The sequence below is a fragment of the Podarcis melisellensis genome (genome assembly GCF_964234715.1).
Source record: "Podarcis melisellensis genome assembly, chromosome: 13".
Classification (NCBI taxonomy): Eukaryota; Metazoa; Chordata; class Lepidosauria; order Squamata; family Lacertidae; genus Podarcis; species Podarcis melisellensis.
The window spans coordinates 44140686-44381065 of NC_138545.1; the positions used below are offsets into that span (position 1 = coordinate 44140686).

The 240380-nt window shown below is 43.6% G+C and overlaps 1 protein-coding gene across 1 annotated transcript; it reads right to left on the reverse strand.

The window, feature by feature from the left end:
- Nucleotides 1-42121: 42121 nt before the first annotated feature.
- TANC2 (tetratricopeptide repeat, ankyrin repeat and coiled-coil containing 2) lies at nucleotides 42122-239856 on the reverse strand. The gene is made up of 28 exons (XM_081883745.1): nucleotides 239679-239856; nucleotides 213711-213862; nucleotides 213341-213440; nucleotides 164812-164883; nucleotides 159652-159834; nucleotides 122064-122174; nucleotides 100965-101113; nucleotides 91980-92169; nucleotides 86362-86625; nucleotides 80775-80900; nucleotides 79069-79350; nucleotides 78145-78278; nucleotides 75874-76105; nucleotides 75586-75752; nucleotides 73018-73625; nucleotides 69820-69928; nucleotides 68388-68510; nucleotides 66294-66530; nucleotides 64425-64610; nucleotides 62597-62690; nucleotides 57587-57720; nucleotides 55138-55261; nucleotides 54236-54411; nucleotides 51639-51771; nucleotides 50116-50207; nucleotides 47655-47801; nucleotides 46014-46114; nucleotides 42122-44430 (listed from the first exon to the last, which is right to left on the reverse strand). The coding sequence occupies exons 3-28, from the start codon at nucleotides 213405-213407 to the stop codon at nucleotides 42486-42488; spliced, it is 6186 nt and encodes a 2061-aa protein (XP_081739871.1). The 5' UTR covers nucleotides 213408-213440; nucleotides 213711-213862; nucleotides 239679-239856; the 3' UTR covers nucleotides 42122-42485.
- Between the last annotated feature and the right edge of the window lie 524 nt (nucleotides 239857-240380).

The following is a 240380-nucleotide window of genomic DNA, read 5'->3' on the forward strand; positions in this document are numbered from 1 at the left end:
CACATCAAGCCTTGGGCTCAGTGTGAAAAAATCATCATATTTCATATACAAACTCATGGGGTCTGAAGTGGAGGTCATGGACCAGGAATGAGATTTTGAGGCTGCAGTGGATGGCTCAAGGAAGATGTTGATCCAGTGTGTGGCAGCTGTGAAAAAGCCAAATTCCATGCAAGGGATTATCTGGAAAGGAATTAAAGCAGCAGCAACAACCACCTGCCAAGACTATAATGCCATTATACAGATCTATGGTGTGACTGCATTTGGAATATTGTGTACAGTTCTGGTTGCTTCACCTCAAAAAGGATATTGTAGTGTCGGAAAAGGTTCAGAGAGGGACAGCCAAAATGACCAAGGGACAAGAGAAACTCCCTTATGAGGAAAGTTCACAGCTTTGGGGAGTTTAAAGTTTAGAGAAACTTGGATGTCATTGATATCAAGTAACAGGCGACAAAGGGATGCAGGTTGCACTGTGGGTTAAACCACAGAACCTAGGACTTGCTGATCAGAAGGTCGGCGGTTCGAATCCCTGTGACGGGGTGAGCTCCCGTTGCTCAGTCCCTGCTCCTGCCAACCTAGCAGTTCAAAAGCACGTCAAAGTGCAAGTAGATAAATAGGTACCACTCCAGCATGAAGGTAAACGGCATTTCCGTGCACTGCTCTGGTTCGCCAGAAGCGGCTTAGTCATGCTGGTCACATGACCCGGAAGCTCCCTCGGCCAATAAAGCGAGATGAGCGCCACAACCCCAGTGTCGGCCACGACTGGACCTAATGGTCAGGGGTCCCTTTACCTTTTAAGAGGTGAGAAGGTATCAGTTTATAGAAGTATGCATGGAGAAAGTGGATAAGGAAAAGATTTTTCTCCCTCTGTTATGACACTCAATGAAGCTGAATGTTGGAACATTCAGGACAGATAAAAGAAAGTAGTTATTTGCCTAGAACATAAACTATGGAACTCACTCCTAAAGGAGGTAGTCGTGATGGACAGATATTGGGTCATCCCCCTTGAGACCTAGAAGCCAATCAGTGCTGGGTGGAGTGCCAACCAATCAGGAAGGAGTTGAAAGACCCTCATCATTCCAGAGTAATCTTGGCGGGGGTGAGGAGAGAAATAATGGCTGCAGCAAAAATAATATGGAGAATATTTGAGAAGAATTCTGCAAAGAGGCTTTCCTTTTCTTTCGGGGAGTGAGAAGAAGAAAAATCCTCAGATGTTTTCTCTGGATTCAAACCCCGCTTCCCAATAGTTTTCCTTTCCAGCTTGGGTCAATTTCAAGTTGGGCTGCAAAGGAGGAGGGGAAGTCCCTTTAAATCCAGCATGGAATAGAAGCTCTGCTTCGGGCCTCCAATCAGGAGGGCTTTTACATTTGGTGCCAAATTTAAAAGGTGTCCAATGAAAGCCCTGCTTTCAGAACAACAATTTGGAGTGCACTGTAACACCCTCAGTTGTTCCTTTCCAGCTATGCCTTTACCTGCCCTGGCATGAGGCAAGTGGGCATGGCTGAGGGGAAATTGCCTTGGAAAACTGATTTGGTCCACAGGCCAGAGATTCCCAATGCCTGAGGTACTGGAAAAACCATTTCCCCCACTTCATGTTGTGTTTCATTTCTGTGTCCCACAAAGCTACACAATGGGCTTACTTTTTCAGTTTTGTATTCTTCCAGTGCCATCATAATAGGCAAAGGTGCTTCTAGTACACCATAACAAAATATACAACCAGGTATCTATCTTCATGCCTTCAGCCTTGTTTTCACAGCCTGTCTGTTGTCTGATAATGTTTCTGCTCTCCCTCCCTCCCTCCTGGAACAGAAGATGTCTCCAGAGCCCACAAGGTCGTGTGAAGATCTTGCCTTGGTACAGAAACATTTCCTCGATTTAGCATCAGACAAGATGAATTCACACCCTGTATTCCAAACAGTTGTCGGCAAAGACACCAACCCCCTGTTTCTCTCAACTTTGCTAGATCTCCAAGAACAGCCTTAAACCACAACTTCCTATGTTTAGGCTCGCTAATTATTCTCACCACCTTATCAGCATATAACTGGGTTTGTCTCCTTAACAGATTTAACGTACCGCCAGTCCACAACACGAACCCCTCGTTAGAACAACCATGTTCATATTTTAGGGCTGTGCCTGAGAAAAACAAGCAACGCCAGTAGCTGATCAGAAGAGATAATTAGCTGAAGATATGGGAATTGCTGACTTGTTGTTAAAACCTGCACACTCAGCACAGGCTGAGCTAAGCAGAAGTGACTCCCTGGATATGGAATCCTCCCCTTTTTTCTCCAGTTCCTGATTGCAAGGAAAACAAGTGAGAGACACTGAACAGCTTTCCTGAAGCAACTGGTGTCTTGTGCTGAAGACAATCATTTGGGGGTGGCAGGATTCATCAAAGAAAAGGGGGGGGGGGAAACTTACTATCTCCTTCCCTTGACACTGCATGTTCCTCTTAAACACCTTAAGATGGTGGGGTCATGCCAGAGGTGGACTCTGGTAATCTTCTATTTTTTTTTTTTTTAATAATTTTTATTATGTTTTTTCAGACGTATACAGAAAAAAGAAGAAAAAGAGAAGCAAAGAAAAAGCAAGCAATAGACAAAAAGAAAATAAAAAATTCATAACCCTTCAACAACTTATTTCAACTTTCTATCGAACTTCCCCACATCTCCCGCACAATGCATTCTTAACAATAAATTTATCAGCAAATTATAACCTTGTTTCATATATTTCTTTTGTACTTTCAATTGCAGTTTAAGTTTAAATCCCTTATTGCTCGTTTACTCTAAAAACAGAACATATTATCATTTTTAACATTTAAACTTGGGTTCTTTCAGTAATGTTATCCAATTTCATAAATGTTACACACTCATTGCTGGGGCTAGCATTTCAAATTATGTGTCATTTTATAGTTCATATAGCTTATAAAATTTTTGCAGATAATTCTTAAATTTTTTCCAGTCCTCCTCCATTGCTTCTTCTCCCAGATCTCGGATTCTGGCAGTCATTTCGGCCAACTCCATATAGTCAATCAGTTGCGTTTGCCACTCTTCCAGTGTGGGCAAATCTTGAGTCTTCCAATGTTTGGCGATCAAAATTCTTGCTGCCGTGGTGGCATACATAAAAAACGTTCTATCCTTCTTTAACACCCCTTGGCCCACAATACCCAAGAGGAAGGCCTCCGGTTTTTTAGAGAAGGTGTACTTAAACACCTTTTTTAACTCGTTATAGATCATTTCCCAGAAGGCCTTCACTCTTGGGCAGGTCCACCAAAGGTGGAAGAATGTTCCTTCAGCTTCCTTACACTTCCAACACTTGTTATCAGACAAATGGTATATCTTAGCAAGTTTAACTGGGGTCATGTACCACCTGTATATCATTTTCATGATGTTTTCTTTCAAGGCATTACATGCCGTAAATTTCATACCGGTGGTCCATAACCTTTCCCAATCTTCAAACATGATATTATAACCAATGTCTTGAGCCCACTTTATCATAGCTGATTTAACTGTCTCATCCTGTGTGTTCCATTTAAGCAGCAAGTTATACATTCTCGATAATACCTTGGTCTTTGATTCTAACAGCTCTGTCTCAAGTTTCGATTTTTCCACCTGGAATCCTGTTTTTTTATCTAACTTAACAACCTCGTTAATTTGGGCATAATGAAACCAATCTTGCACCTTGTCTTTTAAATTTTCAAAGCTCCGCAACCTCCAATTGTCATCAATTTTTTCTATTAGTTCCCAATATTTCGGCCAGCCGACCTCCATATTGGGTTTTTTCCGCGCCTTGGCCTCCACTGGTGATAACCACCTCGGAGTTTTACTTTCCAATAAGTCTTTATATTTCATCCAGACCATAAAGATTGCTTTCCTGACAATATGGTTTTTGAACATTCCATGTGTTTTTGCCTTGCCGTACCACAAATACGCATGCCATCCTAACGAATTGTTAAAGCCTTCCAGATCTAGGACATCTGTATTCTCTAATAAAATCCAATCTTTCAACCAGCAGAGGGCTGCTGCCTCATAATATAACCTTAAGTCCGGCAGGGCAAACCCCCCTCTTTCTTTTGCATCAGTTAGTATTTTAAACTTAATTCGGGGCTTTTTGCCCTGCCAGACAAACTTTGATATATCCCTCTGCCACTTTCCAAAGCATTCCACTCTGTCCACAATCTGCAAGGTTTGAAATAAAAACAACATTTTTGGCAGAACATTCATCTTAACAGCAGCAATTCGGCCCAGCAAGGAAAGCTTCAGTCTCGACCAAATTTCCAAATCCTTTTTAACCTCTGACCAGCATTTCTCATAATTGTCCTTAAACAGGTTCAAGTTTTTAGGCGTCAAGTTTACCCCCAGGTATTTCACTTTCTTGACCACAGTTAACTCTGTTTCCTTCTGAAACCCCTCTATTTCTAAAGGCGTCAAGTTTTTCCCCAAAACTTTAGTTTTCTGTTTGTTCAACTTAAATCCTGCCACCCGACCAAATTCTTGTATCAATTCCAGAACTCTTTTTGTACTAGATTCTGGCTCCTGTAATGTTATTACTAAGTCATCTGCAAATGCTTTCAATTTGTATTGTTTCACTCCGACCGTAATCCCCCGTATTTGCCGGTCCCTCCTAATCATGTTCAGCAAAACCTCCAGGACTGATATAAATAATAATGGGGATAGAGGGCACCCCTGGCGTGTTCCTTTTTCAATATGAAACTCCTCTGTCACCACGTTGTTCACTATCAACTTAGCTTTTTGTTCTGAATAAATTGCTTCTAAGCCATTTTCAAACCCCCGTCCCACTCCCATCCCTTCCAAGTTCTTCTTCATAAATTTCCAAGAAATATTATCGAAGGCCTTCTCAGCATCAATAAAAATTAACACTGCTTTAGTGTTAATATTTGTTTGTAAAAGTTCCAGGATATCAATAATGTTCCTAGTATTGTCAGACAAATGCCTACCAGGAAGAAAGCCTGCTTGGTCCTTATGAATCACTTCATTTAAAACCTTTTTCAATCTACTTGCCAAAATGTCTGCAAATATTTTGTAATCCACATTTAGGAGTGAGATGGGACGGTAGTTTCTAAGTTGATTCTTTTCAGTTTCCACTTTGGGTATCAATGTGATGAAAGCTTCTTTCCACGTTTCCGGTGCCCTTCCTCCTCCCATAATCTGATTGCAAACCTCCATTAATGGAAGAGTCAAGTAGTCTTTTAATATCTTGTAATACTTGGAGGTGAGCCCATCTGGGCCTGGAGATTTGCCCAACTGCATATTCTGAATGGCACCCTCAATTTCCTGTTGTGTTATTTTACAGTTCAAGATTGATCTCTTCTCCTGGGATAGTTCTGGTAGACCATTGAGTTTCAGAAATCGTTCCATCTCAGACACTTCCTCAGGCCCTTGTGTATACAACTTTTTGAAGTATTTCTGGAAGCACTTTCTAATTTCACCTGGTTTCTGGATATTTTTCCCTTCCACCTCTAGATTGGTAACGTAATTAAGTTTCTGTCTTTTTTTCAACTGCCATGCCAGCAGTTTTCCACATTTGTTTGCTGACTCAAAGGATCTTTGTCTCATTTGTTTAATTTTCCATTCCACTTCTTGGTTTATCAATTTCAAATATTGTGCCTGATAGAATTTAATTTCTCGCAAGATCTCTTTGGATTTTGGTTTGGATCTCAATCTTTTCTCTCCATCTCTTATCTTCTCTAATATTTTATCCTTTTTCCCATTCCAGAGTTTTTTCTTAATTGTGTTTTGTTGTATCAGGAGCCCCCTCATTACAGCTTTGCTAGCGTCCCAGACTGTTCTTTTTTCCACTGGAGTGTTCAAGTTGATTTCAAAATAATCCCTTAATGTTTTTTGGGCCTTCTTTACAAACTCTTGATCTCTAAAGAGGGTGTCATTCATTTTCCATCTGAAGGATCCGGCTGGAGTAAGTCTCAATTCCATTTTCAGGGCGTTATGGTCGGAGCAAGTCTTTGGGCAGATTTCCACTCTTATAGTCTTCGGTGCCAGCCCTCTAGTTGTCCAAATTTGGTCGATTCTCGTCCATGACAAGTGGGCCTCAGAAAAGAAAGTTCCCTCTCTACCTAGGGGATTCCTTGTCCGCCAAATGTCGATCAAATCCATATTGTCTGTCAGTTCAAAAAAAGTTTTCGGTAGTCTGCCATCCTTAGTTAAATTTTGGCTCTGTGACTTATCCATCAAAGTGGAGACTACCCCATTCATATCTCCCATCATAATGATGTTCGAATAGTCCAGATAGTCCAGTAATGTCTCGTGCAGCTTCTTATAAAATTCTGCTTTCCCCTCATTTGGTGCATAAATTCCTAATATCAAAACTTTTTCTCCTTGGGATTGTATTTCAATTGCCAAGATTCTCCCTTGCTCATCTTTGAACAAAAATTTCGGTGCTAGGTTCTCCTTTACGTAGATCACCAGGCCTCTCTTTTTTACTTTGTCTGAGGAAACAAATTCTTGGCCTAGTCTTTTGTTAATTAGTACTTTCCTGTGGAGCCTAGTCACATGCGTTTCTTGCAAGCAAATTACATCCAAATTTTCCTTTTTCAAAATATGAAAAATCTTTTTTCGTTTTTCCGGGGAATTTGCGCCGTTAATATTCCAACTGTACAGCTGCAGAGACATCCTGTATCAATCTGTTGTTGCTCTCTATGGGGTGTCCTCCTTTTTATCCGGGTCCGAGGGAGATGGTATTGGTTCCAATCCAGGCTGTGGAGGAGGCCAAGGAGCTGCTATTCCCTTCTGAAGATCCTCTCCGTGATCGTGCAGGAACTTCTGGTTGTCCTCTTTTGTCTTGATTCTAACCTTCTTTCCTTTGTATTTAAAAGATAGGCCTTGTGGGAACTCCCACCTATAAGGTATTCCGTTGCCCCTCAAAAGTCTAGCTAGGTCAGTATAGATGACCCTGAGATCCAGTAGTTGTTTTGGTATATCCTTATAAATCTCTGCTCTTCTATCCTGGATCTCAAGTGATTTATTAAAGTGAAGGTCAAGTATTTTGTCTCTCTCCTGTTTAGTCCTTAGGATAATCAAGCAGTCTCTTGGTCTGTCCTTCCTGGTGACACTTCCCAATCTAAATGCCGTTGTTATTTTGAAGTCTTCGTCCTCCTTTATTCCCCAGAATTTAGAAAATTCTGCTGTCAAGAAACCAGTCAAATCTTCCTTTTCAAGCTCTGGGATAGAGCGTAATCTTAAATTATTTTCCCGGTTTCTCAGTTCCACCATAGACAGGTAGGCCTGCTGGTCACTGATGTGCTTATGTAGTGGCCTTACCTCTCCTTTCAATTCATCCACTTTTTGAATTGCTTGATCAGCTTTTTCGTTTGCAGCTTCGGCCAATTTCCGATTCTCAGAAGTAGCGTCTTTTAAATTCCCAATTGCTTGTGAGTGCTGTACCACTTGTTCAGATAGCTTTGTAATGGAGGATGTGGCTAAATCAATTTTTGCTGTTTGGTCATCAACCTTCTTATTTAAAATTGCAAATTGTTGTAGCATTTCCTTCAGAAGTACATCAGATCCACCTACAGCCATATCCTCTATTGCTGGTTGTTCAGCTTCCTTTAGTTCAGCTGTTATTGAAGGTTCAGTTCCCTTCAATTCAGCTACTGTTGGGGGTTCAGTTCCCTTCAGTACAGCAGGAACTGATGATCTACGTGACTGGGAAGTCAAAGTTGTTTGCACAAGCTGGCCTTTTGCTGCTTTCGCTTTTGCAGATCTTGTTTTCGGTTGGCCACTCATTCCCCACCTGTCTATGAGTCAAGGTCAAGCTGTCCAATGTTCCATGGGAAGGACAGACCTCAATGTAGATAACCACCGCGGAGAGACAAAACAAAGTTAGTTCCCAAGAAGTTGTAAATCCCAGTCTCCACCAGAGGGAGAACAGTTAGAGGGAGTACAATTGGAGTTCAGGAGAGAAGGAAAAAAGTTATGGTCGCCATTAAAGATCCTGCAGCTAAATAGTTGACCAATAGTCCTTAAAACATTTTTTCCACCAGCAGAGCCCTTCCAAAGTTGCCAGAGATGTCACCTCCCAAGGCGCAGGATACAGTTACTTAGTTATATAGTCCAGAGTTGCCTCTATGTATCTATCTCAATTTTATAAATTGTATCCGCAAAAGGCATTCTTTTCCCCTGCCGTCCCGAGGCTGGGTTTTAAACTTTAAAGTCCCCAAAGGAGAAGGTTCCACACTGTAGAGTAAATTAATTAAGAAGAAAAAAAAACTTGCCTTTCATTTCAATCCTCAGTTCTGTCAGACGCATAATACTTCCACTTTTAAAATCCTTTTCTACTGCTTCCAGCCTGTCGGTTCCTTTGCCTTTGATCTGTAAGCTTTGCCGGGAGACGGACTTCCTCTTTTTCGTCTCCCGCTTTCAGCCGAATTTCAAAATTTATAAATCCAAAATAGAGTAACACTTACTCACGAGTAGATAATTTAGAATCCAATGGTTGAAGAAGAAAGGTCGGCGCTCATCGGCAGCAGCCGCGCGGCTTCGCTCCCGCAGAAAGAGCGATGAACTCTCAGCACCGCTTCCCCTCTGCGCTTCCGGAACCCCTTACGGGGTCCCTTCTTCGTTTCGGGGGTCGCTCCAGGTGCCCGCTGAGTCCCACGGCCACGAGCTCACTCTGCTCGTGGTTTTTCTCAATGGATCGTCGCTGAGCCGTAGCAGACGATCCTTTTCTGCGGAGCCCCTCTTTAGAGACTAAAGAGGACCGCCATTGCCATTTCGCGCCGCCTCCGGAAGCGACTCTGGTAATCTTCTATAATATGGCGCCCTGTGCGAGGCCAAAATTTGGTGCCCCCGAATGGATCTTCTCAATTATGGATCTTCTCAATTTTGCACCCCATTGGGCACCCAAGGCAAAGGCAAAGGGACCCCTGACCATTAGGTCCAGTCGTGACCAACTCTGGAGTTGCGGCGCTCATCTCGCTTTATTGGCTGAGGGGAGCCGGCGTACGGTCATGTGGCCAGCATGACTAAGCCGCTTCTGGCAAACCAGAGCAGCGCATGGAAACGCCGTTTACCTTCCCGTCGGAGTGGTACCTATTAATCTACTTGCACTTTGACGTGCTTTCGAACTGCTAGGTTGGCAGGAGCAGGGACTGAGCAACGGGAGCGCACCCCGTCGCAGGGATTTGAACCGCTGTCCTTCTGATCGGCAAGTCCTAGGCTCTGCGGTTTAACCCACAGCGCCACCCGTATCCTGTATTGGGCACCCTAAATCCAGTGCTGGTCATGCCCAGCCCTACGACACTCACCATTACTACAGGAATAAGACTGAACAACTGACTTCGCTTGTAGCACCAGAATCTTGAGGTGAAATGAATGCAAAAGCAGTTATCCCAGAATGGAGTTGGCACAGCATGCAAAGTCATCTTCATCTGATAGCAAACCTGGCTGAATTCGGATAGGCAGTCCTGCCCCATCTTTTCTCCCAACCCTAAGCTGCCATGCTCCTCCCAGTAACTTCCCTCTCAAATTAAAGTCCACCAATAAGTGGAGCAAACAGACTATGAAGAGAAAGATTCTCTTTGAAGAGAGGCAGTTTCAAAGTAGCACTCGCAAGTCATTTACAGTTCTTTAGTGTTGAAATATCACGTCCCCGAAGGGTAAAATGGACAGCACTTACTATTTTCAGAGGATTGTATCCTTGGGGGCTAAGCATAGTTATTCAAAGCAGGGGCACAACTCATTTGCTATCAAATCCCTGCCTACTCACAACATCATGCCTTCTTCTGCCTATGTCTGCTAATCAAATAACTTCAGTCCCTGTTCTCTATTTCACCCACATGATACACAGAAACTGCTGTTGTCCTGGCCAGGGACCACATCACATTTACTTTACCTACATTCAGCAGGATGAATCTAGGACAGTGGTAGCCAACTTGGAGTCCCGTAACACCTAGATGTCACCAACTCCTAGCCATTGGCCATGCTGGCTGGGACTGATGGGAGCTGTAGTGTTCAACACTTGGTGGAAACCACATTGGCAACCCCAGAGTAAGGCACTACTAGAAAGACACACAGCTTCCATTTGCCCGTTGCACAATAAAGCTATAGGACTCACAGCTTTTCACAGAATCTGCCTCGGCTGCAGTGAATGCAAGACATAAGGGCTAGAACCATTCAGACTTTTTCTTTCTTTCCTTTTGTAAATGCTTGTTAGTCCGTAACATAAAGGAAGACATGTGTTACTAGAAAGTGGATCATTCTTGAAACAAAAACAAATTCTAGTTGGCTGGGAGAACGAGAAGCTAGATTGGCTGATGGGCTATTGGTCGGATCTCACCTGCTCTTCTTGTGTTCTTAACTGGAGTCTTTTAGGATCTGTCGTAACCCTGTACTGCCAGCCATGGCAGAGCTCTGTGGAGGGCGATGCCAGCCAACCAAGTCTCAGGGGGTACTTGACTGGCGGCAGAGTCTGTATACAAGGTTCAGTCCAGTCCTAAGGTCAGGAGTATTTCAGTTCACGTAGTCAGACATCCAGGGGTCAAGAAAGGGTCCAAGGTCATGAGAAGCAGTAAGGTCTGGCCAAGAACGACAAATGTTGTTTCTAGCAACTGACTGAGGCTGGAAACCTTCCTTAAGAAAGCTGGAGCCAGCTGGGTCTCATCAGGAGCAAGAAGGCTGATCAGCATCAGGTGGAGTCACTTCACCTTCTCCTCCTTCAGGCTGCTGCTCAGCAGGTGAAGCCGACTCCTGGCCCATGACAGGATCTTGACCAAAATGGCCAGTAGCTTCTTCCATAGATTTCTCCTTCAGCTTTTCTCTATGGGCACTCAGCAAACACAAGCCAATCGGTCTGTTGAATGGCCTCACCCTGCTCAAAGTGCTAAAGAATTGTTCAATGGTTGTATCCCATGTTGTGACTGGGATAGAAAGTGCTGTAAGGGTGACCATTTTAATAGCAGGGAACGGTTTTGTGTGGTGCAAGGGCTCAACAAGGTTCAGGTTGCATATGTCATATGATCACGGGTATATTTCTTTGGTACTTTCTCTTTTTTTGGCCCACAACTCATCCCCAAGGTTTTCGAATTTCTAAAGAGCTTAAAGGTCTTTTTCTTCAGTGTGGTATATCTGAGATGGATGTAGTTTCCAACAAACTGTATGCCGTTTTGGTTTTCATCACCAAAAAAAAGTCGTTGGAGAAGTAATAAGTGAATATAGGTAGGGAATGTAGAAGGACCACTGCCCTGTGGACTGGTTGAGATGATTGGCAGGAGTTTTTTGTGGCACTGTTTCTCTGAGTGCTTTAAGTCCTTCCTCCCCGTCACCTGCCGGTTTCTTGTTGTTCTCTGTTATTGCGCTAAAGGTCTCCTCATTAGTTTTTCTGTGTTGTTCCATTACTTCCAGCAACTCTTGGTTGCTATTCATTTCCATTACATCTAACTTCACAGACTGGAGAACTTGGGTGATTGACGCCAGCACTGATGAATATCTGCTTAGGATCAAAAGATAAGGCCATGAAAGATGTTGCCAGTGACACGCACACAATAACTGGTGCAAAAGTGGTGTTGCTCTGATCCTGCTAATCGCTTCAGTTGCAGGACAGCACTCGTGTAATTTTCTGCAAGCACACAGACTAACTGGGTGTAAATAAACAAATACCTTTAGGATTCTGGGAGGGGACAAGTACCCTCCCTCGCAGACACCCATGCCTCTACAGAAGGCAGCAGTAGAAGCGAAACAAAACTCAGATTGTGCTGTGCAAAGTATGGAAGGCATTTTCTGCCACCAACATTCCCAGGAAGGCCAGGGTGAAAACCCACATCTTCCTTGGTGCAATTTCCTTCCTCCTCTGGCATCTTGCTTACTTGTGGCCTTGCTGTCTGTGACGTACCCTTCTCTCACCCTTGACACTGTCACTGCCTCCACCAACACCATCCCACTAATTAATAGAGATGGACAACATCCCCCAGGCTTACATTGGACTGAGTTAGAAAATAAGGCAAACTGCTCTCCCTGCTCCAATGGAAGAAGCTCAGGCTAGCTCACAACAGAACATCACTCATTCATGACTTGATTATGGGTGAAGAGGTTGACCTGGCAGGTACAACTGGGGCAGCTCAGTGGCAAATCACCTGGTTGGCATGCAGAAGGTCCTCAGTTCAATCTACCAGTATCTCCAGTCAGAAAGATCAGGTGGCAGATGATCCACCCCATATATCTGAAGCCCATGTATTTCATCAAAGAATCCTGGTCCTCAGCTCAGTTCCACAGGGGCCGTCTGCAATGTGAGATTCCCTAAGATGCTTGGGGAATCTGTCTTCACCACCCCTGATCTCCATGGAACCACTGAGCGAGTTCCTTCGTGGGGTTTGGAGTGTGTCGTCATCAATATGGCACACAGTTCTGTTGCTCCTTCTCTTCAGAGCCAGGTGCGGCTATGAGAATGAACAAACTGAGGCTCAAACTGAGCCAAAGGCACGGTCTGTTGGTGATTTCTAAGTCCACATGAGTGGGATTCAACCTGAGCTTCTTGAAGCAGGGAGGAAAAGAACCAAACAAGGATCTGACAAGTGCATTTGGGAGGCAGAAGAAGCCGATAAGAAACGTGCACCATGTATATATGCAAGCATTTGTTTTCCCTTGGCTCTCTTCTTGAACCAGGGCAATGCAAAAGAAGCAGAGGTGATATCTCTGGAAGCCCATGTATTTCTTAGAAGCTGCCAGCTTTTATGAGTCCATATAATGTGCCAAAGTTCATTATTTTCTCTTAAAGAGAAGATTAAAAATATCACCCAGAGGGCTGATTAGCATGCCTGTTCTCAGAGTTGCAGTCATCAAGTTTAATTACCGTGTGGCTATCAATGCTGCTTATCAGAATGGCCACAAATGCAAAATGCGCTCCTGTTTTGAAACAGATTAAATATTGCTTTCCTTGCAGAGCTTTTGATGTTCCCCAAGAGGCACATTTCTTAACCATAATCAGTGCAGCATAACTCACAATGGGTAACCACAGGAGTCTGCGGGACAAAGGTGAAAGGCAGGTGTGTGGAATGCTTGGCCCTCCAACGGTTGCTGTGAATTGAGCTCCCTTCATCCCTGGCCATTCTTGCTATGGCTGATGGGGAGTGTAACATCTGGGGAGTCAGTGAGTCTCCATTCCTGATGAAAGAGGTGATGTGCTCCCCAACATTTCTCCAATGAAAATAGGGAGGTCCTAAGACAGTATCTTAAAAAGCAAAGACATCACTTTGCCAACAAAGGTCCGTATAGTTAAAGCTATGGTTTTCCCAGTAGTGATGTATGGAAGTGAGAGCGGGACCATAAAGAAGGCTGATCGCTGAAGAACTGATGCTTTTGAATTATGGTGCTGGAGGAGACTCTTGAGAGTCCCATGGACTGCAAGAAGATCAAACCTCTCCATTCTGAAGGAAATCAGCCCTGAGTGCTCACTGGAAGGACAGATCGTGAAGCTGAGGCTCCAATACTTTGGCCACCTCATGAGAAGAGAAGACTCCCTGGAAAAGATCCTGATGTTGGGAAAGATGGAGGGCACAAGGAGAAGGGGACGACAGAGGACGAGATGGTTGGACAGTGTTCTCGAAGCTACTAACATGAGTTTGAGCAAGCTGTGGGAGGCAGTGGAAGACCGGAGTGCCTGGCGAGCTCTGGTTGATGGGGTCACGAAGAGTCGGACACGACTAAACAACTAAACAACAACAAAGGAAATATGGGATTTCCAGGATCAAGCCAGAAACCAGGATGGTTTCTGTAAATCCAGGACCTTCCTTGGAAAATAGGGACACTTGGAGGCTCTGCGGGTGCGGAAAGTTTTGTAGCACAATGGACAAATGCAGAGTTTGCCTGTGTGCAGTGGGTTTGTCCTCCAACAAAAGGCATTACCAGAGAGACAAAAACCTTTGTGGAGTGGGCAAACAGAGTCAGTGAGAGATGTGGCTGTGAAAGGGTCGTGATGTGGGGGAGAGTCCCGAGAGCCAGAGAAAGGGACTTCTGGAGATACATCTAAGATTCCTCTTCACATCTGCTACATGGCAGACTTTGATGCTTCCTTTGTTCCAGAGAACAGTGGCTGGTAGTTAAGATCTGACACTTGACTTTTAGTGCTTAAAAATAGCATACATGGAGTTCAAGCCTCTTGGTGATGAAAAGGTACTCTGTGCATGCTCTTCTTTCTTATTACGTGAGATACTCCAGCACTCAGCCAGTTCCAGGACAGAGCCCTAACTTAATGCAAGTCGTGCATTAACTTAATGCAAGTCGTGCATTTTGTCGAGAGGACCAAAACAGTCCTCTCAAATTCAATGTCCAATGTCCAGTTTTAGGTGGTGAACTGGGGGGGGGGATGGGGCGATTCTGAATGATTTGTCCTTTGAAATACCCTCCCACATCCTTTGAGCCAGGCATTCTAAAGGTTAGACCTTTGGTTCTTCTTTATGACACCCTGTCTCCCCTTGAAAACACACGGGAAAACTTCCATTTTCTTCCAGAAGTGAGATTCTTTTACTCTAGGAGAAACGCAAGCGGCTTCTCACTGAGAAACTACAAGCTTCTCTCATTGGCAGTAGGGCAGTCATTTATATGGTTATATAATGGCCTGCCGCTTTTGGTTGAAGGAATGTTTTGTGACTGCTCCCCCCCCCCCGCCCGCCCGCCGCCACAACGCAAGTCTTGTGCATTAGCCACTAAAGCAGACCCCTAAAAGCTGCTGTTCTCTGCCTCACCCTCTCTCTCTCCACGATGAGCCATGTGATAGCTAAGTTAACAGCACTGGAGTGTGCTGAGATGCTTTTTGCGATTACTGAACTGTCAGCAACGCAGTTGTTTCTGTTAACTCTGCCGAAAGGAACACTCTGGGGAGGGAATGCCAGTGGCCAGGGAGAGAGATGCTTTGCTGTTTTCTGGTCGTGACAACGTTGGAGGGCTCCTGTTTGGTTCTAGCCGCTGGAAATGCTCACAGGCTGAAGTGGTGCTTTTGGGTGCATAATTTGCCTTCTGTAGGAAGGGTCATAGCTCAGTGTTAGAGCATCTGATCTGCATATAGAAGATCTCTGGTTCAGTCCCCAATGACAGGCTCCCTCAAACTCAGCCCTCCAGATGTTTTTGGCCTACAACTCCCATGATCCCTAGCTAGCAGGACCAGTGGTCAGGGATGATGGGAACTGTAGTCTCAAAACATCTGGAGGGCTGAGGTTGAGGAAGCCTGCCCAATGACATCTCTAGGTACAGCTGCCTGTAACCTTGGAGAGAGGCTGCCAATCCGTGTAGACAGTACTGACCTAGATGGACCAACGGTTGTTGGTATCTATCTGCCTTGAGACAACAGAGTGCGTTCCAGGGGTGAAGTCAAATTGCTGGGGAATCTCAGCGCCTGATGTGGCTGCAGAGGCCAGTAACTCATAACTGCCACCTCCCGTGCTGTTTTTGCTGCATTAACACCAAAATGACCTCTCTGGGGTGCAAGCCTGAGCAGTGACCAGACTTCCATATAAGGCAACCTCCTATGTTCCTAGTATGGCCAACTAGGACTCAATAACGTAGACTGCATCTAACGTGTGTGTGTGATCACATTTCACTCTGCCTTGGCTATAACCATCCACCAGCTTTCTTTGTCTTGTCAGACCTTTGAACATGTTGATAATGTTTCTTAAGAGCAAGCCTCCCCACTAGCTTAGGTTCGATTGGTGGAATTTGCACATACGTGTCTGCTCATTCATTAATAAAGTAACCGCTCTGAATTACTACATTGAATTTAGAACTTCATCCAGAAAACAACACATGGTACCAGGAGTGACTTATATTGTGTGAAAGTACAGTGGAATATTTGAGGGCTCTGAGTCCTTTATCTTTCTCGCACTGGGGAGCTGAGGAACGGAAGACATTTCTTATTTGCTACATAGATTATAAGACAGATGTTCAGAAAATTACTATTTTTCTTAATGTGGCAGGCACTGATGCGTGAAACTTGTATTATTCCTCTGAGCTGACTGCTGACAAGAAAAACAGCTATAAGGCACTGGTGGGAAGCGCTGTCTTCCTAAAACTGACAGTGGAAAGGCATAAATTTAGATAAAGGTTTCAGCAAGACGGAGAAACTTTTGGAACGTTTCTCTCAAATTGCGAGTCCAATCCTTTCCCTCTTAACTTTCGGAGAGCTGAGAAGCTTTCACAAGAGATCAGATTGTGCAGGGCGTGAACCATTCTGGGTTGCAATGACATTTGTTGGAGGAGCTTGAGTTGACGTTGAATAGAGTTGTGCAGTTATGCCAAGAAGCAGCAGAATTAAAGCAGCAAAACTTTGGGGTGAAGAAGATCAGCAGACATAAAGCTCAGGCAGTGGTTAACAGAATGTTTCAGTCACCTACACCTGCTCTCTGCAGACAGGGTTGTAGAATGCAGGGTTCAAGAAGCTGCACAGCCCATGCAGCAATATGTTTCTGCTATAAGGATGGCAGCAATTGCAAGAGTTTGCAAGCAGAAATTCACTAGCAAAGCAGTTGAACTGGTGAATCAGTTAGATGGTGTGGTGTCGTTGCAGGAGGTGGGGTCTTGATGACTCACCACGTAGGACAACAGCAGGAACTGCTACACAAGCTGGAGGAGGAGAATGTCCTCAGGGGAGGGGCATCATAGACAAGCCAAAATCTAAGTTGAACTGGTTTGTTTAGAGCAGGCATGGCCAAACTTGGCCCTCCAGCTGTTTTGGGACTACAACTCCCATCAACTCCCAGTTGTGGACAACTCTGGGGTTGCGGCGCTCATCTCGCTTTACTGGCCAAGGGAGCCGCGTACAGCTTCTGGGTCATGTGGCCAGCATGACTAAGCCGCTTCTGGTGAACCAGAGCAGCTTACGGAAACGCCGTTTACCTTACCGCCAGAGCGGTACCTACTTATCTACTTGTACTTCATGCTTTTGAACTACTAGGTTGGCAGGAGCAGGGAGCTCACCTGGTCGTGGGGATTCGAACCGCCGACCTTCTGATCTGCAAGTCCTAGGCTCTGTGGTTTAATCCACAGCACCACCCACGTCCCTAGCACTATGATAAAGATACACAATTCTTGCACACACACGAACACACATAGATTGGCTGAAAACCTAGGGGTGTTTTTGTTTGGGCTTGTGTATTTTAAACACAAAGCTTATTCCTGCTTGAGTTGGAAAAACTATGTAATCAAGCTTCAACTATATAGGAACAAATTTGAGAGGTTGCGTCATAGTGCATTAAATCCCAAACACAATCTATTCCAGGCTGTGGCGCTTAAGTCCTTTTCCCATAGCTGGATTAATAGCTAGGATTCACGAAGAAAAGTGTCCTTGCCATTACATCTTTATACTGAGAAAGGCTTTAGCACAGCTGTTGCAGGCACATGAGCCTCACCAGACAAATGAAAAGTCCATCCCATGTTCTGTTGTGATTCCCCCATGTCCTGTCCCATTATAAATACACTTTCTCTCCTTATTTACTGGAGAAAACAAAAGCCTGCAGAAAGAATTGATTAGTTATCTGTTAACTGTTGCAAAGACAGTGATCTTGCAGACATGGAAGAACATAGAGGGGCTTAGTGCGGCGAAGTCTATTGTCGAGGGTGCGGTATGGAGGTTGTTTGTCAAAGCTGAAGCGGGGTCCAAGGCAGGGAGTCGGGTGAGGTCAGGAACTCTGGCAGAAGAGCAGGACAGGGTGCAGGCAGGAACAGGCTACCAACAGTGTTGCTCCCGCAACCTGGGACTGGGGCTGGCTGGCTTTTATCTGCCCCGAGGCACAAGGCTGTCCCGGTCCACAGGTGACTCGCCTCTCCTGGCCTGGAGGCGAGCACTCCTCCTGCGGGAACTTAGTTCCCTCCGCCTCTCTGCCCTGAGCCTCTGCAGCTCTGGAGAGGCTGGAGGGTTACCGGACTCAGAGGCAACCTCAGCTTCCTCTGACGAGGCTGAGACTGCAGGCAATGGGTCCTCCATCACCTCAGGAGCCAGAGCATACTCACCTGGTGCCTGAACCTAAGGATCCAGCACAGGTGAGCTCCTGAGGACCCTTCAGGCTCAAGCCCCAGCCCCAGCTCAGCTGCTTCTGGAGGCAGGGACTCCTGTGCAGGCTGGGATTCCTCAGGTTCAGCCTCCGAGTCCGAATCCCAGGCCATCACATTCAGCTAAGACCGGCATAGTTAGATATGGTCAGTGGTGGCACCAGAAAAAAAATAATAATTCTGAGAGGGCACAGAAGGGGCAAACTATATTTCTAGGTGGGCGAGAAAGAGAAATAAGAACATACGTGTCATAAACTGGTTGGACACAGAGGAATGATGGGAGGAACCAGTTGGGGAACTACAGGGGAAGAAGTCTCAGAGCCCGGGGAGTGGTGGTGGGACAACAATGAGTGGTCACAGGGAGAAGACTGGGAAGAAGAGGTGTTGGAAGCTGAAGGGGCAACGGGGCTCAGTGAACTGGGAGATTCTGTGACAGAGAGAATTCCAGACTCAGAAGCTGAAGCTGAAGCAGGAGAGGAGAGAGACCAAGAAGTAGAGATGACTCAGGCTGGTGAAGAAGCCAGGGCGTCCCCCCCTTTAGCTGCAACAAGCTCCCCAATCTCCCAGGACCAGGAGAGGTATGAAGAGGGAGGAGCAAAGAAAGGCAGGGTTCAAGAAGCTGCGCAGCCCATGCAGCAAGATGTTTCTGCTATAAGGATGGCAGCAATTGCAAGAGTTTGCAAGCAGAAATTCGCTAGCAAAGCAGTTGAACTGGTGAATCAGTTTGGGAAGGACCTGGGAGAGGAGGTGACAGGCAGCTGTGGGAAGGCAAGGACCTTCAGTCTCCACAACAGCCACATAGGGGCAAGACCTAAAAGGAAGAGTTGCTGTGCTCATTGGCTTGGCATTCCTGAGCTGACTTTGTTTCTTCTAATAAAGAGTTAACTTCGTTTACTCTGTGTGATTTATTGCTGGCCTGCTCCTGACACATGGTCTAGGAATTGTCCAGTGGCTAAAAATGCCTGGGACAGCCAAACTTTGCAAGTGAATGAAGGGATTACCTCTGCCACCAAAGCTCAGTAGTCCAGGGAGCAGAGGAGGGTTGCGCCCAATTCTGTGGTTTCTGGTGCTCCTCCTTATCTTTCAGTGCAGGTGGAGTTGATTGTAGGGGGGTGGAAAGTCTACACAGTCATACCTCAGGTTGCGAACACTGCGGATTGTGCGTTTTCGGGTTGCGGACCGCACCAAACCCGGAAGTATTGGCATGGGTTACTTCCAGGTTTTGGTGCTCATGCATGTGCAGAAACACAAAATGACATCACGTGCATGCGCAGAAGAGCCTAATCGTGCCACACGTGTGCACAGACACAATGCTACAGGTTGCGAATGCTTTGGGTTGTGAACGTGCCTCCTGCACGGATCACGTTCACAACCCGAGGTATGACTGTACTTATCCTTTGTTTGTGAGGAATGTTAAGTTTGTTGCATTTATAGCTGAAGTTAGCAACTGCAGACTGAGAAAAAAGATGATGATATTAAGGACCCCTTAGAAGTATTTGGAAGTGAGCGTGTTTATGAGATCTTAGGGTGCTTAAAATCAGAGCATGGTTGGCCTGGAGCTACTGAGTTGGGAGGTTCATAGTTTAGTGGCTGATGGCCAGGAACTGAAACATTTGCTGACTAATTTGCAGGTGTTCCCAGACTTGTTCTGAGCACAAGAAACATGTCTCTGGAGTTCAGACTTACATGGCTCTTTGGAAAGATAGGGGCAGCAGGTGTTGCAATTTTTGTTAAAGAAGGTTTGAATTATGCTGAGCTGGTGGTGGGGAGTGGGGTGGGGTTTGGTGACCTCTCTTGAATATCTTGCTTTAGATACCTCTTTAGTTAAGTGTTGATATTTTAAGGGCATTTAATTCATATAATCTCTGTCTCCCTCTAGACACCGGTGGTTTAAATTGTCTCCTGGAGGTGGTGTTGGGTCCTTGTATATTGTGTAGTGATTTTTAGTCACAGTTCCCTCTGGGAAAGTTGGAAGGCTGACAAGAAAATGAGCAATTCCTGGAAAAGCTACGTGAAGGTTATGTACTAGTGGTTTAGAGTGATGGAATTCCCACTTGGTTTGACTCATTTGCTGGACTGTCGCCCTGTCTGAAAGTCTTGCAAGCTCAGGGTGAGTAAGAAGTTATTGAGGAGAGCAATATGGATAGCGATGCCCAGGTCTCATATGAGGGTTGGGGAATCAGAAATGATATACATGTGGCTCAAAGGTCTAATGAACTTTAAGGAGGATAATTCGGAATTGTTTATATGCCTGGCTGTTGTTGAGGATTATGGCGGCTGCGATGATGTGGGGTTTTATGAATAGTGGGTGCAAAGTATACTGGGGCAGCCACTCCAGCTATTCCTAAGTGGAACAAAATGAGAAGCGGTTAGAATATGTCCCCATGGTGGTGGATGAATGTAGTGAGGAGATTAAGGAACATAATATGGTTTTTCCAAACAGTTAGACTGGAGGGGAGGACTTACTGCAATGGAAATATTAAAAGGCAGTGCTTAAAGGGGCACTCAGGTCCCAAACTGGAAATCCCAAGAAACTCCCACTATTGCGGAGTGGCAGGCAAAAATGATGGATTATGCGGAGTTGGCCAAACTGACCAGCAGGATTCGGGATCAGGACGATCAAAAATTCCAGGATAATTGGAGTAAATTCATTGTATACTTAAAGGATAACTGTAAAAATTTAAAGACACTAGCAGGATTGAAGTAATTCCTACAATGTAGATAAGATGTACAAAGTTAAAATACGCGTTTGGATTTGATAAGGGATTCTAGCTGAAGGATGGGACGTGGGTGGTGCTGTGGGTTAAACCACAGAACCACAGATGGGACGTGGGTGGTGCTGTGGGTTAAACCACTTGCCGATGAGAAGGCCGGCGGTTCGAATCCCCATTATGGGGTGAGCTCCCGTTGCTCTGTCCCTGCTCCTGCCAACCTAGCAGTTCGAAAGCACGTCAAAGTGCAAGTAGATAAATAGGTACCGCTCCAGCGGGAAGGTAAACGGTGTTTCCGTGCGCTGCTCTGGTTCGCCAGAAGCAGCTTAGTCATGCTGGCCACATGACCTGGAAGCTGTACGCCTAGGGTTGGGAGAAAAGTTGGGGCAGGACTGCCTATCCAAATTCAGCCAGGTTGCTATCAGATGAAGATGACTTTGCAGGCTGTGCCAACTCCATTCTGGGATAACTGCTTTTGCATTCATTTCACCTCAAGATTCTGGTGCTACAAGCGAAGTCAGTTGTTCAGTCTTATTCCTGTAGTAATGGTGAGTGTCGTAGGGCTGGGCATGACCAGCACTGGATTTAGGGTGCCCAATACGGGATACGGGTGGCGCTGTGGGTTAAACCGCAGAGCCTAGGACTTGCCAATCAGAAGGTCAGCGGTTCGAATCCCTGCGACGGGGTGAGCTCCCGTTGCTCAGTCCCTGCTCCTGCCAACCTAGCAGTTCAAAAGCACGTCAAAGTGCAAGTAGATAAATAGGTACCGTTCCAGTGGGAAGGTAAACGGCGTTTCCATGCGCTACTCTGGTTTGCCAGAAGCGGCTTAGTCATGCTGGCCACATGACCCGGAAGCTGTACACCGGCTCCCTCAGCCAATAAAGTGAGATGAGCGCCGCAACTCCAGAGCTGGTCACGACTGGACCTAATGGTCAGGGGTCCCTTTACCTTTACCTCTACCAGCTGAAGGGAAGAAGGGAAGTCACAAGCTTGGCAGAGCAAAAAGACTTATATGTTGATTAATGTATTGTAAGAATGACTGTGTAAAGAAAATAATAAAAAATTATTGGGGAAAAATAAAAATAAAAGGACACTCAGGACGGCTAAAAGAAGAGGTTAGGAACAATTTTTTGGTGTCTTAGGTCAATATGGATATTCTGGTAGCATTGGTGTCTACGCAGATGAGGAAAATGAAGAAGATTCCGTATCAACAGAAGGAGACTCCAGCTTTACTTGCTAAGGTGGGATGCTGTCTATAGGGCATGTGGAGAAGGCTGAGGGGCTGGCAGATGCTTTTCAGAGAGTAAGCAGGGAAGATCACTGGTCTGAGCAGTTTCGACAATGACATGCTTCCTGTCTTAGAGACCATGGTGACATGCTAAATGCTTTTTTTATTCAGGGATGATGATTCCTTGAGTCTGGACTTTTCTATGTGCAAACTGGAAAGAGTTTCAAAAATCCAAAGGAAATATCAGCAAATATATTTGTTATGCCCACTTGGATGTGCAATAAAAGTCTTTCACTTTCTTGAATACTGCACAACACTGTGCTAGATTTAATGGGCCCAAAATATTTGCTCCCTGAACAAAAAAAGGTCCACAACATCTCAGTTCATCGAACAAGGAGGTCAAAATTTGCAGGATTTAATCAGCTAGGAAAAGCTCGGTGTCCGGCCGCATTTTCCTCAGATTGATCTCCCTGATCTGGCTGCTTCCAGGATCATCTCCAGTTCAGAAGCTTTAGACAATTCCAGTCAGAAACAGCAAAAAGACAGGGAGGAATCAGCTCAGCGAGAATTTTGTTACGGGCTGTTGGAAGTTCATACGCTAAAGAGCCAAGACAGATTTAATATAATCAGGCCTACTTTAAATGAAAGAGCTATGTGCAGGCTGCTCATTAGGGATAGATTAAAAAGAAATGAAATAATAATAATATAAAAAGATTTGAAAGAACCGTGCCCCCCCCCCAAGATGCGAGCTGCTTGACAGAAACTGGAAAGGCTTTTATGTAAGGCTTGCAGCAATGAACTACACTGGAAGCCAGATGCTACCCATTAGTGCTGATTAGGTGTTGAAGACTAAAAAGAATCCATTAGTAAGGTTGGCTGAGTTTAAGACAATGGGTGAATACAGGCAGCTAACCTACCAACTGGGTAATACAGGAAAGTTTGCCAATTTTTAAAAATGTGTGCCACAGTTTGATAAGGTGTAGCTTTGTAGAATACTGCAGTTCTTTAAACTCTATCCCCAGTAACTCTGGCTGGATCTAGACATCTAAAAATGTGTTACAGGAAAACGCTTTCTAAAGCTCATAATGGAAAATCGGATTGCCCAAGGATCAAACTCATCTGGTGTCGCATGTTTATAACACAATTATAACGATATAATTGCCTGAACGTTGCCGAATCCTCTGTCTCTATCTAATAGTTCTTCTGCTCATATCCCACTAATATATCTCAGTTCTTCTGTTTGGGGAAGAAGATTGTTATCATTATCCATACTAATACAGTGGTACCTCGGGTTAAGAACTTAATTCGTTCTGGAGGTCCGTTCTTCACCTGAAACTGTTCTTAACCTGAAGCACCACTTTAGCTAATGGGGTCTCACGCTGCTGCTGCGCCGCCAGAGCACGATTTCTGTTCTCATCCTGAAGCAAAGTTCTTAACCCAAGGTACTATTTCTGGGTTAGCAGAGTCTGTAACCTGAAACATCTGTAACCCAAGGTACCACTATAATCGTATTGTTTCAAATGGATCAGTAAAACATGTTATCCTCTCTTGGGAGTTATTCTCTTTCTCAAAAGAAAAATAAATAAATGCCTTACATTTCAGCCTTCTAGGCCACAGAATCACAGAACAGAATCATAGAATTGTAGAGATGCAATGCAGGTATCTTTGTTGGCAACAAAGGTTCGTATAGTTAAAGCTATGGTTTTCCCAGTAGTGGTGTATGGAAGCGAGAGCTGGACCATAAAGAAGGCTGATCGCCGAAGAATGGATGCTTTTGAATTCTAGTGCTGGAGGAGACTCTTGAGAGTCCCATGGACTGCAAGAAGATCAAACCTCTCCATTCTGAAGGAAATCAGCCCTGAGTGCTCACTGGAAGGACAGATCGTGAAGCTGAGGCGCCAATACTTTGGCCACCTCATGAGAAGAGAAGACTCCCTGGAAAAGACCCTGATGTTGGGAAAGATTGAGGGCACAAGGAGAAGGGGACGATGGAGGACGAGATGGTTGGATAGTGTTTTCGAGGTTACCAGCATGAGTTTGACCAAACTGCGGGAGGCAGTGGAGGACAGAGGTGCCTGGCGTTCTCTGGTCCATGGGGTCACGAAGAGTCGGACACGACTAAACGACTAAACAACAACAATGCAGGTATCTGTTGTTTTGCTGTTAAGTCTGTGAAACAATCTACTGCGGGCCATTTTAGATTGTCCATGTAACTTTTTGCAGTCCATTTTCTTTTTTTTAAAAAACAAGCATGATTGTGATGTACATACATGCACATATCTCAGCTGCAACCACTATAATATTAAGGGGGGGGGGTAACTAGTTACAATGTTCAGCTTGAAATCAAGATAAATCACATTCAACACATACAACACCCAGCCGGTACAGTTGCAGAGAAGCTTTGAGCACAAATGCAAAAAAGGCAGGCAAAGAAACTAAACAAACACCTCGTAGGAGAGATATTCAAAAGGACAGATTTCATGATAGCTTCCAAATATTGTGTCCCATATCTACCCAGGGAGGCTGTGGCAGAACACAAAACCTATTCCCATCCTCCATGGGAGACGGCCTTTGAAAAAACACATGTAGCTGCACCCTGAATACTTCTTCAAAAAGCAGTAATTGCGTCAGGAAGGTAGCTCAATCCAACCTCTCCCATTCTATACACATCATTGAAGAGTGGATAGGTGTCATTACAGCTTTTTGAAGACGGGCTCAGCAGCATCCGCAGTTAGAAGGGAACTGGGGACATACTAAAGTGAATGACCACTGGAAAGTGTTAACATTGTCCTAGTGCTGGCTACTGTCACCAATCAGCAGTCACGAAATTAAAAGACGCCTGCTTCTTGGGAGAAAAGCAATGACAAACCTAGACAAGATCTTAAAAAGCAGAGACATCACCTTGCCAACAAAGGTCCGTATAGTGAAAGCCATGGTTTTCCCAGTAGTGATGTATGGAAGTGAGAGCTGGACCATAAAGAAGGCTGATCGCCGAAGAATTGATGCTTTTGAATTATGGTGCTGGAGGAGACTCTTGAGAGTCCCATGGACTGCAAGAAGATCAAACCTACCCATTCTGAAGGAAATCAGCCCTGAGTGCTCACTGGAAGGACAGATCCTGAAGCTGAGGCTCCAATACTTTGGCCACCTCATGAGAAGAGAAGACTCCCTGGAAAAGACCCTGATGTTGGGAAAGATTGAGGGCACAAGGAGAAGGGGATGGCAGAGGACGAGATGGTTGGACAGTGTTCTCAAAGCTACCAGCATGAGTTTGACCAAACTGTGGGAGGCAGTGGAAGACAGAAGTGCCTGGCGTGCTCTGGTCCAGGGGGTCACAAAGAGTCGGACACGACTAAACAACAACAACAACAGTGCTGGCTAAGGATATGCAGAGCAAGGCCTCAGACTACCCAGCCAGCCAGCTCCATAAGATGCCCCCTACTGGATCAGCATTTTTACGTCTACACTTTTTAAAAAAAAAATGAAAAGGATTGCTTTAATGTTTGCAGCAAAGGATCGAAATGGCTATTTCAGACCTGAAAGCCAAAATATTACTTCCTAATGCTTTTTTTCTGCTTGAAAGATTTCTTGTGCCAAAATGGCTGTCATCCGAAATAACAGCTGTCAGGGCTCTCTGTGCCTTGCTCCGCTCGAAGAATATATGATGAAACGGGTGCTGGGTCTCATTTTAAGCAGCAAGCATTTCCATGCTGTTGATTTGCGGGCTTGAAAGAGAAGCAGCAGCTTGCATGGCCTTGGTCTGCCAAGCCTAAATCCACACAAGCAAGCCCAACCTGGAAGAACCATGTAACTCGCAGCATCTGCCAAGTGATGGCTTGGCTTTCTCTTTGATAATTCTTGCTTCCCAGGCTCTTGCATTTCCTCTCATGTGTCAGTTGGATTTTGACAGCAGAACATAACATGGACTGCAGCAAGCAAGCAGTGCACCAAGCCTAGTAAAGCGTCCTTTCAGTAGAGGAGGGAGTGCAGAATCTCTTAAGAATGGCAAGTTTTTCTGTTGTCAGCTTAGAAGCTAGCAGATTTTACCCTGCAGAATTGTAGTAAGAAAAGGGTAGGCGCAACGCAGAGCCAAGTCAAAAGCCTTTGGTAGCAATGGGGAAAGTGTAGGGAGCGGCCTCTTCCATTTAAACACTGGCATTATGTATTTTAAAGAATTTTGTTAGCTGCCTTGTGGGTTTTTGAATGGAAAAGCGGATGGAAATATTTTAATAACATAAACTAATACCGTACATATACAGTCATACCTCGGGTTACAGACGCTTCCGTTTGCACGTTTTCAGGTTGTGCACTGTGCTGAACCCAGAAGTACCGGAACGGGTTATTTCTGGGTTTCGGCGCTTGCACATGCGCAGAAGGCTAAATCGCTCTTTGCGCATGCGCAGAAGCACCGAATCACGACCTGTGTGTGCACACATGCAGCGCTACGGGTTGCGAACGTGCCTCCCACACAGATCACGTTCGCAACCCGAGTGTCCACTGTATTGCAGATAGGAACTGAGCTGCACGGAGCACAAGACAGGGAGCAGACAAGCTAACTAAAGATGGTACATTTAGTTGTGCAACAGCCTCAGAGGCAACATCTAAGGCAGGGGTGAGAGATCCCCTAGTCCAGATGTTGCTGCACAACAACTCCACCATCCCTCACCACTGGCTGCACTGATGGGAGTTGGGAGTCCAATAAAATCTGGAGACTGGGGAGTGAATGTTTTCCTTCAGTCCCTCACTCCCCAAGCCTTCAACAGTTATCACTGGCCTTTAAAAAAGGACCATATGTTTATTATGTGTTAATTTTCACGTTGTCAGCCTCTTTGCAGGCCTGCTGGTAGGCAGAAAGACAAGTTATAAACATTTTAAATAAGTTGCACAAAATACTAATAACCGTGTATTTTAGCTCAGCAGTATTTATTTATTTTTAAGTCACCTGGCTGTAAGGGCTGATGTCCTAAAATGCATAAGTAAGTTGTTAAGGCAACTCCTGAAAGAGACACATCTTTTTATATACCATATTTTTTGCTCTAGAAGACTCACTTTTTCCCTCCTAAAAAGTAAGGGGAAATGTGTGTGCGTCTTATGGAGTGAATGCAGGCTGCGCAGCTATCCAAGAAGCCAGAACAGCAAGAGGGATTGCTGCTTTCACTGTGCAGCGATCCCTCTTGCTGTTCTGGCTTCTGAGATTCAGAATATTTTTTTTCTTGTTTTCCTCCTCCAAAAACTAGGTGCGTCTTATAGAGTGAAAAATACGGTAGGTATTCCAAGTGTGAAATGGATCTCCTTTAATTGGGTCTACAATTGCGACTGTTTACAATAGATGTAAACTACTAGTTAAAAAGGACTGTTTGGCTGAAATGTGTATGGCAATTTTAATTTGAAATGTTGCTATTTAAGAGTATATGGACATTGGCTGCATATCTAAGAGTTGACGTAGTTGACCTGAGAGGCGATAGCTGCAAGCAGGTTTTGTGTGCCTGGAATCCATGTTTATCATTGTATTTTAGTGGTTTTTCATAGGAACTTTGCGTTTTGATGCATAAATAACATGTCTGATATGTTTGGCTTATCTAATCCCAACTGTCTGGTTTCTAATCTTCCTCCTTATACACAAACCACCCGCATATCTTGCATTTTTTGGGGTGAATCTAGGCTTCCCCCAACTGCAAAGTTTTAAACTTCAAATGCCACCAAATCTGAGGAACTTTAATCCAATTTTGTGAGCCTTCCCTGACACCTAGTGGTCAAATGACATAAACAACTAAGAAAAATGGGTGGAAGGAATGTCTTCCGTTTACCTCCAGGCATGACCAGTTTTTCCTCGTGGATTCTGAAGTAGCTGTGTCTTTCACACAAAAAGTTGCTTGTCATTTTTCTGTGAACCAAGAGCACTTGAGCTGTAAATTGTGTTCCATGAGACTCCCTCACCCAAATGATTTTTTAAAAAAGCAATCTTGCAGAGTGTGTACGACATACATCAGGTTTATGTGATTCAGCAAGATCTGCACTTGGGAGGTAGGGGTTCTTTCTTTCTTTCTTTCTTGATGTGGTGAACTCGATTTGTGGCTCTTGTAGTCAATGCATCATCTATGACTGAGCACTCTGCCTCAGTGACTGTCCAGGGAATGGCGAGTGAACAAGGAAGACAGCGTCTGCCATACACAATTGCCAGAAAAGTGAACCAAGCCACACTGTTTCTTTTGGGAGCACCTTAAGTGTCACAGAAGTCTGAGAGCCAGTGTGGTGTGGAGATTAAGAGTGGTAGACTCGTAATCTGGTGAACCGGGTTCGCGTCTCCGCTCCTCCACATGCAGCTGCTGGGTGACCTTGGGCCAGTCACACTTCTCTGAAGTCTCTCAGCCCCACTCACCTCACAGAGTGTTTGTTGTGGGGGAGGAAGGGAAAGGAGAATGTTAGCCGCTTTGAGACTCCTTCGGGTAGTGATAAAGCGGGATATCAAATCCAAACTCTTCTTCTTCATCATCTTCCCCAGCCATGCAGTTTTCAAGACATAATATAAAATTGCAGCAGTAGAGAGTCAGCCCCATTCAGAGCAGGAAAGTTGCAGTAAGGGTACACACAAGTAAGATTTCTGGTCTCCCCATTTCTGCGCTGGACTTTGGGGTCAACCCCACCCCCCACTTCTGGGATTGTTCTACAGCTCTTGATGGGGGTGGGTGGGAGAATGCAGGGCTGGGGGAGTGAATTACTGGCTATTGAGGCCCTACATCTAGCTCAGGCATAGGCAAACTCGGCCCTCCAGATGTTTTGAGACTACAACTCCCATCATCCCTGACCACTGGTCCTGTTAGCTAGGGTTGGTGGGAGTTGTAGACCCAAAACATCTGGAGGGCCGAGTTTGCCTATGCCTGATCTAGTAATGCTTAGGACAGGGCTGCTGCCTCAAGAAAGTTTAATGAACCGCCCTGAGGTTGGGAGTCATTCTGATTTCTTAAAGAAAGGGTTACCAGTTATGGGGAGGCAATGGGATCTGGGTGTTGTGCTGCTTAATAAAACATTATTTTCATGTTTTTCAGTGTTTATCTATATCTAATTACAGTGATGTCTCTTTCTGATTTTGGGTAAATCCAATATTCCGTGTGAGTAGAAGCAAGAAATACCGTATTTTTTGCTCTATAAGACTCACTTTTCCCCTCCTAAAAAGTAAGGGGAAATGTGTGTGCATCTTATGGAGCGAATGCAGGCTGTGCAGCTATCCCAGAAGCCAGAACAGCAAGAGGGATTGCTGCTTTCATTGCGTAGCTATCCCTCTTGCTGTTCTGGCTTCTGAGATTCAGAATATTTTTTTTCTTATTTTCCTCCTCCAAAAAGTAGGTGCGTCTTGTGGTCTGGTGTGTCTTATAGAGCGAAAAATACGGTAGGTTGTTAAAGTGAGGGGATTAGACAAATTCATGGAGGATAAAGTTATCAATAGCTACTAGCCATAGCAGTTGTATTATACCTCCTGTCTGGTTGCTGGGAAAGGACTATTCTGTTTGTGGACAGCTCTTCCCAGGGATGCTTGCCTTGCAACTAACTTCCTTTTACTGTGAAACCCTGGGTTGCGGACGTAATCCGTGATGGAGGCACATCTGCAACCCGCAGCATTCGTAACCTGCAGTGCTGCGTCTGTGCATGATGCGATTTGGTCTTCTGCACATGTGCAAAGCGCGATTTAGCACTTTTGCGCATGTGCAAGCAGCGAAACCCAGAAGTAACCCTTTCCAGTACTTCCGGGTTTCCCGCGGTCCACAACCTGAAAACACGTAACCTGAAGCGTCTGTAACCTGAGGTATCACTGTATATCTTTAGGGGTCAGGCAAAAACATTCCTAGATACCCAGGCCTTTGACCTTTAACGATATGTGGCCTTTTAGAAGTGGGTTGGATGTGTTTAATGTATTTCTTCCTCCTCTTGGTTTTACTGCATCTGTGTGGGGTTGCTTGTTTGTTTGGTGGTTGGTTGTAGGTTGCTCTGGGTTGCCCTGAGCAAGTTAAAACGACTAACAAATTAAATAAATACAATATTGCGTTGATTTCCTGCTTATTGGCTTCTCAGAAGCATCTTGTTGGCTACAGTGGGAGCAGAATATTGGCTTAAATGGACCTTTAGTCCAATCCAATAGGGGTCTTATGCTTTTACGTAGTAAAGGTCACTTAGTATAGCCTTTAGCCATTTAATTAAACTCAGACTGATTTAATAGAATATAGATGTACCTTGTTCATTCTGTGTCTTTGTCAAGCTCATAATGCTCAGCTGCCTTATGAACCAATCCCCATTTCATTTGTTTTACGCTGGCTGAGAATGTTGAATGAGATCCTGCACATGCAGAGTCAATGTGTGCAGAAAGTCATTAATTTTAACCATTAATGAAATTCTTGCTGATTGCTCTATACATGCCAAGACTACCTGATCAGACCAAGCAACTTGCTGTTTGATGACAACTTTCTCTGTTTAGGCCAATTCACTTAATAACATAAAATGTTTTCAAGGAACTATAATCTCCCATCTAGATCTAATGCCCTCTTTTGTTTAATAATAATAATAATAATAATAATAATAATAATTTATTTGTACCCCTCCCATCTAACTGGGTTGCCACTCTGGGCAGCTTCCAACATATATAAAAACATAATAAAACATTAAACCTTAAATGGCTTCTCTATACAGGGCTGCCTTCAGATGTCATCTCCTTGACATCTGATGTTTCATAGGGTGTCACTACCGAGAAGGCCCTTTGCTTGGCTCCCTGTAACCTCACTTCTCGCAGGGAGGGAACCGCCAGAAGGCCCTCGGAGTTGGACCTCAGTATTCGGGATGAACACTAGGGGTGGAGACGCTCCTTCAGGTATACAAGGCCAAAGCCATTTCGGGCTTTCAAGTTCAGCACCAACACTTTGAACTGTGCTCGGAAACATACTGTTTGTGTGTTTGAAGATTTGGGGCAAATTTTCCAATCAGCTGCCTGCCATGGATGATGCTGTTGTGGCAAGCGCAAGGCAGGTGAAGCCAAACTAGCTGTTTAGTCTGGAATTGGAACACAGATTTTTCTTGTTGCCACCCAGTTGTTGAGCTGTGCTGTTGCCTTTTTCTTGAACCAATGCTGGGCGGTATTTTTGGCCATGAAACACTATTGCAGCAATAGCCTGCCCAGTGTGGACTGGAAATGCTCAACGGAAGCCTTTCAAGGCTATGGGCTCCTTTAATTATAGGCTTCCTCTCTGCATCTTATGCCCCAGTTCAGGGAGAGGGGCTTTCATCTCAACCAGAGCAAACTCTCATTAATTTTTATGAGTGCAATTACGAAGTTATGAGATTACAAAATTGTGCTCATCATTGGGGGGAGGGGGATGACGAGCAAATTGCTCTGGCTTCAAAGAGGAAGCCAGGATCCTGCCATGGGGTGAGCACTGCAGGATAATATTGCACAGTATTAAGTACCATGTAGGACAGCCATTTTTATTTCACTTCTAGCTAAATTCAGAAAATCTGGTGGGGTGGGGGATTACAATATGTGCCCAGTACCAATTAACGGCCACACACAAAGCATTACAAAGCAGGCAGAGGACTCTCTCAGTACAGATGAGCTTTGGCCCCCAGGAAGCTAATTTCAATTCAGTCTGCAGGGAGCTTGCCTATCTCTGCTGCAAAACCACCTCAGCCCTTGCTGAAACACCCCCGGGTTTCTACAAACGCAGACATGAAAGCTATTGATGCAAGAGGAGCGCAGGCAACCTGCAACACAAGTTACAAAGCTGCTAAACAGTTTCTCTAAAGATCATCAGACCTGGGAAAGGAATCTTCGTAGCATAAGAATGAAGAGGTGAATCTGGGCACACATAAAAACCACCAGTGTTTTTTTTAATCCCATTCCTTCTCCATATTGCAACTCTTTCTCTGCCTTGCCCAGCAATGTAGAGTTGTGTACCTCTTACAATTCTCCATCCTATTTGTGGGCAGAGAAATTCAGGGTGGCGACAATTTCACCAAATTTCCCCGGGAAGGGTGGTCTGTGTTTCCCCAAGGGTGAGAGTCAGTATCAGCAGTGACTTGAAGCACAGCTTCTCTCATATTTCCCAAGTTGCTGTTTTTTTAAATGCTAGCCACTATTTTGTACCCTACCCTATACGGGTGGCGCTGTGGGTTAAACCACAGAGCCTAGGGCTTGCCGATCAGAAGGTCGGCTGTTCGAATCCCCGTGACAGGGTGAGCTCCCATTGCTCGGTCCCAGCTCCTGCACGCCTAGCAGTTCGAAAGAACGTCAAAGTGCAAGTAGATAAATAGGTACCACTCTGGTGGGAAGGTAAACGGTGTTTCCGTGCGCTGCTCTGGTTTGCCAGAAGCGGCTTAGTCATGCTGGCCACATGACCTGGAAGCTGGACGCCGGCTCCCTTGGCCAATAAAGCGAGATGAGCGCCGCAACCCCAGAGTCGGCCATGACTGGACCTAATGGTCAGGGGTCCCTTTACCTTTACTATGCTCCAGACCCAGTATCATTTTATGGGAAGGGGTGAGGGGGTGTGACAGGACTGCGGCTGTGACAAAAGTATAATAGGAAATATTTGCCATGTCAACATTTGCAGAACCCATGCGAATTTTAACACGTTCCCTTTGCAAACACTTTTTAAAGGGAACCTACAGTTCCTTTCTGTCAAGAGCATCCTTGTCAATATCTTAGTTCCCCTCCTGGTAGGTCGCCTTTGGAACAGCTGAGAGCTACATCTTGACCCAGGACCAACAGCGGAGCCAGCAGGTGGTGCTGACAGCGTGCTTTGTGTTGCAGCATGCACACAGGTAAGCAATCCTTATTTCACTCTTGCACAACCACAGTACATCTGGTTTTTGTACAGATATGTTCACTGGCCCCTCAAAATACAGCCTTTTGAGCAGCGCTACCATTCCAAAGGGACGCAGGTGGCGCTGTGGGTTAAAGCCTCAGTGCCTAGGACTTGCCGATCGAAAGGTCGGCGGTTCGAATCCCTGCGGCGGGGTGTGCTCCCGCTGCTCGGTCCCAGCGCCTGCCAACCTAGCAGTTCGAAAGCACCTCTGGGTGCAAGTAGATAAATAGGGACCACTTACCAGCGGGAAGATAAACGGCGTTTCCGTGCGGCTCTGGCTCGCCAGATGCAGCTTTGTCACGCTGGCCATGTGACCCGGAAGTGTCTCCGGACAGCGCTGGCCCCTGGCCTCTTAAGTGAGATGGGCGCACAACCCCAGAGTCTGTCAAGACTGGCCCGTACGGGCAGGGGTACCTTTACCTTTTACCTTACCATTCCAAAACTGTACAGGAGGGTGTCGTCAGAATACCTAGTGCAAATGGGGACTGTGCCCTGCTACCTGTGGCTAAAAGCCATGGTGACAATTGAGCCCCCATTCCCACCCACCCCCCCAGAAGTTGCTTTTCTTCACACTCAGGCTTTTGCTGCAATGGGCAAAAAATAATCAATGGCTGATGGACAAGAGATTTCTGGGCTTGATCCCAGCTTGGATGGGATCCAAAAGTTGTTAGGTTTTGGGAAGGCAGCAAGTTACCTTCTGACACCCCCAATAATAAGGGCCTTTAAAGTAAGACTTGATATGTTTTTCCATTTCTTTTCAATGACCAAACACAGCATGTGGGAAGACCAAGTCAACAGTGTTGCTTTTGCAAATATGTCCTCTTCCTCAATCGGTAGAGATTTGACTTAAAAATCTAACCTATCTTATTTCACCGAGTTTTTATAGAAATCCAGAATCTGACAATCCATTATCTTTCAAGGATTTTTGATGGAGGCCTTTCCTCTGATGTTGGCAATTGCATGCAGAAAATGAACTATTCTGGGAGCTTTTGGTGGTGGTGGAATTCCTCATTTAGTCTTCCAATGGTTCAAATTGCTATAAATCAATAAATCTTCATTTGCTTTGGGCAGAGAAAAGATACCCATTTATAGGATTTGAAAAGTCAATGTTAGATAGGACATTTAAGTTTCATTTCAGTCTCTTATGTAATGGAGGTCTTTGCTTTCAGGTTACTGACTTGAGTTTCAATACATCAGTTGTAATAAGGGGATACTATTAACCAACTTTTGCAGGGCCATTTTGAGGATGATTTTGTTATAGCTCTGGGTATTTGAAAGGTGCTTGAAAATGCAAAGTATCTGCATCACACACACACATATATATTCATTTTCCTGGAAAATCGCTGAAATTGGTTAAGATGCTACCTTTCTTTGCAAGCACCACAAATTCTCCATTGGAAGATTGTGTAATAGAATGAAAATAAAAACAATCCAGTCCCTGTAACAAAAGCATTAACCTAAATGTTGTCTCAGCACAGGCCAACTTGTTTTCGTATCGGCCATACATTTTGTGTTTGGTGGATGAGTTTGATTTCAGTCAGCATTTGCAGCAAGACCCAGGCTCCTGAGTGGTTGTGATTACATAAGGATGCCCTCCTAATGTTTTCTTAGAAGAATGCTTCACTGAACTAAATGGTTCTTGCTTCCAAACATACAAAAAACTAGGCTGCATAGTACTTACAGTCTGAATTTCACAAGTCGCCAAGCATATCGAAAATGCTTAAGAACATAGTCTGGCATGTTAACTATATACTGCAATGCAGCTAGAGCAGGCATAGGCAAACTCGGCCCTCCAGATGTTTTTTGGGACTACAACTCCCATCATCCCTAGCTAACAGGACCAGTGGTCAGGGATGAAGGGAGTTTTAGTCCCAAAACATATGGAGGGTCGAGTCTGCCTATGCCTGAGCTAGAGCATGGATTCAGATCAAGTTTGAAGAGTGGGTGCATCGGACTGTGTGTCTGTGGTGCACCTCCAGAGACAAACCTCTCTACAATCTCCACCCTATGGCAACTATGATTACTATAATCCTGTCTGAAATGTGTTGTGGACATAGCAGTCATCCTCTGTATGGCCATACCTGTAAGCAGGAACAGATGTGAGGTTCAATTTGCTGTGGGATAATCTCAGCTTCACTTTGGCTTTGCTCCTGTAAAGACACACATACAACCTCCAATTTGAACATGGTTGTGGTTCATTCTTGTGGTTCATTACCCCACCTGTGCTTTACACTTGCTCTTGTATTCTTTCAGTATTTGCATATTCATCCATCCAGGTTTTTACAGTACTAAAAGTTTCAGTGAAGCTATTTCACACAGCTCTGTCCCAACAGTGGTATGCATGCAGGTTTGTGACTTAGGGCTAGCTAATCAGTGCTACACAAACCCAGATTCTACTGAAGACCAGGACTAGAGATTATCTCAGATCCTGGAAAGATGATGTGTTAGCACAAATGCAGCGACTAAACTTCCACAGCGAGGTCTAAAATCATATCCATCAAGATGCAAACCCTCATTTAATTACAGTACATCTCTACTTCGAAGTTTTTCTGTCAAGGTTCCTTTCTTTAGCAGCATCCCAAACACAAAGGTAAAATGGTTTTCATTTGTATGTGTATGAGATTCTTATCTAGATACTGGATAGCTCGGTTTGTTAAGAGTGTGGTGCAGATAATGCCAAGGTCCCCATTCAGGACAGCTGCATATTCCTGCATTGTGGGGTGTGGGTGTGTGTATGGACTAGATGATCCAACACAGAGAGCCAATAACCAGAGGTGTCTGTAAGACTACCTTAAACAAACTGTGCCATCTTTTACCAATGGAAACTGAAGCACTACTACCCCAGTCCCCCTGGCCACATAAAAGCTCACAATCAGAAAACAAATCATGTACTGCCAACTGCTCCCATGACCACAAATATGCCAATGGTATAAGTATTTGAAATGGGAGCTGATGAAGCCAAGAAGTGTACAGTGGTACCTCGGGTTAAGTACTTAATTTGTTCCGGAGGTCCGTTCTTAATCTGAAACTGTTCTTAACCTGAAGCACCACTTTAGCTAATCGGGCCTTCTGCACCGCCGGAGCACGATTTCTGTTCTCATCCTGAAGCAAAGTTCTTAACCCAAGGTACTATTTCTGGGTTAGCGGAGTCTGTAACCTGAAGCATCTGTAACCTGAAGTGTCTGTAACCCAAGGTACCACTGTAGTTTGCAAGGAGCCAAGATACATGGTGTGTTATCAACTCATAAGTCAAGATGTAAACTAAAACTGGCAAATTAGCTGAGGAGCTACGCCTGGAAACCATGTGTCCCGTCCCCCCCCCCATTGCGCCAGCTAGATATTTGAAGCAGACGTGCTGAACACAGTAGTCAACCCAATATTTCCAAGTGTTAACCATTTATAAATAAGTACATTTTTTTTCATACATACAGTTCATTGTACAGGTTACAATCTGTATACATTAGGGAGGGGCAGGGGAGAATGCATTCTTTTTGAACTTTTTCCACGTCTATCTGACAGCTCACATGTACAGACAATAAAACTCTGCTCAAGCAAGTACAGTGAAGGGAAAGAAACACATTTCTTTCCTTTTATACAGGAGTGGCCAAGAGTCTTAGCTGAGCGCAGGGGTTTGTGCGGCTGCCCTGCTGCAAAAGATCACAACTGTGTTGGTGATTCAATATATCAGTAAGAGAACAGAACATGCAATTGAATATTATTATACTGTACAGAGAAAATCCTTTACATCAGAATTATAGAAAAGCTAAAAGGAAAAAGGAACTCAGTGTCTTCCCAGCAAGTGTCTTGAAGGATGGCAAACCTTAAAGGTTTTTTTTCTTTAATACAAAGGAGTGCTGTGTTACTGTACAGAGGCAGACAAGACAGGCAAAATGCTGCAATGCTCATAGGGAAGAAAATGCGAAATGAAAGAACACCATCGGAATGGAAAACACGTTTGAACTGGTGCAAAACATTCATCCCCTCCAAAAATACCCCAAACCCTGGACCTATACAGATCAGTGCCTTGCACTCTGTGGAAATGTCAGTATCGGTAAATAACAGTGGGTACTCCTCGGAAATAGACTCAGGGTCTGGTGCATGTCCAGGCAGAACAGAGCTGAACTGCCCCACCTTGCTCACGGACTCAGTGTGACGGCAGCCAGAAGAAAAAGCATCATCTCTCTCTTGCCCTTTCTAAGCAAGCGTAAAAGTGCAAAAACCTCGTTCCGTTTTCCCAGTAGCCTCAGAATCAGAAGCAGCCCCAAGCCCGCGGGGTCTGCCTTTCTGTGGGGAAAGCAGTTCTGTGGAGAAGATCCCAAGGAATTCTCAAGGAGGATTACAGGGTTTTATTTGCCAGGAGGGGCCTAGTCTGGTATAGCAGGTGGATTATAATCAAGAACTGCAAACGTAATAGCCTCCTATGTAATTTCAGCCCTTAATATGTTTTTGTTAGGGGAGAAAAATCATCCAGCAATTGAGTTCAAGTAATTCGGGGGGGGGGGGAGAGCAGTTCAGGTTTTCCACCCCTTTGTGCTTGTGCCCCAAGTTCTTCCTTCGCTTTCCACAGCAACCATACATTTAGTGAAGGCATCTAACATGTCAAAGGAGGTACATTATTTCTCGTCCCCGTCTAAGCCCTTTTTATAAGCTGAATTCCGGTAGATGAAGGCCCTGGGACTCCCAGCGTATTTAAGAGGAGGGAAATGGGGAGAGATGTCACCTGCCACCCAAGAGTTTGCAAGGGGCCACTTTAAGCAGAGAAGGAGAATTAATTTCTAGGCACGCAGTGATGTTCGTTGCTTTATGTAAGGCGTGGAGAAGCTGGCACTTTGGTTTTTACTAGATGACTTTCTGTGTGGATCTGGAACGGTAGCAATTTTGTTAACTGCTGCGAAAGGCCAGGCCAGTGACTTGGGCTTTCAAAATATGTGCAGGCTTCACCCTCCCCCCGTTCTCCGCAGTCTAATGCTTGCTAGAAGAAATACATGTAATAAAAGAAAAACAGCCTTCAGGCTTAGTATCTGAAAGGAAATGTTCTCCTTCACAAGTGTTCTGCAGATGTGGACAGCCTCTGCCTCTTTGAAACTGCAACAGCGGGCACATTTTCAGCCACTCTCAAATAAACTCTTTACCTCTAAGTACATTTCTTACAGCTAGCAGTAGAGCCATGTTCCAAGCTGATAGCTCTCTTTCCCTGGAGCAAAGCAGACCTTGCAATGTATTCAGACTCCCATCCTATTTTAAAGAGCCAGCTCAGACTAGTTGGGTGGAATTCAGCCAACTTTTACTCAAGAGTAGACCCTCTGAAATGAAAAGAGCTAATGGAGTCATGTTCTTTAATTTCAGTGAGCCTATTCTGAGTAGGCCTAGTGTTGAATTTCACCCTGTTTCAAATTCCCAGGTGCCAGCATCAGTTTATAGGCACCAATGTGGTGAGACCCAGGGAGGCAGACTCAAACCAGGGTCAAGTTAATTGCTTGAAGGCAATTAAAGTACAGCACACAAATTTCTTTGGTATGTAAATAGCAGCCATAGTGAAGCCTGCAAAACCTTGAGACTGTGGCAGAGGGTGGAGAGAAGTCTCTAAGTGTGCCAAAGTCCAGAAGGTGTTCTTTACATCTCAAAGAAAGACTCCATTGGCAGCTTTCTAGAATTTGTTGCTGGGACCAAAGTGGAACTCCCCCTCCTGGTCCCTATGGTTCTGAGGCTGCTCAGGTATGGCCGTTATTAACATAACAAACAAAAACGAGCTTCTTCACTGCATTCACGCAATTAAGGGCAGGTCTACCTTGGTCTTCAGAGAGAAGCAGCTGGTACTGCTTCGAGAGCCATAAAACATGCACCATAAACCTGCATCTAGATTCCAGCTCTAGAATAAGCCTTCCACTGAGCCTAGAAGCTTTCTGCAGTGTTAGAATGACATGAAGTGGTGGCATACGCAGGCATACATTCAAAGCAGAAATGCCACTGGACTATTTGGTGTCTTTGTGCGGGTAAAGAGAGTTCTAAAACTCCAGCTTAGAGAGGGAGACAGGTGCAGTTATTTTTACATGGCCCTTAAAAAAAAGAAAAAGCATCTGAGAGCCTTCAGGATGGGTGGGTGAGTGTTAAGCCATTCTATCACACGTTCCTGAGTAGAAAAAGCCTCACTTGGAAAGGCATTTGAATTGCAGAAAGGACAGCGAAAGAAATTACTTTGTGCTCTATCACATTGTATTTCAGGAGAGGACACAATGAGCAACCGAGGTCTAAGCCAAGAGCAAAAACAGAAGGAATTGCCTCCTGCCAACTTCTAAGACAAAAAACGGCTCCTATTTCAGCTGAGATGTGTGTTACCTGGTAACTAAAAGCAGTCACAATTAAGCCTCAGGTGCTCCTAAAGAGAACTGCTAGGAGATCAGTTCGATTAAGTCACAGCAAATGTTTCTCTTTATATTGAAAAAAGTACTTCGCCTTTTGATGCTTATGTACAACAGCTAATACTTGTGCTATATATTTTGAGTCATTGCTTCTGTTTTAATACGCTGAAAGACGAGAGCTGTTCTGTTGTATTTCTAATGAAGACACTGATCACACTTAAATAACCAGCACTTATCATAGTGACAAATGAAACTGTAAAGTGCACCCCCCCCCCATTTACAAAGAGAGCAGGTGACAAACCCATCAGTGCAAAAATCCTGTGAAATCACAACACAGTACCGGGGGGGGGGGGCGGAGAGGAGAGAAGAGGAAGAGGGGGGAACCCTGCCCAATGGAAGTATTAAAACCTCGTTTTGGATGTGCATGCCATTTCTTTCACTAAACACTAAATGTAAACAGATATGGTACTGGGAACCCCATGGCAGTGAAGAGCACAGCAAAGCAGCCAAATTCAAGAACTACAGCATTATGCCATCAAGAAGATTCGTATGTTGGAACTGCAAAGGTGATCGGATCGGCATGACAGCAACATTGTTCCTCCGCCTCCCGCATGGTGGAGACAGCTAAATTTGGTTGCGTTTCTCTACTTGCTTTATCAGGAAAGACAGCAGGTTAATGCCTCAGTGCACTCCAGCCATACCAAACAATTTGGTGCGAGGATCTTTTATCGTAGCCCAAAAGGCAAACAACGGAAACGATTAATTTGACCTTCCACTGTCCGCTGCAGTAAAATGGGTTCTATCTTCTGCATGATACAAGCAGTTCCAAAGTAGTTGCCACAAATCTCTTAAGGAAAGGAAAATCACCGATAAACACATGCAAACATATTCTTGTTTGGTGGTGTGTCTTCCAGTTTTTAAGAGTTTAAAGTAATCTGTCTTTATAAAGTAGGAAAAAAATGTCTAAGACAACACTAAAATCATAAGGATGATTCCCTACATATAGCAAGTGCAGGGGGGAGGTTATCAACCCTTTTTTACTTCCCCAGGACAACAAAAGTAACGTGTGGGGAAAGCAGGAAGCAGCTTTATCCATCGCCAAAATAAAGGAAAGCAAATTTGCACCTTCTTTATATTTTGGGTTATGTACGAAAGCTCCCTCCCCCTCTCTCATACACACACTCACAAGAGGACACAGCACTGTCCCTTTCAACATGCAAGTTGAAACAGCGGGAAAAGCATATTCCCGAAAAATGTACTTGCTGGGCACCAGTACAGCTTGGCAAGCCCCATAGCAGCAGAAGAAATTATGCTAACACCTCTTTTGCTAAGTGTTTTCTATTACTGCAGATTCTCGAATACAACAGTTAAGAGCTGGAAAAAAGATGTACAAAAAGAGTCCTAAGGAAAGATCAAAGTAAAAACCAAAGTAAAACAAACCCTTGAAAACATCCCCTTCGCACTCAAACAAGGACTACTCGTTCTGAGAATGAAAAGATTTCCTGAAACTGTTACATTAATCTCTTTTGTGTCTCTGAATTCCAGGACCTTAAAGCATAAACATATTGTCAGTAACACTTCCAGGTATGTAACCCGCCAACCTCAAGGTGCAAGCCTTGCTGTTTAATGGAAATGCCTTTTCTAATCACTTTTCTATTTATAGAGAGGGACTCCTGAGGACAGCAAACGGACTTCAGAAAGAAGCCATGTACTGAAAGTAAATCATAGGAAGTAAGGGTATGTATATACCTGATTTATGTTTCAGAAATCATTGTATCGTTTTGCACATCCTGATAACAGAAATGAGGAACTCCCGTTTCAGCTGGGACAAAAGACTAGTCGTCCAGGGCTGGTGCTATCACAGCGTGGAGGGAAAAAAAACCCCTGCTTAATTAACAGGAAGCCAGCTTTACCCTTTGTCCAACCAAAATGAAGAAAGGGCAAGGTGTGATTTTGCATTCCTTTGTGTCCCTGCCATTTCACTGTACCTCTGATGACCTTTTGAGCACCTGCATACATTCACGGATTACCTACAGCGGCATGAATCTGAAAAGCCCTTGCTACTCAGGAATGACCTTTAATTGCCCTCAGAACTCCTCGCTGTCATTTTTGTCAACATCTGATCTTCTCCCACCCAGCTCTCCCTTCTCCAGCTTCTAACACTTAAGAGCATATTCCTCAAACATCGGTATCGTATTGGTCTAAATGACCCAAGTCGCAGCGCCCACAACCAGAGAAGAGTGGAAGAAAGTGCTTCACTCCAAAAGTGTCAGCCGGAAAAGGAATGCCGAGATGGCTCAATGGGTCTCTAACTCAGGAAGCATTGCTAGGAGTGTACTAATACTGACTTCTAGGGGGAGGGCATTAACCGTCACAATGGGAGTGCCTGTACAAATTCTGCTTCTCTTTCTCAGTTCCCCCCATCACGCTTTCAAATGATAGGACACCTCACAGTTTATAATGAGCTTTCTTGATTTGGGAACAATACCTGGAATGTGAATCGGTAAGGTGCTCCTGTTCCATTAGGAGGACAAGCCCACTGATAATGGACAGGAAGTCCGATATACAGACCGAGGTAGCCGCCCACTGATTGGCTGAAGTGGAGAGAACTTTGATTTCTCCCTGAATATTTGTTCAACTGCCTCAGAGGAAATCAAAACAGTATCATTCCGAACATGCCTTTCAAAGCAATGTTACCCGTGGAAGTCCATACCAACAGATTGGCTGGAAAGGATTTTGAAAAATTCGCAACCATGAACCCTTAATACTAATGTTCAAGCCTATCACACCAGATAAAGCAGGATGGGTTTTATGCATAGCTCCTCACCGTATTACGAACAAAATAAAAGCCCCATTCTGTGCAGGTCAACAAGCTCTTTGGACACAACAAAACAATGTGGACAGCACTGCGCTGACTGAAAGAGTGCAATTTCCAAGTCAAAAGGGCTCAGTACTCTGGAGGAAAATTTAGTAAGTGTTTCAAAGCCTATATTCAAACCAATCTGGATTTTGAAATTCGCATTTTGTTTTTTCAAAGAGCTGGTTACCTCTCTCGAGCGATTCCTTCTAGGTCAGCCCCAACACCGTGTACTAACATTGCCTAATTGACAGCTGAAGACATGTACAGTGCTGGCTTTATCTGAGGTCAGCTGTGTGCAGCAAAGGGTTTGGAGCATGTCTTAGACTGCCTCATCATCACACAGGAAAAAAACCCTAGTTGGTGGCCTGCTAGGTGAATGAAAAATTCAAAAAGGGAGGAAGGAAAAACAGCAGTGTAATGTGGGAATTCAGCCGGGAAAAGTGTGCTGAAAACAAGGCTCTTACTCCAAGACACGTCCGTTTCACACATTAGACTCCACAAATGGTCTCTTTGGTTTGATAGGGGATGTCTGTCCTTGCCTGGAGTCTCTGGAGAGTTGCCTATAGAGGTTGTCCTGATACGCCTGTGCAACAGGCAGTGTCCTGGCCACCTTAACATCGGGATACGAAGAGGTTTGGCTAACTCTCTCTAGGAGGTCTCCTCGGGAGCCATTGGCCAATATCCCATGTGGGCTGTAATAGTCGTCTTCCAGCAAGTGGCCATTCTGTGCATTGTTGGTTTTGTTATAAAAGGCAATGCTGCTGATTGAGGAAGGCGGGCTGAACGTTTCTGGCTGGGGGAGGTTTCCTGGGGACGTGGGGCTTATGACGGTATCCACTGAAGACACAGCCCAGGTTCGGTTCTGTTGGTGCAGGTGGGGATACTGCTGAGTCCGGGCCGTTTTATCAATGATTCCCATGAAAGGTGTGGTCCTGGAGCGGGCGGGCTCGCTGGGGTAACCGCCCTGCGTTGGAGAGACTGGGGAAAGCTCGTCACATGACCTGTCATAGGCTGGCTTAAGGGGGATCTCCATCTGCTGAATAGAAGCAGAAGGGCGGAAGGGGGGGTTCAGATTGGGAGTGGATGAGATGCTATTGCTGGAAGGGGAAAATCGGAGGCCAACGCTCTGAGAATGAAGCAGAGGCCTTGGGGTCGGGGGGTGAGGTTTGATTTCATTGGGGTTTACTGCCATGGGCCTTCGTATCAAGTGAGAGATATCTGGCGAACCTAGCTGGCTAGTGGGAAGGGAGGAACGTTCGAGATCGAGCTTTGTATGACAGACTGGGTAATAGGAAGCTGACTGGCTGCGCCCGATCTGCGGGGTCTGGTTATATCTCATCCCACCGCGATAGGCAGAGGAAGGCCTCTGTGGAAGATCCTCTTTAGCCAGCCCTCCATGCTGGCAGATGGCCCCTGCACTGAGACTGGCCTGAACGTGCTGCATGGGCCGCCCATCCCCCACTATCCCCCCAATGGAGCTCTGGTAGACCAGCCGGTTTTGGCCAGCAGCCACTTCTGACGACGCCGACTGGTATTTGCTGGTCATTGAATGGGCCACCTGGCCGTAAGTGCCCGTGGGGATCACAGTACTGCAGTGCACAGCCGAACTCGGCTGGTTGCTTCTGACGATCTGCGCCTTGGCAGGCTGCAACCTGAGCCCCTGCTGGGGGACTGCAACAGGCAGCGGAAGCATCTGGAAGGACCTCTGTGTCATTTTGGAGAGTGGAGACTTTGGCCGACTGGGAAGTTGACTGATGCTGGGTTCCTGCTGGTATCGTACGGGTGAGCCGGACTGAGCCCTGTAGACACTCATGCTATCTGCTGGAGGGCTGGCTCGGTACTGAGGGCCTCTACGAAGGGGAGAAGGAGGTGGGCTTTGATACTCTTTCCCTTGGCTACCTACTGGAGGTGGGCTAAAGCGGTAAGACGAGGCTTGGTGAGCAGGAGATGTGTGTGCTGGGCTAGGCCTATAATGGGAGTTCTGGTGCGTTGGGGAGAGTGCTGGGGAGGTGGGCTGGTACCCTTGCCTTGTTGGTGACCCCACAGAACTATTTGACCTGAAGTCAAACACCTGATGTGAGCTAAGTGGTGAGCTGGAGATGTAGGCAGAGTCTCGGTGGGCAGGAGAAGAAGGTGGGCTCTGGATGATGGGCAGAGTTTGGCTCGGCCGTGACTCCGTCTGCAAGCCAACAGAAATGTTTTCTTCTACATCTTGCTCAAGGTACTCCTCTTCCAAGATGTCCTGCACTGCATACAACTCTTCGTGCTGCGTTTCAGGTTCAGATGCCGCAAGAGGCTCTTGCTGTAGTTGCGCCTGCGTCTGTCTGCACTCTTCCTCCACCCTCATCAGCAGCCGCTGGATCTCACGGTTGTTCGGACAGAGCTTGATGGCCTCGTTCAGGTCCTCCAGCGCTGCTGAAAACTGCCTGCTCGACCCAAGAGAGGGGACAAAAAAAGAAGAACCAAAGTTACTCTGGATCGGAACGGATTTGGGAAGACTTAAGCAACAAGTTTCTTGCGAAGAAAAGCATTGCTAGCCATGGTGGGGAGGATGTTCCGAGTCCTGTAAGAACCAGATTCTTCAGCCTTTGGCTGTTTCTTCCATTTCCACGGCAGAGGACACAAGCCAGTTTTCCCAAGATTGCTCTCTTGGAAATGAAGGGAACAAGGCAGGCAACTTTATGGTATGCAGGGTAGGTTTAGCTGTGCCCCTCCAACTATTTAAGGTCTGAGCTTAAGCCCTTACAATGCTCCGGGCAAGTGGCAAGCTCTGGCCTTCCTGAAGCCAATGCATTCTGCTCTGAGAATTGTTCTCTTGGGAATGAAGGGAACAAGGAAGGGAGAGAGTGCCTGACACAAGCCCACAATGCCTTTGGCTATCTTTTGAGGAACAGAAGGGTGGGGAGTTTGGGGGGAGGTGGGTTGTCATTTACAGGGACACTGGTAGCTTTTCAACAAAACAGTCATCTACTCGAATGTGATTGCGATTGGTAGAGAATATCCTCTACGCCCTTCATGCATTTCGTTTTATTGTTTGGTTTTTTTAAAACACAACAATTTCCCCAAGCCCCAAAACTTTTGACCTCCCCTGACTGCTGATGCTAGGAGGCAAGGCATGGTATGGCAAGGGAAGGCTTTTCCTTTCTTTTTTTAAAGTGGTATAATGGACCCTGAGTGAAGAAATGTGGGAAAGTCCCAGAAAGGAAATTGGTTGCCAATTTATTGCAAGCAGTGGGGAGCCGAATATGAATGCATAAAAGAAGGGAAAGTGTGGCTCAATTCATAGAGCTCTGTTTCTGGAATGGAAGTTTAATTATAGCAGTGAGAGACCCAGACGAGGGTTTATTGCCACTTCAGTGGGTCCTCCGTGAGCTGAGAGGTTGAACTGCAGGGCCTCCAGCTCAGCCGTGATGATCAAATGGGTAGGTACAAAAGAAACTCTGGAACAAAACAAAGCTCCAAACAGTCACAGCAGGTACCCTACTCCTTGAGCTGAGCAAAGAGGCTAGCAGTGGCTGAAAGGCCAAGCTCTCCAGTCAGTTCAGGATTCTGAAATGTGATCCCACCTGCAGCAGATGAGCCAGGCCCCTTTAAGCACCAACCAGAACACAGATGAGATACAACTGGATCCCACTGCTTTCATAGCAACAACTAATTTCGAGCACAGAGCAGAGCAATCACTAGTTAACCCCCAAACATGCCCTCCAGTTGCTCAGCTGCTGCATGCTTCAGTGATGTGAATAAATCTAGCACTGACAGAATGCTTTTGAGGACACTATGGTCCATCGTACAGAATTACTATATTTGGAACTGTGGAAGGTGCTCAGCTTAATGGAAGAGGGCGAGTTTCTTAACCTGGTATTTCCGAGGGTTCGAATTATAGTCTCCCTTGGGCAATCAATTCCCTTGCTGTCGATTCACTTGTGTGGAATGGGGGCATTTTTGGAATGTGTCACACCCAAACCTCAGGAGAACAGAACCTTTCATTTCTCTCTGGCTCTCCTCTCACCTGCTGCTGCGTTTGGCCCTTGCTCTTGCATAGTAAGCTTCATAAGATTTCGGTTTCAGCTCCAGTGCTTTAGTAGCAAATTCCTCCGCCATTCCAAAATCCTGCCATCACAATAGGTGCGTAGATAAGTCATTGAATATATACACACACAGAGAATTTGGGAAGAAAAAATAATAATATGACATGGAAATATTTTTATATGTGGACTTGGTATTTTCCAACACTGACGTCATGTCACAGATAGCTGGTATCGAGAGATCCAACCCTGTTTTGTGAAGTTACGAGGTTATCCACTCCCAAGCTGAGCCTATAAGGACTCAGTTTGTTCCTTGTGTGTCTCTTCAATCGGTCTGCTGTCACTTGTGTCTGCCCTGGAAACCTTGCTGGATATATGATTCTGTCAATTCGACAGGTCTTTAGTGTATGTACTTATTGTTAATCTTCTCCCTGCACCGCTAATCTAAAAGTGCAGCCTGGACCTTTACATTGGGCACTGTTGGAAACAGAACTTTCCATCAATCTGCTCTTCTCATGACCTTTTTTTTGGGGGGGGGGTTCTCTTGAACTGTGTGCTAAAGGAACACGTGAAGCGGTGTTCCTTTCCCCCTTGCCAGTTTCAATGCTGGCTACTCGCCCTGCAAACTGTGATTAGGCCGAATGTTTCAGTGTAGGGCACCTTAACACGGCTGCTGACTCTGGCTGGAGTGAATGGCTGCAGTGAAGCTATGCAACACAACCGTGCGATGAGGGCATTCAAGTAAGCCTCTACTTATACAGTAACTCTGAATTTTTTTTGCTAACCAATAAAAAGGAAGAGGCAAACCTTGGAAAGGTTAAGAAAACCCTTCAAAATGGTCTGGATATGCTCAATGGGTATGTTTGGTTTTATACATACATTTTTAGTTTCTTGCTTCTCTTCTCCCTAAACAATTTCTGCAAAGTGCTAATGTAAGTTAACTCTGTTTCTTAGCTCTGTGGTCACACTTAACAGATATGATTAAAACATGTCTATTCTTTAAAATGTTTGCATGCCAAATCCTTGACTTTAAATCCAAACGTGTAAAGCTTTATTATATATGTTGGCTTCTATATTGCTGAGACATTGACTGGATTCCTAGCATAAACAGTATTGTTTCTCTTTTCACCCACTTGTAAAAACACTTCCCCTGCTATGTTTTTAGACACAGGAACAGATTGCAGCTAACGCAAGTTGTTGCCCAACTCCAGGAGGAGGATGGGAGGGTGTGGGGTAATGTGTTTCTGATTCTGAGTCACTGCTCTAAGAGAAAGCAGGAGCTTCAGAAGGCTATGACAGCATTTCAAGTCCGACAGCACCCTCCAATCTGCACACATCCAGACATTGAGAAGGAAAAAAAATCAAAGAGAGCTATAACAGCTGTTTTTATATAGCGATGAATTTTTAATTGCTTGAAATTAATCTCAAACCATTGGCTTGGCTGTTTCAGAACTGTAAAACGCCAGTGCTCTGTGAAGGACAACCAGGTTACAAAAAAGGTGGAGGTTTTCAAGGCCATTCCAGGAGTCTGGGAAAGAGTCTGGTTAGGGAGTGGTTTAGGAACAGGAAAGGGAGCTGGGAAAGGATCATTGCCAGGAAGGGGCTTTGAGAAGGAGGCCACTTACATTCATTTTCCTCCGGCATCTGGAGAGGTTGAGAAGGAGCGACACCTTCAGTTCCCGGAAGGTTTTCAGGTCCTCTCCAAACCCTTCTCGGGGGAACTTCTTCAGAGCATACTGGTAGCGCTGGGCAGCCTCCTTCACTTTCCCTTTCTAGCAGAACGGCAAACAGGTCAAAATGCACCACTCAGTTTTCTATTTCAGCATTGTAGCAGTTATAAGACAATCACTGAAGACAGCTGAATGTGCCTACACAGTTGCATCAGAGGGATCTAGAAATAAGCATGGCAGCTGTCGTTCCTGGCCGAATGAAATTTGGCTGCATGGAAGTCTTTAAGAGAAAAGCTTCCCTCTGTAAATTAATTTCTGGCGTGCTCTTAGGTTTCTTGTTTTGATACTGGAGGGAGAAAACAGCACAGCTGAAAAGCTCAGACCCTAGAGAATGGTTAGGTGGGTTTTCTTAAGATGCCACCGGATTGACTGTAAATACTAAATACACTGGGTAAAGGTTAGCTCAAAGAAAGAAGTGCCAAGATTGGGCACATCATGGAAGTATGTCCAAATGTATTGCACACATTGGTACTAGTCTGAAGTGACCTGGTCAATTACTTGTCCATCTCACCATGGACAGGGGACCAACGAGAACACAACTGACCGACTAACAACATGTGCCTGACAGTAATATCAACTGCCCAAAGGTTCCTGCCAAACAGAACCTCTTCCTGTACTACTTTGACATAAGGCTTAGAAAAGAGTGGCTGTTTTCCCCCCCTCACACACGGCTGATTTCCCAGCTGAAGGAAATATTGAACTATTAATGGCCTCCCCACTATAGAAGCAGAAGGATTTCAAGGATGGATTTGGCAGGAAAGAGCATATTGCCTACAATACCACTTCCAGTCCTGGAAATGGAGAGGTCAGTGCAGAGGGACCTGCATAATATCGTAAGAGGCACATACTTTTAAATTACCTGTCTTTCCCCCATTGCCTCTAGTTTCTGTATCTCAGCCCTATTGCCTCCAATACATCTCCTTTTATTCATCTATTTATTTATTTATTTATTTATTTATTTACTCACTCACTTTATGAAACCATTTCTATCCCACCCCTTGCTGTTGCAAAAGGAGACACAGTTTACAATATCTACAAATTACAATTTTATAAAAACAACAATATACACTTATCAATCAAAAACACATGAGAATCAGTTAATTTTGTAGGTTTGTTTGGTTTATCTGTCAGATGCAGCAAAACCATGCCAAGGTATAATGGTCAACAACTAGCAGAAAATAGCAAGGGAGGAAACCAACTACAGTCATACCTTGGAAGCTGAAAGCCTTGGCTACTGAACAAATCGGCTCCTGAACAATCAAAACCTGGAAATGAGTGTTCTGGTTTTCGAACTATTTTCAGAAGCAGAATATCCAGCACGGCTTCCGATGGGCTGCAGGACATTCCTGCAGCCAATTGGAAACAGAATTTTGTTTTTTGAATGGTTCTGGGAGTCGAACGGACACCCGGAACGCATGCTGTTCGAAAACCTGGGTACCGCTGTACAACTTTCATAGGGCAAGGCATTCCATCAGCTTAGTACATCTTTTTGCGTCTTCTGCTCATATCATCATAATATCTACATTGGATGGCAACATCCCATTGGCACCAGCAGAGGCTTTGCTCCCAAGGCAAGTAGCAATGTGGTGCAGAATTTTAATTTTTAGTGCAAGGTATAAACTGTAGCCAAGCAGTTGCTCAAGATTCTGAATTAAGAGAACCACCTTGATTCTAAGAAAGCTATTCCAGATATTGGAGAACATAAAAGTGTTTTGTGGTCGTTGCTACTGCTGCTGTTTTGCTTCACAAAGCCCAGCAATTTAGTCAAGCAATGATGCTACGGACAATCCTGTCAGACACAGGGCTCAATGGGGTCTGAAGTTCTATGGACATGCTGACTGTATGCATTTAATCCCAATGGCCATGGGCAGTGCCAAAAGCAACAAGATCAAAACATCAAAAATAAAGAGATGTTCTACAGTGGTAACCATTAACTTAGATGTACTGCAGTGTTTTGGAGTAATGGGCACCTGCTGCCAGGTTCTGAGACTAGGGGATTTTTTTTCATTCAACAATCCAAGCCACTGTCAGACTCCTTGTGCTAAAAATTAAAAATTAACTGATGCACATGAATTGTGCAAATTAAGCACATTTATATATAGTTGCTCATTTGAATTCAAATTAGGTTCTTTTAGCCACTGAGAGAGTGCAGAATAAAGAAACATCATAGACTTGACACCCACTCAGTCACCCTGTGGCATAGTCAGAAGAGCAAGGGGGGAAATGCTTTTTTAAAAAATATGAAAGCTCAGGAACTGTTTTGATGAAATTGCAGCAGCAAAGAAATAAACACTGATAACTAGATACAAGGTCGTTTACTGATACTTGGTGAAAAGCTCAGTTTTCCATCTCTCACCTTGTAAAACATGTCTCCTTCCTCCATCAACTTGCTCAACAGGATGACCATGATGTCTGGCTTGGAGGTGGCCATCGCCCAGGTTGCTGGACCTGTAGTGTACAGGATGCATGATGGGTAAAAAACTCATACAATGCAAAAGGTGGTAAGGGAGGAAAGCTAAGGTGGATAAACATCCTGCGGGGGAAGAAATTTCTGCTGGAGAGAACAACTTGGTGCAGCCAACCCAAGGAGCGTGGGGTTCTCACAAGAATGTTTCAGACTAAAAACGCCTTTCCCTTGCAATCTTTTCTTTCAGCTCATTTGAAATGATTCGCAAATGTTGGAGAAGAAGGCATCAATATCCACCAATTAGCATTGGTGGGAAGTAAAGACAGTTACGTTCTGGAAAATGTGATTAGTGAAGAAATCAAAGGGTTTAACAAACAATATAGATCAATCCATGTAAGCTTTAAAGATGGTATGCTACAGCAACCTGGATGTATTTGGGGCTGAAAGTTTATTTGTGGTATATTTGTGAACAGTTTTAAAAATATTTGGTGTTTGAGAACAAGGCTCACTTCAAACAGGGCTTATACCTGCGAAGTACTTTGGATACACTCCCCTTCTATTGCAGTCCAAGAGCCCAATTCTACAGCTGTTTTATGTAGGCCTTTACAAATCCACCAAGCCTTCATGGTCTCACTTGGCAAGCGAATTGTCAAATAGGGGAGTTCTCAAACAGCCAGAAAGGCATGGGGAAGCATTTCAGAAGGCTTTGAGTAAAAAAATAAATTGGCAGCATTTTAAAAGTGAATTAGGTCTTGAGGTCAAGTTATTCTCTGCAACAGTAAGGGGGGGAAATAATTGTTTGAAGGTGAGAAAAAATGAAAACAGAGGGAGAGAATGCAGGCAGGCAAAACCATAGAAGAGAAAGCAGAGCTGTCAGACCACCAAGCTGGATGATGACAGCAGTGATGTATACCTCGTGGTCGACTCGGTAGCGTCTGACAGCCTTTGAAGAAAAGGAGAAAACAAAAAAGTTGTAGAAGAGGGAGAAAAGATGGATGACGGTGAATTTAAAAAAAAAGAAAAAGCAGCAGTGAGAGGCAGGCAGCATAGCAGCCAAGGCACCAGCAAATTCCCTTGTGACGTGAGGAGTTGTAGGGGAGTAGAGCAGTGCAGGCAATACCCAAACCTGGAAGCATCTACAGAGCAAGGAAAGCAAGAGCGGACAGCAGCATATCAGCACAGCAGCACGGGAGAACAGTCGAAGTGGTGGTCATTCTCAGAGGAAAAACCTCATTAAGAGTTACTCCCCCCAGTTTGCCAAGAGCTAGGCGGGGGGAAATCCAATGTTCGATTAACACAGCAGCCAAAGCACACAGGAATGCTGGTATTCTGCTGGTGAAACAGAAGCAGCATTCTTTCAAAACCGGACATGCCTTTTTCACAGAAGTGCTGCATGTCTGCACAACCTGGGAGGAAATATGGCTCTTGAGAGATTCACAAGGTGGGTTTTCTTTTCTTTGACTGTTCCCTACCTATCTTGGCTCCTTTCTTCAGTAGTGTGACAACAACAGAAGTATTGCGGCAACCCACTGCCCTGTCGAGGGGGCGCATCCCACTGTAATCCACATGCTCAATCATGGCACCGTGATCCACCAGGAACTGAACCTACAAATAAGCAATCAATTGAAATCAGCATCAGCCTGGAAGTCATAGGCATTATGATCATGCAATTAAGTGCAGGTTTTTGACCTCAAAAGAACTGAGAGTGGGATGCTGAGCTAAAATGGCAACTATTTTTATTCCTTCACCTCATTTGACTCCTGAAGGCACTTAAGAGTTGGAATGAATCAAAAAGCCATCAGATCCAACCCTCGGCTCAAAGGTAAGGTAAAGATAAAGGGACCCCTGACCATTAGGTCCAGTCGTGGCCGACTCTGGGGTTGCAGCGCTCATCTCGCTTTATTGGCCGAGGGAGCCGGCGTACAGCTTCTGGGTCATGTGGCCAGCATGACTAAGCCGCTTCTGGCGAACCAGAGCAGCGCACGGAAACGCCATTTACCTTCCCGCTGGAGTGGTATCTATTATCTACTTGCACTTTGACGTGCTTTCGAACTGCTAGGTTAGCAGGAGCAGGGATTGAGCAACGGGAGCTCACCCCATCACGGGGATTCGAACCGCTGACCTTCTGATCAGCAAGTTCTAGGCTCTGTGGTTTAAGCCACAGCGCCACCCGCGTCCCGCATCAGATCCAACCCTCGGCTCAAAGGTAAAACTACCCATATATGCCAACCACACACTCCAGGCCATACCAGAGAGAGCATATATGCCACATGGCAAATAGCTGCAGACTTCATTGTGTTGAAGTGCGATGTCTACTTTTGCCTGACACTATACCGTTGGGCTAAGGCCTGTTCTTTCTTTTTCTTTCAGCTCAGTACATCAGAAGCAAAACTCCCTCGGTGTGCTTTCCCAAAAAGTTGACCACTACTGTTGGATAAGAATTTGAAGGTGGTTTGTGGCCACGTTCCTCAATTAGCTCAGGAAATCAACCACAGTACACTCCTGGAACAGCTGTCCAAGTTAGGGGTGAGTGGCAACGCTTTGTAGTGGTTCCGGTCCTACTTGGCTGGACATTTCCAGAAGGTGATGCTTGGGGAGTGTTTTTTAGCCCCATGCAGCCTCCAATGTGGGGTTCCTCAGGGATCAGTGTTATCTCCTATACTGTTTAACATTTACATGAAACCACTGAGTGGAGTTATCCAGAGGTTTGGAGAATGCGGTCAGCAATATGCCGATGACACACAACTCTGCTTCCTCTTTACATCTGCAGGTGAGACAGTAGATGTGCTGGATCTTTGTCTTGCCTCGGTAATGGACTGGATGAGAGCCAACAAACTGAAGCTCCATCCAGATAAGACTGAAGCACTGTTAGTGGGCAGTTCCCCAGATCAGATGGATGGGAGGTTGGCTGCTCTTGATGGGGTTACAGTTCCTCTGAAGGAGTGGGTATGCAGCTTGGGGGTACTTCTGGAGCCTCTGCTGTCACTTGAGGCTCAGGTGGCCTCAGTGGTGCAGAGTGCCTTCCATCTACTTCGGCTGGTGGCCCAGCTGCACCCCTATCTGGCATGGACTGATTAACTACTGTTGCCTGTGCTCTGGTAACCTCAAGGTTAGATTACTGCAACGCCTTATACGTAGGGCTGCCTCTGAAGACGGTTCGGAAACTTCATCTGGTGTAGAATTTAGCGGCCAGGTTGCTCAGTTTGAGCATATTACACTGATCCTGGCCCAATTACATTGGCTGCCAATTAGTTTCAAAGTGCTGGTTTTGACCTTGTTGTTGTTTAGTCATTTAGTAGTGTCTGATTCTTTGTGACCCCATGGACCAGAGCACACCAGGCACTCCTGTCTTCCACTGCCTCCTGCAGTTTGCTCAAACTGCCTTGTCGTGGCAAAGGGGCTTGAATAACTCAGAGAGGCTATGAGCTATGCTGTTCAGGGCCACCCAAGACGGACAGGTCATAGTGGAGAGTTTTGACTAAATGTGATCCGCCTGGAGTCAGAACCGGCAAGCCAGTCCAGTATCCCTGCCAAGAAAACTCCATGGTTTTGACCTATAAAGCCCTAAACAGCTCAGGACCGCAATACCGCAAGGATCACGCTTCCTTATATGAACCCACCCAGACCCTCATCACCTGAGGCCCTTCTGCATGTGCCCCTTTCGTGAGGGTGGCAACATGAGAACGGGCCCTTTCTACGGTGGCTCTCCATTTGTGACATGCTCTCCTCAAGGAGGTTCAGCTGGTGTCTTCATTATACACTTTTAGGCACCAAGCAAAAATGTCCTTTTCATCAAAGCCTTTGGCTGATTAACATCTGATGCCCTTTTAAATGTGTTGTGGAGGAGGGAATCATTGGTTTGTTTTTGTTCTCATTTTTATGATCTATTCTGTCTTTCTTATTTTGTATTTTTATGTTGTGAACTGCCCTGAGATCTACAGGTGAAGGGCAGTATACAAATTTAATTAATTAAACGTAAGTTTCACAAGGGTTTTCCAAAGCTTGACATCATCCTGAACCTCCTCTCTTGGATTTGAATTCTCCCTCCGCCCCGCCCCAAAACACTTACCACTTCTGCATCACCATAAAAAGCAGCTAGATCCAACGGAGTGCGCCCATTTTTGTCGGCATGGTCTGTAGCAGCTCCACTCTCCACCAAAGCTCGTACTACTGAAAGGTGTCCCTTTAGGCAAGCCCAGCTGAGGGCAGTAAGTCCTTCTTTGTCCATTAGGGAAATGGAGGATCCTGGGGAAAAACAAAACACAGAGCAAGACTGCTTAGGTGTATTTCCAAATACGCTAAACCCACCTGCAACTCATAGTGCCCCTCTTTAAGAGTTTCATTCCTGGAAGTTGTTGTTTTTCCTTCCATGGAAGTGTGTGCCTTATTTAAGAGACTCTTATGTCCCCTGCAATATTCCATATACTGGCTGGGCAGGTATCTTTGGAGGAAAATTGCCACCAACTAGTTTGCTGACATTTGAAGTGCCTGCTTGTCAGACAATAAAGGTAATAATACCATTTGGAAAAGAATGACGTGATAGATCTGATTCCTAGAGGGAAGGAACAAAGGATAGAGGAACACACGGCTGGTGCAATCTCTATAGGTTGTGGCCAGCCAGAATAGCAGCATGATTTTGGTCGTTTACGCCAATAGCTATTCTGCTGAGCCGAGATTTTCTGAATCTGTAGACTGGGGGTGGGATTGGCACCTGAATTGGGTAATCATGAGATGGGACATTTTGTTCACAAAGTTTCGACCCTGTAAAAAGTCAATCAACTAGGTAAGGCTATTCCACTGTAAATGAAACATTCATATACAGCATCCTAATTCTGAATTGAGTCTAGCTTGCATGATTTCATCCAACGGTATGAAATTTGTGGAAAGCTAACCTCAAGGTCTATCTTCACAGTAATTTTGGAGTCTGCTTACACATACTTGGGTTTAATCTCAACATGACTCCAAACTAACCTTGTGCTAGTAAGAACTCTACAGTGCCCAAATGCCCCTCCGAAGCTGCCATCATCAAAGGAGTCCGGCCTTGTTTATCTGCCATGTTAACATCTGCACCATGGGTGAGCAAGAGATCAACAATCTGAAAGCATACAAAGCAAGGATGCATTGAGTACAAATTGTGCACAGTTTGAGAGCCATGAAAAAAAATGCATAAGCCCCTACGCTCTGTACTCACGACAAGTTTCAGTTTGCAATTAAAATGTCACTATGCTACACCTACTTAAGTCTAGTACTTTCAAAATCATCCACCTCCAAACATTCCTCATATATCCATTGGATTTACATTTAAGAAATACTTTTATTTAAAATGGATGTGAAGTTTTCAGAATGTTCTGCACATCCTTCCTCTAGACAAGGGGTGAAGAATCCTTTTCAACCCAACATATTCACACTCACAACTGCACCTGCTTCACACCCTATTCACAGAAATGCCTCTCTTCACACATGCGCTCCTCATTCACACACACAGTGACTATACATTATGTTATTTTTACTGCTGGGGAAGGGGAGGCCAGTTAGGATTTTCAAATTGCAACATTCAAATGTTTTGGGCTTCCTTGGAAAATAGGTTCTGTGGCTCTGCCCAGCTTTGGCTCTCCCTCAGCACACCTTGAAAGGACACCTGTGCAGCCTGAATGCTCTTCCTCAGGGTGGGGTGGGGCACCTCCAAAGTGATCCATGTTTTCATCACCTACTTACTGGAGCAAGCTGTCTCTCTAGAGCCCCTCTCTGTAAAAGGTCCTCCGCCATTTCCCGCCAGAGAGACAGCATGCAACAGGAGACGTACAGACTTGTTTAAATCTGCTCACCCCAAATTATTGGAGGTTGCACAGGGAAAGCTCAGAGAAAAAGAGAGTAAGAGAGATTGCTGAAGGGCTCAAGCAAGGCATCATGTGTACAAGTGCACCATGGATGAGCGTGGAGAAAGAGGGAAAACCGCAGAGAGAGTGGAGAAATAGAGAAAGACGTAGCAGCATATTCCATGTTGATTCTCAATGGAGGCTGCTAAGTGAGTTTCTGGAAGCAGAACAGAGCTGGTGAGGGGGTGGCAGAACAGATTAAGAGTTCACAGGGGCTGCACCCAGCCCATGGGATGGAGGTTCCCCACCAATGGTATAAGCTAATGTATGGAATAGGCTACTAAGGTACACTCTCGGGTAGATTCTGGGTGATTTGAGCTCCCATCCTGCTGCCTCCATGTCATTTACCTTGAGCTATCTGGTCCCTCTCTCATTTCCATATATAATGTATGTTTTCTTTATCTATATCTGTGCATGCTGGGCTGTCTTGGAATAACTCTGCGGCAAAAACACTGGCAACCCCATATTTCTAAATAAATGCAGTGAACGTCTGAGTTACCAACCGTCATACCAACCAGAAAACACAATGCCAATCAGGGAACACACTTATTTATCAAATGTTAGGTGGGAACAGACTGGAATCTAAAAGATGGGTCAGGGGGAACATTATTGAGGTGTGTGGGAGAAGCCAAAAGGGCTACATGGAAGATAAAGAGTGAATTGCCTATCTTGGAATAGGCTAATGGGGCTTTCCACGTGTAGAAAAAATTGCTTTAATTTGAATTGGAACATTTGGCACCTTTGGGGTAAAACATGTTCCTTCCAGCACAATAAATCTCCATCAGCATTTGTGAACCATAAGCTTTCTTCTAATGAGAGTTAGGCACTGTTTACATGTGAATCACACACATTTAAAGGAGGGAGGAAGAGGATTTGGTATGAAATGCTCTCTTTGGCAGTACGTCAAAGCAATCTCCCTTCCTTCTGCATTCCTACGAATGCCGCAGTTATTGGTTCCCTTGCTCCCTGTTTTGCATCTTGCATTCCTGAAGAACTCACATACATCTAAAAGCCTCCATAATTAAAATACAGAAAACTTCAGACAGGCACCTATCTATTTTTTAAGATGCTGTGACAACACCAAGGTATTGAAAATTGATTAGCGATCCTCCCAGGACTTCACCATAGGGAGACACATGTTGAAACCTCTCTCACGTTGTTGAGGATATCCCACCAAAAGGCCCATGTGATGTACCATATTTTTTGCTCTATAAGACTCACTTTTTCCCTCCTAAAAAGTAAGGGGAGATGTGTGTGCGTCTTATGGAGCGAATGCTGGCTGCGCAGCTATCCCAGAAGCCAGAACAGCTGCTTTCACTGCGCAGCGATCTCTCTTGCTGTTCTGGCTTCTGAGATTCAGAATATTTTTTTTCTTGTTTTCCTCCTCCAAAAACTAGATGCATCTTGTGGTCTGGTGCGTCTTATAGAGCGAAAAATACGGTAAATGATACAGGAAGCAGCTCCAAAAATCCAAGCTGTATGCATACTTGTTACCTTATTAGGAGAAGAACAGGCAGCTGTTTCCTCCCTCCCACTCCCCTTACCTGCCAATGGCCTTGTCTAACAGCACTGAATAAGGGAACGACTCCCCGTCGGTTGGGCTGGGCTACAGCCGCTCCCTGCTCCAGAAGCAGACGGCAAACATCCAGCTTGCCTCGTCCGGCTGCAGCAGTCAGGGCTGGAAGAGAGAAAAGACCAATCAGAATAAAATAAAAGCCTGCCGCTGCCGCCACTGCTGCTGCATGACTTCAAGCCATGGTATGCACCTAAGTGCTGTGCGATGGCTAAAGTGGAAATAATCCCTGCCTATGGGTTTCTTCTTTTTTTAAAAAAAGAACATGATAAAAGGATTGTGGTCCAAAAATTTTTAAAAAAGGCTTTAGGTTACAATTTCCAAGATTCGCCCAAGAGATAAAGGGTAGCATAGACCCTGGAAAGATTTTAGCCCTCTTCAGGCATTATCCATTGGCCAAGGGAATGAATACAGAATTCCACCTCCTGCTGCCATTCCATATTGGAGGGTAATATCCGGAAGCAGGGAGTCTCCGCTCCCCCATGCATTTCCCCAGTTTCTAAAATGTGTGGGTAGCCTCTATGAGCATAGAAAACTCCCCAACTCAGAAGATCATCCTTCAACTGGGGACAGGATGGAGTTAGCGTGCTCACTCCCACGGCTTCCCTTCACATGCTTAACTGACTAGAAAACACATTACCGTATTTTTCACTCCATTGGATGCAGATTTCCCCCTCCAAAAATTGAGGGGAAATGTGTGCGCGTCCTATGGAGCGAATTCAGGCTTGTGCCATAGCCGCGCACAACCCCTCCGGCAGGGAGAAGCTGCACAGGGCTATGGCTTCTTTAGCCCTGCGCAAAGAGGCTAAAGAGGAAGCCAAAGCAGCGAACGGGATCCATCCCGCTCGCTGCCTTGGCTTGTGCCATAGCCGCGTGCAACCCCTCCGGCAGGGAGAGGTTGTGGGCAGCCTGTACGCTGCTCTTTGGGGCTGGGGGGAAAAATATTTTTTTAATCGATTTCCCCGTCTAAAAACTAGGTGCGCCCTATGGTCCGGTGCGCCCTATGGTGCGAAAAATACGGTAAATGGAGTTGTTTTTTAAATCTGCATCATTCATGGTAATTGCTATATGTTAAGTAACAAGACGAGGAAAGTACAATTCTCTACATCCAGGTTAAGTTATCAGAGAGAATACTTTGTTTGGGGTAGCGCCCCCCACCCCCGTACATAGATCTACACACATATTTATTGCTATTATTATTATTACAAAGTAAATTTCCCATCAGGCTGCTTCTGCAGTAGCCAGGTGTGCAGGATCGCTGGCAGTACAGGGCACGGTAATTCCCCAGGGCACATGTTCTTAAGCAGGCAGTTCCAAGCAGGGCCAGCCCAAGACATTTTGACACCTGAGGCAAACCACAAAATGGCACACCACCCCTTACCCCAACCGGCCAGGGAAGAATGGATGACTGAAAGGGACAGGAGATGGATATTTACATCAGGAACATGGGTGGGAGGAGACCAGCAGCACCTCCTATTCTCTAAAGGCCACTGCAGAGGCAGCACTGGGGGGCAGAGGCTACAAGGGAGGTGGAAGATCTGGCCTCCAATGAGTGGGCGACAGCTGCTGCCGCCATCGAGGCAACAGCAGAGGGTGATACATTCCTTTTTTTAAAAAAAAAAATCTTTTTATTGAGTTTCAGTTACAACATCAAAGAAAGAAAAAAGAAAACCAAAAAAAGAACACAAAAGACGAAACAACAATTTCAAAAAGAAAAAGGGAAAACAAGAAGAAAAAATATCCATACCTAACACCAGAGAACATCAATCTCTGTTACAATTCTATATCTTATTTTTTAAAACTTTATATATTTAGATCTTTCTTCTACACCCCTGTTGACCTCCTTCCCTCCCGATTTCGGGCTTCTTGATGAAAGGAAATTTTCCATTTTCTGCAGCTAATAATTATTGATGGTTTGCGCATCGTAAGTTTTATAACAGACCTGCTATAGTTTTTAAATTTTTATGGTTTCCTTCAATGTATACCATAAATTTATTCCAATCACTAATAAACTTTGTATTTTTTTGGTTTCTAATTTTTTGCGTCATTTTTGCTAATTCAACATATTCAAATAATCTTGTTTGCCAATCTCTAACCGTTGGTGTATTTGTACTTTTCCAATTTTGTGCAATTAGTATTCTGGCCGCTGCTGTTGAGTATTGAAATAAAATCTTATCTTCTTTTTTAATTTCATCCCCGATTATTCCTAGTAAAAAGGCCTCTGGTCTTTTAGGGAAAGTATATTTAAATATTTTTTTTAACTCGTTATAAATCAGATCCCAAAATTTCTTGCAGGCTGCATCCATTGCCCCCGGGGATCCTACCTCACCTTGCCTCATGGGTGGGCCAGCCCTAGTTTCAAAGGATTAGAGGGAAAATCTGTCTGCATGGGGGTGGGTGAATACATTTAAAATTTTTGAACTGCTACATTTCTCATGGTATTACATATTAAGTAATAATCCCAAATCAACCTATTATGTCCCCCATATTCAAATTTATGTACAATTGGCAGACTTTTCTGTCTAGTGTGTTTAACCATATAGGTAAAGGTAAAGGTACCCCTGCCCGTACGGGCCAGTCTTGACAGACTCTGGGGTTGTGCGCCCATCTCACTCAAGAGGCCAGGGGCCAGCGCTGTCCGAAGACACTTCCGGGTCACGTGGCCAGCGTGACATCGCTGCTCTGGCGAGCCAGAGCCGCACACGGAAACGCCGTTTACCTTCCCGCTGGTAAGCGGTCCCTATTTATCTACTTGCACCCGGAGGTGCTTTCGAACTGCTAGGTTGGCAGGCGCTGGGACCGAGCAGCAGGAGCGCACCCCGCCGCAGGGATTCGAACCGCTGACCTTTCGATCGGCAAGTCCTAGGCGCTGAGGCTTTAACCCACAGCGCCATCTGCGTCCCCTGTTTAACCATATAGAACAGTACAATTACATGGGTCATCTGTTCATATGTGCACCACATGAATGGCATTAACATTTTCTCACGTGAATTAGAACCGAACTAATTTAGGCATGCTGGATGTGTTTCTAAAATTATTGGGCTGAGCACGAAGAACTTCAATTTCAACTGAAACTAAACCAAAGCACTGAATGATTTGACTCCCTGGTCCCCAAAATGCAATTTGGACAGACGCTTTTAAGAAGACAAAACAAAACCCTGCATTTTCATCTGCAATACTTTTGAGAGTTCACCAGGGAAAAGCCTGTAATGCAACCATCAGACAGACACAATTCCATCTAAATGCAAACTTGGGTCCTTTCTTAGGTCAAGGCAGAGCCCCCCAGCAGCAAAAGCCTTTTCTGTACAACCAAGAGATCATTCATTCTCAAGACTTCCAGAGTTTTGTGTAACATGGAAGTGCCTTTTGCCTGGCATAATGTGTACTGTCTGGGTTAGAGGAGACACTTTCACCCTGAAAAACAGACGAAAGCACTTTTTGAAGTTGCTCTTTCCCAGACTGACACAATAAACTGCCGGCAGAGCAATTTCTTTCCCAACCACCACCTCGCCCTCCCATTCTCCAGCAGACCAAGTCCTTTGTCTTCTGCTGCTTAAAATTGCCTCTTTGAATATTCTGGCCTGGCTTCTCTCTCTGCTTTTGAAGCATTCACACCAACCCTCTCTCCATGCAAATGAACATTTTCTGTAAAATAACCCTGATCCAGATCTCTCAGAAGTTCATTGAGATAGGTGAATCTGCTAGCTGTGCAAAATGAACTGATTTTAAATTAGTAATTAGAAGCCATGAAGCAACTGTCTTCTATAAAGCCACATTTCTCTGCCAAAAATAAGGAGGCACCTGCTGTAGTGGATTATCAGGATGTTCTTTTGAGTATCCAGCCCGGCACTGCTCAGAGATAAGTAAGAGCACACACTGACCTGGTTCACACATAACACTAAACCGAACTATGGCCCAGGGCAAATGGCCACTGTGCTAGTCCTGCTGTTGTTATACAACCCAGAACTAAACCATGGTTTGGCTTAGCTGATCCTGATTTAACACCCCCCCCCCAGGTAATGTGGGAGCAGCAGGACTGGGAAGTAGGGCACCATCTGTGATATTTACTTCAGAAACTCACATTTGCTCATTCGCACAAAGCCATGGTTTGGCTTAGCATTATGTATGAACTGGGCCAAAGTGAGGCAACAATTGCATATTCACATTTCTCCCAGGCACTGATTTTAAGAAATAAATGGACAGTTCTGAAAGGAACCCGAAGCCTCTGGAGCGCAGCGGGACTTCCCGCTGCGCTCCGGAGGCTTCAGGCGGCTATCCCTGAAGCCTCGGTGCGCACCGACCCCTCTCGCTTTCCAGGCTTCAGCGAAAGCAACACGAAGCCTCCGGAGCGCGGAGGGAGCGCTCCCTCTGCGCTTCGGAGGCTTTGTGTTGCTATCGCTGAAGCCAAGGAGCCTGCATTCGCTCCATAAGACGCACACACATTTCCCCATAATTTTTGGAGGGGGGAAAAGTGCATCTTATAGAGCGAAAAATACGGTAATTCCTGACTCCATATTTTCCACCATGATCACTGGCACCCTCTGATGGGCCACTTCAGCTGGATTTTACTAGAGACTGAGCTGGTAGAAGTTCAGCAAGAATTGTCCCTGCCTTCTTTTAGACATCTCCTGAAAACTGTGTCATTCAGACAAGCTGCTGAGAGGTGAATTCCTTTTAGCAAGCAGTATTTATTAACTGATGTTTTTACTGCTCTTACTGGGATGTCACATTCTTATGCATATTGCCTTGCTGTAATTTTATTCAAGTGCGGCCTATAAATATTGAAATAAATAAAATATTTATAAGCTTTTCCTCCTTAAACTCAGAAGCAACAACCGATACTCAACACCCTGAAAATTAAGGGACAGAGGTTTATGTTGGCACTGTTGTGAATTTCCCAGAGGATAACCCATCTCTTTCAGCACATCACACATGTATTCAACGGATGCAAGGGGAGCCACAAACAGTCTACAGAATTTACCTGTCTCTCCCCAGAGACTGTCAAAGCTGTTGATCTGTGCTCGTTCTACCTCCTCCTCATCTTTTTCTGGAAGATCAAGCAGGTAGGAGACAATCTAAAAACAAAGAAATCTGTCAGTTTCTGAACTTCTCTGCGTGTCTAAAAATAAGCTGCTGATAATCTGAAGCTGTAACTGCTTTGAACAAAACAAATGGAAAAGGAGTGAACAAATTCCCTATCTGGCACTTTCCCACAAAGGAAATATACTCCCCAGCCCCATTAAAATAATTATTTGCCTTTACAACAAAAACACACACCGTCACCCCCACCCCCACCATAATCTATTTATTTATTTGGAAACACCTTTAGAAGGTAGCACACAGTATCAGGACATAAATCTTAAACAGTATCCAACTAAACAAACAAGTCACAATGGGGTTTTTTTGGGTTTTTTTTAAAAATACACTTAATAACCTTAAAAAACCCTGCAAGGGAAGATTCACGAGGAACCTGACGTACTAAACGGGTCCACTATACATTCAAAACTCTAGCCTACATTCAACGATTGTTAGTACTGTATTTATTCGAACCAAACGCTCCCCTTTTTTGGCCAAATTGCGGTGCAAAAATTAAGGTGCGCATTATATTCGACGGCACATTTACATTCACCAGCAAATACTTTTTTTGGTTTAAAGATTCTGAAAATTGAGGTGTGCATTCGATTCGATGGCACGTTATCGACTCAAGTAAATACGGTATACTGGCTGTGCCATCAGTTATCCATGTGTGAACATCCAGACTAATTATTGGATATTATATTAAGAGTGTATAAAGTTTCCGGCTGTCTTTGAAACTTCTTAGGACACCTGAGCTAGTTCTGTACAGGACAGCTATGTTTTCCTTTGACCTTTGAAGCCCTAGAAGGTTGTCTGTGAGGGAAAGTGGCCTTTGGGCTGAAAGACGTTCCCCACCCTCTACCCCAGCTAATGAGACAACACAGTCCTTAAGGACTGCCTGCTCCCACTTAGGCCTGCCTGATAACATTTCCCCAGGTGCCTCAGAGGTTAGATGTGTGGTTATGCACCATGATGGCTATGGTCTGCCTCCACAGTTGGAGGCAGCAATGGTAAGGGAGAGTGCTCTTATGCTCATGTTCTATCTGGTTGGCCACTGTGAGCCTAGGATGCTTGATTAGATGGGCCATTGGCCTACTATTCTTATGCTCTTATATACCCAAGAGAATACTTTTTCTGTGGTTGCACCCTGTCTATGGAACTTGAGCCCACAGAAGAGCCACGTTAATTTTCTTTTAGATACTAGGAGAATTCTATCCTACTTATTCAGGCTTTTCGTATTTTGTTCATTTCCTTGTTCTATTTCACATTAATTTCTCCCGGTCATTATTTCTATATGGTACAGGCTGCTGGAATTGCTTCAATTTGTATAATTTGCCTGAAATGTTTTATCTGCAATCTATTGGTAAACCGTAATTTTGATTTTCTATCATTTCTTGCTTTTCTTGCAGTTGTTTTTATGCTGCTTAATGATTTGTTATTAGCCACCTTGTATGTCATTTCTAGTACAGGAGAGGCAAGCAAATTATTTTAAACAACAAGAAGTCAGTAGATTGTCCACAGCTTTTGGCTGCAGAGCTATAGGTGTGGTGACTTCCCTCAAGCCACTTGATGGTCAGAAAGGTTTGCTGCATACAAAGGCGTCCCTAGGCTCCCATAGCAACCGCATAACCCTCCCTCACACTTCAAGCTTTAAAAACAGTTACTCAGTATTTTGCCTTAACACAAAGGCCGCTTGGCCAGTGAGGATTCAACAAGGCTGAGCGGCAACTTACCTCGGTGTATCCCATGCTGGCAGCAGCAATCAGTGCCTGCTGGATGGCTTGACTCTTTTTAAACACTCCCTGCTGTTGCCCAGCAATTGTCCAGTCACACTGGATTAAAAACTTGACAACTTCCAGGTGGCCTCTGAGAGCTGCATGAACCAGTGCACACTGACCGTTCTTGTCCAAGTGATCCACCTTTTCAAGAAAAGGAAAAAATGGCTGATTAAAATTTAACTCAACTGCTGTATGCTTCAGTTCCTACTTTCCTAACACTGCCACATTCATATGGGAAATATTCTCCTTGTTTCTCTGGCCATATATACAGAGCTAGCCAGAACCTGGTGCCTGTTTTGTAATGACAACTGTATTCTGTATCCACATTATTCACATGTAGCACAAACCACTCTCACAGATTTCATCTGCAAGGAGCAATGACATTTAAAATGGAGTTTAGAATATAAACTCAGGACAAATCGTGCCAAACACAATTGCTATGTGCACCGGCTGTGATCTGCAAACCTCTTTGCTACATTCCCCCATTTGGTAAAATCTACCAAGTCCCAGTCCAATAAGCAAAGTTGGTCTGAAGAAATCTATTGTTTACATCCAATTCGGGAATTAGGTGCCGTTCTGTCTTGTTACCGAATGACAGTGTTTGCTTCTAGAGAGCTACCTATGGTTTTCAGTGAACTTTTTGCTGTTACTTTTGGGAAATAGCAAACGTTCACTGAAAACCACAGTAGCTCTCTAGAAGCAAACACTGTCATTCGGCAACAAGACAGAATGACATAGTGATCGTATAGAGCACAAATGTCACCTAAAGCATTGAGCTGGTTAGTGAGACAGCGTAAAATTGCAGGCTCCTGGAGAGGTGTTGGTTCCTGGATGTTTTCTGAGGTTAGACAACCATACTAGAAGTGGAGAATCTGCCAAAGACTACTGTTGTTGTTCTGGTTTATATTTATGTATTATAATATAGTTATATTCTTACAGAGTGTGCAAAAACAACTCACATTAATAACAACAAAACCTCCTAAAAACAGAGCTATACAATTAGAAGGTGGGATGAAAAAATCCTGCCCCATTAAAAAAGGCCAAAATGCCCCCCCTCAATTTTAAGGGCCAAAAGCCCAGGTAAAAATAAGAGTCTTTGCCTGAGGACCACCTTCAGGAACTTTTACAACATTCAGGAGCCTGAAAGAGTTAATTTTAACCTAAAATGAAAACAAGTTTCTAGCCATCTTAATTATGAAGACAGGTATGACAATTAAAAAGACATGTTCCTGAACAAATAGTTAAATCATATCCCTAATCCATGTTACATTCAAGTTCCCGGTTTTGCCAGGATATGCTTTATGATGTATTAGATTCTGGAATTCCATCCTAGGGATATTGGCTACTCCTACTCACTTGGTGCGAAGTGTCACGTAAAAAGGGAGAAGGCATATTCTCCAACAGCTGGCATTTACCATGTTTGTGCAAAACAAGATTATGAACTCTAGCCTTGCTTTCTGTATCTGAGTGATAGCAAATTAAAACAGGAGAACTTTAAACGTCGAGACAAACAAGATTAGCACCCTATCCCTTCAACAGCCTAGCAACATCCTTATCCAAACCTGAGTTGCCAATGAACTGCTCTGGGATTTTAGTTGCAGACCGCAATACCAGTGAAGATTGTGGAGTACATTTATGAAGAAACAAAAATGAAATTGTTGCTCGTGCTCTTGCTAGCGTAACTACCCCAGCGAGTAGCTAGAAGACACAGCTACAAGCATGCAAACAATTAGGGCTGCAGTCTACGGGACATGGGCGGCCCACCCGTGGCTTGCTCGCTCAGGTTTGAGAACAGGACAGCCACCAGCCCAACGCCTTCCTCACCTTCGCTCGCTTCTTGCACAAAAGACCAACAATGCTTAGGTACCCAGCAGCAGCAGCATATCCAAGAGATGTTAGGCCACTTTCCGAAGAGGCATCAACATTTGCTCCAAATTCCAACAGCAAAGCTACCATCTCCGTGTAACCAAGGTGGGACTGGACGCATAAAATTGGGGCATTGTTTAGCACTTCAGTTCTGTAATTGATGTTGGCGCCTCCTAAGATCAGTAGCCGACTGACCTGAACAGAAAGAAATGGGAACAGATGAGATCAGCGTTCTCTAAACGAGCCAATTTTCTCAATTAAAAACGGAGCGAAAGAGTTTCGTGTACTAGAGATTAGCAGCTTCCCTCCCCGGCCACAAGCTTGATTTGTCTAGCAATTCTTAGCCAAAGCAGAGAATACACAGGGAAATGTTAGTTTTTTTCCCATAAGAGTTCTAAATTTGCTACTGCTGTCTCCGCTCCCCACGTTCCACTGTCCTCTGGCACTAACAAGGGGGGTAGACATTTTGTCCTCTCTCTCTCTTTCTACTTCCCCTGTCCTCTTTCCAGCACCTTGAATGTTGCAAAATCTTTTTTTCTGGTGTGGGAGAGAGACAGAAGCAAGGTAAGTTGGTACGTTGGCTAAATTCCAATCCAAATAAAAATTTGGTGATCATCATGCTCCATTTTCCTTTTAAGGCAGGCATTACAAGTCACCAGCGTCTTACCAAACTCATAGACATTCTATGGTGGGCAAGGTTATTTCAAGTGACAGAACAATTTCTTACTTTCTGGAACTTCAAAATAATGCTCTGATGTTGCCTCCCTAAGCACACACTCTCCAGAGATCACCACTGAATGTGCTTTCCAATGCACTAGTGTGTTTCTGTGTAACTTGATGCTATTTCTGACTGGGAGGAATTGTCCTCAAAGCTGTGACTCAAGCTGAGATACAGTAGGCGCTCTTTTTTGAGGTTAAGGAATTCTGGTGTTCCTTTGCAGCAGGTATGACTAAATTAATCAGATTCAGACAGAGTGCAGAATTACCTGCCCTCTGAGGATAGCGATGAGAAGGAAGCACGCTCAGATCCTCAATTATTTTATTTACTTTTACAACTCATTTGTGATTAGCTCAGATGTCACTAGTGTGCCCCAGCACACTGTTTGGAAATTACTGGGTTAGAGTCAGATTTTTGATGGTTGTAGCAGGGAAAAGGATGAAAACATCTATCTATGGAACTAGAAAGGAATTTTGATATTAAGATTCATATTAAGTTCCTTTAACATATGACATTACAATCTAAGTACTAATATTTTGTTTTGCTACCTCTTTTAGTGTATGGTGCTACCAATAATTACCGTATTTTTCCATGTATAATACTAGGTTTCTTTCCTAAAAAATAATGTAAAAAATGAGGGGGCACCTTATACACGGGGCCATCTCCCCCCATTTTCTTAAATCTAAGTCCCCAAAAATATACATGGGGGTGTTTTACAGATGGAAAAATACGGTATTCCTTTAATTTTTTAATGTGTTTTAATGCTATTTTACCAACAACACTTGAATTTTAAACTGAAGAGTGCTACAGAAATGTTATAAAGCAAAACAAAAAACCCAATCTGACTTGATATCTACCAGGCAAGTGTCAACCAGATGCATCTCAAAAGCCCATAATCAAGGAAAACCTGTTGTCTGTCCCAAACACCTGGTACCTGGAAGTATGTTGCCTTATAACTCCAAGCCTAGGGAGCTGTTGGTATAGGTTTAGAATAGATGTTACATTTTCTTTGCATTTTAAATATTATTTGGAAATAAAATGAAAGCTGAAAAGAGGAGGCAGTAACAGAAAGAGAAGTCGAAATTCTTACTGAATGGGAAGAATGGAGAGAGACATTTTATGAGGCTGCCCAAGGGGCTGTACAGATGTGAAGAAGGGTTAAAGTTGACCAAAGGCGGAATTAGATGTGACAATACATCAATTAACATGCACATTATAAAAGATGTAAACAACAGCTGTAACCCCACGCCACCATGAGAAGGGAGTAGAGAAGAAAAACTTAATACTTCCCCTTGCCTGCCATAGTCTCAATAAAAATTATTCCCCTCTCGTACCTTTATGTTAGGGGTGTACAAATTCCGCAGAGAGGCCAGCGCCATGGAAAGACCTTCCGAGCTGTAGGAAATCCAAAGCCCTTGGAGAATTGAGGAGGAAACCCCAACTTTTTTACTCAGTCCCTGCAAAAGACACACATTAAATTTGATAATTCAAGGTACTGGTTTTATTTTACACATCACTAACACATGGCTCATTTAACCCCAATTGACTAGCAAGTATTCAATGTCAACTTTACAAGAATATTGTATTCTAAAGAGAAAGTAGGAGTGTAGGAGAGGACGCAACTCCAAGGATTAAGTTCTACTACTCAGTGCAAGTTACGTCAGAGCACCAAAGAGTTGCTCTTTTGTAAATGCTCTGAAGTCTACCTCATTTCAAATAACAACTCCAACCAAATCACATGAGTAGGAACTCTTGGATACAAGGAGCAACATTCTGAAAGAATCAATTATCATAACTAGCCTAATGTTTTTTGAAAAAGGCAATGCAATCTAATACTCCATTTCCCCCCAAGGATTCTTTTAGGAACCTTTCTTGGGAAGGTCACCCAAGCTCTTGTCTACAGCCCCCTCCAAAAATAAAACTTGCACACTGTAAGTCATATTCCTTGGGACAGTATGTCAAGACATGGGGCTTACAATTAACAGTGACTGTTCCTAAGGTGCTCTTAGCAAGTTGGTTGCAGCACTGAGCAGTCTTTTGACTCAGAAAATGGAAAAACCTAAACTAGACTAGAACATACTCTACTTGATATTGCTACTTAGGACTTCTCATACAGAAATCAAGAGTGCTAATGAGACCTCTACTAATTAATTACTTCTCAAACATTCCTTAGTGTTCAGAGATTTAAAGCTACTCATGCCAAAGGGTTCATGATCAAAGGAATTCATTTCCGATCAATAGGCCATGTTTGGTATGAGAAGACTGGAATAATGATACAGATCTAGAGAGGGTGGAGGTTACTAACTAACAGTTCCAGGCCAAATTGAGTTCCCTTTGGGGGCACCAATGTCTTCCTCCTGCCAGCTGCTTACCCTAAGATCTAAGGAAGAGAGAGACCTTTTTTCTTATTTACCCTCCTCTCTCCCAAAACTGGAAAGAAAAGGATGAAGAGGTCCATGAAACTGAAGGAAGAACCTTTCTTTCTCCTCTTCTTGCTCACCCTTGGTCACCTTCTGCTGTATCAGCTGTCTGGTAGCAGCAGAAAATCATGGGCGGCTGTTGTGAGGCAGCATCCTCACATAACTAATTCCTCCTGTTTTAAGGATACCTGAGGACAGGGCCTTGGCCTTCACCACAATTTGTGGCTGACCAGGCTAGGTCCTAGTGAGGATCTCAGAAGCTTAACATTCATCACATACTCTGAAAACACCAGTACCACACCATTCAAATCCAAGGTGAAGATATCACTGCACAATTTTTTGCTACCTTAAAGATGTGTGCTTTGAGAATATGATGGCCCAACTCAATAGTCTGCTGTCTGTTGAGTTTTCCCTCTTGACGGGAAAACCAGAAGGCGAGCAACGTATGGCCACTCCTAGGCAAAAGAGAAAAGAAGAAACATGGTGGAAGTTAGAATTCTAACTCCAATGTCTCTTTTGACAGTTAGCACTCGGATTGTGAAATGAAGGAGATAAACCTTTTCTCCCTCCTCCTGATAACCCTTGTTAGTTGTACTCTGATGCACATCAGGATCACGCTGTCCTTAATTGTTCATCAGCTTTGATCAAACCTTTGCTGAACTACTAGATAGCACTGTAGCTCATTCCTCTCTCTAGGAGAACTAACACAGAGGAAAGATATTAGAAGCAAAGATCTTTCAAAGTGTGAGGTGACCCCTTCTTGTAGGAAGCTACACTTAATGACGGATTCTATTCTGAGTGAGTACTTTTAATAGAACAGCAGGATATAAAGAGACTAATATTAATAATAAAAATAAAAATTCTTACCCACTCCAGTGGGCAATACCTATTTCCTGGAGCTGGAAGCAGTAGCGGTTTATTATTTCTGTATGTGCCCTATTGAAGAAGGGGAACTTAGTGACTATAAAATCCATCTAGTTCACCCCTTTGAAGAGCTCAACCAATGAAATCAAGGCAAGTGCCACAAGAATCTATTTTTAAGATAGCAGACAGAATCAATCAATCAACCACCACTACTCATGCTTCCAGGCTGGGACTTGCGTTTAAAGCTGCAGTGACCAGCTGCTATTATTATTATTATTATTAAAATTTCTATACCACCCTTCATCTGAGGATCACAGGGCAGTTTACAGTATGCCTTCTTAACTTTATAATTTTTGGCTACCTGAAATCAAATAAGTCTCATAATTTAATATTTCTGCTAAGATTATCAGAGATTATATGGTTAAATAACAATAATCCTTGTAAATCATAAGGCTTTTAATATAGGCTTACAAACATGATGCAAAAGGAAAAGGGAATGGAAGAGAAAAGCAAGCATTGCAGCAGCTGTTGCTCCAATAGCCAGTGAATGGGGCCAGATTGGTCTCATTCTTGTCACAAAATTCTTCCAGTGAGGCTGGGTGCAGCCTCCCCAGGTGCCCTTGGAGTTGTCGATGGCGGTAAAAGGCCAGGGAATGCTTCCCTTTGGTTCTGCAGTCATAGAGCAGGTGGAGGTTGAAGCAGAGCATTTTTCTTTTCTTGCAAGGGGAGAGGAAGCAAACTTATGAATCTATCTTATTGATAGAACTTTAAAGATACTTCACTACAGAGGAGTCATGTCCACTTCAGATGTGGCTGAGACCATGGGAGTGCTGGGAAGAAGCTTGTCCAGTAAACTGGTTTGAACTGAGGTCAATGCAGGCACAAAAACCATGCAGATGTCCCATTCAAGGTCAGGAACCACTGGACAGCAAAGGCAGTCACAGACAGGACTTTCAGCACCCTGGACAGATCATAGATGACTTGTTCAGACAAGTGCTTAGTCCCTATGGAGCCCTTATATACCACCTGTGCCTGACTATTCCCCAACCCGCCCCCAAAGCTCTGTTCCTTTGCTGAGGAGTTTTGACCCTTGGACATGCAGTTCTCTAGCCCAGAGCCTTGCACTCCACTGCCTTTCTGCTCTTTCTCAGTAGACACATTGCTGCATTAGCAAGTGGGCTCTGTAGAGAATGAAGTCACTAATAACAAGTGGAATCCAGTTCAGAAGCAGCAGTTTTCAGAAGGCTGCAAAAGATGGTTTTATTAATGCAACCTAAAATCATATTCAGGGTTTTTTTGCAGCTGAAAACTCACTGCTGACTCCTATTTGGCTTACGATTGACTACAGTCTCCAGGTCCCTTTCACATCAACTACTGTCAAGCCAGGTGGCCCCCATCTTAAACCTGTGCATTCAATTAGTTATGTTGCTTTGGCTAAATGCATAACTTTGCATTTGTCTATGTTGATTTCATTTTGCCAATTTTGGCCCAGTTTCCCATTCTATGGAGGTCATTTTGAATTCTCTTCCTGTCTTTCAAAGTGTTAGCTTCCCTGTACAAGTTTTCTTCCATCTGTAAAGCCCTCCAGATCTACGTTCAACTGACCTCGAGACAATAAACATTTGGCTCTACCATTTTTTCAAGATGGTTCTTGAGCTTTCAAGAGGGTATTTTAAGAACCTTCTAGCTTTGTTCAAGCTCCTGAAGAAGTTTTATATTCTGAAACGTTTTGAGCTACAATAAAGAGTTGTGCATGAGAGAAAACCAGAGCCTGTTCTCCTTTTTGTTCTGTAAAGATTACAACAGCAAAATGTACATAAAACTCTTTGAACTCTTTGACTCTGCTTAATCATTATTAAGCCGAGTCAAAGTAAATTCTAACATCAAGTTAAATGTGGAGGTATTGACCTAAAAATAAATACAACGAATAATCACTAAGCATCTTGGCACGTGATTATCTTCCTTAGGGAACATAAAGGGGGGGAGGGAGAAACCAGTTTAAAATACAGGTTAAAATGCAATTTAAAATGCAGCTTCATTTTAATAGTAACCCATAGATCAAAACCATAAGGGGAGGGAAACATAAGGGTCAGACTGAGTCCAAACCAAAGGCCAGGCAGAACAGCTCTGTCTTGCTGGCCCAGCGGAAAGATGTCAAGTCCCGCAGGGCCCTAGTGTCTTGTGACAGAGAGTTCCACCAAGTCAGGGCCAGTACTGAAAAGGCCCTGGCCCTAGTTGAGACGTCAAAGAAATAAACAACTATCTGATGTTAGAAGATATCAGTTTTTAATGACTGATGTTTTAATGTATTTTTAATCTCTTGTTGGAAGCCACCCAGAGTGGCTGGGGAAACCCAGCCAGATGAGCGGGGTTTAAGTAATAAATTGTTGTTGTTCATAAATTGTTGTTGTTGTTACTACTACTACTACTACTACTACTCTATACCTGCAGGCCTCAGGGCGGTTCACAGAATAAAATCAGAATATAAAACCACAAAATACATAATCAAAATGAAAACAACATCAACCCAATAACACACACACCCAGTTGGTTCTCTTCCTATTGTAAATGGACCATCTTTTTTAGCCGCATCTCAGTAACACTACACAGTGGTATATTAATGAAAAATGAAGTGATCTCATATCTGTCTTCTCCTTCCACGTGGTGATGGGTTACTTACCTAGGGTCACAGAGGAACTTGGTTTTTTCTCCTTCTTCTCTCCAGATCAGCCACTCTCGAAAAGATGGATGGACAAACATTCGGGTCATATCTCTGCGCTTGATAAGGAACATGGAGAGGTTCTCCATCCTTTGCTGAAAGTCCTCCCACTCCAAGGAACCTTCAATGCTTCCTGCATTGATGGCCTGGAAAATATGCTCATCGGTCAAGGGGTGCAGAGATGCCACAGCCACGTTTAAGAGTGGCATCACCCGATCAAAGGAAGACTGTGTTGGAAACTTCATATTGCACTGAAGCAGGTACACCTCCGAAAGGGAGACGGGGACTACCTTATAGCTAGAGCTTTTTAACACCAAATAGCCCTTCTCTATTAGATCAAATGTGAGCTTAAGGTACAAGTAGGATCCTTGACTCAGGGTTTTGAGATGAGAACTAAGTTTGCCAAAGGTTGTATTGTCCATTTTGCCATTAAGAGAGATGTTATTCTGTATCTCAGAGCTGCTATGTATTCGGTGTAGGATGTAGGCTTGGAGATCCTGATCTATAGCTTCATTCTCTTCCAGTCTGTCCAGGAATATCCTATGGAAGGGTAATAACTTAATTATTTCCTATAAGAAAAAAAAAGAATAAAGTAAATAATGGAGAAGTTAAAAATGGGAGAAATACAATCAGTCTCCCACTGGAAGTATAAATATTGGCACACATAGTTATGAGTTATAGGCCAAACGTGCTGTCATACTGGCTCCAAATGAGGTTACACCACTTGTTAAACCTGGGTGGTACAGTTAAACTGACTTTGAAATAAACACAAAGCTAAGTTTCCAAACTGCCTTTCAAAACCACAACCAAGAGAGCAAAGAGACAATGGAATCAGCTGTTTCTACAGATTTGTTTCTGGTCTGTCATTGCCCTTTATATACTGACCTAGGGTGCTTCTACACTAGCAGCTTAGTGTGAAACTGTCATGTTTTGTTTGTTCACTTTTTTATGGAGCACCTATGTTCTGCCATCATTATCATTCTGTATTTTCAGCATGGTTCATTGGTCTTCTTTTCAGAAGCCAGAAGTCTGATTCCCCAGGAGAAGAGCCCAAGAGAAGCATGATCTCCAAAGGTGTAGATGTCTTTAATGCTACTCTTCCATCTTTTTAAAAGAACAGGATTTTGATGTGCACAGCAATGGATAGAAAAGAGGATCCCCCTCAGGGAGGAAGGATGGGATATAAATTTAAATAGTAATAATAAATAAAAATGGATTTTCTCCTTGGAACGAGGCTGGAATCAGCACTTTTAAAGTAAAGATGGAACAACACATTGGGTGGACTCCAAGGTATGGGAACCACAGTGAAAGGCAATAGGGTTGTGCTTATGTTCTCCACTCTTCCACACTTGCTTTCACCTGTTTTTCTGCCATAACAATGTGAGAACCTTGGCTGGAAGGATAGGTGTCAAGTGTTCAGTGCTATTCTAAGCCAGTGTTAGAATCAACTAATAAATGTTTTTGTTTCTCAAGTTTTGAAGATTACAGGTGGTTCTCACTGAGAAAACTGTATTCCCCTAAGTTACACATTTCATTTGCAAGTCCAGTGCTCCAACACTTTTTAAAAACTCAAGCAGATGTTCTAGCAATGTGTTCTATTAATATTTTATGCCCCTGATAGCCATATGAAAGTGTTTTATCCTCCTTTGTACTTTAACTCTTCTATCACCTATTCCATCATAGTTACGCATGTTATGTTGTCTATAAATATTCACACCACTATAAATTTACTAGCCTCAAAGGTGACAAGTGCACTTTCGTTAAAAACTAATTTTTAAAAAATGAAGAGGGGGGGAAAATCTGCTGCTGCTGCTGCTGAAAAAGTCATTTTTTAAAAGAAGCCAAACCATTCATCAGTAAACCAGCAGGTGGATAGATGTACTTTCATTATCCAAATGTAGCAGCTGCAAATGACTGACTGCCATTATTGTTTTGGTCTTGGGAACAATTCAGAGAATCATAGGATTAACCACAATGTCAAGGGGGGGGGGATTTACTCCTTTTTAATATATCAATCTTCTCCATTGCATTCAATGTACTCTTGAAAGCTGGAGGAGTTTCAAAAGCAGTTCATGTAGAGGCACAATGTGAAAAGACCGGAAGTCCTGCTGGGTGCACCTAACTGTGGCCTTGCCTTCTTAAAATACTGGTTGGAAACATCATCTTCCTTTGAACTGTAACAGTTTTCATTTCCTAAGAAGTCAACAATTCAGCTTTAGTAAGTGAACTAATTCTATTTGCAGCTGCAGACAATGAAGGTGGCTGCCTATCTCCTCTTTTAGTTAGAAATCGTCAGGGTAATATTAAACAAGACAGCTACCTTAATACCGTAAGGTTGCAGTGGTTAATAAACATTTGTGCGTCCCAAATTTCCTCCCAACCAGTGCATATGCCTTGCAAACTGTGCATGAATCATCTGTTTCCAAACAGATAACCCCATCACAGCAGAGGCCACGTAAGGTGTCTGCTCCCATTCAAAGAAAAGCAATTATCATAACAGAACAGTGGAAAAACTAGTCCCCAACCTACCTGTAGACTTGTTCTAACTGTCACAATCAGCTTCAGCCAGGATGGAAATTTCCCTATCATTTTGCTGAGGAATGATACTATTGTATCCCCGTAGTCAGGTTTGTGAAATTCAGCTTCATTTAACCCATCAATTAATATGATGAAATCTTCATCGGGGATCTTTCGTTCTGAGAGTTTGGGAATAGGGAGGTGGGAGAAAGATATGGACAGAAAGGTTCAGCTTATGCTTTTAAAATGATGCCGCGGTCGTGTGTAGTGCTATCAAAGTAAACTCATGCTTTTCACTACCTTTATGAAGGCTTTCCAAGGGCTCCAGAACTCCTCTCCGGAAAGAAGCTAAGGGATCCTGAACACAGGACCGCAAGCTGAGCATGCTCTGTAGATGGGGCTCCCGTAACAGCTGCTCTCTGTAGGCAGCGAACTGTGGGGAGCGGCAGAGCAAAGCTGCCACGTTGTGTACAAATTCTGGCACAAGGCAGGTGTAGGCATTATCAGCCTGGCAGTAATGGTATGCAACAACCTGCAAAAGGGGAATCAAACATCAGTTTCTCAGCGGACAGACGTTAAAAAATAGCCACATTTGCCTGCTAGTTTCCCTCACTCTAACAAGGAGGAGGATCCTGTCTTTGACATAAATGTCTTTGACATGAGGGGCAGAGTGACTAGGTTCACACCTAGACCATATATTTAAAGCACCCTTAAAGCAACTGTGAAGGGACGCAGGTGGTGCTGTGGGTTAAACCACAGAGCCTAGGATTTGCTGATCAGAAGGTCAGCGGTTCGAATCCCCATGACGGGGTGAGCTCCCATTGCTCGGTCCCTGCTCCTGCCAACCTAGCAGTTCGAAAGCACGTCAAAGTGCAAGTAGATAAATAGGTACTGCTCCGGCGGGAAGGTAAACAGCGTTTCCGTGCGCTGCTCTGGTTCACCAGAAGCGGCTTAGTCATGGTGGCCACATGACCCGGAAGCTGTACGCCGGCTCCCTTGGCCAATAAAGCGAGATGAGCACCGCAACCCCAGAGTCGGTCACAACTGGACCTAATGGTCATGGGGCCCTTTACCTTTACTAAAGCAACTGTACTTTATTATGGGTACTTGTAACTCGGGAGCGGGGGTCTCCTAACTCTTCAGAGTCCTTTACAAGGACTGCAGGAAACTGCTTCCCCCACCCTTGAGCAAGGTGCCCCTTTTTTTTACAGGCATTAGCTGCAGGAGGGACTTCTCCCACATTCTACTAATGCTTGCAAAAGGAAACTTTCTTTCTCCCCTCCCCATCGCATGAGAGGTGCAGTTTGCAGGCGTGGTGGAAGAAGTCTCTCTCGCACTTGAGACCCGTAAAAACCAGGAATGTTTGCACTGGCTATGGGAGTCTTTTCCCAGTAAGGAGGACGTATGCACAGCCAAACTGAGCAGGCTTTAGTGTCGTCCCCCCCCAAACCCTGCTTTGGCTGAAAACACCTATTCATGCAGCCAAGGCAGAGTTGAACTCTGCCTCCCTGTCCACAAGCTGGCATCAGTTAGCTGATGTCAGCTAAGTGGCAAGTGGGTATAGTAAATGCCCTTGCAGGCCAAATTGGAAGACCTGGTGGACCAAGGTTTGCTTGGGGGCTGGAGGTTTGCCACCTTGGGTCTATCTGTTGGATCAGTGTTTCCCAAACTTGTGTCTCCAGCTGGTTTTGGACTACAACTCCCATCATCCATAGCTAGCAGGACCAATGGTTAGGGATGACGGGAACTGTAGTCCAAAAACAGCTGGAGACTCAAGTTTGGGAAACACCCGGTTACATAATGGTTTGACGCAGTTGTGTATTTTTAATTCTTTTCCCTCCCACAAAACCAAACAGTGGTCATTTAACTTAGCAATACTTCCACACAGTGACTTCATTGTTCAGAACAAACCAGCCAACCATCAAAGAAAGGGAGTATTTGCGAGTATCTTCATAGTATCACATTGCAGGAAAGACTTCCCACTCAACACTGGTGAAGAAATAACCCCAAGAGGTGGAAGAGATCTTCTGACATTAGTGGAACTTCTGTGCAAGCAGAAGGAATATTTGGGAATTTTAGCATGGCCATAGCATAATAAAGGGACGCGGGTAGCGCTGTGGGTTAAACCACAGAGCCTAGGACTTGCCGATCAGAAGGTCGGCGTTCGAATCCCCGTGACGGGGTGAGCTCCTGTTGTTCAGTCCCTGCTCTGCCAACCTAGCAGTTTGAAATCACGTCAAAGTGCAAGTAGATAAATAGGTACCGCTCCGGCGGGAAGGTAAATGGCGTTTCTGTGCGCTGCTCTGGTTCGCCAGAAGCAGCTTAGTCATGCTGGCCACAAGACCCAGAAGCTGTACACCGGCTCCCTTGGCCAATAAAGCGAGATGAGCGCTGCAACCCCAGAGTCGGCCATGACTGGACCTAATGGTCAGAGGACCCTTTACCTTATAGCATAATAAATAGTTGTTAAGTATCTGTAGCAGGACTTAAAGTACACTATTCCTTTCCCTTGGTTTGCTTCATCCATATGAAAGAAAAACTGAATGAAAAGTTTGGGTGGGGAAGTAATACCTGGGCAGCAAGCCTCCTCATAGCCTCCTCCTGACGTCTGCGCATTTCCGGGGTTCCAGGGCAGCTTCCACTTGTGATGGAAGAGTGAGCAGAAGGTGGTTGAGTGAGGGGGAGCTCTCTGTTTGCATCAACATCTGCAATGCAGGAAAGGCGGAAAGATGGACTTAGACTGGAAAGAGTGAGAAGCAAGCAAATCACATCTATGCACCCTAGAAGGACAGCTCGATTTCCCTTACACAAGCCAACATTTGTAAACAGCAGGTCATGGAAAACAGGAGTCAAATAAAGGAATGTGGGAGTGGGCAGCTGGACATTAAGGCAATGCAGCCAAAATGGCACCATATAAAACTAGAATAGCCTACAGTCCCCAGAATGAAATTACCACAGTACCTCTCCACCATCAATAAAAGCATTTTTCTATTAGGCTTTTTATGTCACCCTGAAGGCTCTTGATGCATAAGTACTACCAAACCTATTCAAAGCTTTGTGCATTAAATAAACCCAAGCTGACATATATTCCTGGCCACTAAAAATAGCTTTCCAAAACATCCTCTGGCTTGAACTCAGTATGATTTCCAGAGGAAGAAGTCTTAATTGTGGAGAAGTCACTAAGAACTCTTTGTATCTGTCCTCATTGTAAAGATTGGCACCCAAATGTTTCATTATATAGGCAGATAGCTGCCAGCACTCTTATCTGAGCTGTAGTAAGTGGAAAGACAAGTCTAGATTCAATGGAAATAAAAGCTGAATTTCTAGCAATTCCAAGCTCTTATAGTATATGACTGGAAAATGAATAGTTCAGAAATGCAAGGAACTGTCCCAACCTGCTTGCGTACAGGATATAGGAGCACATCTCCATTAGATAATATGTAACCTATATAAGCACACAACAGATTTATCCAGTTAGTACATCTCTTTACTTACGTTTTGGGGATGCATGGGGGCTGTCAGAAGCAATCTGCCTCATGCGTGTGCCATGGCAGCTCAGCGCAACCAGTCTGGAGATGATTGCTGTCTTGCCAAAGCCTATATTTCCAACGATCACCACACCTCTGTTCACACTGGCATCAGCACTCTGCAACTGTACATCTATCTCTTGGAACACCCAGTCCCGGCCAACGAATACAGATTCTGTGGTGATGCTGGGCACCTCAAAAAGCAGCGGTTTCAGAGAGATGTCAGGAGGTCGGTAAGGTGCAAAGCGTACTGCAAAGGGGGGAAAAACACGTGTACAATTCAGGAACTATAATTAGTTATGGTTAAGGAAGCGCTGAGTGCTACCTTCTAGTCCTGAACAATGGTGAGCTTTTCAAAGGATCCATTTGAACTTACCGTATTTTTCGCCCTAAAGGACGCACTTTTCCCCCTCCAAAAATGAAGGGGAAATCTGTGTGCGTCCTATGGGGCGAATGACGGCTTTCGCTGAAGCTTGGAGAGCGAGAGGGGTCGGTGCGCACCGACCCCTCTCGCTCTCCAGGCTTCAGGAAGCTATCCGCAAGCCTGGGGAGCCCGCGGGAGTTCCCGCAGGGCTCCCTAGGCTGCGGATAGCAGCCTGTTGCACAGAGCGCCCCGTGCTTCGGGCAGATATCCGCAAGCCTGGGGAACCCGCGGGAGTTCCCACAGGGCTCCCTAGGCTGCGGATAGCAGGCTGCTGCCCGGAGCGCGGGGCGCGCTGAAGCCGCGGCTGGGGGGGGGGAATAAATTTTTTTCTTCATTCCCCCCCCCAAAAAAAACTAGGTGCGTCCTATGGGCCGGTGCATCCTATAGGGCGAAAAATACGGTAGGTATCATTGGCTACCATAGCACTGCTCTATTCAAATACAGAGAAGTTGGGAAATTTCAAAAAAAGCAGGAGGAAATGTAATTCGATGGGAAGGGATGGGGGGGGGGCAACGGCCTCATACCACCTTCACTTTTTGAATACCGACTATAAAAACAGGAATGGACAGATTTTCCTTCCTCTATTTTGGATATTCTGCTCTGTCTTTCAATAGTTATGGCGCTTTTAACTGTTTTTAAGATTCTGTTACTATGGAAGGACATTGCAGATACAAAGGCCCACCCACCACCTACCACCCCACATACATTTCAAAAGGTTTCTCTCCTTGCCTCTTTTTAAAATATATAAAGTAATCTTTCTTAATATACAGTCTTTTTTGCCATAGCTGGGGTATCCCCCAGTACGTATAAGCTCTCATACTGTATGTGGATAGCACCATTTATACTGTCCTATTAGTGGACAAAAGGGTGGTAAATATTTTTTATTTAAATCCTACTACTTTAAAGCAGGATTTCCCAAACATGGGTCTTCAGCTGGTTTTTTGTTTGTTTTGTTTTTTGGTGTGTCTTTTTTGGACTACAACTCCCATCATCCCTAGCCAGCAGGTCAGGAATGATGGGAATTGTAGTCCAAAAACAAATGGAGACTCAAGTTTGGGAAACCCTGCTTTAAAGCAACTCCAATTATGTTTTGGATAGCTCAGGATAACTTACTGTAGTGCAGCCAGAGATAGCCCAGACTACACTAGGCTCCTTCTCAGAATGTGGACACCTTCAGTAGGCATCTGTACTAGGGTGTTAGCTGCTAAAGACCCCGGGATATGTCACAGCTGCACACACATAACGCTTACCTCTTAGGTCCTGTTGTGTGCGAGCACCAGCCATACTCTGACGAGGCATCCGTAGAGATGTTCGTAGGGGAGCATGCCTCTGTTCATCTAGATAAGCTAGATCTTCTAAATGGGCTGAGCTTGTGGCTGCCAATGAATAGAATGCTTGATGAGACACGCTTTGAGATTGGTATTAAGACATTATAGTAAATATACAGCACTCGTCATTCAATACATATTGAAGGGTGACGGGAAAAGGCACCATATTCAAAAGTGCAGTGTTTTGTCTTCAAAAGGAAGAATCAGAGGCATACTGTAAGTGCGCTGGAGATTCTTCTTCCTTAACCTGCGGTTTGAACTTTCATATATGCCAGGCCCACAAACGTGGGCATGCTTTGCCCAAAACTGTTGGGTGGGCCAACCTCCAGGGCCTGGCAGATTTAATTTGGCCTACAAGTTGGAGGGTCTCCACCCCTGGTGTACAGCATCTGAGCTGTGCTCATTGGATCAAAGCAAATAATTCATGCTCTTTAGCACAGGACCAAAGAAAAGTCAACAAAAACTCTTCATCAGATATGTTGGTCATTCTTATTAGAATGTTAAAGGTAAAGGTACCCCTGCCCGTACGGGCCAGTCGTGACCGACTCTAGGGTTGCACACTCATCTCGTTCAAGAGGCCGGGAGCCGGCGCCGTCCGAAGACACTTCCGGGTCACGTGGCCAGCGTGACAAAGCTGCAACTGGCGAGCCAGCACCAATGCCACACACGGAAACGCTGTTTCCCTTCCCGCTATAAAGCGGTACCTATTTATCTACTTGCACTTAGGGGTGCTTTCAAACTGCTAGGTGGTCAGGAGCTGGGACCGAACGACGGGAGCTCACCCCGCCGCGGGGATTCGAACCGCCGACCTTACGATCAGCAAGTCCTAGGCACTGAGGTTTTACCCACAGCGCCACCCGCGTCCCACTGTTAGAATGTTAGTATCTATTAATTTAGAAAAAGATAGAAATGTAAACCTGCAGGTTTCTAAAGACTGTAGAGAAAGATTCCTTAAATTAATTATGTTAACTTCCCTAAGCAAAATGACCTAAAAGTAGCCACTTGTTTATTTCTTTGGCCCTAGATTGAGTAGTTCCAAGAGAATATATATCATGTCAGGTACTATATCTAGAGAGTTCAAACAGAGTTTTCCTGGGATTTGTTTATAAGTATATTGGAGCCTGAAACCTTGCGGTAAATAGATTCCCAACTCTCTCACTGACCCTTTTACAGTTTGATGAGGCAAACACTTCATTGCTATGAATACTTCCATCCGGCTATAAAATGCCTTCATGTCACCTAATGGTAGGTGTATGCAATGCCTGAAAATAGATGCATTTCAACCCTGATAACTAGGTGGAGGCAGCTCTTTGTTCATAAGGCTAAAATACATGTTACAGAGAAACCACAGGTCAAAAATACCTTCTCACCCATAAACCAAAGCCTGGAGCAAGTTATTATTTCTCCACCTGGCCAACTTCAAAGGGCTGTTGTGAGAATAAAATGATATAGCAGCATACTGTAATGTACCTTTAGCCTGATTAGTTCTTTAGAAGGCTTACATAGAAAACAATGATGTTGTACACTGTAAATATTCTCAGCTGAAATTAAGGAATGCTGAACGGCTTCAGTCACTAACAATGCAAAATACTTAAGGCCCAATGCACACAAAAATCACTCAATCTATATTTTCCTTTTACTCAGCCCACAAAAGAGAACTGCAAGAGAGGTATTCAGATTGCGTGGAACAGGAAAAAGAAAACCGGCACAGAATGTATATGTAATTTTAAGTATAATATACAACCACACAAAGCAAAAGGTGTCACTTGCATTTGCATTTTGTAAAATACTTTGAGTTTTTATTGAACGAATAAATACAATAAACAAATTGCTTAGATGCTTTTAAAATGTTGTTTTGAACAGTTCCACAGTAAAAATAAAATTAAATTGATGAAGTATGATTTCAACAGAAAGGTGGAGAATATATGGAGAACAGTTATGGTCAAAGGAGAGAAAAATGACTTCTTTGTCCTAAGAAGCATGTCAAAGATTTCTATAGATATGAGGCTATTTTGGGCAATGAAGATGACTGATTTATACAGCATAATTGGAGTGCATGTTGCTTTGCTGAGTTACAAGAGGCGATGTCCTTTTGCCAAAGGGATATAATCTATAATTAGACACAATGGAGACAACAAGAGAAGGAGAGGGAAGTGGAGGCAGGCAGAGGAAAACAGGAAAAGAATATGTGCTACTTCAGTTAAAGATACTTAGGCTTAGGTACAGTAAGGCACAAGAACTAGGAGAGTGGAGTGGCCTTGATCACACAATGTGAAACTGGCAGCTGCTTTGCTCCTCTCTCTCCCTGCTGCTGTGCTACGAAGAGCTAAACCAGGAGCTTAACATTACAAGCAAATCCGGGCTTGGGACTTGTCTCTCCCCAACAAACCACAAATGGCAAGCCATGAACAAAGCTTGGTTACAGATCATGGCTTGTCTGGAGTGAGACAAATCACAAGCCCCATTTCAGACATAACGCTAAGCCAAATCACTTAGCTCCTGATAGTGAAGGAGGCAGAGGAGGAAGGGATCAGCCAGGTGGCCAGAATTTTCTTGTTCAAGGTAAGCCAGTTTAACTCAGCATTACATGCAAACCAGGCTACTGTGTCAAAGGCTTCACAAAGAAGTAGATTTTGAGGGGGTCATTGAAAGAAGTAAGGTGCTCTGGGAGGAAGTTTAGCAAGAGAGGAAAGGGGGGCTGGAACTGTTTAAGGGAGCAGGAGATCTTCAGACAGCTGAGGGTGGCAAAGACTGGAGAAATGAAAGTTATCATGATCTAGATACCAGTATAGCCTACAATCTTAAACCTTTTACTGCCCGCCCCCCATTTATATTAGCCAATGCCTTGCGGTCTAGGATCCATTGGAGTTTGGAGGGGGGCTGCTGAGATAAACATTTTATTTCACTGATATCATGACTTTTCCCCACGAAATCATACCATATCCAAGCCTGCTCAACTCTAGCAAGACTTCTGGATCATGTGTCTTCAGGTCATGCTGTCAGATTTAGTTTGCAGGTAACACTTAATCACAAGTTATTGCAAAAGAAAAAGAGAAGCAGAGCTTGTGATAAAACTTTCCAAGAGTGAAGGAAATATAGCTTAACTAGGATTAAAGGTACTTAATGATTCTATAAAGCCCTTGTGATATAAACTAGGGATGGGCAAACTTCCCTCAGTTCAGGTTGGAAATGAGTCACCAGCTATTTTAAATTGACTTTTAATGTACTATATCAGATTGGTTCAAAATCCCACCTATCTTTTGTCCTAAGCCCTGAATATTAATTTCAACTCCAAAATAAGTGCACCCTGCCCCCAAGGGGGATGTTTAAGACTCACAGACAAGGTGAGCAAGTCTAATGATGCTCTCAAACTTCGAGGGGGGGGGGGAAGCTATGCAGCCTTTAGGTTTGTTTAACCAAGTAAGTTCTAGGAAGCTTCCTAACTCAAGCAACCAATAGCATTTGCAAATAATTTTATTACAGGCTTTGCTAGCTTCCCCTAGCTCAGTGATTCCCAAACATTTCCTCCATGGACCACTTGAAAATTGCTGAAGGTCCTGGCAGACCATTTAGTAGTTTTTTCTGCCTGTTTTAGTAATTGTAGTGCACTAGATGCTGTATGAAGGGACGCGGGTGGCGCTGTGGGTTAAACCACAGAGCCTAGGACTTGCCGATCAGAAGATCGGCGGTTCGAATCCCCGCAACTGGGTGAGCTCCCGTTGCTCGGTCCCTGCTCCTGCCAACCTAGCAGTTCGAAAGCACATCAAGTCGAAGTAGATAAATAGGTACCACTCCAGCGGGAAGGTAAACAGCGTTTCCATGCGCTGCTCTGGTTCACCAGAAGCGGCTTAGTCATGCTGGCCACATGACTCGGAAGCTGTACGGCCAATAAAGCGAGATGAGCGCCGCAACCCCAGAGTCGGTCACAACTGGACCTAATGGTCAGGGGTCCCTTTACCTTTACCTTAGATGCTATATGATCTTTAATTGTCCTTTTTATCAACACACTGTGGACCATTTGAATGAAATTTGTAGACCACTGGTGGTCCGTGGACCACAGTTTGGGAACCCCTACACTAGCTTATGTTTTCACCTCTCCTTTATAATGAAACAAAAGACTTTTCTCCAGTGACTCTGCGTCCAGCACTGAGACATCTGGGAAGAAATGTCCCCCACCCATGTGCAGAATTTCATTTCTCGGCTGTAGGCAAATTATGAGGGAAACAACGTTTGATGAGCATCTCTCCCAAGCATACAAGCTCAGCAAATCTGTGTCCCAAACCAGTATCTATGAGTTTCTGCAATATCACTGATATAAACCTTTTGTGGTTCTCCGGGTACCACTTGAGGTCTGTTACTACAAGCACCAACCATTTTGTGTGTGGGTTCTGTTCCCGGCTCCCGTGTGCATCTGCTGAATGCACATAAGTGTGCCCTGCCCCCATTGCACCACCACCCCGGTTCTACCCTCTTCCGGGTCCAAAAGGACCCACGTCTCAGCAATCATACATCAATTGGACTGTTGAGAATTCCATTCCTCCCGTGCTACAGATGTGTGGGATTGTTACATATCACATGTCTGTTTACATTCCAGCACTGGTTATTGGAGTCTTGTATAGCTATTGTTTTTGCAGTTCTCTTTGCAGAGAGAGAAGCCATGTTTTTCTTTGTTCTGTTACGTTTGATTTAATTTGCAATAAATTAGGCTTAGGTGTTACTCCTCAAGGCTGAGCTTCTGTTTGGACTCTGCTAGTCGTGTGCTCATGTCTTTGGGACATGACGGAACCGGAGTGATGAATCCCGGGCAATGCTTCATAGGGAGGAGGCACCAGCTTTGGCATTATCACCCAACATGGACGCGCCTAAAATGGTCGCTGCCTGCATGTGAAATTCTTCTAGGGAGTCACTCATCAATCTAAGACTGGCGACTACCCAATAGAAATGTTTGACTTAGAGCTAGTTGGAAGTAAGGGAGACCCAGACTGGATTAAAGTTGTTCCTAGGAGTAAGGGAAATGATTAGAGTTCGTAGTTTTGCAAACAGTGGCCTTGTACAGTCTTACTTTGGTTCCCCTCTGCTACTAATTTCACTACTTGGCTCACGCAGCACCACTCTTTAGCAGCTTTTCATTAATCTCTCATTAGTACATTTAGAAGTTTATGTGATTTAATTAAATATGAGGGTTAAATTCAACAAAGAGCAAGTGACATTGTGCAAGTACTTCTGAAACTATTAGGAGTGGAGATGTTGCTTTGTGTAATCCTTAAGCATGTTTCTCATGGCCAAGAACACAACTGAGGTAGAGATAGGCAGGATCCATGGGACACAAAACTAGGAGACACTGGATAACTTGAAATGTAAAGTTAGTATGGGATGTTATTTCAGAAATAATATTTTAAACACCTGAAGCATTCACACAATTTTTACAGGGGTGATAAAAATGTAAGTAACGAGTTTCTGGCTCACCATTAATTACAATTTACCTTAGCACTTAATGAGAATTTCTTACCTGCTACAGAGTTTGGGCGAGGCATAAGGTAGAGTGGAATGGATTGTACTGACTGGGATAAAACAGTCTCTAAGTTCCTTTCAGGGATCTTGTTCAAACTGTATGTAGAGGCCGTCATGTTTTCATCCACTCGATATAAACAAGAGTCTATGCTGGATTTTTGAGACTGCCAAGGTTTCAAGTTTCCTCCAGATCCTAATTCTTTACTGCTTTCCCCTCCATACTTAGCACGATCCATATTTTCAGAATAGCTTGTCAGTGTTGCTGTAACAAACAAACAGAGAACATGAATAACAAAGGAGGCAGTTAATTCAAGTTAATTCAAGATGAAGGAAAGGATTGCCATGGTTCAACCATGTCTATTTCTTCAGCAGCCTTATAAGAGTATGAATGCAGCCGTTGCACTTTCTGGCCTGCTACCCCACTGCTGATCTGTATACTATCCACTCCTGTCTGCTGTGGGGATCTCTGGTGAGCGATGAAACGAACATTGTTAAGGCTAGAGCAGGGAGGTGGTGCTGCAGAACCTTCAGGCACAAATTTTAGGTGTGGTCTCTCAATTAACATTCTGACAACCCTAACATAATTTTGCACTGCATTCAGATACCAAAAAGTGAACTGTAAATTCATAGATTATGGAATCCAAATTGGTCCGCACAACAAAATGTTGCAGTTAAGCCACTCTCTCCCAGATATATGCCCTTCCAACCTGCAATATGGACAATTATTTGTACTTGCTCTGGATTTTGCAAAAAAACACACCAAAAAAACACTAAATGAAAAAGACGAGGATCTTTCCTGATACCTTTCGGGTTTTATTTGTTTTGTTTTCTGCAAACCTTGAAGTTCAGTCTGCTGATACCTGCCCCTTCCCCTTATGCATGAGTGTTTGTCTACTGTGGCTAGGCAAGCATGTATATTTTCCCTTGACAATCAGAAAGAGAATATAAGATGACATATGGCAAGTATTCTGCCACATAAATGCAAGTTTTGGAATTACAGGGGAGATGAATATGCAAATATACATTTGCAGTTTGAAAAATATAACAACACAAATGGTATTTAAGGAAACCTGAAGGTCACAAAGGCCAAACTGTTAGTTGCTGGAGTTCATCATTAAGCAGAAGTTTTGCTCTTACAACATAATATATACAGGAGCCCTGACTTTTCTTCTCAGCTGTTCTGTTCATCAATCTGTTCATTGCTACAGTGAACTCAAGATGACGGCTACTTCCCACTTCTCTGTCATTCTCTCACATTACCTCCAACGGGGTTAATTTAGCTATCATTCAAACAGGACACAAATACTGGGTGGAACTCAACGCTGCACTAAGGCAATTTGTTCCGCCAGGGCAAGCATTTCAGCTTGCTAGATTAAAAGATCCCCACTTTCCCGACTCCCCAAAACTAATTTTGGGGGCAAGCAGGGGAAGAGAGAGAATCCCCATTGTGCAAAGAGGAGCCTTTGCACAGGGATTTTGCTGACAGGACTCTTTGGTTGACTCTCCAGCCATTGGCTCTGGGCTTCTGTGTATGCAGGCATTATATCACCCAGCCCTGAAATATGAAATTTGGAGTCTATTCTCTGCTGTTTAGATTTCAATCTGAGGCAAAGGAGAATTCTACACTTCACAGCCCTCAAGCCATGACCCTGCCACCCCCAATGCAGATGATCCTCAAAGCCTCCTTCTTTTCCATCCACTTACTTGGCTGCTCCTGCTGCTTTGGCTGAAAGAAGGAGTGAGGAAATAAGTGATAGACATTTCTCTCGACTCTCCATCTTCCCAGCACATTGTACTTCCCTGTGTGCTTGCACCCAGCACATTGCTTAGCAGTGCAGCAGGCACCAGAGCTGGAGATTGGGGTGAAGGGTGGGAAGAGGCTTGCTATTGCCTCCACTGCACTGGATCCAGCAGCCAGGCACAGGGGTGGCGTCATGCATTGGAAAAACATGGGTGAATGAGAGCAAGCGAGGAAGACGTTTGTGGGGTGGAAGGGGAACAGATGGAGGTGGGATTGGAGCCCACTGCACTGTCAAAGACACTGTGGAGTGTGCATGCTGAGGTCCAGTTTGGCTCGCAACTGGCCAAGGAATAAACAAACCAATTACCTAAGCCCAATTATGAGCTCGACCAGAGTAACTTCCCCCCACCCTACACAAATCTGGTCAACTAGATTTTTCTAGATCTTTTTAGTGTATACACCACCGTATGAAATTATCTTAGCAAGCTATAAACAAGGGCAGTCCAACTTTTCATACCAGGTGGGCCGCAAGAGTACTCTGACATGGAACCCACAGGCCACACAATTTGACACTCCACACCCCACCCTTTCCAAAGAGAGGCTCTGGCAGGGTCCTAGAGCCCTCCCACCACTTCCCAAATCTGGGAATGCACTAATTATGCTTTGGAAGGAGGAAGGAGGACTCTACAACCCTACCAGAGCTTTGCTTTAGAAAGGAAGTGTGAGGGCTGGGGGGGCAGGCATCCAATGCAGAAAGAATGTAGTGGTCAAGGGAGCGGTGGACCCAAACAGGTTGAAAATCTCTGCTTTATGGGTTATGAGAGAGGCAGAGAGAAACTGCAATTGAAGTGAGATAATATGCAGATTCAACATGGACCGACGAATGTAAGAACGATAAACTTAGTTTGCAACAAATTTCCTTTGAGGCTTCTATTGCTTCCATTAGTAATCTTTATTATGAGTTTGGCTGCCTTGATTAGCGCAAATGGACCTATTGTTAAACCAATGGATAGCCAGGGACTTCCCCTCCCATTCCTTTGAAATAAGGCACCCATCAGAGTTTTGAGGAAGGACAGGATGAACACTAGAAGCAGATGGGGAGAGAGATGCTGAGGTCAGACAGATCTGGACACAGATGGAGGTAGACAGGCAGGCAGATGTGAGTTCAACTGCACTGGCTTCTGCTGGGGAGCTGCCTTGGGTCACCAGTTTTACTGCCTATTTTTGAAATCTATTTCCTTTTACTATGCTTGTAAATAAAACAGATACTTCAGTGACAACTTAAGTATGTAGCGTACTTTCATTCAAAGGAAACTAATTCCCATAGTACAGTTGCCTGGATTTCTCATACTTGAGAAAGTACGGAGTGCTTAACCCTAGCATCAGAAGTAGAGCAATGTTTCTTTCAGGAGAAACTGTGATGTGATGTGATTTAGCCAATATGTAGAAAATTTCCGCAGCACTTCTAGCAGAATCAGGGTATCCCACTAGGAGATGAAGATGACTTAAAGCAATCCTGAAGGCTGCACAGGAATAGGTGAAAGCCTTGCTTGCTCAGCAGCTAAAGGGATCAAAGCTGACCTAAAAGCCTAGCTGCACAGATCCCATCTGAGTCTGGTTAAGACATTCCACAAGATGTATGAGTATCTAATGAGCTTGGACTGGAGTACTACAGTCAGACGCTGAAAATAAGCAGGCTTCATCTACCTTCTGACCTTCCAATGCAAACTAGAGCAAAAAGCTATATGAATAGCTGCTGACTAGTGAAAGTGCAACCTATTCTAATAGTGGTTTGAAGGAGATTTAGTTGTAGTCATTGGTGAGGGGAAAACCCTTAAACTTTTTCACCTTGTGTGAAAGCCTCATGTAAAGGCCTTGGTGGGATGGATCAAATCTCTTACAGTAGGATTAATTCACAAGCCCGTGGAAGCCAGGCAGTCTGAGAAGCATATCTGCCTCATATTAAGACCATGCTCAGTAAAATGGAGATGACAGAAAGAAGCAGAAACTACTGGCAGTTAGCCTGAATGGCTCAACCTCTCAAGTCCAGCAAGAGATGAAGACTTCTTCCCAGATGAAGACTTCAGGGCTTTTGATCAAATGTTTAGATCAAACCACCAGTCAGAGTGGGCCAGAAACCAGAGCAGGAATGACAAGAGGAAGAAAGAAAAAGGAGGACTCTCTGAGAGAAGTTGCAGTGGATTTGGAGAGACTTATGAGCCAGACCTACCAAGATGCCACTGAAGCAAAACAGATCACTGAACGAGCATTTGATTAGAATTTTCACGTGATCCTCATGGAAATGAACCAAGCAGTGAATATTTCTGCAAGAACAGACTCCTCCAGTGCAGCCTCTGGTTAAAGAAATGTGGTTCATCATAGGAATGGTGTTGGGTGAGCACAAATCTCTCTTTTTTCTCATTTGAAACAAATATACTACAAACTTGCTTGCTATTTTAGAATTTACTTTTGGACACACGTGGCTTTCACACACGTGAAAAGGGTAACTCTAATCTGTTTTCTAGACACACTTGTATCAACCTTTTTGCCTTTCATTATTTCAAACAATAAATTCTAACAATTTATAATGGGGAAGTATATATTAGAATTATTTTGATAACTTTTCTACTGCAGAGATTAGAGTAAGGGCTGAGAGGCAGCTAAAACTTTTATTACTAAGGCAACAGAAAATGTTGAATATGACAAGATAGTGCTATATTGATACACATAAACCTGTCCTCTTTCCCATGTCAAAACTCCATCTTTTAAAAAGCTGGTTAAGTATTTTAATGATTGGGGGAACAGAGGAGTGACAGGACAAGTTAAGGCAATTCTAACTTCTACTTGAAAGAAGTATGAAGAGCTATGGCTCTCTTCCTCCAGCACTACAAAATACACACCTTCCACATTACTTCATAAACTGTGTTGTAGAAAGCTGTTGAGATCATTTTTGTCAGATAACCAAGAGGCAGACATTTGCCAGTCCCTGAGTTGATAAGATTGCGCTCCAGTGGAAGTCTCTCTGGTACCACATCAATAGCTTCACTAGCGGGCACTATTGAGAGGTAACACAGATTATATCTACTCTCTCAGTTCTGATTTTCCTGAACACTCTGGGAATCAGGGTTACTGCAGATGGAAGCAAATTTCTGAGCCAAAGTGACAACAGCAGTTAGGTCCCCTTTGCACCTTGGCATAAGGACCTGGAGAAGCTTTGCACTTTGTTGCTAACAGGAGAAACAAAACAGTACTGTGATAGGGATTCTGCAGTTGATCATGACTCTGTGGAATACATTTATTTTGAGAGACTGCTTCTCTTGATCCAAGCTCTGCAAGTTAACTGGAGGGCTCATCTACTGAGCATCCCATGGATATACTCTACCCCAAAGAAAGGTTAGAATGACAAAGAGTCTTGTTGCACCTTAAAGACTAATGAATTATTATGGCATATGCTTTTAATTTACTGAAGTCCACTTCACCCAATGAATGAAATAATATCCTCAGGGTATGTGTGTGGGTGTGTGTGTGTGTGTGTGTGTGTGTGTGTGTGTGTGTGTAAGTGGTCCATAGTGGGATCAAATGACAATGAAATGCAAAAAGTACAATCTACAACTATTAAATTGACGCTTAGCTGTATGCAAAATAAGCACAGTGACCATTCATAACAGCAGCACTTTGTATTAATACAATCATCCTCTCATTACTGAGTTAATCCTGTAGTAGGAAAGGAAAGTATTGTTTCTTTTCATGCCTGAGCAAATAGAATCAGTAAGTTTTAATTCAGCAGTTTCATGCCAATTCTTCATGTCACTAACATTCTATTAAACATGATTCCAAGACACATAGCATTACTGGTGCCCATGAACATGACTCACCTATTATGCCGCTGTCTCTGCTCTCAAGAGTAGAAGTGGGGCTGGTGACAGCTCCATAACTGCAGTCTTTTGCTATAACGTCCTTGGTGCTAGTTTGAGGGAGGGTGGAGCAGGGACTACTGGCAGGAGGTGAAGCAGTGCTACTGGTCAGCGTGGAACAAGGACTTATTCGTTGGGACACTGCTGAGGTCTGCAAAATTGGAAATGGGAACAATTCAGTCATTGCAATCTATTCGTATAGAATTCAAACGCTGAACTCTTGGCTCATACTTCAGCATCTGTATAGTATAACAACAAATATACTGTATTTTTCGCTCTATAAGATGCACCAGACCATAAGACGCACCTAGTTTTTGGAGGAGGAAAACAAAAAAAAAAAAAAATATTCTGAATCCCAGAAGCCAGAACAGAAAGAGGGATCTGGCTTCTGGGATAGCCTCTTGCTGTCCTGGCTTATGGGATAGCCGCGCACAGCCTCTCCCGGGCAGCGGGAGGAAGGCTCCCCCAAGAGCCGTGCTCCCTTTAAAAGCCCCCAAGAGCCACACACACGTTCCACGCAGCTCTTTAAAGGGAGTGCTGAGCAGAGCCTCCCGCCTGCATTTGTTCCATAAGACGCACACACATTTCCCCTTACTCTTTAGGAGGGGGAAAGTGTGTCTTATAGAGCGAAAAATACAGTAGTTGGCTGTTGGAATGTCATCTGGGCTAAGACAATGGTTCTAAAGTAACCTCTCTTACACATCCAGGCCATTCTAAGTCCTACCATTTTCTCTTGGTGCAGAATACACTAAAATCACATTCTTTCAACAAAAACCTGCAAAATTAGTACAGGTTGCTGGTGTAATACTTGAAAGTACACCCAAAGTTGCATTGTATCTGGGACTGATAGCCTCCTCACATAATACCTATTTAAAATGCTATATTTCGATTGTATCCCACATACCTGCTACCTTGAGAGCTAGCCACAGAAAAGACACACATTATTCTATTTTCTGCTTTCCCCCCTAGTAGTAAGCAACATATTTTAACCAGCATAATGTCATTATTTGCTCTAGATACGAGTACTGGAATGGTAGCATTTTGCAGAACATTGGCAAAAATGGTTTTCTACACAAGCAAGACAGCTGTGAAAGCCGAGAAGACTATTTGAGTTTCCTTCTATTTTAGCATCCCTGGCACAATATATACAGGAAATCCAATAAAGACTTGCAGTCTGGCACTTTCCCCAATGACTCTGCTCAGGAAACTCTCTTGGCATCTGATTTTGCTTTGTAAGTGCTTCTTCCATTCACGAAATATGACAATGATTTTGTACTCAGATAAAGAAGGGCGTATCAAAACAGCTCTCCTTTTTCTCACAGGGAACATTTTTCATGCCAAATTTAATTTTTTGAAAAAGAGCCACCAATAAAGTATTTCCTTTGCATAACAGAATAATCCAAAGCTGAAGGCGCATGAGGTCGGTATTGATCAAGAAGGGAAGATTTATTTTACTTTAACTGTCTGCAAAACCATGCACAGAGATGAGTGGCTTCAAGATGTCTAATCTGACAAATAATCTTGATTCTATTGAAGAAGAGAGTTTGTATGTTCAGCTTATAGCGTGCTGAAAAAGCCAGCTGCTTTAATTTTGCACATTTAAAATAAGTTACTTTTAAAAGCCATCATAGGCCACCCACATTGCAGTCTGTGACAGTGTTCCTACCAAAAATGCACATGCCAACTCAGAACCAAAATTGGTACTGGTACTTGTTACTGCTCTCCAATGCTCTGAGCCCTGATTATCTGAATCTGAAACGCTGGAGAAACAGATCAAATATAGCATGTATGCTACTTCTCAGCATGTGTGTGCATTAGTGCACCAATGATCTTGTCTTGCTTAATGTATTTGTGAGACCATTCCCCCAGGCTTCCAGATGTACATGTCGATTGCAAGCAAACAAACCCTGGGAATGTTAAACTCTTTACTAGGGAAACTTTCAAAGTCTTTCCTGTCCAACATTTGTCTTATAACAGCAGACTTCTACCAAATGTGGTGGCAATATAAAGAGCACCAATATATACAGAAACAGTTAACAGAAATGTTAAAGGAATTTTCAGTAATAGCGTCGCTCCTAACCTACTGGAATGTGTGCTTAATTATCTGCAAATATAAAAGCGGAAAATATATAAGAAGCTGTATTATATTTTATAACAATGGCCAGATTAACCCTTGCCACTTTCGTATGATTGAAAAATAAAACAGCATTGAAAAACAGGGTAGTAACTATACAAAAATTATACAAACAATGAAATTGGGAACCAAATGAAACACAACTCAACAATTTTGGGAGTGCCGTTATTAATAATCAGGAATACTTTGGTATTTAATTTGTTTTCTTCATATATATATATATGTATGTGTGTTTATGTTACATGAGGTAAAAAAAAAGGTAACGGACCCCTGGACAGTTAAGTCCAGTCAAAGATGACTACAGGGTTGCAGCGCTCAGCTCGCTTTCAGGCCGAGGGAGCCAGCGTTTTTTTGTCCCCCACAGACAGCTTTCCAGGTCATGTGGCCAGCAGGACTAAACTGCTTCTGGTGCAACGGTCACCATGACAGAAGCCAGAGCGCACAGAAACGCAGTTTACCTTCCCGCCACAGTGGTACCTATTTATCTACTTGCACTGGTGTGCTTTCGAACTGCTAGGATAGCAGGAGGTGGGATGGAGCAACAGCAACTCACCCCGTCATGGGGATTCAAACTGCCAACCTTCTGATCAGCAAGCCCAAGAGGCTCAGTGGTTTAGACCACAGCGCCACCCCTGTCCCTTATGTTATATGAATCTTAAATCAGATGTCTTAATTTTTTGATGATATAAAAAAATTGTTTAAGCATTATGGATGTGAGAAATGTCTGCAACTGACTTTTGTAAAGTAGGGCAATGAAAATATAGCCAGAATTAATTTAGAAGGACACTTGCTTGGGTATCTGTGAGGGAAGCGATAGAATTTGCTGCAGAAATTCTACTGCTGCTTGTGAAAATTCTCACTTCTTTGGAAAGCAAATACATAAGTGTGGCAAGAAGCAGAGCACCTCTTCACAATAAAGCAAAGAAAGGCAACCATTTACACTAGATACCAGAACACAAAATCGGTTAGCGACACAGAATGACTGGAGGCAAGAGAACCACTGCCAACAGCCCAAGCACCCCACCTGAACCACCAGGGCTCTTATTTTTTTTATTGATTGTAAGTGGCTTTTCAGGAGTTCTGGTTATGTAAGAAACTCCCAGTGGCAAAAGGGACAGTCTGCAAACTGTTGTGTCTCCGAGTGGTTTTCTTTACTTAATGGGATTTGAAAGTTAAGGGCAAATTAATAACTCGATTCTCAACCAAACACCAGATACTATGATTAGCAAGACAACGGTTGGTAATCCAAACAATTTCCCCCACAATGATTCATTATGTTGAGCAATCAATCCCAGGACAGACATGTTCCAGAGGTAGGTTTGCTGCTATGTGTAGTGGCAGTAAGCTACAATGAGTGGAAAGAGACTCTGAGCGGGTTGAAGGAAAGGGGTAACAGTGCTATTAATATAACAGCCTCCTGCTAGCTGATTCAGAGCACCATCATACTTTATAATCTTCTCCTACAGATTGCTCATTGCATGAGGAAGGAATCTCAACTGGAAAACTCTTCCACCAAGCCCAAATCGAAGCAGCTATCAGTCTCTTGTTCAAGCACATATAACCCATGAACATCATAGGGACCAAATTGCTAATATATTTCAAAATGGCAAAACAAAGGAAAATTTAGTTCCGCAAAATATAACATGAATGTTATCTTATGTATCTGACATTAATTAACCAGGTCCTTCTAGCGCTTCAGCCCATTTTAAGTGCTGTTTTTCATGTTTAAGTCTCACTGAGTTTTCTACCAGGCTATTTGAAGTTAGGGCCTTTGTGTTGTGTTGCTATATAATTCCAAGGCATCACACGGCATCTAGGCCAAAGTTATTACGTTCACTCACTGATTTGGGACAAGAGGAATTCTTAACAAAACCACCCCAATTTGCCTATGCCTCACTACAGCCTTATCACTGCCCTTAACGAAAGTACCACTCACAGAAAACAGCTTTTACAGGTATTATTTTTCCTTTACATACACAGAAAGTATTCAAAGCCCATCAGAAACCTGCTCATGCAAAAACTAGCTCAGAGATATAAATCTATTACAGAATGCAACCATTCCTCCACAGATACCTTCTTGTCCTTGCCTTCCAGAAGCATATTTGCTTTTTTATAAGAAGATGGAATCTATTTTTTAATCCCTGAACACAAGGAACCACTTATAACAGAAGTCTCTGCTCTCTGCTTTGATGTATTCAATTAAGTGCCCATTAAAAATAAGCTAACGAAAAAGGATGTTTGTACACATCCTTGCCTTCAACGCTACCCAGGCACACTGCCTCCCTGGCTGTCAGGCTGCCCCTGACAGTCAGAAAATAAGTGGCTTTGAAAGAGGGGATTGTGATAGTTGTCAGCCCGTGTGATTCTCCTTTTTTTATATATAAATTTTTTATTAGATTTTCCACAGTGATAACACAAACCACAAAGCAAAGTGATACACAAAAACAGAAAAAGAAAAAAGGGGGGAAGGGGGGAACAATAAACAGATAAACAATAACAACAAACTTAATTCTTCACAAATCTGACCTTTTAAACATCTTGGTTGACTTCCTCAAATCCCTCCCTTCTGAGCTTCCTTGTAATTAAAAGTAACAGCTTTCCAATATCATTATTAAACTAAAACAGTTTCCAATTATAGTCCATCTTATTCACTTTTCTTAACATTCTAAATCCCATTTATTTAATTATAACTTAATTTAATCCTAGGCCTATTTATTTCTTTCAAGTAATTTCTAATTTTTATATATTATATATATTATTATATATTATATATATTTATATATTGTTTATTTTTATATTACAATATTTATTCAAATAGTCCTTGAATTTCCTCCAGTCCTCTTGAAACTCCTCTTCTTTCTGGCCCCGGATTCTTCTAGTCAGGTCAGCTAGCTCCATGTGATTCTCACCTTAAATGTCACCCAGTGCAGAGCCACCTAATAGCCAGCTAGAGGGTGACTTTGCAGGTAGAGACTGCATGGGGCGAGAGTTCAGACATTTCCCACTTGCAAACCTACAAGGCATCTCAAAGAGGTGGATGGGGATTGTCAAAGACAGCCAACCAACCAATCCCAGTTTGGGAGGCTGTCACTTGAGGACCTTTCAAGCTGGAATGGAATGACCTTAAAGGTGGGACTGCGTGAAATTCCACTTCCCAACACATTTTATTTATTCATTAAGAATGTTGATATACTCCCCAAAGTTTACGATTAAAATCTCAATACAATTTAAGCTGAAGGGCATAAGTGCCTCCATATGGTACGCCAGATCCTTCCCACTCTACCCCACGCAGGCCAACGCTACCTGTCAATCACTTGGTGCCATTATGACATCCTGTGACAACTTGAAAGGGGCTCGCATTTGAAGTCTGTCTGCAAGCAAACCACTTGCAAAAGGACTTCAGAAAGATGTCTTGGTAAAATGCCATTTACCAAAGTTTGAGTTGGGTATCAAAAACTGTTGTACTGATAGCTGGAATCAGGAATAGATTCTCTGCCAGCACTAAGGAACTATAGATACTGGAGCCTGAGCTAGATATCAGAAATGCCCCTTCCAAGAAATGCCCCAAGGCTTGAGTTTGGTAGCAGGACTGTCAATATGGATGAACTCCAGGTACCATGACTTGAACTGGGTACGAATACCATCTGTACAGAAGACTTTTAGCTCCCAAATCTAGAGCTAGGGTACTGAGAATGCAAGAAACATTGGCCCTGCTTTTGCACTCATATACTGCTCAATACTAACTCAGCCTGCAGTGAGTAAAGGAGAGGAAGTGGATTTCTGTGCAACCAACAGTCTGCTCTGAGAGTCTTCCCAATCACAGAGGTCTTTGGGGGTCAATGTTAATGGTGCCCCATGACTCGCAGGCACAGCTCCTATCAACCTGGAGCCCAACTTTATGGCATAGCTCTCAACTTACAGATTTGAAATTAAGAGACCAGCAGCCTCAAAAATAAGGGACCAGCAGCCAAAATAAGGGATTTTCCCAGCACAGGTATGTTCAACTTCTGAGCCCCTCCGAGCCAAAGGCAGAAAGCCCAGCCAGCAGCCAAATGAAGCCTCAAGCGGTGGTTCCCACAGCGCAGCAACCCGGCAAAGGGGATGCAGCCAGGAAAACCACCATCACCTCTCCGCTGGGAAGCGCTGAGCAAAGCGCTGGCTGGCAGGGAGGGAGGGAGGGAGAGGAGCTGCTTCCTTTGAAACCTGGGAAATTTAAGGGACATCATCAATAAAGGACAGCAGTGGGACACGGAGCTGGGATAAGGGACTTTTCCGCCAAATAAGGGACGGTTGACAGCTATGCATATATCATATCAACCTGGAGCCCAACTTTATGGAACTCCTGGCTGAAGTCATGCAGGTCCCCTTTCCTGTTGAACTTTTGGTGCTCCATGAATACTTTTTTCTTTATGCCAACAGGCATTTTAACAATTCTAATTTTATAATTTTTATTGATTTTTATTCTTACTGCATTGAGTTTCTTGTACACTGCTTAGAGACTGTTGTGATTAAGTAGCATATACATTGTTGAAATAAGAAATAGTGATATCCATGCAAGGTCGACCTAAACTTTGGCAAGAAAGCACTTCTAGCTGGGCTCATTTGCAGCCACTGTGAGGAGAGGAGAAAGCCTGATCCACAGGCAGATATTTTAGGGTTGCCATAAGTCTGGGAATTCCTGGACATGTCCTCTTTTGGGGGTCCTACATGCCCATCCAGGGGGGATTTTACATTTTAAAGCAAATGTCCTGGATTTGGGGGTTTTTTCAATATAAAAAAGAATTGTGCGCAGGCAGTTCTGGTTCAGGCTCGGGTGACCGGGGTTTGGCTCTGTGGTGGCGGAGTAGCTATCGGGCAATTGCCCTAAAAAAGCTTAAAAACTTTTTGTGTCTGAATTTTTACCACTTGAAATATGGCAATCCTAAGATATTTGCAAGCGCCTTAACTAGAGCCATCAGAAGGAAGGAATTATTTCATTTGCATTGTTAATTTTATTTGGCTTTGTCAAGGGCATCGTTTTAAACTGAGGGCACAGAAATAGTACTTCATTTATTAACGGCTGCCTGAATGACTATCAGTCATAAATGGAAAAAGATCAATCCACTGTCTTTAGAGAACGGGTGCCTGAGGGTAAGAGATACAGTTTACTCAATTAAACTTACAAATTTGATAGGTTATCGAGGGAAGGCAACACAGTGATATCATTGACAAATGAAGCCTTTTTATTCAATATTGGAATGATGCAAAGCAACTCTGTTCTATTTTGGGAATGATCTGAATAACTGTGTGTGATTCTTGTTAACTTGATTTAAATTTAAGTAATTTAATATTGATTGGATATATTTGTTAATTTTTGTTATTCGATGTAAACCTAGCTACTAATTATTATTTGAGGTAGTTGTTATCCTGTTTTATCTAACATCATTAGAATGTACAACTCAGCTTATTTAATAAACATTCAAAAATCAAAAGTTTCTTTTCATTCTATTTTAAAATTAGTTTGTAGATCATGGTACTGGGAGCTCCACAAGAACTCTGTTGCCTGTAGCAGAGCCATCACTAGCTTGAAAATGGGAGCATCCCCTCTCCCCCCATTAAAAATGTAAAATATTTTTCTAGTGGGAAGAAGAAGAAGAAGAGTTTGGATTTGATATCCCGCCTTTCACGTCCCTTCAGGAGTCTCAAAGCGGCTAACATTCTCCTTTCCCTTCCTGCCCCACAACAAACACTCTGTGAGATGAGTGGGGCTGAGAGACTTCAAAGAAGTGTCACTAGCCCAAGGTCACCCAGCAGCTGCATGTGGAGGAGCGGAGACGCGAACCCGGTTCCCCAGATTACGAGACTACCGCTCTTAACCACTACACCACACTGGCTCTCATAGTGGGGTAGGAGAGTGGGGAAAAAACCACAGCTGGCAAACAAAGTGACCCTTGGGTTTCAGATAGTACATGGGTAAAGTAAAGGTAAAGGGACCCTTGACCATTAGGTCCAGTTGTGACCGACTCTGGGGTTGCGATGCTCATCTCGCTTTATTGGCTGAGGGAGCCAGCGTACAGCTTCCGGGTCATGTGGCCACCATGACTAAGCCACTTCTGGCAGGAGAAGGCTGGTAGGTTGGCAGGAGAAGGAACGAAGCAACGGAGCTCACCCTGTTGTGGGGATTCAAACTGCCAACCTTCTGATAGGCAAGTCCTAGGCTCTGTGGCTTAACCCACAGCGCCACCCACGCCCCTTAGTACATGGGTAGACCAGACCAAAAAGCCCAAGGCACAAATTTCCACAGTTTAGGAGGCCCAGAAGGCTTAATTTGGTCACAATCACATATACACTTACAGATTTAATACTAAATACATTACTTCTGATAAACGAACCACTATAGCCGCTAGAGGGCCATGAAAATTTGTGTCCTGGGCTTTTTAGACTCCCCTACCAATGTACTTCTGAAACCAAAGGGGCACATTGGTTGCCAGATGTGGCATTATTTTCAGCTCTCCTGCTCCACTAATCTGAGCTTGCGGGAACAAGTTGGGCCACAGGGGACAAGCTTTGCACCCACTTCAGCTGTGTCCCAATCTACTACGGTTGCCGCACAATTCAAAACCAGCATTTTGTATTTCATTGGGACATGGTTCCCCTACCTCTGCCACTAGAGAAGAGAGAGCCTATGAAGTAATCTCTGATGAATCTTAGATTATGAGCCATGGCTTCCGGGGATTATATTTTTAACAGAACCCCTCATTTTGCAAATCAAGCGTTACATCAAGGAACAAGACACAGTCAAATCACTATCAATCAGCACAAAACAAGCCCACCTGATTGTCCTCCTGTACTTCCATACTGTACTGCTGCCCTGCCTGCACTTCCGTGACTTTCTCTCCCAGGAGGAAGCCCAGGCGAGTCATGAGTGTGTTTGCTGCCTCATCTACAGATGGAGGGGGTCCCAGTTCCTGCTCAGCTTCACCTGCAGAGATGGGGGGGAAATAGGATGTCAACTGTAAAAGTTATACTTCACAACATCATTATCCAATGTTTTCCAGGTCTTTCCCACCTCACTATCTCTTCCCAATATTCAAATTAGATTATGATGATGATATACCAAATATATAGTTCCATTTTCTCCCGCCAAGAGTGTTTGCTCACTTCTAAACAAATTATCTCATTGCACCTATAGGATAGAAACAATCCAACTGCCTGTTATAAGGACCAGAAACTTTTTTTTTAATAATTAAAGAGAAAAGTTCTTCAAAGTTACCAAATACTTAAGATTCCGATTTCCTAGAGAGAACTTTGCAGGTCCACAATTACAAAGCAAGCAAATAAATAACCCCTATGAACAATTCTGAACAAAACTGGTTGAGTCTGTATGTACAGAAAACTCTTCTTATACTAGGCCCTTGCTACAGTTTTCAGTGTTACAAACTTAAACTTAGAAACACATCCATAAATCTCAAGCCAAGAAATGTTTATACACACATATGCTCGTGAGAGTTGCTCCTGGATTACATGTTTAAACAGTGCAATTTTTATATACTTATCAAAACTGGCCCATGGCAGCTTACGTTAATTTAAAAAACAAATAGCATTTTTTAAATGTTCAACATAAAAGCAGCAGGCAAGGGGGTGAACTGCTTTTAGCTAGATTGTTCTGAGAGATGGTTCTGAATTAAGATAGGTGAAGGCTCAAAGAGCAGCATGACTTGTCACTGTATTATCACACTACACTGTGACACAGGCAAACAAAACAAACCTCACCCCATTCTGCAGATATTTGTACCTTGTGGTCCCAACCCAAACAGTGGCCACACCTTTTTTATCTTCCTGGAGGTCTTAGTTCAGAACTTCCTCAGGGTTTCCAGTGAAGCAGGCAAGTATTTGTAGCAAAGCAAACGGGTTTTCCTCAAGAGACACCAGCAATGTACAAAATATGACAATGAGCAAGAGGCGCAGACTGTGCACATCCTGTTGTTTATCTCATGTAACAACCGCTCAATGGTATCTAGCATAGATGATATGAATGATGATGTCCAGGGCTGGCATAGGGGCAAGCATAGTTAGGTACAAGCTGATGGGCTTGACACAGAGAAGGGCTCTACAAAGCATGACTGTCTGTCTGCCTGCCCATCAAGGAGACACATCTGGGCCCAGGGAGAGGAGGGTAGGTGAGTGATTAGTAGTGGTGGCACTTGCAACAACAGCAGAAGAACCAGACGGTCCCGATGAAGGTAGCATCAGTGCTGAATGGGGGCCCAGGTCGGGGCTGGCCATGAGTCCAGAAGTGGCACCATTCCAGGGGGCCACTGAGGTTTGGCCTTGGCGTGATCATATGAGTGAACATTTCTAGTTTCTCAAGTAAGTGCTGAATAGACATACCATCTTCTCTATCTAGCCCCAGATTCTGCAGCAGCTTAGCTACACTCAGGAGGAGGGGAAACTATTTCTTGACTCACAAGGAAAATGTCTGAGAGCTCTAAGCACAAGCAACAGTCGTTGGCTGAAGCAGCTGTTTCCTGGAATGATATACGGTGCAAGCAGAGAGTGCCGTTTTACGAACAACCGGAATATTAATAACGCAGCGTGACTTGCTTTTAAATGTGCCTCAAAAGGGGTTTTCATACTCTCAAGATGTTTTCAGGAGAATTTCACTCATAGCAGAAGACTATTTTATTGTGCATCCAATTTCATACACACAAAATAATACTGAGATAAGAATTTTCACCACACCTGCTCAGATTTTGAGCCACTATTTCACAAGAGGTCTTAATAGTTCTAGGATGAAATAGCAATGTATTCCAGTCAAGTCAAGCATTCCATTGTGTTCCCCTGTGCTCCTTTGAAAAGTCCAAAACAGCTAATTATGCAGTTACAAAAGAGGGGTGAACGTAACAAAAAGTGCACTTTTTAAAAACTCTGTATATCTTTGCATGGAATTCTGTAGAGCAATTTATTTATTTAGGTAGTTACATCCAGCTAGTTCAAGCAAAAGACTCTGTAAGGTAAAACTAGTATCAGCTTAAACAAAGACAATTTAAAAACATAGTACACATGTAAAAAGATTAAAATAAGACAGTTACATGAAAACAACCCAGTCCAGATCAGCAATCACTCCCAATCCAGAAAGAGCAACAAGAACTCCAGATCAACAGTAACTGAAAGCAGGCTGAAATAGGAAAGTCTTTAAAAGCCTGTTTAAAAAGAGACTAAAGAAAGGGCAGATCCTGAAGCTGAGACTCCAATACTTTGGCCACCTCATGAGAAGAGAAGACTCCATGGAAAAGACCCTGATGTTGGGAAAGATGGAGGGCCCAAGGAGAAGGGGACGACAGAGGACAAGATGGTTGGAGAGTGTTCTCGAAGCTACCAGCATGAGTTTGACCAAACTGAGGGAGGCAGTGGAAGACTGAAGTGCCTGGCATGCTCTGGTCCATGGGGTCACGAAGAGTTGGACACGACTAAACAACTAAACAACAACAACAACAACAACATGGAAGGGAGGTCAACTCCATGGAAGGGAGTTCAAGTGAGAGGGCCACAACCTTTTCTAGCTACTAGGTCTGGCTGATTTTGATGCTGGGTCTGCTAACAGGGTCTTTTAGGGTCTATATGCACAGCAATTACTTCAAGTAAATTGGTCCCAAACAGTTTAGGGCTTAAAGGTAACAAAACAATATAGGTGTTACATACATCAACCATTTGGCTCCTTTCAAGATGGAAGGATTCGTATTTGGATGATGACCACTGAGTAAACAATACATGGACACTAATAAAACTGAAACGTGCTTGGATGTTCTCCTGGATCTCCCTCAAGAAGATGTGTCACGTCAAACAAAAATGGAATCAAACTACCTACAGTGCACATAGGTGCCACAGCATCCGTGAAGACTTACTCTTGCAAAAGTCTTTTTTTTATCTGCTTCTTCAAGATTGTTCATCTATACAGTGGTACCTCGGATTAAGGACTTAATTCGTTCCGGAGGTCTGTTCTTAACCTGAAACTGTTCTTAACCTGAAGCACCACTTTAGATAATGGGCCCTCCTGCTGCCGCTGCACCACCGGCGTGTGATTTCTGTTCTCATCCTGAAGCAAAATTCTTAACCCAAGGTAATATTTCTGGGTTAGCGGAGTCTGTAACCTGAAGTGTATGTAACCTGAAGCATATGTAGCCCAAGGTACCACTGTATTAGGGCGGCCATATATCCAGTGGATATTTGATGAATCAGCACAATGTCCGGGACGTATGGCAAGTAGGGCGATATATAGATAGATGATAGATAAGACAGATGATTGATAGATGATAGATGATAGATGATTATAGATGATAGATATAGATATATAATATCAACAACTTTGTTCAGATTTTCACTTTTGGGAATATGGCAACCCTATTATGTACTTGACAATTTAATCTTCAATAATGGTTTTCACCAGTGTTCTCATAACATATGTCAACTGGCCTTTAATATTCCCATAGCCCCTCTCAATCCCTTTTTAAAAAGCTGGTGTTACAATGGACACTTTCCCATCCTCAGGGATGGAGGCTGACCTTAGGGACAAGTTACTTTGGTTAGAATATAAGCAATTTCAAATTTGAGCTTAAGAGTGCTTTGTGAATTTTTTTATATGTCAATGAGGCCTAGAGCATCATTACTTCCTCAAACTCTCAAAAAAGTTTGTTCAGGCACAGGGACCTGCCCCACATCTTCTGCGATGAAGACAGATGCAGATAATTTAGTCAGCTACTCTGTGATCTAATTTTCTTCCTTTAGCACACCTTTGATTCCAGTGTCATGCAAAGCTCCAACTGCAGAATACTTTACCTTGCACCCCATCTTTGTACTAGATAGCAACCCTGGGAGGTATGCAACAAAATTCTGGCACTAGAGTAATTTCTTCCCCTCTCCTCCCTCCATGCCACCCGCCATCTGTTTTTGCACTAATAAGACATTTACTTTAGTGCTACACTGAATACAACCCTCTATTCTGTTTCAAGCAAATTTTAATTACATGCTTCCTGTTTCCTCTGCAGTGCCCTTGTTAGTTGACTTAAAACAGATGTATTCGATTACTTTACATACAATTCCCTTAATTTAGGTATTTCTAGAGTCTTCCAATATTTGGCATATATTAGCTTGGCTGTTATAGGGAACAGTAGCCCCTCTTTCTCTCCAGATATTGTTAATGCTTAGCAAGAATATTTTGGGTTTGAAACTTAGTATTTCTTCCATACTGTTATTATAGCTTCTCCAGTTTGACTCCAGTGCATTCTAGTATGTTTTAATTAAGTTTTTACTCATCAACAGTTTAATTCTTTTCCAGCAACTCCATTTCATTGATTTCTTGCCCATTTCTCCAGCTAACTCAACCATTCTATATATATGCAACAACAGGTGGTGCATTTGTGATAATGCTTTCTTTGGATTTAACCAAAATGTACTCAAAGCACACAAACTATTTTCAGCTATTATTTCTAGTACAGGTTCATCCTGCCCCAAAAGGAGTAAGCTCTTCCTTTAACAAAGTGACCTGCTAGTTCAGTTCCTCCACAATAACAACAAAAATAGCATCCAGAATGTTAAAGGCTGCTTGTGCTGAAGTAAAGTGTTAAAAAGTAAATCAGGTGCTATACTGAAATAACATGTGTGATTGACAGAATGTGAAAAGGTGAGGCTTTTCCCAATTATTGTATTATCCTGTTTAACTTCTGCCTTCCACACAGCTGATAAGGACAAGTCATCATTTACTTTGTTCCTTTATTTCTCACTGCAAAGTGCTCTTGTTGGAAGAGTGTGAATCTCCCCAGGAGGAAGAATACATTGCTTCTTTCAGATTGCTTAGCAACAGTGATTAAGTGACTAAGCAACCTTAGCAACAGCAGCGCCTCCATATTTGCCTAAATAAGTTTTAGAGTATTGCCTCCACATTTTGCTTTCTAACATTATTTAAAGATGCCTGATTGACTTACTTTTCTTTATTTAAAAAAATGTAGGCTATGAGTTCAGGCCTCCTGCTGGGGGTGAGGAGGGACTGAACCTAAAGATTGATTAACTAGAAACCGTTTAAAATTCTATCCTAAAACAAACTTAATTCACCTTTCGTTCACACAGCAACTAGCTCAATGAACTTCGTTCACATGGGCAGCTCAAGAGAGGGGCAAATGCTGCCCCAAAGAAGCTCTCCTTCCCACTTGCCTCATCCCCCTCGCAATTGCTGGACTACGGTCATTAACACATATTGTCTGTTGCTGCTCTCAGACTTTGAAACTCCCACCCTATAAAAAGTTAAGACTGGCTCCCTCCTTGTTGTGCTTCTGCTGGCAGGTAAAGATCATAGAATCATAGAATCATAGAGTTGGAAGAGACCACAAGGGCCATCAAGTCCAACCCCCTGCCAAGCAGGAAACACCATCAGAGCACTCCTGACATATGGTTGTCAAGCCTCTGCTTAAAGACCTCCAAAGAAGGAGACTCCACCACACTCCTTGGCAGCAAATTCCACTGTCAAATAGCTCTTACTGTCAGGAAGTTCTTCCTAATGTTTAGGTGGAATCTTCTTTCTTGTAGTTTGGATCCATTGCTTCTCTGGAGCAGCAGAAAACAACCTTTCTCCCTCCTCTATGTGACATCCTTTTATATATTTGAACATGGCTATCATATCACCCCTTAACCTCCTTTTCTCCAGGCTAAACATGCCCAGCTCCCTAAGCTGTTCCTCATAAGGCATCGTTTCCAGGCCTTTGACCATTTTGGTTGCCCTCCTCTGGACAAGTTCCAGTTTGTCAGTGTCCTTCTTGAACTGTGGTGCCCAGAACTGGACACAGTACTCCAGGTGAGGTCTGACCAGAGCAGAATACAGTGGCACTATTACTTCCCTTGATCTAGATGCTATACTCCTATTGATGCAGCCCAGAATTGCATTGGCTTTTTTAGCTGCCGTGTCACACTGTTGGCTCATGTCAGGTTTGTGGTCAACCAAGACTCCTAGATCCTTTTCACATGTACTGCTCTCAAGCCAGGTGTCACCCATCTTGTATTTGTGCCTCTCATTTTTTTTGCCCAAGTGCAATACATTACATTTCTCCCTGTTAAAATTCATCTTGTTTGTTTTGGCCCAGTTCTCTAATCTGTCAAGGTCGTTTTGAAGTGTGATCCTGTCCTCTGGGGTGTTAGCCACCCCTCCCATTTCATTTTAAGTATGAAGGTGCCCAGCATTAGCTTGACTGGCAAACTGAGTCCGCAACTTCAGGATACTTTATATTCCCATAATAGTTTGGTTATTCTGCCCTAAATTTATTCAGGATTCGAACTGCCTTTGTTGCCCAATCAACAATATCTATGTTACTAAAAGTACTTATTAGTCACCCTTCAACTGAAATGTTCAGAGAGGCCTACCAAAAATAAATCACCAAGCAATACAATTATAAAAATAAATCAATCACAGAAACACAGCAGGCGAGCATAATATCATATATCCACACTAAAACAACTAAAAAGCGTGAACAAATAAAAAGGTTTTCATCCAGTACTGAAAGGGAAACACAGACCAAGGCAGGGGGGCAATGTTTCCCAGTGGTCAAGATGGCAACTTAAGTTCATAGCTCTCTTAAAGGTAAAGGGACCCCTGACCATTAGGTCCAGTCATGACCGACTCTGGGGTTGTGGCGCTCATCTCGCTTTATTGACCGAGGGAGCCAGCATACAGCTTCCAAGTCATGTGGCCAGCATGACTAAGCCGCTTCTGGCGAACCAGAGCAGCGCACGGAAACGTCGTTTACCTTCCCGTCGGAGCAGTACCTATTTATCTACTTGCACTTTGACGTGCTTTCAAACTGCTAGGTTGGCAGGAGCAGGGACCGAGCAACAGGAGCTCACCCCATTGCGGGGATTCGAACCACCAACCTTCTGATCGGCAAGTCCTAGGCTCTGTGGTTTAACCCACAGCGCCACCCGCGTCCCTCATAGCTCTCTTACCCATATGCCTTAAGGAGTTTGGGGGCCATATATGCAGTAGCTATAAGAAGTCGTAGCCTTGCCTACAGATGGAAGGTCCCATTTGAGGTGATGGCTAAATAAGGAAAAATGCTGACATCATCAACATGAGTCAAATAAGTACTGGGGAACCTCTATGCCCATCTCCTCAGACTTGCCATTATAGAATGGCATGCTCTCATATGAAAAAGTTCCTGAAAAATCTCTTCCCCACTGACATGTCCAGCTTGGTAATGTATTCCTGAAATTGCAGAGAGCCAGTGCAATAAAGTAGTAGATAGTATGCTGCATTTTTACCAGATTCCTACTTGACAAGGGAGCTCTTTGAGTGGTTACGCTATACAAAGATAAAAGTTGACCATATGTTGTACACTTCCTGCAGATTAGCAAATGAGTGACAATACACTGCACACCACATTTTGATAAAAGGAATTCCCTTATCTCAACATTTTGAAACCACATTGGTATCCTGTTTTCTGATATATCTGCTCCCACCCCATCATAGAACCCAGAGTATGCATTAATTTCCCAACTTGCAAAGTCTCCTAAGAGGCCAACAAGGCTAAATGTAACATTCTTTATCATTTAAGCTAATGGTAAAATCCAAAGTTTTTCTTTTGATTTATCTCATTTAGGAATTAACTTCTGATCCATTTTCTCTATGGTTTGCAGTCTAGGGTAGCACTTCAGGGGAAATGGAAGATTAAGTGCCCTAGTTAGTATTTATTTCAAAAGTCTGAAAAACAACAACCAGAATATTTTTTTTGACTCCCAATATGTTAATAGTTCTGTAACAGACAAAGCTCCCTCATCTAGAGCCCCCATAGCCATGAAGTTGTCAGATGGGGGGGGGGGGAGGAAAATCCAATGTAGCTGAATGGTTATGCTAGATATCCTCTCCTCCCTGACTTGACTGTCTGAGATGTAGACAGGGGGCTGCTATTGTTTTCCAGAAAATCTTTCACTGCAGCAATTCTTAGTGACAATGGAGAAGTTGAAGGGAAGGGAAGTAAATATTACACTTTTAGAAAGAATATGTGAACCAAAACATGGCCAACCTTCAAAATTTGCACTTTTCAACATTTTTTCCAGCCAAGTAATATGTAAAAAATGTGTATACTGGGGTAAACTGTGCATATAAATGCATACATTAGTAAAAAAATGTTTTAGGGAAATTGCTTTGAATTCTACCAGGGGAAACTGCTTTGCCAAAAAATAAAAAAGAGTATAAAGTTGTACCTTGGAAGTCAAACAGAATCCGTTCTAGAAGTCCGTTCAACTTCCAAAACATTCGAAAACCAAAGCATGGCTTCTGATTGGCTGCAGGAAGCTCCTGCAGCCAACTGGAAGCCGCGGAAGCCCCCTCGGATGTTCAGCTTCCAAAAATCATTTGAAAACCGGAACACCCATTTCCGGATTTCGATTGTTCGGGAGCCAATTTGTTCGGGAGTCAAGGCGTTTGAGATCTAAGGTACAACTGTATTAGGCAGAACAGCATGTAAAAATGTGTGCATTGTGAGAAATCAAAGTGCTGATTACTTTTCATGAGGACATTTAAAAAAACAATCCAGCAAACGATGTGGAAATGTGTAGAACACAACCGGAAAAATGAGAAACTAAGACAGAGTTGCCTGTCCCTAACACCACTGGGAGCCTTCTTCAGAGACAAGCAGGCTTATCTTAGTGTTGGGGAAGTATGAGGCCTACAGAGCGGAAGGGAGAAAACACCGGTTATTAATAATATTGGACAACAGTAATTCAATGTGATGAAATCACAGGTACCTTGAAACCAAAGAGAGCAGGATAAAACTTTAAGTTGGCAAACTAAAATTGGAAGGAAAACAACAACTGTAAATGTACATAGGTTGGACACATGCAGAAGCAGCAGGGGCGGGGTAACGGAAAAGTTAGCCCAAAGCCAAGGAAAAATAAGCGAAATCAAACATGTTCTGTTGGAAAACAGGGATTAGAATAAAAAGCACAGAAATAAATCACATTAAGAGCCCTTCAACTGAATAGAGACGAACTGAAGAATGACCCTAAGCTTTTTAAAAAGTTTACAAGCTAAGAACAAAACTAACATAATCCTGGAGTGAGAAAGAGAAAGAAAAGCAACAGAATAAATAAAAATAAATGGATTGCTTTTGCTTTGCTTTTTTAAAAAGATGCAGCAGCTGCTTTATTTTAAATGGCAAAATGTTGAAATTTTGGGCACCCAAGTCAACAGCGCAACTTGGGTCTTTAAAGGAGTCCCTTATTTGACTTGAGATGCCTTGTTAACAGCATGATCTGACCTGGATAACCAAAAACGTCACCTGAATCATGACTCTTGTAATTTGGGCTGCACAGAGAACCTACACAAATCTCTAACACACACACAGAGTACTTTTATTGTGGAATTAATAATGTGAAAGTCATTGTAAAAAGCATCTGTCTCATTTTACAAGTGGGAAACACTGAAGCTGAGAGGACAAGCCCAAGACTGAGTGAATCTATAGCAAAAAATTTTTTTGCTAACCACCGACTACCATATCAATGGCTGTTCACAAACACCCTTCATCCCTACTTTCCCATTTTACTGCTAGTCAAGGCTGACTTGCCTAAGTCAATCAGTGCATCCATTATTTACTAAAATCATTTTCCTTATCTTCAATTGAAAACGCTCCTAGAATGGTTCTACTGATGAATAAAAAATAAGACAGCCCCAGCCTTCGGACTTATAGTTTAAAAGACAAAACACAAAAGGGAAAAGGGATGGGGAGGGAGGAGGAAGAAAGCAGACACCAGTTCTTAAAGTTACAGGGTAATCATTCTTCATTCACACAGCTTCCTTACAGTCATGCGGTTCAGATCAGATAGACATAGCACAGAAGCAATAACCAATGCAACAGACAAATCATTTTGCTCCATCAAAAAAAAAAAAAAAAAAAAGCCCCACAGAAACATATACTGAGTGACTTCATGAGTAGTAGAGCAGGCACATGACATTTTCACTGCAGTGGAACAGCAAAGAAAATCACACACTGCATTCTCAAATGTAAAATAATGCATAACTGTCATCTGGTACAGTGGTACCTCTGGTTGCAAACAGGATCCGTTCCGGAGGCCAGTTCGCAACATGAAAAGCCCGCAACCTGAAGTGCAGTATCTGCGCAGGTGTGTGGCGCGATTTGGCGCTTCTGCTCATGCGCAAAGCGTGATTTAGTGCTTCTGCGCATGCGTGAGCGGCGAAACCCGGAAGTAACCCTTTCCGGTACTTCCAGGTCTCCCCAGGATGCAACCTGAAAAAAGGTATCATGAAGCAAACGTAACATGAGGTATGATTGTATTATCATTGGTTGCAGTTTGCGGTTCAATTCTCTGCATGTTATTCAGAATTACGTCCTACTGTATAGAGTGGAAGCTGGGGTATGAATAAGATTTGGGGTCCAGGAATATTAAGCCACCTCAGCCTGTTTCAAGAGTGTTGGGTTGTAATCCTAAACAGATGCTCTAGCAAATAAGCTCCACTTAAATTAGTGGGATTTATGGGCAAACATACTCTGGTTAGCACGGAATTAACTGGTGCCAGGCATCTGAAGCAGAGCATGGTGCTCAATCATGCTTGAACCATTCCAGTTCCTTTCTTTTGTAAATTAAGCAATGTGATGGAATAATCTGTTACCTTAGCGCTTTCTTTTCTGTTCTCTTTAAAAATCCGTACATGCTGAATACATTTCATATTTCTGAATAAACTTTTAGGTTCTCAAGAACACTTATGTTCCGCCTAGTTCTCCACATACCTATTTGTGTCTTACTTCCTTTTAATAACTTCTTCCTTTCTTTCTCTTTCTTTCTCTCTCTCTCTCTGACACACAGAAACAGCTCCTTCCTTTCCCTGTTCCCATCTGTGCTTCTCTGAACCCTTTACTAAGATTGCAGGATTTCTTAAGATCCTTATGCCTCTGTGCCATATCTTATGTTTGACTCCTTTCTAGAGACTCAAAAGAGTCCAAAGTAGTTTGCAGCTCTTTAAAGTAACTCTGTAAGGTGACTGGCTGCACCATGCTAACAGAAGCATTTGAAGAATCGCACCAGCCGCCGAGGAAAAGGAACAATGCTGGCTGGGAGGTAGCTAATAAAAGACAGCCATCTTAAAAGATGTGCTCACTCTCTGCATCTTGGTGGGAAGGCATTCCAGGGTTCTTTTTAACCATGTTCTACTCAATGTTAATTTTATTTAGAAATGTAGCTATTGTAAAAAAAAAATTGTCACAATTTAATGGTGCACACACCCCTTCTCTCACATTTTGCTGCCTATTTTGGGAAGACTCTATCATACTAAAATCTCTAGATAGGATGTGAGATTTCACAAGGGCAACATCTTCTACCAAGCATTTACAGTCAAACCTTGTTCTGCGTCCGCCTCCGCTTGTGTCCGCTTCAGAAAATGTCTGTGGCAAACCCGGAAGTACTGGAACAGGTTGCTTCCGGGTTCACTGCTCACACATGTGCAGAAGCGCTAAATCGCGCATGCACGGACACACGGCTTTGATGTGCATCATTTTTGGGTTGCAGCAGGGCCTCTGGAACGGATCCCCGCCGTAACCTGAGGTTCCACTGTAGTAGTCTCTCTGGGATACTGGAATCAAGAGCCCACCACAGCAAGGCAAATAAGAGGGGTAAGGCTATAGCTTACTGGGCAAGGCCCTCTCAGTGCTTGGGCTCTGAGATGCTTCCCCTTGAGATCTTGTGGGGCTGTCCCAAGTACAGTCATACCTCACATTGCGTCCGCTTCAGGTTACATGTTTTCATGTTGCATCCCGCGGCAACCCAGAAGTACCAGAACATGTTACTTCCAGGTTTCGCCGCTCACGCATGCGCAGAAGCACTAAATCACGCCGCGCGCATGCGTAGACACAGCACTTCGGCTTGCGTCAGGTCCATGTTACGGACGGGCCCCTGGAATGGAGCCTGTCCGTAACACGAGGTTCCACTGTAAACTGAAGTATTCAAGCCACTTTGGGCCTTTTGGTTCATTATATCGTCCAGGGTCAAATTAATAGGCTTCCAAAGACCTTTTTTTGAAAATCTCAGGACTACTTCAAATATAATACAGAGAAATGTTCCACTGTTGATCAGATAAAATCTTCATGATATGAAAGCAATGGCAAAATGTAAGATTATAAGTAAAACATAATCTGCTTATTTGGCATTTTCTTCCATTAATTCTCTCTATAAAACATTGCAAATTTATTGTGAAAACACAGCACTATGAAAAAAATCCTGTTTTGGGGAGGGGAGGCAGCATGCAGCAATAATCTTCAAATTAAAAAACGAGGGTCAACGTTTTCACTACAATAACTGAAATATTACCTCTGCAACAAAGGACTTAACTATTCTGGAGTGCAATGAGAAACTACAGTGTGTGAGAAGAATAAGAAAACTTAAGGCAAGAGACCTTGGCTTTAACTTCAAAATGTTAAGTATGAACGGCAACACCACGAAGTTCCTCTGCCCCTCTCCTACCTGAGGTTTCTGAGGACTAACCCTATTTCATCACAGGAGAAAATAGCACATACCTCATATGGAATGTTCCACAACAGGGAGTGGAGAGAGGTGGTGGGAAGCAAGAAAAACAAACCTTTTATGTCAAAGTAATTCCCTCTGGTGAGTTTTGGCTTCCAGTATTCTCAACAGAAACCTTAAAAAGCCTATTTTCTTCTATTTTTTCCTTTCATCATCTGCAAACACGCGTATGTAAACATGCTGCAAACTTCCCCAGCAAGTCAGATTCTTTGCTCCCTTCTCTCCAATGAACTGCAGTCCTTTTTGAAGAGAAGGGAGGGGTGAGAGGAGAAGGAGGGAGTCAAGTTCCCCTGAAAGATATCCTAACATATGGAACTGCATTGCTGACACATAAACAGCTCTCTCCATGACTCTCCCATATGCTTTGTGACTTTGCCATTTATTTTTATCTTATTCCAAAACGCTTCTTTAAAAAATATTAACCTTCCAGGTCTCAGACGGGATTACACATAGCCTGCGCTAAACTGCGGCAATTGGTTTTCAACATTTTTTCACCAGCTAAATTGAAGTCAGCCTTCTCCTAGGGGAAACCGAGGCGTTTGCCATTGCCTCTTTTTCTGACCTTGTTCTCAGAACCCCTTTTTAAACTGGAAAACTCTGTGTGACTTACCAAAGTATTGCATATGTCAGTGTCCACATCACAAGAATACAATCTCCATGTAATACCTGTGCATATAAGAGAACTCAGCAGTCAAAATTTCAGAAAACAGCTAAAAATAGATCCTCCCCAACTCTTCAGATAAAAGTCTTGTCTGCCTGCATTGTGCTCCCTTTGTGCACAGCCTACATGAGGTTGCCAAGCAACTAGTCCAAGTTCAGAAGCAGCCAAGCAGCGAGCTGCAGCTAAATAAAGATTTAATGGAATTCTCACATCTGCAACAGCCTGCAGTCCCTCAAGATACTGAAGAAGTCAACTGATGAACAGAAGAGTCAAGGAACATATCAGGTTAAGTCGTGGAGGCCCTTTCTTTCTAACCATGCCATTTTCTGCAGACTACACTGAGATGCAAACATTTCATCAAAATCTGCAGAGAATCAAAACTAGCAAGTTAGGAAAACGTACGTTTTGACATGCAAATCCACGGCCGTTTGCATTCTGCTGTGCTAGGGCTTCGAGCAAAACAGAAGGGAATCAAAAGCAGAACCTCAAAGCAGACCCCACCACCAAGCTACATGTTACATACCTGGATCTGTAAGCCAAAGGGATCTCTTTGCAGATGCACAAACTACAGCAACGCAGGGCAGCAACTGTGAAACACTTAAACACTATGAGAACACTGGAACCTTCCCTTTTGAGGATGGTAAATAAGAGCAGAGTCAGCAGCCACCTGTTAAATTTCTTCCATCTAAAGCAGGAACAAGGAGGACTCTTACAAAGAGGAAGAAGAGCAGGAACACTGAAAGTGCTCCTATATCAGGTGAACAGCCTCTGGTTTCCTCTCCACCGTTTCCCCACAGTCACAGAGAAAGATGGCTGAAAATAGCTCGCAGTGGGTTAGGGTGGGGAGGGTGATGGTGGTTTAGGCTGCTAGCCTATGGCATGAGTGCAGTCATAGGAGCTCACAGAATTTAGATAGAGCAATTAATAATAACATTATCACTCCCAGGGCTTTTTATTTTTCTAGAAAAAGAGGTGGTGGAACTTGCTGAGCACCCGCCCAAAGTTGCGATGCTGCTGCTGACCTCCACCTTGTGCAGCCACAATTGCCGCACCAACACGATCGCCGCGGCAACCCGATTGGCACACCGCACAGCCCCATGTGCTGTGCCACCGGCCGGCACACAGCCCAAACCTAAAGAGCTCCTGGAACACACCAAGAGGGGCCAGAACTCAGTTCCGGTGCATTCCAGCTGAAAAAAAGCCCTGATCACTCCTTATACAGTGGTACCTTGGGTTACATACGCTTCAGGTTACATACGCTTCAGGTTACAGCCTCTGCCAACCAAGAAATAGTGCTTCAGGTTAAGAACTTTGCTTCAGGATAGGAACAGAAATCGTGCTCTGGCGGCGCGGCAGCAGCGGGAGGCCCCATTAGCTAAAGTGGTGCTTCAGGTTAAGAACAGTTTCAGGTTAAGTACAGACCTCCGGAATGAATTAAGTACTTAACCCAAGGTACCACTGTAATAGTAAATTCAGGAAGTGAGTGCTGACAGAAACGGAACCAAAATGATGCCACAGAGAAATAAGAAAGAATTCTTGGTATACCTGGGGGGAGCCCCAAGTTTGGCAGTTGTGTTTTTCCTCTAAAGCTTAAGGGGGAGGGAAGGAGATCAACGGTGAATGATCATGCTCAGTAGCCACTGAAAGATCATGGACAGCATAAAGGGCAGGAGGACTAAAGGGGAAATGGAGGGGAATGTCCCCTTTGAGCACTTTAAATGTTATAAAATCCTGAAGAATGCTTGGGTGGTTGGCTGGAAGCTTGAATAGGCATATTCATGCTAAAAGGTGAGAATACAGGCCATTATTTATTTCAAATAACGACAAGTATGCGCTGTGCTTAGGGAAGTTTTTAAGGATTGGTGTTTTTAGATATGTTGTAAAGGGACACGGGTGGCGCCATGGGATAAAGCACAGAGCCTAGGACTTGCCGATGAGAAGGTCAGCGGTTTGAATCCCCGCGATGGGGTGAACTCCCGTTGCTCGGTCCCTGCTCCTGCCAACCTAGCAGTTCGAAAGCACGTCAAAGTGCAAGTAGATAAATAGGTACCGCTCCGGCGGGAAGGTAAACGGCGTTTCCGTGCGCTGCTCTGGTTCGCCAGAAGCGGCTTAGTCATGCTGGCCACATGACCCGGAAGCTGTACGCCAGCTCCCTCGGCCAATAAAGCGAGATGAGTGCCGCAAACCCAGAGTCGGTCACGATTGGACCTAATGGTCAGGGGTCCCTTTACCTTTACCTAAGCTGCCTAGAGTGCCTGGGGAAACCCAGACAGACGGGTGGGGTGTTGGTGTTGTTGTTGTTTTATTTTAAAGAAAGCAATGTCCTGCCCCAAAGTACAAAATCTTTATCTCTGTGTCTGTGGGAAATGAGCTAAGGGAGCTATTTGATCCCAAACAGTAGTGCCCATAGTGCCTTTCCAAAATAAGGTGGAAGACAGAAAGAAAAGAAAGGAAAAAGCCAGGACTGCTGTTACCTGTAACTGATGCTTATCAAATGGGTTTCCATACAGTTCAGCCCTAGGAGTCGTGCATACCCAGGCCAGCTGCAGAGAGTCTTCTAGAACCCTTCTACACATGAGACACTTCCCTAATGGCTTTGACCACTTTCCTATCTTGAAGAGTAGAGGAATGCCACATCTCCTTCCAAGTTCCTTTCTGAACTCTGGAGGAAATCCATCGGTATATAAAATAAGAAGCTACAGCGGGTCGCACAGAGTAATATTCACGGGAGTTCTTATTGTCTATTTGCATTTCTTTTGCCAAATTTTGTGCTCCTTTTTGTTTATTTATAAAATATTTACATACTGCTACTTCATTTAAAAAAATCAAAGCGGTTTACAATAATACATAAAGCTATACAATAAAAACCCTAAAAATTATTAAAATTAGATATTGAATAACTATTGTTGAAAGATGTTTTCTTCATTGCCTGCATAGGCCTGGTGGAATAGAAACATTTTCAGCAGGCCTTTAAAAGTTATCACATAAAAAATACAGTGGTACCTTGGTTGTTGAAATGCTTGGCTCCCGAACAAATTGGCTTCCTAACGCTGCAAACCTGGAAGCGAGTGTTCCGGTTTGCGAACGTTTTTCAGAAGCCAAACATCCAACGCAGCTTCTGATTGAGTGCAGGAAACTCCTGCAGCCAATCGGAAGCCACGCCTTGGTTTCTGAATGGTTCTGGGAGTCAAATGGACTCCCGGAACAGATTAAGTTTGACATCCAAGGTACCACTGCACTTTGTACATACATGTCTGCCTTATTGGGTTCTATTTAGGATAAATGGGTCTTCTCGGAATAAAATATAACAGAATAAACAAGACTTCAAATTATAATATCAGTTACTTCAGGCATTTCTTTAGAAAGTTATTCAATTAAAAGGTATCTGAAAAGCTAGTCAGGCTTTTTTTTATGTGTTCTAAAGCACAGTCATAGCTTGCTGTTGCATGATAGAATTAATGCTTTGAAAGGGAAACTTCTGGACTGTTTATTGAAAAGACATGAGAACAAACATCTTATAAATCCATTATTGTAAACATTATTCCTGTCTAATAGTAGCAGGACTTCCCTTTATGAAAGCAGTTCCAAGTTTTGTAGTTTTGACCCTTGTAATAACCCATGGGGACGCGGGTGGCGCTGTGGGTAAAACCTCAGCGCCTAGGACTTGCCGATCGCATGGTCGGCAGTTCGAATCCCCACGGCGGGGTGAGCTCCCGTCGTTCGATCCCAGCTGCTGCCCACCTAGCAGTTCGAAAGCACCCTTAAGTGCAAGTAGATAAATAGGTACCGCTTTACAGCGTGAAGGTAAACGGCGTTTCCGTGTGCTGTGCTGGTGCTGGCTCGCCGGAGCAGCGTCATCACGCTGGCCACGTGACCCGGAAGTGACTGCGGACAGCGCTGGCTCCTGGCCTCTAGAGTGAGATGAGCGTACAACCCTAGAGTCATGGGTTATTAAAAAGGAACCTTTTTAAAAACCCATGTATCCAATACAGGTGTTTGTTTTTCTCCTTTTTTATCCTCCCCTACAAAATGGGTAGCAAAACCTTCGCTGCACTTTTCTGAACTAGACCCCATTATTTCCTGTCAAAGTTGTAACTGAAGTTGAACTTTTGAAACCACAGAGGGTACGTCTAAAAGAGCACGAATAAGCTCTATAACATAACCTTTTAAATTCCAGGCAACACTCCCTTGTCCAAAGGGATTATCACCCAGAAATCTCTGAAAGGGCGTAACCTGTTGCTGGGAAAGAAATATATTTGCAATTCAATTGGCTAGTAGTCAAAACCCTGCTTAGATGTAGAGGGGAGAATGAGATTACTCTTACCTACAGTCACCCCCTGCTTCCAGTTGTCATATCTAGCTCTACAAATGTTTGAGACAGAAAGTATCTGCTTTGTTCAAAATGTAGAGTCAGTATCACTTTTAAAGGAAGCTTTTATAAATTTCTATTTCAATGGTGTTTAACCGTACTACATCTTAATTGTATTTACAGAACAGCAAGTAGTTCATGCTGAGGGTATAAAGTACATAATGCTGATATTCAGCAAATCTTTGGATAGTAAATAAGAAACTGAAATAACAGATTTACCAACAGATCTATTAGTTTTATTATTTGGGTGCATTAAAGATTTGAAATTAGCAGATGACAGGGAACTGGTCCAACATTTATTGACAGCAGAATGAACAACTATTTGTTCTAATTTAAGGACTCTGACACTGGATGACTGGTTAACTGGCATATGGCACATAGTATATATGGTCAAATTGACCGATATGCTTATAGAATTGGAGAGTGTCTTACTGGTATAATATGATGCAGGAAAATACAAATCAACACATATCTGGGCAACACTGTAAAATATTTATTAATGTATTAAAATAGCCAGTGTAGGTATTCTTACTTGTATCTCCTAGGAGATTATATATTCAATCTATACATTTATTCATTCACTTCTTTATCATTTATTTAGTCAAATTGTAAAGTATTTTGCTTTTATCTCTCCTTTGGGGCCCCCAAACAACCAAATGTGATGCCTAATATTTATTTTTCATAACCTTATAAAAACTTCAATTATTTTTGTCCAAGTGATTGGAGAGCTGTAACCCCACTCTGTTGATTGGTCTGCAGCTGATAACCCGCTTTCCCTCCTATTCCATGTTGTTGCCAGCGCTGCCAGCAGCACCAGCTGGCAAGGGGGCAGCGGTGTAGGGCAGAGCTCCTCGGCACTGCCCGCTGATAGGCTGGAACAAAGGACCAATAGCTCAGCAACCTAGCTGAGTGGCAGCTTCAGTGCCCCATGAGCATCAAGCATGGCAGAGAGCGGGACGGGGGATTGGTCAGGTCCAGGTATCTTTCTAAAGCCCATGCAGAGGGTGCCCTAGCAACTGGCCATCGCCCAAAATCACTCCTCAGTCTGCTCACATAAACATTGGGAGATTTTCTGTGTGAGGGGGAGGGCACACTTTTGGAGCACTCTTGTATTATAAAGGTAAAGGTACCCCTGCCCGTACGGGCCAGTCTTGCCAGACTCTGGGGTTGTGCGCCCATCTCACTCAAGAGGCCAGGGGCCAGCGCTGTCCGGAGACACTTCCGGGTCACGTGGCCAGCGTGACATCACTGCTCTGGCGAGCCAGAGCCGCACACGGAAACGCCGTTTACCTTCCCGCTGGTAAGCGGTCCCTATTTATCTACTTGCACCCGGAGGTGCTTTCGAACTGCTAGGTTGGCAGGCGCTGGGACCGAGCAGCGGGAGCGCACCCCGCCGCAGGGATTCGAACCGCCAACCTTTCGATCGGCAAGTCCTAGGCGCTGAGGCTTTAACCCACAGCGCCACCTGCTTTCTTGTATTATAATAGACTGTAATATTCTATGCTGCTATTGTGCTACTGTATAGGTATCAAGATAGTACGGTATCATAAAATAAAGATAAAATTGTTAAAACAATGCAGTTATATCTTAAAAGCCAACTGAAACAAAAGTGTCTTCAATTTCTGGTGGAAAAGGCACAGAGAAAGAATCTCATGGATTTTGACAGGGCGGGGGGGGCACGGTAGAGCTATGACACCACCACATAAAAAGCGCAGCCTTTCACAGGCACTTGTGGCTATCTTAAGACAGTACCAAGAGCAAGGCCTCTGAAGTTGACTTTAATTCCCAAGCAAGTCCATATAGGAGGAATTGATCCATAAGGCAAATTAGTCCTAAACCATTTTACAGCCAACGCTTCAACGTGCATTTTGAATCGAGCCCAGAAGAGGATAAGATGCTAACAAACTGACATACGATAGACAGTAATAATTTCCTGCCTGTAGGTGCCAGACAAAGGTCTGGCTATCACACTTTGGACTAATGAAGTTTCCAGGCCAATGTCACTAGTCCATCCTTGAGACAACTGAAGGACCGATGACTGAAGCCAAATTCAACTTCTCCAGGAAAGATCACACACAGCCAGTATATCTACTGGAGTAGATAAAAGGCACCCTAATGGCCACCCTCACCTGAGTATCCAGGAAAAATGACACAGTGAAGAATATTGCAAGACAGACACCTGCTTCATCAGAAACGCCACTCCATCCAAGACAGGTTGAACATTTCACCTAGATCACCAGTATGTTTGAGTACAAGCACATTCATCTTGTTTGGATTCTGTTTCAGCTTGTCAATTCATCCAGTGTTTTCACAGATGATTAAAATGTTTGGAGGAGTGTGTAAGGGCTCCTGGGCTGCCCAGACAACAAGACCCCCTCCTGGCCTCGCTGATGTGGTCCAAAGGAAAGCAGAGCAATACGTTTGGCACCAGCTTGGCTGCAGGAATTGCCAGAAGGAGACATCCATTCATCTTAGAAACTCGACTCTGGATTTGTGTGGGGTTTACTCCTTAGCCTTTTCTTCACCCAACGATATTCCACAAGGCAGTGGAGGTTTATGACCAGAGTTTTCCTTTTCCTAGATGGGCTATCTTCCCAGGTTGACAATCTTCATCTGCCACTCACTTCTCTCTACAGAACATGCAGAAACTATCTTCTTGTCCATTGGATCCACTATTGGTCTTCTCTGCTCAATCCATCAGAGCCTGTCTTCACATGTAGGGGAAATCCCTAACTCACCAAGGGGTTGAGATCCATTGACTACCCTCACCTGGTTTAGCTGGCCAGTAGAAGCCGTTTCCTGTGGTGTGTTTGCTGTCACATGCTGAGAGCTTCTAGGAGCCACAGGTGAGAGCGAAGTGCAAAGTGGGGACCAAAGGTGGACAAGCTACCCCAGAAGGAGCACAGCATGTCCTCCACCTCTGGCTGGGAAATAGGCAAATAAAACTGTTTTGTCTTTGCTTTCAGTACCAGTGTTTCACATCTGTAGCATCTGACCCAGAAGCACCCAATCAGCCGCTGTAGCAACCTCCAACACCCAAGGCCACACAGGGAATGAGCAACACAATGTATCTTAAAAAACAATTTTAAAAAATGAATGATGTAACTTTTCCAAACATTCTCCATGACATGAGCCAGCAGAGATATAATGCTGGCTGTAAAGTAATTTTAGTTCTGGAAAGCCTTAATTTAACACCTAAGAACTGTAAGCAACTGCTGCCAAAATTTAAAACTGCCAGATTTGATAAGCACACAAAACCTGCAAGCTATTTATCAAGGTCTAAATGGTGTCTCTCTTCGAACGCAGTGAGGGCTTTGCATGCATGCTTACCAGGGCAGTAGGCATCAAGGTCCAGTTTTGGTGCAGAAGTGAGAGTTGGTGAGCCAAGCTCAGATTCTGGAATTCGAGGGCTCTCAACAAATTTTGCCTTCCTTAGAGGAGCTTAAGAAGAAGGGAAACACAAAGGAAGATCATGAGAAAGTGAACAGTAAATAACACATGGAAGCATTTAGCAAAACAAACTATGTCAGGCCCAGATCATGTTCCCTTTTGTAAAACCAAAAAAGGGAACTCTACGTTTCTCAGAAAAGAGGTGGGTCATATTAAAAATGCAAATTTCCACGCTGTCTTTTGAGAAAACGTACGTGAAGAAACCACCTCCAGGTGAAATAAAAACAGTTAATGGCATAACCCTACACATATTTACTCAGGAGCAAATTCCACTCTGTGCCATGGGGTTTACACCAATATAAGTATGGTTAGAATTGCATACTAAAGGTTATGTCTCCTGGACAGATTATGCACATGCACAAGTGATGGGAATAATTCTCCCTCCTTTGCAATCTAAAGAAACCATATTTCACTGCCCATTCTATAAGCCACTTTGAACATGCACCAGACTCCTTCCAGTTACAGCTCCTGCACAATCCTAAGAGCACACAAATATGTAACTGTGCAAATAATACCATCAATTTCTGCTTACTGAATGGAGGCCTTATGAGACTGTACTCTGATTTTCTAGACAGACTTTAGCTTTTTCAGATAACAGAAGACAGTATAACCGAGTCACATTAATGTGTGAAATGAAAGCAATCTCTTCCTGCAGGACATGCAAAAACCCACACAACCTACTTGGCCAAAGACCCTAGAAGGATAAAAAAAGTATCTGAACAAATGTTCTAAAACCAACGTTGAAGAGCTTTCAAGCATCCGAAAAATTACCATCTTTATAGCAACCCAGCAGCTACCTAGCCTGACACCACCTTCCCGGGAGAAAGTTTCTGCAAAGGAAAACAGCACATGCAAATTTCAATTTAGGAAGAATAAACAATCTTCACATTTAGTGAAGATTAATTTGCTATGATTAAATTATGGGAAAATTTGTTTCCTAACAAAAGAAGAAGAATTAAATCATTCACCTCTTTGAATTAAAGCAAGGAAGCAATGTGGGAGGCAGCCTATCATGTGAACTTGCACGCCAAAGAAGGTAGCTCAAGTATTTAAACAGATTCCACTTCATCACAGTTTGAAGACGCAAGCCTCCCAAAGGCTGACTTACACGTTTGTGTGGGTAGTGAACAGATTTCTAGAACAATTTTTTAGAGCTTCATAATTACTGTTTAAAACATGTCAGCCATGAAAGAAATGGTGCTGATTGCTGAATTCAGATTGAAGATATTTATAACTAAGTTACTATGTTGATAGTACATAATGTAAAACCATAACTAAATTACTCCATTGTTTTATAATACACAAATTATTTCATAAAGCAAGCATCTGTTAGACCTTAAAAACTAGACTGGGAGGGAAGCCAGAGTACTAGGCCTCTTCCACCATGAGTCCCACTGGCAGATCTTGGGGAAGTTTGTAATCTCATCTTAACCTACCTCTGTTTGCGATAGCCTAAAATGCTCCTATGAGTGACCTAAAGGGCACCAGGACTTAAAGTTAAGAAAAGCATGCCTTCTGCTTATTCGCCCTGCAAGTCACAGGACAAAAGTTGGTGTGACAAATCTGTAGGTTGAGCTGAGCTTGTGACAAAGCAATCGTGTGACTGCTTCAAAGCACTTAATTAAGAGACTTTGGGGTGAAGTGATAAACATTGCTCATAATTTCTATGCCACCTTTTGACCATGCAGTCCCTATGACAGTTTACAAACAATAACTTGAACCAACTTGACAAGTCTCAAAAGTCAAGACATTTAAACAAAGAAAAAAGCAGAACACAGTGGGGAGGGAACCAGATTAAAACAAGAGTTCAATCAAGTGCTACTAAATGCTTAGGTAAACAGAACTGTTTGACACCAAATTGATGGTCAAATATGAGCCTGATGGACAGTTTTTTGGGGAAATTCCATAAACAGGGTGCCAACTGAGAAGGCTATGCCCATGTTATAGCAAAGTACTTCAACTCTGCAGGTGGGATCTTTAACAGAGTCCTCAACAATTGGAGGAGTTTAATAAATTGACATCTGATCAAGCAATGAAAAAACTATACATGTTTTCAAAAAGAATTACACCAATTAGAATACAGATATCAAAAATAATGTTTTAATTTCTATAGATGGGTATGTCCATCAATGACATGAAGAAATAGTATTTTATAGGACAACAGCGGTTTGTATGTGAAATAACATAAACACCTTCTGCGAAAGACCGCTTAAACAAAATGTCAGAATAGGCAATGATTGCAGAATTACCATATTATCTTGGACTGAAAGAACAAAGAGAAAGAAGGATAAAGTTCAGAGAAAAGCAGCCATGCTTCATCAAATATTGCATGATTAAGGCAAGAGAGTTTGTTTTTGCTTTATTCTGAATAAATTCTAGAGGTGTTTTGCTAACATGTTCACATTAGTATGTTCAACACTGATGTATATTCCCATGTGTTTCTTTATAGTAATAAACAAAAACAAAAACGGGGAAATAGGAGCATGCGTTCCATCAAATACCCAGGTCCTAGGCTGTTTAGGTGTTTACAGGTCGAAGCAATCACTCTGATTTATGCTTAAAAGCAAACGTGAAGCTAGTGAAGATCTTTAAGGGGTAACTGCCCCTGAAGGACCAGGTGTGCAGCCTGGGAGTCATTTTGGACTCCCAGCTGTCCATGGAGGCGCAGGTCAAATCTGTGTCCAGGGCAGCTGTTTACCAGCTCCATCTGGTACGCAGGCTGAGACCCTACCTGCCCGAAGACTGTCTCGCCAGAGTGGTGCATGCTCTCGTTATCTCCCACTTGGACTACTGCAATGCGCTCTACGTGGGGCTACCTTTGAAGGTGACTCGGAAACTGCAACTAATCCAGAATGCGGCAGCTAGACTGGTAACTGGGGGAGGCCGCCGAGACCACATAACACCGGTCTTGAAAGACCTACATTGGCTCCCAGTATGTTTCCAAGCACAATTCAAAGTGTTGGTGTTGACCTTTAAAGCCCTAAACAGCCTCGGTCCAGTATACCTGAAGGAGCGTCTCCACCCCCATCGTTCTGCCCGGACGCTGAGGTCCAGCGCCGAGGGCCTTCTGGCCGTCCCCTCATTGCGAGAAGCAAAGCTACAGGGAACCAGGCAGAGTGCCTTCTTGGTAGTGGCGCCCGCCCTGTGGAACACCCTCCCATCAAATGTCAAAGCGATAAACAACAACCTGGCATTCAGAAGACATCTTAAGGCAACCTTGTTCAGGGAAGTTTTTAATGTGTGACATTTTGATGTATTTCTGGTCTCTGTGGAAGCCGCCCAGAGTGGCTGGGGAAACCCAGCCAGATGTTCGAGGTACAAATAATAAATTATTATTATTATTATTATTATTATTATTATTAAGCACATGAGTGGCACTCATCACATTCATGTTTCCTGTCCTAGCCTCTTATTATTAGAAGAAGTGTGGCATTTTAGTAGCCCAGACTGTAAATCAGTGAAACTCTTCTGAGCAATTATTATAACTGTTGGATCTACAACGATGGTGGTCAAGATGACTCGACCCATGTATCCCAGTGGATAAGCTTGTTACTGTACCTAAGAACACACAGAAAGGTGTCAAAGCATACAGAATATGAAAGGGGCAGGCATGGAACTTATTACCAACAAAAAAACAGCAAATATAACTAAAAATATGTGAGCAGCTCTGTAGACAAAACCTGCAGGAACCAAATATATAACAGCACCCAGCTAAGCATATTTACCCTTAGTGGGACTTACGTTCCAAACTTATGCCCAACTGTGTTCAAAATTGCAGCATGAGCATGAGACAAAACAGAAGAGTTGGGAAAAGCAATCAAGCACCCAAATATAAAGTTTACATAAAATATAAAGAGAGCCAGCAATAGATACGGTGGTGGGGAGTTCTGTGTTAGAACAGCTGAGATCGGTGTCATCAGCATATAAGCAATACTGAAACCTATGAGACTTATGATGTCACCCAGAGATGTGTAGAGAGAGAATATCTTAACATCAAGAACAAGTCCCTGAGTGACCCCAGCAAAGCTTTAAAGGAACTCTAGTATCCACTGCAGAGAAGCAGCACATTAATTGCTAGTTACACATCATCAACTTGTAAGATCCAATTACAGTACAGACGTTAAACAATGTGAGTCAGAATGGGGTAAAGAACAGAGTGCTGGACTTTCTCAGCCATGCAAATCTCTCTGTGGTTTTTGGAAAAGACATCCTCTTGTGGCATAACCTAACTCTGGGGTTATTGTGAGACTAAAAGTACATTCCTTTAAAAAAACAAACTTGTTAATTTTATATTATTTCAATAAGTCATACAATAATTACACAAAACAAAAAACAAAAAGATCCTTATTCTGCTACATATTGGAAGTGCCTACACTTAAAAAGAAGAAGAGCTAAATAGCAATAGAGCATAACAGGTAAGCAATAGAGGTACCAGGAAGTCAGAATATAAAGGACTAATGATCATCAATAAGGAACACCATTAACAAGGAAAACGTAGCAGCATCACAACCCATTACATAAGGGCATACAAAATAAAAATAGTTTTAATCCTCTAAGGTCTTGCATATGACAAGTGGTAGAATCTATATAACTCAGAAAAGATAAACGCCATTGCAGGAAATAATCTGCAGGTATCTAATTAAGGGATCCCTTGATTTGTGATTACATATTTGACTGCAACAAGGAGTAAGGCAATCAAGCTTCCTAATATAATGCCTGTAGATTCAAATAGCACTCGGAAATCTGTAATGTTCTTGATATACGGAACAACCTGAAACCAGAAAAGAACAGATCTTTGGATAGTTCTCTCAGAAACAGAACAACGTTCCAGGGGAATAAATCTGCACTCCCCCCACCCTCTAATTTAAAGAAGAAAAATCTAAATTAATGTGACCTAAATGTAATGGTGTGGAATGCCAGCTAAAGAAAACACAAAATGCTAATTCTCTAATATTAAGACAAATAAAATTAAGGACATGAGATTCAAATTTTATCCCAGACCTACCCTCCTGATTAAGATCCAAACTCCTGGGGAATTTCTTTACTTATAGAACTCAGTAGGCTTATATATAAAAGACAGGGGTGTATTAAGTTATGGCTGGCCTTGGTAGGCAAGCATTAGTTTCTACTAGCCAGCTATGAAGTCCAGTCCCACCTTGATAGCACAGAAATATTATTTTACTCTATAAGCACAGATATTGTCTTGATCAATTTATGCTTTCGTAGCACAAGTCTACATAGGCTAAGAGTCTACTTCGCAGAGTCAGGTCCCCCCCCACCCAAGTTGGATCACTGAAACACACTGCCCATAAAGCTACACTAGGGTTTCATTATTTTAAATCAAAATTCATGATTAAATCACATGTTGGTATGTATCTCCCACTTGGACTATTGCAACGCGCTTTACGTGGGGCTACCTTTGAAGGTGACCTGGAAACTGCAATTAATCCAGAATGCGGCAGCTAGACTGGTGACTGGGGGCGGCCACAGAGATCATATAACACCTGTCCTGAAAGACCTACATTGGCTCCCAGTATGTTTCCGAGCACAATTCAAAGTGTTGGTGCTGCCCTTGAAAGCCCTAAACGGCCTCGGTCCTGTATACCTGAAGGAGCGTCTCCACCCCCATCGTTCAGCCCGGACACTGAGATCCAGCGCCGAGGGCCTTCTGGCAGTTCCCTCATTGCGAGATGTGAGGTTACAGGGAACCAGACAGAGGGCCTTCTCAGTAGTGGCACCCAACCTGTAGAACGCCCTCCCTTCAGATGTGAAGGAAATAAGCAGCTATCCTATCTTTAAAAGACATCTGAAGGCAGCCCTGTTCAGGGACGTTTTTAATATTTAACACTGTACTGTTTTTAACACTTGATTGGGAGCTGCCTAGAGTGGCTGGGAAAACTCAGCCAGATGGGCGGGGTATAAATAAATTATTATTATTATTAAGGTCGTAAGAATGGGTGATTTATTTCCTTTTTCAATTGCCTATGGAATGATCTGCTCCAGTCTTGGAATCTATCACAAACAGATGCCACATTGCTCTTAAGAGAAAATCCAAAATATGGCAAGATATATAACTCAGAGCTAAACACTTCTATTAGCCAAATAAGTTTTATTTTAAAAATAAACTGAGGTAGGTATCTGTTTAGAAGAGGAAGTGGGATGACAGAAATCTGCTGCATTAATTAAAAATGCTGCCTAACTACCAATTTCAAAGGCTCTTTTTCTGCTGGCTGAAATACAACCTTTAACTTTTAATTAGAAATGCAAACAATCTTACAAATATTTTTAACATATAAACTATTAGTTTGAATTAGAAAATGCATCAAAGAAAGGAAAAGAGGTTTCCAGTTTGCGCTGGGTTATTTTCCTCACATTTGCTTTTAAATCTATTTCTAATTATTTTTGGTATTTGGTCCCTTGCAGTTCAAGCTAGTAGTTTGCTGCTAATTGACTTTATAGCCAAGAGTTAGGTTTACAAACTATTTAAGGATCACAGAATCACAACTGTTTTTAAGAATATGACTATAATTTTATAAGTAGTAGAAACACACCAAATGTTCATATTTCTTGAATTCAAAACTGCTTCACAAATGATACAGCTAAACCTTGCATGATTCACTTTAGTCACTAGGCAGAAGAATGGCTAAATTAAGCAACACAAACTATGGGCGTTTTTACAGCATTGCTTTGCACTCCTCTGTTCCCATTTTACATCTTTGGGTACAATAAAAGCATTTTTAGCATCTTGTTTAAATGAATGCATTTCAATATTTTATTAAAACTGTCCAAATATCCTTGATACATATTAGTGACTACCTCATCTTCACCCCCAAATTTAGTTTTTCACTCTTTTGCCCTCATTCACCTCAGGGATTATTTTAAAAATAAAATAAACCATAGGCTTTATGATAAAGAAGAGTGTTATAAATAAATATAGTTTTCATCATTCAGTAGAGAGGTCTGTCATACAGCTTCTCAAACTTTCTGCTTCTAAAACTTTGCATCCTGACATGTTCCTGGGTAAGTTTATTTCCTTGTTTGTTTAACATATTTTTATTCTACTCTTCAAGATCCCAGAGTGCATTATAACTGATTGGTAATAAAATAATTGCCAACAATATAACTGCCAACAATAAATAAAGCACCAATTAACACATTAGCAGGCTGAAAATATAAAATAACAGCACAATAAAATAAGCTTCACCGCAGCAGAGACCAATGAATCACTCAAAGGCCTAGGAGGTAAATAAGTAAGTCTTTAAGTTGGTGCCAAAATTGATAAGAGATAGCATCATTTAGATTTGGAAAGGAAGGGCTTTGCAGAGTCATGCCATCTATACAAAGAATGCCCTTTCTTGTGTCAGCGTATACCATGGGTAGGCAAACTAAGGCACGGGGGTCGGATCCGGCCCAATCACCTTCTAAATCTGGCCGCGGACGGTCTGGGAATCAGCGTGTTTCTACATGAGTAGAATGTGTCCTTTTATTTAAAATGCATCTTTGGGTTATTTGTGGGACCTGCCTGGTGGTTTTTACATGAGTAGAATGTGTCCTTTTATTTAAAATGCATCTCTGGGTTGTTTGTGGGGAATTCATTCATTTTTTCACCAAAAATATAGACCAGCCCCCTCACAAGGTCTAAGGGACAGTGGATCGGCCCCCTGCTGAAAACGTTTGCTGACCTTATTTCAATATGGTCCAAGACCATCAAAAGGGAACGGCCAGTTGCACAACAAGGGGTTTCCTCCTTTCCAAGGTTTTTTTCTATTTCACTGGACAGAGCATTACTTGAAACATAGACAAGTTTAGAAGCAGGTTCTGAAAGAGTGAGTAACTTTACAGGCAGGTCCCACTTCAAAGCACTGAGAAGCATCAGCTTTAACAGTTACTTGTACAGTGTTAGAAATTAGCCAGATACGTGTCCAGTGGCACAGGTTCAGCAGAGACCTCTGGATACTAGGTTGATTGATTGATTGATTGATTGATTGATCTTTATTACGGCCATTGGCCCGTCACACGACAGTTTCCCATACCACCATAATGTACTTGAACCTCCAAATTTAAAACCGCCAAAACTTACAAAAAAACAGACAAGAACCAAGCAAAACAAAAACAAAAGACCTAATCAAACTGGATACTAGGTTGGCGGCTGACATCTCCACCTGGCTGGCCCCTCCAGCCTTCTTAAACAGGTAAGCAGGAGGGCTTATTTGTTGCATTTAAATCCAATCTTTTTCTCCAAGGAGTACATAGTTTACCCCCCTCTTCAGTTAATCCCTACAGCAACCCTGTCAGGTAGGTTAAGAGGCTGTGACTGGCCCAAGGTCACCCAGCGAGCTTCATCACCCAGTGGGGATTTGAACCCTGGCCTCCCAGGTCCTAGTCTGACAAACCTTGGGTGGGCCCAATGGTTATCTGTGTGTTTCTGTGTGCTTTTTCTTTTCTTTTTTCTTTTGAACAGGAAACCCCACCCAATGGCACAACACAAACTGTTTATGAGGCTCCCATCTATTCTCACCCATGATTCAGCATGACCTCTCTTAGAATCCAGGTCCTTTTAAACAGGAATCAGGGGGCCACAAGAAATGCAGAAATAACACTTGTATATCTTTCATCTTTTTATATTGTATTCTACATTTGAATTTGCAAGACCTTGCACAAGCTATGTACACGAGAGTTGCGGCAACAGGCTTCTGAGATTTGTTATGGTGATAGTTACCGTATTTTTTGCTCTGTAAGACTCACTTCTTCCCTCCTAAAAAGTAAGGGGAAATGTGTGTGCGTCTTATGGAGTGAATGCAGGCTGCACAGCTATCCCAGAAGCCAGAAAAGCAAGAGGGATTGCTGTTTTCACTGGCTTCTGAGATTCAGAATATTTTTTTTCTTGTTTTCCTCCTCCAAAAACTAGGTGCGTCTTGTGGCCTGGTGCGTCTTATAGAGCGAAAAATACAGTATCTCCTTTTCTCAAAAACATGTCGGAAAAAGTCATTAGGATAGCGATAAGCAACTAAATGAGAATTCTTCATATAGTAAGAATACACAGAAACAACTTCAGAGACCTTGCTTCTCAAAAGCAATGATGACAAGCATCTCTCACTTAGAATTAGTGGGCTTTCATTTTGCATTATATCAGACCAATATCTTTTTTTTAAATGCACTTTTTTATTAATCATTATAAATATCATTCCTAAACCATAACCTCAAAAAGCCTCATTATGGTGTACAAATGTGAGAGAACATATGTTAACAGCAACCAATTATGGCTAAATAGGACAGTGTGAGAAAGTTAACAGTTGATTTAAAAAATCCCTTCTGGTATGACAAGCCGCACTGAAAAATGCATCCATTACAATCACTACCAGAAATTCAACAAAAGTATAACTGAGACCAGCAAAGCTGGGATACTTCTTGTCCTTTGCTTATACTTCCTCAAAGCCTTGCTCAGTGTTGACACTAAGGGAGGGTCCAGCCATGTTCCCATGAGGAAAAGCATCAGCAAGATGAGAACTTTCCACTGAGGAAACTGGGTAAGCCCAGCTTAAGTTAGTGAAACAGAGCTGTAGCTCAGACGCAGAGCCCATGCTTTGAATTAAAGAGACCCCATTCAACAAACATGGTGGGTCTTGCTCCATCTCTAAACAGTTGCACTTTCCTAGCCTGAGAGATTGGGAGTCCATCCTTCCTCAGGAGAGAGTCAATGCTATAAGAGGTGAAGCAGCCTTCGTCAATCTGGGGCCCTCCAAATGCTGTCTGACTACAATTTCCATCAACTCCAATCAGCATAGTTGCTGTGGCCTAGTGCTGGAGGAGACTCTTGAGAGTCCCATGGACTGCAAGAAGATCAAACCTATCCATTCTGAAGGAAATCAGTCCCGAGTGCTCACTGGAAGGACAGATCGTGAAGCTGAGGCTCCAAGACTTTGGCCACCTCATGAGAAGAGAAGACTCCCTGGAAAAGACCCTGATGTTGGGAAAGATGGAGGGCACAAGGAGAAGGGGACGACAGAGGACGAGATGGTTGGATAGTGTTCTCAAAGCTACCAGTATGAGTTTGACCAAGCTGTGGGAGGCAGTGGAAGACAGGAGAGCCTGGCGTGCTCTGGTCCAGGGGGTCACGAAGAGTCGGACACGACTAAACGACTAAACAACAACAACAATAATAATAAACAAAGCACACCAGGCTAAGGTAAAAAGCGACAAGTCTGGGCCATGGGCAGCAGTCCAGAAGCCACAGGATAAGCCAGGAATGAGCAGCTAGGCAAGACTCAAGAGCAAGGCAGGATCAAGGACAACGGCCTGGGAGACGATCTAGGCCTGCAGTGTAGCAAGAAGCAAGAAGCTGAGGTCTGCAAGAAGAATGCACTTTTACTCAATACGCTAACAGTAAACATTTCTTGGCACTGCTTGCATTCTTCCATCCACCCGTCCCTTTTTGGCTGAGTAGCAGATCACTTTCAGAACCATTCCTAATGCAAGAAGCTAGAACAAAAACACATTTTAATGCTTTTGTTGCTGAAGCAGTTTAATCTCTTGATTCTATGTGATTTACTCCATACTTAAATCCATTTAGCTTGCTAATAATATAATTGCATTTTCTATTTACATTATTTTGTTGTGACATGCCATTTATGATTGAGCTGGTATTTAATTAGGAAATATTTATTTAGACTTCTTTTTAAGAAACATTATTAATAAAGTACAATTGAAAAATAGCATGTCAGCTCTCAAAAGAAATAGGCTTAATTATGGTATTTTTATTTATTTTTTAAAAGAGCTTTGTAGCCTGACGGTCTAATCGACAACACACATACCTGAGGTACGTGAAAAGCCTCAAACGTCAACAGAAGAAGTAATGAAATCTACAATATACATATGAGATTTCAACCTTATCACTCTGCATGGAATTCTACAGCTGACAATAGAATTGAGATCTATCTTTCGTTTGAGGTTGCTTTTCATGGGGGGGGGGCATTGCTGTGGCATTCCATCCTATCTTTCTATAACAATATACCTTACAAACCATATCAAAATATCCACAATGCAATCAAAATTATGAAAACAAAGTTACACCAAAATATTAAAAGCAGCAGCCTAGAGTAAAAGTCAGTTTCAAAAGTCAGTTTATCAAAAATGTCTACGGGAATATTACCATTTTTACAGACACTAGAGTGAGGAGGAAGTGAGCAATCCTATGACTAAGGGATCCCCAGCTTTACATCTGCACTGGTGACTGAAAGGGACAAATTAAGGCATTCAGGGGGAAACCTTCTGCGAATTTTCTCCTATTTGCTGAATTGAACAGGAGCTGGGCAACAGTGTATCCATGCAGTCTAATATTTGATTCTGGCTTTTCTGCAGTATAAGGTTTCCACATTGTGTAAGGTTCAATAACTGAGTGGCCTCTGAGCCAAATCTGGCTCTCTAGTTGTACTAAAGGTGAAAGAAGGGTGTGGGGACAGTGATAGCACTGGTAATGAGACTTTCTGGCAGGCTGCTTGGATGTGGGGCAGCAAATCTGCCCCACTATCCTGTACTCCTCCTCAAGTTTCACCACAAGGCTTTTTATTGCTGACCACAGCAGGATATTTTTATTGATTTTAAATAAAGCAAACATCCAGCAGATTAAGCTAAGTGTTCCTGCCCCCCTCCACTTAAATAATGAATTCTCTTGCCAGAAGCTGACTCACATGCTGGACACTAACCAGTTACTATCTAATACTGCAATGAGCAGCCTTTGGTGTTAAGATGTTTTAAGTGCTGCAGTGCTATTGATTCAAATAGTTCAAGACATGTAGCAATCCATTTCTAAATAGCAAGACCACTCCAAACATAGCTCAGGTTCTAGACCTGCTTATTCTGCGAGCCTTAATGAGCCTTATTCTGTTGCATCTAAAAATCACAATTATGAAACAATAGTGGTGGGTGCAGTAGTACAAAATCTTAACTGAAAAAAACACCACAAAATTATTGAAGGATGGTTGGGCCTGAAAACAAATTAGGGGACTCAACAGCGCTGAGACTCAATCTAAAAGCCACCTTGATTCATCCAATGAAGCTGAAGGACAGACACAAACAAGTACTACTTTGAACTACGGAAAAGTATGTAATTCATAACTATGTAATTCATAACTGCACAGTGTCATGGTGGCCACCACTGTGATGGTTTTAAAGGGGGGATTAGACAAATGCGGGTGGCGCTGTGGGTTAAACCACAGAGCCTAGGACTTGCCGATCAGAAGGTTGGTGGTTCGAATCCCCGTGACGGGGTGAGCTCCCGTTGCTCGGTCCCTGCTCCTGCCAACCTAGCAGTTCGAAAGCACGTCAAAGTGCAAGTAGATAAATAGGTACCACTCCGGCGGGAAGGTAAACGGCGTTTCCATGTGCTGTTCTGGTTTGCCAGAAGTGGCTTAGTCATGCTGGCCACATGACCTGGAAGCTGTACGCCAGCTCCCTCGGCCAATAAAGCGAGATGAGCGCCACAACCCCAGAGTCGGTCACGACTGGACCTAATGGTCAGGGGTCCCTTTACCTTTAGACAAACGTATGAAGAATAAGGCTATTAATGACTACTAGTCACAATGACTGTGTGCGCTCTTCCTGTACTGGGAGGTGGGCATTCCTCTGGATACAATTTGAAGGAGAACACTAGCAGGAAAGTGATGTTGCACTCATGTCCTGCCTGAGCACTTCCCATAGGCATCTGATTGGCCATGGTCAGAATAGGATGCTGGACCATATGAGCTTTGGTATGATCCAGTGGGTGGGGAAGAGGTTATTTTTGATATATATACACGCTATTATTCTTATTCTTATTATCATCAATTTATTTATTGCCTTCTGCACTATCATCTCAGGGTGGTGTACAATATAAACAGCAAAACAAATTAAAAACACAAAAAGCTGACACATTTAGAAGAGAACTAAAACAATACAAAATACAGTACAGTACAGTCACTCATGGCAAAAACCCATTTATCCCGCCAGAAAAGCCTGTTAGAACAAAAATGTATTCACTTGTTTCTGGAAAGTGGAGACAGTGACACTCTTATGGGAACCATTTGCTCTATGGGATTTAAAGGGTGTGTACTTGTGTTCATTTTGCACAACTTAAGGGCCGTTTAGAGTATTTTCAACTTTATGATTGTCAATGTATTCCTGAATGTCACACACTTTGCTAAGCAAAAAAGATAGAGATAATTATAAAAGTTTTGTAGACTGGAATGCTTAGCTGCACCATGTGATGGTTTCTTTGGCTAGTCAAGATTTTTCAAATGACTTCCAATTTTAAATTATTCTAAACATACCTTATTTAATGTTTATTGCATGCATGTATGTTAACTCCATGGTAAGTCAGCCACTATTAGAGGAAGTAGCATCTTGGCTATTGAAAGGCTAGGCTCTTTTAAATAGAGAACTGCCTATTTTTCACAAATGATTTTAGTCCTAGAAGTAGTCTAATAAACTCCAGGCTAAGCTTATAAAATATGAACACAAAAATCAAATATCTGGGATTCTACTTTTAATTTCTGCATTTTTGTGTACCATTAGAAAATTCTAATTATACATGGTTTTACTTTTCATTTGTGGGGATATACTGCTGTTCACCAGGCACCAGAGATAAGGAAACACACAGTAGTAATAGTAATAGTAATACTAATACTAATACTAATTTTATTATTTATAGCCCATCGTTCTGGCTGGGTTTCCCAAGCCACTCTGGGCGGCTTATACCTACCCATCTTATGTATTCTGCCCTGAAGAAATCAATTCACTTAATACTTCACTTTCAGCTAAAAGCTGCACTTTCACATCATGGCATAAAGAAGAAATAAACACCCAAAAATAAATACCCAAAAACTGTTCACTCATATGTGACAGTCTTGCAAAATAAATCCACAAAATCTCCCAGTCAACAAGAACTTTTCCTAATCGTACATACAATATACATTCCAGGGGTATGTAATGTTGCGTAACTCTTGTTAAGTCTGTTGTAACAAACACAGCATAGAGTCTTGCAGTACATTTAACAGAATAATTGCAGCACAGGCTTTTGGGTGTGTGTTTTTGTGGACCAAAAAACACTTCATCTGATGCATAATACAGTAATCTTAGTAGGTCTTTGTAGTACATTTAAGGTTGGATCTGATAGGAATATAGATGATGGCTTTCAGCTAATAACTGGTTCTTTGTCCCAGCCTCCAAGATACTGTAAAACGGGAATGAACAGTCTTTGACAAGCTTCTAGTGAGTGATGGTTTAGGTGACTTAATGGAATCTCCATTTCAGATTGTATCTCTGACAATCTGCCCAGGACCACTGATTTGGTCTCTTGGTGATTACTAGCTAGTGTATCTCAATGGAACCTCTATACAGTGGTACCTCAGGTTACATACGCTTCAGGTTACAGACTCCGCTAACCCAGAAATAGTGCTTCAGGTTAAGAACTTTGCTTCAGGATGAGAACAGAAATCGTGCTCCGGCGGCACGGCAGCAGCGGGAGACCCCATTAGCTAAAGTGGTGCTTCAGGTTAAGAACAGGTTCAGGTTAAGAACGGACCTCTGGAACGAATTAAGTACTCAACCCGAGGTACCACTGTATGCAGAAGCTCTATACCCCTGAGTATGGTATACTGTGAGGTTTACAAAGACTGTGGTTAAGGATCCTACCTAGATGGCTTTTCAAACAGATTTTTGACAAATTCTTGGGGACAAAAATTCACAGTGACCACTCTGGTTCCCTGCTACTGATTCCCATTTGACACTTACATACGGTTTAGCTCTGACAGTTTGCCAGGCTGCAGCAAACTGGTCCTGAGCATAAATAAGACAAATAACTCTTCAGGTGACTTGGCAGGTCCAGGCATGGTGCAGACACTCTAGACACTGCAGGTACAGCAAGTAGCCCTACAAACTGAAGTACAAATATTGAAAGCTAGGATCTCCATGATAACAGTAGAAGTTTTAATGTCCCCTATTCTTCCTCCAGCAAGGAGGGTGAGAATTCGTGGTCATTCTATCATGTTAATTAGATCAACATCTTGATGTTCAGGAGGACATGCAACTCCACTGGATCAGATACAACCTTTCCACCTTCGGTGCTTAGAATTTGCCCACCCACAAGTCCTGGTGGTTTATTCGCAAGGGATATCCTGGACAGAGAACAAGTCTGTCCTTGAATTTTCTGGAAAGGAAAGATAGAGGAGCAGACAGGCCTTACTTAGGGTGTAAGTATCGCGCCATATTATGGTCTAAGCTATTAAAGAACAGGACTATGTTCTACCGAAAATATGATCTCCAAGACAGAACAATGACCCATGTCTATTGTAGTGTGCTCAGTTTTCTAACAATCCACCCTAAGGACCAACTTACACAACACTGTTAAATGCTGAAAAATATCACTTGCGTTCTGAATGCCAACATGACAAAACTATGTTTAGGGAACCATTCTACCTTCCAAGGAAAGAGACAGAGCACTGCGTTTGTTTGACTTAGGGTATTTACTCCCTCTGTTTTTCTGAATTTTTGGTGAGATGTGGGTTGGTTAACATAACTGGGGGCACATTTACATATGTACAAAGCACATTTATGTAACAAATGAATTCTTTAGTAGAATCCCAGCTTTCATTTTATATATTTGGTAACCCTCGGGGATTGAAGTGGCATTATCTGAAAGCCTGATGGGAAAAACACAAAATAAAATCCAAATGACATCCAAGCTCATAATGTTTTTTAAAACCTCAGAAATCTTTGAATCTGTCAGGACTTCTCAAACACTGACTCATTTGTATCACAAAACTATACATTCTGTTCTATAACATCTATATGTCAAGGTCTATAATACAAATGTATCAAAGCTTAAGATACTGACCATAGCTAAATTATACTATATATTCTTAGAATTCTTTTTGACTCTGAGAGACTACTGCAAAAGAACTGCATTAAACAAAACACAATCGTTCCATAACTCACCATGCCTGCTATTAAAAGTACTCTTGTTTCTGTAGGAACAAAAGGAGGAGACACTTTCACTCCTACAGGAATTACAGCCTAAAATGATTCTAAAAATATGCAGCTAATGTGGAATATCACAAGACAGAAGTCAGGCGTATGGACAGCTTTCGCAAGTTACTCCATTAAAAGACTCAAGCTGAAAATAAACCTGCCACTGCATGCTATATTTATTCAAAGAAACCAAATAAATGTTGAAATTAACTCTAAAGTTATGAGATTCAACCTCTCTCTCTCTCTCTCTCTCTATATATATATATATATATATTCACAGTACCTAACCACAAGACCCTCTAGCTGATCAATTCTATTTAAAGAAGTCTTCTCTCTTGGTTTCTGTTTTCTTATAGGCCAGTGATTCTTAGGTTAAGGTAAAGGTAAAGGTACCCCTGCCCGTACGGGCCAGTCTTGACAGACTCTGGGGTTGTGCGCCCATCTCACTTAAGAGGCCAGGGGCCAGCGTTGTCTGGAGACACTTCCGGGTCACATGGCCAGTGTGACATCGCTGCTCTGGCGAGCCAGAGCTGCACACGGAAACGCCGTTTACCTTCCCGCTGGTAAGCGGTCCCTATTTATCTACTTGCACCCGGAGGTGCTTTCGAACTGCTAGGTTGGCAGGCGCTGGGACCGAGCAGCGGGAGCGCACCCCGCAGCAGGGATTCGAACCGCCGACCTTTCGATCAGCAAGTCCTAGGCGCTGAGGCTTTAACCCACAGCGCCACCTGTGTCCCGTGATTCTTAGGTTACACACCCAGTAAATACAATTTCTGGAACATGCATGCATGGACAAACTCATATATTCACCCCTTTGGGGGGAAATCGGAAATGGATCATTGGATACTTAATATTTGTAAGCACAGCCCAATGCAAAATACTGTAGTCAAAATCACTGTTTAAAAATATCATGTTTTTCTGCTTTTTAAAGCTTGTCTTGGTTTTCCACTATAAAACTCAATTATAACAAAAATGGCAATTACTGCAGTCTTTTATTCACTTCCCTCTCTTGTATCTTGCAGGGGAGAGGAAAGCATTTTGTCTGGGCCTACAAAAGGCTTCAGTACTGACCACTACAAGGCCACCACAGAGTAGCTTCACCAGTACAGAGTGCCCATTATAAAACGGAACAGTGCAGGATCAGTAAAATGCATATGGACACAAAACTTGGATCCACTATCACTGTCTACCTGGACAGAGAACCAGAATGACTGTCCTATCACTTATCTCCATTTAACAGAGATGCCAGAAGATCTACCAAGGTGTCACTAGTACCACAGGGGTACAAGAGTAAGGATGCATTCTTCACTCACCCAAGAAAGCAGAGCCTGACTTGGAATTCAGATCTTATACCAACAAAGTTCTGTCTAACTCTGACATTCATTAGACAAAGTTGTCAACCTCAGAGCTTTTGGAGGTCCTGCAACCCTGATCCTCTGACCTGCAGCCTATCCTACCATCTCACCTAACTGCTGCCATTAGTAGGTTCCATACATCTAGGTCTGGTGATATTTTTCTCTCCCTCTTGTCCCCTTCATGGTCAAGACATGCTGCTGCTGCTGTAGCTGCGCTTACTGAAGAAAGTAATAATCCAGCACATGGGTTATGGCACACCACAGAATATTCTGCTCTCCCATGTAAGTGGCCTGCCTTGACCTTTTTTCTTAAGGAACTAATACTTTGAAGCCATCAGAAGAACAAGTTGGGAAAGAGTATTTACATAAAACAAATAAAATATGCACCATTGACGAAGCTTGCCAAGCTAGTTAAAGCAGATCCCTTGAAAATATTGTTTTCTTTTTTGTTTCTCCAATACAGAAAGCAAGGTGTGTGTGTGCTTTAATTTTGTACACAAGAGCAAATTGCTTCCTGCCTTACATAACCAGCTATGACTCTACTGAAAGATACAGGGATTCCCACTGGGTTGCAGAACTTGCTAGAATGCTTTCTTGTCAGTGTTGTAAATAAAAATCACTTCTACTGTGGGGGGGGGGGATAATAATATTTGTTTACAAGAGGTAGAGCTCATATGGATCAGAGCATACATAAAAAGAGCCAAGCAGAAACTCTTCCTAAAGATATTTGGCTAAATGAGGCCTGTGAAGTGTGAGTGTAGTGGTTAAAGTATTGAACCAGGGCCTGGGAGATAAGGATTCAAATCCTCACGCAACCATGAAGCTCCGTGGGTGACCTGACCTTGAGCCAGTCACTGTCTCTTAGCCTCATCTACATCACAAGAAACTGAGTGGTGGTGAAGTATATCCACCACCAGGTATTCCTTGGAGGAAAAGTGGGATATAACTGTAATAATATATAAATAAAGCTCAGTCCTCACATGATACATTCAATGTCCACAACATATAGTGTAAAAATACACAACCCTCTTAAAACTGTCTAGCACAAGTATATCAAATTTGTATGCGGTAGTTTGTGGCCAGCACGGAGTCAAAAATTGGGCTTATCAAGCCTTGATGGACTGAAAGTCATGGCTGATTTGTCACATACAACAGAGTGAACTTTACTTTTGACATGCTTGTGCTAGGCATTTTACTTGTCTATTCCTTTCTTACAAAATCAATAATCAGCAGCATGGCCAAGTCTGAAAAACAGGTTATATGCCTCATCCAGAAACCTATTGCATATTTCTGTCTGCTGCCACCTTTCCCCCCAAAGAGTGATACAGCATCATCCCCATAGGGGAATTTTGTCCCATATTAGAAGGGAATGCTACAGGGCTGCTGACAGTCTAGTATTTATCAGAAGCAACCATAAGGATTTTTTCCTCTATTGAGAGAGAAAGACAGAAGAAGGGGGGTGGAGAAGAAGAAGGGAGAACCCTCAGGTGGGAACCTACCTTATTTGCCCAAACCTCAACCTGAAAGTTCTGAGATTTCACCACTCAAAAATGTTGAAAAAAGTCTGGGGCAAATACTTCAGCCCAGTACTAGCATGATATGCAACGGATGATCACTGTGCTAATTTTGCATCCTGTTTAGCTCTAACTGGATTGCTGGGAACCTGCTTTTCGACATTTCATTGTCATGTAACTTCAACATTTACATTTCCGCCCCCCTCTACAACCATGTATACACATGGCCAACTGAGGACACTGCTATATGCATCTGATAAAAGTGAACTCCAGTCCACAAAGCTTATGCCATAACAAATGTGGTAGACTTTCAGATGCTACAAGATGAGGAGGAGAATTACTAAACAGACCAGAACAGATACACCTCCAAGACCCAAAGTTGTTAGCCCAATGCAATGAGGGGGGTTTGTTAAGTGACTTTAGACTCTGGCATTGGGCAGAGACCATGAAACTAGAAGTGGGATTTAAGAGAATTACTGGAATTTTGTAAGAGACACACTGACAGTGCTGTTGACTTATATTTCTGGACTTACTCCATCAGACTTGTCACAAAACAATCTCTGTCATCAAATGGAAGGTCCTTGATATGAGACCAAACTGCCAGTATCTGGGACTAGGAAAGTAGCCACAAGTGTCCATGGAGACACACAACTCTGGCAATCATTTTGGACCAACAGTCGGTGACATGGATTTTTGTATTTACTTGTTTCACAAGTTGGAATGCTTCCTTCCCTTGAGGCAGGTGGTTCAGGAACAAGATGAGTTTTTCCTCAGAGAAGGCTGATGTGCATGCCAAATAACTGGCCATCTGGATAGACATGGCAGTTGTGCAGTAAAATTTCCTCACTGTTCCATCAATTTTGTGGCTACCTCATTTACCATTGTAGTGCCATTGTGGTGCTCAGTTACATCAATGCATACATCAATTGGTGATGGAGATTACCTGTCCAGGTCTGGAGGTAAAGCAGACGTCTGGATGAGCTGCTTGCCAAAGAGCCAAAGGGCAGGGAAAGAAGCAGTATCTCATATATAAAAGTTTTCCAAGCCTTCCACTTTCATACAATGCCAGGAGGAGAGGGAGAGAGGTTTTGCTGCTGCTGCTGCCCCAACCCCATAGCCAGGTATGTTTACTTCTGGTTAGCAGGAGTGGTGATGATTCTGAGTGGACTTCAGTATGAGCCTAGGCCCAAATTTGACACGATTTCGGTTCACCTTGCACTGGAGTGAGGCATTTTGAACTGAGGTTATATTCCAAATTCCTTCAACTCAAGTTGCACTTCTATCATTAGTAATTCACAGAGGTACCATCTTAATTTTGAAGGGCAAAACGTTTACATAACATCCCAAAGAGGAAAAATTATTTAATGTGAAGACAAGAAATAAAATTAATTCACTCCAGCAATGTACGTATAAGAAAATGCCATACTGATTTCAAGGGACTCTCTCTCCATGTCAGTTGGCTTAAAGCTGCAAACCTAACGAGCTCAAATGAGCAGCAAGCCAAAAAGCTTTTGCTTAGTTCTATAGTTGTTAAGTTTTATGGCTAAAGTCCAAGGTTCCCCCATCTTTAAACAAGTTTTAAAATTTATATTCACTTGACCTGACCTATCTCTCAAGCTACTTTACACATTTAAATATTATTCCAAGCAAATATACCAGAATAGGCTCAGAAGGGAAACATTATGTATTTTCATATTTTTTTCCTGAAAATTCAATACATACTTTTATCTGTCTAGTTCACAAACAAGGAAGATTCCAATTCAACAAAATATTTTTTTAAAAAACCCTAAATACATTGGTTTGAAAATGCAAAAATTGTTACTTATGTTTTGTACTGCACTCAAAATTTGTAAACAGTTATGCTAAATGAAATCATTTACTGTTTTTAGCAATAAAATCTAGAACACATAACCTTGGCTGCATTTCTTGACATTGGAGTAGCTTTTTAGTACATAAACAACTTCTGCAAGTGGCAAGTCTATTTTTTCCTTTGTGGGTGGTGAAAATCTCTTGGGAGCTGCAGGTTTCATAATCCAGCCATATATTAAAACATGAACTGAAAAACATCTTTGAATGCAGCAGCAACCTATTAGATACCATGTTCCAAGTAACAGGATCTTCAACAGCTTAAAGCAAAAAAAATAATGCAACTAGTAATAGTCTATGAAGGTAAAGAAAATAATATTACTATAACATACATTTTCACTAGTTCAATGTAAAAGTGAACATCTTATTTTAAAATGCAATACTAAATACATTATATAAGAGCTGTAAGCAAGCAATCAGAAATCTCAGAACACCTCTGATTCACAACAGCAGCCTCTTGATGGTTTCTGTGACAAGTGTTTTCAAGAGACAAAAACCCTTTTGCTGCAATGATATTTTTTTTTAATGTTTGAAGCAGGCCTGAAAATATTAATAAAAAGATTCAGCGAGAGTACATGCAAGATGCAAATTTTCCTCCCCATATACTTACAGGGTTCAGTTCTTCCTCCCCATTAGTCGATAGAATGCAATCTTTCTGCCAGTAAGACAAAAAACCTGCTCTTTCACAGGCAATGTTGCCAGCAATCCACCCTCTTGGTTTGTTTGCCGCTAGATCCATATCACTGCTGACAGCATCAGTGTGATGTTACGTGTCTTGTGAGGTTTGATCCCAAAAGCCAATCTCCCTACAGTGCTTGCATTTTATGGGTGAGCAAGGAAAGCCAATTCAAGGTCAATTTCAGGAGAGCTGACATAAATGCTAAGCTTCTCTCGCTATTAAGTCCTTTAGCACAAAATAACCCTTCTTCTCTAGGCTACCACACAAGTAGTAGACTCTGCAGCTCCCTGGGGGTTAAATTAAGTATTTTCATACGGAATCTCTCTATGGCGCACTTTAATTTGTCCTACCCCTTGTCGGAGTAAATTACAGAAGGGACATGAAGGTAATGGCGCAGTATACCAAGTGAATGATTCACTGATATGCTCCTTAACATTCAGGAGTAACAGGAAGGCTAGCAATGCAACCCAGTCCAGAGCTGATGAATGGTGCAGTGCTGCTGTTGTCATGGCAACTTACAGGGGGAAAAAAGCACTACCATGTAAGGAACTGTGACATGGATTCCGGGAATGGTTTATATTAAAAAGCAATAAACCCTTTAACACTTACCTTCTCTCTATTGCATGTCTGTGCAGCCTTCATTTTCAGTCACAACAAATTGTCACATGCATAATCACCTCAAAAAGAAAAACTGTTTGCACCGGGAATACTGCAGTAGCAGCAGTAACACTGAAATAACACAAAGGCTCCTCTTGCAGTGGTTAGGCAAGGGAAAGGGAGAAAAACGTTTGGCTGAGAATTGGGATTCTATCAATCATATGTTTGGAAGAGAAAACAGGACTAATAGCGGCTCAGCATGTCAGAGGGTTGGCTAGAGACTCAGCTCCAATCCTGGGATAACCCACCCCAGGTGTCAGCTGCAAGCCTCTTCAAGAGCCATTGCTGGGTTCCTACTCTGCTACAATGATGGCAAGCACAAAGTGGATCTTACGCACACGAAAGGCGACAGCTGGGATCAGAAACCGGCAAGACATAATGATCCTAGTAATTGATCAGGATGAGTTGCTTTAAACCCAAACGATTTAAATGGTTGATTTAAATGATTAATTTAAATCACTATGGTGTGTTTGGGCAACAGTGGCATCACAAACAGCCACTCCTCAACCTCATGCCAGTAAAAAAAACACATGTGACACTAGTATGAGAGTTTGACAGTTTCTGTTAACATAAAAATATACTAATCCAAATGTGATTGGCAAGAAGAAGCAGCTTGGGAAAGGAGGGGGGCCCCACTGAAGTCTATTTCATAATGGAGGGGGAGAGAAGTCCTGCTTCTGCCTGCAGCACCTTTTCTGGAAAGTTTTGATGTGCTTCTCCTCAATCCTCTCAACAGGGCTGAGGACCACCTATAAAAAGGTATTCCCATCACCACATTGCTTTGCCCCATACTATCCCTTGCTTTCTCACAGTTGGCCCTTTCATTTTCTCTCCTGCAAGAGGCTACTCCCCACTCCACCAATAATCCTCTTTACCCCCTCCACTTACCTGATCTCTCTCCTCTTCCTCTGGAATCTCTGGCTCCATGCCACCTGTCCTGCCCTCTTCCTCCATGTCTCTTTCTTCCAGCTGCCCATTCTCCTCTACATTCCACTCTCCTCCTTTGCCTTCCTCCTCACTCAAGATTTTGATCTGGCTCCTGCACTCCTCCACTCACAGGAACCTGCTTGTCCTCTGCCTGCCATCTCCTCACCTCCCTTCCAGCTCATTGGAACTCCCTTTTCAGCCTGCCACTGCTGCTCTGCTCTGTCTCCTCCTCACAAACTCCCCTGTAGTTCTGTGCTGGCTCTCTGCATAGCCCATGACTCCACAGCAGCTGCCTGGGAAATCTGGAGGTGACAGAGGCTACGGCCATCCTTGGGGCTCTTCAGCAGGAGCCAGGGGAGGGGAATAGCAACGCTTACTCCGAACATTAGGTCAAAAACACCAGATGTGAGGGGGAAGACAAACTGAAAGTAATTTAACTCAAATTTTCCATATACAGTGGTGCCTCGGGTTACATACACTTCAGGTTACAGACTCCACTAACCCAGAAATATTACCTCGGGTTAAGAACTTTGCTTCAGGATGAGAACAGAAATCATGCTCCAGTGGCGCGGCGGCAGCAGGAGGCCCCATTAGCTAAAGTGGTGCTTCAGGTTAAGAACAGTTTCAGGTTAAGAACGGACCTCCGGAACGAATTAAGTACTTAACCCAAGGTACCACTGTACTGTATTTCCAAAGCAAGTACACACCTTAACTGGTTACCATACCAATCAGAACATGGTGCTTTACAACTAAATACACCTTTACACAAGCTAGGAGCTTAATGAGGAGCTGTCTCGGAAGACAATTCAGAAACTTCAAGTAGTACAGAATGCGACAGCCAGGATAGCAAGTAGAGCAGGTATAGCATCAATATTCTAACATATCATTCTTGTTGTATATATATCTTGTTATTTTTTTGTGTGTGTGTTTATATCATGGCTGAGGGAACCTGTAGTCTCCAGGAATTATGAGAGCTATAGTCCAACAATATATTGTTTCTCTATCCCTACTATTACAGACGCACCAGATTAAAACTCCCAAATGGAATTAATAAAATACACATTTCTGTTTTAAAGGCAGGGCAGCTCCTTGCTCCCATGTTTATTTTAGAGTGGTTGGTATCTTATATCCCTGCAACCTTCTTTAGGTCTCCAACATTCAAGAGCCACAAAACCTCAACCTAGGCAAGATGCTCAAACCAGACAATGGTAAGAAACTGGCTATATTATGTGTTTGGAAATGATGTTTGATGTTTTTTGACTTTCCAAAATATCAGTCTCACATTTGATCTACAAAATCACATTGCACTATTTTCTTTCATTATGAGTCCAAGGTATCACTATACTTGTAAAATAATTGTGACAATAGCAATGCCGTTTTCCCCAATATTGCTCTTTCTCGTCAGACTCTCAAACCATTCTGCATTTTTCCAAACCATTTTTCTATGGTATGTTACCCTTACAAACACATCTTGAAGGAAAGATAGAAGAGTTTCTTGCACCATGCAAGTGAAGATAAGTAGCTAAGAATTACAGGTTTATTCCTGTGCTTTTGGGCCATGATGCAGTCTCTTTCACAGCTTCTTCATAAAACCACACACCTTATATGTTCATCAAGCATTACTCCACCCACAGCAGACTATTTTTGTGTTTTATGCCTCTCTCCGTTTCCACCCCCAACAATTCTCTGAAGGCTCTGAGTTGCTTGGCAAAGGAATTGGCTGCATTCCAGGTTCGGCAGGGATAGCTAAGACACCCTGCAGTCCTTTTATTCAAGATAGCATTATGGGTTTATCTTGCCTGTGAAGAAGAGAAATGTACCCAACCTGTCCTCCGTTATGACATCCTGGCTCAACCTGCAAAGACAGCCTGCTTACCCTCTGGCCTATTAAGTACAGTATTCTCAGATGGGCTAGTTCTCTGTGTTGGCACCTTTACCATCAGACAACCCTGAGTCCATCTGCAGCTTCTTCTGCTCCCTAATTCTTGAAATAAGAGTGTAGAATCCAACAGGATCACCAATTATCAGGGTACCATAATGTCCTCCCCACACATGAACATAATCCTACTTATATTGTATCTTTGTGTGGGTCTTGGAAGCAAGCTTAGATGCCAAACTTGGCTGAAAAGCAGTGTATGAATATTATGAATACCTAAAAATAATATTAAGAAGAGCCCTGCTGGATCAGACCAAAGTTCTCTTTGCACAGAGGCCAACCAGATGCACATAGGAAGCCCACAAGCAGTAGCACTTTCCCATCCATGATCTCCAGTAACAGACATTCAGAAGCATACTGCAGTTGGCTACAGTACTGATGCTAATATGGCCACCGTGACTTGTAGCTCTTGACAGCCATATCCTCCATTAATTTGTCTATGGATATTGTCAGGGTTTCTGGGAGAGAGGAGGAGATGACAGAGGAGACGGAGAGCGAGTGGGAGGAGGGGCAGAAGGATGAGGAAGAAGATGACGGAATTCTGAGGGAATCCACGAGTCTGAGCAGCGAGTCAGAGGATTCTCAAAAGGGGGTTACCTTAATCAAGCAAAAGGGAGGAGAAGGGAGAAGCGGAGAGGAGCCCAGTGGAAGACAGACGCAGCAAGAGGCGTCTCAGCCGGAACGGAGTAAAGGGGGTGGAGTCGTCAGCCTCTCGGAGGGAGCAGGATTAGGAGAGAACAGAGAAAGGGGGTTGGAGCAAGGTGTTCAGCCGGAAAGGGTGGAGAGCAGAACAAGGGGTGGTGTAGCGGTCGAAAGAAAGGTCAGCAGCGACGTACGCGCGCCAAGTTCAAACGTAGAGGCGCGCGGAAGTGGAGAGAGCTCAGGGGAGGAGCCCGGCCCTAAAGCCAGAAGGAGGGGGGAAGAGGCGGCAGAGGATTCAGCCTCAGGCGAGTCACGGAGAGAGGGAACCCAGGGGGGCAGGAAGACCCTGCGGAAAAGAAAGGAGAGGAAGAGGTGGTCTAGAGCCAGGCTATTAAGTTGGTGTGGAAGAGGGGAGGAGTCAGAGGGGACTTCAGCGGTCTAACGTGACAGACGTACGGCCACGATGCTGAACTGTACGAGAAGCAGAAATCTTCAATAAACTTTTCCTGTAAATAAACTGCAACGGAGTGAGGTCTCTTGTGAGCTGGGACCCGTCCTGGGTGGCCGTGACAGTAAGTCCCCTCTCTGAAAGCAAAAAATTTTTTTTTGCGAAGCTCACGAACGGGAGCAGCCATGAGCGCTGAGGAGCAGCTGGTTGCACTGCGGGATCAGGTTACCGCTCTCACATCGGCAGTCATTGCTTCGCAGAAGAAGAATGACGACTTGGAGAAGACGTGCCAGGATTTGCAGGCAAGGTGGGAACACGCGGACAGGGCGGGGGCCCCAGGTTCCAGAGCGGAGGGCATTGCGCTTGGACGGAGGGGGGGTGCCCTGGTTCCGCATTTTAATGGCAACTTGCAAGACTATCCCAATTTCAGAGCGGACGTCGTATATGCACTGCATTTACTCCGTCACGATTTTAAAGATGAGGAGGAGAAAGTGGGGTTCATTGTTTCGCACCTGCATGGGGAGGCCAGGGCTTGGCTACGCAATCTGTGGCGCGAAGATGGACCGGCCCGTCGCAATTCAACTGCGTTCATCAAAGCGATGGATTCTTGTTTTCAATCCTCTGTGGATGTGGACATTGCGCGCCGTCAAATGCACGGGCTGCGGCAGGGGAAAGCGACTGTGCGCCAATACCACTCTAAATTTTTTGCATTGCTCACCGCCTTAGATTGGCCAAAGGACAGTAAGCCGGTCAGAGATCTTTTTTGGGAGGGATTGAGCCCCCCCATCAAGGATGAGATCGCTAGGGGGGACAGGCCCCAGACCCTAGAAGACGTGGTGCAACGGGCTTTAGCTATTGGAATTCGACATGAGGGACGTCCGTGGCACGAGGAGGACGGGCCCCAAGCGCGTGCGCAAGCAAGGACTCTCCCTTTTGTGCACAGGGATTTCAGCCGTGCGCACCCCTCGCCAATGGGGAAGGACAGCGAGGAGCCAATGGAGATTGGTGGTGCTAGGGCTCAGAAGCCATCCCAGAGCCCTGTCCCTGGTGCAGCCAAAGCGAAGCCTCCTAGAGGAACCAGGAAGTGTTACATCTGTGACAGTGCGCACCATATGGCGAAAGAGTGCCCCCAGAGGCTCCAGAAGCACACTGCAGCACTGGCAACTGTAACAGCAGAGGTGCAACCAGGGGAGCAGCTTCAGGGAAACGACAGTGCCTGGCTGGAAGCAGAGCTACTGGGGCTCAGCCAGGCGGATCTGTAGACAAGCCCCCAGCATCACTGCAGAGCGTGGACCCTTTGCCTCCCAGACCGGCAGTTCTGCTCACAGCAACACTCCAGTTGCCTGATGGGAGACTCCTCGAGGTTCCAATAACGATCGATTCGGGAAGCAACGCCGACTTCGTGGGACTGCAGTTCGTTAAGCAGCACAACATGGCGCTCCTGCCTGCAACGACGCCTCTAAACGTGGTCACGGTAGACGGCAGGAAGTTGCTGGGGGGGCAAGTGGTGCAGCAAACCCCTCCCATGATGATGCAGATTGGCAACCATCGAGAACTTATTAGTTTCAATGTCACCCACTTATCGGACACACCCATCGTGTTAGGCATGAGTTGGCTGGAGAGGCACAGTCCCGCGGTTGCGTGGTACCAGCGGCAGATCACCTTTTGTTCATCGTATTGTGCTCAGCATTGCTTTCAGACCGATCAGGGAGGAGAAGCCGAGCAGCAGTTGCATCTGGGTATGGTGCAAACAGTGCCTCACAAGTACCAGGACTTCTTGGAGGTTTTCTGTGCGAAGGAAGCTGACAAGTTGCCGCCTCACAGACCTTACGACTGCGCGATTGATTTAGTGCCAGGGGCGCAACTGCCTGCTGCCAAGCTGTACTCCATGTCGGAAGACGAGATGCAAGAGCTTCGGGAGTTCATAGACCATAACCTCAAGCGAGGTTTCATCCAGGAATCTAAAGCAGCGGGTGGCAGCCCTGTGTTCTTTGTGAAGAAGAAAAACACGCCCCAAAAAAGGCTTATAGTGGATTACAGGTTCATAAACAGCTTGACTAAGCCCAAAGCTTTCCCCATGCCCAAGATTGACGACCTTTTAGCGACCGTCAGGAGGGGCAAGATTTTCACCAAGCTGGACCTACGTGGAGCTTACAATCTCATCCGCATCCGGAAAGGAGATGAGTGGAAGACCGCCATGTTCACCCCTCTGGGCACATACGAATACAGAGTCATGCCTTTCGGTCTCCAAAATGGCAGCCACGTTTTTCAAGCATTTATGCACCACGTGCTAGCAGGTCTCCTCTACAAGAAGTGTGTCTGCTTTCTCGACGATATCCTGATTTTCTCGGAATCGCCGGAGGATCACGATAAGGACGTGAGGGAGGTCCTGCAGAGGCTGAGGGACCACAGGCTGTACGCCAAGTTGGAAAAATGCCAGTTTGATGTTAGAGAGGTTGATTTCCTTGGCTACAAGTTGTCCGACGAGGGACTGGCCATGGACAGGGCTAAGGTTCAAGCGCTGTTGGACTGGAAAAGCCCTCGAAATCGGAAAGAGGTCCAGAGGTTCATCGGCTTTGCCAATTTTTACCGCAAGTTTATTAAAGGTTTTGCGAACGCGACGGCGGCTATCACTGACACCCTCAGTTCCAAGAAGAAGAAGTTCGTCTGGACCGAACAAGCGGAGCGGTCCTTCCGGACGCTTAAAGGTCTTTTCGCCTCCGAAGAGCAGCTGCTCCACGTGAATCCCGGCAGACCCATGCGGGTAGAGACCGATGCGTCAGACAGAGCGGTTGGGGCCGTTCTTTTGCAAGAGGATTCACAAGGCAACTGGAGACCGGGTGCGTTCTACTCCCGGAAGCTCAGCAAGACGGAGCGCAATTATACCATATGGGACAGGGAGTTGTTGGCCATTCATGCAGCTTTCAAAGCGTGGCGACACTTCTTAATAGGAGCCAAGCACACGGTGCAAGTCCGCACGGATCACAAGAACTTAGAGTATTGGCGGACGGCTAAGTTACAGACCCAGCGACACATGCGCTGGGCGGAGTTCTTTGCGGATTTCGACTTCAAAATAGAATACATCCCAGGAGACTCCAATGTTATTGCAGACGCGCTGTCCCGAAAGCCGCAATACTTGGAGGAAGCGGCTCCAATCGCAGCAAAGCACATTTTCGCACCGCAGGCGTGGACGTGCGCTACCATCGCAGTCGACCTGGACGCGGTGCGACGCGCGTTGCAAAGGGATCAGTTTGCACAGTCCAAGATGGAGGAGCTACGCGGAGGGTCGCGAGACAACGATGAGTTCCAATTGCAAGATGGACTTTTGACTCGTAAGGGTGCCCTTTACGTGCCCACCGACGATCTTCGAGCCAAGGTTCTGCAACAATTGCATGACGCCCCTAGTGCAGGCCATTTCGGCAAAGAGAAGACGATGGAGTTGGTGGCTAGAGACTTTTGGTGGCCCCAGATGAGAGGAGAGGTGGCGGACTACGTCGCCAGGTGTGATATCTGCCAGAGGTCCAAACCAGTGCACCAGAAGCAGGCGGGATTGCTAGAACCGCTGGAGACACCGCAGCAACCGTGGGAGAGGGTAGCGTTGGACTTTGTTACGGACCTGCCCAGCTCCAGAGGTAAGACGGCGGTGTTAGTGGTGGTGGACTTGTTCACCAAGATGGCGCATTTCATCCCTTGTGCCAAGGTGGCGACGGCAGAACAGACCGCAAAGCTCTTCATCGATCACGTCTTCAGAGTGCATGGACTTCCGCAGTCCGTCTTGTCCGACAGGGGGCGCCAGTTTGTTTCCACTTTCTGGCGAAAGCTTCTGGGCATCTTGCACGTCAAAATCAACCTGACATCGGCGAGACATCCACAAACCAACGGTCAAGCGGAGAGGGTCAACGCGATCATGCAGCAGTACCTGCGGTGCTACGCCAACCAGCGACCTGCGGCGTGGGTGGACTATCTGCCGATGGCTGAATTCGCCTACAACAACACGAAACACGCATCCACCGGGGTGACGCCTTTCTTCGCGAACAATGGCCGTCATCCCAGAACCTTCCCGAGATTTGCGGCACCAGGAGGGGGGGGGCCTCAAGATGCCGACCAGTTTGCAGCGGAGTTGCAAGAGGTGCACGAGGAGCTGCGGAGACATTTGGAGCTGGCAAAACAGGCGTATAAGGTGCAGGCCGATAAGCACAGGAGGGCGGGAGAGGACATCCAGATTGGGGACTGGGTGTGGTTAGCAGCCCACGCGATGCCGGCCAGGTCATTGGCCAAGAAGAAGTTAGGACACAGGCAGCTAGGGCCATATCAAGTTGAGGCTAAGATCAATCCGGTGGCTTTTCGTCTAGCCCTTCCGGAGGGTTCCAGGGTGCACCCGGTCTTTCATAGGTCGGTGCTCACTCCCTACAAAACCCCACACAGGTTTCAAGAGTCAGGAGCACTCCCAGAGCCACGTAGGAGGGCGCCTGAGGGGGGGGAATCGCCAAGACCAGAACCTCTTAACGAGGTCACAGAGATACTGGACTCGAGATGGGGGGAGGAGGGAGTTGAATATTTTCTAGCCAGGGAAGGCACTCCGGCCTCTGCCAATAGCTGGGTGCCGGGTTACGCGTTGGACGAACCCCTGTTGAAGGAGGAGTTCCATGCACTTTTTCCGCACAAGCCCATGCCCGAGGAGTATTTTGATGATTGGCTTTTCACACCCACTTTGTCAGACAGCACGTTCGAGGGTTTCTCCTCACCCGAGGGCCATACGCCCGAAACAAGCCCGACCAGGGATCCGAGACTGGGGGGGGAGGAGACAGGCCCTTGTTGGTGGGTGGATCAGCCAAGGGAGGCATGGAGTCAGAGATGGATGGTAGGTCCTTGGCAGGCAGCGCCAGGAGAAGCAGTGATGGAGGAAGAGACTGTGATGTCTGTGGGTGGGGAACCCGAGTTCGAACACACATATACGGAGATGACAGAGGAGAACGTTGAAGTGGACAACTTGTATCCTGAACCGACCCCGGAAGAACCACGTTTTCCTCAACCTGCACCCGGCGAGCGGGAGGGGGGAAGGGGGGGCTTCGAGGGGGGGATGGATGTCAGGGTTTCTGGGAGAGAGGAGGAGATGACAGAGGAGACGGAGAGCGAGTGGGAGGAGGGGCAGAAGGATGAGGAAGAAGATGACGGAATTCTGAGGGAATCCACGAGTCTGAGCAGCGAGTCAGAGGATTCTCAAAAGGGGGTTACCTTAATCAAGCAAAAGGGAGGAGAAGGGAGAAGCGGAGAGGAGCCCAGTGGAAGACAGACGCAGCAAGAGGCGTCTCAGCCGGAACGGAGTAAAGGGGGTGGAGTCGTCAGCCTCTCGGAGGGAGCAGGATTAGGAGAGAACAGAGAAAGGGGGTTGGAGCAAGGTGTTCAGCCGGAAAGGGTGGAGAGCAGAACAAGGGGTGGTGTAGCGGTCGAAAGAAAGGTCAGCAGCGACGTACGCGCGCCAAGTTCAAACGTAGAGGCGCGCGGAAGTGGAGAGAGCTCAGGGGAGGAGCCCGGCCCTAAAGCCAGAAGGAGGGGGGAAGAGGCGGCAGAGGATTCAGCCTCAGGCGAGTCACGGAGAGAGGGAACCCAGGGGGGCAGGAAGACCCTGCGGAAAAGAAAGGAGAGGAAGAGGTGGTCTAGAGCCAGGCTATTAAGTTGGTGTGGAAGAGGGGAGGAGTCAGAGGGGACTTCAGCGGTCTAACGTGACAGACGTACGGCCACGATGCTGAACTGTACGAGAAGCAGAAATCTTCAATAAACTTTTCCTGTAAATAAACTGCAACGGAGTGAGGTCTCTTGTGAGCTGGGACCCGTCCTGGGTGGCCGTGACAGATATGTTACAAAATACAGAAATGGAAACATTAAAAATCTAAGCACCATGTAGACCTGCCTTATTTTTCTGTCAAACACAGCAACCTGGATTCACAACTTCTCCATAGGGGCACAGTTAATTCGGTGACCAAATATATTTTATTCGTATTATCAAATTTGTATCCTTACCTTCCTCTAAGGAACTCAGGGGTGCCTGTAATAAGTTATCCCATTTGATTCACAAAATAGTCACTTATGGTAGGAAAGGCAGGACTAGTAACTGGCTCAAGGTCCCACAGTGAAAGAGATGTGACCCAGGTTCCTGTGATCTAACAACTCCAGATTAGCTCTCCAATTAGGTTATAAATTGACCAGTAAAGTTTCTATCATAGACAATTGTTGCCACAAGTGACAAAACTATTTTTCAGACAGAGGGGGTGTCAGAAAGGTTATGTTACAAATCTGACAAGTAGGACACGTAGGGATTATAAATTCACATTTTGATTAATTTCAGGCCACACCAGGATTAAAAAATTAATTCCAAAAACAACAACAACATTTTATGAGAGGATGAATCATAACATTTCTATCACAATAGCTAAATTGGATTGAAATGGCTGCATGAATTTACACCTTTGTTTATTGTTTGATAGCCAAAAGATTTGCAATTCTACACCAATTCTAGTCTGACATGGTCTTACCATGATGGAAAAACCTCCAATGGAAAGTGTCAATATGAGGCTTAAGTACTTTATAATTTACTAAATAAAATAAACTAATTCCATTTATTTTAATTAAGTAAAAGCTACAATGTGCTAGATAGGATTACTGAATCCAGAGAAGCACAAAAGGTACAACATTTCAATTATATTTCAATTATAGTCAGATTAAGGGGGGGAGTGTTTTCCCATTTCTTCTCTTCTTCTTCTTAGTAGTATCTTTTTTTCTATAAATATTAATTTATTTCTACAACTACAAAAAGATCATTAAAAAAATTACCAGCCTGAGTACACTTCCTGAAACTGCAGAGATACTCATGCAGTGTAGGACACCTGAGAAATCTGAATTAAGAAGAATGTTGTCAAATATATCCTGTTGTGTCAATTCCACACTCCAACATTCCAAAAGCAGCAGCATTGGGTGAACTGGTGGATAATGGGAGCAGTGCAGTCCTGATGGTTCTCCCTGGGTGCCTCAACCATGGTCTATTTCTAGCTCATCTAGCTGGAGTGAATCTGGGAAGCAGAATGCTGTGGTGGATCTGCTTCTTCCTTGCAAGATGAATCCAGATGTTGGCACAAGAGGACTTCTGTTCTACCTCTTGGTACCTTAGGGTGCCTCAGAGCGCCATCTTGTCCCCAGGCTTTTTACATGAAGCCACTGGTGGGAAAGGAAGTCATCTGGAGTTTTGGAATAATGCTGATAACATTAAATTCTACTTCTCATTTCCACCTACTAACAGATACCTGGAGGTAGTTTTGGGATAGGTAAAGGGACCCCTTACCATTAGGTCCAGTCATGACCGACTCTGGGGTTGCGGCGCTCATCTCGCTTTATTGGCCGAGGGAGGCGGCGTACAGCTTCCGGGTCATGTGGCCAGAATGACTAAGCCGCTTCTGGCAAACCAGAGCAGCACACGGAAACGCCGTTTTACCTTCCCGCTGGGGTGGTACCAATTTATCTACTTGCACTTTGACATGCTTTTGAACTCCTAGGTTAGCAGGAGCAGGGACCAAGCAACGGGAGCTCACTCCATCGCAGGGATTCAAACCGCTGACTTTCTGATCGGCAAGTCCTAGGCTCTGTGGTTTAACCCACAGCGCCACCCGTGTCCCTTTTTGGAATAGATGAGGGCTAACAAGCTGAAACTCCACTCTCAAAAGACAGCGGTACTGTGGGAGGAAAGGTCAGCCTACGTAGATGGAGGTCTGTAACAGGTTCTGGATTGGATTCCACTCTCTCTGAACCATTCAGTTTTGCAGATTGGAGGTCCTCCTGGACTCAGTGCTATCTGGGGAGGCACAGGCAGCATCTGAAGTGTCATTTACCATCTTTGGGTGGAACACCAGTCCAAGGCCCTATTTGGAAATGGTGTACTTTATCTCAATTACTCATATCCTGGTTATGTCCCGATTAAACTATGGTGATGTACATTACATAGAATTGCCTTTAAAGACAGTTCAGCAGCTTCTGGTACAGAATGCAGCTGATGGACGCTTGTGAACGTTGGGTTTTCAGGGCCTACTAAATGCTCTTGACCTTTTTAATGCCCTAAACTAGCCTCATCAGGAGTGATGAGAGCTATCAAAAATATATGGAGGCCATTAGGCTGGAGGAAGCTACTCTATACAGTTTCCTGAGCCTAAATATGCCCAGGCATTAAGATCACCAAGTGACCATGTTCATATGTCCACCATATTGGCAGGTATAATAAACAGGGCTTTTTCAGTCGTGGCCTTGTCACTGTGGAATACCATTTCAATTTGTCTCCCTCATTGTTTTAGAGACCTTTTTACTACAATCCACCTTTGTTTAAAAATGAAGGGCTGGAATTTGAATTATTCTTTGAATGGCAGCCTCTGCTGTAAAACAAGCTCCATCAGGCTCCTCCCTCAGCTGTCATGTACAATAGCTGTTCCATAAGGGTATAGGAGACAGAGACAGAGACAGAGAGACAGAGAGACAGAGAGAGAGAGAGAGAGAGAGAGAGAGAGAGAGAGAGAGATGGGACTGCATCGCCTCTCCATCCACTCTGCTGAAAACCAGCAACTTTTGGAGCTACCTCTGCTTTCCCCTCCTCCACTCTCCCAACCCCTTTTTCCTTTGTGTCACATCATGTAAGCCAAAAGAAAGTGACTGCCTTATCACTGACATTTGTAAATAACTATGAAATCACTGGCTGAATAGCAGGAATAATAACACTATTACAGTGGAATAATAACACTATTACAGTGGAATAATAACACTATTACAGTGGATACAGTTTGCGAACGTGATCCGTGCAGGATGCACGTTTGCAACCCGCAGAGCTCGCAACCTGCAGCAGTGCGTCTATGCACATGCGGGTTGCGATTCGGCGCTTCTGCACATACGCAAAGCGCGATTTAGCGCTTCTGTGCATGTGCGACTGCCGAAACCCGGAAGTAACCCGTTCCAGTACTTCCAGGTTTCAGCAGTCCGTAACCTGAAAAAACGCAACCTGAAGCGTCTGTAACCCAAGGTATGACTGTACATCATTCTTGCTTTATGCTTCAATGTGTGATAACATTTAACTGTTTTGTTTGAATCATTGGTCTGAAATGATATGTGCTACTCTTCTAGTTTTTAACATTTTAAATAGTGGTGGGTTTTTAAACAAGTTTTTAGGATCCTGTTTGCTACCTTGGGATAACTTTGTGTTTCAAAAACACATCAAGTGAAGAACACACTAATAGATAATCTGCTCTGGCAGTTAGACGGCCATGTATATTCTTCCAGAAATGCAATTAAGTAAAGCATTTTTATTTGACTCAGCCAACACAATGCATAGGCTGATAGAGTAGAAAAATGAAAGGTTGGGTAGCCAAACTGGTGTCAAAGATTTAATGGTTACTGTGGCATCTTTCCATTCCGGATGCAGGTGGGAAGAACAAAGGGAACAATAAACTGCTGCTTCTTATTCACATGTAGAGATGGTTGGGAAGGTATTTTATATTGCTTTATTCTTTTTGTAAACCACTTTGAGATTGTTATTTTTGAACTATCAAGTGGTATATAAATTATGTGAAATAAAGAAATACAAGTGAATTTAAAAACTAATCAATTGTCATTGTTGAAATATTGGCTCAGATCGGTTGCAAAAAAAGGCCAAACCACATGAAAATGTGAAGAAAGAAATACTTGCCATTATTTAAGATAAAGTATATGAGAATTGTGGTGGTTTTTATATTGTTTGCACTTTAGTGTCTTTCGTTAAAAAATAATAATCAATTTAACTACTAACAAATATTGTAGCTGATGTGGCAGCAGAAGCATCTCTCGTGGTGTCTGCTGTAAGCTAAGTGCATCATCTTTAAAAAGATAGCTTTTTACAGAAGTACTGCATTATTAATATACATATTTATGCAAATTGATTAATCAACTAAAGCTCAAACAATGAATCAATTAAGTTTTCTTTTATTGCATGACAGCCCTGATTAACAACTAATTCAAGCCCTGTCAGGTATGAGTAGTAGATCTGAGGAAGGAATTGAGAGTTCTAGCCCTTACTTCCTGTCCAGCATCACTGACGCCATTATCTTAGATCAGAGGTGGGGAGCTACGGCCCCCTAGATGCTGTTGGACTACAGCTCTCATCATCCCTGACCACTGGCTATGCTCATTGGGGCTGAAAAGAGCTAAGGGTCCAGTAAAATCTTGAGGGCCACATGTTCCACACCTCTGCTTTAGACGAAGCAAAATATGAGACCATGCCTGCTTTCCCAAACCTGGCCTTTGCCTCTGTTCCCTACAAATATAACCTCAGGTTCAGGCCCTGAGCAGAAGATAAAGAGTTTTGAGCGAAGTCTGAGTATATCTGGGACATGGGTGGCGCTGTGGGTTAAACCACAGAGCCTAGGGCTTCCCAATCAGAAGGTTGGCGGTTCAGATCCCCGCAACGGGGTGAGCTACCGCTGCTCGGTCCCTGCTCCTGCCAACTTGCAGTTCGAAAGTACATCAAAGTGCAAGTAGATAAATAGGTACCGCTCCGGCAGGAAGATAAACGGCGTTTCCATGCGCTGCTCTGGTTTGCCAGAAGCGGCTTAGTCATGCTGGCCACATGACCCGGAAGCTGTACGCCGGCTCCCTCGGCCAGTAAAGCGAGATGAGCGCTACAACCCCAGAGTCGGCAATGACTGGACCTAATGGTCAGGGGTCCCTTTACCTTTACCTTTTACTGAAATTATATAAAGGGTGGGAAATTTCCACCTCAGAAACTCGGCTCTTATTTTGTTTTGTCCATACAAGCCAGGAGTGCAGAGAAGTGCCATACCCATTTCAGAGGGCCAGGGCATACAGTTTTGCGCCCCACAGCCATGTTGTCTGCAACTGCAGTTCCTTATGTTCCATCACAGAAAGGAATGACAACTGCTTGCTTATATGAGAGAAAGAAAAGGACTTGTAACCAGGGACACAGCTGGCTTGTAAGGGGCTATGCCCTATATCTGAACCAGGAAGTCCCAGGGCCTGGGGAGAGAAGCAACTTCTGAACCCTCAAGTATGTCCCAGATTATAGGCCATTTACTTATCCCAGAAAACTCAATGGGAGCTCAACGGCATCCCTGTTCTCTTTTTTGATCACACTAGAACATGAGACTTCTGTGGACAGAGAAAGAAAAGGTCGATTCCCTTTTCCCTTATCCCGCTTTTTATAAATATTGCAAGGTACTTAATATGATTTGTTTTGTTTGTAGAAAACGTCTAGCATGAATACTGCATACAGCCCAAACTTGCTCAACTTGTACCATTTCAGATAAGGGGGATTATCAGTGGAGCTTTGTGGAAGGAAACTGCATGGAAGTTTTCGGTGGGATGGTGGAAACAACCTTTATTCAACATTTCAAACTCACTCAACTCATGTAAGTTCCTTACCAGTTAATTTCTTCATGGGCTGGAGCCGAACACTGATAGACTGATGTGTTAGTAATGGGGAGGATGGGAGAGAGCGGGACATGCCTTCCATAATCCGAATGTGCTGCATACCTTCAGGCACTGGGAGTGTTGGGATAGCATACTCTGGTTCAAAAGCACAGTCGTTCTCTGTGGAGCTGCCACCTGAGAGAAATATAACAAATAAAAGATCATTAACCAAGTATTGCCTCCTTGTTTAAAATACATACATAAGCCTTAAATTTGTATGCCACTTTTCCGTTACATTTGTACCTCTGGTTGTGAATGCTTCTGGTTACGAACGCTTCAGGTTACAAGCTCCACTAACCCAGAAGCAGTTGCTCCTGGTTGTGAACTTTGCCCTAGGATGTGAATGGAAATTTGTGCGCCAGAAGTGCGTGCACAGCGGGAGGCCCCATTAGCAAAAGCACGCCTCAGGATAAGAATGGTTTCAGCTTAAGAACGGACCTCCGGAACGAATTAAGTTCGTAACCAGAGGTACCACTGTACGGTGGTACCTCGGGTTACATACGCTTCAGGTTACATACGCTTCAGGTTACAGTCTTCGCTAACCCAGAAATAGTGCTTCAGGTTAAGAACTTTGCTTCAGGATGAGAACAGAAATCATGCTCTGGCGGCGTGGCGGCAGCGGGAGGCCCCATTAGCTAAAGTGGTGCTTCAGGTTAAGAACAGTTTCAGGTTAAGAACAGATATCCAGAACGAATTAAGTACTTAACCCGAGGTACCACTGTACTGGTTTACAACATGGGGGGAAATTACATAATTATAAACTTAACAAAAATAATCATAATAAAACATCCAAAAGTACACAACCAAACTGAACAATCTCCACATAAATCATATCTCAATGCCTGTGACAATGAAGATGGAGCAAGCTTGTTTTCTCCTGCTCTGGAGGGTAGGCTTTGAACCAATGGATTCAAGTTACAAGAAAGGAGGTTCCAATTAAACATCAGGAAGAACTTTCTAACAGTAAGAACTGGTTGACAGTGGAACAGTCTCCCTCGGGAGGTTTTGAACTCTCCTTCCTTGGAAGTTCTTAAGCAGAGGTTGAATGGCCATCTGTCATGGATGCTTTAGCTGAGATTCCTGCATTGCTGGAAGTAGATGTCCTTTGGGGTTTCTTCCAACTCTACAGTCCTATGATTCTAGTTTTGTCTCTGGCTCTACTCACCCTAATGTAGCTCCCAAAATATTATCTCTGAGGAAAGGTGGTCCTTGACAAGGGTGGGGCGGGGAAATGTCCTAAAACTATCAAAAACTGGAAAATCTATAAATTTCCATAGTGAAAGCCTTGCGCTCTCAGGTGGAGTCTGTGATAAAAAAGAAGCCAGTTTTCCTTCAGGACATCCCTGTTCTCAGCCTGGGGAGCCAGTTTTATAAATTACATTGCCAACGTGGGTTTAGCACTGCCTAGCACATCATACAGTAGCTCGATTCTCTGGATTGCCTTGATCAGAAGAACTGAAACAGTGCCCAATCCCTCAAATGAATGCCTTCTGGGCACAGATACAAATTAGTAAGAAATACTGAGCATTTGAATTCATCCAATTAAGGCCAGGGCATACCATGCCAAATTCTGGTCAATGCACCAACTGGATCCCCCAGTCAAGGTTCAAATAGCAACCCACTGGGACAGGGAATAAGGTTAACTTGTGAAACCAGTAAAAAGCTTAATCGGCAAAATTGCTAATAGATTGAAACGTAATCCAGACAAGGCAGCAGTGCTCTGGGTCAGGAGGGACAAAAATCTGAAACTGGGGTTAAATGTTCTTTGTGTGGGGTAATACTTCTCTTAAGAACCAGGTTCAGTTTGGGGATGCTCCTGGATTTAACTCAGCACCTGTGTGTTCAGGTGGCAGCTGCAGTCAGGAGTGCTTATATCTGGCTTAGGCTGAGCCACTAACTGCACCCATTCCTGCAGAGATCATACCTGGCCATGCCAACACGTGCATTAATCATACACAGACTGGATTATCACAATGCACTCTAGATGAGCCTATCTTTGAAGAGTATTCAGACACGTCACTTGGTCCAGAATGAATCAACAAGAATGTAAATGGACAGCCATGCCTCTCCTGCAGCAACTGCACTGAATGCCAATCTGTTTCTTGGCACAATGCAAAGTGTTGGTGATTACTTTAGAGACCTAAACAGCTTGAAACAGGGATACATTAGAGGCCATTCCTCCCATCTCATCCTGTCCACTTCCACAGATCTTTCCATATGAACCTACCTGGACCCTGAGATCATCTTCCAAGACCCTTCTTCGTGTGCCCCCTCCTCAAGAGTTCTGGAAGGTGGCAACATGAGAATGGGCCTTTTCTGCAGTGGCTCCCCGTCTGTGGAATGCTCTCCCCAGGGAGGTTTGCCTGGCACCTTCATTATACACTTTTAGGCGCCAGGCAAAAACGCTCCTCTATAACCAGGCCTTTAGTTGACTGACATCCAATGCCCTTTTAATAATACAGTGGTGCCCCGCAAGACGAACGCCTCGCAAGACGAAAAACCCGCTAGACGAAAGGGTTTTCCGTTTTGGAGGCGCTTCGCAAAACGAATTCCCCTATGGGGTTGCTTCGCAAGACGAAAAAAATCTTGCATCCCCCGCGGGTTTTTTTCGCTTTTTTCGCCCTTTTCTTAAGCCGCTAAGCCGCTTATCAGCTGTTCCGCTGATAAGCCGCTTAACAGCTGATCGCTGGAAGTCGCTTGACAGCTGTAGCGCTAATCCGCTAAGCTGTCAATGGGCTTGCTTCGCAAGACGAAAAAACCGCTATACGAAGAGCCTCACGGAACGGATTAATTTCGTCTTGCGAGGCACCACTGTAATTAATATTAATAATAATTTATACCATGCCCATCTGGCTGGGATTCCCCAGCCACTCTGGGCAGCTTCCAATATTAAAAATACAATAAACATCAAACCTTAAAAACTTCCCTAAAATGTGTTTGGGGGGAGGTATTGGGTTGTTTCTGTTTTTGTTTTTATTTTGTGGTTTTATATTTTGATTTTATCCTGTGAACCGCCATGAGACCTGCAGGTATAGGGTGGTATACAAATTAAACAAACCAACAGACAGACAGACTTCTTCTTTGTTTCACTCATGGTGGAAGCACAACTGACAGAAACTAGAGAAAGCACCTCCTTAGTAGCTATGCCGAAACTGCAGAACTCTTTGTGCCATGAGGCTGAACTGGTCCCTTCTCTTGCCATCTTCCAACAGCTGGAAGACTCTTCATTTTTATCCCAGCAGGTTTTGCCTTACAGTATAGATAATGTTTTATTCAATTATGTTTATTTTGATTTATTATGTCCCTATCTTATCTCACATTGCCTGGTTTTGTATATTGTTATTTTATTATGAGGTTATGGTTTCAACTACAGAATGCCACCCTTAGTAAGTTGCGTGCATTAGAAAGGCTGGATATAAATCCCTATATAAATAAATAAAACATATTCCCAAGTCCTTCCTATTAAGTGTTGCAGATTCAATTGCTCATCCACTTCTCTCATTCTCCGTTTCTTACTTCTCCTCCAAGGAAAGCCATACTCTGTTTATTTAGCCATGCAAACAATGATGAGGAGATTGCCTCCTGTATATGTTTTAGAGAACTGTTTAGATTAGAGAACTTATTAGCAATTGTAAAAAAAACCAAACAAAAAACAGACAGGCATGGGCTCTATCTATCCAACGCACAGTGGTACCTCGGGTTAATAACTTAATTCATTCTGGAGGTCCGTTCTTAACCTGAAACTGTTCTTAACCTGAAGCACCACTTTAGCTAATGGGGCCTCCTGCTGCAGCTGCATCGCTGCTGCACGATTTCTGTTCTTATCCTGAGGCAAAGTTCTTAACCCGAGGTAATATTTCTGGGTTAGCAGAGTCTGTAATCTGAAGCATATGTAACCTGAAGCATATGTAACCCGAGGTACCACTGCACTGCTAAACTAAAGAGAATTAACATTGAACTTGTTCCACTACAGGGTCATATTGTGCAATGAGATTTTCTGCACAAATCAAACTGACATTGCTGGGTACAACCCATTGGCTCATCTTGCCTTAGAGAGGTATTAGCACTAATACTGTTATAATGTATTTATTAAATTTATATCCTGCCCTTCTTCCCAAAGTAGGGCTACAAGAATGACCAAGTGGTCATATTCTGGATTGGAACAGTGAAGACCTACAATAAAAATGAAGTAATCTCCAATGTCACAGTCTGCTAACTTACTTGTAATACAGACATTCCACGATCTGTGTAGCTAATAAGTTACTGACAGAAAATTAGATAACTTTCTATCAGGTATTTAATTAGATTTCTGTTCAAGATATGAGACGAAGGTTCATCTTTCATATTTTGAGTAATTACTTCCTAGAAATATTAAAGTGTCTACTGCTTAGAGAACTTAAAACTATCAAGTGGATTTTAAATGCTTCAAAATCAATAAATGTGGATTTTTTTTGCAGGTGGAGCAAAAGAGGAAGTATGCAAACAGCTGGCACAGATCTGATTTAGTGGAGCAAGCAGGTTAGTGCTCAGAATATGTTTCCACTGAAGAAAGCTGCTGCCGCATTATCAAACCCCATTATCCAACAGCTATGCATATTTGTACTCCCAATAAAGTACAGTGGTACCTTGGGTTACATACGCTTCAAGTTACATATGCTTCAGGTTACAGACTCCGCTAACCCAGAAATAGTACTTCAGGTTAAGAACTTTGCTCCAGGATAAGAACAGAAATCGTGCTCTGGCGGCGCGGCAGCAACAGGAGGCCCCATTAGCTAAAGTGGTGCTTCAGGTTAAGAACAGTTTCAGGTTAAGAACGGACCTCCGGAATGAATTAAGTACTTAACCCAAGGTACCACTGTATACTCAACAAAGCCCACTACAAGAGGAGAAGTGGAGACTACTAATTCAAAGAAACAGAACATTATTTTGTCTAAATCACATTTAACGGAAGTACATGCATAAAACTATTCACAGGAGTCTATCTTCATCCTTAAATGTTTGGCGTTTCTAAAAAGATTGTGCATTGCTGCAGACTGAAATACATTAAAATATAATATCACAAATGGCCTCTGCAAGGCATATGTAATATCTGGAAATCCATGGTTTACTTACCTTGCCCAGAATGGCTCTGACAGTAGTCTATGCTTGCCTGCCTTCGGTCTGATGGTTCCTCGCTTCCTCCATCTGCAGGAGAACCAAAACAGCACAAGTAAATCAGCAAGGCAGATAGATCTGGCAGACGCAGCTTCTCTTCCAGCAGCATCACTATCAGGCTAGGAGGCCAGCTGGTTTTCTTTTGCTTGCAAGGGGAAGAAAGCAACCCAAGAGCAAAATCTCTTTGGTTCTTGTCATTAGTCCCTGAACCAAAGGCCCCCAAAATCTACTTTAAGATTGCCTCCACAAATATCTGGACAAAATCACAATGCCCATCATTTAATTTTACAAGAGAGATCTAAACCATTTAGATAAAATGATCGAAAGAAGTACCGGTAGTTGATAATATTCAAAATAAAACCGGTAGTTGAAAACCAGCTGCTTATTCTATGAAATATTCCTTGACACTGAATTTATTATCCAGACAATCATAATACACAAGTGTTTCTTATATTGTGCGGCTGTTCAGAAAAAAAAAGTTACAGCAGCAGAAACTAACATGCAAATAAACCTTTGTGGATAAATGGGGACACGGAAATCTTATGCAATTAACCACACGTCATTCTCATTGATCAAATTACCAGATTAGTTACAATAGATAAACATGTCAATACATATATACCAGAATGCATGGCGTATTCAAACTAGAATGTGCATTGAATTAAAGCTATTAACAGCTAGCTTGAAGCTTATATTAACTATATGAACTATACATTTAATTACAAATGAAAGACCAAAGGAGGCAGACAATACTAGATAGTAGTAGCAGGACAGGCTACACACTTGAAGCGTTCCATCCAAAATGTGATATTCACTACCACATAGCCTTAAAAATCTAGGCCTACCCAAGCAAGAGTGTCTCACACTCACACACACACACACACACACACACACACACACACTTGTAAGAACATTGGAGAGTGAGACATGCAATGCTAAATTACTTCCACAGAGAAAGTTAGGCCACAGATTCTCCTTGGAAACCTTCCCCAAATATCTTTGATGCCACCATTCAAGTCTAGAAGGTGTCTACAGGAGTACAGTGGTACCTCGGGTTACAGATGCTTCAGGTTACAGACTCCGCTAACCCAGAAATAGTACCTCAGGTTAAGAACTTCACTTCAGGATGAGAACAGAAATCACGCAGCACCGCTAAAGTGGTACCTCATGTTAAGAACGGACCTCTGGAACAAATTAAGTTCTTAACCCGAGGTACCACTGTAAAGATTTAAAATTCTGAAAATCACATTAATGTCAAGTCAAACATCAAATGGAGATCAATAAAGAAGATAAGATACAAAACTTAAATCAGTTTGTTCGATAGACTTATTGCTGGGAAGCAGTTTTAGCTCATGCTTCTTTATTTGTCAATGCTACTTTGATGCAGTGTTAGAAACAGAGATATGAAAGCAAGGAGCTATATGGCACCTTTAACCTAGGTTATGGATGCAACAACAGAATGTCTAGGAGCACTTTTTCGTAACAAGAATACAAAGCTGAAAATGAATGAACTGCAGCTAAAATATTATGCTCATTTTCCACATGGGTCTAGTCTTTCCCCTATGAACCCACTCCAAAATATTATTAAGAGGGTCTCTTCTATAGTCTTCAGAGAATAGCTGGATGTGGGGAGGCAGAAAAAGGTCCTTCTTTCCTTCCACACTGCAGTTTCAATCTGAAATCCTAGGCTCAGCAACTGCTTACGCTAATGAAACTCCCAGTCGGTGAGTTTCATTGGATAAGGTGGGACCTCTGAACAAATTTAGGAGAAGGCAGTTTGCGTATTAAATTGCAAAATCACTTACACATACTTCAGAAAGACTCCCATAAATGTATTTCACTATCAATTAATCAAAAATCTATTATTTAAAAGGCATATGATATGAGTAACACAAAAAAACATTTAATAGGTTGGCAGTCCTTATTTGTTTTGCTGGTGTCTCTCTAGGATTTTTGGGATTTTGCTACAGCTGGGGTAAAGAATCTTTTTCAGCTCAACACCACAGTCCCTTCCAGGCAGCCAATCAGGGGATAAATGCTAACTGGTAGGTGGGGCCAGAGACAAAATAGGGAGGAGTAAATGTAAAATTTTACCTTTGTGTATTAGCCTAGTTTGTTCACACACTCACAATCCACTCTACTCTCCATTGAGGCAAGCATGAAGTGCTCAAAAAGAATGCAAAGCAGGGCTGGTGACAGGTATGGCCCCAGAGTCTGTTGTCACCTCATGAGAGTCCCAAGGGACACATAGAGAGGTCTGGAGGACCATATGTGGTCTCCAGGCCTGAGGTTCTCCACTGCCGTGCTCCCGTCCAAAGCCATGAGAGCAGCTATTACTAGAGAATAAGGAAGAGATCTTCATTCAGGCTCATAGCAGTACAACCTCAGCAGCCATCACAAGGTCCAGAAGTCATAACTGAACAAAAGCTACAAAGATGTCCCAATAGTTGGCACACACCTCTTGCCAAGTTTTTAAAGATGAGCGAGTTCACGAGATTCTCTTTCCCTATGGCTCTGCAAGGCACACCCATCCATACTCATCTGGGTGGGTGTATCTGATGCCCCAATGAAGGTGGCACCTAGCTCTCTGTGACAGGATTGTGCCCTTCCCTTCTGCCTCCAGCGCCATCACTGTCCAGCTCCTCCCTCTGGCTGGTCAAAGTCTTCCTTGCTCCCTGACTTCTCTAGGTATTATTGGTACAGCACATAATAGAATGGAGATTAGTACAGTGGCATGTCTAATTGAGTCTTATATATCAAGCTGGAAAAGTTACTAGTCTGTTTTTTTAAGAGCTCTTAGAAGACTAGCAAAAATTAAAAGAGCTTTCTACCTGGTGGGCTAGCAGAGAAGGGACTGAGAAATCTCTCCTTCCTATGGCAGCCTGCTCACTTGCCTGCACAGAATTAATTCCATGCACTTGCTTGCAAGGAGTTCTTACATACAAGGCTGATCAAATCAAATTCAGCACAGGTTGTGTGAGTCAATGATTCATTTGTGACAAGTATTACTCAAGGGAAAACTAAGGTCAAACGGCATGTACAAACAGTGGATTTGAGAATGCCACATCTAAACTCCAAATGACAGAAATTCTCCATAGCCCTTAACAATTATGCTCTTGGAAGCAAATGCCTCCACAGGAAATGAAAAATCCAAGGAGTCTGAAAAGTTATCTAATATGAAACGTATCTGGTGTGTCATGGAGCTGGTGTCTAATTGCCTTTCTGTTTGTCCAGGATCACAATTAGCTAAGCTATCATAAAAGCTATCAACCAACTGCTTTGCTACAGTCACGTATGCTGAATTCCTGAGTTCCTTTGGCTTCCTCTGATCTTATAGTATCTACGGTATAGTCACTCCCTCTGAAGGCAGAGGACCTTTTCGGTGGTGGCGCCCACCCTGTGGAACGCCCTCCCATCAGATGTGAAATATACAACTATCTGACATTTAGAAGACACCTGAAAGCAGCCCTGTTTAGGAAAGCTTTTAATGACTGATGTTTTAATGTACAGTGGCACCTCGGGTTACATACGCTTCGGGTTACAGACTCCACTAACCCAAAAATAGTACCTCAGGTTAATAACTTTGCTTCAGGATGAGAACAGAAATCGTAGGGCAGGGTGCGGCAGCAGCGGGAGGCCCCATTAGCTAAAGTGGTGCTTCAGGTTAAGAACAGTTTCAGGTTAAGAACGGACCTCCGGAACGAATTAAGTACTTAACCCGAGGTACCACTGTATTTTTAATATTTTGTTGGAAGCTGCCCAGAGTGGTTGGGGAAACCCAGCCAAATGGGCGGAGTATAAATAATAATAATTATTATTATTATTATTAAGCTTCCTTTCCTCCTACGCTCATGTATCTTGAAAGGTGGGCATGATAGTAATATAATGACCAACGCAGTTCACTCATTTGATATTGGGTATTTTTTATATAACTGCTACAGAAATTGTGTTTATATCTTTTAGATGCTTTTCTACTGCATATATTTTATTTTATTTTATTTCTTGTCAAAGCAGTAATCTGTAAAATACAAGCATATAGTTGTGGCAAGTTTTCTTCAGCATGGATGAGAAATACACTGCAACAGGGAACTGCATTAAACAAAGATGAGCCACATCTGGGTAACTCTAGGAACTGGGACAACTCAGCCTGTTCCTGTTGTTGGAAGGAAATCTGTGTGCAAAGAATCTCTGGCTGTGCTCACCTTGCTGGTAGAAGGGTGGTGCTCTCCTATCTGCTGGAGAAATGGGGGAGTGGAGCTTCCCACCAAAACAGCAATACCCAGTCTCCAGGCTATGGATCTGGTGCCCTTCCAACTCACACCTTACATTAGGGACTTCAGTCTCACAATTCCTTCTAGAGCTCCTGGCATTTCTTACCTCTCCCACCATAGGAGTTAACTGCAGGGTGCCGTGGGTGCTCGGGCACCCACAATAATATAAATGTGGGGGTCAGGCACATGAAAGCTTATACCTAAAACTACTCAGTTGGTCTCTAAGGTGCTACATTATAATTTTTTAATTCTTTTTAAAAACTTTCTTAGATCATATAACTTTTTTGAAGGCTTGATTCTTTTAAGGGAGTTTTTAGGTTTTTAAGAAGAGTCTTTTTAACTATCTTTTTAAAGAATTGTTTTAATTTATTATGTACATGCATACACATGTGATGTCACATGTCCACCTTGCGGTAGCGGGCACCAACAATCCTGAGGGTGAGATGGCACCCCTGTGCCACACCTAAGTGAAGATGGTGTAATGCCATTTCTCATTTGGCTCTTAAGGAAAGAAGAACAAAATTAAGCCAGAAGCAGCTTTATGGATATCACTACTTTAACAAATAGATTAAGAGTTATTCACATAGAGAATAAAAAGGAAATGAGTAGTAGTTTTACTGAGTTCGATATTATTTATGTACTATTTTAACAGGCATGATGCAGCCACGTCTTCCAAAATCCTGTCCCAGGGAAAACACAACCAACCCATTATCTCAGTTTTAAGGAAGCAACTTAACTTCCCTACCCATATACTTCAGCAGCTGATGACAACAAAAGATTAATCTCAGTGTCAGAACCATAAAAAACTGCATAGGTAAAGGGACCCCAACCGTTAGGTCCAGTCGTGGACGACTCTGGAGTTGCGGTGCTCATCTCGCTTTATTGGCCAAGGGAGCCGGTGTACAGCTTCCAGGTCATGTGGCCAGCATAACTAAGCCGCTTCTGGCGAACCAGAGCAGCGCATGGAAACACCATTTACCTTCCCGCCAGAGCAGTACCTATTTATCTACTTGCATTTTGACATGCTTTCGAACTGCTAGGTTGGCCCGAGCAGGGACTGAACAACGGGAGCTCACCCCATCACAGGGATTCGAACCGCTGACCTTCTGATCAGCAAGTCTTAGGCTCTGTGGTTTAACCCACAGCGCCACCCGCGTCCCTGAAGTAGGGGCTTGCAAATGAAAGCTCATGTCAGAAGAGGTTTGCCTGTATTTAAGTGCCAAAGAATCTTTGATGTGTTTTCTATGATAGACTCATTATCTGCAATTTAAATACAATTTAGTCGTGTCCGACACTTCATGACCCCATGAACCAGAGCCTGCCAGGCACTCCTGCCTTCCACTGCCTTCCGCAGTTTGGTCTTAAAATACTAAGATAAATAAATTTTATAAAATATAGAGCAACAGAGTCCTCTCAGGCCAACTAATGGTCTGTTCGGGAACTGGTGGCACAAGCTCCCTGGCCTGCGCTTCCTTAGCTTCCACATTCCCTCAGGGCACACAGGTCTTTCTTAAGCATTCCCAGGTCAAGTGAGGAAAAGTGTGTCCGATACAGTGGTACCTCGGGTTACAGAATCTTCAGGTTACAGATGCTTCATGTTGCAGACTCTGCTAACCCAGAAATAGTACCTCAGGTTAAGAACTTCACTTCAGGATGAGAACAGAAATCGTGTGGCAGCGGCGCAGCAGCAGCAGAAGGCCCCATTAGCTAAAGTGGTACCTCAGGTTAAGAACAGCTTCAGGTTAAGAACAGACCTCCAGAACGAATTAAGTTCTTAACCTGAGGTACCACTGTAGTTATCTCTGGCCATTGATGGTCTCTTCAGGAGCTGATGGTATGTCGTCCCATTTTAGTTCTAAGTGGCTTCAATTGCTCAGTGCTGAGAGGAAGAAATCTTTAGATGTTGAAACGTATTTGTTACTTGTTTGTGCTTAAGAATTCCATACCATAGCTTACCAAAACTGAGCTAATTATTTATTACAAGGCTTTGGTATTCCTCAGCTGTGCTTTACGGGTTTTATAGTTGTTTCCTCCCACTTTTTACATCTAAAACTTGAATGCTCTTTCCACAGTGTAGAATCATAGCTCAAAACAGTGTTTGAAATTCCCCAGACACCAGGCGCATTTTGCATTTTGACCATCAGCCACTTGCGTGAAGTGAAGATCCCTGGGCACCAGGTGAGCTTCGCTAGAAAGACCGTTCTATCATCAGGGCCCCACAACAGAAACGACATGTTCACCAGAAGCCACACACTACGCTTTAATTAATGAGGACAGCTGGAAACAGAAGGCAGATGAAGCTCCTAACAGTCTGGACAGATGCATATGAAGAGAAGAGATGCTTAAAGTACCCTGATCTCAAATTGTGAAGGGTTTTAAAGCTCAAACTGGCACCTTGGATTGAATATGGAAATAGACCAGGAGCCTGTGCAGTGGATGGAGCACCAATATAATGTGAACATCCATAACACCCTGTCCCAGCAAGCTACCATCAGCAATGGAAGTCCCATGTATAATGCATTATGTAGTCCAAATCTGGTGGTTACTGGATCATGAATAACTGAGGACATGCTCCTGCTGTCTAGATAAGCTGGTATTCCAACTGCAAGCCTAAGCTGGTAAGAGGAACTCTGTTCAATGGAGGCAATGGCCTACACTTTTTGCCCAAGTCAAAAATTGTGGTCACCAGGTTCCTCTTCTAATGCCTCAGGGTTCTGTAATGAAGATAAGGAGGGGCAGATTGGCAATCACTCTAAGTGTCTAATGAATTATAACAGTCTTTCTTTATCTCATAAGAATAAAAACTGTTAACAATTAATGAACAATTAACACACTCCACAGTGACTCAACACAAATCACTCCTGGTTACCTGGCAACAGTAGATTTGAGGAATAAATAAATAAACAAAGTCCATCAGCTGTTGCTAAACGAATAGCAGTGTCTGTCGCAGGTCTTTTCAGTCTAGGAGAGACCACTCTTCTTTCTGCTCTCTCGCCCATCCACTTTCCCTCCATCATTTCTTTCTCTTCTTCATGACATCTCTCCCCAGCTCCTCAGCTTCCCCTAGCCTTTCTCCTTTGCTGCCCCACTCTCAACAATCCCCTTTGAAATAACTTTCCACTCTTCTTTTCTCCCCATGCTGTGCCTTTCCCCTCTGCACAGCTAACATGTAAAGGCCCCTAGGAGCAGGAACTACACTCTTTGCCTGACCATGAAGCCTGTGCCCAGCCTTCCAGCTGCAGGGCAGATTGGCCACTTAGAGCAGTAAGGTATGCTGGCTGGATGCTTCCCTCCAGAACAGTTGGATGTCTCTCCTCCAAACAGCTAAGGAAGTACCATTGTCCCTCACTGGCTTGGCTGTTTGGAGAGAAGATGCAGCAGGAGTCTCTTCTATAATCACCCAAGCAACCCCCACCCTTCCTCCTAACCTTGCAGCTAGAGAGGGAGGCAGAAACTGCCACAAACCGGGGATCTGGTAGTATGATCCCCACCTGCCTCTGCAAACTCAAACATGAGTGGGAGGTTGGTTGCCTACCATGCTCACCAGAGAGCAGTAGCAGCACATTGGGCATCATGAATGTGGCAAGTGAAAATGCAGAAGTCTGTATGGAGGCTACTTATACCCCCAGTGATCAAGTGACAAAAAAAGATCAAGGAGCACCCTCAGACTACCAACCAAATACTTCAGGGGGACTGCAACCCTGTCCAAAACAGAGAATAATCTGTATAAACCACCCTAAACAATATGTATGCATTAGAAGGGTGGGACAGATTTTTTTAAAAAAATAAAAATGAATATTACAAACTGTAAGGCTATAAGGTTCATGGGTGCCTGGTTTGCATGACATGAGCACAAATGCTTTCTTCAGCATTTTCTGCAACACAGAATCATAGAATTATAGAGTTAGAAGGGAAGTCCAACCCCCTGGAATGCAGGAATCTTTTGCCAACATGTTTGACTGAACATTATTTTGAGATAGTTTAGAAGCCTGATAACAATAAGAAAAGAATCTCTCTATTCTATAATCATACTTAAAGCATCTGGAAAAAACCCCAACTATTACTTAAAACCCATATATTGACTTTTCCTGACCTCTCATTGCCACTTAGAAAACAAAGTTGGAATACAATTTATTTCAATTATTTACACAATGTTTTTCAAAATTATTTTTTGAAGTGGTATCATTAATAGAAAAGCAATGCAATATAAAAATTATGTAAGTTAAAGGCATGCAGCAGCATTAAAAAGCAGCAAAAAATCATTCAATAAAAATTATATATTAAAAAAGCAGCAAAAAAATGAAGAAAAGCATTCATAATTGCCATCTAAAAATGGAAAAAAGAGAAAGGCTATCAGACTTTCCTGGAAAGTGCTCAGCTATAGTGTCACTACAACAGTCCTGTCCTCGTTTTCCAGCTATCAGTAAGGAAAAATGGCAGGACCTCTGATACCTATCTTAAGATTCAAATGGATGAATACGGTCCTTTTTAGAGCTTTCAATGTCATTTCTAATACTTTAATTTGAGACAGAAAACAAACCAGATACTTCCAACCAGACCAGTGAAGTCTACCATCAACACTATATCTCTGCTTTTCTGAAATAAGTTTGTTTGCCCTCACCCACACCAGAACTGCTTCCAAACGCTAGTCCAGAATTTTCAGAACTTCCCTACAATGATGAGGAAAATATGCTTGTAACTATTCATACTGCCATATTTTTTGCCCTATAGGACACACCGGCCCATAGGACGCACCTAATTTGGGGGGGAGGATAAAGGGGAAAAAATATTTTTCCCCAGGCGCGGGGCTGGGGCAGGGGAAGCCCGAGCTTCCCCAGCCCCCAGAACATGCATCTCTCCGCAAGCCGTGGGAGCCTAGCGCCGGACTCCCACGGCTGAAGCTAAGCCTGGGCACGCTGCACCTCCCCGCTGTCCCCCAAGCTTGCGGCGGGGAGAAGCAGGCTTCTCCCCGCTGCCAGCCTCCAAATGATGTTGGGAGACAGCGGGATGGCGCGCTGCGCCTCTCCGCTGTCCCCCCAGCTTGCGGGGCTGGCGGCGGGGAAAAGCAGGCTTCTCCCCGCTGGCAGCCTCCAAACGACGTCGGGAGACAGCGGGATGGCGCGCTGCGCCTCCCCGCTGTCCCCCGAGCTTGTTGGGCTAGCGGTGGGGCTCTCCAGGCTTCAGCGAAAGCCTGCATTCGCCCCATAGGACGCACACACATTTCCCCTTCATTTTTGGAGGGGAAAAAGTGCGTCCTATAGGGCGAAAAATACTTTAACCTCTGGATGACATCTGCCAAAATTTCATGTTGATGTGAATCAGTATGAGGTACAAGATTGAGACAACCACAGAAAAGGACAGTAGTTTCCCAGCACAACCTTCTGGGAACATCCTTCCACAAATGGGTCACCAATTGTTTGGGGCCCATGAGCGTATTTGCAAACCAGAGAAATTGTAGGCACCATACACACATGCACAGAAACATAACAACCACTGCATATGCACACTCATTCTTCCTGCTCCCCCCAGGCATTAGGCTTGACAAAATGTTGTTTCAAGCCCAATTTCAGTGGTGAGAGGTGTGTCCAGTATGTGCAATGTGTACATAAAACAATATAAAGCAATTCCCACCCTGACAAGGTGACCTAGAAAGATACTGTGGTTGATGGTATCAAAAGCTGCTGAGAGGTGTACAAGAATCAACATGTTGGCATGTTCTCAGTCCATCTCTCAGTGCAAGTAATCCACTAGGATTGTGCTGGGGTGCTGCTGCTGGGATTCTCTGGAAGCCATTTTCTATCCCCAAAGTTAGAACTCAGATCATAAAAGGTCTAAAACAATTAGTTTCATCTAGAAACACCCAGAGATGAGATGCAGAGGCACCAACTGAGCAGAAGATTGGCTACCTCCAATGCATAAGAGTGGGATTCACCTAAGGAGCCTCCTCAGCTGAAGCCATGCACAAGGACTTTCACTTGCTCAGTGGGGCTTTCCCCCTCTCCCCTTCCCCCATGGTTCAAGGAGGGTATCAGCAGAAAACCCAGAACAGAGAATGTGAGGAGGGTGAGACTGTTCTGTCAAGCTAAAATGTTTGCACAGGCAAGACATTTGTAATAGTGCGACACTGAATTCCACCCTATGTATGGGAGCTAGTTCTGGTTAATTAACCAGAAAGAATGAGGTAAAGGGTACACATAGTTAGCCGCCATCCTTCAATGTAAAATTATTTATATACTGCCTTTCTGAGCACAGGTCCACCCAGGGAAGCTCAAAATACCATCCTCAAACTGCACAAACTGCAAGTTATCCATAATAAGCTGAACAAGTAAAACAATAGTCTATCCCTGGCATCTAAGGGGCAAACTACATGTTACATTAACCATGTGGTTTGCCTGTTAGTGCAGGGTTTTGCTTTCACAAATAGCCCATGCAGGACTCTAGTCCTGATTGGGACCCCAACATCAGGCTAGAGGAGGTTTAGCCTTCTGACCCCTTTTGCAGTCCCAGACCTGGCTGACCCACCTGCTGTTTGCAAGAAGGGAAAGCTCCTGTTAGCTTCAATGAACAGAAATAATATTTTATTTGGGCTCTCTGCAATGTTTATTTTCCCACCTGCTATCTCATGGCCCAGCTGCTTCCCTGCTTCTGTTTATCTTAATGGTTTTGCAAACGAACTTCTCAAAATCTTTTTTCACTTGCCAAATAGTCAAAAGTGTGTTTTACAGCACAATCCTATGCACGTTAACTCAGAAGGTGGGGGTTGTTTTGTATTCATTTCAGCTTAGTCACTGTTTAGTGTGCATAGGATTGCAGCCTTAGACATGCTTTGCCCAAAACAGCAGCTCTGAAGCTGCAGGGCACACTGCTTTTGAGACGCTGGGGAGTTAAATATTGTTTTTGAGATATGGCAGGGGAGTCAGCTGTTTGAAAGTAAAAGATCAACCATGCTTAAAGGTAAACAATTCCAGTGATTTCATATAAGCTCCTTGCTCATTGGATTCCCATTCCCTTGTCTAGAAAAGCAGATTATGTAAACAAACTAATATGACAGGAGCTTGATGAGAAAAAGTCATCTATAGCCATCACAGAGTTAATTGTATTAACTACACAGTAATAACAGCAGTAACTTTAACAGCACATTTACAGAACAGTTCAAAGCATCTCATGAAAGAGATGAGATGAGAAGAGGGGACCTCTTCCTCTTTAGAAAGACAGCCACCTGGAATAGCTAATTCAGTATCACTTGCAGTATAATTTGAAGCTGCCTGATAATGTCAGAGCAATATTCTAGCCAGCCAGGGATTGTCTACTCTGACTGGAAGGGCTCTCTCCCAGAGTGAGAGGAAGAGATGTTTCTTAGCTCTGCTATCTGAAACCTTTTAACTGGAAATGACAGGGAACTGGGGCCCTCTGCATGCAAGGCCCATATGAAAAAAACAAGAACTGGAACCACATTATTCTGCACATTATCCACTTTGCTGAATTTAGATCTGCAAATAAATAAGCATGTACCCCCCCCCAATGTTCTGTCTTTTTTATTATTCTGAACATCAATTGTCTTAAGACTACTGGGTCTAGCCAGTCCAGTACTGTTTATTCTAGGGCTGGCAGTTGAATCCTGGTGGCAAATCTCAGCCCCCATTCCCCAGTGGCTGGATAGAGGACGAGGTGGTTGGACAGTGTTCCCACAAGCTACGAACATGAGTTTGACCAAGCTGCGGGAGGCAGTGGAAGACAGGAGTGCCTGGCGTGCTCTGGTCCATGGGAAGAGTCGGACACGACTAAACAACAAGCGGGAACAGGGGAGACACACAAGATATGCTGGAAGGAAGTACACCCAAGTTGTGGCTGAAGCCACTGCCCTGTGAAAAGTTCAAATGTGTCCAGAGTCCTCTAAAGCGGTGCAAAGTATCCTGGGACACACTAATTCCAAGGGTTTCTGAGATTTGTTTCAACTTCCTGTACTCTGCCGCTTCTGACCATACTTCACCCTGCAGTCTAGCTATTTTTTTGTTACATTTTTACCCTGCTTTTCAGCCTCCTAGTCTTTTATGCACCAAGATTAAGACATTTTCATTCACCCAGGCTTTTCAATTGTGTTTTTAAAATCCAAGCTACAAATTGTTTTATGTTGTTTGTGTTTAAGGTTGTTTTTTTTTAGAGGGGGCTATGGTTTTTTTCTGTCCATTACTGGTTACTGTTGCATTTAATTGTTATATGTTGTATTTTAATATGGTTTTGTTGTAAGCTGCTCAGGAAATAGTTATTGATGGGTGGCTGTAAAAAAAACCAACCAACCAACCAACCAACTAATCAATCAATCAATCAATCAAATTTGACTAAACGTGGTAAACACTATATCGAAATATATTTGTTCTGGGGTGAAAAATGGGTACAAGCTGGTACTCCAACCTCCTCCAACCTATTCAGAGCGGTTTCAGTCTAAACTAGCTGCCTGTGGTCTTTCCCAAGTCTCTTACCTGCAGTCCTTTTCATTGGAGATACCAGGAATAAAATGTGTGACCTTCGGCATGCAGTGTGCTCTACCACTGCGTTATGGCCTTCATGATCCCTTCCAACTCTACTATTCTTTGATTCTATAGTCACATATGTAATGATGAAGCTCTTTGATGCTATGTAAATTCAATTGGATCATCAATACATTTCCAATAGCCATCAGGAGAATAACTATTGGGGGCGGGGGGAGGGAATCTCTTTAGCCCACTGTCAAAATATGCTACATCTTGAGAATGACAGTCCTGGGGCAGCAGAAGCTTCTGCACATATTGCTGTGGCCAGAAATAAATGGTGTTCATGTGTGCATAGACTGCCACACAGTTATGTATGCCTTAAGAGGCTGCTGGGTGTGGCATGACCAAATCATTTCCACACAGAGACTGCATTTGCTTGGGTCAGAGCAGACAAGTGACTTCCACTGTAGGAGTGGATCTATATATTCAATTAACAGCCAGCTGGAAATTGAAAAGTCATTGTCACTTTAGAAAAAAAGGGCTAGAAGGACAATTCCTTGTATCCCAGAAAGTTGAGAATTATCTTCTGTAACATCACTTTCCTACATTTAAACCCATAACAGCTGCTCCCCTAAAGATGCTTTGAGTACACACATGAAAAGCCTTTTCCCATCCTAAGATATATTTTTAAGCCTACGAATTCAGAAACTTGAACTTCATTTACTTTTATTTGAGGCACTTCACATGCAGCAATTAAATGATATTTTATTTTAAATAAATGGAAACATTAGTTGCTCTAAAAAAGATAATAATCACATACAAAAGCGGAACTAAAAATATTCATCTGGCATGTAATCTCGCATTTAAAACTTTGTTTAGAAATCACAGCCCAGGCTATTTGCTTGCAAATTTGCTCTAATAAGAAGGTACTGTTTTACTCTTCTTCTCTGCAAACAACTGGCACCAAACATTCAGTCAAAATCATTGTGCTTTCCCCTTTCACTGGAAATATATTTTAATTGCAGCCAGTTTTTCATCTGCAGTTTGCAGCAATGGGAGTCACCAGCCATTTTGTTTTGAGCATGAAAGACTAACAAGCAGATGTCTCTATTCTACCTCTCTATTAGCATACCAGATGATCATGAAATGTAAGTGCTAAAACAATACATAGCAACAAATATTTTACATAACAGAATGTATTTTGCTTCTAACACTGCTCTAACATCCCATTTTATCTGCAACTCTTATCTGCACAGCCATCTACATTGTGCAGCCTCTGAAACACAAGCAAAAACAAGGCTTAGATTCTATTATCTCAGAACATGTACCTTTTGCAAGAAGACGCTTCAGAGTACAATTAGCCTTTTAAATATTTTAGGTTAAAAGGAAATGGTCATACATTTTACAAAGCAAGAAGTGTGTTTCACTGCATCAGCTTGCAATAAGTAATAAATATATCAAGGCCAGCATACATTATTCTGACCTAATAAGCAGTCGAAGGAAGACTGCTTATTCTCCACCTGCTTGGACTGCAATAGCCTGCTGTAGGAATGCCAATTACAAGGCGTGTCAATGATCTCCAAAATTACACCTTTTTAAAGATAAATTAAAACAATTTCGAAGCTAACGGCCCACGATTTTATTCAGCTAATCTGTCACGAACGTAAAATTTTACATCCCATTTTTAAGCAATTGCCCACACCTCTTCCTGCAAACTGTAAAGTGCCTGTATGTCAAAATATATAGCGCAATCATTTGTCTAACAGAAAGCAACTCAAAGAGCATAGCATAATATATGAATATTCACTACACAATATAGAACAGAGTACCTCTTGATCCAGACAAAACGTGCTGCACTCTAAAGGAAACAGCTCAAGACAGCTCTCACTGCAATTCATCTTTATTTTTTACTTTAAAAATTAACAGAAATGATTGTTTCTCACTAGCATGCTGAAGGTGAGGTTGAATCAGAAAGGTATAACGCTTCCCACTGTTACTGTATCCTATTACAGAACCAATCATATTACTCCATTTCATCTGCAATCACTCCATCAGCATTATATAACATTCTAGAGACATTAAGATGTCCAGAAGTTATCACATGGTTAAGCCTTAGTAGGTAGAGCAAGCATATGTAACTCGGGCAAATAATTTGCTGCTTTCAAGTAATAACATGATTACAATTGAAACACACCAGTGACTACCCGGTCAGCAGCAACATGCAACTGAAACCTAAGGGGAAAGCCTTCCATCCCTCAAAATAAGAGGATAAAAATGAAATAGTACCAGTATTCAGTATGGGTGACATTCAGGCCTGTACTTCTTAACATACAAAACTGCATAAAACTACATTTCCATTAAATTTCCATTCTTCTCCTGTGTAACCATTTTATTCCATGAACGCAATCATCATGTTGGGTAATTTGCACACAATCATAGCACCACACCATTTCTATGTATATGAGAGGTTTTTATCTTGAGGTACACTGACAGAAGCAATTATTTAAGCAAAGGTTTTCTAACTGCTTTAACCAAAGGACAGCAATCTGTACTATCCCTTTTCCCTTCAGTTAACACAGCACTGCTTAAAACGTTTCTCACTCCTACTTTCTGTGGGAGTAACTTAATTATAAACTTACAATATCAGAGTTTAAAATGCCCCCAAATGCCCAGGTGTGGCCAGTTAATTTAACCTTCTTAATCACTAGCATCCAGCAACCAAAGCTTGAGTCATGCCAAAGTAGGTTGCTCAAAAAGAAACATAAAATCCATCTTTAAAACCTAACAAATAATATGTCGCAATGAGGTATCATTCTGTGTCAGGTTTTATTAAAATGTTTGTATGGTTGTTGTATCTTCATATCAGTCTAATAACCTTAAAGCTACCTTGGCCATACAATGTTCTGAGCAAAAAAATATGAAGCAAAAGCCAACTGTTCTTATATGTTTGTTTTCTCAGGTTCTTTGTGGTTCTTTTATATCCCTCCCTGTCTCCAACAGGATCAATCTGATCAACAGTCAGACAAAGGCACTATTTTTAATGCTGACCATTTGCAATTCAAACCTAACAGGGTATTGCATTCATCAATAAAAGATAAAGTGGCAAGTGTAGCATTCATTTTCCACTGCGCGTTTTCCTCCTCTGCCATCTCAACTGAGAATCCTCCACCCTATTATAAAATAAAACTTTATTCTTTTCTCCTGCCTCCCTCACTTGAAAATAATTTGTGACTAAAAGAAGCTTGCTGTAATGTTAGCTAAAGAATACAGCTTGATATAAGAATAAAAATATTTCTTAAAAACAAGGAAAACCAGTATATACTGCATAAAGCATGTAAGTAATATGGTCAATTTTATTTCTATTGGCATGCAAATGTTATTTTTTATTTGCAATATTTAAATACTTGTAACTAAAATAAGGATTAAATAGGTTAATATAATCAGAATGCTTTTGCTAAAGCAATTCCTCTTGTTCTCCCCCTTTCTGTGCAGCTAAACGGCGTTGCAAACCTACCTCTGCATCATACTGAAGGTTATTGTTTCTTAAGGAAGCCTCTCACACACTGCACCATTTTGCCTGTCTTCTGGATGGTGCAGAAGCTGGCAGAACAGCAGGCAAAGGAGTATACTGGAGTCAGCAAATGTCAGTGCTAGCCTCATACTGCAGTCTGTGCATTAAACACACTGAGACCCACAGGTGCCTACGTAGAGCCCTACAGCTGCAGGCAAGCTGTTACGTCTTCTCAGTAGAATGTCTGTGCTCTACTTTCATTCTTCATTAACCCGTTGCGTCACGGTAAATCAGCACCCCCCTTAGGATGCTCACGGCAAAATCTCAACTTAAGGAGACAGGATGCATATCAAGCAGCATCAGGGCATTGCATGTCCTGATATCTAAACCAATAGCGAAGGCCAGACAATTATAGCTGTGTATGCATATGGATTATGAATATTTTACCTTACCGCATTAAGTTACTTTAAAGGCACACGCTTCTAAGCTTTTTGCAATACAATGACCACCATTTTTTAAAAAGCTTTAGTTTTTAAAATACACAGCTTTAGTGTTTAAAATGCCTGGATGGATGGATGGCAGAGGAACTCCCCGTACTTCAAGGACACTTGCAAAATAATAATAATAATAATAATAATAATAATAATAATAATAATAATATTTTTTTATTTATTTATACCCCGCCCTCCCCAGCCAAGGCCGGGCTCAGAGCGGCTTACAAGCAATAATAAAAACAAGATGAATGATTACAACTTAAAAACAAAAATAAAATACAACATTAAAATAATGGAACATTAAAATATTAAAATGTAGCCTCATCGCAGGAGGAGAAGGAAAAGAAAGAAAGAAAAAAAAGAGAGAGGGAGGGAGGGAATCAAATTGGCTCCAAGCCAAAGGCCAGGCGGAACAACTCTGTCTTACAGGCCCTGCGGAAAGAAATCAGATCCTGCAGGGCCCTGGTCTCATGAGGCAGAGCGTTCCACCAGGCCGGAGCCAGTGTTGAAAAGGCCCTGGCTCTGGTTGAAGCCAATCTAACTTCTTTAGGGCCTGGGACCACTAGGGTATTGCTATTTATGGACCTTGAGGCTCTCCGTGGGCCATACCAGGAGAGGCGGTCCCGTAGGGTCCTAGGCCGTGAAGTGCCTCTTCATAATACAATTCATCCCAAGGTATTCTGAAAATAAAATACATATATAATGCATAAATGGAATCCCCACAGCTTGATAGGTATAGATTTTGCATACAAATGAACAATGCCTCAGCCGCAACACTTCCCCCCCCCCTCATTGGGGCCAATGGTAGTCATTCACTTATGACTGGAATCATGAAGGAATTAATCCTGTTGCTTCTCATTATCAGTGCCCTTGAGATTCCTGCATCACAGAAGGTTGGACTATATGGCCCTTAGGTTCCTTCCAACTCTACAATTCTCAGTTTCTAGTAGGTTTTGGCCCAAGGCATTACAATTTTTGACAGCCATGGAGTAGTAGTAGGTACTTTTAGACTGAGACAACCTGTGTTAACATGCCAGCCCAGGTCACAAAAGTTGAAAGATGTCGGTCACTATCTCTTAGCTACATTACAGGTTTGTTGTGAGGATACAATGGGGAAAGATAATGTGTACCAGCCTGAGTTTCTTACAGAAACGGCAAAATAAAATTATAACAACCCTTACATCCAAGGGCTTTAGGCATGGTCTCTTCCATTTTATCCTTACAACCATATACTGAAATATAGTGTTTGGCACAAAATCAGCCTGCGTGCTTTTGTGGATGAGGTAGGATTTGAATCCAAAACTCTCCAATAATAACAAAGAACAAACTCAACCTAAACTGTTCAGAAATGTTACAGGTTACATTCATTTTATAGGTTGCTGAATGCTCAAAAAGCAATTTTAACCAAGAAGCGTAAAAAAAACAAAAAACTAGACTACAGGGGTGATATTCTTAAAATCTGGCACAAGATCTTTCATAATACTGTTCAAAACCATCTGTGAAAGCTATAAAACCGTATGGTGGTGGGAGGTTATCTAGCAAAATGCTTGGTACAGTAAAATGGTTGAAGTTACAAAATGTGCTCGCTCTCCTACCAAGATTTTCCATAATTTGTTCTTGCAAGGACAGAAAACATAGAGTCCACTACAGAAGCACTTCTGCTTTTTCCCTCAACCTGAAGACTCAAAAGCTGCAATCAGACGTGCAATAAATCCCAATCATAGCTAACCGAAGTGTGATTTCAGAAGAGGACACTGAAAGAACAGAGGGAGATGAAAGATCAGGATAGCTCTTCTATTTTGGTCATCAGGTAGTTAAGGCATTTGTTCCTACTTTCATTTCATTCATTCACTCATTCAATTTCAATCCCATTTTTCTTCATATCATGGTCCCAGGCCAACTTACAAATTCAATTAAAAATCCATCTATCGAAAGAAAAGCTGCAGAAGAGCAGCAGCTGGAAAAGCTGAGAACTAGGAAGAGGCACTTAACATCCATAATGACCGCTACTACCCCAAGTCTATTTGCTTACTGCTAGAAAGGAGGTGGACCATGCTGGAACCAACATACATCAAAGGAGGAAGCTCCATCCCTATGAAGGACAACAGGTGCCTGGCTTGTTGGCAGCTATTTCCAGGGTGCAAGGGTATTCTCCTCTAACCTATTGTGAGCAGAGTGAGTCATTGCCAGCAAGGGCAACTTCAAAGGTGGCAAGAGCAGGAGATCATAAGGGTCCTCATGCGTTGTTGGTTACTTTCGGTCTTTTCTCAAATTACTACACCTAGAGTCTATACAATTGAATGTGCCAAAGTCAGAGATGAATGTGATTAGGCCCTTAGTGTGAGGGAGGCCTTTTATATCTGGGAATTGGTAATGTGACAGTAGTCTGTAAGGCAAGAGTAGGAACCTGTTTCCAGTCTGATTCCTTCACCGGCAACCTCACAAGCAGCACATACCACTGATGAGTGTGACAAAAGTGGGTGTGGTCATGCACACACACCAGTCTCCATCTTTCATCCAGGCAAGGAAAAGGTAGTATCACAGTGAAAGGACACAATCCAGTTAGGTAAAACCAGTTGAGGGGGGGGGATACAGAGCAGGGCCAATGAGGGGCGTGGCCTGGGCAGAGTTCCAAGGACCAGACAGCAAAGCACCTGGGAGAGGTCATCTGGCTTTTTGGATGATGGTGTCTGGTAACATATATCTATTTTTCTCCTTGTCATCAAATCAAGTTAGCTGTGAGATCAATATAAACAGGTGTCTCAAGTTTGACTGTCTAGAGGCCAATGAAACTGCAGCTCAATCCAGGTACGATCAAGGTGCTGATGAGTAAAGATAACAACGGACTGAGAGCTTGGACTTTTATGTGAGGGAGGGAACTGCAACCCTCTCCCAAAAGAATAGTGTCCACAGCCTATGGGTGCCCTACAGATGGATACTGAGGTAGTGTCCATGGCCTTATGAGGGACGGTTGAGGAAGCTGGTTATGTTTAGCCTGGAAAAGAGGAGACTGAGGGGAGATATGATAAGCATCTTCAAATATCTCAAGGGCTGTCACACGAAAGATGGAGGAAACTCGTTTTCTGCTGCTCTGGACGGTAGAACTTGAACCAATGGATTCAAGTTACAAGAAAAAGCATTTGAGGATGCTGAGAGGAGCCAGTGAGAGATATGACTTGGGGAAGAGGTGTGGCCTAGACAGAGTCCCAGCGGCCAGATAGAGAGACCTGGAGGTCTGCATTGGGCCTCAGGTTCTCCACCCTGATATGCCCACTATATCAGCAGCATGAGGGAATGGACAGAAGCAGCAGAATATAGTTCATAGTGGGTGATTTCACCCATTCTACTGGACTTAACTGGGAGTGCTTAAATGATAATCAGATGGAAGTATTGTTGAACCATTTGCTTACAATGAAATCAGGGGACAGATCCTCTTATGGATCAGGAAATGGTAAAAGCAGCAGAGAGTAGGAATAAATGGCCAGTTCTCACAATGGAGGAACAAGGAAAGTGAAGCACCCCAAAGATCTATGTTGAACCTAATAATAATAAATAATAATTTTATTATTTATACCCTGCCCATCTGACTGGGTTTCCTAAGTCACCTATAATTTTTATCTTGTTCATAAATGGTTTGGAGTTAGGGGTGAGCAGTGATGATTGATGAAGCTAAGTTGTTCATCAAATTTGCAGGTGACACCAAACTGGGAGGGGTACACAATGCCGCAGAATTGGGATTTAAAGTGACCTTACCAGATTGGAGAACTGGGCCCAAACTAACAAAATGAATTTTAATAGGGATAAATGCAAGGTTCTACATTTTGGCAAGAAGAACCAGATGCATAAATATGAGTGGGGTTTGGGGGGAACACCTGCCTTGTCAGTAGTACATGTGAAAAGGATCTTGACATCTAAGTAGACCACAAGCTTAACAAGAGTCAACAGTGTGACGCAGCAGCAAAAAAGCTAATGCTATTCTAGGCTGCATCAACAGAGGTATAGCATCCCGATCAGGAGAAGTAATAGTACCACTCTATTCTGCTGGAACGTGTGCAGAGGAGAGCGACCAAGATGATCAAGGGTCTAGAAACCAAGCCTGATGAGGAACAGTTGAGGGAGTTGGGTATGATCAAGAGAAGTAATAGTACCACTCTATTCTGCTGGAACGTGTACAGAGGAGGACGACCAAGATGATCAAGAGTCTAGAAACCAAGCCTGATGAAGCACAGTTGAGGGAGTTGGGTGTGTTTAGCCTGGAAAAGAGGAGACTGAGAGGAGATGCGATAACCAATGGCATCAAGTTGCAAGAAAGGAGATTCCAACTAAGAATCAGGAAGAACTTTCTAACAGTAAGATATGGGGAGGGAACAGAGCACACCTACAAAAGGGACCCAAGATTATTCCTGATGTAATCCCATGGATTCTTGAATGCTATAAAGGAGTTTCCAACTGGCAAGGTTGGTACTCCTGTGAAAGCCTCAGTCTGAATGTTTCCTCTGATCGTTTCAAAGGGCTACTGACTTTATCACTCCCAATCATTCTCTCCTGTAGGGTGGAGCCTGACTGGCTCTCTGGTTTTCTGGGCAACTGCAGGCCTATAAAGCAAGCACGATGACAGCTAGAACACAAATGGCACAAGTCTCAGATTAACGATGATCAAATACAAGGGTTTATTATTGTTCCTACTTTGCAGCAGGGATTGCAGCAAATCAAGCTCACTTTTTTGACAGCATTGCATCTCAAGTCCACCAGAGTTCTGCCAAATAGCGTAACACCTCCAGGTGGTGAAAACAGGCCTGCATAGGGAGGTGGTATAACCATAAGAAGCCTGCTGCAACAACTCTGTGAGGCACTTTTTGTGGATAAAGTCACTAATATTCTCACTGAACTTAACACTGTTAATATTGCCTCATTTCTAGAATGCCCCCTCCCCTTTACAGGTATGCCAGGAGACAACAATGTTCTCATTTCAGCGCCAAGTGAAGACAATACCCATTTACCCAACTGTTTTAGGTCTTTAATCAGTGACTTTTTAAGTCCTCTTCTATTTGGTTATCTCTTTTCTGAAGTTTTAAATTTTTCTTCTTTACCAATTGTTGTTTATAATTACTATTGTAGCCCACCATGTTATCAGTGCCAATCAAGGCCAGGTTATAAACAAACACAACCTTTCCACGCAATTGAAAAAAGAAAAGAAAAAGAATGCTAAAATAACTTCTCTCTTTTTCTTTTTCTTTTAAATCCATTTATATTTTGCCCTTCTTCTGCTAAGGCAGTCCACATGGAATTTCTAGGCAGTCTCACTTCTAAAGCAGTAATCAGACCTACAACCATTCAGCTTCAGTTTTGAAAATCGTATGTTCTCTTCTAAAGCAAGGTTTAAATTTAAAAAAATTAAGTCCCATTTTCCTCCCACGCATTTTTAATCACATAATATTTCAGTTGACTGTGGTAAGTAACTCTGTGAAACTTCATTTGCATAGTATTAAATTAGGCAGTTCTCATTTCCCTGTAGATTAGAAATTACACAGGCTAGCGGTTTTCAAAATTTCAAACTGGTTCAAAAAGAACTATTGCTAGTTCTCTTTGATAAGCTGAAATTTAGTAAGCTTAAAGGGATCAAAAAAACTGATATTTTTTTACTTCTACAATGGTATATAAGCAATATGTTTTTTCATAGGAGAGTTGCAGAAGCAAAAGAAGTCTGTTTACAAGAAGCAAAATTTCTAGTACAAAAACTTGCATACAAGTATGCACACAAATATATTTCTATAGAATGGCACATAGCTATGGGTGCACTACCAGTGTCTAATGCAGGCTTCCTCAACCTCGGCCCTCCAGATGTTTTGAGACTACAATTCCCATCATCCCTGACCACTGGTCCTGCTAGCTAGGGATCCTGGGAGTTGTAGGCCCAAAACATCTGGAGGGCCCAGGTTGAGGAAGCCTGGTCTAATGTATTTACATCCATCCACCCAAAATACATGTGCATATACCACCACATGCCTGTTTTTAATACATCCAGTACACCAAGTACGCATGAAGAAAGCTGATTTCCACATGCAGATTATATTTTCTGGATCACAGTGATTATTACTGATATGCAATAGTGTGAAGAAGCAAAGGTTCTATAGAGATGACACAGAAGTCTATCCAAAGACAAAAAGTGTTAACAGTATCAACCGCTTATAATAACAGCACAGGAAACTACTATAAAATATAATGACCCACCTGGTCTACAGGCGTTCTGCAAGTCCACAAAATTCAGAAAGATACATACAGCTTTAAATGCATGATAAATTATACCTTCATTATTATACCTATTGCAAGTTACTGCAATAGGTACACGTATGCCCCCTCAATACACTAATCTTTTTTTAATGGCAGATTTAGAAAGATTCCCAGCTAGCTGCTATGCAGCCCCACTATTATACCTTAACTAAATCAACGACATTTGTCTAATTAACCACTTTTGGCACAAATCTGTGGGAAATGTGGTATATAAATAAACCAACCATGACTAATACGGACCCACTTTGAAGTGTCACCTAAGATGTTCCGTCCTACCTTCAGTTCTTTCCATCTCACCATCAATCTCAGCATTATCTACTCCAACTTGAACATTAATTTCCTTGTTACCACAATTGGATGAACGGGGTATGTGGGGCTTCAAGTCTGCTTATATCAGAAGCCAAGTGAGCATTCCACATTCCCCTATGCCTTTACAGTAAGTTCTGTTTTATACACGCCACACAACACAACCAAGCCTTACACTACAACCGCATTTGTTCATATCTATCGAGTTGTGACAACCAGCTGAAGCTTTTGAAATAAGCTTTCTTAAACATCTCCAGATTTCAATGACCAGTTCAATACTCAGAAGACAACTACTTCAACATAAAAGCACCACAAGCGAAAAGACAGACCTCCTGTTGATTATTACCTGCAGTTCACTGCTGGGTGTCTTAAAATGCTTCATAAGGAAACTACAACCTATTTTCTGGAATGATCCTGTTCTCAAAGAAACCACAGGAGGCACACCACTGCTGGCATACAGACAAACGCTCACATAACCTGAATACTACTTACCATGGACAAACACATCTTTTCTAGTTTATGAACAAAATCTTGCAAATATCAGCCATACGTAAACCGAGTAGATATGTAAATCCATCACATTAATGGTCCTTACACCTACACATCTCAGGATATAGTAAACTTAATTTCATGCTTCATGTGTCCATCAGCAAAGATTAAATGGTCCTTAAGGCAAAGACTGAATGATCACAAATCAGGTACAAAGAGCAACACTAAGAAACCAGTAAATGATCGTTTTAATCTCCCTGGAGAAAGTGTGACAGGACTTAAGAGTTAGCTCTGAGGAACAGCAAATCATGTAGACACATGGGAGCAGGAGGGGCAGCTAATTTCTTTTAGTCTAAGGGCCACTTTCACTTACTGAACAACCCTCCAGGGTCCACATGCCAGTAGGGGTGTGGCTAACCCACACTCATATGCACATACAGGTCATAAAGCCCCCCCCAAAAAAACCCTCAGTGATTCGTGCACATCAACTGAGACGCAGGTTAGCACCCCTTCCCTGCTTACCAAATGATTCACAATGGGACAACTTGCATCCGCATCACAGCACTAGGCTAGGTGGAAAGGCTGAAAGTCTTTAATCTATCCCATTATCATGTTGCTGTCTCCACTTCCAATACTACATATGATTAAGTAGGCTGTTGCCAACCACAGCTTATGCTTTTTTACAATAACTATGTTCAGAAAAGTTAGTCACAAGATACTACCAAACACATTTCTCTTCTCAAAGAAAACAGACAGGTTATATGTCCATTTAGAAATAGTAAGAGTCTTTTTTTTTTACTTCTGAACTATTTCTCAAAAATTTATTAGGAATGCTCTCCAGATGCTCCCACTTACTTACTTACTTACTTAACCAAACCTTTATTGGGCATTACAAATATAAAAAGGTAAAGGGACCCCTGACCATTAGGTCCAGTCGTGGCCGACTCTGGGGTTGCGGCGCTCATCTCGCTTTACTGGCCGAGGGAGCCAGCATACAGCTTCCGGGTCATGTGGCCAGCATGACTACGCCGCTTCTGGCGAACTAGAGCAGCACACAGAAACGCCTTTTACCTTCCCGCCGGAGCGGTACCTATTTATCTACTTGCACTTTGACGTGCTTTCGAACTGCTAGGTTGGCAGGAGCAGGGACCCAGCAACAGGAGCTCACCCCGTTGCGGGGATTCAGTTGAGCACAGCATGCAGGACAGGGAGAACGCTGCAGAAGTATGTTACATTAGCTCAGGCTTCCTCAACCTCGGCCCTCCAGATGTTTTTGGCCTACAACTCCCATGATCCCTAGCTAGCAGAACCAGTGGCAGGCTTGATGGGAACTGTAGTCTCAAAACATCTGGAGGGCTGAGGTTGAGGAAGCCTGCATTAGCTGCGGCCTGCACCACTACCACATGCCGGAAACGGCAGCTCAGATTCTTGAAGGAAACATGCCAGGCTGAAAATCTGTTGCATGGGGGGAGGATACTTCAAGTTTCCCTCTTTTCAAGACTGAACAATGCCCAAGCTTAGTGTCTGGCGCTTTGGGAACTTACAGAAGCAACATACTCCATAGCTTTTGCCTTTATCACTAGCACCTAAACAGAAGAATGGCTGTCAATCCCACTAGAGAGCAAGTAAAAAAAATCTGCCTCTGAGGAGGGGAACTTCTGGTTTCCAGCTTTTTAAAAATGAGAGCCAAATGAGCATAGCATATCGAACAGTGAGAACATATTGGGAGCAATGCACTCCATCTGTTGCTGACTTCACCATTACAACCTGTAAGGATCAATACTAGTTGGTTTTACACTCTCCACTGTTCTTTGAAGTATTTTACTTAACAAAACTTGTACACTGCTTACTTGATAAACTTCTAAGCAGGTTATAAATTTGTATAATTGCCCTTCCCATCATTCTCCCCTTTAATCGAGAAATTCCAGTTGTTCAAGCCTTTATGCCAAAAGACAACCCTCCGTTGCTTCTATTATTTTAGTTTTTTTGTACTCTCTGCCCAGCTCTACTAGAAGCCTTCAAGAGACAAGGCAATCAGAACTTCCTATTGTGGACGCACCAGAGATGGATATAAAACAGCAATCTGTGAAGCACAGGTGACTTATGAGTAGTGGGAAAATACTTAGACTCTTCCTCCACCATAGCACCATCTGAACTTGATGAGGTTTACAGTGGTAATATTGGACATAAACACACCCTTGTCCTACCTTGGTGTTGGAATGCACCTCAGCTAGAAAGGCAAACAAAAGAAAGTATCCTCTAGTTTTGAACATCAGTTTTGATGAGTATAGTCTAAGACATCATGGCTCCTGGCAACTCAATTCCGGTTAACAGCCCCTCTCACTAGCATTTTAAAAGGTACTTGGGATTGCTCTTTTCTTTAGGTTTTGATATAAAATAATTATCAGCAATATACAGATAAAATCAACAGACTTTAAAAGCAGATATACATAACTAAGTTATATGGCTTGCTATAAGAAAAAGGTTTTAAGCAGGCATCTAGTACAGTACTGTATAGCAAGGGTTCCGGCTTAATATTATTTACTCCTAATGTGAATAAAATAGAGATCTCTACAATGAAACTGCAGCCAGAAGTGGTTCTAAGGCACCTAATAGTTCATGTTATACTTCACACCTCAACATATCCACTAAATCTCTGAACAGCAGAATTTAACTGAAAATCTTGAAATGACTTTATCAGTGGTACAGGAAAGAAGGGTTCTTAAGAGGCTGTTTAACAGAGCTCACAACCCTTCCATGAATATAAATGTAAGTCACCAGTGCAGCAGTAGCACATATAAGGCTTTATATCTTTCCCCTACCTTTAATTATAACAACACTGGCAGACCGGTGATCAGTATGAGAATAAACCGTGAAGATTACAGAATACATTTAGGATTTGTTATATGATCAGATGAGTCATGTATACTTAAGTATGAGTCAGAAAAGTGCAGAGGGAGAAATCAAATAATTTAATTAAATGTCAGAATTATTGATGCAACAGTGGCAGAAAAATAAAAAAGCTGGCTTTTCACTCAGTAGAGCATACTTAAATTTAGACTGCTAATGCTAATTCAGTTTGTGTGCTTAAAAGAAACATAGTTGAAGCCTAACTAACTTCAGGAAGCATGATAGTGGTCAGGTGGTTGTTTTTTTGTTTTGTACAGATCACTAGATTGTCATATTATCACTAATCCTGCAGTACCAAAAGTCAAGTCCACATTAAGTCTGTGTTTCCAGCTGTGCAATCATGTGTATGTTTATGCATGTCCCACAGCAGTCCATGAAACTAATTCTCAGTTAAGTATGCATAGAATTGCAACCTAAAACCTTTACAGATGAGTTGGGTCATGCCAGATAAATCTAATTTCTTCTTCTGGAAAAAGGTTCAGAAAAGGGCAACCCAAAATGATCAGAAGGCTGCAGCAACTCCCCTATGTGGAAAGGTTAAAACAGGTGCAGTTTTTCTAAAACGCGAGTGGGGGAGACATAATAGAAGCGGAAAGGTAAAAATAGGTGGAGTTTTTCTAAAATGAGAGTGGGAGAGACATGATAGAAGTGTATAATATTATAAATGGTGCAGAGAAAGTAGACAGGCAGAAGTTTTTCTCCCTCTCTTTTGTTACTAGAATCCAGGACAAATGAAGCCAAATATTGGAAGGTGTTTTTTTTCACACAGCACATAGTGAAACTATGGAATCTACTTTCAATCTATGTAGTTATGGTCATCAGCTTGGATGACCTTAAAATATTAAGACAAATGAGAGATGAAGTCTAGCCATTATGGCTAGCAGTCATTGATATAGTCTCCCCTTCATTCTCTTCCCCACGGCCAGTGGTGATAACGATAGGGGAAATGAAGGAAGGGGGGCTGAGGGAGATGTGAGGGCATATGGAGGAGTTGGGTGAAATATGATAAAGTTATTTGGGCGAGCTGGGAGGAGCAGCTGTGGAAGCTATGGTGGAAGGGGTTGGGTTGACTGTGAGGGGAAGAGGGAGGGCGTTGGGCAAGCTGCAAGGGAGGAGAGGTTGGGGCAGGCATAGGCAAACTCAGCCCTCCAGATGTTTTTGGCCTACAACTCCCATGATCCCTAGCTAACAGGACCAGTGTCAGGGATGATGAGAATTGTAGTCTCAAAACATCGGGGGGGGGGCGAGTTTGCCTATGCCTGGGTTGGGGCAAGGTGTAAAGGGAGGGGGATTAGCAACAGGGTGGGTGGGAAGTAGGTGGGATTGCTTACAAGCACATATTAGTCACATTCACACTGCATGGTTTCACACTCCACAAACAGAACAGCTACTTTTGCAATATGCACTAGCCATTTAGTAATTCTCATTTTTCTATCTCTAAATAATGATGTGCTACAGCAACTGCCTCTAACATTTAATTAGTGACCAATGAATAAGTACATTTCACAGTTTGAATGCAAATCTTCAAGCTGAACAGAGTTTAGTCAACAGTTCAAAACCTTGAAAAAGTTGAGTTGCAGACTGCATTTAGTTAATCATTAGTCTGAGATATCCACTGGCACATTCTGAAAGAGACATACAACCTTATGAACTATGCAAAGGTGAACAGCTCAAAAGTCTACCAGAGGGGCAGAGCAGCCACACACATTGGGGGAGGCACTCAGTGGCTCATGAGAGGAGAAGTGTGGCATGTTGAGGGGCTGACAAGGGTCCAGGGCTACATGCCTAATTAGGGTGCACTGTGCACTGCTATAATAATAATAATAATTTATTATTTATACCCCGCCCATCTGGCTGGGCCTCCCCAGCCACTCTGGGCAGCTTCTATAGAAACCAAAAATACAGTAAAATGTCACACGTTAAAAACTTCCCTGAACAGGGCTGCCTTAAGATGTCTTCTGAATGTCAGGTAGTTGTTTATCGCTTTCACATCTGCTGGAAGGGCGTTCCACAGGGCGGGCGCCACTACCGAAAAGGCCCTCTGCCTGGTTCCCTGTAGCTTTGCTTCTCGCAATGAGGGAACCGCCAGAAGGCCCTCGGCGCTGGACCTCAGCATCCGGGCAGAATGATGGGGGTGGAGACGTTCCTTCAGGTATACTGGACCGAGGTCGTTTAGGGCTTTAAAGGTCAGCTAGTAATTTCCCACCTCTGGTCTACCTGCTGCAGCATCCTGTTCCCCATGGTGGTTGCCCAGAAACTCCTGAGAAGCCTATAAGCAAGGCATGAAAGCAATATTCTTCCCACACTGCTTCCTCACCTCTCCAAATGTAAACTTGCAGGCTCCACACACCCATTATGACTAGTAGCCAGTGAGAGAATTGCAAGCCATCAATTTGCATAACCCATTTTACGTAATCTAGGTTAATGGTCTTGTGGCAATTAAATCCAAAAAACATGTGAGTGTACTGTCTTTTGTCCATTCTAAATCTCCTCCGAAGTAATTTAATTAGCTGGCCTGTGTTTTAGCATTATTTAGTATTTTTTTAAACCTTTTTATTATGAGAGGGGTAACTTCACCATCCTCTTTCTCTACACCATGCACAGTATTCTACACCTCTACCATTGTCTTTAGATGTCTTTGTTCTAGCTAAAAAAAAAGCCTACCATTGTGGTCTTACTTCAAACAGAAGATGCTCTAGCCCCATGATCATTTTCATGCTTTCTTCTGCAGCATTCCCAGTTCTCCAATATTGTTTTTGAAATGTGACAACCAGAACCGTACACAGTACAGACATGCCTGATTTTTTTGTACTTTGCTTTTCTTGCGGTTCACAAACGTTGCTCCCTACAAGGACGCGGGTGCAGCTGCAGGCAGCCCGGCCGCTTCCAGGAGAAGGAAGCACCCCGCCATCGCCACCCCTCTTCTGGCCACAGGAGTGGAGCTAGCTAGGGCTGGAGCCAGGTTTCTCCCCTCCCACTCCTGCAGCCAGTGTGACTCACATGATTGTACTACAGTGGAACCTTGGGTTACATACTGCCCTCCTTACGAACACGTCAGGTAACGAGCTCCGCCAACCTGGACATAGGTGCTCCTGGTAGCGAACTTTGCCCCAGGATGTGAGCGGAAGTGGCGCAGCGGCGGGAGGCACCTCAGATTAAGAATGGTTTTGGGTTAAGAACAGACCTCCAGAACAAATTAAGTTCATAACCGGAGGTACCACTGTATTTGCTCTATTGTGGTGGTCTGGAACCGAACCTGCAATATCTCCGAGGTATGCCTGTATTATAATGTGGCCATACTACATCTCTGATGCAGGCTCTACAATACTGGCAGTTTTATTTTTCTTCCCTTTCCTAATAAACACTATCAGGAAATTTGTCATTTTTGCAGCTACCACACACTGAGTCAATGTTTTCTTTTTCTTTCTTTTTTCATTAAAGCAGAAAATAGATACATCAATATAGCAAGTAAGAAAAAAATAAAAACAAAGTATTACAAATACTTTTTACAACTAAGATGAAAAGAATTATGTCTGGATATAATATTGAAATTTGTTATTCCCAAGCAATGCAAATAAAGAGTTGTATCCTTTATGTTCACAGTAGACTCACATCCATTTTCCAAATCACAGACCATTTTCCAATGAATTTAAATTTGTTTGTTGTTTGAATGAAAATTAATAAAATGGCAAATTTAACATACCATTCCAGAAATGAATTGAGAGGCAGGGGATTTCCCCCCATCAGTTGCATTACATTTCTTTTCAGCCAAGCCAATCATCTTTGATTGTGGGGGTTATACTAGGTATCACACAATTTCCGTGCCAGGAGAGGATGGGTATATGTTCTGTTAACCATTTAGCTTTATATTAAACATGAATCTAGAAAATGAGATCATGCACGCATACAACAACAAAAAAGGATTATGCAGAAAACTAAACACAAAACAAACACATCAGTCTAGATTATACTTGCTATAGTTACATACAGTACAGAAGGATTAATTCCTAGCTAAAAATTACCAAGTAAATCATTACCTAGGGCCACTAAATTTAGAGTGCTTTTAGAAAGATGCTAAACAATGCATTTTGCTGTTCTGACTATGACATACCTATTCTTAGTGTAAAATAACTACACTAATTTCTCATGGTTGGATTTCCTTCTGAATTTTAATAATAATAATAATAATAATAATAATAATAATAATAATAATGGGAAAATATGTTTAGCTTACAGTTCTATTTGCATTTCATACTCCATTAAAAATGTGTAAGGTTCTCCCCACCAACAAATTACACAAAAATACTCTGACACTCCAAGGGATTTTCTTTATACATTCAGAGTATTCTGCTATGGGAAGCACATTTAAGCAAGCTTGTCGTTAGCTCTCAGGTACTCAAAAAACTGCGGGACCTGAACAGGAATAATGATGATAATCCTCCCTCTACTCCTTTTTAAATCTCCTCCTCCTCAGCTGGACATTTCTCAAGCTGCCTTAAACTACACCAGGGAGGAAGCTGTGCTCTTCATTCTGCAACACACAAAGCTCTCCGTCTACTGGGGGACAAGGGAGATGGAGAACTTAGCACAGTAGGAACGGCAAGCTCCTGGGATGCCTCTGCAGCCTCTGGCCACTCCTCCCCATCACCCTCAGACAAGTCTGAACTGCTTTCTGCACACTGTTCTTCTTATTCACTAAAGCCTGTTGCTTCTTCAGTATCCAACCATTCCTCCCCCTTCAACCTCCGACCTGTCCTCAGTATCCCGCCACCACTCCCCAGGCTCAGCCCTCCTCATCTCGGGGGGGGGGGGCTCCCCTAGGGGGTTCCTCAGCTGGTGCCTCCCACCAAATGCAAATCCCTGACATTTGCTTTGCTGTCCTTGCATGGTTGCTGTTGCTTAGATGGGGGGAAGAACCAATTTCTTCCTTTGCTGATAAGCCAAAAACCTAGATAAAAGTTTAGGAAGTTTATACAGTGGTACTTCGGGTTAAGAACTTAATTCGTTCCAGAGGTCCATTCTTAACCTGAAACTGTTCTTAACCCGAGGTACCACTTTAGCTAATGGGGCCTCCTGCCGCCGCCACGCTGCCGCCACACAATTTCTGTTCTCATCCTGAAGCAAAGTTCTTAACCCAAGGTACTATTTTTGGGTTAGCGGAGTCTGTAACCAGAGGTACCACTGCATTTCTTGTTGTCAAAATCAAACTTTTGTTTCCTCTTTGGGAATTTCAGTTTTAAAACGCCAGCTGTTTCCTTACATACTTTAGACTCTCACATACCTCAGATTTTATAGTTTGTGCTCTCTCAATAACCCTCTTTTTTAATTTATTGGTCCTAAAACAATCCTGGACCCAATTCAGTCAATCTAGTCCGGCATTCTGTTCTCACAGTGGCCAACCAAATGCCTGTGGGAATGCTGGAAGCAAAATGTGAGTGCAACTGCATGATCCCCACTATATATTCTGCATGGAACAGTAGTTTGGCATGATGTTCAATATGCCAAAATATTATGTTAGATCATTATTTTTATCTATGTTAAAAAAATATGTATATACATACCACTATTTATGACAAATATCACAGTGGTTTACAACAATGATAGCAAAACCACACAGTAATAACCATATAAAAATCAGAAAACAGCTAACCATTATGTTGAGAGGCATTCTTAATGAATGGAAGAAAGAAGTTTTTAGCAGGCACCTGCTGAATATCTGCTGGCAGAATATTCCACAATACTGAGTTGATGATACTAAAGGCTCAGTTTATTGTTTTCAAATGAGCCTCAATATATCAGGGAATAACCAGCAGTGCTCCTGCAATTGGTAGCTGTAATCAAGCTGAAATATTAGTTTTAACAATTATGCTTAATCTTACTGGTAGTTGGTCTCTATGGTTTCATGCACTGAACTCTACCAGGCCATGTTTAGTTATCCTTTTAATACTCATTCAACAGACTGCTACTAGATCTTCTGCACACAAAGGGCAGTATTCAACACTAGTCCTACTCAGAGTAGAGCCACTGAAGTTAATCAACACGACTAACTTAATTGTGGAAACTGAGTGGGATTTTGTTAACTATAATCCATATACAGTACTACCTCGGGTTACAGACGCTTCAGGTTACAGACTCTGCTAACCCAGAAATAGTACCTCGGGTTAAGAACACTGCTTCAGGTTGAGAACAGAAATTGTGCTCCGGCGGCGCGGCAGCAACAGGAGGCCCCATTAAGCTAAAGTGGTCTTCAGGTTAAGAACAGTTTCAGGTTAAGAATGGACCTCCAAAACGAATTAAGTACGTAATCAGAGGTACCACTGTGCAGCGACTCAGCAAAAGGGGTTCCCCCCTTATGTAAATAATAGTCAGAAATATGTACCATATTCTGCAAGAATACCTTGAATATGAATATGCCTCAACAACTGACATGCTAGTTGTCCTCTGCATGGGACTAAACAGGAGGGGCAACAGTCCTATCAAGCAGAGTAGCTTCCGTACAGCAGGAACTAGGATAGAACAGAAAGCATAATCACTGACGTTGCCAAGTTTCAATTATGCCTTACATTTCCGCTAGTTGCTTTTATGTTGCACACTCTGTTTTACAAAGTAATAACCCTTCTGTGCTGAGAAGCTGGCTTTGGTGTGTTTTAACTGCAATTTTAACTTTTCCTTTTTATGTAACTTGCCTTGAGAGAGCTTTAAAATATTTTATTTTTTATTTTACTGCATAAATAGTATTTTATTTTAAATAAACAATTACTCTTGATTCAATACACAGTAGATGTTGTGGTTGCAACAAATAAGAATTAAAGGATGACTGTGGTGGCACCCTAGAAAGTTAGACGCATAGGCACTTTGGCCATGAATTACAACGTATGGACTCCAGAATATGGTTTCTTGTGGGCCCCAAATTTGTAAGGCTTTTGAATGGTTTAATTTAGGTGGGAGGGAGGGAGATTACTGGCTTTCTATTAAAAAAAATTATTTTTTTTTAAAGTATTTGAACAATTGCTTGTGAAAAGCCTTGCGCAAGAAAAGAACAATTAATTATTTTCTGCATAATGCTCTTCTGCCACGTCAGAAACAGCCCTTCTATCTGAAGAAAACCTTATCTTTTTGAATATAGATGCAACTCGGGAGTGCTTTACACCTAGTAAGTTTTATTAAGCTAGTGTTCAAGGAGAAACAGACCAATTTCCCTTTATAGCTGCTTTTAAATAAAGCCAGCCAGTATGTTCCAAAAAAGACATTTAACCATCAGTTCTTCCTCTGACATAATTCAATTTCCAAAATATTTAATCAAAATGTAACCATGTTGTTTCCAAACTAATCCTGTGTTGTAAAAAAATAATAATAATAACAACAAAATCCGCAACAGCAAGCACAGGCAAGAATTGAAAGACATAGAAAACTGGTGCCAACAGCCTGAAGAGGCTTTTTATCTCCCCCAGCCCTCACAGCGCCCCACAAGAAGCTTTCAAATCCACATGGAACTTCAAAATCACTTTGCAATGCAGTATTGGCATCCTAAAAGCCCTAGTAGAAATGTGAAATCGCTCCAGTGCGCTAGAAAGTATCCTGTAAAAAGCCAAAACCTCCAAAACTATTTTGGTAATGCTTTTACTGACTTTTCATTTATAAGAGGCTAATAAAATGGTGACATGGTCCTTTCTGCATCATGTTCGTGTCTTCCGGAGAAATAAGAGTTCAAGTGGTATGGTGCCTGCCCCAACTTCATTCCTTATAAGCTCTTGTGCAAAAGAGAATGGAATGGCCACATTTTTGTCCAGGCTCAAAATATATATGGAACAAGTGAGATAAAGGGTCAAGAACCTTTAGATTGACCAGGAAAGATGCATGCAAACAGAAGGGCAACAAATAACTCAGAAGTTAGTGCAAGAGTAGAATGAACATGTTTGTACTCCCTCTACTGGTTCCTCACCAACAATACATAATTTGGTACTATAACTTTACCAGAGCAATAGCGAATGCAGCAGTTACGTTTCACTGGTATACCAAAAAGGGCTTAACAAGTGGCCTGGACTCCTTTGGAAGGAAGGGTAGGATAGAAATTTAATAAATTTGCTATTTATTTGTTTAATAAATAAAAATGCTTATTTGACCTTTCAAACTTTGGAAAATCTGAACCACACAGTCACAAGAAATAACATATTTAATTTACCTATACATAGAGAGCTATTGATCCAGTCTGGGTAGGGGATAAGAAGTACAAATGTGATATATTATACAAATTTACAATTATATGGTGTTTACACTATGCAGGGACATTCAAAGTGGTAGATTCAAAACAACCAAATCACTCTTACGCAGAGGTTGCTTGATATATATCTCATTCCATCACTAAGGCTCCGACAGCACTCATGGATAACTACAGTTTTACACTAAAAAGAAAGGAGTGCCACAAGAAGTGGAATTTGTCTTAATATTCCAGGAGCCCTCCCCAATAGCCAACATCCTGGGGCAGTCATTCAGAGATCAGCTGACAGCTTTGAAGATGGAGACAACATTTGCTCACTTCCAGACTGCAGGGATCTCCCCTGTTCTCCAATAATTATCAAAGATTATAGATGGAGACTCCGAGATTACATCCGCAAGCTCCTTTAGTACCCTCGTGTGCAGCTCATTAACTATCTTGGGCTGCAGCTCCCTCATTACATCATTTATCATGTTATCACCAGGTTGGGCATTGCTTTCCTTTGGGGAGAAGACAGAAGCAAAGTAGGTGTTGAGCAGTTCCGCCTTCTCTCTGTCACCGAATAGCAATTCCCCACCTTCTCCACACAGAGGACCTATCACTTGCTTGTTCTTCCTCTTGCTTCAAGCATAGCCAAAGAAACTATTTTTTTATCATTTATAATCTCTCTTGCAAGCCTGAGCTTATTCTGAGCTTTAGCCCACCTGACTTTTACCCTGCAAATGTTCACAATACATGTATACGCCTCCTTTGTGATTTCCTCTTTCTTCCATTTCTTATATGTATATGCCTTTCTTAAATCTCAGCTCATCTATAAGCTCCTTATGCAGCCACGCCAGATTCCTTAGGGGCATCCCACTTTTCTTTCTTGTTGGAATCATCTGCATTTGGGCCTTCAATATTTCATCCTTAAGAAGCTCCCATCCATTTTGGATTCCCTTCTCTTTGAGTATTTCTGACCATGGGATCTCATCCAAGGTTTTGGAAATTGGACTTCTTAAATCCAAAATGCATGTCTGATTGCACTCAACTTTCCCTTGTCTCTGTATCATGAAACCCAGGAGAACATGATCACTTCCTCCCAAATTTCCCAGTACTTTCACTTAGTCAATGAGTCCCTCTCTGTTGGTGAGGACCAGGTTCACGATAGATAATACCCTTGTTGCTTCTTCCAGCTTCTGGGAAATGAAACTGTCAGCAAGATTACGGAGGAATTTGTTGCACCTTACATTCTTGGAAGGGTTTGATTTCCAATACATACTGGGGAAGCTGAAGTCTCCCATGACTACTACATCTCTCCTTTTTGAATGTTTGGTAATCTGCTCTAGGAAGACATCATCCAAGTCTTCAATCTGGCTTAACGGTCTATAAGCAGACATCCACATAAGACTGATGTTGGTTTTTCTCCCCTACAAAATGTTACCCATATACTCTAAATCTGCCAGGTTATGGATTTCTTCACAAATGCACACATCCTTTACATATACAGTGGTACCTCGGGTTACATACACTTCAGGTTACATACGCTTCAGGTTACAGACTCTGCTAACCCAGAAATATTGCTTCAGGTTGAGAACAGAAATTGTGCTCCGGTGGCGCAGCAGCAGCAGGAGGCCCCATTAGCTAAAGTGGTGCTTCAGGTTAAGAACAGTTTCAGGTTAAGTACGGACCTGCGGAACGAATTAAGTACTTAACCCGAGGTACCACTGTAATGCTACTCCTCCTCCCATCATGCTTGAATTCCTGCATTCTACTCTGCCTTCCAAAGTCTCATTCCACCAGGTTTCAGTAATGCCTACCAGGTCATACATGGCATCCTGCATTAAAAGCTCCAATTCGTTCTGCTTGTTTCCCATATTCTGTGCATTTGTGTAGAGACAAATGAAACCATTAGTCATTCTCTCCAGCTACTTCCTTCTTGAAGTTTCTTGCCCTTTAGCAGGTTTCTGGAGCTCCACCTCAGTTACCTGTGCAGTAATGAATCTATCATCCACAGTACCAGATGTTCTTCTATAGTCTGTAATGTTGTATCCCTCTAGTTCAGGTGTAGTCAACCTTTTTATACCTACCACCCACTAATGCATCTTTCTTGATGGTAAAATTTCCTCACCACCCACCAGTGCTTAATGGAAGGATTCAGCTTGTGCCGTAGAACCCTCTACCGCCCACCTAGAATCCTGAAATGCCCACTAATGGGCAGTAGGAACCAGGTTGACAACCCCTGATCTAGTTTAAAGCTCTCCTGATCAGGTTTGCAAGACTCTTAGCAAACACACTATCGCCAACAACTGTGAAGTGCAGCCCATCTCTTGCCAGAAGTCCTTCCTCAAGAAAGTAGATACCACGATCCAAGAAGCCAAACCCTTCCTGATGACATCACCTGTGCAGCTAGTGGTTTACCTCCAGTATTATCCTTTCTTCCTGGGCCACAACCTTCAACAGGAAGGAGTGATGAAAAGACCACCTGTGCCCCAAGGTTCTTCAGCTTCCTGCCCAGAATCTCAGAGTCCCAAGCTACACATTGAAAGCGGTGTGTGGCCGTATTGTTTGTACCCACATGAATCAGAAGGAAGGGGTTGTGGTCAGTGGACTTGATAAGACTTGGCAACTTCTCTGTCACAGTGTGAATCTTTACACCTGGAAGTCAGCACACCTCCTGGGACATCCTGTTTCCTCCACACACTACTGCCTCTGTCTCCCTCAATAGTGAGTTACCTACCACCACCAGATATCTCTTCTTCCTCTGGGGAATGGCAGAAATCGTTCTATACACTGTGCCTTCCAAAGCCTCCTTGGAGTGTTCTGAGGTTTGCAAAGAGAGCAGCTAAAATCAAAGGAAGCATTTAAGGGTACCAGGTATTGTTGGCTATTTGTTGTTGTTGATGCTGCTGTTGTTTATAAAAAGTTTATTGAATATTTAAAAATTAAAAAACAATTACCAAACGGACTAAAGTTGTTACAGTTAGAAATGGAAGAAATGGAAGGCAATAGTTCTCCTCTCCCAACTGTCTCTCCCATTCCCCACTAAGATCCTCAGAATCTTCACTCCATACTTGGGAAGGCAGACTCACCTTTGTGCTTTGAGTTACATCCCTCTTCTGTGTTATTATTTGACAAGTTGACTAGTCCTCATCTAACCCCACCCAAACGCTCCCTTGATCTTATCCCCTCCAGACTCCTAGCTGCTGAAGTCCTAGCATCATCCTCTGGCTCCTCCTCTCCTCTATTCAAGCATTCCATTGTTCCCTCCTTCAAACAATCAATCAAACAAAAAAATCAACCCATTCCCAACTCTCCATCTGCCACCCAATTTCTCTTCCATTATTCACCACTATCCAGAACTCCACCACCAAATTCATTCATCTAATTCACTGCTCTACATTGGGTTCCTGTCCAAGCCTGGATTTAGGACAAACTCCTTACCTTAATCATCAAAGCCCTGCATGACCTCATAAGCTTCTTGGGGTAGGGATCTGTCATCTTGTTACTATGTGTGTGTGTGCACTGAGGGTAGTAAATAATTAAAAATTATGGTACATTAAAGATTTCTATCAGCAAAAAAAGAGATCCCTGCTGGTAAGCAACACTGGGAAACAATAACAGAAGGAAGGCAGTGAGGAGACAAAGTGGGGGGAAACTGAATCAGAGTAAATATAGCTTCAAAAATTTAAGTTTGGTTACAGATGGGGTTGCGGATGAAGAGATTAAACCAAAGGCTTCCAAATAAAATGTTGGATTGAAGTAAGGATTTGAAGGGACGGGAGGGGAGAGAACGGAGCACCAATTACAGATCAGAGTTGTGCATTTTCCAGGTAAAGAGGGGCAGCAAGAATGAATGAACATAGCTGAAAGAACATCATATCACAGGGTGTCTGATGGTAGTAGAGTTGGAGAAGCAAAAGGTCATGGAAAAGGATACAACTGCCCTGGGTGGTATGTCATTATTATTTCACTTTACAGGCAAAAATCGCCCAAAACTACCTGCTCAACTTTTGACTGAGAGGGAACCTCAACCCATGCCTCATACTGTTTTCACAAATTCTCACCAGGGAAACACACAGAATACAAGATGTCCCCGCAAGCTGGTTTTACACAAGTATTCACTGCACTAACTTTGATGCACCACTTAATTTAAATACTGCCTGAAACCTGATCTGTTTTTAAATTGCAGATAATTAGTCTATCATAGGAAACACATCAAAGACGCCTTGGCACTTAAATGCAAGCAAACCTTTTCTGACATGAGCTTTCATTTGCAAGCCCCTACTTCAGGTGGCGGCTCCCTCGGCCAGTAAAGTAAGATGAGCGCCGCAACCCCTGAGTCGTTCACGACTGGACTTAACAGTCTGGGGTCCCTTTACCTTTACCTTACTTCATTAGATGGATAGCATTAACCTTAAACACTATACAGTCATACCTTGGTTGTTGAACGCCTTGTGACTCGAATGTTTTGGCTCCCGAACGCCACAAACCTGGAAGTGAGCGTTCCAGTTTGTGAACACTCTTTGGAACCCAAACATTTGATGCTGCTTTTGCGGCTTCCGATTGAGTGCAGGAAACTCTTGCAGCCAATCAGAAGCCATGCTTTGGTTTTCAAACGTTTTCGGAAGTCGAACGGACTTCTGGAACGGATTCCGTTCAGGAACCAAGGTACAACTGTAATAGTCCTAGTGCTGTGTTTAAGAATAATTGAGAGCGCATCCCTTCACATTCATCTTGCAAGTTAAAAACCCAATACTTCATATTAAAGCAGTGCTTTTTTTGAGTAAAAGTATAAAACTTTTGATATCTATATAATCACACACATGCAGACATACACCAATTTCTGTTTTTTCTTTTGTTATGGTATTTGTTACTATAACATGGAATCTAAAAGAACTAACAAGAAGTTGTGAGTGAAAAAGCTGAAAACAACTTCACTAGGGTGATGAAAAATGAGAAAGCTGAAATAATAGTCAGCCAGAATTACGGGACCACAACACCAAATACTGACATCTTCAGCATACTTCCACTTATCCTGACTGCTGGTGCTAGCTGCTTAGTTTGGGAAAACACCGCTGTCACGGCCACCCAGGTCTGGTCCCAGCTCACAAGAGACCTCACTCCGTTGCAGCTTATTTACAGGAAAAGTTTATTGAAGATTTCTGCTTCTCATACAGTTCAGCATTGTGGCCGTACGTCTGCCACGTTAGACCGCTGAAGTCCCCTCTGACTCCTCCCCTCTTCCGCACCAACTTAATAGCCTGGCTCTAGACCACCTCTTCCTCTCCTTTCTTTTCCGCAGGGTCTTCCTGCCCCCCTGGGTTCCCTCTCTCCGTGACTCGCCTGAGGCTGAATCCTCTGCCGCCTCTTCCCCCCTCTTTCTGGCTTTAGGGCCGGGCTCCTCCCCTGAGCTCTCTCCACTTCCGCGCGCCTCTACGTTTGAACTTGGCGCGCGTACGTTGCTGCTGACCTTTCTTTCGACCGCTACACCACCCCCTGCTCTGCTCTCCACCCTTTCCGGCTGAACACCCTGCTCCAACCCCCTCTCTCTGTTCTCTCCTAATCCTGCTCCCTCCGAGAGGCTGACGACTCCACCCCCTTTACTCCGTTCCGGCTGAGACGTCTCTTGCTTCCTCTGTCTTCCACTGGGCTCCTCTCCGCTTCTCCCTTCTCCTCCCCTTTGCTTGATTAAGGTAACCCCCTTTTGAGAATCCTCTGACTCGCTGCTCAGACTTGTGGATTCCCTCAGAATTCCGTCATCTTCTTCCTCATCCTTCTGCCCCTCCTCCCACTCGCTCTCCGTCTCCTCTGTCATCTCCTCCTCTCTCCCAGAAACCCTGACATCCATCCCCCCCTCGAAGCCCCCCCTTCCCCCCTCCCGCTCGCCGGGGACCGGTTGTGGAAACTGCGGCTCTTCGGGGGTAGGCTCAGGATACAGGTCGTCTACGTCAATGTTCTCTGCTGGCAGTTCTGTGTAAGTGTATTCGAAGTCGGGTTCTTCCCCCAAATGCTTCTCAGTCTCTGCTTCCATCGCTACTTCCTCCGGTGCTGCCCGCCAAGGACCTATCAGCCACCTCTTACGCCATTCCTCCTCTGGCTGCTCCTCCCACCAATAAGGGGTTTCCGTGTCCACCCCCGAGCACGATCCCCTGGGCGGGCTTGATTCTGGTGTTCTTTCCTCGGGGGAAGAGAAACCCCTGAACGTGCTATCTGACAATGTGGGTGTGAAAAGCCAGTCATCAAAGTACTCAGCTGGCATGGGTCTATGTGGGAAAAGTGCATGGAACTCTTCTTTCAAAAGGGGTTCGTCTAACTCGTAGCCTGGCACCCAACTATTAGCAGCGGCTGGTGTGCCCTCCCTGGCGAGAAAATATTCAACTCCCTCCTCCCCCCATCTCGAGTCCAGTATCTCTGTGACCTCGTTAAGAGGTTCTGGTCTTGGCGATTCCCCCCTCTCAGGCGCCCTCCTACGTGGCTCTGGGGGTGCTCCTGACTCTTGAAACCTGTGTGGGGTTTTGTAGGGAGTGAGCACCGACCTATGAAAGACCGGGTGCACCCTGGAACCTTCCGGAAGGGCTATACGAAAAGCCACCGGATTGATCTTAGCCTCAACTTGATATGGCCCTAGCTGCCTGTGTCCTAACTTCTTCTTGGCCAATGACCTGGCCGGCATCGCGTGGGCTGCTAACCACACCCAGTCCCCAACCTGGATGTCCTCTCCCGCCCTCCTGTGCTTATCGGCCTGCACCTTATACGCCTGTTTTGCCAGCTCCAAATGTCTCCGCAGCTCCTCGTGCACCTCTTGCAACTCCGCTGCAAACTGGTCGGCATCTTGAGGCCCCCCCCCTCCTGGTGCCGCAAATCTCGGGAAGGTTCTGGGATGACGGCCATTGTTCGCGAAGAAAGGCGTCACCCCGGTGGAAGCGTGTTTCGTGTTGTTGTAGGCGAATTCAGCCATCGGCAGATAGTCCACCCACGCCGCAGGTCGCTGGTTGGCGTAGCACCGCAGGTACTGCTGCATGATCGCGTTGACCCTCTCCGCTTGACCGTTGGTTTGTGGATGCCTCGCCGATGTCAGGTTGATTTTGACGTGCAAGATGCCCAGAAGCTTTCGCCAGAAAGTGGAAACAAACTGGCGCCCCCTGTCGGACAAGACGGACTGCGGAAGTCCATGCACTCTGAAGACGTGATCGATGAAGAGCTTTGCGGTCTGTTCTGCCGTCGCCACCTTGGCACAAGGGATGAAGTGCGCCATCTTGGTGAACAAGTCCACCACCACTAACACCGCCGTCTTACCTCTGGAGCTGGGCAGGTCTGTAACAAAGTCCAACGCTACCCTCTCCCATGGTTGCTGCGGTGTCTCCAGCGGTTCTAGCAATCCCGCCTGCTTCTGGTGCACTGGTTTGGACCTCTGGCAGATATCACACCTGGCGACGTAGTCCGCCACCTCTCCTCTCATCTGGGGCCACCAAAAGTCTCTAGCCACCAACTCCATCGTCTTTTCTTTGCCGAAATGGCCTGCACTAGGGGCGTCATGCAACTGTTGCAGAACCTTGGCTCGAAGATCGTCGGTGGGCACGTAAAGGGCACCCTTACGAGTCAAAAGTCCATCTTGTAATTGAAACTCATCGTTGTGTCGCGACCCTCCGCGTAGCTCCTCCATCTTAGACTGTGCAAACTGATCCCTTTGCAACGCGCGTCGCACCGCGTCCAGGTCGACTGCGATGGTAGCGCACGTCCACGCCTGCGGTGCGAAAATGTGCTTTGCTGCGATTGGAGCTGCTTCCTCCAAGTATTGCGGCTTTCGGGACAGCGCGTCTGCAATAACATTGGAGTCTCCTGGGATGTATTCTATTTTGAAGTCGAAGTCCGCAAAGAACTCCGCCCAGCGCATGTGTCGCTGGGTCTGCAACTTAGCCGTCCGCCAATACTCTAAGTTCTTGTGATCCGTGCGGACCTGCACCGTGTGCTTGGCTCCTATTAAGAAGTGTCGCCACGCTTTGAAAGCTGCATGAATGGCCAACAACTCCCTGTCCCATATGGTATAATTGCGCTCCGTCTTGCTGAGCTTCCGGGAGTAGAACGCACCCGGTCGCCAGTTGCCTTGTGAATCCTCTTGCAAAAGAACGGCCCCAACCGCTCTATCCGACGCATCGGTCTCTACCCGCATGGGTTTGCCGGGATTCACGTGGAGCAGCTGCTCTTCGGAGGCGAAAAGACCCTTAAGCGTCCGGAAGGACCGCTCCGCTTGTTCGGTCCAGACGAACTTCTTCTTCTTGGAACTGAGGGTGTCAGTGATCGCCGCCGTCGCGTTCGCAAAACCTTTAATAAACTTGCGGTAAAAATTGGCAAAGCCGATGAACCTCTGGACCTCTTTCCGATTTCGAGGGCTTTTCCAGTCCAACAGCGCTTGAACCTTAGCCCTGTCCATGGCCAGTCCCTCGTCGGACAACTTGTAGCCAAGGAAATCAACCTCTCTGACATCAAACTGGCACTTTTCCAACTTGGCGTACAGCCTGTGTTCCTTCAGCCTCTGCAGGACCTCCCTCACGTCCTTATCGTGATCCTCCGGCGATTCCGAGAAAATCAGGATATCGTCGAGAAAGCAGACACACTTTTTGTAGAGGAGACCTGCTAGCACGTGGTGCATAAATGCTTGAAAAACGTGGCTGCCATTTTGGAGGCCGAAAGGCATGACTCTGTATTCGTATGTGCCCAGAGGGGTGAACATGGCGGTCTTCCACTCATCTCCTTTCCGGATGCGGATGAGATTGTAAGCTCCACGTAGGTCCAGCTTGGTGAAAATCTTGCCCCTCCTGACGGTCGCTAAAAGGTCGTCAATCTTGGGCATGGGGAAAGCTTTGGGCTTAGTCAAGCTGTTGATGAACCTGTAATCCACTATAAGCCTTTTTTGGGGCGTGTCCTTCTTCTTCACAAAGAAAACAGGGCTGCCTCCCGCTGCTTTAGATTCCTGGATGAAACCGCGCTTGAGGTTATGGTCTATGAACTCCCGAAGCTCTTGCATTTCGTCCTCCGACATGGAGTACAGCTTGGCAGCAGGCAATTGCGCCCCTGGCACTAAATCAATCGCGCAGTCGTAAGGTCTATGAGGCGGCAACTTGTCAGCTTCCTTCTCACAGAAAACCTCCAAGAAGTCCTGGTACTTGTGAGGCACTGTTTGCACCATACCCAGATGCAATGGCTGCTCAGCTTCTCCTCCCTGATCGGTCTGAAAGCAATGCTGAGCACAATACGATGAACAAAAGTTGATCTGCCTCTGGTACCACGCAACCGCGGGACTGTGCCTCTCCAGCCAACTCATGCCTAACACGATGGGTGTGTCCGATAAGTGGGTGACATTGAAACTAATAAGCTCTCGATGGTTGCCAATCTGCATCATCATGGGAGGGGTTTGCTGCACCACTTGCCCCCCCAGCAACTTCCTGCCGTCCACCGTGACCACGTTCAGAGGCGTCGTTGCAGGCAGGAGCGCCATGTTGTGCTGCTTAACGAACTGCAGTCCCATGAAGTCGGCGTTGCTTCCCGAATCGATCGTTATTGGAACCTCGAGGAGTCTCCCATCAGGCAACTGGAGTGTTGCTGTGAGCAGAACTGCCGGTTTGGGAGGCAAAGGGTCCACGCTCTGCAGTGATGCTGGGGGCTTGTCTACAGATCCGCCTGGCTGAGCCCCAGTAGCTCTGCTTCCAGCCAGGCACTGTCGTTTCCCTGAAGCTGCTCCCCTGGTTGCACCTCTGCTGTTACAGTTGCCAGCGCTGCAGTGTGCTTCTGGAGCCTCTGGGGGCACTCTTTCGCCATATGGTGCGCACTGTCACAGATGTAACACTTCCTGGTTCCTCTAGGAGGCTGCGCTTTGGCTGCACCAGGGACAGGGCTCTGGGATGGCTTCTGAGCCCTAGCACCACCAATCTCCATTGGCTCCTCTCTGTCCTTCCCCATTGGCGAGGGGTGCGCACGGCTGAAGTCCCTGTGCCCAAAAGGGAGAGTCCTTGCTTGCGCACGCGCTTGGGGCCCGTCCTCCTCATGCCACGGACGCCCCTCATGTCGAATTCCAAGAGCTAAAGCCCGTTGCACCACGTCTTCTAGGGTCTGGGGTCTGTCCCCCCTAGCGATCTCATCCTTGATGGGGGGGCTCAATCCCTCCCAAAAAAGATCTCTGACCGGTTTACTGTCCTTTGGCCAATCTAAGGCGGTGAGCAATGCAAAAAATTTAGAGTGGTACTGGCGCACAGTCGCTTTCCCCTGCCTCAGCCCGTGCATTTGACGGCGCGCAATGTCCACATCCACAGAGGATTGAAAACAAGAATCCATCGCTTTGATGAACGCAGTTGAATCGCGACGGGCCGGTCCATCTTCGCGCCACAAATTGCGTAGCCAAGCCCTGGCCTCCCCATGCAGGTGCGAAACAATGAACCCCACTCTCTCCTCCTCATCTTTAAAATCGTGACGGAGTAAGTGCAGTGCATATACAACGTCCGCTCTGAAATTGGGATAGTCTTGCAAGTTGCCATTAAAATGCGGAACTAGGGCACCCCCCCTCCGTCCAAGCGCAATGCCCTCCGCTCTGGATCCTGGGGCCCCCGCCTTGTCCGCGCGCTCCCACCTTGCCTGCAAATCCTGGCACGTCTTCTCCAAGTCGTCATTCTTCTTCTGCGAAGCAATGACTGCCGATGTGAGAGCGGTAACCTGATTCCGCAATGCAACCAGCTGCTCCTCAGCGCTCATGGCTGCTCCCGTTCGTGAGCTTCGCAAAAAAAAATTTTTGCTTTGAGAGAGGGGACTTACTGTCACGGCCACCCAGGTCTGGTCCCAGCTCACAAGAGACCTCACTCCGTTGCAGCTTATTTACAGGAAAAGTTTATTGAAGATTTCTGCTTCTCATACAGTTCAGCATTGTGGCCGTACGTCTGCCACGTTAGACCGCTGAAGTCCCCTCTGACTCCTCCCCTCTTCCGCACCAACTTAATAGCCTGGCTCTAGACCACCTCTTCCTCTCCTTTCTTTTCCGCAGGGTCTTCCTGCCCCCCTGGGTTCCCTCTCTCCGTGACTCGCCTGAGGCTGAATCCTCTGCCGCCTCTTCCCCCCTCTTTCTGGCTTTAGGGCCGGGCTCCTCCCCTGAGCTCTCTCCACTTCCGCGCGCCTCTACGTTTGAACTTGGCGCGCGTACGTTGCTGCTGACCTTTCTTTCGACCGCTACACCACCCCCTGCTCTGCTCTCCACCCTTTCCGGCTGAACACCCTGCTCCAACCCCCTCTCTCTGTTCTCTCCTAATCCTGCTCCCTCCGAGAGGCTGACGACTCCACCCCCTTTACTCCGTTCCGGCTGAGACGTCTCTTGCTTCCTCTGTCTTCCACTGGGCTCCTCTCCGCTTCTCCCTTCTCCTCCCCTTTGCTTGATTAAGGTAACCCCCTTTTGAGAATCCTCTGACTCGCTGCTCAGACTTGTGGATTCCCTCAGAATTCCGTCATCTTCTTCCTCATCCTTCTGCCCCTCCTCCCACTCGCTCTCCGTCTCCTCTGTCATCTCCTCCTCTCTCCCAGAAACCCTGACAACCGCAAAGAATTGTAATTTGATAAAAGTCAACGTGTTCATTGTAAAAATCAAAACAAATAAAACCCAAATGAAAGAAGCTACAATACTTTTCACTATAGCTGAAAGGCCTAATACCGAACTTGAAAAATAAATAAAATTGATCATGATTTGCTTAAGTGAAACAAACCATGATCCCTAGTTCAGACATAAGGCTAAGCCAATGATAGTAGTTTGTTGCTCCCACTCACCAGCAGGAAGGAGTGACGTTAGAGCCATCTGTGTGTTCATGGTAAGCCATTAGTCATGGCTTACCATGATATGCAAAACACAGCCAACAGGTTAAGTACAAGGTTTTTTTAAAACTAGGTTTTGTCTATTAAATATCCAACATAGAGTGGCTTCCTATTTTTAAGCTTACTCTGCATAATGAACATAGTTCATCTGACTTCTAAATATCAAATCCAAGTGTGCAATTCATATTCCAGCAAAAAAACACTGTTGTTGTAGATCCACAAACCAACAGGTCTCACTGATTCAAGGTTTGCACTCAGTGGCAGTCCTGCAACCCCATCAAAGACTTTTATGTAGCGGGGGGGGGGGGGAATCACAGTAACAATTTTTCCAGAAACTCCAGAACACAACTTGGACAGCAAATAAATAAAACACTGTACATTAGGCATATTGCCACTTCGTAAAATAAAGTCATCAAGTCTTGCCAGAATTTGAAAAGAAATTATCCTGCAAAGAAGTCTGTGGATAATTCATCTTTTGTGCATTATATGACAAAACAAACATTTTACTTCAGATCAAAAGGAACATTGTATATTATGGCAGAAACATTTGAAACTCAAAGCACAATGGCTCTCATTCACAAAATGTTTAGTTCATTTGCAGCCCAATCCTATGCATATTTACTCAAAATCAAATCATAGAATCATAGAGTTGGAAGAGACCACAAGGGCCATCGAGTCCAACCCCCTGCCAAGCAGGAAACAATATACTGAGTTCAATGTGTCCAACTTCTAAATAAGCGTGTTGCAAGTTCCCCCCAACCACTATGGGCCATTATGACGGAAGGATGGGGCCACCCACCAATAGCCTGACATAACCATGATTTCAGGACAGACCCAACTTCAAAAAAAAAAAAAGATTCCCAATTCTTTCTTTTCAGTCCACTTTGAGCTAAAACCAGCTGCAAATGAAGATCACTGCAAAAAGTTTGGAACTGAGTGCAAATTCTGATTTTCAGAGGAACTGGTTGTATTCAGGATCTCCAGTTAGGAGCTCCAGAGTGCAACCAATCCCAGCAGGAGTTGCATTTGAAACCAAATTTTAAATGTGCTGAATGCAAGATGCACTTGCCAAGGAGCACTATAAGACTCTCCATTGTCCCTTTGCATCTTTGCTTGCCCCACAGCTGATGTCACGTATGTTGTCAGGTGTGCTACAGGTGGGCATGGTTTGCAGTAAACATGTCACATGGCACAAATTAAGACCCCTGCCAAGCCTAATTAGACTCGTGGCCCAGAGGATCTGGGTACACAAGCCTGAAGCCACACCCATTTAAATATGAATTTTTAATGTGGCCTTACTGGATTACAATCTAGAAGATATAGAGGAAGTTTTTCTGGTTGCCCAGCAATCACATGAATCATCAGAATCATTTCCTCTTCCCTTCTCATTCAGTATTATTCAGCTCATCAGGCATGAAACTGGCTTGAAAGTTATACTGTTATCATTATATTAAGGGGTGACAAAATAACTGAAGGCTCAGGAGCAGCATCAGCATCAACTCGAGTCGTATGCGATCTTAGCAATGCGGGGAGCAGTCTATCCACTAGTTGAGTCTCAATAAGGATATGGAATTAGGAATGGGATCACTATGTTACTGGCATGGCAATATTCTACCTCACCTTGCAGCCAGTTTCTACATGCAAATTTCATTTGCTGGGCTGGGATGATTGTGCTGCATTCAAATACTCCTTCCTTCACTTACCACTGGATCTGTTTTTGCGGTTTGATTTCCCACCCGTAAGAAGCATCTTGAGACTGTTCCGAAACATGGCTGTTCTGGTCTAATCAGCTCGCCCCCAAAGCTGTATAAATATAAAAATAAAAGGCATCCATTAACTAATTTTTGGTCATTAGCAGCAAGGAACAACGTAACGATTTATTGTGTCTCTGCAACTGCTATTTGTATTAATAATGTAACATCTGAATTGGCTCTTTGTAGGAAACTAAGCATTCAGAAAAAAAGATCTTAAACCCGTAAATGAAATAAAGTGCTAATCTTCTATTGTAATTTTTCTTCTCTTCCAGAGACTAACCATGGTCAGCACATATTTCAGGATTCTGTTCTGCCTCACCTGTTTAATAGTTTGGGGCAAAATGCTGCCATGATTGGGTTCTGCAAATGGGGTAAAATTTGCAAAGTAGCCCCCATGTTGGTAACAATGTGGAATCCAGAATTTTAGTACAGAGAGGCCATGTCTTGCAAAGGCAGTTGAGAGCACCAAACCTACATAAATAAGAAACAGACCAGGTATGAAAGATCCACCAAGCTGTATTAGTGGAACAGGCTCAGGATACTTGGAGGGTGAATTTATTTACACAGACCTTGAATGGCTCCCATTATCAACCTTATTTATTAGTATTTGCCAAGGATATTGAACTGTACAAAGATTTCTACAAGATAGCACCTAGGGCTGTGTACAAACTCAGAAAACTCAAATAATGTTGAACATGTGCAGGATTCACCTTTAATTCTTCTAGCTCTTTTAGATGTTAAGGTAAGTTTAAAACCATGGAGGCAATATCACAGAAGAACATAAGAGCCCACCTAGATCAGGACCCATCTAGTCCATTGTTTTCATAGTGGAAAACAGATGCCTATGAGAATCCCACAGGTAAGACCTAAGGGCAACAGCAGTCTTCTCACCTGTGATTTCCAACAACTGTTACACAGAGGGGGTGAGCTCCTGTTGCTCAGTCCCTGCTCCTGCCAACCTAGCAATTCGAAAGCACGTCAAAGTGCAAGTAGATAAATAGGTACCGCTCCGGCGGGGAGGTAAACGGCGTTTCCGTGTACTGCTCTGGTTCGCCAGAAGCGGCTTAGTCATGCTGGCCACATGAACCGGAAGCTGTACGCCGGCTTCCTCGGCCAATAAAGCAAGATGAGCGCCGCAACCCGAGTCGGTCACGACTGGACCTAATGGTCAGAGGTTCCTTTACCTTTACATACACATACACATACACACACACACACTTTGATCTTAAGTATACAATCAACGACCATTTTGTGCAGGGGTTCCATCCCCCCCCCCGCCCATCAGCAGAGCACGTATGAGCCCATTCTACCCCCACCCGGCCCCCATTCCACCCTTTTTAGTGACGTGTTTAGTGACATTTTCAACTACTTACAGGTTTGGCACTGTGTGCACATGTGTGATCACGGACCTTTCAGACATGTGTTAATCAGTTGTCATGTGTACACATGGTATGTCCCTAATCTCAATGTCACAAGTGGAACTGAAAATATTGTAAAAATGTAGGCTGCATTGTCAACAGGAATCACTTTCTCAATTAGAATCCAGAGTCATGGTATTTTGGAATACCATAAATGTATGATGAAACGGGTCATAATATATCAGATTCAAAAGTTTGGGTCTTTGGTTCAGTTAAAGACTTCAAAAAAATGATATATAAGCAGATTCACTGCACCTCAAGCAATATAGGCTCTTCTCAAAATTTTATGGAAGTAAGGTGATAACCGACTCTCTTCTGGTAGAATCTGTGGAATCATCCATGCTTACAATATACCGTATTTTTTGCTCTATAAGACTCACTTTTTCCCTCCTAAAAAGTAAGGGGAAATGCGTGTGCGTCTTATGGAGCAAATGCAGGCTGCGCAGCTATCCCAGAAGCCAGAACAGCTGCTTTCACTGCGCAGCGATTCCTCTTGCTGTTCTGGCTTCTGAGATTCAGAATATTTTTTTTCTTGTTTTCCTCCTCCAAAAACTATGTGCGTCTTGTGGTCTGGTGCGTCTTATAGAGCGAAAAATACGGTAATTCAAAGTGTGCTTTAAAACAAACAGATACATTATATTAGACACTGGTGTGTGAGAAGTTAATGCTAGAATATAATTTGTCACAAGACCAGATAATATCATCTTCTAAGTAGAAGGTCAAAAAAACAATTAAAGGGAAAGATTTTTGCACCTGATCTAGACTTGAAAAGAATATAAAATAGAGCTTTCTAATGTTACTACAAAATGGATCACTGTCAGCAAAGGTATTCATGCTTTTCCATCTTTAAAAGGGGGGGGGGAATCAGACTGCCCTTCTAAGAAATGCCCTTGACATTTATAGATAGAAATTACAGGAAAATTCGTCGGAATAAGATTTGTGCATTTGTGGAGAAAAAGTAGGCGTGTTTTGTTATCCTATTTATGAAAACTATGTGATAAATATATTGAAGATCTTAAAATTACCAGAATTCATAGAAATTCAGAAAATCTGGTATATTTTCACAGAGCCTACAATGTGGCAGTGATGACAGCAAAAATAGCAACACTCTGCCACCACTGTTTCTGTTCAGCATTGGTCAATTTGTGTGTGTTTGTGTGTGTGTGTGTAAACTGTTATCACATGCACCCACTCCTGGGAAGTACTGTCACTGTGACCAATTTGCTAAACATTTTGCAGCTTAAACCACTTATACCTGCTTCCAATAATATATCATAGTTCATGCAGTACTAAGAAGGGGTGCAACTGTTGTTGCACAAATATGTGGACACATTTCTTGGAATTCTGAGGCTCCACACTTGTTCACTCAATCCCCGCCCAATCTGGTTTGTGAAATCTTCTCCGGCTATGCTGAATAAGCTTTTAACAGCCATTGTGAATATTGCTTCCTGGTACTTTAAAAAGGAGTGGTAAATCAAGCATTATTTTATATTAGATTTTCCTGGATTCATGCAAGTCAGGCTTAAAAAGAAGACTCAATGAATCCTGTGGCATTTTAAAGACTAAGAAAAAAAATGTTATGAAATAAGCATTTGTGGACTAGAGTCCCCTTCAGCTCAGGACCGCAATACCTCATGAACTGCCTCTCCCCATATAAACCAACCTGGACCCTGAGATCATCGTATGAGGCCCTTCTACATGTGCTCCCTCCATGACAGAACCAGAGGGTGGCAACATGATAAAGCGCCTTTTGTGTGGTGGCTCCCCGCTCGCTTGCGGAATGCTCTCCCCAGGGAGGTGCCAGGTAAAAACATTCCTCTTCTCCCAGGCCTTTGGCTAATTAAACAATCTATGACCTTTTAAACTGTAGGAGACATTGTTTTGGTTTGTTATTATGATGTGTATTTTTGTGTAATATACTGTAAACCACCATGTGAGCTTCAGAAGAAAGGTAGTATAGAAATTAAAATAATAATTATTTATCAGATGCATGAATTGTATTCCTAAATTGCCAGATAATGACCAGGGGAGGTGGAATGTAAGAGAGTGAGGTAAGAGGGAAATGAAATGCAAAAGTAACAGACAGCAACAGTTTTCTAAAAGCAATGACCGATTGCCACAGCACTGTTGCTGAGAACACAAACATCCTGGCATTGGTAAGCTAATAAACAAGCACATGTAGATTTTTTTTTAAAAAACCAAACAAACCTTAATCTCAATTCAAGCTGCAAGTGACAAAAATTAATTCCCCAATAAATTATAATTCAGACTAGGGTTTACCTCTGAAGTTCCTTTGTTCAAGGATGACCACCTTAAAATCAGTGTTCAGGTATAATGAAATGGTTGGTTTCTGCATATTGCTATTTCTAATGTTAGGCTGAAGTCTACTTCTTATTTTGCATAGAAATTGGATTGTTTTGTCCTATATAGAATGCAGAAAGGCACTGCTGGGAGATGATGGCAAGTAGATGAGCACACACAGAAACCACTGATGTGGCTGACATTATTAAGCCCTGTAATAGTGTTGCCTGCAAGATACGGGGATAAAGTTGGTATCTCCGCCTGCTGCAAGGCTGGCTTCTCTGTTTCTCTCTTGATATATGGCCTGTTGCTGATAGCAAATGCCTGTTTTAGGCTGGGCATTGTCTGTAAGCAAGTACAGACCTAACACTCAAGGCCTGTGAGAGAGGGAAGTGTGATTATTCAGGATGGGCTGCAGATCACTGATGATGTGTGGTTTTAGTTGAGAGCTATTAGATTATAATAGATAGACTATTAGATTCGAATCCCCGCGATGGGGTAAGCTCCCGTCATTCGGTCCCAGCTCCTGCCCACCTAGCAGTTCGAAAGCACTCTTAAGTGCAAGTAGATAAATAGGGACCGTTTTATAGCAGGAAGGTAAACGGCGTTTCCGTGCGCTGCGCTGGTGCTGGCTCGCCAGCTGCAGCTTCGTCACGCTGGCCACGTGACCCAGAAGTGTCTTCAGACTGCGCTGGCTCACAGCCTCTAGAGCGAGATGAGCACGCAACCCCAGAGTCGGACACGACTGGCCCGTACGGGCAGGGGTACCTGTACCTTTACCTTTATTAGATTATAAAGGGATGGGGGTGGGACGGGGATTTGAAAATGGGATAGACGCGATCTATTCAGAACAAAAGGCTAAATTGATAGTTAACAATGTGGTGATGGAAGAAAAAATTGAAAAAGGAACACGACAAGGCTGCCCTATTTCCCCTTTGTTATTCATTTCGGTCCTGGAGGTGCTCTTGAATATGATTAGGGGGGACCGGTTGGTTGAAGGAATTCAGGTCGGAGCGAAACAGTATAAACTTAAAGCTTTTGCAGATGACCTAGTTTTGACCTTACAAGAGCCAGAATCTAGTACGAAAAGGGCATTACAATTGATTCATGAGTTTGGTCAGGTGGCGGGATTTAAATTAAACAAACAAAAAACTAAGGTATTGGGAAAAAACTTGACATCTTCAGAATCAGAAAGGTTTCAGAAAGAGACAGAGACAGAGTTAAAAGTGGTTAAAAAAGTAAAATACCTAGGGGTGAACATAACAGCCAAGAACTTGAATTTATTTAAGGATAATTATGAAAAGTGTTGGTCAGAAATTAAAAGGGATTTAGAAAGTTGGTCAAGATTGAAACTTTCCTTGTCGGGCCGAATTGCTGTTATAAAGATGAATGTATTGCCAAAGATGCTGTTTTTGTTTCAGACTTTACAGATTGTGGATAAAATGGAGTGTTTCGGGAGGTGGCAAAGAGATATCTCTAAATTTGTCTGGCAGGGCAAAAAGCCCAGAATTAAGTTTAAAATATTAATTGATGCAAAAGAAAGAGGGGGGTTTGCCCTGCCAGACTTAAGGTTGTATTATGAATCAGCAGCTTTCTGCTGGTTGAAAGATTGGCTGCTTCTTGAAAACACTGATGTTTTAGATTTGGAAGGATTTAATAACGCTTTTGGATGGCATGCATATCTGTGGTATGACAAGGTTAAAATTCATAAGACTTTCAAGAACCATATTGTTAGGAAAGCAGTGTTTAATGTCTGGACAAAATATAAAGACTTATTAGAAAACAAGACCCCAAGGTGGTTATCACCTATGGAAGCTAAGGCTCTGAAAAGACCCAATATGGAGGCCAAATGGCTGAAGTATTGGGAAATACTAGAAAAGGATGGAGACAATTGGAGGTTGCAGAGTATGGAGAAACTAAAAGACAAAGTGCGAGATTGGCTACATTATGCTCAGATTAAAGAAGTTTTTAAATTGGATAAAAAGACAGGATTCCAGGTGGAAAAATCGAAGTTGGAAACAGAACTGTTAGAACCTAAGACTAAGGTACTTTCAAGAATGTACAACTTGCTGTTAAAATGGAATACACAGGATGAAACGGTTAAACCAGCTATGATAAAATGGGCACAGGATATTGGGTACAATATCATGTTTGCTGACTGGGAAAGGTTATGGACCACCGGTATGAAGTTCACGGCATGTAATGCCTTGAAAGAGAACATTATGAAAATGATATATAGGTGGTACATGACCCCAGTCAAGCTTGCAAAAATATATCACCTGTCTGATAAGTGTTGGAAATGTAAGGAAACTGAAGGAACGTTCTTTCACCTCTGGTGGACTTGCCCTGGGGTTAAGGCTTTCTGGGAAATGATATATAATGAGCTGAAAAAGGTATTTAAGTATACCTTCCCTAAGAAACCAGAGGCCTTTCTTTTGGGCATTGTTGGCCAGAGGGTGTTAAAGAAGGACCGAACATTTTTTATGTATGCAACAACAGCAGCAAGGATACTCGTCGCCAAATACTGGAAAACCCAAGATTTGCCCACGCTGGAAGAATGGCAGATGCAACTGATGGACTATATGGAACTAGCAGAAATGACCGGCAGAATCCGAGACCTGGGAGAGGAAGCAGTGGAAGAGGATTGGAAGAAATTTAAGGACTATTTACAAAAACATTGTAAATTGTATGAGTGCTAAGAAGGATGCGAGACTGAAAATATCACGGCACCATTAAGCTAGTTGATAAGAATATGAGAATGAGTGAATTTTAAGAGAAAGATAAATTTTGAATAAATATTATGCCCAAATCAGGGACTTAAGACTTAGATAAAAGTATTCAAAGTTAGGGACATAATATTGGAAATTTACAGAATAAGAATTGAAACAAGGTGATAAATTGCTGGTTAAAATTGTACAAATTTGGAACGCAGGAGCGAGAGATGTGAGGAAGTCCAAAAAGCGAAGAAAATATGGTTACTAAAAGATGTTAATTCTATTTTCTTTTTTCTTGTTTTGTTTTCTGTTTTTTCTGTTATCTTTTTTACTGTATTAATAAAATTTTTAATAAATAAATAAATATTAGATTATAAATAGTGTTTTGTCATGTTCTCTTTTAGGTCCATCCTGGTGCAGATTATTCCCAGGTACCAGTCTGGCTCCATTTAGCTGCTTTTTCACTTAACTGGGCAAGTACTGTACAGGCAGCTGGTGAAGCTGCATCCACAGACCAGGAGGCTACTGAAGAAGCTGCTGCAGGAGAAAGGATACCTTCCAGAGCAGGTCTTCAGAGCAGAGGAGACAGGCCTGTCCTGGAAGAAGATGCTTGAGAAGACTATATTGACAAAGCAGAGAAGGCAATGTGGCTAGGCACTAAAATCAAGCCGGACATGTTGTACAGCTAAAAAAAAGCCATGTCCTCAAAGGCAAGAACAAGAATCTGCTGCCTATCTTCTGGCAGGCCAACAAGAAGGCCTCCAAGCTTTCTGGACTGGTTCCACAAGCACTTCATTCTGGAGGTGAGGTGTTACTTGCAGGAGAAAAGGCTGGAGTGCTGCTGCTGGTGGACAATGCTGCTGGTCACCCACAGGAGCTGCCATTTGCACACGACGACATCACTGTTGCCTTTCTCCCCTCCAATTCAACCTCACTCATCCAACCTTTGGATCAAGGGCTGATTCACTGCTTCAAGTCTCATTACACCAGGCTCACCTTTGCCTCGCTGATCAATATGATGGATGCTGATCTACAGCTGAACCTCATAGCATTCTGGAAGTCCTTCAACACTGCTGACTGTGTCACCTACATCAAGCAGGCAGTGGATGCAATCAAGCCTGAAACCTGAAACATGCTGGCACAAGCTGTGGAAGAAATGCATTCATGACTTCAAGGGATTTCCGGGCATTGCCAATGAGGCTGAGAACATTATGAAGATGGTGAGGCAAGTTAGTCGCAATGGCTTCATCCAGGAGGAGGAAGAGGAACTTATTGAGGGGCAACAGGCCTTGAGTCTGGAAGACCTGGAGGAACTGGTGAGATCAAGTTCCAGCACGGAAGAGGAGGGCAATAGTGAACAGGATGACCAACCCACCTGGACCCTGGAGAGCTTTTCCAAACCCTTTTACACACTCCAGCATGTGAATGATATCATTGCGCAGTATGATTCTTCCATAGAACAGTCATCCATCCTCCAACCTTCAACTAGACAAGACCAGCAGTTACAACAATGGATAAATCTAAATCTAGTATCAGTTTTACCTACTTCTGAGATGCGTTTACACTGAATAGATATGAACTGTAGAAGCTGTGTTCAGTTTGTTGCACCAGAATCACAACTGGATATTCCAATAGGTTACATCAAAAAGTTTCAGAAGCATATCTGAGTAATAGGCTTAAATCCAGTCCTGTATCAGTGCAAGATTAAAATAAAAACCATTGGGACACACTCATATCCCTCCTACCATCCATTTACCAGGCTAAGGTTTTCTATCATTTTTATTGAGGAAAACAAATAAATAATAAAATCCCAAGGATTCTATCCAATGGACATATTCTCATTACCACCAAACATGCAAATTTATTCTTTATAAGACAAGATGGCAAAGGGGACAGCAGAGCCAACTCAAATGAGAAATAGATATAATGTGCTGCTTCCTGGCAAATAATCTATTTTCTCTCCAACCCGTTTCAGAATCTATATTAACTTTGTAAGATTCACAGTGATAATCTCTTCTAAAATTGCATAAATGTAATATGTATTTACTAGTATACTAAAGCTACTGTATCTTAAAATGAAGGCATTTTGTTAGGCAACATTAAAAGTGTGCCCTTAGTGTGAGTGCTTGCTTTGCCGGGTTTCAGATCCTGGTTTGAAAGCCATACTAATCTGCATACCCGACATGACGACAAACCGTGGTTAGCTTGTGGACTTTGAGTCATCTCAGTGTTTTCCCAGAAGAAATCCAAGCAGTATTTCAGCATGTCAAAGCAACCCAAGGCCCCAAAGAAAAAATATTATCTATACTACAAGTCAACTGACAATTTAATCTAGAACACAGGAAATCTATTCTGTCTGGATTTAACATAAATCAATAGAGTTTATTTTCCCCATCAGTTTTGATAACTACATCATGGGTAAACACTTTTCGGGATAGGGTATAAGTGATCCAAACTAAGCTGTTTAAAAGGCTGTTGTTGTTGGCATCAGTCTGTCTCAAGGGACAATAGAGTGTGCCTCCAGAGGTGAAGTCAAACAGCTGTGTTAGCAGTACTGAAGCAACCCTCCTAGGGCACAAGCCTTGTCTATGGAGGTCCTGGGCTCCCAGATGACAAGATCCTGCTCTCAACCTCACTAATGTGGTCCAAAGGAAAGCAGAGCAATACATTTGGCACCAACTTGGCTGCAGGAGTCGCTGGAAGGAGGCATACAAGATGCCATCCAACTGCCTTAGGGACTCCACTCCGGATTTGTGTAGAGTTTACTCCTTAGCCTTTTCTTCTCCCAAAGATAACCCAAAAGGCAGCGGGTTTAGGAACTAAGTTTTCCTTCTTCAAGATGGGATGCCTTACCAGGTTGATTGATTTGGCTCGGCATTTGGCACTGCCTAGCAGTGCTCAGCCCAGCCCAGCTTCATGCAGCCTCATAGTTTAGGGGAGTTAGAACAATAAAACAATGAGATAAAATAATAAATTAAAACAACAAAACGAAGCACTAAAAGAAGTTAAGAAATAAAATGGAAGAGAGGATAAAAACAAATGCTAAGGGTTGGTTGTAGAGCAGAAACTTGCCTTAGAGTTGGCCTTGGAGCTCAAAACCCTGCTTCAAGCATTCGGCAGCCATCCATTTGCCCCTCACTTCCCTTTACAGATCGTGTAGAAACCACCTTCTTAACTGTTGGACCTGCTATTGGTCTCATCCTCTCAATTCGCTGGAGCCTGCCTTCACATGCAGGAGAAGTCTCTATCTCACTGAGGGTTTGAGACCAATAGGCTACCTTTGCCTGGTTTAGCTGGCCAGTCAAAGCCATTCCTGAGGTGTGGCCACTGTCACACACTGAGGTATCATTTCAACGAACTAGTACGGCAATTACTAATTTACCCACTTTGAAGCTACTACAAATTGGCACCTTTGCCATGACAATAATACCACCTTTCAGGCTGCTTACATAGCTATATCGTTGTAGCCTGCAGAAATAGGTAACATAGTTTAGGAGATAAACAACATGGCACCAATTATGTGAATGCAGCTTAAAGGGAAGAAGAAATGTATCATCACTACATGAATAGTACAGCTGAAAAAAGTCAACAGTGCACAAAAGTAATCATACTATGAATGCAAATATTAATCAAGAAGCATGTCTGAAACAACTTGTGCAAAAACCAAGGAAATACCGTATTTTTCACCCCATAGGGTGCACCGGCCCATAGGGCGCACCTAGTTTTTTTGGGGGGGGGGAATAAAGAAAAAAAATATCCCCCCCTCACAGGTGCGGGGCTGGGGCAGGGGAAGCCTGAGCCCCCAGAACAGGCTGCTATCCGCAAGCCTAGGGAGCCCGGTGGGAAGTCGCGCCAGTCTCCCCAGGTTTGCGGATATCTGCCCGAAGCCCGGGGCACGCTACTCAGCGCACCCCGGGCTTCAGGATGCAGGCAGCTCTCCACAAGCCTTGGGAGACCGGCGGGAACTCCCACGGGCTCCCAAGGCTTGCGGATAGCTTCCTGAAGCCTGGAGAGTGAGAGAGCGCACCGACCCCTCTTGCTCTCCAGGCTTCAGTGAAAGCCTGCATTCGCCCCATAGGATGCACACACATTTCCCCTTCATTTTTGGAGAGGGAAAAGTGCATCCTATAGGGCGAAAAATACGGTACTCTTGTAAGCATTTCAACAGTCATCATTTCTATGCTTAATCCAGCGATAATTCGACTTCTATAAAAATGTTATGTATATTACACATTTACACTGAAACATTATCCTCCCAAGTGTATCTTTTCTAAACACTTCCATACAATCGAGTGTAGTGGTATAGGAATATGTGTGTCAAATGTACATGTCAAAACTCTCACCTCAAAATAATTTTTCATTTTAAAATAAAAATGCTGAATTCTATGTGGAAGGAGCAGCATCTTACCTCCACTCCTTGGAAAGGTATGAGAGGCAGAGGCAGATCAAGCTGACAGTGGCAAGAGTGCTGTGATGAGCCACCAAAAGGTAGGTGATACTTGAGGACTGCTTTACAGTGTCCATCCGCCACCCTGTTCTAGGTGAAGTATCAAAAACAAGATCACACTGTTTTTGCTGCTTGTCTGGCACTGGCAGGCTTTGCAGTCCAGCATGACTGAAAAGAAGTTTGGCAAGGTAGTGGTGGAAAGACTGGAGAATGCTCAGGACTCCCCTCCGTCACAGCAGAACAGCAATGGCTGGGAAGTCCTACAAAGAGGAAACTGTTTAATGATGAAGGGGTGCTATTGAGGAAGTTAGACTGGACCAGGATATATTTGGTTCTTCCCAGTCCAGGGAAAGTGAATTGACTGGGCTGCTGCCAGCCCTGCCCCAGTACCTTAAAGGAAACTGCATACAGTAAAAACACCATTTTTCTCTCTTCCCCTTAGACCACGTAGTACAAGTGAAGCCTGCAGGTGCATACACCAGCATGGCAGGCTGTGCCAAAAATGGGGGGGAAATACCTAATAACTCCCCCAACCCCCCTCTCTCTGACACACATGCGATGGAGAGACCCAGCTTGCTGTATTTCATGACAGTGGACATCAATGGCAGCAGTAGGCATGCCACCAAGAAAGGCTCTCCAGGAAACAGCATTCATCCAACACTGAACTAATTCCATTTGAGGACAAGGAGTGGAAAAAACAATAATAATCCAACTGCTGTTGGAGCAGGAAAGGGAAACAGACGTCAACCTATAGAGCAGAGCTTGATCTAGGCAACCAGAGGCCAATACACGGAAGGAAATATGAAAGAAACTTAAGTCACTTTCTAACAGGATTGTGAATGAGCAAACAATGAACAGCTAGGTCATCCAATGAAGACAAAAAAATAATTATTACAAGACAGCACTAGTGCAAATAGGTTAATTCCACATATCTGGGGGATGGAGAGGACTTGGGAGTTTTGACTCCCCTGATTTAAGTGGATAATAAGGGTCCTACCAACTCCACCAGGAGTTATAGATGCTGTGTCTTTCTTCTCAATATCACATTAAAGGGCAGGATGGGGGTGTTCTAGGCTCTAAGCTAGCAGCTTGGCCTTCCTTGTAGGACATATAAACAAGTATGGCTGGGTGTGGCCATATCATCAACTTGCTGGAAACAGGATCTTAAACCTGCTAGAATCAAGCTCATTATGCCTTCATCCTTCAAGAACCAGGGATAACCCACAGATGGGTGGGCAATGACTATGCTTACTCTAATAGAGTTGCACAATATTCTTTTGGAAAGAGGGCTACTCCCTGCCTGCAGCAACAAAAGGGGGAAAAATGGGAAGGGAGAGTGAATAAGGAGCATGAAGTCAAGATCAGAGTGGCAGGCTATGCCAAAGACCAGGAGAACATTCATCACAAGCAGGTTGACTGCAACTGGGTCAACTGGATTGCAGCATTCACCCAATTTTGGTCAAGTACAGTATCTTAGGGACGCAGGTGGCGCTGTGGGTTAAACCACAGAGCCTAGGACTTGCTGATCAGAAGGTCGGCAGTTCGAATCCCTGCGACGGGGTGAGCTCCTGTTGCTCGGTCCCTGCTCCTGCCAACCTAGCAGTTCGAAAGCATGTCAAAGTAGGAAGGTAAATGGTGCTTCCGTGCGCTGCTCTGGTTCGCCAGAAGCAGCTTAGTCATGCTGGCCACATGACCCGGAAGCTGTACACCGGCTCCCTCAGCCAATAAAGTGAGATGAGTGCCGCAACCCAAAGTCAGCCACGACTGGACCTAACGGTCAGGGGTCCTTTTACCCTTTACCTTTTTACAATATCTTAACACAACATACAGAAACTTTATGAGCTTCAGTTCAGGTTAAGGTACAACTAGACTATCAGAACGAATGTGGCCTTAATCCTCTCCTTAGCCTTTGTTTTTTGGACAGGGGAAGAGCTACGGTCAGTGATGTGAAGAGGAAGTTTTTTAAAAAAAAAACTTCACTGCTTTATTTTTTTGCACACAAAAGATCTGTTTCCTAAATTCATTAGCAACAACAAATGAATGCCAATTACAAATAAAAACTAGGCAAGCCTGGCTATTTCAATGTTTTTAGTTTTGTTTCCTAAATACAAGTAATCAATCAATACCTTAATTACAGTAATAAGACCTGATCCAGTTTAGATACAGAACACAATTAATGCAGTCCCTGTAATACAGTCCATCATTTGACCTCTTATGGGTATAGCAATTTTGAAAACATTAGCCACCTGTCCAGTGATACAAGACTTTATCCAATAAACAAGGGATTACAAATCTTTCATTTGGGTGCCCTGGCAAAATAGACAGAAGAGGATAAATGATATGGCATCTCAAATCAGAAGAGAAATTACAATATGTACAAGGGTGCATATGTAAAGGTTTAGGGGACTTGGGCACAATTTACTTAGAAATTGGATTTTCAAAAATCTGCCCTGGAGTACTACTAAATAAAAGTAATATAAGCATGCTAAATTACATTTCCTTGTTATTGACTGCTGGCGGATGAATACTTATAGTACTATTTATGGCTTTAATGCTTTTGCCTATTTTATGGTTTCTTTCCATTCTTGTTCTAAGTTAAACTAATTTTCTGGGACATTTTCTAATTCAGAATTTTTTTGGGTGGGGGGGAGACACATCACTGGAGATTTTCATTCTCCATCCCTGGCATCAAGCACTTACTGACTGATTTCTATAGTGACAATGAAATTCACCTTTTCTTGAAAGAATGAATGATTCCTCACATGTCACCAAGACACCATGGAAAGGGAACAAGCCTTGGGACTCAATGACCCCAAACTCACAGGCTTGCAGACTGGTGCTGCTGTCAATGGTCTCCTAGAAACACCTTTCAGGGATGATGGCAGAGAGGCGCAAGGTTCAGTTTTAGCACTGAATTGATGTTTCGTGCCAAGATAGGGTGACCTAAACAATGCAGACAGTATTTTCTGGTTCTCACCTAAGCAGCAGGCAATGCACATAGGAAGCAAAAGGAAGTAGGTTAATTAACCATCTATTCCATTGCAGATAAAGTAATAAAGTTGTGAAACTTAGTTTAAATGGATGTGTTTTTTATTTTAATTTTTCATTATGTTTTTGCTTGATGGTTTTGCTTGATTTTCTGATAAAGCCTTCCATTCCACTGAGGTACACATGAGTTTCTAAATATAAACAGAGTAAATCAATCTTCTGTCAACCAGAAACAATTACTCAGGTGTGAGCTCTGTTGTTCCTATTAATTTAAGTCCAGGTTTAAGGGCCAATGATAAGCAAGAATGTTAATGAGTGGAAAGGAAGTAGGTCACAGGAGTACACTACATCAAGGTTAGAAAGGGATGTTGATGAGGAAAGAAGAAAGCAGACTCAGCAGAATATTAAAGAATTAACAGGGCACCCTTATGAAAATTAATGCTGCACCCATATTTTTATAACATAGTTTTGCGTACTCCCTTAAACAGTGACTGTTGAAGTAGATAGAAAAATTCTTGAGGGAGGATAGCCAAAACTGTCAAATTATGTATTCAACTGTCAGTTATGTATTCTTATCTATTCACTCTTATTTCCTTCCCTGCATCGGATTTCTTTATCAGAAATCACTTGTCATTCCCCACATGATTTATATGCAATCTCCAATGTAGAAATCAGGTGAGAAAGAGTAAAGGAGGGTGGACAAATATTAAACTGCTTTGAGATTTTATTAAAATCTCTAAATATTGTGGAATAAATAAAATAAATACGTAAATATTAACCAAGATGACATCCTTGCAGTTAGAATGCAGAATAGTAACAATTTCTTCTGAGCAAGTAGCTTGCCAGATCCACCAGTCAATCCACAATACAACACACAAATATTCACAGACACGCTAGTCAATCCTTTAATATATTTGCCTGCAAAGGTATAGACCACAGATTTATAAACTCAAGAACCTTAACCCCAAGTCCATGACCAAGCCTCATTCAATAATTATAATGTACTTACTGACTCTTGCCCAGGGTACAGAGTCTATGCTATGGCTGGTGTTGCAAACTGAACCATGCAGAATATTACAGGTACATGGACTCTTAATTATAAGTTAAAATTGTTTCTCTGTCTTTAAGATTTACACTTTCTCCGAATTCAGTCAAGAGATGCTTTTCAGTTCAGGTGCCGTGTAAAGCAAGAGTCTACCCAGCAATTAAGATCTTCTTCTGAGGCCTTTCTCTGGGTACTCGTTAAATGCGTTGTAAAATTTGTATGAGAAATCAGGTTGGCAAAAATGGAACTCTACACTGCCATCTGGTATCACAGTGTTATAATACATAAACAACGCATATAAAGCACTTTTTCTTTGCCAATGTAGCTGAGTCCTGAGGCTAGGCAGGTGGAAGAGTCTTTTCAAAGGCATCCTGTCTTCAAGAAAGCTCAATTATTGCCATCTTCACTATTTTTCAAATAAACTGTCAATTCCATGGTGTTTACCTATGCTTATAATAATACTTAATGTGCTGCTACTGATCTGGTTTCATTGCTTTATGGTTTTTAATCTTTATTTAGTATCAACATTTGTTTTAAAATTGTGTTTACTTTTTTAAAAGTAATTTTATTTGTTTTCATAGATGTATAACAAAATATAACTGGACAACTAAACGTAACACTCCTCCAGACCCCCTCCATGCCTTTAGAATATTCATTCCTTTTTTAGATTTTCTAACAAGTTTCTCCTATGTTATTCCGTCAAGGTTGTATGGAAGCATCCATCCACAACAGGGTCATCTTCTTCAGCTAAAGTACCCATAAGTATTCATGGTCACACCGCTGAATTCCTTAGAGGCTTTGGAGGCTCTTCTCACCAAAAGGGTGAAATAATATTTTAAATAAAGAGATCACAGTATCACAGAAACTATGGACAATTGCTTTATCTGAGAAACTAACTAAGAGTACACGCCATGATGCAACTGATACAGACGATTTTGCGAAAATATGGCATCACTTTATAAAGTATTCAAATGACTGGCACCGACCAACTGTGCAAATAGATTTATGGGGAAATTTACTGTACTGGTCTTCTGGGGGAGGGGAGAAACCAGTTGTTATGCTTATGCTTATATCATGTTTCTTAGAAAGCTAATAAAATTTAAAGTATAGATATATATCTAGATATCATAGTTTCTTATTTTATGCTACCACTATGTGAATTAGCTTAATCAAGGACATTAAACATGTAACTACAGTACACAAAATTATTACATCTATTAAAGGATGCATGATGAAAAAATTGCTTTTGCTTTCAGAGAAACCTGTGACAACTTGAAAGCCTTACCTTAAATTCATCTGAAAATGGATGAGTCTCAAAACTACATTGTTTCTTTAAGCAAACCAAGATCCTAAGCTAAGAAGAATTCCTGTTTAAAATGGATCTCCAGCACAAGAGACGCTGTTGCTCTTTGCAAAACAATTATGTGGGATATAAATAAAAAAATAAAAAATATGATACATATACCTATAAATATAAATAAATACTGAACTGTGGGATCTCAAAACCAACCAAAGTTATTTTCATGCCGCAGTGAAGAACCTGCTTCAGACAGCAGGCTGGATACAATTTTGATTAACCCTCCACATGTTTAACAGTTTAACAGGGTTATCGACCTTCCAATTAGATCAAGCCCAAAGCAGTGCAGTTTTTATTCAGTGTGAAACACAGCTGAACTGGTAGCCTTCCTGACCAACTGTTCCTTTGAAGCATAGCTTGTATTCACTGCTATTTAAATTTGGTGCAGAATGCAAGCTGTGTTGCTTGGTTGGCTCCGCTCAAACTCCCAAGTGGATGCAATCCAGGCCAAATGCAGCAGACTTTGCATTTAGCATCAAATTTAAACAGCACCAAATGCAAAGGAACAGTAGGGAGAGCCCTATAAGGCTCCCAATTGTTCCTTTGCATCCACAGCTTTACCTGTTCCATATCTAATGTTAATATCTAATGTAATGACACATTGGGCAAATGACAGGTGGAGAAGGCTGGAGGAAAAGTGTTGTGACTTGTGAATCAAATTAGGAACCTAGCCTAGTGGGCCAGATTTGGCCCATAGGCCAGAAGTTCCCAACCCATGTTCTATTCCATGTGAAAGAAAGACAGAACTTTCCAATATACCATATAAAGTCACATTTTCCTGCAGTCACTGACATAGAAGTTAGTCATCTCAGTTATTCACAACTGATTGATAATGTGAACAATTTCAATTTAGGAAAGAAAATCTGAATACAAAAAAGGCTCCTGGAAATACGCAAAGTTGTTATTATTATTCCATATTATCACCATAGTCTTCTAAAAACATGTTCCTTTATAAGAAGTATTCATCACTGCTGACTTGTCCCTCCTCACTCAGTACCAAAGTTATTTATTTTCAGTTAACTAGAGAAGGCCATTAGTCAATAGCACTAGTAGGCAGGACTAAGTACCTGTGCAGACCTAAGGATGTGTACAGGATTCTTGGAGCAGAAAGGCCAACCATCTGTGTGTTCTTCCTGCTCTGCCTTCCTGATAAAAGCAGTCATAGTTAATCTGGTCAAGTTGGTAAGAGGAACGAAAAGGAGTTTTCCATCCAGCCTTAAAGAAGCAGTGTTGAGACTTAGCATCAGGGTTTTAGAGTAAAGGTAAAGGTAAAGGTACCCCTGCCCGTACGGGCCAGTCTTGACAGACTCTAGGGTTGTGCGCCCATCTCACTCTAGAGGCCGGGAGCCAGCGCTGTCTGCAGACACTTCCGGGTCACGTGGCCAGCGTGACGAAGCTGCTCTGGCGAACCGGCACCAGAGCAGCACACGGAAACGCCGTTTACCTTCCCGCTATAAAGCGGTACCTATTTATCTACTGGGACGCGGGTGGCGCTGTGGGTTAAAGCCTCAGCGCCTAGGGCTTGCCGATCAAAAGGTCGGCGGTTCGAATCCCCGCGGCGGGGTGCGCTCCCATTGTTCGGTCCCAGCGCCTGCCAACCTAGCAGTTCGAAAGCACCCTCGGGTGCAAGTAGATAAATAGGGACCACTTTCTAGCGGGAAGGTAAACGGCGTTTCCGTGTGCAGCTCTGGCTCGCCAGAGCAGCGATGTCACGCTGGCCACGTGACCCGGAAGTGTCTTCGGACAGCGCTGGCCCCTGGCCTCTTGAGTGAGATGGGCGCACAACCCCAGAGTCTGGCAAGACTGGCCCATACGGGCAGGGGTACCTTTACCTTTACTTATTTATCTACTTGCACTTAAGGGTGCTTTCGAACTGCTAGGTGGGTAGGAGCTGGGACCGAAAGACGGGAGCTCACCCCGCCACAGGGATTTGAACTGCCGACCATGCGATCGGCAAGTCCTAGACGCTGAGGTTTTACCCACAGCGCCACCCCCGTTTTATAGTAAGTACAGTCAAAACTTGGTTGCCGAAAATAATCTGTTCCGGAAGACCGTTCAGGTTCTGAAACGCTCGACAACCAGGGCACCGCTTCCGATTGGTTGCAAGAGCTTCTTGCACTCAAGCGGAAGCTGCATCAGACGTTCGGATTCCAAAAAAAGGGGAGCATTTACTTCATGGCTTTTGGTGTTTGGGAGCTGAAATGTTCAAAAATGGAGTCGTTCAAGTACCAAGGTTTGACTGTACCCAATATTCTATTTTGGGGCAAGGTGCTCAAGCATAGGGAGATGTTTCAACTCCAAATTTTCCAGGATTATATGGATTATCTAGACACATTACAATACATCTTTAAATCCAGTTATGGGATGGAAAGTTTTGCTCAAACATTTTTAAAAACAGCTGCACAAGCAGTCTTGGTTATAGGTTTTAAAGCCCTAAACAGCTTAGGACCAGGTTACCTTAGAGACCTCTCTCTTTGAGAAGCCTGCCTAGGAATTAAGATTAATGTCAAAGATCTTGTTCTGGATACCATTTCAGGAGATTTGGCAAGTGAACAAAAGAGATAGTGGCTTTGCTGTGGCTATGTCACAATGCCCTGCTAATTGAAATTGCTTAGGTTCCCTCTCTGTGTATCTTTCACTGGAAATTGCCCCTTTTTGCTGGTAGATGAGCCGTATCTGCTCCTGGAAAAAATCTGATTTTAACAGAGTAACCCATGGTTTGGATGCATTGCAAGTGTATTATTGCAATGTGCTCCATGTGGAGCTACCTTTGAAAATACCAGCTGCTGGAAATTGCAGGAGGGGAGAGTGCTCCTGTGCTCAGGTTCTGTTTGCAGGTTTCCCACGGGCATCTGGTTGGCCACTGTGAGAACAATATGCTGGAACAGATGGTCTGCCAGCCTGACGCAAGTTCGTCTTACGTTTTTAAAAGTATTTGGAAGTTTCAGAGGTCCAGAATGTCGTGGCCAATCTGTTGACCAGAGACACTTATTACAACAGTTTCCGTGGCTGTTGGTCTGCTTTTGGTTCCAATTCAAAATGCCCTGAACAAGTTGGGAATATGATACCTTTAGGTCTACCAGCTGATTATAATCTTCTGGAGACACACTCCTTTGCATTCCACCAACATTTGAGTTGCCTTTGGTTAAAACACAGAAAAGTGTTGTTTTGATTGCCCCACCTAAGCTTTCCTAGAGACGCCTGCATTGTTCTTTCTTTGCCAGCCTTCCAACTCAGTATAAAACCCTTTTTGCTCCATCAGCTTTTTATTTATAACATTTTAATCATTCACTTTCTATTTTATTTTTAATCGAAATATTCTCAATAAACAAGAATGAAAAATAACAATCTGCCCTTCCTCAAGCAAAGTCTAAGGTGGTTAACACGGAGAAACTTAAAGCATTATAAAGGTAAAGGTAAAGGGACCCCTGACCATTAGGCCGACTCTGGGGTTGTGGTGCTCATCTCGCTTTATTGGCCAAGGAAGCCGGCGTACAGCTTCCGGGTCATGTGGCCAGCATGACTAAGCCGCTTCTGGCGAACCAGAGCAGTGCACGGAAACGCCATTTATCTTCCCGCCAGAATGGTACCTATTTATCTGCAGCGGTACCTCAGGTTAAGTACTTAATTCGTTCCGGTGGTCCGTTCTTAACCTGAAACTGTTCTTAACCTGAAGCACCACTTTAGCTAATGGGGCCTCCTGCTGCTGCCGCGCCACCAGAGCACGATTTCTGTTCTCATCCTGAAGCAAAGTTCTTAACCCGAGGTACTATTTCTGGGTTAGAGTCTGTAACCTGAAGCGTATGTAACCCGAGGTACCACTGGAGAGAGAGAGAAAGAGAGAGAGAGAGAGAGAGAGAGAGAGAGAGAGAGAGAGAGAGTGTGTGTGTCAAGAAATGGCCAAGCACCAATGTACAGAATGCTCGTTTCATTATTTACTTTAGAACCATTACATCCTTTTCCCTCCAGAGTGGTACCTATTTATCTACTTGCACTTTGACATGCTTTCGAACTGCTAGGTTGGCAGAAGCAGGGACCGAGCAACGGGAGCTCACCCCATTGCAGGGATTCGAATCGCTGACCTTCTGATTGGCAAATCCTAGGCTCTGTGGTTTAACCCACAGCACCACCCACGTCCCTGAAAGCATTATAATACAAGTGTAAAAAAACAATGCCGAGAATATGAAAGGAAAAATAGAAAGCATCCACTAAAACCATTTCTACTAAAACAATATATGGTAGAATTAGAACATAAGAACATAAGAGGAGCCTGCTGCTGCTAATGGCCCATCTATTCCAGCATCCTATTCTCACAGCAGCCAACCAGATGCATGCGGGAAGCCAGGAAGCAGGATTCAAGCACATGAGTACTCTCTACACCTGTGGCCCTCAGCAACTGACATTTAAAAAACGCTGCTGCCTCTAACCATGGTGGCAGCGCTTAGCCATTGTGGCTAGTAGCCATAAATAGCTCTCCCCTCCATTAATTTGTTGAATCCTCTTAAAATCATCCAAGTTGGTGGTAATCACTGCCTCCTGGGGGAACAGATTCTACAGTTTAACTATGCACTGTGTTAAGAAATACATTCTTTTATCTGTCCTGAACTCCATATACTTAAGCAGTAGCAGACCTTGAGGCCTCGAATTTCAGTGGTGCCTTGTGCAATGCCAAAATTTGATGCCCCGTGCCTCTTACCTTTCATTCTACATCATAGTTGTGATACCCCCTGTGATGCTCCCAAGGGTCTGCGCCTAAATCCACCTCAGACTTAAGGATCAAAAGCTTTCCTAAAAAGTAAAGGTGATCAACATGGAAGTAAAGCAGACCTCACATGGGAGGGAGTTCCAAAACCATAGGCAGCCACTGCAAAAGCACTCTCCAGTCCAGGGGTGGGAAATCTGTAGCCTCGGTTTTTGTATGCAATCCGTTCCAGAAGACCGTTCAGGTTCTAAAACGTTCGAAAACTCAGAAGCCGACAGCTAGGCCTCAGGATCTTGCGCTCAGCGGAAGCCGTGTGGCAAGTTCGACTTCAAGGCGTGTTCGAAAACTGAAGCATTTACTTCAGGGTTTACAGCGTTCGGGAACAGAAATGTACGTCAACAGAGACGTTCAAAAACCTAGGTACCACTGTATTGCTCTCATCAGCTCCAGCCAGCACAGTCAATGTTCATGGGTGACTGTTGTCCATTAACATCTGTAAGGCCACAATCAGGTTGCCCACCCTAGCTCTAATCCCAACTATATGTATTTTGGGGGAGGCCAAACATGCAAAGGGGTCTACTCAAGATCTCAGTGAGCAATTGGCATAAAATGGTTAAACTTTAATCTGCTGAATTGTTAATTGCATTCAAGTCTTTATCTGAATTTTTGTTTACTGCTTCACTCTTTTACTGCTCTCATAACTTTTTAAAACTTCCTTGAGACTTTTTAATGGAAAGTGAGGGTAATACATTTTGATGAATATGTTTAATAAATGCAGGTGTAACACTCCCAGTTAGCTCAGGAATGGATCTTGCACTCCCTTCCCAATCCCTCCTTCTGGAGTGCAAATTTCCACCACCTGCCTAATTAGGGCTTTTCCTTAAGCATAATTTGGAGCTGGGTTCAAACCGCAGTTTGAAATCTTCATTAAGTGGGAACGCTGAATAGTCCTGACCATGGTGTACATCTCTGCCAATGTGATGCTTAATTATAATTAAGTTGTGACAGGAATTCACACTCCAGGGACTGGAGGGAGGTTGCAGTCCCATGGGCTGCTGCCAAGTGCTAGGCAAACTGGGAGCATTATGCCTCCACAAGACGCAAACAGAATGAAGGCAGACCTTGGATACTGCAAATTTGTCCAAATGTAGTGCAAATCAGAATCCTTCATCCTTAACCAAATAAACAGCAACTCACCCTATTATTCTAAGACAGGATGGGACAGAAATCCAAGAGGAGTAATTGTCCTACTTCACATATGAAGAAAAATGAGTGAAGTCAAAACCTAATGCTGTAAAGATCAACAAAGAAAAGGAAGGTTGCAACCCCTCTATCTGACTGTTAGAAAGCCTCAGTGAATTCCATGGGACTTACCCTACTTTCAAACAGACGTGTATGGGTATGAACTTTGGTGTCTGTGTCAGATCTTTTTAAAGGTATCTTTATCCTGTTGTCATTTTCTATGAGATCTTATTTTCATGTTTCACAATAACTTAAAACATAATATTGGACCTTAATATTGATGTTTTTGCTTTAATTCTAGTTGTCTATGCAAAATCATATTTTGATATTCCAAAATGCGTTTTTAGCATGAATAAATGGCAAATACTGAGAACAAGTGAAATGACATGTCAACAAGCGTGATTCATCTGCTTTCCTTCTTTTTTTGTGCTAATCTGAAAGGCATACTACTCTAGCAGATTAATTTCCCCACCCATTAGTCCTCATACAAAGCCCTCCCTGTGAAGAACTAAAGCCTTAAATATGTCAAGACACACAACATGAATAGTACCATTGAACTAAATATTCACATTCAGAATAGGAGCATATGCACATTCTGTAGTCCAATATTGCAGTAAGATATAAAAGCTACTCATATGTAAAAGCTTAATTTATAAAATTTCAAAACCTTAGCAATACATTCTACAAAGATGCAATTGGGTAGAACCGCGCCATTTACAAAATGAAAGCTTATATAGAAGCAGACTATTAAAAAAACCTCTCAAGACCAAACTGTTCTAATGGTTGCCTTTGAACCCAAACAAGTGTACCGAAAATCTGAAGTTTCAAAAATCACTATTTGACAAACAGCAAACCAAAGAAAACCAGTGAGATGTTTCTGTACATGTTCTGTAAGGCATAGCAAACAATTTTTCACAAACCACCTCAGACATTTCCTATAGCACAGTGCTATGGGAAAATTGAGTTAAAGGTTCTTCTGGTTTTTGTAACAACAACACTGCTAAATAAGGCTCGCAGTCCTGAAATTATATCATTACCCAAGGATCCACCAACATAAAATTGGGATCCCAACAGGAACAGACATGAAAGTAATTCAGTGGCTGGCTAGCGCAAAATTGGCCAAAACCTAAACTTTTCTTCACCTTTCTCAAGACAGTGAAATCAAGCTAAACATAAGGTAAAATTAAATTCTGGGGAAAGTAAATAAGAATGGTGTCCAATACATTTCCTTCTAATAGACCCTTATATTCCAACAGTTTTAAGGACATGCAAGTTAATTTTTTAAAAAATGATATGAAAGTAAGGAATTATACTTTATTTCCCTAACTCCTGCCACAAATGACAGCCCAATAAGTGACAAATTCTACATCACAAGATTTTCTAGTGCAGCCCACCAAAGCAGAATTGGAAGTAATGTTTCAAACTCCTAGGCACCAGCATCATATTAATAGAAAATGGATAAATTCTCAGCATTTCTCCCAAGGGACAGTACTGTTCCCAAACAGTCTTGCTTACAACATATGCAACACAATAATTTCAAATAGTGGCATCTATCAAAATTAGACGATTGTGTTATTTGTTTAAAGCTTTAGATGGCACACAGTACAAGGGGGGGAAATCCTTCTTGAAGTTTGGAGAATTAAGCAACCACTATCATGGAGGCTCAGTGCCACAGACCATTAGGAAAGGCAAACAGGCCCAAAACGGTATGCATCTTTACTCAGAAGCAAGTCCCACTGAATTCAATGGGGCTTATTCCCAACTGTCTAACTCCTTAGTATGGGGGGGGGGAGAGTAAGTATTTTCAAAGTGAAAAAAGAAAAATGTAAAGTTGATAATAAGACAAACAAAAACAAAATTGAGGAGGAAATTGCTAAAGCTAGGCATCATTTCAGTGGAATTTACTTCTGGGGAAAAAGGGATTCGTCCTCATTTTTGTATATAGGTCACACTGTTTGAGGAAGAGTAGTTGACCATGATTCTTGTAAAGTTAAATAGTAAATACATCCATAGTAGCACTTTTAGTAAATAAATGTTAAACAGCAACTCTTCACTTCAACCATAACAAGCCAATATATCCTATTACGTCTGTTAATACAGTTTTAGTGCTGCTCCAACTGAAACAGGTAATATTATTAGCCTGGTCTCTACTTTCAGTTATTGTGTGTGAATAATTTGACTCCAATACAAATACTGGCCACCAAGTTTTGAATTCAGATTTCTTAAAGTAATTACTAGTTTCCCCAATATAATTGCTACCTCATCAGTAATACTGAAAATAGACTTTCCCGCCCTCCACACACCAACTGGGACCACTGTAATCGCTATACCACATCCAGGCTTATGAGTGTGAATGTTGTATAACAAGCACCTTTTGTCACCCTGATATCAACAAGTCCTAAAGAGACCCACCCATCCATCCAGTTCAACAACAGACTGCCAATTCAATATCACCAGGCTATAATGCCCATTCACCCTACAGTACCCATATGGACTCAATGTCTCTACCTTCCAGCCCATGGCGGAAAGATTTCTCATGCTCTTCATGTCAATATACCCTCTGTTCTCTATACATGGCTGACATCATTGTTCAAAGGGCTTCATGCCTATACTGGTACATCATGGGATTTTTCTGCTCCCTGCCCCCAATCTACACACAACCCATAGTAATGATGCAGTGCAGGCATCACCCCCCACTCTGAACACACACACACACACCCAGGCTGATGTGACCCAACTCTTACATATGCAGACTGAACGAAGATGTTCGCCCCCCCCCCACAGCTCCCACATTCGCATGTCACCCAAAACAAAAAGCAAGGTACCAGAAACTCCTGCCCCACCAGATTAATACTTGTCAGCAAATTCCACTGCCCCATAAGATACCACAACCCCTTCCCCTTTTGAGTCACTGAGATGATTCATGCCCCCCCCCATCGCCTGTAATAACATACTTCTAACTAAGCACAAAACACACAAACACATACACCGTGCAAGACCAGATGACCTCAGACCATGGCAAACTGGGATGGCGGGGAGGCGAAGGAGAGAAAGGATATCAGCAGCCCAGGATATCCTCCTCTTCGCAAAACATGCTCCCAAACAGCAACATCCTCCTCCTCCCAGTCAAAACGCCACCCCATTTTCGCCCCCGATCTAAGAATTAAGACTGTACGTTCAGAGCGGGTGCTTTTCACCTCAAGCGACCCTGCCACGACTAAACCCGGCCGGCCAAGTGACCTCCCGCAAACGAGCAAGGCATGATGATTATTATGATGATTAACATACCACCTATAACTTTACGCGTGTAGCAGGAGCATCGCTAATGGCAGCAGGGACGCGGATGCGTGTCGGGCCGGCGCGCGAAGGTGCGCCCGCCCGCCCGGGAGGGAGGGAAGGCATCTACATAAAAGCGATGCCCAGCCAAGCATCCGCGCCCGCACGTCCCGCGTATGCACGGAGCTCGCTGTCACGCAACCACTCCTTCAGACGGCGCGGGCGACCTATCCCCTCCTTCCACATCGAGGCTGGTGGAGCGATAGGGCCAGCTGGGAGGGGGAGGGGGAGACGGTGACAGAATCCCACTTTCCCCCGCCTGGGTTACACCCATCCAGCGCCCACCCTGCTCCCCCCCACCCTTTTTCCCCCTCTCGCCAATCCCACACTCACCTCCTGAGGGGCGTCGGGGTGGGGGGCGTGAGTGGGGCGGGGGGGGCGTCGTCCGGCTGCCTCCGGGGCGCGGCAACTCCACCTCCTTCCCTTCCTCTTGCCCCGGAGGGTTTCTTTTTCTGGGGTGAGGGGGGGGGGTGAGGGAGGGGCTGCGAGGCGGAGGGAGTGGGGAGCCTTCCCTGCCCTTCCCTCACCACATCCCGAAAGCGACGAGGAGGAGGAGCGGCTCCCTCCTCCCTCCACACAGACACAAGCCAAGGCGAGGAGGGGGCGGGGAGGCGATGCTGCCGCTGACGGGGGGGACGGCTGGACCCCCCCCCCTCCCCTCACAACGCCCGCCTCCTCAGTCAGCCCGGCCGCTTTTGTTTTGGTTCCTTCTCTCCCCCCCCCCTCACCACACACACCTCACCAATCAAGGGAGAAGCAAATGACGAGATAGGGAGGAGGAGGAGGGAGTGCGCGCACGCGCGCGCGCCACCCTCTTCCACACACACACGCGCGCGCGCGGCGGCGGGGTTTGGGATATAGAAAAGGGGAGGGGGGGTCGCCTCGCGCTTCTCCTGAGCCTTATTCTTCTTCTTCTCCTTCTTCTTCTTCAGGGCTATCCCCCCGCGCGCATGCGCCCGCGCCACGCGCCTGCCAGGGCCGGGCGGCGAGGGGCGGCTGGTGCGCGCGCACTCTCTCTCCGTTTTTTCCCCTGGGGGGGAAAGGAGGAAGGAGGGGCGGCGGCAGCAACAGCAGGAGCCGCCGCAGCTGATTGCCAGCGCACAGGTGGTGGGTGGGGTTAGGAAGCGCCTCCCTTGGCTGGCCGGCGCGGGTGCGCGCGGGACGGGGGTGAGGGGTGTGGCCGCTCGGCTTCCTCCCTTCCCGGTCTGCGAGCCCCCCCCCGCCGCCGCCGCCGCCTCCCTTGCACGTTTCAAGGCACGCCCCTGACCCTTCAGGAGTAAGGGTCTCCATCTCTCGAAATAGAGCTGGGTGGGTCTTCACGACCCGGGGATTCTCCCTAAAGGAAGCGGCAAGGAAGCATTGCCATGAATAGGGGAGTGGGTGGGTAAAGAGGCGTACCTGGGGGTGGGGAAACCAAGTCTCTCTCCCCCCCCAGGAGC

Coding starts and splice junctions, on each gene's coding strand:
- TANC2 (XM_081883745.1), bottom strand. CDS start 213,407: ATGTTTCGGAACAGTCTCAAGATGCTTCTTACGGGTGGGAAATCAAAC. Junction 64,611..66,293: donor TGTGCAAGAAGCGAGCGAAG/GTGAGGAAGGCG, acceptor TTTCTTGAAAAG/GTGGATCACTTGGACAAGAA. Junction 46,115..47,654: donor GATGCCGGAGGAAAATGAAT/GTAAGTGGCCTC, acceptor TTGTGATGGCAG/GATTTTGGAATGGCGGAGGA.